A 288,358-nucleotide genomic window follows, 5' to 3' on the forward strand; every position below is an offset into this window, starting at 1 on the left:
AAATATTTTATGTCTTCCTATGATCCTCTTAACCCAAGTTTTATTCTCGATTTAATTACCTCGGTTTCTAACACCATTTACCCTTAATGTAAATTTACCTAGTTTTCATTTCTTGATTATATTTATTAATTTATTTATTTTTAATGATTCCAAGGGTGCCAAGTTTGGCCTTGCCCTTCAAGAACTTCCCTTGAAGTTCCAAGGGTGCCATGCCTAACAATTTATTTGTGATGCCAAGGGTGCCAAGTTGGTCATGCACTTCAAGAAATTCCCTTGAAGTTCCAAGGGTGCCACGCCACTTGCCCTTCAAGTATTCAGTGGCTACGAGGGGAAAGTATAGGTGCAATGACAGACACCACTATCATATATTATGTTGCCTGCTATAGTGAGACTAATGGTGTCGAGGATCAAGGAATCTGCCTTGATGCGCGCCCCCCAGTAAAATCCTCATGAGTGACCCAACTTTGGGACCTTCCCTCATGACATCGTGATCTTCAAGGTGAAGGTGTTTCAACCTTTCCAACCCAAGTCACGATGGAAGTGCTAGTGGGTGAGATCAGGGATACTGTCGCACCCCTCCCATGCAGTTCCATCCAATTGTACAACCCCATCACCCATATGTGAGTCATTCGGCCAAGCAACTAATCTGTGCCTGCAACCACTAACATATCATCAGAATATAGATAAACATATATAATAGGTTTCAAAATTTCCTTATAATTTCAAAGATAAAATAATATAAATTTTCATCAAACTAGGTGTCGTCAACTCATCGTGTGCAAGTGCCTCTGGTGGTTTCCTGCCATACTCAATAATCATCAGTAACAAGGTTTCTCAGTGTTAGTAATTGTCATAATAGCATCATTACCATCACCTGGTCATTCACATCATTGTTAATTGTGAACCAAAACTAATGCAAGTAGGTAACATAGGGGACACATCCATCATGGCTATCATCATCATAACATCAATGGAAGCATACATATCCATCAAAGCTATCAACATCATAACATCAATAGAAAACATACCTATCCATAAAATCTATCATCATCATGATATCAATAGAGAGCATACATATCCTTTACTGCTATCATCATCATAAATTCAAATAGATAACAAACATAACCATTTATGCCACAATCATCATAATATCAGTAGAGAACATGCGTAACCATTAATGCTATTTTCATCATAATATCAATGGAGATCATACATAAACATCACAACCAATAATATCATAACCACTAATAATAGAGTCATGTGTCCGGATCCTCAACCTGAGGTCCTTAAAGAATAATGTGTAGGCCTTAGGGCTAAATAATTGTTAATGTCATATCACTGTTAGTCAACTAGAGTGGGGCACTACAGAATCACAAGCATTTATTCATTGCCAACAGGCCTGTTTGGTACACTGGAAACGTTGCTTTCTTCACCCCTGTGCAGGAAGATTTTCTCTTATTTCAACCATTATTTATTTATACTTTATGCTCATTGGAATTTTATGGGGGTTTATTTTGCCAAGGGTGAAAGAGGGATCCCGACTTATTTTATGAGCAAGAGGGTTATTCCTTGTTTTACAAATACTCTCATATATATACCTTTGAGATTAGTTTTCTCGCTTAAGTTTTCTCCTTTCACTTCTCTACTGAGATGAAACGTTAAAACCAATCGATATAAATGGCCGATTCAAGAAATGAAGATCCTATAATGGATATAGGCATCATAGATATGCTTAGGTTTTCATTCAGAATGAGTCGTATTTTGCATTCGAGCATCATAAAATTTTAATATATTTAGGCCCAAACAAAGAAGGAGATCAAAAGTTAACAAAGGGTTGTCAGTCAACACAATGCCCTTTTAAACATTTCACCACATTAACCTAGAGCCAAACAAGACACTTTCACAAAAAATGTTATTTATGTACAAACTTGTAAAGGGAATGTGAAAGAGAAAGCTCAAATGAGAAGCAAGATGCAAAATGAAAAGGGGATGAATGTTGGATGTAAGGAAGAGTAAATAAGATGTAAATTCAAATCAAAGAGAAAACAGGGATAAAGTGAAATAAATGAAAACAATGAAAGAAAGTACAACTACTGTAATAAACAAAAGAACCACAACTAAACCTAAACCCTAATCTAATAAACTAGAAGGTTAAGATTATGTAAAGTCAAACCTCTAATGCAACCACAAGAGTAGCTCCTAATCTGCAAGTGAAAATATGCAATCAATTAATACTATGACGAAAGAGTGCGTGCAAATGAAAATGTTTACTTGACTAGCCTACTCATAATTTTGAAGGTCCTTCCAACTAGCTGAAAAGTGTACCATAGAAGCTTGCTCTATTTGGATTACAATACTACCTCGATGGACAAAATGACAAACATAACAATCCTGCAAGCTTCTCATAAATGCACATACATTCACATTTTCATTCATAGCAAGCATGATGTAAGATCGAAACTTTTTATTTGTAATAGAGCTCACTAGACAAGAATCTTCTAGCCAATGAGTGATTGGATCATGGTATCCAAAATAACCAGCTTGAAAACCTTGAAATTATTGCAAAGATGAGATTTCAATCAACACATTCAAATTATGGAGCAAATCTTGCGAGAAAAAGATAACTTGATCTTGTTCAAAAATCTTATCATGGTCGTGAGGACTTGACATAACCATCAACAAAAGCTGAAGTGCCTCAACTCCTTGGAAAGTATCTGAATAGTGAGATGTTGAATTGTAAAAATTATGTGCTTGATGAGATCAATAGATGCAAGAAAGAAACCATCATCTGATATACCAGTGGGGAAATCATTAATGGGATGACAATTTTTGAAGCTAGTAAATCGATCAAATTTGTTAGTTAACACATAACATACTCCATTGTTTGAAGGTAGGGATTGATTGATTTAAGGGATCTCTTTGATGATTAAAATGAGGCAATTTTCCTCCTCAAATGTTGATGATCGAAAATCACTTGTTAAGCTACTCAAGTACAAAAAATCTTTACCTTGTACCCGATTACAAACTAGACTAGCAACTTGAGAGCCTTGAGAATCAAAGATGATTGTTGGCATAGTAAACCCAGCAACCCAATAAGGATACAAAGAATAAGGAAACCATGCTAGAAAAAGATTAGAAACATGTGTCAAATCAGATCCAATGTACATATCAGCATGGGAAATCAATTTGTCAGCACAAGGATTCTGCTCTGCTAAATGATTGAAGCATTCACTAATACTCAAGAGGATAGATTGTGCTAGAATGAAAATGATTAGCTTCATAACATACACAAGAAATATGAGAAGTTGATCATTCATGAAGGGGTTCAATAGGAAGAAGTATTTCGTCTGATGATAATTATTGTCTTGATAATCAGAATGGTCGGTTTCAAAGCTAGGTACATTCATGAAAGATATGCACTCCAAACCTAGATTTAATACATGAGGCTTGTATGGAGATGAATTAATCGAACAAGAATATTCCACCCAATCAAGAACCCAATTTTGAGAGCTAAGAAAACTAACTTGAAAACACTGAAAATACTTCAAGAGTGAGCTCACATCTAGTGCAACAATGCTGAGAATGGAATTATGTGAGAAAATACAGATCTGACCTAGTTTGGGGATCTCATCATGCTCACGAGAACCTGACATAACCATCAACAAAGTGCCTAGAATCCTTGACAAGAACTTGAACCTTCAAATGTTAAGTAATTATATTTTGAAAGCTGATTCAGATCATGAATTGTATGCGGACAACAAATATAATTTATTTCAACAAGATCACTATTATTTAAATGGCAGCTATCTAGATCACTGGTTTGATCGGATTTTTCGTCCTCAACAAACAAACTCGTCAAGCCATAAGATTCTTCTAGATTTGTATCTAAGGATGTGTAGATCAAAAAGTTTTCGTGAATAACCTAAACTAAAGGATAAATTCCATTCAAGGTTGGAGATTGTAAGTCAATAATTACATTGATTTCTTCCTTGTCATGGATGACCTCACCACCTCGTGTCACTTTGAAATTCATCTCATTAGATTGCGAACTCGAAGAGCATGTCATATTTTTGTCATCAGTTATTTCATTACCTGTGATAGGAAATAAGGGGTAGTGGGCCGAGGAAGGAATTTCGGTGAGATTCTTCTTTGATAAGATCAAATCCAAGATCAAAGCCTTGCATATCTAAGTCTTCTTGAGAAATTGAGTGATCAACCAATGTACTTGGGCATTCATCACCATATATAATAATGGAGTTATTTTCTTAAGGATGATGATTTCCTAAGCATTATCTTGGTTAACAACTTTGATTTCATTCGACTGATTACTAAGATCAAAAGATCCCTGATCAACAAAAAATGTAGGAACATCATCTTCACATAAAGGAATTTAAAAGAGGGAAGAGAGATGGAATGTGTCTTCATCTGTATACTCCTCTACTCGCGAAGTGTAACTACCTTGTACCTGACCACCACTTGAACCAACAAATTGAGAATCAAGAATATCTGAAGTGACTGCTAGTGGAGTGGATTGATCAAACGAACCAAGGTATAGGGATCCACGAGGTGTAAATGATAGAGGATGAAAGGTATCCCTTGAAGAATCTGTGTTGTTAATCCATTCAAATTCATAGTTTAACTTATGCTCATTAATGTCATCTCAAGGAAATAAGGGATCAATATTCACCTCAAGCTCCATGAATTTATTGGAACATTCAAAGTTCTCTTGGAAAAAATCTTGATCATGGAAAGAAAATGAAGGTGGAAGAAGAAAATCAACAATTTTATATTCATATTTCCCAACTCCAACATTGGCACAAGAGACCACTTTATCTGGTAATGATAAAGGAGAAGGAGAAGGGAAAAAATAGGTAGCAGATTGCTCCTCTAAGAGTTGAGGGGCCTCAAGACCGAGAGGGGTTGGAAGTACAAAATTTGGGATACGATCCATTTGATCTGTACTTTGGAGATTACTATCATTATAAAATGATCAATTGTCAACGGGTATTTAGATTCAAATTGTTTCAATGAGTTTTTTCACCAAATGCTAAAACCTTTCACCCATGAATCCAAATTCACATTTTCTTGAGAAAATTCATAGCAAAGGTGAAGATATCTATCAATAAAATCCTCTAGTGATTCATTGGGTTTCATTATCAGCTGATTGATCGTTTTATATACATCTTGATGATTGTACCTATAAAAAGCTTCATGGAGCTCCTCGATTAGTTGCTCAAACAAATGGATAGAAGTGGCTGGTAACATGTGGCAACAATTCGTAACAGAACCTTCAAACGCGAGGGTAAACAACCTATCAATAATATCTTTAAAAAATATTCCATTAGAATTACATAATTGAAGAAATTGAATGTTAAAAATGGTAAACTAAGGTAAAATTCCACTATATACATCTTTGTATGAGATGATGATGGAAAAGGATTCCTCTTCTTGAGAGGACAAATTTTGACCTAAGGCACGATGGATTATGACAAGCAGAAATGAATTTTTGAAGTCAAGCCCAAAATGTTCATTTTGGTCAAGTTCGAACCCACAATCATGTATGCTCATGAAGCCCAAGAGACATGATCTTTGACCGACATTGACTTGTATGAATATAAGATGAGATCACTCCATTTTGTCATCATCACACACATGATTTTCTCTTTCCTCCCATGATGGATTTGACTTTCTTTGGGCATCTATCTCTCTCCCACACGTGAAATTTTTTAGAGGACAAATTTCCTGTGATTTTTCTGTGGTTTCTGCAATTGACTTTTCCAGTACACAAATAAGCGTTGACCAACATTGACCAGACACTTTGACCAACCGTTTTACTATGATTTTGATGGATTATTACTGTGCCAGCTAGGTCGCACTTGTAGGCATAGAAATTGAGGCAAATTGAGGAAAATTGAGGTGTTTGACCTGTGTTGACTGCAAGTCTGAGGTAGGTTTGACCATATACTATTGACAAACTTTTGACCGAAATTTTGAAGGCCACATTGACTAAATTTTGACTGCCTAAAGAGAGTGAATTTCTTTCTCCTTTGAACGAAAAATTTAGGTTGATTTGACTGGGTTGTTGACCATTGAGTGCTGACTAGTTAGGGCAACTTTGGGTGGTGTTGAATTTTGCAGATGTGACTTTGACTTATGGACAATGGATTGGGATCATCTATGGAAAGTCAATCTATTGAATTTGACTAATGTATCATTGTACTTATAGATTTCTCTCTCTGAACATTTGATATTATCAAGAAGAAAATATCTGTGGGTTTTCCCCCTTATGGGGTTTTGCCCTGGCTTTAAGCCTAAATCATGGTGTCCTCTTGTCTTGGCTTGTCTTTTGCATTTATGGTTGTTGTTATTTCAATAATTACTTTCATATGATATTGATTAATGTGATTTCTAATGGAAATCTAATGGAATACTAATGGGCTAATGGATTAATAAAGTAATTGACCTAAGCAAAGAACATGTTAAGCTAAAATTAAAATGGTATCAGAGCTAGGTGAGGTCAAGCCCAAGAAAGAGGAGGAATGAAATCACAAGATACATTGTCAAGATTCCCTAAAGTCAAGATGAAGGACTGGATAGTTAATGCATTTGAAGTATCTTGTTGCAAGCCCTATAAAACATGATAGATCTTCAAAAATAATGCAAGTCTAGGTATATGCAAGAGCTGGGCTAAATAGCTCATGAAATCCATTAATAAAGTATGAATATGCTAAAGTCCTCCTTCAACATCTAAGCTACCTATCATGATAAGAAGTCTATGGAGAGTTTTTTTTAAGAATTTGTTGATCCGAGTCCAATCTTATCCTTTGCTAAAGAAACCAATAGTATGCTTGAAGATCTGATCCCTTTGCCACCTCTGCATCAAAATTATGAAGCTACCAGTCATTTCTATTGATCTAGATTGTCATTGATGTCAACATGGAAATATTATGGGATACTAAATGATGATATGAAGCCAAGGAGAAGCAGAGCAGATCCATGAAGTAACAGGAGCAAGAAGCCAAGGAGGAAAGCCATCAGGAAAGCCATTGGAAGACAAGAACATGAGCTATCAAAGAAGAGCTATCAGAAGGGTTTATCGGAAGCCATCAAAGAGTAGCCATCGAAAATCATAGAAAAGGCACAGGAAAGCCAAGCCAAGAGTAAGAGTCTGTTACAATATGTTTTTATTGAAATATCACAAGTACCAAGAATAAGAGCCATATAGAAGATATCACATGAAATATCGAAGTAATATCAGAGGAGTTAACATATCAGAGAATTTAACATAATCGAAGGAGTTAACATATCAGAGGAGTTAAGGAACATTCGAGTATTAAACTATGTAAACTCTTTAAAGTTCACAACGCATGTAATAAAACCTTTTTAATAAAGGTTCACAATGCATCGGAGTTAATATATCAACGGATTTATTATGCGTTACCACTTGAATTCCCCTATTGCGACATGAGTATTGCGGACCCAATAGTTCCATCACAATACGTCCTAATCAATATCGCATCTGCCATACCAAAACCTTCATGTCGCAATTTATATAGGCTTGTCACTTAAAAACCTCCGATTGCAATAATATTGCGGACCCAACTGTTCCAATAGAACACACCCTAATGTAATATCGTGCCCGCCTCATTGGAAGTCATGTACCACAATTCTTAAAAGGGATGTCACTTAAAACTGCTGATTGGGATATTATTGCAGACCGCCAATTGCGATAAAGTTGTGGACTCGATGAATTTATTAACAACTGTTTAATATCACATCACATCTGCTCTGTTGGAAATAGGGGCATCAGCTATGTTATATCGTGAAGCCAAAAGGGTTGTGATTGCAGGATTTTCATAAAGTTGCGATTGCGGGATTTAAGCAGTGACGTGGCATGTGGGACCTCTCTGTGGGTATAACCTCTTCTTTATGTGGTTTCCGTGAATAATCAAGTCTATGATATAATTGGATGGAAGAATTTTCGATATATTTTAATATACAAGTCGACCTCCCTCCAATAAACATGTATTTTCGGTCATTGGTGAAACTCATATAAATACAAGTTAAGATGCCTCATTTCTGGAAATTGAATCTCGGGCATTGAACACAGAGCAGAAGGGAAATTTACAACTCGTGAATGTGAAGGAATAGAAAAAGGTTGAGCAAGCAAAAGAGGAATCCAAAGGTCGAGCAAGCGCAGAAGGAAGCTGAAGGTCCCGAGATTGTTATGTGAATCATCTTCTTACGTTTCCTTCTGCAAATTAGGCAAATGAAGTGTTAAAGTAGAATTCATGATTGCCATGCTCTGCTTTTAAGTTTGCTTAATATCAATGTTTTCATCTGTTTAAGGAGAACTCAAGGTGTTTACTTGCTCTCCTTAGCTCCTCACCAGTCATTCTTGCCCATCTGACTCTTTCAAAGGCATCAATACAGTCTCCTACCTTGCCCCAAAGAACCCCCTGCAAAAACTGTGTCCAATCCTCGCACCCAAAATTGCCTTTCCCTGATTTTCCACCAAAATCCCAAAAATCTCAAATCAAACCTTTTATCACTTTACTAGCTTAAAACCAGTGTTCTTTATTGGTTATCTCCACCCTTTGAAGATCTTTGTCGAGATATACCGGAGAGAGCCCTCTCCTGCCCCGTAGGGCTAGCTACGAGGCTAAGTGGTTTGATGTTGCCTTGGAGTTTGCCTTTCTCAGCCTGAGGTGAAATTTCAAGCGCTAACACCATGTTTATTGGATTGTAAATATGTAGCTATTGGTGATGTCCGATTGATGATCCTCTCATTTATCAATGTAAGAGGGAGTTGAATTTGAAAGCCAAGATGGAAGACCTAGACTTGATGCACTATTCCCTGCACTTAAAGGTTTGATGAGATGGAGAAGTTGTTGGTTTTCATATGTATATCTTGTGGGATCCATGGTGTTCTTTATAAACACCCTATCAATCATATGCCTCACTATGAAGACTCTTAGTCGATCTATGGATGAGCCTCATATATTGGATAGTTGCTTATTGAGATATCTCTATGATTCTATTATCTATAATCTGAGATACATTTTCGGAATCTAAGATTCCATGGATATTCTAATGCTGGATCGGTTGGCAATGTGATGGATGGAAAGAGCACATTTAGTGCTATATCTTTTGATTCAGTTACTTTGGAAGCACTATAGAGGCAGAATGTTTATAACAAAAAGTATGGATTATTATATAGCTAATTGGTTGAGGAAGCTCTTCAGTGAGCCATTTGAGCATGTGATGGTAACCACTATTGTATATTGTGATATTCTTGAGTGGGATTCATTTTGTCAGAGAATCCATGTTCCACGATAGCTCCAAGTATTGGGTACCTCTCTATTTGGATATGGTACAACAGAGAGTAATCAAGCTCTATCATTTCTGGTTGGATGTGCAGATTACTATCATCCTTGCATAACCTCTTGGTAAGGTCAAGATTATCTTCCTTCAGAGAGAGGTTGGGAGTCGTGGAAAGACCCTACTATGAGGGTCCCGAATGAACATTGAGCTATGGGAGCTCCTGGAGGCCTGGGGTATTTTTTGGAGCTATATGAGACCATATGGTGTGGTTCACTCATTGATTCACTATGTACATGATGTGGTTCATCCTTTCCCTGTGCGTGTTTACCCTAGTAGGAGATGCATATAGGCATTTTTCAGTTGTCATAAGTGGACATGTCGATGGGACGTGGTTTATCCTTTCTTGATCACATGTAGGATGCTCATTCCCTACGATCAGTGGTTGACATGTCAGTGGGACATGGTTCATCCTTTCCCCACATGTAGGATCCTTCCTACGATTGTTGGTTGGCATGGATGTATGACGTGGTTCATCCTGTCCCTACTATCAGTGGTTTGCATGTGCATAGGATGTGATTTATCCTTTTCGTATGATGGTTGTGACATGCGACTGTAGGATGTGGTTTATCCTTTCCCTATGTATTGTTGTGAGCATGATGTGATTTATTCTTTCCCTGTTGTTGCCCTAGAATCATCCTACCCATGTATTTGGGACACATGGGAAGTACCTCTCATCTGGCCAATGAGTTGGGAAAAGTGGTTAGGGACCATATCACTATCGATGGACGCATCATGTTCCGTCGTACTCCCTGTGACTAGGATGCATGGTTTTAAGCACGGTCTTGATCTGGGATCAAGCTTGGATTGGGTTATACCCTTGGACATGAGGATTTTCCTCTATCATTTCCGAAGGTGGCAAGGTCTTGTGACTCACCTTCTAGGATATTTTCTTCTTGATCTATGATATCAAATCTTCAGTAGAGATGAGATGAGATGTAGTCACAATACATGATGATTATGATATGATGATTATGATGTTAGTGATATGATAGCAACATGATGGCTATGATGCCAACATCATGATGGTAGCATGATGATGGGTATTGGAAGGTGGAATTCCCCTTAGTTGAGAGGGAGTGTTAAAAATGGTCAACTAAGGTCAAATTCCACTATAGATAACTCCTTTGTATGAGATGATGATGGCATTAGATTCCTCTTCTCAAGAGGACCAATTTTGACCTAAGGCACAATGGATTCTAACAAGAAAAAATGTATTTTTGAAGTCAAGCCCACAATGTTGGTTTTGGTCAAGGTCAGCCCCACAGTCATGTAGGCACATGAAGCCCAAGAGACATGAACTTTGACCTAAATTGACTTGTATAAATATAATATGAGTTCACTCCATTTTTGCATCATCACACACATGATTCTCTCTTTCCTCTCGTGGTGGATTTTATTCTCCTTGGGCAACTATCTCTCTCCCACAAGTGCAAATTTTTGGAGGATGAATTTCCTATGATTTTCTGCAGTTGACTTTTCCAGTACACAGAGTAGCGTTGATCAATGTTGATTAGGCACTTGGACCAACTATTTTATTGCGATTTTAATGGATTATTACTCTGCCAGCTAAGCCATACTTGTGGGCATAGGAACTGAGGAAAATTGAGGTGTTTGACCTGCGTTGACCACAGGTCTGAGGTAGGTTTGAATATAGACTATGGAACAAGTTTTGACTAAACTTTTGAAGGTTGTGTTGACTGCATTTTGACTACCTAGAGAGAGTGAATTTCTTTCTCCTTTGATAAAATAGATTGGATTGATTTGACTGGGTTGTTGACCATTCACTGTTGACTGGTTAGGGCAGCTTTGACTACTGCATTGACTAATGTTGACTTCTGTAGATTTGACTTTAACTTTTGGACAGTGGATTGGGATCATCTATGGAAAGCCAATCTATTGAATTTGACTAAAGTATCATTGTACTTATGGATTTATCTCTCTTTGAAAATTTGATATTATCAAGAAGAAAAAAATTGTGGGTTTTCCCCCTTGTGGGGTTTTACCTTGGCTTTAAGCCTAAATCATGGTGTCCTCTTGTCTTGGCTTGTCTTCTGCATTTATGGTTGTTGTTCTTTCATAAGTTACTGTCATATGATATTGATTAATGTAATTGCTAATGGAAATCTAATGGAATAATAATGGGCTAATGGATTAATAAAGTGACTAACCTAAGCAAAGAACATGTTAAGCTAAAATTAACATTGAAACATATGTCCATGCATAATTATTCGACCCTCACCATTAAACATCAAATGCGACAAGTTATGGATTATTTGCGCGGGGAGTGTAAGATTTACTCTTAACAATGTAAGCTTTGAAACATGAACTATAAACTCAAAACGAGAACCCTAGCAAAAAACCCCAAAAACATGAAAAACAATGCTAAAAAGGAAAAAGTGTTGATGCTAGAATAACATTTTTTTTCTAGGGTAAATTTTCAACATGTTTTAAGAATGGCAATGAAAACCAAATTTTTGTGCAAAAAACACCCTAAAAACGAAAAGTGTTGATGCTAGAATAACAATTTTTTTTCTAGGGTAAATTTTCAACATGTGTACCCTAAAAACGAACAATGTTGATGCTAGAATAAAACGAAAAGATGTTGATGCTGGAAGAACACCTTTTTTTTTTAGTGTAAATTTTCAACATGTGTCTGTTTTTTCTAAGGGTAAATTTTCAACATTTTGAAATAATGGCACAAAAGATTTTATCATGACTCCGAAAAACATTAAAATTTCAAAAGAATAATGAAAACATAAATTTAAAAATAAAAACAAAAACTAAAACAATGAAAAAAAACAAAAAAAAAGGTTAAAAAAAATAACAAAAATAAATAAAAATATATATAAAAAACAAAACATAAAATTAAAAAAAGACAAAAGAATCAAATATATAAAAAAATAAAAATAAATAATAAAAATGTTAAAAAAGAAACACAACATTAACCTATAAAAGATGAGAATTAAAAAACTAAAAAAAATATAGAGAAATATATAATAACAAAAACATATTAAAAAAAAATGTAATTTTTTAATTTTATTTTTATTCTTTTATGGTAAACTATAAAAAGAATTTGGAAAAAAAAAACAAAATTTAAAAAATCTATAAAATTACGTAAATAAAAATACAAAAATTTAAAAACCATTCACAAAAAACTAGAAATAAAAACTAGATTAAAAAAAAAAAATTAAACTTCTTGAATAATTTATAAACAAAACAAAATAACAAATATTTACGAACTACTAAAATAAATTAAATACATTTTAAAAAGTGCGGAGAAAAAAAAGAAAAAACACCTCAAATTTAAAAAGAAACCAAAAAACCAATTTAAATTAAAAAAAAAAAATTCAAACTTAAAAAAAATGCGCCCCCATGGGTTGGCGCTCCCATGGGCCCTAGACGGCTAAGGGCCGATTGGTAGTCGACCCTCAGTCGCCCAGGGCTGTGCCCCAGGCAGTTGAGGGCCGACTGAAAGTCGATCCTCAGCCGCCTAGGGTTGCACCCCAATGGGCCTCGGGCGGCTGAGGGCCGACTGACAGTCGGCCCTCAGCCGCCAGAGGCCTTTGGGGGCGCGAATCTGGGCGGTGGAGCTGATGCGACAACAACTCCACCGCCCAGGGCGGGCCCCCATGGGCCCCGGGTGGCTGAGGGTCGATGCTGCAGCAGCTCCGCCGCCCAGGATCGCGCCCCCACGGGCCTCGAGCGAGCTGCCACCCAGGTTTGCGCCCCCATGGGCCTCGTGTGGCTGAGGGTCGACACCGCCGCAACTTTGCCGCCCGAGCCATGTGGGGGCACATTTTTTTTTGGTTTGAATTATTATTATTATTTTTTCCCCGATTTTTTTATATTTTTTAAAATGTTTTTAATTTATTTGAGTAGTTTTGTAATTTTTGTTTTTTGTTTTTTGCTTTTTTTTTGTTTTTTTTTTGTTTTTTTTTTTTGGTTTAATTCTAGTTTCTTTCTTATTAATGGTTTTTAAATTTTTTGTATTTTAATTTACTTAATTTTATAGATTTTTTTTTGGGTACAATTTTTATGTTTTTTTTTTGTTTCTTATATATATATATATATATATATATATATATATATTCGTTTTTTTAAGTAATCAACATTTAAAAAAGAGAAATAAAAAACTAGAAAATTTGTTAACTAATCAAGATTTAAAAACAATTGGACATTAAAAAAATTTAAAGTGTCAAAAAATGTAACATTTAAAAAAAATACACACTTAATACATTAGAAAATTTAAAGTGTCAAAAATAAGCCCTCTAAGAAAAAGGGTTGACACTGCAACAATACGTTTCAAAATCAACATGAAAATCATTAACATTTAAAAACAAATATTTATATTTGATACATAAGAAAATTTAAAGTATTAAAAATATGCTCCGAAACGGGTAATCATATAAGTTCCTGTTTCAAAGTTTACATTGTTTCTTTTGGAAAAACATCTCGAGATTAAGATTTGGGAGGAAATTATTTTAGATGAAAGATTAAAATCGAGCTCCACAGGCTCAACCTATCATCTACCCCTCCTTCTAGCACCAAAATGTTGCTGGTGTTGAACGTCGCCAACACAAGGGGCATTTCCAATATGAAGTCCCAAGTAGACCTCACATTGTTCGGGATAGGAGTTCCATGAAAGAAATTGGCCCGACTACCATTATAGTGATCTTATATATTTTGCTTGGCTAAAATCAACAGCACAAGAGGGCATGCACATAACTTTTTAGATAAGCAAGTAAGTTAGCTTTTTGAAACACTCGATTGCAAAGTGTATTAAGTAATTTCATAGACGGGAAAAGATAGAGTGAGCCTTTAGAAGATAAGTAATAGTACCATCCTAATAAAGACACACACATACATATAAAGAATCGTTAATTAATCTGCAAAATAGTTTGCAAAGTAACAACGATCATGAAAACAAGTAAGGATGCACAATTCAATTAAGATCTATACCAAAGCCAACAAAATATTTCATTTTCTTTAGTATATATGAACACAAACATACATCCAAACATGAAAGAATAGTTTTAAAACATTCACGATATATGCATGAAGGTACGGTCGACTTTGAGAACTTCAAATATTAAGTGAAAGTGCCAAGATACATGCTTACAATGATGCATCAGTAGCCCCAATAGTGGAACATGAAGCCATCACTTGCTCCTCAAAAGAACAATCTTCTCTCCTATACCGAGCTTGAAAAACCAAGGTTAAAAGTTCTTTTCTTGAGTTACGAGGTTCTGTTTATAACAAATGAGGTGACCTTTCACCTCCTCTACGACTCTTGACCTCCCTCATGACCCTTGAGCTCGTATATGACTTCTGGACTTCCTAGTAACTTTTCACATTCCATGGGTGACCCCTAGGCTTCCACACATTTTAAATTAGAAAATTTCGAAAATACAAAATTACATTCCACCAAAATTGTGGAAAAAATACATGGAACAAAATAACACTCTTGTATTCACATTTTGAGAAGCTACAATTTGGTGACTTTGACATGAAGCTTCATTGTAATGTGTCGATGCCAAGTTCTATTCTTTGTTGATATGTCTTCAACTCTTTATGATAGGTCTGGAATGTACTTCATCTTCACCCTCCAAAGGGTTTAAACATAGTATTGGGGCCTTCTAAGGCATCTTGGGTCACCATCTATCTATCGTAGTCCAAAATTCCTTTAACTCGTGCATGATTGTATTCTTGCTTCTCATCTCCACAAGTGTCTTCTTGAAGCCTCTTTGATGAACTCCTTAAATATCATTTTCCATGTTAATATGGTGGACTAATCGACATTGACTCAATAGTACCTAAAAATGAAACTTACAAATGGAAAGACAATATTAGTCCCAAAATCACCTTTTTTTCTTTTTTTTCTCACGCATGATGCCAACTGTGATGGAACAATATGCTAGTACTGAAAGAGGAATTTTCTTGGGTGCATGACGTAGGTTCAAGAGGCAAAGGTTGGGATTCTGGGCACTGGAAGTGCACACTATGCTAGGTCATGAGACAGGGACAAGCTTGGGCACATAATGTAAGTCTCAAAGACAGTGGTCAGAGGTTTGAGCACTGAAGATGTGCAATGCGCTATGACTGAGAAGCAATATCTTGGTTGAGCGTAGGTTGCAACTGCAAGGGGCTAGGGGTGATATTATTGTCCATTGGAAATGTGCTATGTGCTCCATAAGGCAAGGCTATCAAGGCTTGGCGCAAATAGCAGGTCTAAGGAGAAAGAGGTTGGGTGACTATGCTCTGGAGATACATTATGCACTCATGAAGGGAACTGACCTCAAGATGGGTGTAGGTTACAAGTCTAGGAGACAAGAGTCTCACAATTGAGGCTTGGAAGTGCGCTATGCGCTCATCACTTGGCTGAAATTTCAATATGTTCATAGCTTGCGCAAGATGTAAGGACAAGGGAGAAACCTAAAATTGACTAAGTGTGAGCTCAGTTGAGTGAAGAAGAGAGCATGAAAATGCATAACACGATAGCACACATAAATATACTCAAAATCATGATGAGAATTTGCACAGTTCCCAAAACCAACATGTATACACTGAAACAACAACAAAACGACACTAGTCTCCAAGTGCGAAAGTTAGGGTGCAAGTATTTGCAACATAAGTGTTGATTGTAACTAGACAGTGTGTTAGGATTGATGAACAAAGGTGCACTTGAAAGAGTAGAGCACTTGGTTTGCAAGGATAAGTTTTCCATTACTTAGAGACCTTTTCAAAATGAACCCCACTGTCTTGAGACACCAAAAACATCATGTAAGGAATGAAGTGACACATGCAAGAGTGAAATTTCAAAGTGAGAACTTACCCCGAAGGAGAGCACACTTGTGACAAAGAGTGAAGGATGACCCTTATGCTCCAAAAACGTGTAGAGCCCAAAAGCGAAAGATAAGTGTGAAATGAGCTCTTGAGTGAGCCCTTTATATAAGAAGAACACATGCATGGCCAGGTTATGGTTTGAAAGTGCACCTATCACATGTCACAAAATCAAGAGATAAGAATGCGATAATACTACTAGAGAGTGTGATAGTGCTACCTTGAGAAAGTGTGCTTTCCCTATCGAGAAGAAGTGTGCTAAGTCTGTCTCAAGAAAGTGCGCTAAGAATATCTCTAGGAAGTGTGCAACGAATTGTTTCAAAAAAGTGTGCTAGGCCTAAAGAAGAGGGGTGCGCCATGAAGTAAAATTACTTAGGCTTGTGAAAGCAAGGTGCTTCGATACTTAGATATTCGAGGAGAAGACTCAAACACTATAGAAAACATGACCATGCATGACTTTAAATGACTTAAAACGAAATATGACATGATCATTAGGGGCCTCCAAAATTTGAATAAAGGCAAAATGAACCCAAAAGAAACACAAAATAGAAATGAAAAAACCCTTGTTTGACACTACGGTACAAGTACGAAGTTTATAGATAATCAAAGGCAATGAACATAGGTAATAAAAAAAAATACAACCACATGTTTGATCTTCTTCTTACAAGGTGACCTCAAATGAACCTCCAACCAAAAGACAAATAACCAATTGAACCTCCCAAACCTCTCTTGATTTCTACATTTCTCCTCGGGGGGGGTCGAAGATTTCAGAGAGCCTTTTCACAAGATCATGCGTTGAGTGCTTACATTTGGAGGTTGCATAAGGTCTCCTTTTATAGACAAGGTTTGGGATTAGGAGGGGCTTCAATAGTGAATGTTGGAGGAGACTTAGGAGCTAAAATTTGAATTGTGCATGCCTTGTAGTCTAAGCAAGGAAGGTTGCTTCTCTTTTGGTGGATGAATTTGACCTTTAGTGCATGAAGAATACATCCTATGGGTGCAAAACAAAAATGATGTCCTTCCTTAAGATGGTTTCTCCATGAAACATGTGATGTCTAATAACCAACAACCAATGAAAGAATGCCTTGTCACCACCCCTTAGGGTTTTAGCCCACTAACTAGGGTCTTCAACTTCAAATTGGAATATCTTTGAAACTGTGAAGAACTATGTGTCGTACCACATACCACTGAAAGCATCTCGATGAGGAGAATCCATATAGGGTGGTATGAATGCAAGAATCAATGATTATCCATGTCATTTTGGTCAACGAAAGTGGGGCATCTCCAGGTGTTGCTTGTGTTGACATCAATGGCAACCACCTATCAACAATATCCCCCTTTAGCATTGATGGCAACACATGTAATCCCCCTGCGATCACGGCTCCCTCTTACATCATGCTTCTAACCTTCCTAACATGCTTTCTCTCCCCCTTTGATATCAATGGAAAATTGTGACTCCCGCTGACAATCTTCCTCTTCCTTTGTTAATTTGGAAGCTCAATGTCAAATTCCAATCACGGGACTAGGTTCCTATTTTCGAGAGGACCTATTTTGACTATTGAAGTGCTCACTTTGGACAAGGGAACACATATTTTTGAATTAAAGCCCACATGTGCACAAAAGGATAGGTCAACCCTAAAGAGAAATTGGACACCCATGGATGGCTATAAATATAAGTTAAGTGACTCTCATTTGGACATCATCATGAAGAATTCTTCTATTCTCTTCTTTGGTTTTGGCTCATATAGGTCTGAGGTAGCTCTACGAAGAATTGGTTTGCATGGAGTTGAAATTGCAGGGCCCAAAGTTCACATTTCTATTTTAGGGTTTTGATCCTTAGCCGCATGCTTGCCACAGTGAAAATTTAGCAGCAACCACATGCATGTCAGCTCATTTGTGCGGCTGAAGCCTTTCAATTGCACGCACATCATGTCTTCCCTGTGGTTGGAAAGTAGGGTTTGTTTTTGTCAATTTCCGCAGTTAAACCACATATGAGTGAAGTTGATTACAGTTTAGTGAAGTGATATCTGATCAATACTTTTGCTAGGATCATCCTCTTGGGTGTTTTTTAGTTGATTTTGCTGGATAGGATTATGGTTGAAGATATGAATCATTGTACTCTCTCTTGTTGAATCATTCAATGAAAATCTAATAAGAAGAACAATTTGAAAGGGTTTTCCCTGTAGTGGGTTTTTCCTTGGTCTTTGACCAATCCTGGTGTCTCTATATGTGATTTTTTTTTCTATTGTTCCTTTATGTTCTGTTGTATTGATGATGATGTTTTTCTTTCTATATAATTGCATATGTTGCTGATTAATGTTGTAAATCTAAATAATGATATGATGTTGTGGGGTGAATTTAATATGCAAATGAAGAAATGTAATTATCTAAAGCAAAGAACAATATAGCCCTAGGAAAATTTAACATGGTATCAGAGCTGGGATGAAGAAAAGTCATTAAGGATCACCCCTATGAAGACACCTTTGTTTGAAGCAAGATAATATGGAGGAGACCTAAAAGAAGGTTAGGGTTTGAAGGAAACCCTAGGCAATTTAGTTATTAGGGTTTGATGGATATTATGAGGTTAGGGTTTTGAAGAAAACCTTGGATTATGAGAAAGATTTGCAATATGCAATCTATAAAACCTAGCATGATCAATGTGAAGATGTTCAAGAACTTGTGATAGGTTTGATGTAGCACTAGACTAAATAGTCTCAATTAGGCCTCATTGCTGATGAAGTTGGTTGAAATATAATGAAGAAAACAATGTTAAATGGACAATATGCAATGATGTCTCTTGAAGGTTGGTTCAAGAGGGAGATGATCACCTCTCATTAAAGATAATTACTTTTTCTATTTATGTTACTTCGTTATGTCTTTACTTATGTTTAGATTTATTGATATGATCATTGATTATACTTTGTGCATGCATATTTGAGTATTTGGATACTTCTAACCTCCTAATGAGTTGTGATAAGTAGATCCTTCTTGAGAATCATATGAGGTAGAGGAAAAGATGGCTAGTGCAGTAAGAGAAGAGTTAGTGCTGGAAAATGAAAGAGGCACCTAATGAAAAGTTGACAAAGTGCTCTAGCTGCCAATGTCAAGGTGCATGAGTATTTGAATGTTATAAGGTATGTATAGTATATTTCTTCAGCTGCAATATTGGATGGCAAGGTAAGCCCTAAGGTATGATGGGAATTTCACCTTCATGAATGACTCATATATGCATATTAAAGTAAGTTTGATTCATGGTACATATGATGAGTTGGTGCACGTGGTATTGGAAAAATATAGTACAGTCTATTTAGTCATAACAAAGCTACCTAGAAACATTTATTTTTGATATATATGTATACCTAATATTTGGCAAAGCATCTCACATCTTAGACATGATGGATTTCCTAATCTCATAAAGAAGGTTAGCACATTGATTGACAAAAGTGATATTGTAACCTTGATGACAAAAGTATAACAATAAGATTGATATTCAGGAACTTCTTGTTGACCTTGGTTAGGTTTTGATAAGCTTAGTAATTATGACATATGGTAAAATTGGATTCCCTGTCTTGATGGTTGGGTAATATGACTACAATATTTGATGTATGATGATACACCTATCATCTACCTTAATCATATGAATCTAACCCTTGATGAAAGTTTGATGTCATGCTCATATGTGATGATGACGTAGCTGATAATAATATGTTATGACTATGATGTATATATGTCTTAGAATTTGATATAGTTTGATGATCTAACAGTTTTGTTGATGCATGACAGTATTATGATAGACAGGTTGATGTCTTGAATGATGATGATTAAAGTGGCTTCCCATTTAGAGGGAGAAATTGTTCTATGAGATTTTAGCATCTATTTGCATTAAATGTATAGAAGATTCTTTATTGTTGAAGTAAGATTTCTGGACATGAATAGTCAAATATCTTATGTTGTTAGCCTGCAACAAGTTCTGGTTTGAGAAAAGAAGGTTTCTCCTAGTCTATGCCCCAACCATTGGGAGAAAGGATTAAGAGTGTGGTTGTAAGCCTCTCAACTACACAGAAGAAGGCGTATGGGTGTAGTTGTGCCTATAGGTCACAAAAATTGAATCTTTATGCATGAAATCACGAGTGCACTAGGAGTATGATAGTCCTATAGATATGGAGTAGACAATAGAAAGTTCTATGGGTAGGGAAGTTTGAATGTTTGACTTGCTATAGAGAATGCGAATGTGTTGACTAAACTTGCGTTTTCAAGGGACTGGAATTTGCATTTCAGTATGTTATTTTGATTTGATCATTGAAGCTAGTATATGGAAGTAATTGATAACAATTGCAAGGTTTGACAAGACTTGGCTTATTGGTTTAATATAAATTAACAATATTGGAGTTCTGACATGATGCTTGATAATTCATAGATATGCTTTGACTTATGGATTGATTGAATTTACAATGACAACAAATTAAGGTTTTGATTTGATAACTGATGATTTTCCTTGATGACTGTGCTATATGGGCATAGTGATTTTCACTGACTAATATTGGTATTCAATATTGATTATGTATTGGCATCATTGGCTTTGGCAAATTGGTTGAAGTATAAATAGTTGTGATCCAATATGTAGTGATCTCACAATGAATGGATGGAACTTTTATGACTTTGATATTAGTTTTGATTTGGCATCTAAAGGCTTGATAAGTTGACTTAGTTGATTTAATTGCATATTATTGATTTGTGTGAGACCGAGTATATTGGCTTGATTAGTATAATGTTTGCAGATAACATTATATGGTTTGAAGCAAACTTCCCGAGCTTGGTATGTCCGCATTGATAGTTATTTGGTGAAACCAAGAAGATGTGCCAATCCAAATCTCTACTCCATAAGTGGTCCAAAGTATGACTTTGATTTTGGTTTTATATGTTGATGGTCTATTCTTGACAGGTAATGAGCCTCTAATGATCAAAGTAAGAGGGAGTTGGCCTCTCAAGTTTGAAATGAAGAATAATGGCATCATGAAGTACTCTCTGAAGTTTGGAAAAAAAAATCTATATCGTGAAGCTATTGAAGATTTTTCATAAAGTGGAAATGCAAATCCTTGGACACTGTGATTGAATTTCAAAAGGTTATGAAGAGATATTGTTGAACCTGACTTGGCAACCAATAGTTGATTGAAGCATTGAAATTCCATTTGAACACCTATATATATATGTTTTTCATAGAATCCAAGTCAATTCATGATTGAGCCACTTCATACACAATGGGTTGTTTCCAAGCTCTCTTCGAGATATTTTCATGAGACGATCAATTTTTGGCTTGATATATACTCCATATGATATGTGACTGCATGAATATACTGATGTTGTTTAGGATAATTATTAATGAGATGAGCACATTTGGGTTTTGCCTTAGTATGAGATTTACCATTATATTTTGGATGAAAAGTCTGTAGCATTAAGCACGACCAAGGTTGAGTATGATGTTGCTAGCATGGCTAGTTGTGAGGCAGGTTGAAGAATCTTGTTGGAAAATTATTTCGAACAAGTTCTTGATGTGACAATGATACATTGCAATAACAAAGAGTGGGATCCAATTGGAAGAGAATCCCATATATTGTTGGGATTGAGATATCTTCATATATTGAGACAATGTTGTTGTACGAAACAAGCTTAGGCTTGTGGTTTCCACCTCTGTGAGAGGGAGGATGAATAAGATATGACCACCACGATATGTTTCTAATCTATAGAGAGCAAGACTGATAGAGGACACTAAGCCAACTCTTCCCCCCAGTTTGAGCTCCCAGGGTGAGGAATTGAGATGGAGGGCTCCTGGGGCTGAAGGATCTCTAGACAATAGGGTATCACCCCTATCTGTTACCCATATGGTTAGAGATGTTGCTCCGCTATCTCGGTATATGCAGAGTATATCCCAGTTGGCATCATACCTGCAAGCTAGGATTGTTGGGAACACTGCTCCCTATTTGGCCAACGGGTTGAGAGAGTGCTTAGAGGTGTACAGTCCAAGTTGATTATGATTTAGGTGTTCTACCACATGACTATTGAGAGTAATTGTTGGGAAGATTAGTGGGCAATAGGATGAATGAGATAATGTTGATCGACATAAGGTGGAGGATGTTTGCTCCCCTATGTGATAACTCCTATTGCTCGACATAGGGTGGGAGATGTTTTCTCCCCTATGAGATGACTTGTGGTGAGAATGTCCCATAGGACCTTCCTCATTGCCATTGGATTCTAGATTGAAATTTTCTCCCTGATGTGGTTCAAGGTTGAGTAGGCTCCCCAATGATAAGCTCTCTAATGTTTCCCGAGTGGTAGCATTAGGCTCCCTGCTAGCAATGATTCTGGGTGGTAGCAATGGTTTCCTGATGGATAGAGGATGGTAGTTTGGGCTCCCCTTCGATGTCAAATTCTTCTTATTTTAGATTCGACAATGTTCAACATATGAGCGGATACAATCAAGGGATAAGCAGGGATAAGCAGAGATGATTAAGAAATGAGCAGTGATGACATATGATGATGAGATACTTGAGATTGGATATGATTTGATGATAGGATACTTGCGATGCTTACGTGATGCAATTGGAATTTATGCCTAGATGAAAGGGAGTGTTAATTTGGGAGCTCAGTGAAAAATTCCAATCATATGACTAGATTCCCCTTTTCCAAAGGACTAATTTTGACAGTTGAAGTGCTCAATTTCGACAAGGGAAAGTATATTTTTGAATTAAAGCCCACATGTGCACAAAAGGACAGGTAGACCCTAAAGAGAAATTGGACACCCATGGATGGCTATAAATAGAAGTTAAGTGACCCTAATTTAGACATCATCATGGAGCATTCTTCTATTCTCTTCTTTGGTTTTGGCCCGCATAGGTCTGAGTCAAGTCCGTCGAGAATTGGTTTGCATGGAGTTCACATTTTTGTTTTAGGGTTTTGAGCCTCAATCGCAGGCTTGCCACGATGAAATTTTGGTTGCAATCGCATGCAGGCCGACTCCTTCGTGCAATTGAAGCCTCTCAATCACACACATCACGTCTTCCCTACGGTAGAGAGTAGGGTTTGTTTTTGTCAATTGTTGTAGTTAACCGCAGTTGACTGCAAATGACTGAAGCTGATTACAGTTTGGTGAAGTGATATCTGATCAATACTTTTGTTGGGATCATCCTCTTGGATGTTATTTAGTTGATTTGATGTATAGGATTATGGTTGGATATATGGATCATTGTACTCTCTCTTGCTAAATCATTCAATGACAATCTAATAAGAAGAAGAATTTGAAAGGGTTTTCCCCATAATGGATTTTTCCCTGGTCTCTGACCAATCCTAGTGTCTCTATGTGTGAATGATTTTCTTCTAATGTTCCTTTATGTTCCACTAGATTGATGATGATGTTTTTCTTTCTATATAATTACATATGTTGAATAATGTTGTAAATTTGAATAATGATATGATTTTGTGGGGTGAATTTAATATGCAATGAAGAAATGCAATTATCTAAAGCAAAGAACAATATAGCCCTAAAAAAATTTAACATCTTGTAGACCTGTAACCTGCCTCTACTCCCCCTATTTGCTTAGATGGATAAAAGCATTTTAATGTGAACTTGGAAGAATCCCAAGTTTCTGACGAAGATGCTCAAATGTCTCACGCGGTAATGGTTTAATGAATATGTCAACTATTTACTCTTTGGTCCCAATATATTCCACCTTTATGTTCTTCTCTGCAAACTATTCTCAACAAATTGGTACTTGATTGGAATTTGTTTTGTTTTTGAATACATGACATGATTCTTGGAGATGCTTTTGGCACTGGTGTTGCCGCAAAACATCAGAATGGACTCATTGAACTTCACTTGAAGATCCTGCAATGTTTGTTTCATCCAAAGGACCTGAGTACAACATGATGTTGTTGTTATGTATTCTACTTCCGCTGTGGATAAGGAGACTGAAGTTGCTTCTTTCTTAACCATGAGACTAGACAACCACCTAGATAGAAAGATGTTCCACTGGTGCTTCTATGATCATCAACACTTCCTGCCCAATCTACATTTTTGTAAGTTTTGATGCTTAACTCATTCCATTTTGGATACCATAGACCAAATTTTGTTGTTCCCTTGAGATATCGAAAGATTTTCTTTACTTCAACAACATGGGATTCTTTTGGTGCTGCTTGGAACCGTGTTACTTGTCCAATTGCCTGCATCACATTTGGTTTGGAAGTTGTTACGTACAAGAGATTTCCAATCATAGATCTATACATCCCCTGATCTGCATCCTTGGATAAGGTATCCAAGCTCAATTTGAAAGCTGTCACCATTGGGGTGCTAAAAAATTTACAATCTTCCATCTGAAACCTTTTCAACATTTCCTTTATATATTTTGTTTGACAGATATATATCCCCTTGTCTTTCTAAGATATTTGAAGTCCTAAGAAGAATGTCAACTCGCCAAGTAATGACATCTCAAATTCACTCTACATATCTACTGAAAACTTCTTGCTTAACCTGCCATCATCGCTGCCAAAGATAATGTAATCTACATATACTTCAATGATGGTCAAGTTGTCATGCTCAACCTTTACATAAAAATTTCTATCACCATTTCCTCTCTTGAAACCCTGTTTTTGCAAGTACCTGTCAAGACGAGCATACCAATCTCTAGGATCCTGTTTGTGACCATATAATACTTTCTTTAACCTGCAAACATAATCTTTCTTATTAGTGAGAAAAAAATCCTTCAAGTTGTTCTATGTATGCCTCTTCTTCCAACTCTCCATTCAGAAAGGCTGATTTTACGTCCATCTAATATACTTTGATTTTCCTCGAACATGCATAAGCCAAAAACATTCTAATGACTTCCATTCTAGCAATAAGAGAAAATGAATTTTGAAATCTATTCCTTCAACCTATGCATACCCTTTGCAGATCAACCTTACTTTGTTCCTAGTAACTTGTCCATCATCATTCAACTTGTTCTTGAAAACCCATTTTGTGCCAATGAAATTTTTGTCCTTTGCTCGTGGAACCAATTCCCAAGTATCATTCTTCTCAATTTGATCCAATTGTTCATTCACAACAGTTACCCAATGTTTATCATGACTAGCTTCTTCAAAGTTGCTAGGCTAAAATGTGGCCAAGAGTGCAAGATGCACTTCATGCATATCTATCAATTTCTTATGGTACTTATGCCTTCATTGATGTCCCCAATGATCTGATCTAAAGGATGGTTCTTTTGATACCATTTCTTGGGAGTCTTTGAAGGTGCATGTTGTTCATCTCTTGTCTCTTCCTAGTTGGTAGTTGTTTCCTCATTCGATTGTGCTTGCTTCGGGGCTTCCTCTTTGACCTTTTCTAGTTTTGTCTCTTGTGTCTTTAGTTTGCTTGAAGAGGAGTTTCCTTGTTCAATCTTTGGGCCACGATCTTCATCAAATGTTACATTGATGCTTTCAACTATCCGATTAAGTCTTTGATTATAACATCTATATGCTTTCCTTTTGCATGAATAACCAACAAAGATGCCTTCATCTACCTGAGAGTCAATTTTTCTTGTCTTCTGGTCTTCCCTTTTGATGTAGCATTTGCTTCCAAAAACTCAAAAATGTTTGACATTTGCTGGTCTTCCTCTCCATAGTTCATATGGAGTCTTATCACAATTGCTCCTAAGTAATCCTCTATTCAAAATGTACATAGTTGTATCAACTGCCTGAACCCAAAATTTGTTATCTAATTTTGAATCATTCAACATTGTTTTGGCCATTTCTTCTACAATTCTATTCTTTCTTTTGACAACTCCATATATACAAACATATAGTTGTTAAAAGAATAACTATACAAGGCCATTCTGAATGGTATAGGTATAAAGGTTTGTATGATAAGTTTTCAAGGGAACCAATACATAAGTCATAAAGCAACAATGAATTCGAGACCCATTACTTCTACTCCAAGATATAGATTATAAGGGTCATGTTAAGTGTTAAAAAGTAATATATTATCAAATATGTCATTGAAAGGATTATAAATGTATAAGGGGTGCTAATGTACCAAAGAATTGAGAGTAGAGTGATTTACACATGAAAAATAAGAGGGTTAGAGGATTATCTTAAAAGTATGATAAATCATATACAGTGTAAACACATTAGTAAGTCTATAATATGTAGCTAGGAAGTCTGGATTGAAACATATATCAAGAATGAAGCTAGAAGAAAATATGGTATTCCAATGTCAAGATCCAAGATATGGCTACTTGCAAAAGGACTCATGTAGAACTATTACAAAATGAATAATTAGTCCTAAATTGCAAAGTTATAAAGGAGAATGCAAAGGAAAAGTATATACCTTTTCTACTTCAAAAAAAAAAACAAGGTGTAATTATGGATGTGTTACACAAAATTATAAAATCAAAGCATATAATTACTTCACCAAGTTGATGACTTAGGTCATCAATGACCAAATAAAGTTATAATAGATGTCCCCTTAATGCATGAGGGATGCAAGGTGATTGATGTCTAGAATACATTATAAATAAAGAGGTGAGTTTGGGTAAAAATCAAGGAGGATTCTAATAGAACTAGGATTATAGAATCACCTACTAGGGAACAACAAAAACGGTATTAGAAAACTCTCCCTCCCATGACAAGCATACCAATGTTTAGTTGGAAACTAATAATGCTGCCAAATCAAGTACACTATGTAAAGATGTAACACATAAGATGTAAGATCATGGCCACAATGGAATACATAGTGGATCCATGCAAGAATAAGATCATAAGCATGGACATATACAAGGTACATATATCTCTTAGTGTACATCTAGGGGATTGCGGAACTTTATAGTAAATAATGTGTTCCTCCCTAATATTAATGCAATATAAAGTATAATATTGTAATTAATTGAGGTGGTGGCATCAATGAGGGATGCCGCCAAGCCTAAGGTATTTAGCCAAAATTCATTGTAATGTATGAACCTACACCATATGAATAGATGTATCAAAGTTAAAAGTGTGAAAAATAATCTAGTTTGTAGTCAATGGTGTATAGCATTTCTAGGCAAAAGGTATCCCAACAATAATGATAATAGGTACTCAATACATGGTACATTCAAATAAGTGTGAATATATGTGTTCATGTTGAAAAATTTACTAGAATACATTGATTAGGGGATATTGATTAAAAATCACTATCAAGTGTGCAGGAACCTATGTTAAGATTGGCAACTAGGGCAAAATTCCACCTTGGGACAACTCATATGATAGAGATGATTATTGCATTGGATTCCTCTTTTTGAGAGGTCCAATTTTGATATATATATCATCTCATTCGGACAAGTAGAAGTGCGATTTTGAATTTATTCTCTCACATGTACAAATTGTTCAGGTCAACCTCAACTTAATGTAGGCTCAAGAAGCCCAATAGATGTGTCTCTTCACCCACAACAAAGTGTATAAATAGAAGAGACCTCTCTCCTCATTTGGACATCATTCACTCAATCATTCTTCTCTCTTTACAACAAATTGGTTCATACAGCTTGGTGATCTCTCTCTCTCTCTCACATGTGTCTAGGAGGATTGTTGTTTTGGGTCAAACATAACTAAAAAGTTTAAACTGTTGACCAATGTTGACCAACGTTGACAATTGCTTATTTGACCAAATTTGACTGAGTTTTAGGAGGTAGAATTTCACTCTCTTGAGGTCGCAATGGTTGGCACAAAAATCGAGGTGTTTGGGATTGTTTGACTAGTGTTGACCGTAGGGTTGATTGTTGTTTGACTAAATCTGACCAATATTAGTGGGACTATTTTGGGTTGAATTTGACCCTTGATGGAGGTCGAATTAATCTGCCTTTGATTGAGCTTCAAAGGAGGTGACTCGCTGTTGATTTGACCAGTCTTGACTTTCTGGTTAGGGCTGAAGTTTGACTACAGTTGACTGCAAAATTTGACAGGGTTGATTTGACTTTGTATTAGGCTAGTCTATTGGCTTTTGTACTCTCTCTTTGCTAAACTATTGAATAATAATAACAATATTTGATTGAAGGGTTTTCCTAAGATTGGGGTTTTTTCCTGGCATCTGCCAAATCCAGTGTCCTCTTGTCTTGACTTGTCTTCTGCATATGTTTTTATGTCCTATCTACATTTACTGTCAATGTCATTAATGGTTGACTTGATTGCCACTGAAAATTGTTATTGGGATGCTAAAGAACATTGAAGTAAATTGTGTTAAGCATAGAACATACCATTGTTGACTAAAATTAACATGGAATCAAAGCTCAGGTGAAGACAAAGCCCAAGCAAGAGTGAGAAACACAATCACTAAGGGAAGTTGTTAGACAAGAATTTTGAGCTACCTTCAATGACGACTACATCATACTTCAAGTACGGGGACTAGCTCAAGGACAAATTCGACTATCATGCATGGAAGATGTCTCTAGATTTCAATTTGGAAGAGAATGATAATATGGACTATGTCAAAGGAAGAGTAGTGGAGCCTCCTTCAAGTGCACCCGTTGCTACAAAAACAAAGTACAAGAAAGGTGAGGTCAAAACTAAGAAAATTATTGTTGATTATATTCACAAGCCTTTGGTTGCCTATATTTCTGATTTGGTTACATCTAAGGAGACATATGACAAGTTGGTTGGGATGTTCAAAATAAATAATGCAAATCAAGTTCTCTTTCTCGAGAACAAGTTGAAAGACATCAAGATAGAGGAGAATCCATTCAATCCTACTTCATGAGGATTGAATCAAGAACGATCTCATATCTATTGGGGAAGTTGTTAGTGATAGGAAGCTCACTCTTATTGCTCTTGGAGGCCTTACAAGAGAATGGGATGTGTTTAACACTACCATCCTCAACAATGACATGATTCCGAGATTTGATGAATTATTGGCTAGATGCACTCAAGAAGAAATAAGGATGATGGAAAGAGACAAGCCCTCAAATGGAAATAATCCTATCGTTTTCTCCACTCATGCTAAAATAAAGAACAGTGATGGTCCAAGAAGACAAGGTCAAGGGTTTAAGCTGGGATTCAAAGAAGGAAGAAAAGGAAGATGCATTAATTGCAACAGGTTTGGCCACTTTGGTAAAGAGTGTCCTCACAAGAAGGATAATCCAAGGGATGATGACAACAACAACCACATCAACTACAAAGGCAATGGCAATCAAAGGAACATGTTTAACAACAAAGGAAAGAGGAATGCTCTTGCTGCTCGATATGGAAATGGTCGTCCTCCTAAGAAGTCGAGAAACTCTAGGTATGAAGAGACTAATGTTGTAGATAAGCAAAAATAATTTTATCTTATTTCTGCCCTCACCACTACCTCTCCTCCAAATACATTGGATCACTGGTTGATTGATAGTGGTGCCTCAAGGCACTTCACTGAGTACAAGGAGCCCTCTCAAACTTAGTTGAAAAGAAGACAAATATGGAGATCATACTTGGGGATAATGCCACTTATCCTGTGAAAGGAATTGGCATTGTCACTTTTCACTTAAATCAAGGTCAAATCCTTCATCTAGAATAAGTATAGTATGTACTTGATTTGAAAAAGAAGCTGGTCTCTTTTCCTGTAATGGAAGATGTTTCAAGGTGACATTCATTGATGGGAAGGTACATGTTTGGCAAAGGAACCTGAAAGATGCATTTACACTTGGATTTAGAGTTGAAGGCCTCTATAAGGTTGGAGGAAGTCCTTTGGGAGCAATGACTTACGATTCTTCTCTTCAATCTGAATTATGACACCGAATATTTGCTCACCTTCATTACAAAGCCTTACTTGATGTAAGGAAGATGGTCACTGGTATGCCTGAATTCAACATAGATCATGAAGGAGTTTGTTAGGGTTGTGCAACTGAAAAACATACAAGGGGACCATTCCCCTCAAGTGAAAGTCAAACTACCGATATTCTTCAATTGGTCCATTCTGATCTATCAGGTATGTTGCCTGTAGCATCTTTGGGAGGATACTTGTACTATGCAATTTTTGTGGATGACCTTTCTCGCAAAACATGGATCTATTTCTTAAAGAAGAAGGACGACGTGTTCAAATGGTTCCACTCTTTCAAATCCTTGGTCGAGAATCAAACAAGGAAGAAGATCAAAATATTGAGGACCGATAATGGAACCGAATATGAGTCAAATGAATTCAATGACTATTGTAGAGAAGTTAGCATTAAGAGGGAGACCACCACTGCATATACTCCTGGCAAAATGGTGTCGCCGAAAGGAAAAATCAAACTGTCATAGAACCCACCCGTGCCATGCTTCATGACCAAGGCCTATCGAATTTTTTATGGGGAGAAGCTGCCAGCACCATTGTGTATGTTCAAAATAGATGCCCACATCAAGCATTGGACTTCAAGAAACCCGAAGAAGTTTTCACCTGTAAGAAACTTGATGTTTCTCATTTTAGAATTTTTGGTTGTCCCGTACATTTTCATGTGCTGAAAGAAAAAAGAAACGAGTTAGATGCATCTGGGAAAAAAGAAACATTTGTGGGATACAATGAAACTTCTGCTTGGAGAGAAGTGGAAATAAGCCATGGTGTCACTTTCAATGAAGATTCTTCCCTTGGGAAAGTCTGAGATCTTCCTGTTAGTGTCAGTCTTTCCAGCCTTCCTCCAGTGATCAAATATTCTCTTACAAAGTGGTCTCAGAGTGTCAAGGTCAAATTTTGTCATTTCAGTGAGTCCTCAAGAAAAAATTTGGTCACTAGGAATTAGGTCTAGGGTTTGCCCAAATGTCAGTCCATGTCATCATTCAGCTGAGCCTATCATCATTCAGAGGGTTGTCATTATCATGTCAGTGTCGAATGAGTCATTTTATACATTATTCATGCTTCAGTTGTGCCTAGGTAAGGTCATTTCCCTATCCTAGGGTTTTGAAAGCCAATTTCTCTTGGACGGTCAAGTTATCGGCAAAACTTGTATCCAGATGTTCATACACCTTCCCCTATCCTTAAAGTACCTTATCAAACACTTCCCATCCCTTAGATCCGCCAAATTCCTCATTTTTGCACAAACCCTAGTTTCTAGCTACAACCTGGCAATTTTCTAGGTTGGGCCTGTGTTTTTCCCTTTTGGACCCCTTCCCCTCACTCAATCTCTGAGATTCCACTTTCCCCTGCTTCCTAACATCCCTCCCTACTTCCAAAAATTTCCCCAAGAATTTAGAAGCCCCCTATCCCCTTCATTTCGCTCCATTTCGACAAAATTCCTTGTTTCACACATCGGGACAAGTCGCACTCAAATGATGTTCCAGAGCAATAAAAGATGAATTTTGGAAAACTGAGAGAGGTTTTTGTCCACAACATGCCAAAGAAGAAAAACCTCCTTCACTTTTTGCACAGGTGTCATGGTTTTAGAGAAATGTCAAAATTACAATCGTCGGATCCAAGGCGGTTGGCCAAGGCACAAAAAAGGAGAAAGAGGCCCGATCCCCTCCATATCTTGGCTGAGGCCTCACTGAAGGATCAAGGCACTCAATAGCCTAGCCACAGCTCAAATCCCAAAATTTTTTGAGAATTTTGGGTAATTTTGGCATTTTTTGGTAATTTACAGGTTTTGGCTCTTTAACGGGTCTCACCTTTGTCATGGCAACTCCTTTTCACAAAAACTCAGCATTTCCTGATTTTTTATGCAAAGTTACATATGCCCATGGATGGACTTGAGTTTTTATGGAGTTTTGGGCCTCCAGAAGGTCAAAATACATGAAAAATTTGACTTTCTGCCACTTTTTTGAACTGCAGAAAGCTATCTTGGGAGAATTGATTTTTGACAGGGCAAATGAACTCCAAATTGAAAAATTCCAGTTGGGTTGGAAAGTAAACTCAAAGACCTTTCCAACGAGCTATCCTGCACCCGATTCTGACACCGGGAAGTGCCTCAAACAGAGCTCCAAAGGGGCGCGACCCGTCAGGCAGGGGTGCGCGACCCGTCAGGCAGTTTTTGCCAGATTGCATTGTACAGCCCAGAAAACGCAGATTTGACTCAGTTTGACTTTTTGGGGTTGAAGATGATTATCTTTGATGTAATTTTTGTAACTCTAAGAGACTTTTACTCTTGTTTAACACTTCTAGAAGATTCATTCATGTCAAGGGTAAATATTTAATGAATGAATTGGTTTCCTAGCTTATAGAGGCAAGTTGTTTTGACTGCCTAGATTTTAGTGCTCAGTTTAGAATTAGTTGAAACAGCTCCTAGAAGGATGAGCTCGACCCCTAGACGAAAGGGAAGAGGTTGGCTTGCCTATATTATGTATTTTCTTAATCATTTTCATGGGTTGGAAGGTTGGACTCTTGAGGGAGAAGCTATCATTGTATTATTCACTGTATCTCTGCAATTTTGGCTAAGGAAGACCAGGGTTTTGCAGTCCTCTTTGGGATTCTTGTGGACCCATGTGTTGATGGTGTGTTTCTCAATGTTCTTGTAAGTGTGTTTATGTGATCATCTCCTTTCTTTCCTTCTGCATATTAAACAAATGAAGTGTTAAAGTAAGAATTCATGCTTGCCATGCTCTGCTTTTAAATTTGTTTAATTTCTATGTTTTCTACTGTTTAAGGAGAATTCAAAGTATTATTTGCTCTCCTTAGCTCCTCATCGGTCTTTTCCATCCACTCACCTCAATCAAAAGCATCAATACGGTCTCCTATCTCGCCCCTAAGAACCCCCTGCAGAAACTGTGTCAAATCCCCGCACCCAAAATTGCAATTCCTCAATTTGCCACCAAAAACCCAAAAAACCCCAAATCAACCCTTTTGATCAGTTTACTAGCCTAATATCAGTGTTACCTTGTTGGTCATCTCATCTCATTGGAGATTTTGCGAGATAGACTGGAGAGAGCCTTCTCCTGCCCCATAGGGCTAGCTACGAGGCTAAATGGTTTGATGTAGCCTTGAGGTTTACCTTTCTCAGCCTGAGGTGAAATTTCAAGCGCTAAAACTTCCTATCCCTAGGAAGGAAAATGATGATGATGCAGGAAAGCAGGATGAATCTCTGATAGATGATCTGATGCTCGATGTTAAAGGTCCAATGGATCCCATTGATCCACCTCCTGGTGAGCCCTCTACTTCAAGGAAAATACATGTAGCTCAAAGACACTCTTGAAGATGTCGAGAGACATGTTGCACCAAGGGGGGACATTTCATGAAAGCAAGAAGTCGAACAGGTACCTAGGGTACTTAGTTGCTATGAGTACCATAGTTCAAGGCCGAGTTCGTTGCTCAAGGCTTCTCTCAAAAGGAGGAGTCGACTAAGATGAGATATTTGCACGAGTTGCTTGATATACCAATATCCGTTCGATCATAGCCCTTGCTGCCTCTCAAGGATGGAGCCTTCACCAAATGGATGTCAAAACAACTTTCTTGCATGGCTCGCTTCAGGAGGAACTCTATGTAGAACAACCTGAGGAGTTTGAAGTTCAAGATCATAAGACACATGTATGCAGGTTGAAGAAATCCCTCTATGGGTTGAAGCAAGCCCCTAGGGCTTGATATGCAAAGATATAAATCTATCTTATGAAGCTGGGTTTTACTAGGAGTGAAGTTGGCCCGAACCTATACTTCAAGGTTGAAAAGAACATACCTCTCATTTTGGGACTTTATGTGGATGATCTCTTTCTGACAGGTGATGACCCTCTCATTCACCAATGCAAGAGGGAGTTGGCTTTTGAATTTGAGATGAAGTACCTAGGACTGATGCACTACTTCCTAGGGCTGGAAGTTTGGCAAAAGCCAGGTGAGATTTTCATTTCTCAAGCAAAATATATTGTGAAGTTACTTGAGAGATGTGGGATGGTGGATTGCAAGTTCGTGTTTACTCCAATGGAACTCAACTTCAAGAAGCTATGTGGAAGTGCTACTGGGCTCGAATTAGTGAACCCTTTCGAGTATCGACAACTTGTGGGGGGCCTAATGTTCTTGGTAAATTCTCATCCCGACATATGTTTCGTTATGAACATGTTGATTCAATTTATAGTTGAGCCTCATCACATTCATTGGATTTCTGCTAAGAATCTCTTGAGATATCTACGGGGCACAATCCATTATGAACTGAGATACACTGCTAGGAATTTGAGGCTACATGGATATACTGATGCTGACTGGGCTGGTAGTGTGGTGGATCGTAAGAGCATGTCTGGGTGTTGCTTCTCTTTGCAGCGTGCTTCAATATCCTGGATGAGTATGAAGCAGAAATCGGTTGCACTAAACACCACTGATGTTGAATATGTTGATGCTAGTATGGCCTGTTGTGAAGTTGTTTGGTTGAGGAAGTTCTTTAGGGAGCTATTTGAGCACGTGCCGGATACCACCGTGATATTTTGTGACAACCAGAGTGGGATTCGCCTTTCAGAGAATTCTATGTTCCACGATCGCTCCAAGCACATTGATATCAAGTACCACTTTATCCAAGATATGGTATAATGGGGAGCAATAAGGCTCCAACACATAAGGATGGATGAATAGGTCGCAGACATTCTCACAAATCCCTTAGGGAAGATCAAATTCTTAACCTTTCGAGAGAGACTTGGAGTCAAGGAAAGACCCTATTATGAGGGTTCCACATTAGTGGTTCACCTTCCCCTAGTGGTGCGCTATGTACAGGGTGAGTGGTTCACCATCCCCTGTGATACCCCATGATGGTTGGCATGTGTGTAGGGTGAGTGGTTCACCTTCCCCTATTATTGCCATATGCATAGGATGAGTGGTTCACATTCTCCTATGGCATATGAACAAGATGAGTGGTTCACCTTCTCCTGTCGATGTCCCAGCATACATCCTACCCATGGAGTCCGGGACCCATGGGAAGTACCTCTCATCTGGCCAATGAGTTGGGAAAAGTGGTTAGGGATCATAACGCTACCGATGGATGCATCGTGTACTGCCATACTCCCTATGACTCAGATGCATGGTGTTCAACAACTTGACCTAGGATCAAGGACTGACTTTTGTCAGTGGAGAGTAGTAAGGTCTTGTGACTCACTCTCGATCACTTATTCTTCATTATTACTTCATGGTTCAGCAGAGCAGAGCAATGATGCCAAAGATGGTTCATGCCGACAGGTTGTCATGATGATGACAGATAGATTGGCAGGTGGAATTCTCCCTAGTTGAGAGGAAGTGTTAAAATTGGCAATTAGGGCCAAATTCCACCTTGGGACAACTCATATGATAGAGATGATTATTGCATTGGATTCCTATTTTCGAGAGGTCCAAGTTTGATATAAAGATAATCTCATTCAGACAAGTAAAAGTGTGATTTTCAATTTATTCTCTCACATGTACATATTGTTCAGGTCGACCTCAACTTAATGTAGGCTCAAGAAGTCGAATAAATGTGTCTCTTCACCTACAACAAAGTGTATCAATAAAAGATACCTCTCTCCTCATTTGGACATCATTCACTCAATCATTCTTCTCTATGTACAACAGGTTGGTTCGTACAACTTGGTGATCTTCTCTCTCTGTCTCACATGTGCGGTTAGGAGGATTGTTTTTTGGGTCAAAACAAAACTGAAAATTTCAGACTGTTGACCAATGTTGACCATTGTTGATTTGACCAAATTTGACTACATTTTTAGAGGTAGAATTTCACTCTCTTGAGGCCACATTGATTGACACAAAAAATTGAGGTGTTTGGGACTATTTGACCCACATTGACCGCAGGGATGACTGTTGTTTGACTGACTTTGACCAACATTTGTGGGATTGTTTTGGGTTGACTTTGACCCTTGATGGAGGCCAAATTAATCTTCCTTTTACTGAGCTTCAAAGGAGGTGACTTGCTACTAATTTGACCGATGTTGACTTTCTTGTTAGCGCTGAAGTTTGACAAAAGTTCACTGCAAAATTTGACAGGGTTGATTTGACTTTGTATTGGGCTATTTAATTTGATTTTTGTACTCTCTCTGCTGAATTATTGAATAATAAGAAGAATATTTGATCAAAGGGTTTTCCCCACATTGGGGTTTTTCCCTGGCATCCACCAAATCCAATTTCCTCTTGTCTTTGCTTGTCTTCTGCATATGATTTTATGTTCTATCTGCATTTACAGTTAATGTGATTAATGACTGATGTGATTGCTACTGAAAATTGTTATCGCGCTGCTAAAGAACATTGAGGTAAATTGTGCTAAGCATAGAACATACCATTGTTAACAAAAATTAACAACCTACCACTAATGTTTGCAAGCCCCACAGTAATAAAGGACCATTGTATATTTTAACTAGAGAATAATGGGCAAAAGTTGATAGGAAAAGATCCAATTAAAAGAAAGCCATAATATTTTCTATGTTAGTTAACACAAGAGTATATTAAGAATGGGTTATGATTTAATGCCTTGGATGGTTAACAATGAGAGAACATACCATTGAGTACAAATTTATTTCACGCTAGATGAAAATAGCAAAAATAAAAAAACCTCTAATCATTAATAAATAATGAAAGTCACCATTAGAAGTGAGGTTTTCAGCCAGTTTTAAAAACATAACCCAAGGTACAATATGAATCATGCTATGTGAATATATGTCTTGATATTAAACAAAGGGGCAACCATTTAGTAAGAGAACATTAATGAGCATCTTCTATTGAACATAAATAAACCTAGCAATGATGTCAAAATTAATTCCCAAGGTGCTACCAATATCTAGGACCATCTCCAAAGAAAGGTACTACATTCAACAAGAGTAAGCTTACTAATGAGTATTTATTGATGAATCCTAACACATTGGCATGAGTTGAATGAAATGGATGTGAAAGTAAACCATACCTGACTTGACGCAAGGAATGGCCAACATGGATGTGGCTGAAAAAATTCATTCATGAAGTGTATTTAGTAATTAAAAAATTGTTTCTTAATTAGTAAACAAAATAAAACCTACTACCAAAGAATCATATAGTCCTCTGTATTTATGGCTTACTAAAAGTGCATAAAAATTATGCACCATTTATATCAAAGTTAATAATATTAGCTCTCCCACATACAAGCTAGATAAATTTATTATGAGGAAGATTAAATGCTTGGTTGGGCACTTATGAACTTTTATTAGAGATTCCACAAAAATGGTTGAAGAAGTTGAAGATATGAGAGTAAAGGAGGAGGACATATTATTGAGCCTTAATGTAATCCTTTTATTCACAAAGATTCCATTGGATAATAATTAAATTATATAATGATCAATTTTGGATCAAATTCAAAGGTAAACTAAATAAATCTTGAGATGAATTAAGAAAAGTCTTCAGTAGAAATCACTTAAGAGAAAGTTTGGGCCGACGCGTTTCAAACCAACAAGTGTGGTTCACCATCAGGACCAGTTGTTGGCCCTGATGATGAACCACACTTGCTGGTTCGAAACGCGTCGGCCAAAAATTTCTCTTATGTGCTATCTACCGAAAGACTTTTCTTAATTCATTATGGATCACAGAAGCCTGAATATAGAAATCTTGAGATGGTTAAGATAATGATTGATATTTTAAAAGCCGATGGACAAAATAATAAAGGTGTCATTGATAAATCTTTCCCAACATTTCAATTAGAGGGGTGTTTTCTAAGGTTTTATTCTCAAAATATTCCATCAAAAGATTTGTTAAGACAAGTGATTTAGAAGATACCATGACAATTCCTTCAGTGGGTCATTTACATCACCTTATTAATTGAATAAAGTGGATTCAAGACATATTTTAGTGACATTAGTGATACATGGATTGATATAGTTAGAAATGAACTCAAGAGCTCCTTTCACCAGATCTTAGTGAACAAGGAAAAGACATTAAAACTATTGAGAATGTCATGTTTTTTGGCCTAATGATATTGGATAAAGTGAATGAAGTTTGTAGAATCTTTGATAAAGAAAAAGGTTTTTCCGACAAAAGGTTGAAAGGTTTTAGATAAGCATAAAAAGAACTCGTAAGAGAATCTATAGAACTAACAATAGCTTGAAGGGGGTGTTGCTTATGGATTTTAGGTTGGCCATATATTCCAAGATAGAGGAAATTAATAAGCTTAGGATGATCTTAGTGAGAAGATTTAGATGGCCTTCTTAACTATATTAGACAATTTATTGATAGGGTTCTCTTTAATTTTGAAATAGGTTTTAGTTGTAATGAGGTTAAATGTCTTAAACTTATAATCTATGATGCATGTGGTGTTGCCTTTAGTAGATGTGAGAATAACAATGTTAGGATTATTATTAATATTTTTAAGGGCATTAAATTCATTTTTGGGAAAATTTTCAAATCCAAGGATATGGGAACGATCTCAGTGGAATTCTTCTACCTCATGGGTAGGTCGGAAGTGTTTCATGTCTTCAATGTTAGATAAGATATTGTAGAAATTCCTTGTAGATTCAAACTGCTTATGTAATTTTTGAAAACAAAAGACTTGAATCTACTCCACTCATCAGCGGAAACAATTAATAGATCGAGAAACCACAACATAAATATGAGACAAGATTCAATCACATATGCTGAGAGATTTATCTAAGGGGAAAACTTGTTGCTCAAAACCCTTTCCTATCTGTCTTTGCGTTAGTCAGAAAATAGAGGAGAAATACAATGCTTGTTCAACCTAAACAATCTTTGCACAAGTACAATCTATCTCACTGCCTCACAAGCTGACTCTAGCCAATACTTAGCCAATTTTGTTGCCTGCCAAACTCCTATTTCCTTGCATTTTTTCTCAAGGAATTAGCCCCCTATTAATTAGGGAAATCCCCATCCTGAATTGCACAATCCCTATAGGTCCTTCTCTGACTGCATGCACCACTTGTATAACTCAGAAAATTATACAACTGATAGTACACTTCCCTTGAACTCCAATCTCAACTGGGTAAGTTGAATTTCATGCATGCGTGAGTTAATTATGCCTGATTTATCAATTAAATGGCTGAACACATGAAGCTGCACCGCACTGCTAGGCCTCTTACTAGTTCCTCCAACAGTTGGAACTAGTTTAATTGAATTATACTATTACAACTCAAATTAAACTCAACCTAGGCTCCTAAAATTTAGGAACCACTCTACATGACTCAAGTTAGACCCTCAACTCGAATTAACTGAGCCAACTAAGTGAAATTAACTTAGATAACTCATTCTTGTTGTCTTGTGATGTGGAATTACAATTTACTCCTAATTTAATTCAAGGGAAAATTAAATTTGGGTTTTCTTGTTGCCATTTTCAACATTCCCTCTCAACAAGAAAGGGATTCACACCTACCCTGATCCAACACCTCTGGAATCTATTGCATGCAAAACTTCTCATTGTTTTTGTTGCTACTGCAACATATGCAATTGAACAACATAAAAAATAATTACTGAATCAATCTGCAACTGTCCACTGGGAAAACTGCGACGCTGATGACTCTACTACTGAACCTCCTCCTTTGCTGTCAACATTGCTCTACACTTCTCAATATTTGACTGTCTATTGGGAAAACTGCGACACTGTTGACTCTACTACTAAGCCTCCTTCTCTGTTGTCAACACTGCTCTGCACTTCTCAATATCTGACTAACATTGATCCTCCTGCTACTAAATATTGTGGGCTCCTGTAGTAAGGTAATGATCCATGAGACAAACACCTCAATGGACCCTGCCCAAATTTCTGCAACTCTTGGGACGATTGCTTCAAATCACCCCACCTCACACCAGGAGGTATAATTGCATGCAAAGCGAAATATAATCTACTCATGTTGCTATTGTTACTGCTTTGTTGTTGCTTCTTCACTGCCGCTACAACTACTGCAATAATGAGTCTGATCTCCCCATATCCTGAAGTACTAGCTTCCATAAGGCTACTCCCTCTAAAATTGGACTCCCTATGAGTCTCGATCTTCTTGTGGGAAATCTCTCTGCTCCTCAATCCACCATTGTCAATGATCACAACTCCTTTTTGTGTCACTAAACACTGGCTCACTAATCTTCTCACTAGCAACTTTCTAGCTCCATTAAGAAGTTAGCACATAAGGTCTTCTGAATTTGCCTTGAACTAGAGCTCCATCAATCTAGAATTCGAAATTCCTGATCTAATGTGAATCTGACTTTGATAGTGATTCCTGCTCTGATACCATGTAGAAATTCCTTGTAGATTCAAACTGCTTATGTAATTTGCTAAAACAAAAGACTTGAATTTACTCTACTCATCAAGGGAAAAAATTAATCGATTGAGAAATCACAACATAAACATGAGACAAGATTCAATCACATATGCTCACAGATTTATCTAAGGGGAAAAATTGTTGCTCAAAACCCCTTCTTATATGTATTTGCATTAGTCAAAAAACAAAAGAGAAACACAATGCTTGTTCAACCTGAACAATCTCTGCACAAGTATAATCTATCTCACTACCCCACAAGCTGACTCTGGCCAATACTTAGCCAATTCTGCTACTCGCCAAGCTCCTATTTCCTTGTGTTTTTCTCAAGGAATTAGCCCCCTATTAATTAGGGAAATCCCCATCCTGAATTGCATAATCCCAATAGGTCTTTCTCTAACCACATGCACCACTTGTACAACTCGGAAAATTATACAATTAATAGCACACTTCCCTTGAACTCCAATCTCAACTGGGTAATTCGAATTTCATACATGCATGGGTTAATTATGGCTGATTTATCAGTTAACTAGTTGAACACATGAAGTTGCATGCCACTGCTAGACTTCCTACTAGTTCCTCCAATAATTGAAACTAGTTTAACTAACATTAACTCGGTTTAACTGAATTAAACTATTACAACTCAAATTAAACTCAACCTAGGCTCCTAAAGTTTAGGAACCACCCTACATGACTCAAGTTAGGCCTTCAACTCGAATTAACTCAACCAACTAAGTGAAATTAACTTAGTTAAATCATTCTTGTTGTCTTGTGATGTGGAATTACAATTTTCTCGTAATTAAATTCAAGGGAAAATAAAATCTAGATTTTCTTGTTACCATTTTCTACAGATATCCTAGTAAGGAAGGTGATGAGGAGTTGTGGCATAATTTAAGTCTTGGTTTAAGAGAATGTAGTTAACATTATTTAATACTGGTAAATTATTATGAATGGACGCTTGGGTGGAAATGAGTAAGATGGGACATCAAATACAAGGATGAGAAAAAAATGGAAATAATAGTCTAAAAATATTAATAGGGATATTAGCAACAAGAAGAGAATGACATTACATTTCTAACTTGCTATAATTTGATATAAACATAAAAAGAGAGAGGCCTTGAAAAATAGTGAGAATATAAAAGAATAAAGAAAAACAAATATAGAAAAAAGATGAAAAAAAGGAAAACAAAAATGTTGGGATAGATAGGCAATGATGTAAATCACTCAAAATGATAGAGGACATGAATGGAGTAATTGAGATTGAGAATAAGAATTATAAGTCTTGAAAAAAAACAATATTTATATTATATAAAGTATATTTACATAGAGAATCAGAGATATGCTTAAAACAAAAGACAAAAGACTATGCTGATCAGAGTACTGTTGAATTTGAAAAAACTTACATGGAGAGATGAAAGTAGAAATATGTAGCAAAACAGACAATATCCGTCCATAGACACAGGATGACCATGTAGGTCCACATAGATAAAGCAACCCCAACCAAATTGAGAAAATCAAGAAGATAACAGACAAACATACCTTTTGTGAAGAGGTAGAGGCATGAGCAAAAGAAATATAATCTGGGGGAGACAAAAAACAAAATGGTTTAAGTACCCGACAAGGAAAAATCTTCAATCTGATATGTGCTTGTTCCCATTTGAATCTCCATTTTCCATACACCAGGCTGGATTGAGAGCCCTTTCTTTGACAGGTCATCAGCGCAAGTATTATAGGTTCTGTCCACATGGTTGATAGAATAATCCTTTTTTTTGTTCCATAATACATTTATCCTATTCATCCATCCTGTTAACATGGAGTTCTTTATAGATAATTTCCCTGTGACATGCTCAATCATGATTTTAGAATCACCGTAGATCTGAAGATTCTGAATATTAAGGAAGGTGCTTAAATGTAGGAGACCAGCAAGGGCCATAGCTTCAGCCTTGTTGTTTGTACCTTTACCTCCGTTCCAATAAATGGAAAAATGTTGGTCTTCATTCATTGATATGAGAAAGCCGCAAGCACATATACCATGTTGTGTTGCCCCATCAAAAAAAGCTCTCGGAAAACTCATCTGGACCCTCCTATGAATCTTGGAATTCTTGTTTTTATGTAGAATCATCTTAGTTGGAAGAGAGTTATGAAGAGAAATTATCTTCTCAAACACAGTCTTTTTATCTTCCTTCCCATCTTGGAATAATAACTTATTCCTCCACTTCCAAACTGACCAAAGGAGAAGTTGAGGAATGGATCTAATTGTAGATTTCTGAGTGCTCCACCAAACCAGTGCATCTTGCATGGATGAGTGAATCACCAAACTGAAACCAAAGTAGGTTGCAAGATCCTTCCATAACTGAAGAGTGAAACTGCAATTTAGGAACATGTGACAGTTGTTTTCTCCCTCCTCTTTGCACATTAAGCATATACCAGGACCTGTTCAGTTTCTTTTTTGAAGATTCTCCCAAGTAAGGTTTTTATTGTGAAAAACTAGCCAGGAGAAATGAATCATTTTATAGGGAGCCCCAGTTTTCCACAGAGACATTGGGAAAATATTCAGAAAAGGGGAAGGGATTCCTTTAGCTAAAATTGAGTAGATTTCCTTTACTTGAACTTCTTCCCTCTCCCTTTTCCCCTCTAGGTAAGGGAATCATTTTCTTCCGTTTTGCATATACCTGAGTTTCTCATAGTCATCATTATATTGTTCCATTGCTGTGATAAATCTCCTCTTAGACCCAACTCCTGTGGATCCTTCCAAATAGGAGCGCCTCCCTACCACCCTGCTATGATTTGACTCCATGTGAAAATTCCCTTTCAATGAAGAGCCATTATGATATTTGGTGGTATAATGAAATTCTCCCTCGTACACATTATATGATCATACCTGATATAAAAATTCCTACCATTCTGAAAATTCCAAGAGAGGTTTTGCAGGAAGAAAGACTCAATTTTCCGGAAACTCAGCCATATAGCAGATCCTTGAGGGGAACCAATAGTCCCTTTCCTGTGCCAGTATAGTAAGTCTTTGTTTCCCATGTACTTCTTCCTTATGGATGTGCTCCATAAACTGTCCCCATTTATACCTCTCCATAGGGACTTACATAGAAGAGCCTTCCCAAATTTCTTATGTCCATGATTCCCCAACCTCCCAGTTCTTTTGGAATAGTAATGTTCCTGAGATTAGGCAAATGATATTTTCTTTTTTCTTTACTACCTCCCCATATAAAATTTGCCATCAATCTGTTTAGCATAGAAATGATGCTTGTTTAGACATAAAATAGATGGGCCCAATAAACTATCATCTGAGCCAGAACAAACTGTGCCAGTACCACTCTGCCATTCTTCTAAAGAAGCGATCAGTGATCCACATCCAATCAGCTTTTGTGTAGCCCACTGGTTTAAGATGAAAACCCAGATATTTCATTCCTTCCTTTATGGGTTTTACTTCTATATTGAATAGTTCTCTCAGATATTCCATTGAATCCATATCTCCTTCATCAAAATAGAAAAAGGATTTTCCTTTGTTTATTAGGATTCCAAAGGCTCTTTGGAATTTTTTTAGTATGTCATGTATGCATTTCCATGTAACCCGACAGAGCATTCCAAAAATCATGATATCATCCACGAATAAACTGTGGGATATGTGATTTCCCCTATAGATCATCATGGGCCTGCATTGTTTTTCCATTACAGCTCTTTTAATGTGTAAACTCAATGAGTCCATAGCAAGAATGAACAGAAGAGGGGATAGAGAGCATCCCCGTCTGAGTCTTCTAGTTTCCAAGAAAATGTTTGATGGAAAACCATTGATAAGGACGACAAATTTGACATTTTCTACACAGGCCATAATCCAACTTATGCAAGCATTGTTTAGTCCTATTTTGCATAAAATACATCTGAGAAATCCCCAATCAAGGCTATCATAGGTTTTCTTTAGATCTAATTGGAGGATAGTTGCATCCAACTTTTTAGTGTGTAATGAGTGTAAGCTCTCCTGCGTGTTAGCCATTGCCTCGATGATATTCCTATTTTGAAGAAAACCATGTTGCTCCTGGGATATGAATTTTGACAAAGTCCTTCAGATTCTAATTGCTATAATCTTTGAGATGATTTTATAAATAGCATTACAGAGAGAAATTGGTCTAAAATCCGAGAAAACAGATGCTTTCTTCTTTTTAGGGATGAGAGCAATGAATGTAGATCAAATATGTTGATGAATACTACCTGTTATCACAAAATCCAACCCCTGATAGGCTGCTAATCAGGTAGACCTTGAGTAACTATTTCAAACCAACTTTTGGCTGAGGCTTAGCCTCACCAACCTGAGAGGGCTCTCTCACAAGATTAAAGATTTTTGATAATGAATTAGATGGCTAACTCTATGAAACAAGTGAAAAAATATGAATGCTTGAACATGATCAGTAAGCATCCATTGGGCTTATGGAGTCAAGAAATGCTTCAATATGACAATAAAATTAGCTTTACATGGAAGTCAGGGCATCTAGAATTCAACATATGAAGGGTACATCAGTAGCATAAAGGAAAACACAGTCTACAAATGTATGAAGGAAGTTAGAGCATAACCAATGAATTCTAAGTATCATACATTCATACTATTGCAAATAAGGAGATAAGGACAAACATAAACAAGCCACCAATGCACCATTGAACTCTTTCTGAATCCTGAGAAGTAAAGCCAAAGTCTGCATTCATAAAAACGTAATCTTCTACAATGGCACAATATGAGTTTTTCTCTGAAAATTTCCCCTCCCTTTGTACATTAGATCTTCTTTTATATATAGAGCCCTTTACATAACTGAGATTCCTCCTCTAGCATGAGAGGAATTCGAATTCATCCTACTATGACACCTATTGATACTTAAAACTAACTATTAAATGCAAATAACACCTAACTAGCAGTCCTAGAGACCTAATACAACTAGGAGTGTAACTCCTTATCATGATTACAACAACCTTATCTAAGCATTTAAAGCATTTTTTGACAACTTGCAACCTCAAGAAGTCGAATTTGATGAAGCCTCCCACGTGGTCATCTGACTGCTGAAGACAAACCCTAGAAGTTAGGGAACATGTTTCCCTGTTTTTAGGTTTAGGATCCCTGAAAATGGCATGTGGAACAAAGCCTTTATCTCCTCATCCATGACACATTTTTCGAAATTGAAGGAGGTTTTTGTAGTCCATGTTGTCTAGAACAAAAACCTTTCTTGGTTTTTTAACACACTTCTCCAGCTGTCTAGAATCTATCCTTGAAAAACACGTGTCAAACAGCAAAAATCCGTTCTCTGAATTTTGGGTTATTGTAGCTGGAGAGTTTATGAAGAGAAACCTCATTCATAATTCCAAAACACCTTTTCATGTGACCAGAAATTGATCTTGAAAAAGAATGCTAAAACCAGAAGACCAAGCTTGACTTTCAGCAATTTCATAGCGCACATTTAACCATAAATTCCTCCCACCTCAGAATGAATTTGAAGAAACTGAAAGAGGATTTTGTAGTTTGGTATGTTAGGAAAAAAAGCCTCTTTTAATTTTCAAAATTGAGTTCTCAGCTGCTTAGGTCTTCTGGAAGTTGACTAGTAAACATAGAAAGTAGAGTTTTTTTTTTTATGCTGAAACAGGGTTTTTCAGGGATTTCGTAGCGCACTACGAAAACTCCTAGTTCAGTGATTTCGTAGTTAGTTTCAAAATTTCTCCAAAATGATGTGAGATATGACTTCTAAACACTTGGTAAGGCTTATAAAACATGGAATGAGGCTGTGAAACTTTATTTGGAAAAGAGATGACCTTAAAAGACTTCTAACCTTATGACCTAACCCTTAAAGCATGAAATGACCTAGAGACCCTTTAACACCATGACTAGAAGAAGGGTTTGTAAATGAGAATGACACTAATTGTGATGAGATGACTGAAAACTTATAAGACTATGACTAAAAACAAGGCAACTTTCCAAAGCTTAGAGACAAAGATTTTAGGGTGATAACACTACCCTTCTGTCTCAATTCCTCCACCATTGCCAAAAGGTCCTTCTTGATCAAATCAAAAAAATGTATGAAAAACTCAATAGTCCACCCATTTGGACCTGGACTTTTGTCTTTTTCAAAGTCTTCATAACTGTCAGAAGTTCTTTTTCAGAACCAAGCTAGAATAGAGCATTGTTTTTTTCTTCATCAAACATAGTAGGAAAGAGATCAATTCCCCATAAGATGTCCTCCATCCTGTAGTTCTCATTCCTTTTATATGACTTTTCAAAATGTGCCTCAGCCTCCTTTGAAATTTCCTCCTGGGAGTGTAGCAATCTACCCCCTTCACTTTTAATTTCCCAAATTGAGTTAATTTCCCTCCTACTATTTGCAAATCTATGATAGAATTTTGTATTTCTATCTCCTTCCTTAAGCCATAAAGCTCTGCTCTTCAACGTCCACGATGCTTCTTTGATAGCTAGCAGTTTGTGTCTTTTTTTTTCCAAATCCTTTATACGGCTTTGGATCTGAAGAGAGATATTACTTTCTTTCAGCTTCTCAGCAAAAACATCCAATTCCTCTTGAATCTCTTTCAAGGCCTTCCTGTTGGATTTTTTCTTATTTTCCTGCCATGATTTTACCTTAACCTTTAGAGCACGTAGATTATCTAGAAGGGCTTGGGATGGGGAAGAATTTTCCATAGGGAGGCATGAAGACCATGATTTTTTGACTAGGTCATTGAATTCTGCATCTTCCAGCCATACTCTATTAAATTTAAATGGGAGACCCTTCCTGAACTTCCTTTTTCCCCACTGTAAGGAGATGGGCCTATGATCAAATATAAAACAGTTCACAATATTAGATAACGGCCTGCCCATACGGTCCATAAGCTTGTCATTTATCAAAAAGTGGTCTAACCTTTTGGCAAGATAGGAAGTTCCTGTTCTGCCATTGTCCCATGTAGGACCCATGATTTGTGGATATACATCAATCATATTATGATGGAGAATGGCCCCCTTGATGAGTCCAGCTAAGGGATCATCCTTTTTGCCCCTCCCCCAAACCTCATCACTGCTCAAAGTACAATTCAAATCACCCCCGATAAGGAGAGAGTCTATTTCCCAAAATTCAGAGGACAAGAACTGGTTCTAGAATGGACAATGATCCTTGTAAGGGGCATATACATTTAAGACATGAATAGAACCAACTAAACCCCGAAAATTTGCTAATAGGAGAATACTTGCAAAGCATTTAAACGCCTTTGTTGATATCCAGAGAGGATTCCATAAAATTGCTAAACCCCCCGATAATCCATTTGCATCTGTGGCAACAATATGCCAAGAAGGGAACATATGCCTGAAATATCTAATAGAAACAACGACAGCATGCATAGTCTCCTGTATGAGAATAATATTGGTTTGAGCTATAGAAAATAAATCCAGTAACATGGAAGAAAATATATGGAAATCGACATGGGCATAACAAGTACAAGACTAAGAGAATAGTAGAAAGGCAAGGTTGGCAGTGGAATCAACTCTAGGATTGCTATATGAATTTAAATGGAAATTATATTCAATAACAAAAGTAATTAGAATTCTATAATATACAATGATAACACATCCCTCACAATCATATACATTGCTCCATAGTAGTTAATTAGAATTCTATAATATACAATGATAACACATCCCTCACAATCTATACAATGATAATACATCCCTCACAATCATATACATGGCTCGATAGTAGTTATAGTGATTATGTGTGATAATAATCAGAAACAAAGTTCGTTTTCTCTTGGATCAAATATACATAGATACCAAAATCGTTCTATCCGATGAGACATACAACATAGAGAGTTCCGAAGCAATGCAAACTAACATGTGAAAGGATAAACAAAGCTTCACATAGTTAACACTGCAGCATTCCTTGGCTGGATCTCTCCTCTTTCATGTCCTAATCCCACCGCCCATGTCTTTCTCCACAAACCTGCATTATTGTTACTGTGATTGCTGGTCTTAATTGCCTTTAACCTTGTAGGGTTCAACCTGTTTCCATCTTTGATTTTCAATATCATTTACTCGCTACTAAAAAACCATTTTACTTAAAAGAATATTCTGTAATTTTCATGCTCCTAATTTTCACTTGGACGAATGTAGTCAATATTGCCCCTCATTTTTTTGAAGTTGCGTTACTTCTTATGTTCAAGCGCCCTAATTAGATAAACAAATTTTGTTAGGGAATCCTAAAGCCAGCTCCGTAAAAATAAAATGTAGCACTTGAAGAACCCACTAGATTATATTTATATTAATTTTGCCTTGAGGAGATTAAATTAGTTCGTAGTGTAGCATGTAAATCAAACACATTGAACATCACGACGTGAATGCTGCATATGCTTTCCAGAAACCCGAAAAATCACCGTCAATAAACTTCAACTGTTACTTTGGACTGAATTTTAGAAGCAATCACGATGAATTCTAGAACAGCGTTAAGTTGTTCATCAACTGCAAGTGTCCTCACGCAATGTTAGCTAAAGTTAGCCTATGTCGTTAACACCACAGCACACTTAAAAAAATCAGCTAGGAGCCTCATAATAACTCTTCAAACACTAAACTCGAAGAAATGATTATCTACAAATTTATGTCAAATTTTGTGCTAATATCATCTACCTCAGTGGTTTCGCTACAAAATGTGACTGACGTAAAGTGTAGGCAGCATGTTCCTTGATTAGAAACTCAATAAGTGGTTTCTCAACATCCATACCTACCCCCTCTTTCTCAATAACCGTCTGACTTTGATCTGTCACAACTATAACCTTTTCCTTCCGCGTTGAGAGTTCATTTGCAACTACAGCATGCACCTCATATTTCCTTCGTGCCGATTCTGCTTTCTTCAACAAAATGTCAATGTCTGTCTCAAGCTGTTGCAACAAGAAAACGATCAAAATCAAGACGCTTTTCAAACCATATAAAAAATATTGTCTTCCATCATCTTGCGAATCTTCAAAGAAATAGAGTCAACATAAAATCCTTCTTAAGCATTCAGTCAAACCAAGAGTTCAATAGCTTGCTTGCAATCAATTTTGTTGGTATATTCATCTGAATTTTCCGGAGGTTAGAAAGAAAGACCTTAAAAGACACACAGAACGCTACTGGAGCCCAACGTTTCCTGAGAAGCGTCAGCATTTTTGGCACTGGAGCAAGCTGCATAGCTAACCCACTACGTCCTGACTGAATCTTATGCTCCGTCTATCAAAACGCCAAAGGGATCGATCATCATGGAATAAGTAGATTAAATAAAAGAAACATAATTGAATTAGATATAGCCTATACGCTTCTAAAGTAAAACAGTTTATTTCCTCTTTCTCTTGCAACTATCTTTAGATAGAATGGTACCTACCATAGAGTCCCAAGGAACATAAAAGTCAGACACTGCTGCTGCAAGATAGAACATTCCATCTGCTCCCAAACCGTTAATTGCCAGAGCTATAACTTGTAGAATCTGTAGAACATGTAGGATATGATCATCGGATACATCATACGACATAAGATGCACTCGAGTACAATGATAATGATTTCTTGCCAACAAGTTGAGAATTTTAAAGCCATCAAACATAGAATAGAAAACACCCCAAAGACGAAGATTCACTCTTGAAGGAGGTTCATACACACCATATTCTAGTCACTGGATGATTTCTTTAATTCGTATTAGACTTTAAAGTTTAAACATTGAAGACTCATTTTTATTATATGCACCATATAGAAACTGCTGTAGGTCCTTTTAATAAATGTGAATCCTAGTATGATTGTTGGAAATTTCTTTGATATATGCACGTTGTATGGTTTCTAGCTGGGTATACTTGCATGAGATGAAATCCATATTGCAGAATATTGTATATGCAGAGCCTTGATTATGAGACAGAGATCAGCGCCTTGTGTATGCAGAACCTGGGTTATGTGATAGAGTTGCAGAATATTGTGTATGCAGAGTAACTTATTTGACAGATTTTCCTTATGAATATAATATCGTTGACAGGTTTCCATCTTACAAGGGTTTTAACTGAGCTTGTTCTTCTTATTGGATGAGATGGGTTGCTGCCATTTGTATTGAGTTGTTGTGTCTATGGCTCAGTGAGAGTATGGAGAATATGGTTTGGTGTTGTTGCATGTGAGGTCACTTTATTATTTGAGGACAGAGTACATGTTCTATGCAGGGATCCATCGCAAGAGGAGGATTGCAATAGGATACCTGAGTATGTGACTGATTTGATTGTTTTTGCAGAGACAAATTCTCATTGTTTTGGGGAAAGGTTTGACAGAGGTTTTTGCAGTGGTTGCTCGTTAATATATTTGATTGCAAGGATTGAGATCCATCAGTGTCAAAAGCTTATTTGACAGAATTTGTTGCTGCTTGTCTTGATTGACCTTCAGTGAAAAATAGATAGAGCTCCTAATCAGTTTTGTTTATGCTAATGTCATGTATGGGTGCCCGTTTATGACAGAATGTTGCGTGCTATTTGGTCTGTGGAAGAATTTAATATGAGCCATTGTATGTTGTTTTTGTGGACATAGTTCTGATACAACCCTGTGAGACAAAAATGGATCAAAGTGTGTACATCTGTTGAATAACTTGCCTATGATGTACTACTATTAAAGGACGGGCATTGTTTTTGCAAAACAATAGTAGAGGACTTTGGACTGCCTTTTGTTGTTGTTATAGTTTGAGTTGTGTCACAGTATTGTTGTACTTGTGAAACAGATTCTTTTATGATAACATGACTAATAGCCTTAAGATGAAACATATTTAGATCAGCATAAACACTGCTTGCAGAAATAGGAGGGAGTTTCCAAGCAGCTTGAGGCTGGGTTTCTACTATTTCTATATCAGCTTCATTTATAGAAGAAGATCAATAAGACTCAAACATCGAATTAAATGCAGACAAAGAACTTTCTTCAGCCCTTTTAATATCTTTGAAAGAAACAGATCTCTGGCTAGAATCCATTACAAATACAGAGATTGACTATAAGAGTGTTTATCAGTCAGGGAATGTTGAAAAGTGTAACTCGGTTCGGTCTTCATAATGACATGTGTAATTGTGATTTCTATGTAATTGATGTAAAGAAGGAAAAACAAAATGATTGCATGCTTGCTTCATGGGTCTCACGTGCAAGAGATTTTATTTTTAGATGGCTCCCATTGAGAGCCTTTAGGATTCGTCATAAAAGTCAAATAGAGTCCATGTCATGTATGAAGAACCCTTCTTGGGCATGTTACAAATGTATTTATTTCTATAGGACTGTCTAATAGCCCTCCAAGACAAGCACATGTTTCTCCTCTTCAAGTCGGCCTCAAGATGAAATGAAGAACTCATGTCGGTTTCACATTATGGAGACAAACCTATTCATATACACATGTCGACTTATTTATAGATGACAATCACTATATATATGGGTGAAGGGTCTTCGCATTTCCACAGTCATCAAGCTCAGATCTCTCTGAAATTCAGATCACAGAAAAGAGACAAGTTCAGATGGAAATCGGAGAGGTGATGAAGGGACAGCAACGATCTTTCTAGGGACAGCGAGGTGTAACTACAGAAATCATAGTGTGGATTGTAGCAGACAAAGTTTCGATGTAATCTCCGTCTCACAAGTATTTGGTGCCACCACAGGAAGAAGGTCACAAATGTGTGACAAAATCTCAGTACTATTGCAAGGGAGAAGGTCTCGGTGCTATCAACAGTGACTATGGTTCAGTGATATGACTTCAGAATTCGGTGCTACTGGAGAAGGAGAGGTTTGACATCCTTGATAAACTCAGTGACCACAGTTTAGTGTCATCTCATATGGTGCGAGATCTGAAGTAGAAGGAACCGAGAGAGACTAAACGAGAAGGTGGAAGAGGACTTGTGTCTTGGTTTTGGAATGGTTAATAGGTCAAGGGTCTTGGTCTTGGTATTTGTCAATTGGAATCTCTATAAAAAGAATTTGTGCGGGTTTTCCTCTCAAAGAATGAGAGGTTTTGGCCTTGGCTCATATAGCCTACATTCTGTGTCTCTTGTCTATTTATGTTCATGTATTGGTACTAGGTAGTTGTTTGATGAAGAAGAACACTAATAACTTAAGTAAAGAAGATCCTAATCTAAAGTTGTAAAAAGCACTCACAAGCAATTATTAATGGAATAGAAATCACCTAACTATTGATGCCCTCGATTTCTCAACATGGAATCAGAGCTAAGGTGACAAAACCAAGGAAGGGCATCTTATCAAGGGACACTCAAGGATCGAATCTCGAGAAAGACACCAAAGCAAGTTGGAGGATATCAAAGTCAAGATCTACATTGAAGTATCAAACCCTAGATCGAAGAAGAAGTCTACACCAACAAAAGTTTTGGATCCTCTAAGTCATCATTACAAGACCACAAAGACCCTCCTCAAATAGATCTACACTACAAGGTAGCCCAAAGTATAGAAATCCAAGAGAAGCATTTCTAGGACTAAGATCACATCATCTTGGAGAAAATCGAAACCCTAGAAGCATTTCTAGGATCATTCACCACCAAAGAAGTCGAAATATCTTGAAGGTTAGTTATCCAAAGAAGGCTAAAGGCATTGTCATCATCTTCAAAAGGCTATAAGGCAAGTTCCCTCTCATTGAAGCAAGGACCCCTCCCTTATCCTTAAAGAAGATCATCCGAGGAAGCATCAAGACATCCTCATCAATCACCATCAACAAAGAAAGCTAGATCAAATGGTGTTGTCATCATAAAAGCATAAAAGGGGCAATCTCCTTTTATTGAAGGGATTTCATTTGGAAGAAGATCATCCAAAAGGGCACTAATACATCTTTGTCAACCACCATCAAAGGGATCAAGTTCATGATTTCATCTTCACTTATCAAGTAAGTATCTTTTATTCTATAATTTAATCTAGTAAAATGACTTTATTTTGCAAAGAGATCTATAAGTTGGTTGGGTCATCGAACTTACTTGCATGGAAAAGGAGGATCCACATAGTCCTCGAAGAAAGTGAAGTCATTGATCATATCAATGGAAAAGTCTCCAAACCATCCGAAGGTCAAGTATTATCTGAATACATGGAAAGGGATCAAAGGGCTCAAGGGATTCTTATGAAATCAATCAAAGGTCCCCTCATTCGCTATATAGTAGGATTGGAGACATCAAAAGAGAAATATGATAAGTTGGTAAAACTATTCTTTGAAGATACGATAAAGAAGGTCATATCACTTGGATCTAATCTACACAAACTGAAGGTAACAAATGCCTATGAGGACAAGAAAGCTATCCCATTCAACAACTTGCAAGATAGAAGAAGACAGGTTGTGGGCAAAAGGTGTTCAAACATTAGCTGGAAGGAAGGGGAAGTTTGGAAAATTTGGTCCTCAGAAAGGAAGAACATATCTAAGATTCAATGCTATAAGCATTACAGGAAAGATTGTCCTAAGCTCAAGGAGGGAAACAACAAGGAAGATAGAGAAGAAGTCCACTTCACCAAAGAAGTGGAGGAAGCTGAAAGAAGGAAGTCCAAGGAAGAGGAAAAGCATTAGAAGTAAGAACTCGTGACGTCACCATAGGAAACATGAAGGATGTGTATGACAGTCAACTATGAAGGATATAGCTTTTGGGAACCTCATTAAAAGCTCAAGTGACACTTATGATAAAAGAAAGAAGTCATATAGGACTAGGCTCATCATACACCAGTAAAAAAGGTAACATTTGCTGGATAGGGATATGCAAGATCCTCAAGCTTCTTGGATGGAATCTTCATCGGAATGTTCACCAATCTAGAGAGGTAGCAAGTGTTTTCCAACTTGTGAAATTCATGGGATGATGGTATGATGACATAACAGATGAAACAAATCAAGGGATTGAAGCTCTTTTCAATCAAGGAAGTTGTTGAAGGGAGACTAGATGACCTAAAGGTAAATGAGGTATGCATACTTGTATTCAATATTAAAAAGTCATGTTGTGTGGTTGCAGGTAATATGGATCACTACTCTATCTTGAGAAGCATGATCAAAAGAAAAGGATCTCCTCCTCTGAAAGGATGCAGAAAGGCATAGGTCACACTAGATGAAATCAACATAATATGTCCTCATATGAAAATGAGGTGGTTGACAGTAATTAGAGGAACTCTAATTGGAGGTTCCTGGGAATAAAATATGTGAAAGGAAGGAAGAGATCGTGGGCTATGCAATCATGGAAAAGGCAATCAACATTTGAGGACTAGAAAATTTGACTAGGAAATCACCCGAAAAGAGATGAAGACTGATGGAAGTCGGAAAAAGATGGAGACCCTTGAAAATGGATATCTTTGGGAGATATGTCAACATGTATGCACGATGCTGATGCAAATTGGAAGATTTGATGATGAAAGACCATCACAAAGGTAATTTTGATTTAAATGTTCATTTCTTATTTTTGAACAAATATATGGATGGGCTTATGTAGGACTGCCAAGGGAAGAACTATGGATGTCTTCCAAGGGGACCATGTAGAAGGATGTAAGATTTTCCGAAGAAGACAACATGAAGAATGCAGCATGACATGAAGCAAGGTCAAATGTAGACTGATGGATCACTTTCTAATGAAAATGACATGAATGACTCGTGGATGAAAGTGATGGATGGTCTGTGCCCTATGAAAAAGTCCCAAAAGATGAAGACTCCATAACGAAGAAGAAATTCATGACATCAAAGCAAGGAGTTCTTCAAGCAGACGGTTGTCCCCAATGTTGCATGAAGCGGGGACGAAACGGGGACGTTTTTTGGAAGCGGGGACGTGGAAGCGTCATTTTCCAAAAATCTTGGAAGCGAAGCGTCTGCTATATATATATATATATATATATATATATATATTATATTTTTTTGCATTTATACTCAAAAAAAACATCCTAAATACCAAATTAGTTGTAGAACACATGAAAACATGCATATTTTTGCATAAATCAAGATGGATATAGCATCCATTGTACATTAATGATTAATTATTCGAGCATCAACCATCTAGAATCTAGATTCTTCTCCTCTTGTCTAGCCTTTGCCTCTACCTCGATTGTCTAGGGATATTAGTCAACATTGCTCAATTTTGATCAAACTACCTAATTCAAGACTTAAAATATGGTAGAAAAAGCTTAACATACTTGATCGATGATTTTGACTTGATTGAAAGCTAATTTTTTGCTAAGGGCATGACAAAGGAGTTCAACAATTAATACCACCAACATTAGGGCACATATAGGGCTTGGTGCTCTTGATTAAATGCTAATCGCATACCTTCATACTTGATATAATCTAATGAAATGCCACAATCCCATTGATCCTGAATTCTTGAAAACTGTTAAGTCTGTTGAATTTTGAATAGGATATGAAATTCTATTTTCTCCATAGGAAGTCCAATGAGGCTAGAACCACTCTCAATCATCCTGAGTCATTTCATGGTAATGTTAAAAATTTAAGTAAAAGGATGAAAATGAAAAATAAAGGCGAATGTCACTTTTACTTTAAGAATTTAACATTACCATGAGGGAGCATCTACTATATTTATATTTTTTTAATATATTTTTTTGCCTTCATTCCTCACCCTAACCCAAGGTGGACCCACCCCCACCAAGCAAACTCACCAAAGAATAAATAAATAAATAAATAAAATCGATTTTCTTAGGCCACGTAGCGCATTTTTCCGAAGCGTGTACGGATTCGGCCTCCAAAGATCCATGCTTTGTACAGGCGAAGCACCGTACGAAATGCACTTCGGAGATTCTGAAACGCGTTTCGGAGGGACGCTTCCAAAATTTCCAGGAAGCGTCATTACCAGTCCGAAACACGTTTTGGAATTTCGGAAGCGCGTTTCAGGAGGTGCTTCCTAGACACATCTGTATGGACCGCACTTCAGGGGTTAGATCCGGGGGGGAATGTTTCCTGTAACATTGATATCAGCTACCTGATCATCTATCAGGACATATTGTAGCTTCACGATCCCATCCTGCACCAAGTTCCTAATACAGTGGAACTTATTGTTGATATGTTTCGTCCCAGCATGAAACACGAGATCTCTAGACATCTTGATACAACTTTGATTATCACAATTAACCATAGTAGGATCTAGAGGCTTCTCGAACAACTCTGTCAGAACCTTCCTTAACCATACAACCTCCTTTCCTACTTCACATGCAGCCACGTACTTTGCTTCAACACTACTCAAAGCAACATGATCTTCCTTTCTCCTCATCTATGAGATCATGGCAGATCCCAAACTAAAGCATCCTCTGGTAGTGCTTCTTCCATCGATCTCACTACCACCCCAATATGAATCTGTGAAGCCAATCAGCGTGACTTCCCTGTTGTTGTACTTAGGGAAATGATGAATCGTACCACAAAGATATCTCAATATATGCTTGGCAATTATCCATTGATCATGACGAAGATCCAACTGAAACTGACTGAGGATGTTCACAGCAAAACATATATCCGTCCTAGTATTTACCAGATACATCAAAGAACCTACCAACTGACTATAGGAGGTAAGATCCAAGAGACTTGGGTCGGAGCTCTTCAACTTCTTGAGATTGGTGATCATATGAGTAGTCATGGGCTTGGAATCTATCATCCCAAATTTTTGCAATAACTTGATGATATACTTTCCTTGCCCCAAATATATCTCCCTGGGATTTTGCCATACTTCCAAACCTAGGTAATGGTGCATTAGCCCTAGATCCTTCATCTCAAATTCGGTTGCCAACGTTTTCTTACATTCTTGTATTCTTCTCTCCACACCTATGATGAATAGATCATCCACATACAATAGAATAATGATTGGCTCATTATTAACAATCTTGATGTAGAGATTAGGATCATTGGAACTCTTCACGAACCCAAGTCGCAGAAGGTATGCATCCATTCTTGCATACCATGCCCTAGGAGCTTGCTTCAAACCACACAGGGCCTTCTTGAGTCTACAAACATGAGTGTCATTGCAATTTTCTTCAAAGCCTTTGGGTTGCTCAATGTATACTTCCTCATCGATGGTCCCATTCAAAAATGTTGTCTTCACGTCCATTTGATGGATGTTCCATCCCATTGTAGCAGCCAACGAAACCAAAGATCTAATGATAGTATACCTTGCAATGGGTGCAAAGGTTTATTCATAATCTATGCCTTCCTTTTGAAAGAAACCCCTTGCAACAAATTTGGGCTTGTATTTATCTATGCTTCCATCAACAGCGTGTTTAATCTTGTAGATCCATTTTGAGGTGACAACTGATTTGTCACTAGGTCTAGGAATGATTTCCCAAACCCCATTCTTCATGATGGATTGATATTCTTCTTGCATATCTTTCTTCCATACTTCTTGATGAGCAACTTCTTCAAATGTAGGTGGTTTTGCTTCAATTAGCCTTGTCATATATCTAGCATATCCAGAATATCTCTTTGGCCTTTTTTCTTTCCCTAAAGGTTCCTTTTGCAGCTCCATGCCCTTAATCATCTTCAAGAGTGGCTTTTAACCAATTTGGCCTCTTCCTTGTGCTCGGTATGACCACAACTTGAATAGGCCCGCTTGGTCTTTCTTCTTCCTCTTGAACTATAGAAGGGTTGTCGGGTTGTACTTCTTCTTCTTCAAATATGGGTAGATCTTTGTCATCGGAACCAATAGGAATATTCTTCAATCTTCTGTAGGCTTGATTTTCACCAAATATAACATCCCTACTTACTTCAATGTGTCTTCCTTCCTTGATGTAGATTCTATATGCCTTTGAGGAGAGACTATAGCCAACGAAGATCCCTTTGATGCTTGTAAAATCCAACTTCTTTCGTTTGTCCTTTGGAACATGGATATGTGCAGGACTCCCAAAGATTCGAAGATGGTCCACACTTGGCTTCTTTCCTATGAATGCTTCCTTGGGTGTCATGTTATCAAGAATTCTATGAGGACATCTATTTTAAATATATACGATTGTCATTGTTGCTTCTCCCCATAGAAACTTTGACAAATCTTGATCAAGTAGCATTGTTCGTACACCTTCTTCAATTATTCTATTCTTTCTTTCGACCACTCCATTTTGTTCGGGATAGTAGGGAACAATAAGCTCCCTCTTAGTTCCTGCTTCTTTACAATATGTAATTAATTCTTTAGAAGTGTATTCCCCACCATTGTTGGATCTCAATGTTTTTATCTTTCTTTTGGTTAGGGTTTCCACTTCGCATCTAAACTCCTTGAATTTCTCAAATACTTCGTCCTTTTTCTTGAGAAGATAGTACCATGTCTTTCTAGAGTGATCATCAATAAATGTTACATAGTAAAGATGATCTCCAAGTGATTTGTCAGACATGGGTCCACATACATCAGAATGTATGAGGTCTAATATTTCTTTAGACCTTGTTTCACTATTTGAAAATGGTTTTCTTGTATGTTTTCCCAAAGAGCATCCCTTGCAAACTCCTTCACAATCTTCTTTGATATCGAGGATGCCATGAACTAGATGTTTAAGAGTAGGAATGACTTTGTAGTGAAGATGACCATATCTTCTATGTCATAGCTCAATAGGAGATATTTCCATATGAACTAGGGCTTGCGGAGGTGGTGTAATGACTCTATACAAACTTCCTTCACGAAGTCCAATGACCCTAGCTTTATCAATACTCGAATTTTTCCCCAAACCAAAAGAAACTCTATCTCCTTTATCTTTTCAGCAAGAAATTGAAAGATAATTCTTTTTCAAACCTGGAGCATATAATATGTTGTTGAGATGTAGTTTTGCTCCATTCTCCAACTTCAAAGATGTTGATCCCAGGCCTCCAATAACATATTTTTTGTTGTCTCCCAATTCCATTGCATGAGAAGATGATTCCTTTGATAGAGTTTGTAGTTGCTTAATTTCTCCTATTATATGCTTTGATGCTCCACTGCCAATGATCCATGCATTGTCATCATTGAGGGATCCTGTAAGTGCAGCTAAGAACCCTTGACTTATGACCTTGTTGAATTAGTAAATCCATCTTGTAGAATTGAATCCCATTCTTATCATAGAGAGAGAAATCATTTCCTTTAAGCCAACGAAGTGATCCTCAATCTTCTTCGACCTTAGCTCTGATACCATGTTGAGAAATCAATGCTAGTAGAATTATGGTTAGATTTCTCTTTCTTGATATTTACTTGTGAATTATGTTGCCTTCTTTTACTTATTTGTTATATTATCTTTCATCAAGCAATTACCAAATTATGTGTACTTGAAGATCACAAAAACACAAGACACAAGATGTAGGCATTCTGCCAGGGCAAAACCCCTATCTAGAGGAAAACCCAGTCAAAATCTATTCCTTCAACAGTTTTCCTTGAGACTCTTCCACCTAGCCAAAGACCTCCTCCACACCAAGCCAACCTCTCCTTCTTCAACCCAACCTTCGACCTAGCAGCAGCAACACTTCGACCCTAACAACTTTGACTTGTCAGCTTCTAGCATCAACTGGAGCTTCGACCTTGACTAGGAGACTTCGATCTCCTAAACTAGTGCACACGAGAGAGAGAGAGAGGCACCAAAATTTCGATTTTCTTCTTCTCTTCCACCTTGACCAAACTCGCACTCCTTTTGGACCCTTCCTTCCACTTCGCACTTCTTCCCAGCTTCCAGCTTCTGCTTCCAAAGATCGAACTATGTTTGAGAGAGTAAGATGCTCAAATGAAGTCAAATTGCATTGTATATATAGCCTTCCAATGAGGTCAAATTTCCTTCCTTGAGGCCGACTTGGTGTGGAGGTTACATAATTTATTTTTGACTAAAAAATAATTCTTTTTACATCGTTCAAAAGCCCAAGAAGCATCTCATAAAATATACAATGACTCTATTGACTCTTTATTAATCCTAGGAGTCCTCAATGGGGACTTTGACTAATAAAATGATGACCCAAGCATGAAACCCATGCTTTAATAAGTCATTGTAACAATAATAAAAATTCTTTTAACAAATACATATTATGAAGACTGAACCTAGTTACATTTTTCAACAAATTTCAGGAGCATGCTCCCTAAAAAAATTTCGCTCCTTGCCTTTTAAGAAGTGATGAAGGGAGCTATTACAAAAAAAAATTGAGTGTGGACCCTGGAGGGATGTACTAAGAAACAGAAACAATAATTGGTGAAGTTGTTATAGACATAAAAGGATGTGTTTCGAGAGCCTAAAGTGTTACCACCTAAGAGAGAAGTGGAGCACGAGATCCAACTATTGTTGGACTCCCCATTGCCAAATATTGGGTTGTACAAGCAAGTCTGTTATAGAAGCAAGTGAGGTGAAGAAACAATTGCAGCAGTTGCTGAAACAGGGTGTCATTCGATTGAGTACATCACCAAGTGAGTCATGTTACCCACCATTTTGCAGGTGATATCTTTAGCAGAAGTTTTTTCTCCAAGATGGTTCTCAACCGGTAACCAACAGCCCCTTTGTAGCCACCAACTAGCTCGTTGTGCCATTTCTCCACCACCTAAGCCAGCCATGTGATCCCTCACCCATCTATTATGATCATATGTTTCAAGGTGTGCCTCCCGAACGTAAAGGTATGCCTTGTCATTTCATAATTGAGTATTGTAGTTTGCTTATCATGGACACTTATGGGCATGGATTAGTGGGGGGATTCGGCGGAAAGAGTGGGTTAGGTTTGTGCTCTTGTCCCCTAAACCTCTTTTTGGATGTAAACCTTGGACCCTAGTCTCATGGGATTTCTTTTACTGACCTATGGCCTTTAGAGATGTACTACATGAGAAACCCTAGTTTTGGTTGCGTGGTCCCACTCCCTCATCCATATATATATTAACCCTCTTCCACTCATTATAACCCCATTCATCATTTCTCCCACCTAGGGCCACATTCCTCCACTTGGTCCACATTGTGAAAATTCTATCACTGCAACAACTGATTTACTTTTCCTATTTATTTCATCATAAGTTATTCATGAAATTACTTCAACAAACATTAAAATAAATACTGCTACACATATCACATCGTAATGCAGAAACAAAAATATGCACACATTGACACAGTTATTTTGGACTAATGTCCCTGGAAAAACCCAATGTGGGAAAATCAGTGTACCAAGGGAGGATTTTATTATTCAACAATTTTCTTGTACAACAAGGTGCCAAACTGGCTTACCCACAGATAGACAAACTTCCAGCACTTTCTTAAACCTAGCGTAGGCCCTACTGACCTCTGCTACAAACTTAAACCCTCTACGTCAGCCTACTGGGGCTCTGCGCAGCCTCTCTGGGCTTCTGCGTCACTCCTGTAGCCTCTAAGTGGATGACGCAGGCCCTTCTGGCTCCACACAGTCTCTGCTGCCTCTACGTGGCTTCCTCTGGTTCTATGTTTGCCTCTTCTACGCTGATCTCCCGTCTCTTTGTTCCGTACTTGCTGTCTCCTGACTGCTCTCTAGACCACTGGTTCAATTTCTCAGGAAACCCCGCTTCAGAAATTCAACTGACTGGTCTCCCTCAGTGTGTTCTCCAAGTGCCCCTCAAGCCTCCTCTTATACTTTTTCTGTTGACATCTCAACGGCCGAGATTAAGTCCTTAATCAACAGCTAAGATTAGATCTAGCTTGATCCATGTCTTTTGGACCATTCTAACACAGATTCATATTAATACACATTAATATTTTATTTTCCCTAAGTTTAGACTTAGGGACTCCATTAAAAATATTAATTATTTTAATATCTCCTGATCTATTTAGAATCTACCCAAACCCTTTCTGGGTATTGGAGATCTCATGTGCCCCAACCTCTCCACCAAATTTTGTGGCTAGAGCACATCCGATGTTACCCCAAATCAACACTCCCTCTTAGCGAGGATTGTGCTCTAGCAATACTCCTCACTAAGTATTACTCTGATTATCTGGCATCGGTACCTGTGCTGATGCTAGGCCTCCCTGCCCAACATCCTTTGCAATGTTGCATCTTGTACTGTTGCCCATGGTTTCGCCACTACCACTACTACATCTGTACGACAGCTCCCTCTGCATCTGTGTTGCTGCTAGTCCTTTCTCCCAGCACTACATCCGCACTGCACCTTCCTCTGCATCTGTGCTGCTATTGGTCCTTTCTCCCAATATTGCATCTGTACTGCAACTCCCTTTGCATCTGTGTTGTTGTTGTTCCTTTCTCCCAACACCGCATCTGCACTGCAACTCCCTCTTCATTCGTGTTGCTAACACACTACTTCTGAAAGGGGTTCTTTACCATTCCCATCTTTTCCCTGAAGTAGTCAAATTTTGACTTTCCAAGGGCCTTGGTGAGGATATCTGCCACTTGTTCCCCCGTAGGAGTGTAGCTCAACTGTACAGCTCCACGTTGGACACAATCTCTGACAAAGTGACACTGGATATCAAATATGCTTTGATCTATCATGAAATACTAGATTCTCAGAGAGTTTGATGCAACTCTGATTATCACACATGATCCCGGTCGCCTCCATATTTCTTCTGAATAGGTTTACCAACATAATTTGAGCTATTCTTTTAGCCGCATCAAAAGTGGTTTTATTGTTCATTAGTTTGGTATTCAGTGTACGCAGCTTAAGTTGGAAAAATAGAATATCTTTTAAGAAAGTACACCTCCATTTTTGAACTCTGCAAAAATGGAGGTGTACTTTCTTAAAAGATATTCTATTTTTCCAACTTAAGCTGCGTACACTGAATACCAAACTAATGAACAATAAAACCAAGTTTACCAACAGTTTAGCCATATGGCCTCACACGAAGCTGTGCTTGCTGCCATATATTCTGCCTCAGACGAGCTCAAAGCCACAGACTTTTGTTTCCTACTACACCAGGAGGTTATTCCTGATCCAATGTTGAAACAGTACCCAGAGGTACTTTTCCAATCCATTGAACTTCCTGCCCAATCTGCATCAGTAAATCCACTAAATTTGATATCCTTCCCCTTGTTGTACAAGAGCCTATGATCAATTGTCCCCTGTAAATACCTAATAACGTGCTTGGCTGCTACCTAGTGAGCACTCTTTGGTTCCACCATGAACTAACTGAGGGTGTTGACAGCGTAGCAAATATCTGGCCTGGTATTGATTAGATACATCAGGGACCCTATGAGCTATCGGTATAGGGTGGGATCGACATCCTTGTCTTCTGATGCATCAATCTTCTTCTAGTTGCTAATCATTGGCATAGCCATAGGTCTACAGTCTCCCATCCTGAACCTTCTCAGAATTTTTGTGTCATACCTGCCTTGCCCAAGGAAGATATCTCCTTTTTGCTGCCAAACTTCCAACCCTAGAAAATAGTGCATTCGTCCCAGATCCTTCATATCGAACTCTGTGGCTAGATTCTTCTTGTAGTCTTCAATGAGTTTGCATGATCCTGTCAGGAAGAGATCATCCACATATAATACTAAGATAAGTGACTCGCTCTCTACGACCAAATAGTAGAGATTCAGATCCGCCTCACTCTTGACAAACCCCATCTTTTGCAAGTAGCCATCTATTCGACCATACCATGCTCTTGGTGCCTGCTTCAGCGCATACAAGGCTTTCTTTAGTCTGCATATATGAGCCTTTTTCTCATGAGTTTCAAAGCCCTCTGGTTGTTCAATGTATACTTCTTCTTCTTCTATTACCCCATTACGAAATGTCATCTTGACATCCATCTGATGGATCTCCCATCCCATCTAGGCTGCAAGAGATATCACGGCCCTAATAGATGTATACCTGGCTACCAGGGCAAAGGTTTCATCATAGTCAATCCCTTCCTTTTGAGCATACCCCTTAGCCAAAAACCTGGCCTTGTATTTTTCAATACTGTCGTCCACAACATATTTGATCTTGTAGATCCATCTTGAACCTACCACAGATCTGTCTTGAGGCCTTGACACCACCTCCTAAACATCATTTACCATTATGGAGTTATACTCCTCCACCATTGCATCTAGCCAGACCTGATGCTGAGTTGCCTCCTTGAAGATGACAAGCTCTCCATCCTAAGCTACTAACACCTGATACCTGTCTGCCTGTTTTCGCTCCCTTTTATTGTTCCTTGGCTCTTCGATGAAGTTCTCCGCATCACGCAAAATCTGACGAAGCTCCCTGTTGGTTCTTCATCTACCAACAGGTGCTTCTGTTTGCTACTCTTCCTCATCCGAGAATCTTCCTAATCTGAGGAAGGATTCTTCACTTCCGTTGGTTGAAGAGGCATGACCAATGGATCCTCTTTCGAATGCTCCTTGGAAGGAATTTCGCGAGATCTTCTGAAAGCTCTGTCCTCCATGAACTTTACATCTCGTCGTACTACTACCTTCCTGCTCCCTGGAAGATAGATCCTGTATGCCTTAGCATTCTCGCTATATCCTGCCAGATACCCCTTTTCTGCAGTCTGATCTAGCTTCTTCCTCTTTTCTTCGGGTATGCGACAATATGCCAAACTCCCAAATATCCTGAAATGACTGACTTTAGGTGTCTTCCCAGTGAAGACTTTCTCCAGAGTAATCTTGCCCAATGCCCAATGAGGAGTCCCGTAGACAGCTGTGTTGCATGCTTCTGCCCACAAGAATTTTGGCATATCCTGATCATACAGCATGGCCCTAGTTGTTTCTACAATAGTCTTGTTTTTCCTCTCTGCCACCCCATTCTGCTCCGGATTGTAGGGAGGTGTCCACTCTCTTCTATGCCCTCCCTAGCGCAATAATTAGTGAAGTCCTTATTGACATATTCTCCATCATTATCTGAGCGCAAGACTTTGATTTTCTTACCTGTCAGATTCTCCACTAGAGTCTTGAACTCCTTGAATCAATAGAAAACCTCATCCTTGGTTTTCAAAAAATAGATCCAAGTTTTCCTCAAGTGGTCATCAATGAAGGTAAGGAAATACTCGGCACCACTAAGAGCTTTGACGGACATAGCTCCGCAAATATCTGAGTGTATCAATCCTAGTACACTCTTAGCCATGTGGTGGCTCCTAGGAAATGCCGCCTTGGCATACTTTCCTAGAGCGCATCCCCTGCATACATCATCTCATTCCGTACTCAGATCCAGAAATCCTGTTACAGTGCTCCTGAGAATTCTCAGAGCTCCATGGTGCAAGTGACCCATCCTTCTATACCATAGTTCGTTCAAGTCTTTGTCCCCATGACTACCTACTAGTGCCATTGGAGATTCTAGTTGTAATTTGTACAACCGATTACTTTTGATCCCGATCTGCACTTTCTTTTTCCAGCACAGGTGTTTGACGTATACCTTTTCCTTTATGAAGTAGACGTCATAGCCCTTGCCTTGTAGTTGTGACATGGAAAGTAAGTTCATCCCAAATCCTAGCACATGCAGCGCATTTCTGGCACGGAACCACTCTCCCGATTTTGTTTGAAAAACTATGGTACCCTTTCATACTGGAGTACACTTTGCCTTGTTATCCATGGTGATCTGAAAGTTCATCTTCTCTTCTCGATATTCTGAGAAACACTCCTTGATTTCCGTCATATGCCACGAGGCTCCATTGTCTATATACCATACTTTTGATGATGTAGCACTAGTCATGCACGCCACTTCTTCCATCTTGGAAGCCAACATAGAGAAATCGAAATCTCTCTCTCTCGTGTAATCTTCCGAAAATCTGCATGAGTCCCCTGAGGTGGATGCCTCTGCATCGTGGTCTCGACCCATAACTGATTTTCCCTTTTTGTCTCTAATTACTTGCTCTAATACCATGTGAAAATTCTATCACTGCAGAAACTGATTTACTTTTCCTACTTATTTCATCATAAGTTATTCATGAAATTACTTCAACAAACATTAAAATAAATACTCGAAATTGCCATCTGGGAAAAGTACCAGAACCTTCAAATTGAAGGTGATTCGAAACTGGTAGTCGACATGGTAAAACAATTGCAAAACAAGACATCGGCGGAAAAGATTAGCAGGAGCTGGAGAACAACATGGTTAACCAGTGAAATAGGAAAATTGATAAACAGAATAGACTATCTTATTCCCACACATGTAAGGCAAACAAGCAACAGACTGACAGACTGGCTAGCTAATTGGGGAAGCCAAAACAGGGGAAGGTCGATGGACCTTGGAGGAACAGAGCTCCCTCACCCGGAGGAGAAGGCGCAGCTGCAGAAACTCCTAGAAGTCGATAACGGTGGCAACAATGATCCAGAGAGAAATGTTCAGGAAAAGGCAGCAAGTGGCAAACGCGGGGAAAGTACACAATCGGTGATGACAGATAGGACACACGTGAGAAATGAAAGGAATAAATGGCAAAAAGGGCATCTGACGGAGCAGCGCAAGGATGGATCGCATCTCGAGAAGCTAGCAGAGGCGCAATCAAGGAATGAGATGGTGGAGGGCAGGTGTGAGGCCGAGCAAAGGGTCAGAGAAGGGAAGGCAAGTGGCAGCAAAAGGACAGAAAGTATACGGCTAGAGCAGCTGGGAGGACATAGGAGAGATGGGGAGTAAAGGTGGACAAAACAATCGAGGCACATCCCCAGAAGAGGACTCGGGAAAGAGTGCCGGGAAAGAAACAGGACAGGTGGAGGTCCGAAGGGATAGAAGGATAGGAAAAAACCAAAGAGGGCCTAAGGTGGCATTAGTTATTTGCATGCAGCATAGCACGAAGCCGGCTGGAAAGAAGAAAGGTGGTAGATAAGAGCAGCGAACAGACAAAGGCTACGACATCGGCGGGGTAAGGTTGTATGTAGTCTCATTCTCCTGCTCAGTCTTTTACGCTGTAGCTAGAAGTAGGAGGCTAAGTAAATTTCCTAAAAAGACCATGAGGCTTAGATCAGAAGGTAGACATAGCTTGCTTGTAGGAACCCTCAAACTCGAGCAGCAATGTCCACCCTTGACCAAAGGAGCAAGCGAGAAATCCCTAGCTCCGAGGAAATCTTTTGGTCATCCGGGGAAAAATAATAAAGGTCTCTTGAGGAAAGGAAAGACCAAACCCAGGATAGTTCTCAAAGCGGGGAAGGAAGGAATCTCAAGTAGGAGAGATAACCCTGTAAGTAGCTGGACCCAAGCACCAAATAATTCTGTAGAAAAGGCCAGAGGAAGAATGAGTAGGAAATCCCTGGAAAAAAGGAGAGAGCCATCCCCTTCGATAGTCAGGGAGAAAAGTTGACATGCACAGACCCTCAGAAAGCCAGCGACATCGGCAATGAGGGGTACCCGTAGCCATTTCGAGTGGAGAAAATGAAATGGGCCGATTTATAGGCCGACCTCAGTGCGTGCTGCACCTTCACACCATTATCAAATCCTTGGAAACCAAAATCCTGGCAAGGAAAGGATGGTAAGTAACTGGATCAAAACTCAAATTCTAAACTGTGTTACTGATTCATGTTATCATGTTTTGATAGGTAAGAACTATTCAATAGAGTGCAGCATTCAGTGCAGAAAGAACATGGCCTCACGGAAAGCGAAACAGGTTCCAAAACAGGAAGAGGGAACCAGCAAAACTCCGAAAAGGAGAGGCAGAAAATCGGGGGCCGAGCACATGATGAGCATTATAGATGCTTACATGGTAAGAAACCCACCAGAAATTCGGGAGCAGATAAATGGTTGGGAGAGAGAGCTGAGATCCATCAACTTGAACTAGGAGGTCCCCAGGGGAGAATGGGAGGCCATGGTGCCGGACCTCGGTAACTCGCGCAGCCGCAACTCCCTTTTCAATAAAACGATCCAACATTATTGGATAATGAAGCATGTGGTAGCCAGAGCCATGAACATGAACCGAGTTGTCGGGAAGAAGAAGAGGAGGAAATGCGGCGGCGGAATGAGCAGTTACGGAACTAGAACCAAGAAGAAACGGAAAACATGAAGTCTATGCTTCTTAAGGAAATTGCAGTTGTACAAATTCAGGTCTCTCGCAACAACCTCATCTTGGGGAGAATTGAACAGATGCTGAGGGATATGAAATGGATAATGGAGCAGAGAAGCGAGATCCCTGGATCAAGCGCCAAGTCGCCTACCCCGATAATCTCCTCGAATGAGGACTGATGCAGTATGTTAAGTCTGTTAGTGTGTTTTAAGCGATAAACTGAAATCTGATGTATTAACTTAGAATAAAAGCTAGGATAATGAGAAGAGCAGACATGTTAGAAACATAGAGATGAACATTTTCAAATTTTAGGCTGGATTTAATGCAGACAGGCGGTTGCCTAGTTTCCTTCGGGCAGGTTAACCACTTGGGACATATGATGGATGTAAATTTTGATTTTGAAATATAGATAGCAGCTCTGCCAAAGTTAACAAAAAAAAAACATTAAAATAAATACTGTTGTAGATATCACATCGTAATGCAAAAACAAAAATATGCACACATTGACACAGTTATTTTGGACTAATGTCCCCAGAAAAACCCAATGTGGGAAAACCAGTGCAGCAAGGGAGGATTTTATTATTCAGCAATTTTATTGTACAACAGGGTGCCAAACTAGCTTACCCACAGATAGACAAACTTCTAGCACTTTCCTAAACCACGCGTAGGCCCTACTAACCTCTGCTACAGCCTAAAACCCTCTGCGTCAGCCTACTGAGGCTCTGCGTAACCTCTCTGGGCTTCTGCGTCACTCCTGTAGCCTCTAAGTGGATGACGCAGTCTCTGCTGCCTCTGCGTGGCTTCCTCTGGTTCTGCGTCTGCCTCTTCTGCGTTGATCTCCTATCTCTCTGTTCCGTACTTGTTGCCTCCTGACTGCTCTCCAGACCACTGGTTCAATTTCTCAGCAAACCCCGCTCCAAAAATTGAACTGACTAGTCTCCCTCAGTGCATTTTCGAAGTGCCCCTTAAGCCTCTTCTTATACTTTTTTTTGTTGACATCTCAACGATTGAGACTAAGTCCGTAATCAATGACTAAGATTAGATCTGGCTTGATCCATGTCTTTTGGACCATTCTAACACAGATTCATATTAATACAAATTAATATTTTATTTTCCCTAAGTTTAGACTTAGGGACTCTATTAAAAATATTAATTATTTTAATATCTCCTGATCTGTTTAGAATCTACCTAAATCCTTTCTGGGTATTGGAGATCTCATGTGCCCCAACCTCTCCACCAAATTTTGTGGTTAGAGCATATCCGATGCTAACCCAAATCAACACACATACGGTTAGCCTTCCCCTTTCCCTTTCCCACAACTTAGGTCACGACTAGAAGGATGCCTTGGAGGTTGACACAGCTGAAAAGAAAAGTAAAAGCATAGTTGGCCACATTCAACAGGAAAATATACTACAAAATGCAAAAGATGGTCGGGGCAAACACATTTAGCACGTGGGCAAAAGCCAATACATGAGTTCTACCCCATCATCACGACCATCACCCTGGTTCCTACAGGCCCTAGATGAGCCTCCTTTATCATTCAGGAGCCCATGATTGTCCCAACCCCTGGTGGGCAATGAACCGCCCTACCTTAAAGGGGGTATCCGCTGTTATATCTCACACATTATGCTCTTATCCCTTGAGCCCCAAGCAATCAATCAAAGAATAACCATAAAAGGAAAAAATCATATAAGAAACGGTGGAAAAATCAAGGTCGGGGCACCTCATGTACCGCGATTGCTCCCTCCTATACATTATATCCCCAAGTGTGGGCTTCCCTTTTATTAGCTACCCTTGTACCCCAGCATGTGGCCCCGGGCTGCCCCTTTTTATCCCCTACTCCATTCATTTCTTTATCACATGCCACCACCCTTTAAAAGATGCACCTTGGACATACTATCCCCTTTACAAGTAGAAACCACTTAATAAGATTGTAAGACCACTAATCGTATACGTAGCGGAAATATTAAAATACCTCGTAGACAAAGACACCTATCGTAGGATAGTAATTGAAAATTGTATATTGTATAAAAGAATTGATGTGGGATGAGTAGAATTGAGAATGAGGGTCTTGTATATATAGCCAGGTAAGTACCCTTTCACGAACAAGCATGTCTCTAAGACATGCCTTTTCATTATTAACTAACTAACCATTAGTTAATATACATATTATTTATTATTATATTTATATTATTATGATTATTATTGATTATCTATTTTTACATCATTTATGTTCATAACATTCTCTTCTCCTTCAAAAAGCTTTGTTCTCAAAGCTTACTGATGAAGAATCCGATCTCTTTTGTCGTTCAAAATATCTTTTTGTTTCTGAGTTTTTATCTTTGTTGATACAAGACGATATGATGTTCTGAGCGATAGACAAAATTGTCATACTGAAAACGGATAGGACCATCCTAGATTAATCTTCTGGGAATCTTCTGATCCAAGAGAAGAGCTATGGATATCTTTCACCACTGATGTCCATGTAGTAGGATGAAAGATCCTTAAGGAAACATGGCATGAAGAAGGCAGCATGGCATGAAGGAAGGCCAAATATGAATTGTTGGATCATTTTTCGATGAAAGGAATAATGACATGACTGACTCATGGATGAAAGTGATGGATGGTCTGTGCCCTACAAAGAAGTCCCAAGACATGAAGATTCCTGAATAAAGGAAAGAAGTTCATGACATCGCAAGGAGGAGTTCTTCAAGCAGTTGGTTGTCCCATCATCTCCACCTAAAGAGCTATTGTAGGTCTTGTTAGGGTCCTATAATATGGGGATCATAATTTTTCTGTCTTACTATTCATTTGGAGGTATTATTGTAAAAAGTTAGCCTATGAAGGGTCTTTGTACAAAAGAATCAAATTGGTCAAAGTCATAAAAGGGTCTATTAACCCTAATTCGAATTTGTAAAGTCATAAAGAGTCCATTGTTGATTTCTAGTAGCATCAGATGTGCTCTAAGTCTCAAAATTTGCAGGGAGGCTTAGACACATGCATTCTCCAAAACCCCGTAATCGTTTTGGGAAATTCCACCTGAAGATAGTTTTATTAAAATAATTAATTATTTTTAATGGGACCCTAAGTCTAAACTTAGGAAATTAAAATAATTGAAGGGTATTAATATAAACTGTGGCTGAAACTTCTAGAAGAAGGCAGAGATCAAGTCAATATGATCCTAGCAATTAATTAGAATCTAATCTAGGTCGTTGATTGATCAGTGAGAGGATTATAAGAGAAGGCTTGATGGGCACATGGAGAACACACCAGAGAGTTGAAAAGTTCAATTTTCTGAAGCAGAGCAAGGAGCTGTCGGGAGAATTTTGATAGTGAGCTTTTGCAGTGAGACGCAGGGATAGTCGGGTTGGAGTATCTTCTCCATATCCCAAGATACACAAGAGAGAGGCAAAGAGACACTAGGAGGAGGTAGCGTAGACCTAAGAGGGGTTGACGTTGGGCCAGGAGGGCCCACGCAATGTTTGATGCAGAGCCAGAAGGGCCCATGCAGAAGCAGAGTAGTCTTCCAGCAGAAGTTCGAGATTTGTCGGGGAATTGATGTCTGAGCCGGGAGGGTTGACGTCAGAGCTCCAGGAGGCAAGTAGACTCAGCACAGAGCTGACGTAGAGCCTTTGAGGCTGACGCAGGGCCTACGTAGGGCCAACGCAAAGATAGTTGGGGACAGTTTGTTCAATTGTTGGATCAGTCGGAACTTGTCGAGTAGAGTGAGGTAATCTCACTATGTTTTTCAGCCAGTTTATTTCTCTATAACTGGATTATCAGGAGGACTTCTAGAGTTGTATTCAGAAAACTATTGCTTAATAATAAAAACCCTCACAATTGTTGCACCGGCTTTCCCGCATTGAAATTTTCCAGGGACATTTGTCCAAAAAATACTGTGTCACTTGTGTGGATTTTTCTCTATTGTACTGTTCTTGTTTTGGGCAAATTAATTAATTAAGTGAAGGCTGCAATTGTATTAGCTTGGATATTTTTTGTAGGAAGCAGTAAATAATTTGTTTCAGTAATTAACAAATAGGAGAAGTTTAATCAGTTGTTGCAGTAGCAGATTCAGGTGGGATTCTCGAATTTTCACATGGTATCAAAGCTGCAGGTGGAACAAGAAGAGTAGTGCCAGAGAACCCAGTGCTGAGCAGAAGAGGGAGATTGAAAAATCTGCAGGAGGCAACAGTTTGAAACCCTAGAGGGTTTGCACAATCCTAGCCAGAGGGCTAATTTTCGAGGCAGTCTCTCTCTAAGTGAGTCGAAAGAGAGGAAGGACTCCCAGTTCGAAAGTTTGTCGGGACATAGGGAGCAGTGTTGAAGCCTCAACGTGAGGAGATTCTGGTGTGACACAGTTTTCTGCAGGCAGTTGTTGGGCAGAACGACGTCAGAAGGAAGAAGAGAGACACTTGTGGGCATTTCTTCCTCAGAGAATTCCTAGCCAGGGAATTCAAATTCTCATTTGCTGAGCAGTAGCAAGAGAGAGGAGGTCATTCGACTTTTTTGATTGGCAAAATGGTAGCCAGTCGATTGAGAGATCAAGATAGGTTGGATGGGGCATCCAATTACGTGATCTGGAAGGCAAGGATGTGCCTTTTGGATGAGCATTTTCTCAAGATCTATGTCGACAGCGTGGTAATTGAGCCCGCAGATCCAAATCTGCTCAAAAAGTACACGAGAGAAATGGCGAAGACAAAGAGAATGATCCTGGCACATCCTGAGTCACATCACTGGCAGAGGAACTGCCAAGGAGATGTAGGATGCATTGTCGACGTTGTATCAGGGATCTTCCGAGTAGCGGAAGATGTACTTAGAGCAGAAGATAAGGTCCACACAGATGTGGAAGGGGGAACACATTGATCCGTTCCTTGCAAAGCTTCAGGAGACCCGAGACGAGTTGGCAGCTATGGGGTCAACACCTCAGCCTACCGAGATGGTAGGGCTGGTCCTAAACTCAGTTTTAGAAGAGTGGCAAGTATTTGTCCAGAACATCCTAGGCAAGGAGAAATTTCCAAACTAGGATTCAACAAGAAGACATGAGGAGAGACTTGGTCAAGTGCAAACTTGATGGAAGCAGTAGCAGTGGGTCCAAGCCCAAGGAGGAGGATGAGAATGCAGCCCCCGCATCTAAGCGGCAGCAGGAGCAAGGGAAGAAGAAAAAAGATATTTCAAAGATCAAATGCTTTAGGTGTGATGAATTTGGTCACTACGCAACACAATGTCCTCTCAGGAAGAAGGACAAAGATGAGAAGCATGATCCGAAAGCTACACCTGCGAAGATCGAGGAGGAGGAGTTTGCCATGATAGTCGAGATTCCTCCAGGAGGGAGGCGGGCTGATTTAGAACTGTAGTTCGAAAGAACTGCAGTTGGACAGGATCCTTCAAGAGTCCACCTCTTGGATCAATACCTTGCTACGGGAGCCAAGATCAGTAGTAGCAAGATGGACCAGGTCAGTCGATGTAGAGGAGAGTCAGAGTGACAATTGCAGTGGCTAGGAGCGCCAGACACTGAGCAGCTTAGAGCTAGAGTTGACAGTAGTGCAGTTGGCACAGAGCAAAGTCAGCAGTAGCACAGAGGCTTTAGAGGGTCAGCATAGAGACTAGCAGCAGTCAGAACTCTAGCAATGAGATGTATCATACTGAACACCAGTTCAGTAATTTGGGATGCTTTTCCATTGTTGATGTAGTAGCAATAGCAGTTGGAGAAGGTTGCAGTGCAGATGCAGTATTGGCAGTGGCAGTGCCAGCAGCAGCATGGATGCAGAATTGAGAGGGAGTTGCAATACGGATGTAGTGTTGATAGTGGCAGGGTCAACAGCAATACAGATGCAGCATTTGCGCAGTAGTTGGTGGACAGGATGTCAGACATCAGCAGCGCAGAAGGAGATGTTACAGAACAGAGTGATGCTTCAGCAGGGTGCATTGCTAGAGCACATTCCTCGCTAAGAGGGAGTGTTGATTTCTGGTAGCATCGGATGTGATCTAAGTCTCAAATTTTGCAAGGAGGCTTAGACACATGCATTCTCCAATACCCAGAAATCGTTTTGGGAAATTCCACCCGGAGACAGTTTTATTAAAATAATTAATTATTTTTAATGGGACCCTAAGTCTAAACTTAGGAAATTAAAATAATTAAAGGATATTAATATAAAATGTGGGTGAAACTTCTAGAAGAAGGTCGAGATCAAGTCACTATGAACCTAGCCATTAATTAGAATCTAATCTGGGTCATTGATTGATCAACGAGAGGATTATAAGAGAAGGCTTGATGGGTACTTGGAGAACACACGAGAGTTCAGAAGTTTGATTTTCTGAAGCAGAGCAGAGAAGCTGTCAGGAGAATTTCGATAGTGAGCTTTTGCAGTGAGGGGCAGGAATAGTTGGGTTGGAGTATCTTCTCCAGAGCCCAAGATACGCAACAGAAAGGCAGAGACACACCAGGAGGAGGCAGCGCAGGTCCAGGAGGGGTTGACGTTGGGCCAGAAGGGCCCACGCATTGCTTGACACAGAGCCAAAAGGGCTCACGCAGAAGCCGCGCAATCTTCCAGTGGAGTCTGAGATTTGCCGAGGAATTGACGTCTGAGCCAGGAGGGTTGACGTCATAGCTCTAGGAGGCAAGTAGACTCAACGTAGAGCTGACGCAAAGCCTTTGAGGCTAATGCAGGGACTAAGCAAGGCCAGCGCAGAGATAGTCGAGGATAGTTGGTTCAGCTGCTGGATCAGTCGAAACTTGTCGAGTAGAGTGAGGTAATCTCACTAAGTTTTCTGCTAGTTTATTTCTCTGTCTGGATTGTCGAGAGGGCTTCCAGAGTTGTATTCAGAAATCTATTGCTTAATAATAAAAACCCTCAAAGTTATTGCACCAATTTTCCCACATTGGGATTTTTCGAGGACATTTGTCCAAAAAACACTCTGTCACTTGTGTCGATTTTTCTCTATTGTTTTGTTCTTGTTTTGGGCAAATTAATTAATTAAGTGAAGGTTGTAGTTTTATTAGCTTGGATAAGACAAAGAGAGCAGCAAATAAGACTTCCGTTCCAAGCAAATTTTGCAGAAGAAATAGAGGTTGTTGATTCATGTCACCATGAGCTAGAAATTGGTTGTTATATATATTCACTTGAAGACAGCCATGAAGAGAAACTAACAACATGTTCTCAACAAGAGGATGTTCAATTTCAGCTGCTTATAGAAAGAAGTTAGCATGCTTGTGTCAATTATGACAGCAATAAAGAACATGAAGAAGATACCGAATCAGGGGAAGAAACTTTGCCCTTGTGTTTTGCTTCATTTAAATTACTGAAGGAGAAATTTTATACTGTTATAAGTCAGCAGTCTCATACTCTTGACATCGAACATGAGGAAAACAATGAGTTTGCTGATGGAAACCCTCTACCCTTATCGTTTGCCTCATTTGAACTGTTGAAAGAAAATTATAAGATTACTAATGAAGCAGGAAAGCAAGCTGACAATAGCATAGATTGGCAGCAACCTTCTTATGTATTTGAAGATCCTGCTACTTGTTATATGGAAGACTCCTTCAGTTTAAAATTACAGCCAATGAGTAACCATTAGATTGAAGATGTAGTTGGAGGGTTGAAACATGAAGAGCATTGTGAATTAATTCAAGGTAGTTCTAACAGTGTGGAAAAAGTCGGGAAAAAATCGGGATTAGATCCCCACAATGCGATTTTTTTGGCTGGCTGATTTTTTGCCGATATTTTCACAGTTGAAAAAGTCGGGATTAAATCTAGACTATTTCCAAAAAATCGCGAATGAGGTAGTTCCTTTAATGATTTTTTATTTATTTTTTGAAAAAATCGGGATTTTATTGAAAAGGTCGGTATTTTTTTTTAAATTAATATTTTTGTATTTTTAAATTTTGCTGACTTTTTCAAAAAACTCCCAACTTTAACAACTTTTTCAATTTCTGGACCTTTGTCGATTTAATCCCGACTTCGACTTTTTCCACATTGGTTCTATCCCATTTAGTTTTGCTTCTTTTGAGTTCCTCAAGAAAAATTTTAAAACTATCACTAAAGCAAAGGATGGTGAGCCTATGAAAGATCATATAGTCTCATTGGAAACAATACAAAATAAATTGCAAGTCTTCTCAGGTTTTCAATGATCCAATAGCTAGTTATTTGGATGGTTTCTGCAGTCAAAATTCTCCTCCTTTAGCTAGTTGTGAGCCTGAAAACAAGGGTGATGAAGACTTAGTTTGGCAGCCAACATCATTGTTTTGTCCAACAGGGGTTCCATTACAAAAGTCAAATGAAGGTTTGCAACCCTATCATGACAGCTATAAGATGAAATTGCATGAAAGCAAGGATGCATATAAAGGTTTGTATTCATGGTATGTAGACCACCTGGAGCAAAATTGTAATCTGTCAGATGAGCTGAACTTCAGTGTTCATTCATTTGAGGATCCTTTTACAACCCTATTGGAATCATCAGTCAAGGTAGATCTTCTTTTGTTCACCTTTGGATTCAGTTTGAGGTTTGAGTTGTTTCTGCCATTTAATGTTCCAATTTTATCCTGTTGAAGCACAGTGAAGCAATCAAACTATGTGAACAACTACTTGATTGGCTTTACTGGAAATTTGAGATCACTTGATTCAACACTTGTGCTCAATAAAGTAGGATAAGTAGGAAATGGTGTGCAATAAGCTTGCTTGGCAAGCATCTCTTTCAACATGTGTGTTTTCAGATTGTAGTTTGAACATATTTTTCCAGTAGTGTACAGCTGTGATTTTCATAATGTACAGTGGTTTTTGTCTCAGCATCAGTTTGCAGGTTGTCGACTTTGAGTTGGGAGCAGCCCAATGGTTCAGGTTACTAGTCTATAGTGTTTTGACACCTCACAAAGAGGATGCCATCCCCATTGGAGCCAATGTTAAGGTCTTATAATATAGGGATCATAGTTTTTGTGTCTTACTATTCATTTGGGGGTCTTGTTGTAAAAAGTTAGCCTATGTAGGGTCTTTGTACAAAAGAATAAAATTGGTCAAAGTCATTGTAGATATTTGTGATATAAAAGGGTCTATTAACCCTAATTTGAATTTGTAAACTCATAAAGAGTCCCTGAGGGGTCATAATTTGAAGTTTGTAATCATGAGGGGTTAAAGTTATTATGGAAGTGTAGAGGGGTCATGTCATGATGTAAAGTTTTGTAGATGTTCTATGCTAAGAGCAATTTCACTTTTCTCACAGCAATCATACAAGTAGATAAGCAAAATGCAGATAGAACATATAAGCAGATCTTACAGAAGACAAATCAGAAACAAGAAAAATGTATGTGTTTGTTTCGGCGGTCAACAGGATGCTTCAACCAGCAAAGTCTCCTTTGGTCAACCAGCCCAGCATGTGTCACAACAACCCTCCAACCAGTAGATGAGTCAACCCAAGTCAATTCTACAAAAGTCAACGCTGTCCTGAAAAGTCAACGCAGGGGCAGCAAGCTAAAAGTCAGCGCAGCAGCAAAACGGTCAACCCTTTGACCTCGATTTTTGTGCCAGGTAGTATGGCCTTCAAAAATCGAACCTCCCACAAGTTTTCAGCTTGTTTGGACCAAGCGTTAACCAAAGTCAACGCTGGTCAAACTTCTGCGAAACCCTAGCAGCAGAAAAATCCTCTTCGTCCTTCCCACGTGTGGCTGAAATTCGTCCTCCAGGTAGCTCGTACTTTTTAGGATGAGAGAGGAAGATGTGAGTTGTGTTGTGATCAAATTCTCTCCAACTTTTCCTGTATATATATATCCATCAATGAGGGTGTGTGACACATCTGTTGGGCATGTGAGCCTACATTACAAAACTGGCTGACCTTAGCACATATAATTTATTAAGAATAATAAATTCAAAATATAAGTTCTGCTCATCGGATTAAGACTATTTTTATATGGATTTTACACCTCTCAGAAAGAGGAATCCAACAAAAATATTAGCCTCTTAATCTGAGCATCAAAACATGGAGTTTGGACCTAGTTGTCCAAATTTAACACTCCCTCTCAACTAGGGAGAACTCCATCTATTAGTGCAATTAACATCGTGAGTCATCCCGCCGAAACTTGCTTTGCTGGCTTCTTTATTTCAGAACAGAAGTGGGTCAGTCACAAAGACATCATTTCCCGACTGACATAATCAGTCCAGAGGTCCCAGACCTCACAAATCTTGATCCCAGATCAAGTGGTTGGACCATGCCATCCTAGATAGAGAGTACGGCAATCTCTAATGCGTCCATCAGTCTTTGCTAATAGTCTCTAGCTTTTCCACACCTCATTAGCCAAATGAGAGGTACTTCCCATGAGCCCTGAACTCAATGGGTAGGATGCATACGGGGCACAGATTAAATGAGTGGCGAACCAGCTCAATAATCACAAGGGTGGGGCAGAAGCATTATGAGTGCTTATAGCTCCGAGAAGCTATCCCCAAAGCCCCCCAGAGCTCCCAGAGCTCATCGTCCAACAGGACCCACATCATAGGGTCTTTCCACGACACCAAGACTCTCACGGAAGGTTAGGAACTTGACCTTCCCCAGGGGCTTAGTGAGAATATCTGCGACCTGCTCATCAGTTCCTAATGAAAGAGCCTTACGGCGCCTCGCTGTACCATATCCCGGATAAAGTGGTACCTGATATCAATATGCTTGGATCGGTCGTGGAACACAGGATTCTCAGTCATACGAATCCCACTCTGATTATCACAGAGTATTACAGTGGTATCTAGCACATGTTGGAACAGCTCACTAAAGAGCTTCCTCAACCAAACTACTTCACAACAGGCCATACTAGCAGCAATGTATTCGGCCTCCGCGGTGCTCAAAGCCACCGACTTCTGCTTCCTGCTCATCCATGAGATCGAAGCAGAACCAAGATTGAAACAGCATCCAGATGTGCTCTTACGATCCACCACACTGCCAGCCCAATCGGCATCAGTATATCCCCGGAGTATCACACTCCCGGCAGTGTATCTCAGCCCATGGTTTATCGTGCCCCGAAGATATCTCAAAAGATTCTTGGCACCAACCCAGTGAAAATGATGAGGCTCAACCATCTGTTGACTCAAAGTATTCACTGCAAAACATATGTCCGGACGGGTGTTCACTAAGAACATCAAAGCTCCTATGAGTTGACGATACTCAGTAGGATTGGCCAAGATAGGCCCTGCAGCGCTGCCACTCAACTTCTTAAAGTTGAGTTCCATTGGTGTCGACACGGACTTACAGTCTACCATCCCAAATCTTTCCAGAAGCTTCACAATATACTTTCCTTGAGAAAGGAAAATCTCTCCAGGTCTCTGCCAGACCTCCAGGCCTAGGAAATAGTGCATCAGTCCTAGGTCTTTCATCTCGAACTCAGCAGCAAGCTCCCTCTTACATTGATGAATAAGAGGGTCATCACCTGTCAGGAAGAGGTCGTCCACATACAGCACTAGAATGAGAGGCTTTCCTTCCTCAACCTTAAAGTAAAGGTTTGGATCAGCATTGCTTCGAGTGAAGCCCAGCTTCATCAAGTAACTATCCATCCTCTCATACCAAGCTTTGGGTGCTTGCTTTAACCCATAGAGGGCTTTCTTCAACCTGCAGACATAAGTGTCTCAATCTTGAACTTCAAATCCCAGAGGTTGTTCTACATACACCTCTTCCTTTATTGCACCATGCAGAAAAGCGGTCTTGACATCCATCTGATGAAGACTCCATCCTTGCGTAGCAGCAAGGGCTATGATGGATCGGATGGTGGTATATCGAGCCACAGGTGCAAATATATCGTCATAGTCAATTCCTTCCTTTTGAGAGAAGCCACGGGCAACAAATCTTGCCTTAAACTTTTCAGCACTCCCATCAGATCCATGTAGAGCCATTTAGCGGTGACAACAGATTTGTCCTTCGGTCTCGGGACCACATCCCAGACATCATTCTTCATAATAGCCTCATATTCTTCATGCATAGCATCCTTCCAGACTTGATGCTTGATGGCTTCTTCAAAAGATCCAGGTTCAGATTGTATAATAGTACTCATGGCAGCTAGATACCCTTGGTATCTACACGGCTTCTTGCTTTCTCGGAATGTTCCCCTTGGGGCAACATGACCCTCAGCATCTTCGAGGGTGTCCCTGAGCCATGATGGCCTCTTTCCTAGAGAAGGGGAAGGATCAATAGGGTCCATTGGCCCTTCAACATCAGGCATAGTCTCATCCTGGGGTTCTTCCAGATTTCCAGGTCTTTCTTCATGGTTTTCTTCAGATCTAGGAAGATCTACTACTTTCTTCAGGGAAGCATCTTCGTCAAAAGTGACATCATGGCTTAACTCTACTTCCCTTTGACCAGGTACATAGACTCTATATGCCTTAGAAGTCTCACTGTATCCCACAAACATTCCTTTCTTCCCAGTAGCATCCAGCTTACTTCTCTTTTCTTTCGGCACATGAAAATAGACAGGACATCCAAAAATTCTAAAATGTGAGACATCAGATTTCTTACCAGAGAAAACCTCTTCGGGAGTTTTGGAGTCCAAAGCGGAATGAGGGCATCGGTTTTGAATGTACACAGCAGTATTTGCAGCTTCTCCCCACAGAAACTTTGGAAGACCCTGGTCACATAGCATGGCACGGGCAGCTTCCACAATAGTCCTATTCTTGCGTTCAGCAACACCATTCTGCTCAGGAGTATATGCAGTGGTAGTCTCCCTCTTAATGCCAGCTTCTCTGCAAAAGTCTTTGAACTCATTTGACTCATATTCAGTGCCATTGTCAGTCCTCAAAATCTTGATCTTCTTTCCGGTCATATTTTCCACCAAGGCTTTGAAGGTACGGAACCACATGAAAGCCTCATCCTTCTTCTTCAAGAAGTATATCCAGGTTTTGCGAGAGAAGTCATCAGTAAATGTCATATAGTAAGAACATCCCCCCAGGGATGTTACAGGCAACATACCGGAAAGATCAGAATGGACCAGTTGCAATATCTCAGATGTCCTTGTGACACTTGAGGGGAAAGGTCCCCTTGTATGTTTTCCTTCAGCACAGCCCTTACATACACCTTTATGATTATTTCCAAAATCAGGCATCCCTGTCACCACCTTCCTTGCTTCGGGAAGAGCCTTGTAATGAAGGTGTCCAAATCTTCGGTGCCATAGTTCGGTTTGACGGATAGTATCACAAGTCATAGCTCCCAACGGACTCCCTCCAACCTGGTAGAGTGTACCAACTCTAAAACCAATTGAGATAGCTTCCTTGAAGCTCTTCTTCCACATGAGTACCTTTCCATCAGAGAAAGTTACATTGAATCCTTTGTCTTCCATGGCAGATACAGACACGAGGTTCTTCTTCAATTTGGGTACATAGAGTACATCTTGTAGATGGAGGACTTGTCCTTGAGACAAGTGGAGGGTCACAGTCCCGGTCCCTTTCACAGGATAAGTGGCATTATCCCCAAGGATAATTTCTAGATTAGTATCCCTTTCAACCATGTCAGAAAGTGCTTCCTTGAATCCGGTGATGTGTCTTGAGGCACCACTATCGATTAGCCAGACATTCATAGTGTCGGGCGGAGATGCAGCTGAGAGAGCAGATATTAGAATATACTCATTTCTTTTATCAACAACATTAGACTCCTCATACCTGGTATTTCTGGTCCTTTTAGAAGGTGGATGGTTTCCTTCAAAGTGAGCCTTCCTCTTTCCTTTGGATTTGTCATTTCTTTGATTCCCATTCCTTCGGTTGTTGTTGTTGTCGTCACTATCGGGAGAATTCTTCTGGAAGGGGCATTCTCTAGCATAGTGTCCAGTCCTATGGCAGGTGAAACATTTACCCTTCTTCTTTTGAGTCTTAGTCCTTCCTTTGTCCTTGGAACCACCAGAGTTCTTCTTTCGGGAATGAGCAACATAGGTAGCATTTCTTTCATTATCAAATTCCTTCATCCTTGTTTCTTCTTGCATACATCTAGACAGAAGTTCATCAAAGTTAGGGATGGTATTATTGTTGAGAATGGTAGTTGTGAATACTTGCCATTCATATGGAAGTCCTCCAAGTGCGGTGAGAACCATCTCACGATCAGCTATTGTCTCCCCAATAGCTAGCAGATTGTTCCTGGTTTCGGTCAACTTCATAAAGAAAGTTTGAATAGACTCGTCTCGGCCCTTCTTCATATTCTTCAACTTGTTCTTGAGGAATAGCACTTGGTTCACATTGTTTACTCGGAACATAAGTATCAGTTTGTCATACATCTCCTTGGATGTGCCTAGTTCAGATATGTAGGCAACCGGACTCTTATTTATGGATTCCCTGATCAACAGCTTTGCTCTTATTTCTCCCTTCTTATACTTGTGTTTAACAGCAGCAGAGGCATTTGATGGAGGTTCTTGAATCTTCCCTGTCACATGATCTAGGAGATCATGATCCTCTAATTTGAGATCTAATAACATCTTCCAGGCATGGAAGTCATCACTTCCAGTCAGCTTGTCATTCTCCCTGAATTCAAGCTTAGAGGAATCCATTTCCTTCGATGATGATTGCTATAGATAGAGTTTGTCTTCACCTCAGCTCCGATACCATGTAAAGTTTTGTAGATGTTCTATGCTAAGAGCAATTTCACTTTTCTCACAGCAATCATACAAGTAGATGAGCAAAATGCAGATAGAAGATATAAGCAGATCTTACAGAAGACAAATCAGAAACAAGAAAAATGTATGTGTTTGTTTCGGCGGTCAACAAGATGCTTCAACCAGCAAAGTCTCCTTTGGTCAGCCAGCCCAGCATGTGTCACAACAACCCTCCAACCAGTAGATGAGTCAACCCAAGTCAGTTCTACAAAAGTCAACGTTGTCCTGAAAAGTCAACGCAGGGGCAGCAAGCTAAAAGTCAGCGCAGCAGCAAAACGGTCAACCCTTTGACCTCGATTTTTGTGCCAGGTAGTATGGCCTTCAAAAATCGAACCTCCCACAAGTTTTCAGCTTGTTTGGACCAAGCGTTGACCAAAGTCAATGCTGGTCAAACTTCTGCGAAACCCTAGCAGCAGAAAAATCCTCTTCGTCCTTCCCACGTGTGGCTGAAATTCGTCCTCCAGGTAGCTCGTACTTTTTAGGATGAGAGAGGAAGATGTGAGTTGTGTTGTGATCAAATTCTCTCCAACTTTTCCTGTATATATATATCCATCAATGAGGGTGTGTGACACATCTGTTGGGCATGTGAGCCTACATTACAAAACTGGTTGACCTTAGCACATATAATTTATTAAGAATAATAAATTCAAAATATAAGTTCTGCTCATCGGATTAAGACTATTTTTATATGGATTTTACACCTCTCAGAAAGAGGAATCCAACAAAAATATTAGCCTCTTAATCTGAGCATCAGAACATGGAGTTTGGACCTAGTTGTCCAAATTTAACACATGAGGATGGTCATCATAGGTCAGTGTTTTGATGTCATGTCCATCATAAGAGTTAGTTTGAAGGGTTAGTTATAGGTTAAATGTGTCATGTCCTTTTCATTATTGAAAAAACTGCCTCTCTCATCACATCCTTCACATCATCAAGTGGCCTATTATCATAACAAGAAGGCTTTGGGTGGTATTAAAATTAAAAATTGTTTGAAACTTCTCTCATTTTCTCTCATCTGATGTCTGGTTTGAGCTCTGGAGCAAGTTGAAGGTGAAAGACAGCATTGAGAAGGCCGAAGGAGAGTTTGTAGGTCAAGTTGAAGCAGTGGCTGTGAATTTGCTGCGCAAGTGACATGCTGCACGCCACTGCTGCATAAGTGGTGAAATGGCCTCGGACTTTTGGGTAAGAGATTTTCTCTCTTATGTTCGATTTTAAATGTTGCATGAAGCTTGGTGGACACCCCCCAACCAGTATCAGAGTTTGCAGAAGACCCGAAGTATACCAACCTTGGATGTGCATTCGTATTTGCTACCCATTTGATGCACAAGTTGCATAGTCCCTCACTTTGGTGAAGTGTGGGAGCTTTGTAGTTTTGAAAGATTGATAAGGTGTTATAAGGAATTTGTATGTGGCAAGAGTGCTCCTCAACCATTTTGAATCAGAAAGGCCATCATAAGCTTGAAATGTTGGACTTGTTGTGAATTTGCTGCGCAAGTGGAAATCAGCCATCTAGGAGGTCCGCAAGCGTTGAAGATGTTGTACCTATGAGATGGTAGTAGGTCAAGCTACCAATGCCAAAGCATTTAAAATAATTTGTCTTGGGGGTTTTTGGTTTTAGGTTTGGAAGACCAATGAATGAAAACAAATGTAGAATGGAAGAAATTAATCCTTTGGGGTATATTAATACTTCAACAAAGGGCTGCTATAAAGCATTACACTGAAATATATCAAAATAGTAGTGAGTAGGGTTTTTGGTTTTAGGTTTGGAAGACCAATGAATGAAAACAAATGTAGAATGGAAGAAATTAATCCTTTGGGGTATATTAATACTTCAACAAAGGGCTGCTATAAAGCATTACACAGTGAAATATATCAAAATAGTAGTGAGTAGAAGACAGCGAAAAATATGATTATCACAGTTTCCAGACTGTAAAACAGAACAATCATAAGTGGGAAAACCTTCTGAACTACATTCAAAAGATTCAAGGCAGTATACTTAAGCTTACACAAGATGTTGATGATTTATTGATTAGAGGGGATTAGCTACACAGACAGTTGCATTAATCCATTCTTTTAATAGATTATCACTTTAGGAGCTTATAGGAATCAATTTAAACTCATTGTTCCTACCTAGATATCTCTGTAAGTCATAAGCATATGAAGAAATAACATAATGATTGAAAACTGGAAAAACTTACAGGATAGCACAAATTGTGCAAGACCATATTCAGAATCCTTTGCTTTGTATTAAGGTTCTAGAAAGATAGATTACATCAAATGTCAGCAAAAGCTTCCTTCAAAGGTGACTTTCAAGTTCAAAGTAGAACTAACAGTCAAGACATTACAAGCAATGAACTATGAATCTTGAACTCTGAACCATTTACAACTCTAGAAAAGAGTTATTTATACAATAATGAGATTTTAGGAAAGGATCCTAAAACAGATTAAGATTTTTAGGAAAAGAAAGATCTTCATGGCAAGAAGATAGGGGCAGTTGTTTGAACTGCTTCTTGTTGTCCCCTTTATTCAGGTTATGTTGGCTTTCTGTAGGATATTTTCGCCATTTATGCTGCTTTGTTGTTTGTATCCTCTACGCTGGCAAATTTCTTCATTTAACCCTTTTACTGATATTCTTTAAACTCTGTAAATCTCTTTTGACCTGCTGAGTAGATTTTGACTGCGCATTTCAGGTTTTACTATGTTTTTCAACAGTAGTTCGCTCATTTTGTCTTCCAACTATTACACAAGCTTTTTGTTTATAACCCTGAAACAACAGTCTTCAATGGCTCTGCTAAGCTTGAAAGGCTATCGGAAGGAGTCCAGGGCATATCGGAGGGAAAATGATGGCTTATATGGGCCGCAAATGCTTTATGCGGGCTTCACTGTATAAACAAGGAAACATAGCAAAATGGCATTAAAAACAGTGAAACAGTCTTCTTTTCGGATTATTGAGCAAAGTTGAACAATGGTGGAGTGGAAGAGCAGCGCGGAGAGGCCCGTGCAATTAATTATAGCGAAATTGGCTTTATTATGGTTAAAACCCAGATTAGGGGTGAAATGGAGGCTTTAAGGTTAATTCTTCATTTTAACCATAAATATGATTTAACGAAGAAAACCTTCGCAAAAACATACATGGCGGACTTGAATTTGTATTAACTCTGATGGATAATGATATCGGGTCTCAGGTTAATCGCATATCGTTGTCGGAGTGGTTCTTCATTAAAATCATATAAACGATTTAACAAAGAAATTCTTCATAAAACAATGTATAGCAGATTTGAAACTTTATAAATGCGGGCAGATAAACGATATCGGGTCCGGGTTCAAATCAGATATCGCAATCGGAGTTAGGCGGAGGGTAGGCCCATCGCAAAGGGATGCGATGGGGGCCAGATGCGAAATGGCGATAGACTGTAATATATGTATGGTCAGGTTCGGGCTCTCATCACGCATCGCATATTGCAATGGTGAATGGTTATTGCTTTGGTTGGGAATTGCAGTGGGGGAGATGCGAAATGACATGAAATGTATATATATATATATATATATATATATATATATATATATATATATATATATATATATATATATATATGGGTAGGGTCCGGGCTTCCCATCGCATATCGCAATCGGAGTTTGCAATGTGGGGAGGGTTATTTATATGGAAAAGCTTTCAATCCGCCGATATTGTGATGCGATATTTTAATACATAGTTTTATTAATAAAACTAAGGGTTTTTGGGATATTTAATAAATGGAGTTATATTATACGGGAAAGGGGATTTTAGAGGTTTTAATACACTAAGTTAGTATTAATGTGGAATATGAGCAGAAAGGGAAATGTGACTAAGTATAATGCTTTTTATGTATGCATTAATACTTAGCGAAAGCATCTCTTTGTGGGTTTTCATGGTAAAAGAGGATTTAACATGGGGTTTTTACTTTTCCTAGGTAAAAGGGATTTTTACCATGGGAAAAGGGATTTTTAGTGAAAAGTGAGTGAAAGGTGGGAAGGGGAAATTAGTGAGTATAGGGATGAATGGAGATGAATATGAAGTTAATTAATTGATGAAGTAGACCTTCATTTCACTTGTGTAATTGCCTCATGAGCATAGAAACATGATAAATATCCATTTTGTCCAATCAACCATTAAACTTCTGCAACCTTTCTCTACTTACCTTTTGCTTATCCTATCATTTTTTCTTCACTTAGTGGGTGCATTTAAGCTAGCAAACCCTTATCCTTTCTTCTTATTTAACAAAAACAAACTATCTAAATCTACCCTTATAACCTCCAAGGGCTTAGATTAAACTGATGAACACCTTATTATTCTTTACCTAACTACTAATCTGCCAAGATTAAATAGTTTGGCCAGATCTTTATTCTCTAACTATAACATCAAATTTAAAGCATGGAGCAGTCAAGATTAAATAGTTTGACTGCCATGGGTTTTGGCATTTAAAACAAGCAGCACACATCCATTATTTTGCAGAAACAGAGTAGTGGCATTTAGACTTGCTCACTTTCAGAGTTTATTTGTTTTCTTTCTACCTAACATTTTCTTTTGCCTTGATTTCTTAGAGCAGCTAACCTAACATTTCCTTTGATATGGACATTATCATCAAAAATATATCTTTTCACTAGCATTTTATCCACTATGTTATGTCCATATCCTAACTTAACATTTTTTGTAATATTCTACTAATCAAAACCAAAAAATGCTACAACAAAAGAGACTACTTCAAGAGTTCTACACCATCAAACAGACATTTCAAGCCTGCCCATTTGATCCATTTTTCCAGAGGGGGTGTGCAACAATACAAAGCATGGAGGGCTACTTGGACTTGCAACGAATTTGCTACAAAACTAACTATTTTTGTCATCATTTTCAAAAGTTGTTTATGACCAAATGGAACTGAATTTAGGAAAACCAAAGGAGGTTTTTTCCAAGCATGGGCCAAAGAACAAAAGCCTCCTTCAGTTTCTGCATAGGTGTTACTGATCGGAAAATTCAAATGCATCATTAGAGTCAATGTTTCAAGTTTTGTCATTTCCTGTTTTAGTTATGATGTTTAGGTGCAGATTGTGAAGAGTTGGAGAAGAATTTTTGGAAACTGAGAGAGATTTCTTTCAAAGACAATAGAATCTACAAAAACCTCTTTCGGTTTTGTAACTACTGTCAAGATTCAAGAGATCTGAGCTAGTCTTTGACCCATATTTTTTCCAGAAATTTGATCTGCTGCATTTCCAAACAATCATCTTTTTGAGCGAGTTATCTTAGTCAAAACATGATGTAATTTGTTTTTTAGGTGTTAGTAATTGTAATAAAACATTTGGACACTCACAAGCTCAATTTGGGGTAGAAGAATTAATGAAAAATGCTTAGAAAATATTTGGTTATGCAGTTCCTCGTCTTTAGGCAATTAGTTCTATTTTCCTTGCAAGAAGTTAGAAACACCAATCCAAATGAGGAATTCGACCCCTAGAGGTCAGAACTGACTCTATTGAGTCTATTTTATGATGTGCATATAATGAAAAAAGGGTTCTGGTTGGTAGTGGAAGGAAGCTAGTCTACATTTTCTGCAATTTTGTATGATTCACCCAAGTGAAACAAAGAAGGCAGATGCAGTTTTGGCAGAGATTCTTGTGTCAGTGCTTATTGGTATGTGTGTTCATTTGTGTTTTGTTTCTAATATATATTTCCATCGTGTAAACATTCTTCATGCTCAGTTTGAAAGGAAATATTTTCATAATTCACTTAGTGCTCTGATTTAAATCAGTTGATCATATGTGTTATCTTTTTCCTCTATGGCAATATGAACTCATCAGTGTTTTGATGCTCAATTTGTCCTCTTTCCTCATGCTCCACTCACCCATTCACTGCAACAAAATTTGATTTGATATCAATAAGTCTGCCTATCTTGCCTTTGTTTGAATTTCATCATATCCCTTTTTCACTTGGATCTAAAACAATGATCTAATCTGGGGTAGCTTTACTTTCGTACACTTCCCTTCAGACATCAAGCCTAAAACTACCCTTTGATTATCATAGCCAACCTAAGATCTAGAAAATTTCAGTCATTTAGTTGATTGAGAGAAGAACACAATGAGAGAGCCCTCTCTAAGGCTAGTATGGTTGGATTCTAGCCTAAAAGTGGTCAGTGGTCACATCTAGATTTATCTTTTTAGCCTAGAGAAATTTACAAAGTGCTAACAGGTCCCTAATTAAGAGGGAGCCTAGAAACAAACTTCTAACTTGGTAGAAACTTGGAAGCAAATTCCTAAGCCAAGAGGGAGCTTAGGTACATTCTTTCCATAGGAATGAGTACATTCCTTCATTGGAATAGATGTATCCTCCCTAATTAAGAGGCAGAGATAGACACGTCATTCTTATCTTCACTTGGAAAGACAGAATGGAGTATAGGGTAAATATCTAGTATCCGATGCTCTTTGAGGATGAGTTAGGGCATCCAAGATAAGAGTAGTTGTAGAGGACCGATATTCTTTGAGGACTGGGAATCCAAGATAAGAATAGTCCTAGTGGAACATACTCTGAGAGAACCCGAGTGGGGTGTGTTCCAAGAGAGACAATGATGAGGGTGTCTATACATCATTGATCTCGCCAGCATTGTGTTCTGATCTTGTGGAGAGATAGAGTTGTTAGTCAAGGCCTTACTATATGACAATGCTCGATGATATGATGCTATACAAATGGGTTACCAATCCAACTCTTCTTATGAGAATCTTTAGATTGAGAATGTCCAAGTACCTTGTATGCATTATGAATACCTCTCTATTTAAGAGGGAGAGTTGAAAAAAGTAACTAGGTTTGCTCTTCATAATGACATGTGTAACTGTGATTTTATGTATTTAATGTAAAGAAGAAAAATAAAATTATTATTGTAATGCTTGTCTCATGGGTTTCATGAGCAAGGAATTTTATTTTTAGTTATGGCTCCCATTGTGAGCCCTTAGGATTGGTCATAAAGTCAAATTTAGTCAATGTCATGTATGAAGGACCCTTATTGGGCATGTTACATATTTGTATGAGTTATTAAAAGAGTAAACAGGCCCTCCAAGACCAAGCTAAAGCACCTCCAACAAGTCGGCTTCAAGATGGAGTAATGGAACCTCACCTAAGGACATGTTGGCCTATATCCCTGTCAAGTTGGCTTATATACATTGGCAGATCACTGTAAATAGGCAACTCGAATCTCATTTGAATACAAGCAATTCGGTCAAGGTCTGAAATAAGAAAAGGTGTGAATTACACTCAAGAAGAACCTTCATCCAAGTGAAGAAGAAGGGAGGCATCATCTGATGCAGGAGAAGTCGATAAAAAATTGCAGTCATCTTGGGTAACAGAATTTGGAGAAGGACAAGTCAAAAGGAAAGTCGAGTTAAGCTAGAAGGAGTCTCTATCCTAAGCGAAGGAGTCAAGGGCATTATCTAGAAAGTGACACTTTCCAAGTGTTGCAACTAGGGTTTCTAAATTAGGGCCAAAAGTTGCAGATCTGTCCGCGGAACCAAAACGCTGCAAGGTAGTTGAGGAAGAAACGAGTTCGACTATCATTGACTCAAGGAAGAAGAGGAAGCTTTATGTTTTGATCTTGGAGAGGCAAATAGGTCAAGGGTGTTGGTCTTGGTATTCGTCAATTGAAGTCTCTATAAGAAAAAGAATACATTTGGGTTTTCCTCTCAAGTGGGAGAGGTTTTTGTCCTGGCTGATCACCTACATTCTATGTCTCTTGTCTCATTATTGTTTATGCATTGGTAATTGTTTGATGAAGAAGAACACTAATAATCTAGGTAGAGAAAAGATCATAATCTAAGAAGTAAAAATCATTCACAAACAGTTATCTCTAGAAGAGAAATCTCCTATTTTCTATGCCCTAGATTTCTCAACAAGGTCATGGCACAGGTGACTTCCATGATTGTTCAATTCTTCCTTTTAGCAACACCATTTTGCTTAAGAGTATATGGAACTGTTGTCTCCCTCTTAATGCCAGCCTCTCTACAAAAGTTATTGAATTCATTTGATTCATATTCGGTTCCATTATCAGTCCTCAACGTCTTGATCTTCTACCCTGTTTGATTGTCCACCAATGCTTTGGAGGAATGGAATCATTTGAACACTTCATCCTTCCTCTTCAAGAAATAGATCCATGTCTTGTGTGAGTAGTCATCCACAAAGATTACATAATATGAGTATCCTCCTAATGATGTTACGAGCAAGATACCAAACAAGTTAGAATGGACCAATTGAAGAATATTGGTAGTCTTTCTTTCACTAGAAGGGAATGGTCCCTTTGTATGTTTCCCAGCTGCACAACCTTGACAAACACCTTCATGGTTCATGTTAAACTTGGGCATACATGTGACCATCTTCCTTACCCCAAGTAAGGTTTTGTAATGCAAGCAGGCAAATTTATGGTGCCATAATTCACATTGAAGAGAAATATCCCTCGCCAAAGCTCCCAAAGGACTTCCTCCAACTTGATAGAGACCATCAAGGCTAAATCTAAGAGTAAATGCATCTTTAGGGTTTCTATGCCAAATACGTACCTTTCCATCAATGAATGCTACCTTGAAGCTTTTGTCTTCCATCGCAGAAATAGACACCAAGTTCTCTTCAAATCGGGCACATATAATACTTCTTGTAGATGTATGGTTTGACCTCGATTCAAGTGAAGAGTGACAATACCTATCCCTTTCACGAGGTAGGTGGCATTATTTCCAAGTGTAGTCTTTAGATTAGTTTTCTTCTAACCAAATTTGAGAAGGGCCTCCTTATATCCAGTAGAGTGGAAATAAGATAAAACTCATCTTGCTTTTCTACAACATTACTTTCATCATACTTGGCATTTCTTGTCCTTTTGGTAGGCTGACCATTTCCATTTCGAGTAACTGGAGCATTCCTCTTTCCTTTGTTTTTGAACTTGTTGTTCCTTTGATTGCCATTGAGTTTGAAATTATTACTGTTGTTGTCATCATCCCTTGGAGAATTCTTCTTGTGAGGACACTCTCTAGCATATTGGTCGAACTTGTTGCAATTATAGCACCTTCCTTTTCTTCCTCCTTTGAATCTCTTCTTAATCCTTGACCCTGTCTCCTTGGACCAACATCATTCTTCCTTTTCACATGAGCAGAGAAGGCAATAGGTTCATTTCCATTGGAGGAGTTATCTCTCTCCATCATCCTTGTCTCCTCTTGACTACATCTAGCCAATAACTCATCAAAACCAGGTATCCTATCATTGTTGAAAAAGGTGGTGGTAAATATATCCCAAGGTCTTAAAAGACCACCAAGAGCAATGAGAGTGAGTTCACTGTAGGCAACAACTTCTCCAATAGATAGTAGGTCATTCTTGACTTGAGTTATTCTCATGAAATAGGATTGGATAGACTCCCCTTTATCCATCTTGACATCCTTCAACTTGTTTTTGAGAAAGAGGATTTGATTTGCATTGTTCACTTTGAACATCCCAACCAACTTATCATATATTTCCTTAGAAGTTCCCAAATCATAAATATAGGCAAAAAAATGCTTTTGAATGGAGTCCATCAAAATTTTCTTTACTTTGACCTCACCTTTTTTATACTTCATTTTAGCAGCAGTCAGTGCATTTGAAGGAGGCTCCACCACTTTTCCCTGCACATAGTCCAATACTTCATACTCCTGCACAATCAGGTCTTGTTGAAAAATCTATAGGGCAGTAGATATGATGATTTCTCTTTCTATGATAACTTCTTGTGATATCTTTTTACTTTTTTTCTTACTTATTAGTTTCTTCTCTTATTATTAAGTTCTTTTATAATCAAACAACTACCAAAAACAAGAAGAACAAACGTACACAAATACACAGGATATAGGCTGCAAGCCAAGGCCAAAACCTCTGTACTTGAGAGGAAAACTCATAAATCGCTTCTCTTCTTATAGATTCTTCAACTGACGAATTCCAAGACCTCTAGACCAAGACAAATACCCTCCAATACCAAGTCCAACCTCTCCTGATGATGTGCTTCCTTTGTCCAAGTCAAACCCAGTCAAATTTCTTCCAATAGCACAACTTCGACCCCCAGCTTCAGAATTTCAACCTCTACTGCAAGTTTGAAATTTTTAGCCCCCAGCAATTGTTATTGCATCCACACGTGTGAGATCCATTTAGCCTTCCAAGGCCTCCCAACTACTTCGCTTCCTTTTCTAGGGCTAGAATGTGACCTAGTAAGTCCTTCCAACAACTGGGATCCTCTTTCAATGAATAGAGAATCTTGGCCTTCAAGCAACAAACCCTAGCCTTGTTTTGTCACACGTGTAAGATAGAATTAGCCCAAAAACTTCTTCTTTCGTCCTCTTCCTTCTTCGCTAGCCTTTTACTGCTCCTCCTTTGCTTGAATGAGATGTGTGATGAATGTGTCTCAAGGAGGTCGAGTTCCCTCCTTTATATAGGCTTTCTAAGGTGGATGTGGCTCCTCAAAATAGGCTGACTTCTGCGCTGCTAGGCTGACATGGTCTTGAAAGGTATTTTGATTCTTTTAAATACAAATATAATTTTCTTTACAAGTTACAATGTGCCCAATGGGTCTTCAACTTATGACAATGAGTCTTTTGACTTCTTGACCTAGGACAAACCCTAGAAGCACTCAATGGGTGCTTGACCTCTAAAATAAAAAACCCCGAGCATGAAACCCATGCTCCAAAAACAATAATAATAATTTTTCTTTCATTTTACAATATACAAGAATCAAAATTACATTTCATATTTATGAAGACTGAACCTAGTTACACATTTTTCAACAAGTCCAAAATCATCTTCCATCCATGACTGTCAGATTTGTGGTTGAGCTTGTCCTCAGACTTGAAGTACGATGTAGAGGCCATGGAGACTTGCCCAATAGTCTTTGTCCAACAAATCTCTTAGCAGTTGCTTTTCTCTCTTGTTTGGGCCTTGTCTTCACCTGAGATATGATACCCTGTTAATTTTAGATAACAATGGTATGTTCTATGCTTGCAACAATTACTTCAATGTTCATTTATTAGCGCAGTGACAATTTCCAATTTAATTTCCAATAGAAATCACATTAATCATCACACTGACAGTAGTTGTAGATAGAACATAAACAATAAATGCAGAAGACAAGCCAAGACAAGAGAACACCAGTATTTGGTGAATGCCAGGGAAAAATCCCAAGATGGGGAAAACACTTTGATCAATTCTTCTTATTATTATATCAAATGTTCAGCAGAGAGAGACAGTGCAATAAAGTCAAAATAGACTTGCCAATAGAAGATCAAAACCACTATCTAAAACAGCCCTGTCAAATTTGCAATTCTACTCACAGTCAATAGTAGTCAAATCAACCCTAACCAAAATGTCAACAACAGTCAAAGTCTGGTCAAACTTCTCCAAAACAACTCGGTCAAGGGAGAGAGGAATTCGGCCTCTCTTGCTAGTCAAAGTTAGCCTAAAATAGTCATCCAAACAGCAGTCAAACTCGATCAACTTGAAGTCAACCCTATAGTCAAACAGGCCTACGGTTAACGCAAGTCAAAGTGCATAGAAATTCTCGATTTTTGTGCCAAACAGTATGGCCTACCCAAAATATCAAGCTGAAATTCTGCCCAAAAGTCAAAGTCAACATTGGTCAAACTGCAAAAAAACTTCAGATTTTCTGCCCTATAATTTCCGTCATCCTTTCTGCCACACGTGTGAGAATATTAGTTGCCCAAAGAGGTATACAAACAAATCAAATTAGGAGAGAGAAGAATGTGTGAGTTGATGACAATACCAAAGGAGGGTGGACGTCTCTCTTATTTATACAAGTTGTTGAGAGTCAAAAGACATGTCGCTTGGGTTTCATGAGCCAACATGATGGTGTGGCCGACCTTGACAATTTACACGTGTGGGCTTGACCTCAAAAACATATTTATCCTTGTCCAAATTTAGTTCCTCTCAAAAAGAGGAATTCAATGCAATAATTATCTTCATCAAATGAGTTGTCCAAAGTGGAATTTGGACCTAGTTGCCAATTTTAACAAATGAGCATCATTTCAAACATGGATACAACATTTCTCAGTGCATTATGGACTAGATTGTGGGAGAAGATGGACACAAAGTTGAAGCGACCTACAACATTCCTCTCACAAACAAACGGGCAGACAAAAGTAGTCAACATGACTTTGGTGCGCCTTCTGAGGGAATACAACCAAAAGCATCCGAAGACCTAGGATGAAAATACGATATATATACAACATTCTTACAATAGAGCAGTCCACACTTCTACAGGAAAGTCCCCATTTGAAACTTGTTTTAGATATTTGCCACCTTCACCTTTGGATATATATGGGCAGCAAGGAGGAGCGACAAAAGATCTTACAGGAGATGCTTTGAGGGTTGAAAAATTTATAGAAAAGATCAGGCAAATCCATCTCCAAGTGCAAGAAAAACTGCAAAAGTTACAGGAGAAGTATAAGGCCAAGCATGATCAACACAGAAGAAATAAATCGTTCAAGTTGGGTGATAGAGTATGGCTACAATGGAACAAGGATAGGTTGCAGGGGCTTGGTAAGAAAATCAAGGCTCTGAGGTATGGTCCCTTTGAGATACTAGAAAAAGTGGGTGATAATGCCTATCTACTCAGTTTACCACCATATATGCACATTCACTCAATCGTGTGAATGTAGAGAATTTGAAGCTCTACGAGCCTTCCATGCTAGATCAAGAAGAGGAATAGGTCCTACCTTCTGCGGAGGATTTGGCACCAGACGCTCAAGCAAAGCTGACAGAAGATACAGTTCTGCAAAAGAGATCCAGAACTACAAGACAGGGGCAACATGACCTTTAGCAGATTGGGTTGAAGGGACAACTTCCAGGCAAACCTAAATGGTACACCAAAAAGAAGGTGGAGGAAAAATTTCCTCACCTTATTCAATAGAAGCTTTTGGGGACCAAAATCCTCCCAAAATTGGGATGTGTGATCCGGATTGGATCATTATATTGTTTGTCATCCATCTCGATGCATTCAGAGTGGAAAAAGTGGAGGAATCAACTCACAAGACTGTTTTACTGGCGAGACCCAATTTGGCAAAATGGGGCCTGAAACCTTCTGAGAGCATTTTGAGGCATCAAATGACTTTCTGGGCATAAAACTTTTCCGCTTATGCACTGCACTTTTTCATGCTATTCTACACACAGATGTCTTTCCAATGGCACAATAAGTGCGTCACTCGAAGTCGATATGCAAAAGTTATGCCTCTCAAAAGTTGACCTTTATGTTTTCACCACCATGGTTCAAGAGGATGCCGCTTCAGCCCCCATTATTCATGGAAAAGGGATAGCCATGTGATTGTGATGTAAAAGACTCTAGAAGAGTCTATATTGTAACTCTGGTTAGGAGTTGAGGTAGTCAAACTTAACCACTAGTGGGCTATTAGGTTGTGTTATAACCAAGCCACTAGGAGGAAAAGGTATTCCATTCTTTCGAGTGCATTTGTTCCATAGCTGAGCAAAAATAACCAGGATGGATAGGCGGTAGAGCATACAGAGAGGATTTGTGCATTTTAACAGCCCACAAGCCATTAGCCATACTTCTCTGTACCTACAGCCATATTTTCAGACAAAGAACGAGAGCGGAGTAGTCTCCCCTTCTAGCTGGGTTTTCTCCCAGAAAGGTTTCCTAGAGCATATCTTGTGTTTTTTTGTGTGTGAGCTTTTATTTTGTAGTTCTCTATTTCTGTATAGCTTCCATTTGCATGCATTCATTAATTACAGTAAAATCTACAGATCGAGAAATTTAATAAACTATAATAGTGTAGAATTTCATATTTTTAATATAATATTATCAGATATGTTGTGATGAGCTGTCTAGTAGAATATCCACGGCAGTTTATAGATCACTATTACTTGAAGGGGTACCAACAAGGGCTATGAAGGTGTCAACTAGGTGAAACTGCTTATATTTCCTACATGTATTCTTCCCATACCACAAATTTACCCATTGAATGACACTTAGTGTGTTATTTATAGATGTTGAAATACATCTCTAGCTTGAAAAAATTATCGAAAATATTGACTTAGGAGAGTGCTCTGATACCACTTGTGGTGTTCTTTATTAGATTGGAAGATTTGAAGAATAAATAATAGAATATACCCAGATTTACTACAGAAATGATAGATTATAATAGCAATAAGCAATAAAGACAAATAATAATACCTTTATTGATGAGAACGATGTTCACTTGTCTCTGTTGGAATTTCTTAGTCTAACTGTGAGAAACACTTCATGTATTTTTCTGATTTATTTCTGCCTACTTGTTCTGATTAATTAACAAGTTATTTACCATGTAAATACTGAAAATAAATACAAGTACATGCTCAACACATTACAGATCATCAACTGAAGGAAACAAAAACAAGCACACAAGTGACACCGTTGTTTTTGGACCAATGTCTAAGATTAAGTCCCTAATCAACAGCTAAGATTAACTTTGGCTTGATCCATGACTTTTGGACCCTTCTAACATAGTTTTATATTAATTCAAATTAATATTTTATTTTCCCTAATTTTAGACTTAGGGACTCCATTAAAAGTATTAATTATTTTAATATCTCCCAAACTGTTTAGAATCTGCCCAAACCATTTTTGGATATTGGAGATCTCATGTGCTTTAGCTTCTCCACCAATTTTCGTGGTTAGAGCACATCCCAAATCAACAGTCTCTTCAAGGGAGCAACCTCCAAATGAATCGAGCTCTGATTAAGATATACTTCACAAAACATCTCATTACATTGCTTCTACTTCCGTATATAGTTGTATCTACCTTCTAGAAACTTTCTAAGAAGCAGAACCTTCTAGTAAGCCTTCTTACAATTAACACTTTCACATTATATTTATTACATGGGCCTCATTTACTCGAGATGGCCTCAATACATAGAAACCTCTCTATCTACTTAAGGGGATTAAGGTAGGACCCTAACATATAATCAGTTAAGAGTCAACTTGAACCTTCATTGGGGTAAGTGTTTTTAAATAAAATATTTTTAAAACACATGGTAGATGAGAAAATCCAAAAATCTGCAGGCAAGGAATTTAAATACCTTAATAAGATAAGATAATTAACAAATAATCAGTTGAGCTCAATGTAGGGGGGCATAATTTCTTCATAAATTCTGACTTGTGAAAGCTCTAAGATTTCACATGGAGATTTTAATGTCATGATTTTTTAGTAATTTTTTCACCTAAATGCAAACGCAAGGCAGGTAATGAAGGCAAACTGAGATGTTTGTCCAGTGACAAAATTATTCTGGTAATCATGATTCTTCACAAAAGTAAATTTAATAAGAGAAATTATAAACTTATAATTGTGGTAAACAACTATGATTGTATCTTTGGTTAACACAGTGACTTACCTGAAGATATTCAAAGAGAGTAGTAAAGTCTAATTGCAAGAAATAACCTTTGTTTACTGCCTGCAAGTGCAACCGTCATGACAACAATCATTTTAATATTTCCAATTCAGCCAGTGATCTAAAACATTCCTATTTTTCAGCAGACATAAAAGAAACTAAAAGAAGACAAAACTTTTCTTAAGGGGCAAATTTTGTTCAATGAAAAATGGTTTAACTGGCAAAAGATCCATACAGATTTATGCTCTCGAATTGCACTATTCACAGCTTCAGCATATTGTGAACATACTGAAACATGCAAATTGGTAGTTAGACACAGCTTCACAAACTAACAGAAAACAATTGTTACCTTCCAACGCTGAAAATGCAAATAGAATCACATATCTAGTAAATATAATACTTGTAACTAGAACGATCACTTTAACTAATACAGACAGCTGAAGATTGTAACTAAATTATGCAACTACTAAGTCCATGACAAATGAAAGCAACATCATCCACTAGACAGCAAGAAACAAACTAATAACACATGTATCCCAAAAAGAGTATCAATCAGCAAACCAAAACATAAATTGATGATGTGACTAACTTGAGAAAAAGAGAGTAATTGAGAGGACCAATACATGGATTTGATTACATAGCTAGTTCTAATCTAAAAACTCAAAAGAAAGAAAAAACCATGCATTTTGCAAGTGAATGCATTTGTCCAAGCCATCAACCCTTCTCCTTGTCACAATAAGAGCCCATCCTGTTACCCACCAAAAGTGGGTGACACCATAGGAGAATTTTTCTGCTAGATTTGTCTTCAGCGTGCAGCCAGCAGCCCCTAACAGCCACCAATGTAGCCAATACATTGTGCCATTTGATCTCCGCTCCTTGAGCTAGCCATATGTCCCCTCGCCCATTTGTCGAGAACATATGCTTGAAGGTGGGCAATCCAATCCTAAAGGTATGTTTTTCATTGTGCAATCAGTTGCTTATGCTTGTTTTTCCTTGGGCACTTTGGGCATGGATCATTGAATGAGTTGTTAGAAGGAAGGGTTTTGATTGTAGTTTTGTTCCCTCACCTTAAATGGGGGGTTAATCCTCAATCCTAGTCTTGTGGGATTTGCCCTAGTGGTTTATAACTTCAGGAAGGGCACTACTTGGAAAACCCTGACTTTGGTAGCACGGTCCCATTTTCCCATTTCACATTTTTCTCTCCCCTCCACATGTTACAAGCCATATTTCATCATCCTCCCTCTTTGGGTCCACATGACCATTGGGTCCAAAAGGTGTTAGTCCACCCCCCTCCCCTTGTCCACGTCTTTGGGTCAAGCTTGGAAATGTTGCCCCAGAGGTTGATGCAGCTAAAAGAACATTAAAAGCATATCATGGCCACAAGTAAGAAACAAAAGAAAAGAATATTATAAAATACAAAAGATGGTCGGAACATTAAAATAGCATGTGGGCAAAAGCCAATCATGAGCTCTACCCCTTATCATTATGGCCATCACCCTAATCCCTAGGGCCCCATGAGTGCTCCAACATCATTAAGGAACCCATGCACATCCCAACCCCTAGTGGGCGATAAACTACCCCACCTAAAGGAGGTAATAATTTCTTATATCAAACGCAGCATGCTCTCATCTCTTGGAGCCCTAAGTAGTGATACAAGGGCAGATGAAGAAGGGTGGAAAAAAAAAGGTCAGGGTAACTCATATATCCATGATTGCTCCCTCCTACATCCATACACCTAAATATGTGGACATCCCTCATCATTACCATCCTTGAACCCATGGAATTTGGCTTTAAGACCCCTATGTCCCTATCCATCTCATCATTATTCACATGACCCCTATCAATTGAAGGATATACCTTGGACATGTCTTTCCCCTTAGGGGCCGGGAACACCTAATAGGGTTGTTTATTAGCCACTCCTACCTAGGGAGGTAACACTATTACAAGCTTAAAGCCCCAAATTTGGAAGGGAAGCCCATTATGAAGTCTCAATGTGCCCTTGATTAACAAACTTGGTTCACTTAGATGCACTAATGAATTATTTTACCTAATGGTGAGGACACGCATTGGATCTTATATGTAATTAGCAGGTGGTTTCATCATGGGTTGGACACCTTAACTGGGGCCCAAGGCCACCAGAGGATCATTGTCATGCCCCTTCTCAAATACATTTGTAACAGGGTGCTTCTACAAAATTTTGAATTAAGGACTTAGGAGGCAATTTGACTTTATTTGGTTGCTAGTAGAATGTGGGGGCCACCCACATGGGAGTTCGAATTGGCCCATTTGAATAGCTTGGAGGAGAAGTCGAATAGGTGGATGGAGGGGCCCACATGAGGCTAGGGAGGCCCAAGGAGTTATAAGGAGGGAGACGCTCTCATTTTGGATGCATTCTTACACCTTGCAATCAAAATTACTAGAATGTTCGCTCTGTTGTTTAGCTGAGTCAATCGTTGTTTAGCCACGAATATCTCAAGCGAGAGATTCAACCTCTACTTCAAGGGATCATCCATGCCCACCCTAGAGAGGCAGTTCCATAAGTATTTTAGGAGCTTTTGAAGTATGTTACAGCACTACCATTCATCAACAACAGGGAGTGCATATTTCTTGCTGGTTGGAGAATACGCAGGGGGAGTTTGGAGCTATCAATGATCAAGCATTTGTCGGGAAAGTTAGAGGATTGGGGGAGCAGCAAAGGGCCAGTCTTTCTTGTGAATATCGGAGCCAACAGAGCTAGCATCCTAGCAGTTCGAATTACTAGTCTTGGGGACAGTGCAAAGGGCCAGTCCAACAATTTCGTGGAGCTAAGGAGCAGGAGCCATAGATCGGAAGCCAATCGAAGAAGTCGGGGATTGATAGCAGAGGTCAGACCAGCACTTTTGGTCCATTTCCGGTAGGATTTACAAGCCGAGTTTGGCAGTCGCAGCTGAAGCTAAGCTCCAAGGGGGGTTCGATATTCCGAAGTCTAAACTAGACAAATTCCTTTCTGGGTTTTTTTGGGTTTTGGGCAAGGATCACACTCCTAATTTTATAGAATTTCCTGGGCAGATCTAAGGGGTCAAACAGGGGTCCCAACTGAGCCAGCAGCTAGAGGAGTTAAGGGGAATTTAGGCCAAAATTCCGAGGTCAACATTTGGCCAATCCCTTCGTGGGTTTTTTGGGGGTTAGGCCAAGGAGCCAGGAGCTGAAATCTCATAATTTTCTAAGCATGGGAAGCAGTGATTCTAGCCCTTCGAAGTCAGCAAACAAAACAGTTTTCTAGGGCAGTGCAATTCAGTTTGGTGCAACGATTGTAGCAGCCTTCAGTTCAGCATTTTCTCACCTGGGTTTTGTCATGCTTGTCCATTGAGACAAGCCCACGTGCACCATTTTATTTAATCCCGAAGAAGTAATAAAATGGCTCAACAGTTCTATATTTCCAGTGTTTCCATGGGTGCTTAATGTATATTTCGTTTTTATGATTGTTGGATTGTTTGCATGCTTTGTATATCACTTATATTCCTGTTTAGGAACATTAGAGTGGTATCAGAGCCATAATCTTGGCTCAACCTACGGGAAAGATTAGAATCAAACAACATGGCGATCACCTGGAATGAGGTGGTGAGGGTACAACAAATGATGATTGATGTGGGGAAGAAGTTGATTCATTCCTCAGTTGGGACTCCAAACATGATTGCAGCTGATGTGGAGTTATTGGGCGAGAACTAGAGGGCATACCAGTCATGGGGTTATGGCATTCATGCATCCCTCTCTTTTTGGGAATTTTGTGAACTAAGGGGTATGCACAAATCAATGGAGATTCAGTGGGATTTTGCATGGATGATGAGAAGTATTAAAGAAAAAGATGAAAGAGTAGTTGAAGGGGCCATGGTTGGCAAGGAGACAGTTAAGCATGCACCAATTCATGAGGAGTCATCCATTGATGAGGTATTCAGGGTTGTGACCAAGTTCTCAGGTGATAACAACGCACCACAAGTTGATGAAGTGTTGGAAGACAGCTCCACTGTTGTTGAGGAGCCGATAGGTACAAAGGCCTTTGGATCTATGACGGAGTTGCCAAATGACAGTCGACTACAGCTGACTAGTGAGCATATCATGCACATCGGGTGGGGATCAGTGGAAGGCTCATGTCGAGGCCATGATGGAGGAGGATGTGTAGCCATCTCTTGGGCTAGCCATGGATGAGGGGTAGCATAGAGGCCCCATGTTGGGTTTTCAACATAATTCACTTCAGAGGCCCACCCCTTATGTGTTGGATTGAGGGAGGCCGAGTTGTCTAGACGTACCCGAGGGGGTGGACAGGTTAGCAACACTAAACTAAGCATGAAACCACATCAGCTTGGAGGGCTTGTTCCTTCCACAGAGGATTACACATTCGATCTCTCCCTTGGGATTGGATGGCGAGAGGTACTGAGATGGTACTCGATGGAGCAGGTTAGGCGGTTGGATACATCCATGGCCACATGTCAGCAGAGGCCATGGATTACCAGAGGGACTCGAGGGCCAAACTGTTTTTGGGATCCAGGTGGGATTTTCCATCACATCATAGAGCTGGTAGGTGATGGTAGTAGCTACGTGATGGACTTGACGCTTGAGCGCACCCACATTTTCAGATCTCCATTAGAGCCCCAGTCAACACTAGTGACAGGATGGTTTGACAGGCGAGCAGACAGATTTCATGAGTTGTCTTGGCATATTGACAGTGCGTGGAGTCACAGGGTGACTAGCTTACTCTGGCAGGAGTTGGTAGGAGGAGGCGGCATCAATAGGCTATCAGACAGGGCATGCTATGGAGAGAGTGTTCTCTTACTAACATATGGGACACAGGGACTACTAAGCATAAGTGCAGTAGTGTCATTTCCGTTAGCATGCGGGGAGTCGGGTTGCTCAGGTCTTTTAGAGCAAATGGGGGATGTAGCCCACATCATGGAGGGTGTACTAGTAGAGAGGTGGATATTTTGGCCCATGTAGGATATTGTATGTTACAAGGTGGTACGAAAATGGGAAGTGGTACACAGGACTCACAAAGTTATGTCATAGGGTCTAGTGTTATGTAGAGGGGTGCAGTCTGATGCATATAGACCCAATGTTAGGCCATAGCATCTAGTGGCATGCGGGGCTATGGAGCGAGGAGCAGGGGCTTGAAGAGGAGCATGGAGATGCAGGGTGGTGTGTCGTAGTATGTTGGACTGCGTTATGGAGTGGGAGTGCCTCACATCGCATGGAGTACATGTGGGGAGTGACAGATACAGTGGCACAGGCGGGACACAGGCCAATACAGGATGGCATATCCATAGCCGAGGGTATCCAACAGTGTACAGGGGTAGGTCGCAATGTACAGTGGCATGTCCAGGAATACTGGGATGATCGGTGGTATGCAGGGGTGTATAGCGTCGCAGAACAAGGTCTTGGAGTGTTGCCTCCAGGGAGACCCTTGGATGGAAACACCAAGCATAACTTTGGGCGTAGTTCACCCAGGATCGACAGGGACACAGATGAGCGATACTTGATGGTATTCACGGGGACTCACACGCCTGACCCTCTTCTACATCCCTCACGGGTGCTGTCGATTTTGTTGTCGACTTTCTACACTTCGGGCATGAGCAGCGAAGGACGAGGAGGTCACCCAAGATATTTGGGTTACACTCAGCACATTAGGGGGGAGACTTTTCAACAGTGGCATTGGGTTGTTGCGTCAGTTGACAGCCACAAATTGGGTGATGAGGTGATCATCTGCAAGGGTGTCATATCGTTCATCATCGAGCCTATGACTAGGGAACTAGTCACGAGGAAGACATGTGTTACTCTTCTCTCAGGGCATGTCGAGACCATGCATGAGCAAAGGATACCAAGTACGACTGAGGTAGTTTCCCAATATGTGTCCAAGCTCCAGAACTTATATTGGCTCCTTATCGAGAGGGCAGATCGCAGACCCAAGGGAGATGGTTGGCAGGGATAGGAGGGATCCACATACCCTAATTCGAATACGAGTATCGGATACCCATCTTTTGGTTGCATTCAGGGGGTAGCTCTTTGGCACACATGGCTTCCAGCGATCATCGGTACTACACAGTGGCAGGCACTGGGCAGATTAGCATGCATCTGATTAGCCCACGGTATATGGAGCCTATATAGTGATCACATGCAGGGACTAGAGACGAGGATCAGAGGGATTCCATCGATTGACAGGGCTATGCCGCAATAGGTCTGGCTATGGGATACAGGGATTCAATTGATCGATAGATCACTCGTGATGAGCGGAGTCATGGCAGAGAGTGATATAGTTTGCTCTAGGGATGACACATGGGGCTTCACAGAGGGTTTCATCATATGGGGAGGCAGACATTCTCTGTTGTTGCATAGGTTCGGAGTTAGATTTAGAAGGGTAGGCCTTGGTGCCATGGAGATGCCTAGGCAAGATGTGTCTCGCCTCATTCAGTATTCCACCATCGAGTTCCAAGAGAGGAGGAGATTGACTGCGCACGACAAGGAGTATGACATAGTCAGAGTAGCGCAGCGTTAGCATGGTGGCACCACTTTGGGACTAGCAGGGAACTGGGGCATCACAACTCTTCACAGCTCCATAACCTTTAGTGATGCGTCGACTACTGCAGGGGGAGATCATACAGATCTTCTATTAGGCTTTAGCAATTCACTAATGGAGCAGGGGACTTCTGGTACTTTCGTTAGGCGGGATAGTGAGTAGAGTGAGGGGAACTTCATGTTTGACAGGATTGCCTGGGATACTCGTATTGAAGGATTCTTTCATATTAGGAAAGTGCAGAGGTCAGGCACGATCGAGTGGCACATTTGGGAACCTAGCACATTTTGCAATGATAGTGAGGAGAAACAGTTAGAGAGGATGCTTGCTTAGGCATTGCTTGAGGACAAGCGATTTTTGGTGCTTGGAGGAGCTTGCCGGATGAGGATGCCACCTGGGAAGGTGAGCACATTTTGGAGCACCCAGCTTTCAGGTTGCTTGAGGGCAAGCAACATTTGGGAGGGGAGGACTGTCATGTCCCTTCTCAAATACATTTGTAACAAGGTGCTGCTACAGAATTTTGCACAATTTTGGCTAAGGAAGAGAACCCATCATTTTCGACTTAGGGACTTAGGAGGCAATTCGACTTTATTGTGTTGCTAGTGGAATGTGGGGCCACCCACATGGGAGTTCGAATTGGCCCATTCGAATAGCTTGGAGGAAAAGTCGAATAGGTGGATGGAGGAGCTAGGGAGGCCCAAGGAGTTATAAGGAGGGAGCAACTCTCATTTTGAATGCATTCTTACACCTTGCAATCAAAATTACTTAACTGTTCGCTTTGCTGTTTAGCTAAGTCAACCCGCTGTTTAGCCACGAATCTCTCAAGCGGGAGATTCAACCTCTAATTCGGGGGACCATCCATGCCTGCCCTAGAGAGGCAGTTCCATAAGTATTTCAGGAGGTCCGGGAGTATGTTACAGCACTACCATTCATCCACAACAGGGAGTACATATTTCTTGCTAGCTGGAGAATACGCCGGGGGAGTTTGGAGCTATCAGTGATCAAGCATTTGACATGAGAGTTAGAGGAATGGGAGAGCAGCAAAGGGCCAACCTTTCTTGTGAGTTTTAGAGCAAGCAGAGCCAGCATCCCAGCAGTTCGAATTACTAGGGTTGGAGACAGCGCAGAGGGCCAGTCCAGCAATTTCGTGGAGCTAAGGAGCAGGTGCCATAGGCCGGAAGCCCATCCAGGAAGTCAGGGGATTGATAGCAGAGGTCAGCCCAGCACTTTGGGTCCATTTCCAGTCGGATTTACAGTCAAATTCCAGCAGGCCAAGTTTGATAGTTGCAGTTGAAGCTAGGCTCCAAGTGGGGGTCGAATTTCTGAAGTCTAAACCAGCCAAATTCCTTTCTAGTTTTTTTGGGTTTTGGGCAAGGATCACACACCTAATTTTATAGAATTTTTAGGTAGATCTAAGGGGTCAAACAGGGATCCCAATTGAGCCAACAGCTAGAGAAGCCAAGGGGAATTTGGGCCAAAATTCTGAGGTCAACATTTGGCCAATCCCTTCGTCGGTTTTTCTGGGTTTAGGCCAAGGAGCAAGGAGTTGAAATCTCATAATTTTCTGAGGACGGAAAGCAATGATTCCAACCCTTCGAAGTCAGCAGACAACATAGTTTTCTGGGGTAGCGCAATTCAGTATGGTGCAGTAGTGGTAGCAACCTTCAGTTCAACATTTTCTCACCTAGGTTTTGTCATGCTTGTCCATTAAGACAAGCCCGGGTGCACCATTTTATTTTACCATTGTATTTTCTTCCAAAGAAGTAATAAAATGGCTCAACAGTTCTCTATTTCCAATGTTTCCATGGGTGCTTAATGTATATTTCGTGTTTCTAATTGTTGGATTGTTTAGATGCTTTGTATATCACTTATATTCCTGTTTAGGAACATTACAATCATATTGACAACCCTAGGGGATGCGTTAGAGCCATGGGACTCCATCATGTGTTAGAGCATAATTTCATGCCATGGGAACCCTCAGCACCTTCAACAATTTGTTCTTTGCCCCACATTATTCGCGAGATGGCACACTTGGACCAATATGCCCCTGTCGGCTTAGCATGATCATGGTGGTTGATCCAAGGCCCCGAGGAGGTTTGTCTCACCTTTGAGACTTGGGAGGGCAAGCACCATCATCAAACCCCTCATTTGGAGCAGTGTATAGGCTTATCTTTCATCAAGAGATCCAATCCAAGTGATGATACAAATGAATTCATGTCTCTCCTATTTATACACTCATTAGGAGTTCGAATTACCAAATTTGAACCTACATTAGCCCATCAACTAAAATAATGTACAAATAACTATCTATTGGTGACAAGCCCACCAAACTAGTTCATAAATAAAATAATAAGCCTCCCAAGAGGTCGAATGATCAATAATGCATGTTGTTGGGCTCTCTAAGAGGCCTGATGAAGTCCATAAGTGCCAAAATTATGAGTTAGACTTCCTAAAGTAATGTACAAGGGGTTGGCCCCTTATTCTCCACATAATAAACCTATGGTGCTCCCAATGGCTGTAAGGGCACAAAAGTGACCTCATGGGTCTCCAAGTCAAAAACACCTATAGACCATCTGTAAGGACTCAAATGATGGTGTAAGTGATGCCACATCAGCGTACAAGTCCTGGGTCATCTTCCAAGTGCATGGTACAACTATGGGGCAGGTTGGGCAAAGGTGAACTAGGTGTATCTTCCTCGTCCAAAAAGAGAATCTTAAGCAATCTCTGAACATCTCTGGGGATCCATGGAGTGGTGTCTACTATTGTGGAGGCCCATGGCTCTCAACACATCCCCTACATGTGCCAATGTAGCCCTCTAGAGCGTTAGGACCCCGTATAGGAAGACCAAACCCAAGATGGAGACCACCTGCAATCCTGCATAAGATCCAATGCGTCCCCTAGCCTTCCAATACAACAAGTCATCAAAGAAATCGAGTAAAAGAGCTTACAAACAATGGATCACAAGTGGGGCCTTCATAATGGCCTGCCCTTTCGTAATGGGCTTTGGCAAGTGCTAATGTCTCCAAGTTCCAAATGGGGTTAACCAAGTATCCCATTAGGTGGTTTCTACTTCTAAAGGGGATAATATGTCCAAGGTACATCCTTTAAAAGGTGGTGGCATGTGATAAAAAGATGAATGGAGTAGGGAATGAAAAGGGGCAGCCCTGGGCCACATGTTGGGGCACAAGGGTAGCTAGTGAAAGGGGAGCCCACACTTGGGTATATAATGTACAGGAGCGAGCAATCGTGGTACATGAGGTGCCCCAGCTTTGATTTCTCCACCCTTCTTTATATGCCTTTTGCCTTTTATGATTTTTCTTTAATTCACTGCTCGGGGCTCAAGGGGTGAGAGCATGATGTGTGAGATATAGTAGTGGATACCCCCTTTAAGGTAGGGCGATTCATTGCCCACCAGGAGTTGGGAAAATCATGGGTTCCTATATGATGAAGGAGGATCATAAAGCTTGTAGGAAACAGGGTTATGGCCATGATGATGGGGTAGAGCTCATCTATTGACTTTTGTTCACGTGCTAAATGTGTTTGTCTCGACCATCTTTTGCATTTTGTGGTACATTTTCCTGTTGAATGTGGCCAATTATGCTTTTACTTTTCATTTTAGCTGCATCAACCTCCGGGCATCGTTCTAGGCCTGACCCAAGGTGTGGGCAAGGGGAAGGGGAGAGTTAGCCCTATGCGAACCCACGTGGGAGAGATGATGAATGGGGTTATAATAAGCGGAAAGGGGGCAATATATGTGGATGAGGGAGTGGGACCACGCAACCAAAATCAAGGTTTTCCATGAAATACCATCCCTAAAGCCAACTGGTCAGTAAAAGAGATCCACAGGACTAGAATCCAAGGTTAATATCCAAAAGGGGTCTAGGGGACAAGACTCAAGAGCACAGACCTAGCCCATTCTTTCTATCGAATCCCCCCATTAATCCATGCCTATAAGTGTCGATGATAAGCAAACTACAATATTCCATTACCAAATGAGAAGGCAAACCTTTAGGTTCAAGAGGCCCACCTTCAAACATTTGATCATGGCAAATGGGTGAGGGACCACATGGCTGGCTCAGGTGGCGAAGAAGTGGTACAACGAGCTAGTTCGTAGCTACAAGGGGTTGTTGGCTACCAGTTGAGGACCATCTTGGAAAAAAGATTTCTCCTAGGGGTATCGCCCACAAAATGGTGGGTAACAGTCCCAAAACATCCGTTAATTTTCCAGTGTTCTATGCTTAACACAATCACTTATATCAATTCTTCTTCAATTAGCAATCAATTTATTCAATATAATTCAATCTTCCAACAACAATAAGCAATTGTAGATAGAATAGTAAACCAATGTACAATAGAAGACAACGAAGAACAATAGAGACATAGTATTTGGTCAAACACCAAGGAAAAACCCCACAAGGAGGCAAACCCTTTCCAAATTCTTCTTCTATTAGATTGTCATCAAATGTGCAATAGAGAGATACACTATTCAAGTTCATCAACAAAGAGTCAAAGTCAAGCCTTTGACCAACCAATATCAAGTAACTAATATCTAGTCAAAGATAAGCCCAAAAGTCAAATCTGGTCAACAAGTCAAATCTGCAAATTTTGTAAAAGTCAACAACAGTCAATTGTACCCTAACCAATCTTGGTCAACGGTCAAATTAGGCATCAAAAGACTCATTCAAATAGTCAAGGAACTCGCCCTTCTTTCCTTAGTCAAACCCTGTCAAAGTAGCCTCCAAAAACTTGCTCAAAGGAGAGATAAAATTTGCAGTCAAACTTTAGCAAATTTGTGATCAACTGTGGTCAAAGTCTGCAGTCAGTGTAGGCCAACTCGCCCAGAAAAGTTCGATCCTTTGTCCAATCAATTCAGCCTTCCAAAATAGAGATAATTCCAAGTCAAAGATAGTCAAAGGTTTGGTCAACATTGTCCCAATTATCACTCAAACTAGCAGGGGACCTAAGGGGGATCCCTAAAGGGCAAATGCTAGGCCAAGGGCAACAAATGGAGACTTAGCCCATTGTCACCTCAGCTAAGGCTCCCTTCTATTAACGGACTTTCACCGATGGGAGGAGACCGGTATGTATGTTGTCACCAATGAAAGATAAGTCAATAGATATGAGTGACTCAACTAAACCCTTTCCTAGAAGAGTTTGAAGGATGGAGCTTGCTTGCTTTCTAAGCAAGGTACTATGTATTCTAGGGAAAGGAAGAGAGGATTAGAGGGTTAGGTTTATGGGATAAAACTTGTGAAGGAGTTTCCCAATCCCTAAAATCCTTGTTAGACTTGGTATCCCGGATGGTTCTTGAAGAATGGTTTTTCAAAGTAGCGGGACCACACAAGGCCAAGTGGACCCAGTCTAGGGTATGAGGAAAGAATGTAGCAACCAATGACGTTCTTACCCTAGACAAGGTGGGGAAAGGATCAAAGAAATTATTCTCACTTGAAGATGTTGTTTTGACCCTATTGTTGATTTTTGTAGCATCGAATGTGTTCTAGCCACGAAATTTTGTGTAGAGGCTAGAATCCATGTATTCTCCAAAACCCAAAAATCGTTTCAGGAAATTCCACCTAGAGACGACTTAACTAAAATAATTAATTTTTTTAAATGGTTCCCTAAGTCTAAACTTAGGAAATTTGGTTAATTAAAGGGTATTAATTAATTCATGGTGAGAATCTTCTAGAAGAAGACATGGATTGATTTCTAGTTAATCTTAGCCATCGATTATGTTTTAATCTTGACCGTTGGTGCTCCAACAGAAGATTATAAGAAGAAGCCGATGAGTAGATGGAGAACACACTAGGGCAGATTCTCAGTTGTTCAAGCAGATTGATTTTCTCAGTGGTTGAAGTTCAGCAAGAGAAAATCGAGTCAAAGAGTGAGTTGCAAGTGGGAGAGAGAGGGCATTAGCATAGTCTGAGGGTGCAGGACAAATCTGGAGGAGGCTACACAAAGGAGTGACGCAGGGCAGTGCAACAGACGGCTTGATGTAGGGCCTACGTAGTCACTGCGCAAAGAGTGATGCAGAAGGGCCAGCGAAAGAGGCAGGAGGTCCTATTCAGGGTCAGAATACGCTGTGGAGTGTGAGAAATTCACCAGTAAATTTCTCTTAGTGATTCTTCCTCTAGTTTGTCTTGTATAGAAATTATTGCTGAACATTAATAAAAGAAAACCTCATCTGTTGCACCAGTTTTCCCACATTGGGTTTTTTCGAGGACAATTGTCCAAAATAAATTTGTCACTTTGGTTATATATGTGCTAGCATTTTCCTTGTATTTATTTTCCATACAATTTTATTTGTCAAGGCTATAGTGTACATATTTTGATATTTGTCGTAGAAAATTGCAAATAATTTGTTAAGTAATTTATTATTTAACAAATAGAAGAAATATTATTTGTTACTGCAACAAGGATTCAGGATCACCGAATTTTCACATGGTATCAAAGGACTAGTAAAGCAGGAAGAACTCAGTTGTAGATGGAAGAAGGATTTAGAAAACACTGCTTAGGCAGTGGTTCGAAACCCCACAAAGGTTGCGCAATCCTTTTGCTAAGTGAGCAATTTTTCGTGGAAAAAAAATTCTCTGAGTGAGCCGACAGAGAATAAAAGTTTTTGGATCGAGATTCGTTAGAGGCGGAGGAAGCAGCGTAGCAGTTTCCACGCAGAGCAGCAAATTCAATGTTGGGAAGAAAATAGCACAGAAAATTATGGATAACCAAGAAGTCTTAGAAATATCTTCCAGAATGGAAGATGAGTCTGCTTGTCTTTCAGGATTGGCTTTGGCTAGTGTTTGGTATATTGACAGCGAAGCTTCATCTCACATGACTGGAGTAAGGGAATATTTCTCGAGCTCTCAAGAGGAGCAAATGGACTTGCAGATCACTATGGGCAACAAAACTAAGTGTACTCAGTAGGGAGAGGCACCATAGATTTTCAGACGAAAGCAGGAACCAATACTAGTGCCACGAATGTACTACATGTGCCAGGATTAGGTATGAACCTAATTTCAGTGTCCCAATTGCAGGACAAGGGATACGATGTATACTTTGTGCAAAAGAAAGTATATGTCAAGCATCCTACCTAGAAGAAGGCGAGACAGATTGGAGCTCGAAGCAACAGGCTATATGGATTGCAGATTGATTCTCCAATGGCACTGATACGCAGTGATAACAACAGTAGAAAGGAGTTGAATGAACTATGGCATACGAGGATGGGACACTTGCACCATGAAGCACTCAGGATGCTCAAAGAGATTGTAATTGGAGTTCCATCTCTTGGCAATGAGCACGATGATCTATGTCAACGATGTTTACTTGTAGAATATGCAAAAGCAGCGTTTCCCAAAAGTGATAGCCTAAGTCACCTGACACGGGGATTCGGGATTCGTAGGATACGGGGATTCGAGTGTCGGATTCAGACATGTTGACCCCCCAGAATAGGACACGTAGGATTCGTTATATATTATTTTATTAATATATATATATATATATATATATATATTAAAAATTAGATATTTCTTACACAAATTCTCATTAATGATACAAATTCATTGATTTCAAACATAGATCTTCATCTAGATGTTAGTTTTACTGTTTACAAAGTAAGTTAGTAACATTATAGGATGCATAGTACATACAAAATTCAAATACATGTCAATGGTCACATAAATCATGATACATAAATGAAAGACAACTTACAACTACAAGATAGTAAGATAAAGACACTGACAGTTGTAGTTTTCTCATTTAGTCATCAAATCAAAATGTGTTACATAGGTAGTGCAATGCCAATGGCAAATAGAAATATAAAATATAAAACAACTACAGGTACACAAGCCTCAAGGCAATAGGTAGCCCTTGACTCATGAGTCATCAATCCTCATAGTCATCATCAGAATCAACATCAATGTCCTCATCATCATGGTCACCACTGCTCTCCTCTGCATCCTCCTCTTCCCCTATATCCATAGTCACCTCTGCATCTGCTGGTGTGGAGGATGACCCCTCTAAAATATCACTGTCATCAAATCTAACAGGTTCTAGCACTAGATCATTGAGATCCATGTTGGCCAATGCCAACTCAACACTGCTATCCAGACCCATATCATTAAGAAAGACATCCCACATCTTTGTCTTTCCCCTCAACCACTCTTCCCTCTGCTTGTAAATAAGACGAAGGTTGGTGTGCACATACACCATTGTCTCTGCCCTGGATTGCTCAAGCCTGCTCTTCTTCACACTATACAAATTCCCATATGTGCTCCAATTCCGCTCGCAACAAGAGGATGAAGTCACCTGAGAGAGGAGCCTCATGGCTAACTGCTAAAAAGGAGGGCTTGTTGCCCCATGATTTTCCCACCAAGAATAGGGCTTCTTAGCCCCCCTGTCTCTAATCACATCATATCCTGCAAATCAACCAGTGCCAGTGGAAAACTCTACAAAGGCATCCTCCACCTCATCAAGCAATGCTCTATCCTAAAAAACCCACCTAAATGCATCTTTCCTCCCCTTATATTGGCCCCCTGCATCATTAAGGAACCCATGATTGTCCCAACCGCTGGTGGGCGATGAACTGCCCAACCTAAAGGGGATATTCACTATTATATCTTACACATCATGCTCTCTTTCCCTGGAACCCCAAGCAGTTACAAAGGAAAAATCAATAAAAGGCAAAAGCCATATGAAGAAGGGTGGTAAAACAAAAGTTGGGTAACTCATGTACCACGATTGCTCCCTCCTGTTGAAAAATGTGTAACTAGGTTCGGTGTTCATAAATATGAAATGCACTTTTGAGTCTTGTATACTATAAAATAAAAGAAAAAATATTATTGTTATTTTTGTAGCATGGGTTTAATGCTCGAGGTCTTTTAATTTAGAGGTCAAGCACCCATTGAGTGCTTCTAGGATTTGTCCTAGAGTCAGGAAATCAAAATATGTTGATTTGCGGCAGTGTCGGATGTGCTCTAACCACGAAATTTGGTGGAGTGGTTGGGGCACATGAGATCTCCAATACCCAGAAAGGGTTTGGGCAGATTCTAAACAAATCAGGAGATATTAAAATAATTAATATTTTTAATGGAGTCCCTAAGTCTAAACTTAGGGAAAATAAAATATTAATGTGTATTAATATGAATCTGTGTTAGAGTGATCCAAAAGACATGGATCAAGCCAGATATAATCTTAGTCGTTGATTAGGGACTTAATCTCGACCGTTGAGATGTCAACAGGAAAAGTATAAGAGGAGGCTTGAGGGTCACTTGGAGGATACACCAGATGATCAGTCATTCTATTCTCTAGAGTGGGGTTTGCTAAGAGAGGTAGAATCCGTGTTCGGGAGAGCAGCTGAGGGGCACTAAGTACATAGAAACTAAGAAGGCAGAGAGTGTGTCGAGAGAGCAGCGCAGCAGCCAAGGAGAGTGACGCAGAGCCAGCAAGGGCTCACGCAAGGCCATGCAGAGGCAGCCAAGTGCAACGTAGAGCACCAGAGCGGCCAACACAACTGACGCAGAGGCTCCCAAAGCTGACGCAGGGCCTCCTGGGGCTGACGCAGGGCCAGCATGAGACAGAGAGGGGCTGACGCAGTCCACTTTGGGCAAACGCTGGTGTTGCAGAGCAATTTTGTGCTGAGGAGCTGCCAAAAGGATTTTCCGGGGTTTCAGCCAAGAGATTTCTCTCAAACTGTGAGGTCTAATTGCTAAGGAAATTCTCTTTTGGGTAGGCTAGTTTCGGCACCCAGATTGTACTCTGATATTGCTTAATAAGAAAACCCTCAGATAGTTGCACCAATTTTCCCGCATTGGGTTTTTCCGGGGATATTGGTCCAAAAATAATGGTGTCATGTGGTGTGTTTGTTCTTGTTTCTTTTAGTTGTTGATCGGTAATATGTTGAGCATGCACTAGTGTTTATTTTCAGTATTTACTTTGTAAATAACTTGTTAAAGAAAAATAACAAGTAGGTAGGAATAAATCAGAAAAAGTGCATGAAGGGTTTCTAAACTAAGTAAATTTAGAAACTTCAACTAAAGAGTCATTGTCATATGAAAAAGACCCCATCGGGCACATTGTAACTTGTAAAAAGAATTATTTTTGTACTTAAAAGTGTCAGAATACCCTTGAAGACCATGTCAGCCTGGCAGCTAAGAAGTTGGCCTCAATTAGGGCATTTCATCCACCATGGAAGCTTATATATAGGAGAGAACTTGACCTCCTATGGACATCATTCATTCTCTCATCATTCAAGCGAAGGAGAATAAGAAAAAGTCTAGAGAAGAAGGACGAAGGGCAAGTGTTTGGGTTATTTCACTCTCTCTTTTCACACGTGCAAAGGAAATAGTCTACAGTTTTGTTGCTGCAAGATCAAACTTGGAGAAATCGCAGAAGGAAGGTCAAAGAAAGGTCTATTAGGTCATCCTCAAGCCCTAGAAGAAAGAGAAACTCAAGCGAAGGTCAAGGAAAGCCTTGGAAGACCCAGATTTGCTCACAAGTGCGGAGGCGGTCGCTGTTGCAAGGACCAAAAATTTCAGACCTGCAATAGAGGCCGAAATTATGTAGCTAGGGGTCAATGTTGTGTAGCTGGAAGAGATTTGATTGGGTTTGACTTGGACAAAGGAAGCACAATATCAAGAAGGTTGGATTTGGTATTGGAAGGGTATTGGCCTTGGTCTAGAGGTCTTGGAATTCGTCACTTGAAGAATCTATAAAAAGAGAAGAGATTTGCGAGTTTTCCTCTCAAGTGGAGAGGTTTTGGCCCTAACTTGCAACCTATATCCTTTGCTCTTGTGTATTGTTGATCTTCTTGTTTTGTTAGCTATTTGATGATAAGAGGAACATAATAATAAGAGAAGAAGATAATAAGTAAGAAAAGTAAAAGGACATCACAAACAGTTATCAAATTTAAGAGAAATCATCCTAACTATAGCCCTATAGATTTCTCAACATGGTATCAAAGCTAAGGTTGGCAAAGGGCATAATGAAGATCTCTAGATCCGTGAAGAAGTCCTTAAAGAAGTGTTCTATGGTAGCAAGTCATCTCAAGGAAGGTATCAAGGCATTGTGTGTTGAAATATGTAACTAGGTTTAGTCTTCATAATGACATATGTAATCGTGATTAAGTATTTAATGAAAAGAGAAAAATAAATTTACTATTTGTGTTCTTAAGGCACAGGTTTCATGCTCAAGGGAAATTTGTTTTTAGGTCAAGCACCCATTGAGTGCTTATAAGTTTGTCATAAAGTCAATTGAGTCGTTGTCATGTATTGAAGACCCATTTGGGCATGCTACATATTGTAAAGAAAAATTTATTGAGTCAAAATAGAGTCAAAAGACCCTCCAAGACCTCATCGTGGTACAAAGATCAAGTCGGCCTCAAGATAGCAATTCGTCCCCCTTACAAGCCTATAAATAAGAAGGAATTCAACCTCATTTGCACACTCAAGCAAGTTTGATCTCCTCAAGATAGAAGCTGGAAAAGGACGAAGAAGAAGAAGAAGATCAAGATCAAAGTTTTTGGGTCTCTCTCTCTCTCTCTCTCTCTCTCTCGTTAGGGTTTCTATAATTTATGGGCTAAACGAAATTCTGAAGCTGCATCGAAGTTGTGAAGTTTCAAGGTCGAAGTTGTGAAGTTGCCTCTAGATCGAAGTTGTGAACATGTTAGGTTGAAGTTGCTGAAGTTGCATCAAGGTCAAAGCTATGAAATTGCTAGGTCGAAGTTGCTGAAGCTACTAGGTCGAAGTTACAGAAATTGTTGTTGGGTTCGAAGTTGCTAGAGAAGTTGCTAGATGGTTGAGGTTCCTTACTGAAAGCTGTGTAAGGAAAGCTCATCAAGAAGGAAGAATGACTTGGTCTTGGAGGGTCTTGGTCAAGAGTTATAGGTCTTGGAATTCGTCAATTGAAGTTCTATAAGAAAAAAAGGATTCTAGTGGGTTTTCCTCTCAGTTGGATAGGTTTTGGCCCTGGCTAATCGCCTATATCTTGTGTCTTATTATCTCATTGTTCTTTATGATTTGGTAGTTGTTTGATGATAGAGAACACTAATAATCATAAAGGAAAGAAGAATTTAATCAAGTAAAGTAAAAATAAATCACAAGCAGTTATCAAAGTAAGAAAAATTAATTACAGTTAGATTTCTCAACATGGTATCAGAGCTACGGTGACTACATCAAGGAAGGGAAACACAAAGAAGGATACTCGAGGGCCAAATTATAAAGATAATCTTGGAAACATCAAGAGCATAAATCATCAAGAAGGACTAACCCTCTCATCATATTGAAAGTGAATAATTAATAGCATCAAAGAAGACCTCAAAACCCTAGCTCATCCAAAGAAGGGTTCCACACTTGAATCGTTCTTGGGAATGTCACACGTTCTACAATCATTATCACGAGGAGAGAAGAGCGAAGCACTTTTGGGTCTATTTTTCTAGGTTATATTCTCCACACGTGTGAAGTATTAAGACATCCTTCTGCAGCAGCAAGTACTGAATTGCAGCCACCATCAAGGATCAAGTTCTGTGCTAAAAAAGGTCTCCTTTGCAAGCCAAAATAACAAGAAAAATAAGTCAAATCAAGCAAAGTAGAAAGGATGAAAATTTGTCCATATTCTAGCCACACGTGTGAACTAGGGTTATTGCAGAAAACACTGAAATTACATAACTTCTACAACAAGTCGAAATTCTGAAGAAGGGTTGAAATTTGAGGTTGTGAAAAAAGTTTAACTAGTGTTGTCTTAAAGGAAGAAAAGTAGGAAAAAGCGTTGTCATCATCATCAAGGAATCAATGTGATCTCCCTTTGAGCCAAGGATCACTTTTGAAGAAACGCATCTTCACCAAGAAGAAATCTTCTATTATCTACATCATCATCAAAATCAAGAAGGCATCAAGTTGAAGATTTCATCATCTAGGAGTGCTTCGGTTGACAAGTACTTTTGTATATGTATTTGAATATGTCAAAATGACTTCATATTGCAAGGAGAGCAACAAATTGGTTGGGTCGTCAAACTTTCTTTCATGGAAGAAGAGGATAGGTTTGATCCTCATAGAAATGAAGTCATTGGTCATGTTAAGGGTTTAATTTAAGTATTTAGGGTCTTTTGTAGTGCATTATATTAGATATCATTTTTTGGGATTCAACTGCGTTAAGAAAGTCATTCATCTATGACCATTTCCATGAGAGGTAGTCGTAATTGACTAATATCTCATGATTTTTTAATAGTCCACTTAACACTCATTGCATCGGGTGATGCTCACAAGGGTGAAGAAATGGGATTGAAACTAGTGAAATGAATCACATAGCGTCAATCATCACTTCCGGGGCTTGCACCCGGTAACAGGACTTCCTAGGAGGTCACCCACCCCAGATCACCTCTGGCTCAAGCGCGCTTAACTGTGGAGTTTTCCCCACAATCAAGCCCACTTAGCTTGCTACCCCATTTGCAAAACCTTAGCAAGTATTGTGCCTCATGAACCATTCAAGTAGAGCTCCCTTCACTCTTATGTATTTAAGTATTGAGGGTCTTTCGCAGTGCATTATATTAGATATCATTTTTTTGGGAGTCAATTGCGTTAAGAAAGTCATTCATGTATGACCATTTCCATGAGAGGTAGTCGTAATTGGCTAATTTCTCATGATTTTGGAATAGTCCACTTAGCACTCATTGACTATTTAATTGTCGAACCATCGAAAGAAGAAGCTCAAGCTCTACAAGATGAAGATATCAAAAGAAGAAGGAATAGCCTCATACTTTATGAGGGTGTCAGAAATAAGAGACCAACTCGAAGAGTTGGGAGAAATAATGTCTGACAAGGAAATGAGTACCATAGTGCTCAATGCACTACCAAATGAATGGGGGAACTTCACATCAAGCATCTATGGGAAGAAGGAAGCTACTCCATTCAATGAACTATGGTCATTCTGCAAAATCAAAGAAACCAGGCTGAAGGCAAAAATTGATGTAGGATCAAGCGAGCAAGATCAAACATTTGCTGCCATGGCTAGAAGAAAAGGGAAGTTTGGGAAGCTTGGTCCTCAGAAAAAGAAGAAGAACATGTCAAAGGTTCAATGCTATGGTTGTCATGAATATGGGCACTACAAGAGAGATTGTCCAAAGCTCAAGAAGGACAACAACAAAAAGAGGAAGGAAAGAAGCCCATATCACTGAAAAAGTGGAAGAAGTTGAAAAGAAGAAATCCAAGAGAGGAAGTACAAGATCTCTACTATGATTGAGATGGTCTTTCTCACCTAGCTCTTTTCAAGTTTTTGTTTCAAGTTATCTTTTGTAAAGTATAACTATCATGATAGCAATCATTAGAAGCATGATAAGATGCATCATGTTAGGAGATGGCATCATAGAAGCATACGATTTAAAGCAAGAGCTCATGACATCATCATAAAGAAGCGTCAAAGATAACTGAAATAGAAATTTGTGGTTGTCACCTATAGAAGGATGTAGCTCTTGGTAACGTCATTAGAAGCGTAAGTAGTACTTATGGGGAAAAGAAAGTCATCTATAATAGAGCTCATCATACATCATTCAAAAGGAGCATTTGCAGGATGAGGATGATCAAGATCCTCCGTTGGAATCTTCATTGGAAGGTTCACCTATTGGAAGAAGCAAGTGTCTCACCGGGAATTCCGACTTGTATGGGATTCATGGGATGATGGTATAATGTCAAACAAAGTGAAGCAGGTCAAGGGATTGAAGTTCTTTCAATCAAGAAGTTGTCAAAGGGAGTCTAGATGATCAAAAGAAACAAATGAGGTATGTATGCTTGTACTTGATAAAATAGGGTCATATCATGAATGAGTGCTCTACCTCAAGAGCATGATCAAAAGAAAAGATGTCCTCCTATGAAAGGATGCATGAAGGCATGGTTCATAGATTGACTAGATAAAATCAACATAATATGATCCGAATGGAAAATGGCATCAACCCATGGTATTCATCCATCCATGTTATTCATCCACCCATGAAATTTACCCATGGTATTGTAAGTGGCATCCACCCATGGTATTATAAGTGACATCCACCCATAGTATTCATTCACCCATGGTATTTTTCCATAGTATTGTGACATCCACCCATGGTATTTTGACATCCACCCATGATATTCATTCATCCATGGAATTGACCTGTGATATTGTAATTGAAAAATACAATAAGTAGCAAGTCGCATTTTGTAAAATCACAGATTGTCCACCACAATGTAGCTTTTATAGTTATTCTCCATTTTAATAAAAAGTTTCTTTGTGGTTTTGTTTATTGGGCATTCTCCTCTTTTTCTTATGGCAATTCAATTTTTCCGTTGTCACAAAAGTTCTGAACAAATAATTGAATTTAAATCAGCGATATCTCCCACATCTGAACTCCGATTCGACCCATTTTTTTTTTAATTGATTGATTTTTCAAGAGGATCTCAGATATATAATAATTTCTCTGATATTCTGCACAAAAACTTCAAAAAATGATAGGGGAGTCGTTGTCCACAAGTTGTCATTAGAAAAAAATAAATAAATAAATAAAAATAAAAATTCTACAACATAGCTGATTTTAAATCAGCGATATCTCCCTCATCCGGACTCCGACTCGGCCGACTTTTTTTTTGAATTTTGGTATTTTTCGCAAAAAATCTAGATATGTTATTTGTTTTTGTAAATTTTGCACCAAATTTTTCATATCTGATTTGCAAATTCGCTGCCCAAAAAAAATTCCTACAAAAAATGAAAAAAGAAAAATTCTTCCCGCTTGACCAACAAAATGCTTGTGGAGGACGTGGCACATGCCTAAAGTTTGTTGCATATTGCTGCAAAATTTGAAATGAAATATGCATCAAACCCTCATTCTCATCAAATCATAACCTGCGTTGATACCACTAATCCGGATCTGGGGGGGAGGCCCCCAAGATCTAAAAAATTGAAATGGATCTTAGGGAAAGGCACCCAAGATCTGAAAAATTGAATTTCCAGAAGAAAAAGAAGAGAATGCCCAATAAACAAAACCACAAAAAAACTTTTTATTGAAATGGAGAATAACTGTAAAAGCTACATTGTGGTGAACAATCTATCATTTTACAAAATGCGACTTGTTACTTATAGTTTTTTTCAATTACAATACCCCGAGTCAATTCCATAGGTGAATGAATACCATGTGTGGATGTCAAAATACCATGGGTCAATTCCATGGCTGAATGAATACCATGGGTGGATGTCACAATACCATGGGAAAATACCATGGGTGAATCAATACCATGGGTGGATGTCACTTACAATACCATGGGTGGATGCCACTTACAATACATGGGTAAATTTCATGGGTGGATGAATAACATGAGTAGATGAATACCATGGGTGGATGTCACTTACAATACCATGGGTGGATGCCACTTACAATACATGGGTAAATTTCATGGGTGGATGAATAACATGAGTAGATGAATACCATGGGTTGATGCCATTTTCCATTCGGATTAGAGGTGGTTGACAAAATTAAAAGAACAATGATTAGAAGTTCCTGGGAGGAAATGTGTAAATAAAGAAAGGAAAAGATCATGAAAAATGCAACTATGGAGAAGGAAATCAACATCAAAGGACTAGAAAATTTGACTATGATATCTCCATGGGAAAGATATGAAGATCCTGATAAAGTCTGAAAAAGAAAGAGACCTTGACGTTGTATATCTTTTTTGGAGATGTGTAAATATATATGCAGGATGCTAATGCAAACAAGGAGATGTCATTATGAAATACCATCACAAAGGTATTTTTTATTTAATGTTCATTTTCTATTTTTGAACAATATCTAGTTGGGCTAATGCAAGGCTACCAAAGGAAGAGTTGTAGATGTCATCTACAACTGACACTCATGTGGTAGGATGAAAGATCTTGAAGGAAACATGATGCAAAGAAGGTAGCAAGGTATGAAGGAAAGGCCAGATATGGACTAATGGATCACTTTCCGATGAAAGAAGGGATGACATGATTGACATGATTCATGAATGAAGGTGATGGATGGTCGATGCCCTACGAAGAAGTCCCAAAAAGATAAAGACTTCTGAATAAAGAAAAAGAAGTTCATGACATCGAAAGAAAGAGCTCTTCAACTAGCTGGTTGTCCCATGATCTCCACCTAAAGAGCTACTGGAAGCAAGTCCCTGGTCAAGAGGGAGCTTGGTCAAGTCCCTGTTTAAGAGGAAGCTTGGGTACATTCCTATTATAGGAATGGGTACATTCCTTCACTGGAATGGGCATATCCTCCCTAATTAAGAGGGAGAGATAGACACATCATTCTTGTCTTCACTTTGTGAAAAAAGAATGGAGGATTGGGTAAGCATCTAACATCTGATACTCTTTAAAGATGAGGTAAGGCATCCCAGAAAAGAGTAGTCGTAAAGGAAATTCCTTGAGGATGTGTCATTCCAAGATAGGAATTGTCCTACAAGGACATACCCTGTGAAAACCCGGGTGGGGTATGTGCCTTGAGAGACAATGATGATAGTGTCTATCAGTCATTGGTCTCGCCAACATTGTGCTCTGATCTTGTGGAGAGATAGAGTTGTTAGTCAAGGCCTTGCTATGTGACAATGTTGGTTGGTATCATGCAAAGAGACAGCTTACCAATCTGACTCTTCTTATGATATCTCTTCAGTGTGAGAATGTCCATGTACCATTTATGAATACCTCCTAGTTAAGAGGGAGTGTTGAAAAATGTGTAACTAGGTTCAGTCTTCATAAATATGAAATGTACTTTTAATTCTTGTACATTGTAAAATAAAAGAAAAATTATTATTGTTATTTTTGTAGCATGGGTTTCATGCTCAAGTTCTTTTATTTTAGAGGTCAAGCACCCATTGAGTGCTTCTAGGATTTGTCCTAGGGTTAAGAAGTCCAAAGATTCATTGTCATATGAAGAAGACCCCATCGAGCACATTGTAACTTGCAAAATGAATTTTTTTGTATTTAAAAGTGTCAAAATCCCCTCCAAGGCCAAGTAAACTTGGCAGCTAAGAGTCAACCTCAATTAGGGCATTTTGTCTACCTTAGAAGCCTACATATAGGAGGGAACTCAACCTCCTATGGACATCATTCATTCTCTCATAATTCAAGCGAAGGAGAAGAAGAAAAAGGCTAGCGAATAACGAAGAAGGATGAAGGACAAGCATTTGGGTTATTTCTCTCTCTCTTTTCACACATGCGAAGGAAGGAGGATAGGATTTTGCTGTTGCAAGATCAAACTTGGAAAAATCGGGGAGGGAAGGTCGAAGGAAGGTCTATTAGGTCATCCTCAAGCCCTAGAAGAAGGAGAAACTCAAACAAAGGTCAAGAGAAGCGTTGGAAGCCCTATATTTGCTCACATGTGTAGAGAAAGAAGCTATTGCAGGAGCCAAAAATTTCAAACTTGCAATAGAGGCCGAAATTTTGTTGCTGGGGGTCGAAGTTGTGCAGCTGGAAGAGATTTAACTAGGTTTGACTTGGACAAAGGAAGCACATCATCAAGAAGGTTGGACTTGATCTTGGAAGGGTATTGGTCTTGGTCTAGAGGTCTAGGAATTCGTCATATGAAGAATATATAAAAAGAGAAGAGATTTGCGGGTTTTCCTCTCAAGTGGAGAGGTTTTGGCCCTAGCTTGCAGCCTATATCCTATATTCTTGGGTATCATCGATCTTCTTATTTTGGTAGTTGTTTGATGATAAGACGAACATAATAATAAGAGAAGAAGATAATAAGTAAGAAAAGTAAAAGGACATCACAAACAATTATCAAGTTTAAAAGAAATCATCCTAACTATAGCCCCATAGATTTCTCAACACCTCCTACATCTATATACCCAAAGGTGGGCTTCCCTTATCATAGCTACGCCTTGTATTGTGGCATGTGGCTTGGAGCCTTCCTTTGATGCCCCCATTTCATTCCATCATAATGTCATAAGACACCTGCCACTTGAGGGATGTGCCATGGACTAATCACTCCCTTAGAGGTTGAAACCACTTAATAGGGTCCTTGATTAACCTCTTTCTTGAGCTTGGAGATACTTGTACATTCTAAAGCCCATTATGGAAGGGCATGCCATTATGAAGTGTCCACTTGGTTCCATGATTTGTAAGCTCTTTTACTCAATTACACTGATGATTTTTTGTACTGGAATGTGAGGAGACACATTGGATCTTATTCAAGATTGCATGTGGGTCTTCATCTTGGGGTTTGGTCCCCCTATACGGGGTCCAAGTCCTCCAGAGGGTCATATTGGCATTTGTAGGGTGAGCGTTGGGAGCCATGGGCCTCCACCATAGTAGAGAGAAGATAGCCACATCAAGGGATCCTTCAGCTCCACTCATTGCTCACTCGTGTTCCATTTGTTTGACGATGATGATGCACCTGGACCACCTTGCCCAACTAGCTAGTCGCTACACAATTGCACTACATACTTGGCAGTTGTTCCAGAGCCCAAATGGGGTTGTGACTCACCATGGGAGACAAAGGGATGCATTACATCATTGCTCCAGCCTTTACAGATGGGATACAACCTTGGTCAATCCATTTGGAGACCCATGTGGATGTTGTTGTGCCCCCACAGACACTTGGGAGCACCATAGGTCATTCGCTTGGAGATCAAGGGGCCACCCCCTTTATCACTATGTTTCACTCATCTTGGCACATATTGGACGACTAAGCCTTTCAATGGCCCTTCGACCTATTGTATCTATCATTTTGACCCTCTTGAGAGACTTATTTTCATGTTTTGGAGCTATCTTGGTGGGCTTGTCACCATGTAATGTTATTTTTTACATTATTTTATTAGTTGGCGCATCATTAGGCCTAATTAGGCAAATCAAACCCTAAGAGGATGATATATATTGATGAGAGGCTCAATCACTTCTCATCATCACTTGGATTTGTATCTTCTCTTCTTGAGAACTTTGCACTACCTTTTGATGGACGAATCGTAAGATCTTTAATGCATTTTGATGTTTGGATTTGTTGCTATTCTATCTTGGAGCTTCTTTCTTGCAAGCATGATGAATGGATATACTCGTTTTGCCATGTACGTTTCTCTTTTATGTAAAATTTTCAATATATGTCTAATGCTAAGTTGCACGAAACGCCGAAACGTTTCGGAGTTTCCAAAACAGATACGTTTAGAAACGTCACCTCCCAAAAATGGAAACATCATCCGAAATAGCATATATGTATATATAAATATATTGCAAGAAAAAAGGGAATAAGACCCATAGATGACAATTTAGAAGGAAAAACAAGTCTATATTAACTCTCATAGATGATACACGATGGTCGAGTTTCAGCCAAGTTTCGGAGTTTCGGGTAAGGGTACGGCCCCAAACAACGGGTTCCTAGAAGTTTCGTGCAACATAGGTCTAATGTACAGAATACTACATCATGATGTTGCTTGTGCTCTAAATTTATGCGAAAATCTTGAATCACTTGGTAATCTTGATCTATTCCATGTGTTATTCATTGGGCAACAAGAGTGAATGTTCCTAGGGGTTATCTTTGAAGATTCAACCTTGAAATTCCATCTTGCTTTGCAAACAAAGTATAAATTCCTTGGTGACCTAGTAGTTGCACATTAGGCCTATGCGAAGTTGCCATTAGGACTCCTTGATGAAGCAAAAGGTCTAAAAATCAGATGTCATTCTTGACTCCATTCTCCCAAAAAACTAGGCACTGATCCTTGTCCTTGATGATCACCTTAAAGAATATATTTTTCACCTCTTTCTCTCCTTTCTTGAGCCCTAACCCTAGAGGCCTCCTAGGGCATCAAGCGAAATCCTCTTAAGCCACCCATTTGGTAAGCGAGTTGGACTACAACTGCGTTTGGGTGTCCTCTAGGCCCTACCAAAGTTTGAAAGATTTTCCACAGCTAGATTTGGAGTTCTTCCAAGCCCTAGCTCCAAATTTGTTCTTATCCCTAGGATTCCTTGGTTAGTGGCTTCTTTAAGGATCATTGCATTACAAATCAAGCAAATTCCAGTTTCATTGATCCTTTTCCTCCACGCTTGCTTGGTCTAGATCTTTTGTTTGAAGTTTCACCCGAAACCCTAGGCCTTGCTTGGGTCCACTTGGGCTTCTTTGTGGTCCCACAACCTTTACCACTCTTATTTCTCAAGGACCATCTTAAGAACCCTATTCTCATAGGATTCTTAGGTCTAGGGTATCTCACATCAAGAAATATTCCTCATCCCTAGGTCTAGGATTCCCTTTGAGCCCTTCTTAGAGATCCACACATCCTACTTCTTATCCAAGTAACCCCTATCATCTGAATCTCTCCTTTGAATAGGCTTGGACTAAGTAACCGGATTCGTTCTATAGGGCCCACGAATCCGAATACGTCGTGTCCGACACGATTCTCTCGAAATTCGTGTCCAAAAAACATGACACGTCGTGTCCTATTTTGACACGTTGAATCCCCCAGCGTGTCACGATTTTGGAAATCGTGTCCTGTTTTCCAAGACTCGTTAGGCGGCAAAAGTGACCTGCGCGGGTATGAAAAGGCCGCATTTGGTCATTACAGCGACGCATATTTTCATTTGGCAAGCATTTTGGCAGCTTAATGATCAAGTCTAGGCCCTAGTATTGATATGCTATTCATGGTAATGTTAAATTCTTAAAGTAAAAGTAATTCTTAATGTTAATCTTCATTTTCATCCTTTTACTTAAATTTTTAACATTACCATGAAATGACTCAGGATGTTTGAGAGTGGTTCCAGCCTCATTGGATTTCATATGGAGAAAGTAGAATTTTAGATTTCATTCAAAATCCACCAGACTTATCAGATTTTCAGGATTTTAGGATTGGGGGATTGCAATGTTTCCATTGAATTTTGTCATGTATTAAGGTATGGAACTCGTATTTAATCAAGAGCACCAATCCCTCTATGTACCTTGATGTTAGTGACAATGGTTGTCGAACTCCTGTATCATGACCCTCCTAGAAATGTATGCATCACTCAAACAAAATCTTGACTTGACATGTTATGCTTGTTCTATCTTATGTTAATGCTTAAAGGGTGATATTAATGACAAAGATCCCTATACAGATATAGAGGTAATGACAAAGATACCTCTGGATATTAATGCTTAGAGGGTGATATTAATGACAAAGATCTTGATTTTCCAACAAGACTAAAAAATTAGACATTTCTCGTGGTGGCAAGAGGGCCAAGCATAAGAAATAGATAATAGATTGACATGTATTTGAATTTTGTATGTACTATGCATGCTAATAGCTATAGATGAAGATCTATGTTTGAAATCAATAAATTTGTATCATTAATTAAAATTTGTGTAAGAAATATCTAATTTTTAATATATATATATATATATATTTTAATAAAATAATATATAACGAATCCACGTGTCCTATTCCGGGGGGTCAACGTGTCTGAATCCGACACCACGAATCCCGAATCCCCGTGTCAGGTGACTTAGGCTTTGGAAAATACTACATCTCCATAATTGATATATTATCCTTAGTGATTTTCCTTATACCGGGAATCTTCTCATCGGTGAAAGTTTGTAAAGAGCAGGGGGCATTGACTAAGGTGACAACCAGTCTTTGTCCCATTGTTGCCACTTGATCTAGTAGTTGCCCCTTTGGAACCCCTCCTAGGATCCCTACTAGATTGAGCAGTAACATTTTTGGTGTCGTTATCGAGGAAATGAGACGTGTGTCTTGTACCCTTACAACGTCATTGATATATCATTTTGGCGACTCCATTGGAAGAACGAAGGCCTAGTTCTTCATTGGATTTCAAAGTTAATGGTTGTAGGGTGAAGCAAGCATCTATCAAGGCATTTCAATTCACCCTAGCGACTCCACTTTGGTTTTATACGCATGATCATGAAGAATTGTTGATTATGGGAAAGAACTTATACATGACCTTGAGAGCCTTTCTAGGTTGCGCCAAAGACTAGATGAGTGGAATGAGTTTTGTGAGCGTGTAGTAGAACACAAGGATGAGGATTTCTTGCTCAACTTCTATAATAAAAACAACCTTCCCTCTATAGTGTACAACAGGAATATGAAGAAAGTCCTTCCAATTATCTCTTCAGTGAGCTCGTTTATTAGACTGGGGCATTCAACTCCTTGTGTCATGCAATTAAAGAAAAATATGGCTTATTAACCGATGAGGATTTGGATGGCCAAGACGACCAAGAGTGAGGAATATAAGGAGAAGTTGTCAATTGCAAATTTGGAAATTAACAATGATAAACTTGAAAGCATCTCCTCCAAAGAAGAAAACAGGGATCTTGATCATAAAAGCCTTCAGCTGTTGCAAGAAAGAATGATGGGATATGAAGAATATTGCAAGCAACTTATGACCAAATGTAGCACCAAGGGAGTTTTCTCCCATTTATATGAGCAAGCAGAGAAGTTTTATGTTATGAAGCGTGAATATAACAAAATCCCCTCAAATGATCTCTTCCTAGATGTTACCAAACTCATGTGGTGGAGACTCTTGATAGTATTATTCAATAAAAGAAAGAGGAGGTGTCCTCCTTGCCTAGCAGTGACGATGAATTTTAGGGAAATCGTGACCATCAAGCAAACAAGAAATCCATGGAAGATCCTTGGACTATGGATTTGGGAATTGGGTTTGAACATGGTATGAGTGAATACCCCATTGAAGTCCACAACAATGAAAATGATGAAGTGAGACCTTTCATGCAAAAAGAGGTGCTTAATGGAAATAGACAAGATTTGGATATTATAGCCCCTTGTGAGGTCGACATTTTTTATTTCTTATGCATCAATGAGGGAAAATGGGAAGTTGGCAGCCATCATTTTAGTAATTACCTTATCTATGATACTGACAACGATGTTGAAGTTGATTGCCCCTTTCTTCAGCACACTACTCTTAATGATATGCCTATTCACACTCTTGAGAGGGACAATCACTGTTTTCCCATTCATAAAGGTCTGTCGGAAGTAACTGGCCAAAATTTATGATACTTATGATGACATTGACGAGAGCCTTACTTTCCCTTGCCTTCTCCAAGATCCTGAAAGCGCGGCTACATTATCCATGAGCCCTTCCCTCGCTCTTTTTCATACCATCATTATAATATTGATGAACCCTTCTCTCCTCCTAAGTATGATGTTGAGGAAGAACCACTCATTAGATGTATTCGCCCTTCCTAGACATACCCTCAAGATTATGAGCACAAAATCATTACCCCTATCCAACATGACCATCACATCAAGCAACCTATGTGTTGTGCCCCTCCATCTCCTCAGTCCCATTTCTCTTCCCATCGTGACTTTGTGGGACCCATGAAGCATAACATTATGAATAATGATTGTGATAGGGAACTCTTTAGTTTGATCATTCATTCTTCCATCATGTGCTTAGAAGAAAGGCTCTGTACTTCTAGATTGACTTATTTTCCCTCATCTAGGACTCCTTTCTACATCATATGGATATCGTATTTTCCCGCCACCTACCGGCTCCATCCTCTAGATGATTGTGTTTATGTTGGCTTTTGGATCTACTACATGAGTAATCATATAGGCTGGCATGTTTGTATTGATCAAATGATATCTTGGTTGCATTGGCTTTATGATTACATTTAGTATTTGTCTAAGATAATATGCATGTTAGGGTAAGTGGCATTGCATATTGATTTGCGCATTAGAACTAACATCATATTCTCTTACCATGCTAGAATAGCTGCACTTATATTAGATTTGCATTTAGAATAAATTGTATTTCTTATTGATTTTATGGCCTAATACACGCATGGGCGATCATGAGATGCCACAAAAACATGTTGCCCCGTGTGCTTGGTCTTTGATGTGCAGGTAACAGGTCTGCGGTCCCAAAAGATTGTTGGTGTTCTCATGACCTCCCCATTTGAGTATGTTCATGCACTCTACTAAGAGATCATGTCCCAGTTGGAGCCAGATGTTACCCACCACCAGTGTGTGACACCCATTGGAGAAATTTTTCTCCTAGATTGTCCAGTCGACAGCTAGCAGCGCCTTGCAGACACCAGGTAGCTTGATGTGCACAATCTTCGCCACCTGAGCTATCCATTATGCTCCCTCGCCCATCTATTATGATGGTATGTTTGCAGGTGGGACATCCGACCCCAAAGGTATGACTTTCATTATGTAGTTGGGTATCTTTGCATACTTTTCATGGACACTTTTGAGCATGGATTAGTGGGAGGAATCAGCGGAAAGAATGGTCTTGATTTGTACTCTTGTCCCCTCGTCCAACTTGGTGGTTAACCTTGTATCCCAGTCCCGTGGGATCTCCTTTATTGGCTACTAGCTTTAGGAGGGGCACTCCATGAGAAATCTTGATTTTGGTTGCGTGGTCCCGCTTTTCGACACCCCATATATCACTTCACTCCGCTCATTATAACCCTTTCACATATTTCCCATATGGGTCCACATTTGTCCATTGGGTCAACAAGGAGTTAGCCTCCCCCTCCGCTTGTCCACACATTGGGTCAAGCCTAGAACGATGCCCCGGAAGTTGATGCGACTCGAAAGATAAAACCATAAATTGGCCACTGTCAACAGGAAATGTACCACAAGATTCAAAAGATGGTCAGGGCATAAAAATTTAGCATGTAGGAAAAATCCAACATGAGCTCTACCCCCTATCATTATGGCCATCACCCTGGTTCCTAGGGCCCCTTATATTAGTCCCTTGCATCATTAAGGAACCCATGACTGGCCCAACCCCTGCTAGGTGATGAACTGTCCAACCTAAAGGGAATATTCACTGTTATACCTTACACAACATGCTCTTGGGGTTTGATCTCCCTATATGAGGTCCAAGTACTCCAGAGTGTCATATTCGCATTTGTAGTGTAAGCATTGGGAGCCATGGGCCTCCACCATAGCAGAGAGAAGATAGCCACATCATGGGATCCTTCAACTCCACTCATTGCTCGCTCGTGTTCCATTTATTTCACAATGATGATGCACCTGGACCACCTTGCCCAACTGGCTAGTTGCTACACAGTTGCACCACATACTTGGCAGTTGTTCCAGAGCCCAGATGGGGTTGTGTCTCACCATGGGAAACAAAGGGAGGCCTTGCATCATTTCTCTAGCCCTTACAGATGGGATACAGGCTTGCTGAATTCATTTGGAGACCCATGAGGATGTTTCTGTTCCCCCATAGCCACTTGGGAGCACCCCAGGTCATCCACTTGGAGATCAAGGGGCCACCCCCTTTATCACTATGTTTCACTCATCTTGGTAGATATTGGACTCCACTAGGCCTTGCAATGGCCTTTCAACCTATTGTGTCTATCATTTTGACCCTCATGAGAGGCTTATTTTCATGTTATGGAGCTATCTTGGTGAGCTTGTCACCAAGTAATGTTATTTTGTACATTATTTTATTAGTTGAGGCATCATTAGGCCTAATTAGGCAAATTGAACACTTAGAGGATGATATATATTGATAAGAGGCTCATTCACTTCTCATCATCACTTGGATTTTTATCTTCTCTTCTTGAGAACTTCGCCCTACCTTTTGGTGGACGAATTGGAGGATCTTTAATGCATTTTGATGTTTGGATTTGTTTTTATTCTATCTTGGAGCTTCTTTCTTGCAAGCATGAAGAATGGATATACTCGTTTTAGCATGTAAGTTTCTCTTTTATGCAAAATTTCATTATATGTCTAGTGTATGTGTGAAAATTCCGAAGAAGGAATCCTACTGCAGTAACTGATATTATCTCTCCTATTTGTTAAATAAATTAAACAAATTATTTGTAGTTTCGTACAGCGAATATCGAAATAAATACACTACAACCTTTACAAATTAAATACTGAGGAAAATTAAATGCAAGGAAAGTTGGAGAAATGCTAGCACACATATAATCATATTAACACAGTTATTTTTGGATAATCGTCCCTAGAAAAACCCAACGTGGGAAAGTCGGTGCAGTAAATGAGGGTTTCTTTATTATTCTTCAGCAATAATTCATATGCAAGATATCAGACAGCAAAAATAGAGAAAGAAACACTGAGAGAAATTTAGTATTAAATTTCTCACTCTCCACAGTGATTCTTTGACCATGAAACGGCCCCTTTGTGCTTTCGCTGGTCTCACTGTGTCATCCTCTGCATAGTGCCCTGATGAACTGCGCCCTCTCTCATGCTAACCCTTCCAGAATTTATCTTGCACTCCTAGACCACTGTTGATGCCCTCTCTCTCCCCTTCAACTCACCCTCTAGCTCTATTTCTCTTGTTGAACTTCAGCCACTTAGAAAATCAATCTGTTAGGCAACTGAGTATATGCATAGGGGTGTTCTCCATCTACCCATCAACTTCTTGCAATCTTCTATTGGAGCACAAATGGCCAAGATTAAAACATAATCGATGGCCCACATTAATTCCTTGTCGATCCGTGTGAGTTTCTAGATGATTCTCACCACATCTCAATTAACACTGATTAATTAACCATATTCCCTAAGTTTAGACTTTGGAAAAAAATTGGTTAATAATCTAATTGAGACACTTATGGGTGGAATTTCCATAAACGATTTTTGGGTTTTGGAGAACTCATTCATTCTAACCTCTCCACAAATTTTGTGGCTAGAACACATTCGATGCTACAAAAACTAACACTCCCTCTTAGCGAGGAAAGTGTTCTAGTGTTGTTTCCCCCTACAGAAAACCGTGTCTCTGCATCATCTCCTGTCATGCTGTTGATGTCTGGTTGTTCTTGCCCACCAACTACTGCGCAACTCTAATATGTGTTGCATCTGTGCTGCTGCTGACCCTGCTGAACTATTGTCAACTACTGCAATTCCCTCTCAACTGTTGTTGTTGAGAATCTATTGAAACAGATTCTCCACCATACCCATCTGTGCTCTGAACTGGATGAACTTAGCTTCTCCCTAGAGCTTTTGTGAGTATGTCTGCTACCTGATCGCTTGTGGGGACATACTGCAGCTAGACTACCCCTCGTTGAACACAATATCTGATGAAATGACATCGAATATCAATGTGCTTCGACCTATCATGAAATAATGGATTCTCAAAGAGTTTTATGCAACTCTAATTATCATAGTAAACACTAGTCGCTCCTATTTTCTTCCTGAACAAACTCACCAGCAATTTCCTAAGCCATATGGCTTCGCATGTAGCCGTGTTGCCCACCATATATTTTGCTTCTGTTGAGCTAAGTGCTACTAACATTTGCTTCCTACTGCACCAAGAGATCATCCCTAATCCAACGCTGAAGCAGTACCCGAAGGTACTTTTCCTATCCACTGAACTACTTGCCCAATTTGCATCTGTGAATCCACTCAACCCAACATCATCTCCTCGAGTATATTTCAACCTGATCCCCATTGTTCCACGCACATACCTAAGAATGTGCCTAGTTGTTGCCCAATGTACCCTCTTCGTTCCACCATGCACTGGCTAAGGGCATTGACAGCGAAGCAAATGTCTGGCCTAGTGTTGACCAGATACATGAGTGACCCAATTAACTGTCTGTACAAGGTGGGGTCGACTTCCTTGTCCCCTGATGCATCTATCTTCTTCCAGTTGGTAGTCATTGGTGTTCCCATAGGTCTGCGGTCTTGCATTTTGAATCTCTTCAGAATTTCTGTAGCATATCTCCTTTGCCTAAGGAAGATCTCCCCATTCTTCTACCATACTTCCAATCCTAGAAAATAGTGCATCAACTCCATATCCTTCATGTTGAATTTTGTTGCAAGGTTCCCTTTGCATTCCTTTATGAGCCTCGATGATCCTGTCAAAAACAGATCATCTACATACAAAACCAAAATGAGAGGTTCATTCTCCACCATCAAATAGTAGAGATTGCGATCTGCATCACTCTTGATGAATCCCAATTGCTGCTAGTAACTGTCAATTCGACCAAACCACATCCTGGTTACCTACTTGAACCCGTATAGGGCTTTCTTCAATCTGCATACATGAGTGTGTCTCTCATGAGTTTCGAAGCCTTCAAGCTGCCTTATGTATACCTCTTCTTTTATCTCCCCATTCAAGAATGTTGTCTTGATGTCCATCTGGTGGATTTCCCATCCCATTTGTGCTGCTAGGGATATGACGGATCTAATAAAGGTATATCTGGCAACTGGGCGAAGGTCTCCTCATAGTCTATTCCTTCCTTTTATGCATACCCCTTTCCCACGAATCTAGCCTTGTACTTCTCTAGAATGCCATCTACAGCGTACTTGATCTTGTAGATCCATCTGGAACCTACAACTGATCTATCTTATGGACAAGGCACTACCTCCCAAACATCATTTGTCATGATGGATTTATATTCTTCTATCATGGCATCCACCCACACCTAATGCTGAGCAGCTTCCTGAAAACTAGAAGGTTCTGCAACCTGAGCTACCAAGGCTTGATACCTATCAGGTTGCCTGCGTTGTCTTTCGTCTATCCTAGGAGCTCTGACAAACTCCTTTGCATCTCTCAAGGTCTAGGGCATTTCCCTACTGGCTCTACCACTAGTGGTGGGAGGTTCAGTCAATTCCTCCTCTTGTTCTTGTTGCTCCGTCTGCTGAGAACTTCCTGGATCTCCTACTCCTGAGGAGATGTTGGTACTGGTCACTGTGCTTGACCCCTGTGACTTTCCTCCTGCTTGTCCAACTTGTTGTCCCTGCTGCTGGACTAACGGAACCTCTGTTGACTAATCTCCTGCAGACATTTCTCGAGATTTTCTGAAAGCTTTGTCTTCCATGAACTTTGCATCTTGCCTTACTACAATCTTCCTACCACTAGGAATGTAGATCATGTATGCCTTTGAGGTTTCGCTATATCCTATGAAGAACCCCTTCTCTATAGTCTGATCTAACTTACTTCGTTTTTCATCTGGGATGTGACAGTAGGCCACACTCCCAAAGATCCTCAAATGGGTTATTTCAGGATTCTTCTCTGTGAAGAATCCTAGCGTTTTCTTCCCCAATGCTCTATGAGGTGTTCGTTTCAAATGTACACTATTGTGTTACATGCTTCAGCCCATAGAAATCTAGGCAAATCCTGGTCATATAACATAGCCTTTGCAGCCCCAACTATTGTTTTGTTCTTCCACTCTGCTACTCCATTCTGCTGAGGGTTGTATGGAGTTGTCCATTCTCTTTTGATGCCCTCCTGCGCACAAAAACTTGTGAAGTCTTTATCAATGTATTCTCCATCATTATCTGAACGCAGCACCTGGATCTTTTTCCCTATCGTGTTCTCTACGAGTGCCTTGAACTCTCTGAATCGATCAAAGACCTCATCTTTGGTCTTTAGAAAATAGATCCAAGTCTTCCTGGAATGGTCATCAATAAATGTGACAAAATATTCACTTCCACTAATAGCTTTGGTGGACATAGGGCCGCAAATATCTGAGTGTATCAATCCCAACACGCCTTTTTGCTCTGTTATCACTTCTGGGAAATGTTGCCTTAGCATACTTCCCAAGTACACAACCTCTACAAACGTAGTCATGCTTAGTACTGAGAACTGGAACACATGTCACAGTTTCCCTGAGCATCCTAAGTGTTCCATGGTGTAAATGTCTCATCCTCTTGTGCCCTAGTGCATTCAACTCCTTCACACTGCTATTGTCCTTCCCTATCAGTGCCATGGAGAATCAATCTACAACCTATATAACCTGTTGCTTCTAGCTCCAATCTGTCTCACCTTCTTCCAGCTAGAGTGTTTGACATACACTTTCTTCCCTACAAAGTGTACATCATACCCCTTGTTCTGCAACTGGGACACTGAAATTAGGTTCATACCCAATCCTGGCACATGCAGTACATTAGTAGCAATGGTGTTGGTTCCTGTTTCAGTTTGGAACTCTATGGTGCCTCTCCCTACTGGAGTACATTTAGTTTTGTTCCCCATAGTGATCTGGAAGTCAATCTACCCCTCCAGGTAGCTAGAGAAAAATTCTCTAACTCCCGTCATATGAGATGAAGCTCCACTATCAATATACCAAATCCCAGATGATGTTGATCCTAACAAGCACGCAAATTCATCTTCCAATCTAGAAGATAATTATGAGGCTTCCTGATTGTTGATTCTATCCATGACTTTTTAGTGCTATTTCTCCTTTCCTTTTCAACGTCGATTTTGTTGCTGCAAAAATGTTGCATCTTAGCTGGAAATCTGCTCTACAAGGAAATGGTTGCAACTCCCTCTGCCTCCAGTAATCTTCGATCTGGGAGATTTTATACTCTGTCGACTCTCTCAGAGAAACAAATTTTCCTCAAAAACTGTTAAAATTGGCAACTAGGGCCAAACTCCATGTGGCTCATATTATTTATGGCAACTGATATTTTTATTGGATCCCTCTCATTGAGAGGTGTAAGATTGATCTAAAGATCATCCAATTCGGATAAGTATTTATGAAGTTGTGAATTTATTTATGTTATGGACAAATTGTTAAGTCGGCCAGCAACTTATGTAGGCTCAGAAGCCCAACAGTCATGTCTATTCAACCTCTATGTTTTAGTCTAAGTTGCACGAAACGGGGAAATGGCTACGAGTTTCCGAAACGGGAAGCGATACGAAACGCGACCTCCCCAAATTTTGGAAACGGGGAAACGCGAATATATATATATATATAGAAAATATTTAAATATATATGTGTGTGTGTGTGTGCAATCATAAAGCATAAATGATACATTATAATTTATTACACTTAAACATTAAGATTTAATTTACATCACATTTACTCATGAATGATCACATAATGAAAATAAAAATATCGGAATATCCAAAAGCAACCTTTATTAGATATCCAAATCTCAAAATCAGCCTTTATTTATATTAATATATGAGGCTGCAAGTACAATAAACACTATAAGGCTGCAAGAGAGAGATCCAAATCAGGATTTTCTGCATCCACATCCCATTCTTTAGAAGGACCACTGTTGTATTGGGAGTCTCCTCCTACATAGTCGAACGACCTTAGTGCTCTTGATTAAATACACGTTTCATACCCTAGTACCCTACATGATCTTGATTATTGGGAGTTTCCCCTGCATAGAGGGCTTGGTTTTCTTGATTAAATACAAGTTCCATACCTTAGTACATGATTAAATCCAATGGAAACATTGCAATCCCCCCAATCCTGAAATCCTGAAAAACAAATAAGTCTGCTGGATTTTGAGTGAGATCTAAAATTCTACTTTCTCCATATGAAATCCAATGAGGGCGAAACCACTCTCAAACATCCTGAGTCATTTCATGGTAATGTTAAAAATTTAAGTAAAAGGATGAAAATGAAAAATAAAGGAGAATATCACTTTTACTTTAAGAATTTAACATTACCATGAACTGCATATCAACACTAGGGCAAAAATTCACTTTTATAACTTTAGACACCCATCTAGAAAATTAAAAAACAAATTTGAAAAAAAAAAAATTAAAAAAAAACACAATTCAATTGGGAAACGCGGGCTGTACGGCTGGAAACGCGTTTCCTGGCCATACCAAACGCGTTTCCGCGTTTCGTCCCAGTTTCCAGCCAGAAACGGGCCCCCCCCCCACGTTTCCTGCAACATAGGTTTTAGTATAAATAGAAGAGGAATTCAAGTCATTTCAACACACACTTAGATCTCTTCCTCTCTCTACTTGTCTTTGCGTTTTAGTAGGAGGAGAGATCCGAAGAAAAAGCCGAAAAAGTCGGAACTGCCGGAAAAGCCGGAATTACCGGAAAAGCCGAAAACGCCAGAAAAGCCGAAAATACCGGAAAAGCCAGAAAAGCCGGAAATGCCAGAACTGTCAGAACTGTTGGAAAAGCCGAAACTGCCAGAGCATTTGTCTCCGAAGGAAGGCAGCATGATGATATGAGCATGGGCAGCATAATAAGTAGCATGATGATATGAGCATGGGCAGCATAATGATGCACGATGATATGAGTATGGCAGTATGATGTATGAGATCATGGGCAGCATAATAAGCAGCATGATGATATGAGCATGGGCAACATAATGATGCATGATCATATGAGCATGGGCAGCATAATGATGAATGAGATCATGAGCATGGGCAGCTTGATGATGAATAAGACCATGGAAAATGAGCAGCATGAAGATGAGAGCAGCTCAGTCATCAAGGTTCAACACATGTGACAGTACAGCAAGGTGTCACACGGTAATGTGCAGCAAATAGACAAGACGCAGCACTATGATAGGTGAAGGAGTCACCTTAGAGAATCAGTTGAAGCAATATGTCTTCAACTGATCTCATGCCGATATCAAAAGTCAAAGTGATTGACTTCTATTGTAAATGTACTATCTCTCTCACTTTCTTTGTTGAACTTTGAAGAACATAAAAGAAGAATTGATCAAGGGTTTCCCCACATTGTGGGGTTTGTCCCTGGCTAGCGCCACATCTTGTGTCCTCTTGTCTTGGCTTGTCTTCCGCGATTTATATTTATGTTCTATCTACAGTTTACTTTATGCTAATGTGATTGCTAATGCGGAAAAGAAATTCAAATAAATTGCTCTAGCATAGAACATACCTAAAATTAACATGGTATCGGAGCTGAGGTGAAGACAATGCCCAAGAAAGAGTGAAAGAGCAATCACCAAAGACAACAGGGACAAGACAAAAGGATCAATGGGTTCCACACTCTCTTTGAAGTTCACAAAGGGTGAAGTCGAAGCAGAGCATATCATCAGAATGGCGTAGCGGAAGTTTCTGATGGCCCATCTAAAGATCACTTCATTGGGAAGTTCGAATCTAAGGGTGGAAGGAAAGGCGGATGCCTCAGTTACAATAAGTTCGGTCGTTATGCGAAGGAGTGTTTGAATGGCAAAGACACATCTCTTGATGAAGATAACAATCATTCCAGGGAATGACTGGTAATGCAGGTCATCAAGGAAATGGTCGACTCTTCAAAGAAAGCAAGGAACCCCAGAATCACTTTTATGTACCTAATCGCAAGAAGAACCTGGTGTCCATCTCGGAAATGGAAGTCAAAGGTGGCACTCATCGATGGAAAGGTACGTGTTTGGAAATAGAATTTTCAAAGATGTTTTTGAGTTCAGGGTTGTATCAAATTGCAGGAAGTCCACTGGGGACCATGTCCATTGTCACGTAGCACCAAAGGTCTGTGAGTCAGATGGTGACAGGGATGCCTGAATTCAAAAGGAGCATGAAAGTACATGTCTGAGATGTACCGAAGGAAAATCTTACAAGGGGACCATTCCCCTCATGTAGCAGGTCCACAGGTCTGGAACAACCCAAGGGGTCTGAGATTGATAATCAGGAATCTCGCATATGCAGGTGGAAGAAAGCCCTCTATGGCTTGAAGCAAAACACCCCGGGCATAGTATGAGAGGATCGATAGTTGTCTGATAAAGCTGAGATTCACTAGGAGTGAAACGGATCCAAACCATCCAAAGGTTGTGGATGATAGACCTCTCATACCAGCACCTTATGAGGACGACCTACTTCTAACAGGTGCAAACCCTCTCATTTGCAGAAGTAAGAGGGAGTTGGATTCCAGATGTGGAATGGTGAACTGCAAGCCTGTGACTACCTCGAGGATCTTAACTTTCAGAAGTTATATGGTAGTGATGTCGGACCAGATTTGGGAAATGCCTCTGAATCTCATAAACTCATTTGCGTTGATGTTCTTGGTGAACTTCCGTCCGGACATATGTTTTGCAGTTAGCATGGTGAGCTCATATTGGTTGAACCTCACTAGATTGGTGCCATCTTCTGAGATGTCTTTGGGGCACAATCTCTCATGGATTGAGATACACTGTCAGAAATATGAAACTGCATGATTATTCGAATGCTGATTGGGCAAGCAGTGTGGAGGATCACTAGAGCACTTCTCAGTGCTGGTTCTCTTTGGATTCTGCTTCGATATCATGGATGAGCAGGAAGCAGAAAACAGTTGTTACAAGTACCGCCAAGACCGGATACATAACTACGAGTATGACCACGTATGAAGTTGCCTGGTTGTGGAAACTCTTCAGTGAGTACACATGATGAATACCACTGTGATTCTCTATGACAACCAGAGGTGGGATTCTATTATTGAGGAATCCCATATTCAATGATTGCTCCGGCAGATAGACATCAGATACTGCCTTATCTAGGATATGGTAAGTCGATGAGCAAGGAGGCTCCATCACACTGAGATGATGTACAAGTCGCTAAACTTTGTTAGAGCCCCAGGGAAAGATCAAATTTGTGATTTTCCCGAATGACTTGGAGTTGTCGAAAGACCCTTGTAAAAGGGTCCTGCATGTTGCATACATTGAGCTCTGGGAGCTCTGGGGGCTTGCGGTTCTTAAAGGAGCAACATATGACCACAGGGTGACTCACCCTCCCCTGGTGGTGCGCACTGGGACAGGATGATTCGCTCTCCTGTGGACACGATGATTCGCTCTATTGTGGGCAAGATGATTCGCTCTCGTGGGACAAGATGACTCGCTCTCTTGTGGGACAGGATGATTCGCTCTCTTGTGGACAGGATGATTCGCTCTCCTGTGAACAAGATGATTTGCTCTCTTGTGGGACAAGATGATTCGCTCTCTTGTGGGACAGGATGATTCACTCTCCTGTGTAGCAGGATGATTAATTCTCTTGTGAGGTCTGGATGATGTGTTCTCCGTGACGATTGTGTAGCAGGATGATTAATTCTCCTGTGAGGTCTAGATGATGTGTTCTCCATGACGATTGTGTAGCAACATGATTAGTTCTCCTGTGAGGTTTGGATGATGTTTCTCCATGACGATTGTGTAGCAGGATGATTAGTTCTCTTGTGAGGCCTAGATGATGTGTTCTCCATGGCGATTGTGTAGCAGGATGATTAGTTCTCCTGTGAGGACAGGATTGATTAAGTTCTCTTGTCGAGGCATCCTACCCATACAGTATGGGACTCATGGGAAATACCTCTCATCTGATCAATGAGCAGGGAAATGCGGATAGGGACCATAGTAGTACCGATGGACGTGTCACTGTAACTACTATACTCCCTATGCTAGGATGACCTTCCTTGATCTGGGACCAGTGGTACATACTCTGAGACTGACTTCGAGTCAGTAGAGTACTGGTCTGGGACCAGTGGTAAGAGTTGTACCCACTATGACACCGACTTCTGGTCGGTTGAGGACTGGTCTGGGACCAGTGGTACAAACTCTAAGACTAACTTCGAGTCAGTAGAGTACTGGTCTAGGACCAGTGGTAGGAGTTGTACCTACTATGACACTGACTTCGGGTCGGTTGAGGACTGGTCTAGGACCAGTGGTACATACTCTGAGACTGACTTTGAGTAAGTAGAGTACTGGTCTGGGACCAGTGGTAGGAGTTGTACCCACTATGACACTAACTTTGAGCCGGTTGAGGACTGGTCTGGGACTAGTGGTACATACTCTGAGACTGACTTCGAGTCAGTAGAGTACTGGTCTAGGACCAGTGGTAGGAGTTGTACCTACTATGACACTGACTTCGGGTCGGTTGAGGACTGGTCTAGGACCAATGGTACACACTCTGAGACTGACTTCAGGTCAGTGGAGAATGGTATGACACATTCTCGATCAATTCTTCTTCATGGTTCAGCAGAGCTAAGTTGAGCATAGCAAAGCCAGCAGAGCCAGCAGAGCTGAGTAGAGCTAGCAGAGCTGAGTAGAGCAGAGCCAGCAGAGCTGAGTAGAGCAGAGCAGAGCCAGTAAAGCTAAGCAGAGCAGTGCAGTGCAATGTGGCAGAGATAGTACAGTTAGACATATGGATCAACGGATGGAGTTCTCCCTAGTTAAGAGGGAGTGTTAAAATTGGCAACAAGGGCCAAACTCCATGTGGGTCATATTATTTATGGCATCTGATATTTTTATTGGATCCCTCTCATTGAGAGCCGTAGGATTGATCTAAAGATCATCCGATTCCGATAAGTATTTATGAAGTTATGAATTTATTTATGTTATGGACAAATTCTTAAGTCGGCCAGCAACTTATGTAGGCTCAGAAGCCCAACAGTCATGTCTATTCAACCTCTACGTTTTAGTATAAATAGAAGAGGACTTCAAGTCATTTCAACACACACTTGGATCTCTTCCTCTCTCTACTTGTCTTTGGGTTTTAATAGGAGGAGAGATCCTAAGGAAAAGCCAAAAAAACTGGAAAAGCCAGAACTGCCAAAAAAGCTAGAAAAGCCAGAACTGTCGAAAAAGCTGGAACTATCGAAAAAGCCGAAAATACCGGAAAAGCTAGAAAAGCCAGAAAATCTAAAAATGCCAGATCTATCGGAAAAGCTGGAACTACCAGGAACTGCCGAAACAACCGGAGCATCTGTCTCCGAAGGCAGCATGATGTATGAGATCATGGGCAGCATAATAAGCAACATGATGATATGAGCATGGCCAACATAATGATGCATGATGATATGAGTATGGGCAGCATGATGTATGAGATCATGGGCAGCATAATAAGCAGCATGATGATATGAGCATGGGCAACATAATGATGCATGATCATATGAGCATGGGCAGCGTAATGATGAATGAGATCATGAGCATGGGCAACTTAATGATGAAAAAGACCATGGAAGATGCATGAAGATGAGAGCAACTCAGTCATAAAGGTTCAACACATGTGACAGTACAACAAGGTGTCACACGGTAATGTGCAGCAAATAAATGAGATGCAGCACTATGATAGGTGAATGAGTGACGTTAGAGAATCAGTTGAAGCAATATGTCTTCAACTGATCTCATGCTGATATCAAAAGTCAAAGTGATTGACTTCTATTGTAAATGTATTATCTTTCTCACTTTCTTTGCCGAACTTTGAAGAACATAAAAGAAGAATTGATCAAGGGTTTCCCCACATTGTGGGGTTTGTCCCTAGCTAGCGCCACATCTTCTGTCCTCTTGTCTTGGCTTGTCTTCTGCGATTTATATTTATGTTCTATCTGCAGTTTACTTTATGCTGATGTGATTGCTAATGTGGAAAAGAAATTCAAATAAATTGCTCTAGCATAGAACATACCTAAAATTTACAAAAACTAACCCTCCTCGCCCCAAGGGACTGCGTTGCCTCTAGAGGGTTTCGAACTGCTGCCTCTGCAAAGATTCAAAATTCTCTTTCCTTCTGCTACTGAGCTCTCCGACTTACGATCTGTGCGTTGATACCATGTGAAAATTCCGAAGTTTGGAATCCTACTACAGTAATTGATATTATCTCTTCTATTTGTTAAATAAATTAAACAAATATTATCTCTTCTATTTGTTAAATAAATTAAACAAATTATTTCCAGTTTCTTATGGCAAATATCGAAATAAATACACTGCAGCCTTCACAACTTAAACACTGAGGAAAAATAAATGCAAGGAAAGAGAAATGGTGGCACACATATAAGCATATTAACACAATTATTTTTGGACAATCGTCCCCGAAAAAACCCAATGTGGGAAAGTTTACTGAGTTTAGAAACCCTTCATGCACTTTTTCTGATTTATTACTGCTTACTTGTTATTTTTCTTTAACAAGTTATTACAAAGTAAATACTAAAAATAAACACCAGTGCATGCTCAACATATTACAGATCAGCAACTAAAAGAAACAAGAACAAACACACCACATGACACCATAATTTTTGGACCAATGTCCCCGAAAAAACCCAATGCGGGAAAATCGGTGCAGCTATTTGAGGGTTTTCTTATTAAGCAATATCATAGTACAATCTGGGTGCCGAAACTAGCCTACCCAACAGAGAATTTCCTTAGCAGTTATACCTCACAGTTAGAGAGAAATCCCCTGGCTGAAACCTCGGAAAATCCTTCCGGCAGTTCCTTAGCACAAAACTGCTCTGCAACCCTGGCGTCTGCCCAATCTGCACTGCGTCAACCTCTCATAGCACAGCGTTGGCCCTGCATCAGCCTTCGTTGGCCTGCGTCAGCCCCAGGAGGCCCTGCGTCAGCTCTGGGAGCCTCTGCGTCAGCTACGCTGGCCCCTCTGGTGCTCTGCGCAACACTTGGTTGCCTCTGTGTGGCCCTGCGTGAGCCTTTGCTGGCTCTATGTCACCCTCCTTGGTTGTTGCACTGCTCTCCCGGCACAATCTCTGCCTTCTTTGTTTCTATGTACTCAATGCCCCTCAGCTGCTCTCCCGATCACTAATTCTATCTCACTTAGCAAACCCCGCTCTAGAGAATAGAATGACTAATCACTCTGGTGTCTTCTCCCCCTCAAGCCTCCTCTTATACTTTTCCCATTGACTCAATGGTCGAGATTAAGTCCCCAATCAACGGCTAAGATTAGATCTAGCTTGATCCATGTCTTTTGGACCATTCTAACACAGGTTCATATTAATACACATTAATATTTTATTTTCTCTAAGTTTAGACTTAAGAACTCCATTAAAAATATTAATTATTTTAATATCTCTTGATCTGTTTAGAATCTGCCCAAACCCTTTCTGGGTATTGGAGATCTCATGTGCCCAAACCTCTCTACCAAATTTTGTGGCTAGATCACATCCGATGCTACCCCAAATCAACACTCCCTCTTAGCGAGGACTATGCTCTAGCAATACTCCTCATTAAGTATTACTCTGCTCATCCGACATCGGTACTTGTCCTGATGCTAGGCTTTCTTGCCCACCATCCTTTGCACTGCTGCCTCCTGTACTGCTGCCCATGGTTCTGCCACTACCATTGCTGCAACTGTACGACAGCTCCCTCTGCATCCGTGTTGTTGTTGGTCCTTTCTCGCAGCACTGCATCCACACTGCACTTCCTCTCATCATGCTGCATCGTGCTGCCCATTACTGCACTGCAACTCAGTTACTGAGAAGTAAGTAACTGATCTTCCAACTAACCTCCCTGTTGGGCTAGAAACACCCACTGATATGAAGCTCCCTCTGTCGCTGACAAGTGCTCCCTCTCTCTGACCTCTGCGCTGCTGCAACACCTCCCTGCATCTTGCATCGTTGCACACCTCTCTGTGCCTTCCTACAATGTTGCAACACTCCTATGCCTCTCGCACTGTTGCAACCTGCTAGCTCTGTGTTGTCTCGAGACTCTTACACTGTAGCCCTCTCTGTCACTCCATCTGCATCCGTCTCTACCCACTCAGCCAGTCCTACTACTCGTCAGGGCTCCCGTAGCAAGGTCTAATCCAGGAGGCTGGTTAGCTCAAGGATCCTGCCGCTCATCGCCTGTAATCACCTGACTACAGCTCGATGTCTCCCCACTTCCGCTCAAGTGGTGCGTGTGCACTCATGGCACAATCATCATCTGTCAAAACTTCCTTCTCTGCCCGTGCTGGTGCTGCCTTAGTCTCGGAAGACTCTCCCTTACTCTTCTTCCTTGGGCACTGGGTCGCATAATGACCCATCTCCCCACAGTGGAAGCACTTGATCTTGGAGAGATCTTTCTTCTTCCACTTCTCCTGCTTTCCCTCAGATGTTAGGGCCACATCCTCCTCCTCCTACTTGACCTTGATCCCTTTGTTGCTACTACCTGCCTTCGACTATCGTCTAATCTCTTCCTGGCGAAGAGTTGCCCACATCTTGTCCCAAGGTAGGAGAGTCCCTCTGCCCAGGATACTCTGGACAAACACTTCCCAATCTTCTGAGACAGCATTCAGGGTTGTCCTCACCATAAGCTCCTGATCCGGTGTCGCTCCTATAGCAGTCAACTGGTCTCGGATCTCATTTAGTCCTCCGAGGAAGGTGTCAATCGATTGACCCTTCTTCATCTGATATGACCTCATCTGGTTCTCGAGCAGCATTCTTCTTTGCACAAAAGTATGCTAGTACAGGTTCTTGAGAGCCTCCCACATCTCAACTACCATTTCCTTCTCGACTATATGTGGTACCACATAATCCTTGACCTCGTCAAGGATAATGCTCTTGGCCCTCGCCATCACCTCTTTGTTATAGACATTTTTGGGCCCTACAACCCCAAGCATGAAATGTCCATAAACCAAGGGCTCCTAAGTCCCTAAAAGTGTTGTTCTAACCCCTAAAGGAACAAGGTCAACAGATTACAGCTTCTCCCAGAAGTTCTCCATGAGAAACTGCTCAGAATTGGTCAAAACAGGATCATTGCAGCTGCTCCACTGGCTAAGTGGGTTGCATCTCACCCAAATACACTGTGTGGGTGCGTTGCATTTCAAAAATCCCTTCTGTGGCGTGCGATGGGCGAGAAATGACGAATGGCAGTGTCATTCCGCGAGGTGGAGAGGCAATGGAAGCTTCCAAATCTTCTCCTATGACACTTGTCTCACTGAATTCGACCAAGGATGAGTAAGAGACCATCAGTCTCCAAGTGGAAGCAAGAACTATCAGAGAGAAGACACTAATCAAATCACAAGCTGACTCATCCCCCTTACAGATATCTATATATGGATCCCTCATCCCAGAGATCCAGGGGCTGGAATTTTGCATATTGTAAGGAATTGTTGTTGGTTTCTTGAGACAAACATCAGATTGTTGGGTGATCTAAGCTTTGTTTGAGGTAAAGAAGGGCTTCTTTGCTGGGAGGTTGATGCTGGATCAGAACAACTGGTTGTAACTCCTCTTGGCTCTTTTCTTGTTTATCAATAAAAGCTATTTGAGTTTTCCTCCATGCTTTTGTGTCATTAATGCTTGTTACATTTGTATGGTCAATTTACATCTGATCCTAGATTGTTTATGATTATAGATCCATGTCTTTGTATAGTGCTATGCTTCTGTGATCTTACAGGCACTTTGTGAAGTTGGGCGTGCAAGGGAGCAGGTAGCTGAGGACTATCAAAGAAGAGAGAGATCAAATCAGGAGATTAGCGCAAGAGAGAGGTTGGTCTTTCTGTTCCTCTCTATCTATAATTCATAAAGGAAAAACAAAAGTAGCTTTTCTCTGTTTGTTTCTAAGGCAGCTGTCACACCTTAGTGGGATAGAGCAGTTCTATATAGACACTTTTCCCTGTAACAAAATGGCGACTCCGCTGGGGAAGTAATTAGTTTGTTTGTTTATCATTCTTTGTTGTTTGTTTCATAAACTTACAAGTAGCATTCGAACTGCATTTGCCATAACAAATGCAAAGTAGACAACTGCTACTCAATCCATCTACTGAATCTGTTTATGATTTAGACAACTGATTCACAAACTATCTGATTGCCCTTGTGATAGCTCTTAGATCCTCCTTAGATCTATCCCTGATTGTTGCATTACTGATTGCTTTTTGCTCAGCCAAAACCCAAGAACTGAACTACAAACTGTGACCCGGAACTCGAACAGAGTCTCGTTTCTGGCCCAGCGCAGGTACTGTTTAGAGATTCTGAATTTCGCGCACTTCCCGAGTGGACAACCTATGCTGCATTTCAGATTCTCTGTGTTACAGGTGCGTTGATCAAACTAGCTCTGTGCAGTTGTGGCTTCTGTGGTTCATTCTTTCCAGTTCTATTCTTGAATTTTGCTGCCTGTGATCAGTATATGTCTGTTTGAAACCCCTTTTCCTTGCTGTTATTCTGCCTCCTTTGTACAAAAGAACTGTAGATGTTTTTGTGTGTTTGTTGAGTCATTTACAGTTCTCCTTTGCAAAAGTAGTGTAATCATACTGTCGTCCTTTGATTTGAATCTGTCGCAAGTGTTGATTTCAATCGTGAGAAAGAGCTTGATTGCTGTTGATGGTCGATTACCCTGTTACTATTGCTTTTGGTCTGAATTTGTAATTTTCTAATGTCAAGAACAAGTATTCATTTCAAAATCGTAAGGTGTTGTGATCGTCTCCATTTTTTATTTCGAAAAGAAACTTGTTGATGTTTGTCGCTTGAAAAGAAATTCAGATTTGTGCATCAACTTTCTTTTTAGCATTCATATACTAAGAAAGTCGAAAACAAATACATGCATGTGCATTTGCATATAGACAGTCCGATTGGCTTGATTTAGGAAAGTGCATTTAGAGTGTGCTCTTTGCTCTTTGTGAAAAGATTCTGTCTTTCTTTTCCCTAGTAGCTAGGATTTTCATTGCATAAAGGAGATAAAAAGTTTGTTTATTATCTTAGATTGCATTTTAGGAATTACATCTACATCTCGTGGTGAACCCGAAAGGCAAACTTCATAAACAAGATCAACTTAAAATAAATTTAATGAATCTAACAACGCTTTGGAACTTAACGCACAACATTTAGAAGTCTAGGCTAGAGACGTATTCTGGCGTCGTAAAGCCTGGTAACTGTTGTTCTCACTGATGGTTGGGTGATTCCTCCACTTTGAGACGATAAGTGCCAGTACGGACTTGTGCTCCCACGTACCGTCGAGTATATTTTGGGAGACCCCAATAGGCTTAATCCTTTATCCATAGGAAGCCGTGTCTGCCGCCCTATCGATCGCAATGCACTGAACACAGCATTCGGGAAGATTGATTGCCGTACCGTAAAAAGTATTCTGCAGTTTTGCGATTGGTTTGGTAATCCCTCTACCTAGATTTCCAGAGCAGTCCCTTTCGTTCCTTTTCAGACTCCTTAACGAAAAAGGTCCATCTGAGCACTTGTCACTTCAGGCTCATTAAAAATCGAAGGCGACTAGAGTCATCTTTTGTTTTTTCTCGACTCTTAAAAATTGAAAAAACAAGTTGTGTCAAAGCGTCTAAAATTTATTTTAAACGGAATAATCATCACCTTTCCCTCGTTGGTCTTCGAAGTTAGTCTCCCTTCATCGCAAGTTCTTGTAGAATCGCTAGAAAATCTTTTGGATAGACTAGATATGTTTGAACAACCGTCGACATCCAGGACTGTGTCATCTGACACAGCAGTGGCAGAGCCTCCTGCTGCTACTCCAACGATGTTCAATGGTATACCATCTGTCCCGGCAAGTTATCAACAACAAGCCGAAGTCCAATCAGGGACTGTTTCGACGACATGGTCAGTTCCTATTTCTTCATCCGGATTATCATCTGGTATTTCTTATGTTGAAACTCAACAAATTGATCCAATGTGTCTTCAAAGGCCAATCTACCCTTTAAGTACTGGATTTCCACCATATGGAGGGCAATATGCCTTTTCATTGTTCCCTCCCGGAGAACAACCATATGGGAGTTTACAACAAAGTTCAGGTCAAACTGGAATTACATCCAGCGGTTGGGTACCATTACTGCCTCAACAACCAAGGGTTGTATATTCAATGCAACCAGTCCACCCTGTGTCGAATATTCCCACTATACCTGCTATGGTGACTGCGTCGCAAGTACAAGCGCTACCTGTTGTATGTCAACCCCAAGTTTCTCAGGTTGCAATACAACAGCCTCTTGTCTCAACGACTCAATCACAACCTCAGGTTAGTGCCTCCTTATCTGGAGCGACTCAGGCTCAAACAAGTACTATGATTTCTCATCTTGGTCAATCATCCAGTATTGGGCAACAACGAATGATCCAACAACCATGGCTGATTCAATCTCAACAACCGCCATTCCAGCAATCATATCAAGGACCTGAGCAACAAGTCTTTGTAAGTAATGGGCAACCGCATTTCCAAAGCGGTTATCAACAACCATATTATAATGGTTATGCCCATCAACCTTGTCAAAGTTGCCAACATCAAATACATTACGCTGGTATGCAAAGACCCACTGCTCAGGCGATTCCATCTTATCCTGGGTATGCTTCGCCTAACCTGAATCAACAGTTGCCCTTTGTAGCAACTCTAGAATTACCAGATCTAAACCGGCTGACGAATGATCCAATTGCTTATGCCCCTTGGTGGCCAGCGATTCCACATAAACTTCCGTCAAATATTCCTAAATTTAATGGAAATCCGGTGAAGACCCTTCGAATCATGTGATGACATTTCATCTGTGGTGTTCATCAAACACCCTAAACGATGATTCAATTAGGCTTCGCCTTTTCCAGAGGACGTTAACTGGTCCGGAAACAAAATGGTATATCGAGTTACCCAGAGCTTCGTTTGACAACTTCAGTACCCTAGCCACAACCTTTTTAACCCATTTTCAGTTACCGATAAGGTATGAAACAGGAACAGAACTTCTTACCAATTTCAAACAAACAACGGCCACTCACATATCTGATCATATACATGAGTGGCGACGTCGTCGTAGAATGGTAAAAACGTATGTTCCTGATCAGCTTTTAGCTGAATGGTTTATTAAGTCTTTGTTACCTTCCATTACAGAAGATGTGGCAAAAGGGGGAGTCGTCACCGAAGAGCAAGTTATTGCTCATGCACAATATTTGGACTTGATTTACACTCAGTCTGGCACGCTCTATGATAAAATACCTGACGCGCCCAGACCGGAATTTTCGGTCCCCCCTCCTCCTAAATCAAACAATGACTCCCATGCCGGCGATGGCGTGATTAACGCGACAGACATGAAATCGACAAAGGCTACATCTAAAAAGGCCCGTAAGATTTCCAGTCAAAATGCAAATGAGGAACTTCTTGCCTCGGAAGTAAATGTCGTGTCGACCGACAAGGGCAAACAACTAAAGCAACCAGGGAGCAAGAAGAAAAAGAAAGGGAGAAAAAAGAAGCAGGATGAGTCATCACCTGAAAAACCTTTTGCAAACCCTTCTGGGCAAAGGAAACCCCCTGCGGGGTGTCACATATGCGATGAGGATGAGGATCTTTAAGAGTTCAAAAACCTCAGCAGCATTGATTGATCCGTTTCCAAGCCCGGGAACCAAACTGGTTGCTAATCAAAATGCTTCCCCATCCCAAGTGCTTATGTTGTCTATCTCAAAGCAGCAAAATGATGCTTTGACAAGGAATAAAGATTACGGTAATCCACAGCTGTCGAATAACAAGGCTAATGAACAACCTGGTAGTTCGACAACAACTTTGACCAAAGTTGTGTCACCCATCATTCCTGAGCCAATGATAAATCCGCCAAAGGGAGTAGTACACAAATCGACATTTAATCCTCGTGCCAAAGTAGCACAGAATTATAATATAGTAGAGGACCTGGCCCAATCGTCGTCCGCTATGTCGACACTTGAGGTACCGCAAAATTTCCCCTCCCAAAAGCAGGATCTATTATCAGCAATAGGTGGGATTGACTGTTGAAATTTGGTACCGGAGAACAGGTGGTTCCCTTAGGCTTTGATCTTTGGCCTAGGGAAAAGTGTCCAAAAGAATTTAATTTTTCTCCTAAAGTGACTTTATAATTTTATAAAGTTAAATCTAATTTAAAAGTGACTTTAAGTGATAAAGTTACTAAGTCTAATTTTAAAGTAACTTTTATAAAGTAAATGAAAAATTAGAAAGGAAAAGTGACTTTGGAAATAAATGACTAAGTGGGTCTTTATTAAAGTGGGGTGAATTAAAAAATAGAAAGTGAGATTTAAATGAGCATTTAATCTCAGCCATTGATCTAAATCTATTTCAGCCATTGGATTTAGAGATCGCCCAAAAGTCACTTGGATCACCCAAAAGTCACTTGGAGTTATATTAAAGGAGGAAAAAGAGGAAAAGGTCATTCATTCTTTCATGAGCAGATTGGGAGAAGGAGAGCAAGAGAGCAAGAGAGATTTCTGAGCAGGGAGAAGGAGACAGCAGCTTGGCACACATTCCAAGGCAGCAGTTGAGCAGATTTGTACAGCTGATTCAGCACATAGTGAAAGGCAGATTTTTGCACAAAAATCGATAAGCAGTTTGCTGATTTTTCTGCACACAAAATGGAGGCCGTACAGCATTTATTGTTGTCCTGTTTGCTGTAATTTCCAGATTGCTGTGAGGCACGGGAAAGGAGATAAGTTGTAAATTTGCTTGCTGATTTTTTGCTGAATAATTCTCACTGTAAAAAGGCAATTTTCAGAAATAAAGAAGAGCTCTCAAACTGGTTTTCCCCAAGAGTTGTAGGGGGTTTTTCCAGGGTCAAGTTGACCAAAAATATCAGTGTTTTAATGTGTTTTAATGGCTGTTTTTTATTGCTGATTTTTAATTCTGCAATTTCCAGCATTCTGAAAAATTTCCAGAATTTGTGTTTTCAGCAATATTTATTTTTTTCAGTCTGTTAAATGTATGGTTATGGGAATGGGCATTTAACTACATGGGAGAAATAAGGAGAAACTGAAAACCGGGGTGGGAAAACAGAGATTTTTACATGGTATCGGAGCTTGAATGCTGAAGGGCAGTGTGGGACAGCAAAAGGAAAAATTACAATTGCTGATTTTTCACTCAGAAAATTCCAGCAAGCTGATTTTTTTCATAAACAACAGTTTTATCTTTACTACAGCAGTGCTATTTTTCAGTTTTAGGACAGCAGGATGTCATTGGGATTGAGGGTGGAGGATAGGCTGGATGGGCATATAAATTACAGCGTTTGGAATGAGAGAATGCAGAGTATCTTTGAGGAGGCAGAAGTCTGGGATATCATGGTGCATACCGCACAGAACCCTGTTGTTGTGCCCACTGATGTTACTCAGTTGGTTGAGTATAAAAAGAAGAACAATAAGGGTAAGAGGCTGATTCTAGACGGAATCAAAGACCATTGCATTCCTGATGTGAGAGGAAAGAGCAATGCCCATGAGATGTGGACAGCATTGTCCAATCTCTACCAAAGTACCAATGAGAACCGGAAGATGGTCCTGAAGGAGAAGTTGAAGAACATTAAGATGGGTAATGATAGTGCAGCTGGATATCTCACAAAGATTACCAATGTGAGAGATGAGTTGGCAGCGATTGGAGAGGCCATTCCATCCACTGAGTTGGTGCGTATTGCAGTGAATGGCCTCCCCCGTTCATGGTTGAACTTTGCTGATGGAGTTTGTGCACATGAGACCCTTCCCACATGGGAAAGGTTTTGGGATGATTGCATTCAGACAGAGATCAGGAAATGACAGCTTGGGGCAACCAAGCCAGTTGAGCAGGATGAGGATGTAGCACTGGTTGCAGGAGGCAAGAAAGGCAAAGGGAAAAAGCAAGCTTCCACAAGCGGTGGTGGAGGCAAAGGCAAAGGTAAAGGTAAACAGGGGAACACACAGAAGGACTATTCCAAGGTGAAGTGTTGGAATTGTCAAAAGATGGGACACTATGCAGTTGTGTGTCCGGAGAAGAAGAAGAAGAAGGGGAAGAACCAGGACGTGGCAGCTTCAGCAGAGATTGAGGACTTTGCAGGTCGTTTTGACCGGGAGTTTGCGTTCACTACGTGTGAGTCCTCTAGTGCAGGATCACCTGCCACACAGGTTCAGAGGGAGCATGCTTTTCCCTCGATTAGAGGAGCATCTTCAGGGATCTGGTATGTGGACAGTGGGGCTTCACGTCACATGACAGGAGTCCGTGAGTACTTCTCAGAGCTTTCAGAGAGTGGCACTGATATTGAGGTAGTACTCGGTGATGACAGAGTTGTTAGAGCAGTCGGGGTGGGGACAGTGACATTTCAGAGGGAGTCCAAACCTCCCTTGAAGTGTCAGAGGTTCTTTATGTGCCAAGGATGAGGAAGAACCTCATATCCGTCTCAGCTTTGGAGGACAGAGGATATGAGGTACTGTTCAGGGGAGGACAGGTGTTGACGTATCCCAGGGACACTCCAGCTGATTCAGCTAGAGTGATAGGTGTACGCCATGCAAAGGTGTACAAGTTTGCATTTCAGACCCTTTTGGCATTGAGCAGTAGTACCGACAGCAGAGCTAGCAGTTCTGAGCTGTGTGAGATTTGGCACCGCAGGATGGGACATATGTATCATGGAGCCTTGAGGACATTGCGGGAGATCACTACAGGTGTGCCAGATTTCAGTACTGATCACTTTGATACTTGCAGAGGTTGTGCGATGGGCAAGTTTGCCAAATCCTCTTTTCCCAGCAGTGACAGCAGAGCGACGGGGATACTTGATTTGATTCATTCCGATGTGAGCGGTCGGATGTCTCATGTTTCCTTGAGTGGATATGAGTACTATGTGTTATTCATTGATGATCACTCCAGGAGGACCTGGATTTATTTTTTGAAGACCAAGAGTGAGGTCTTCAAGCGGTTTCAGGAGTTCAGAGCTCTTGTGGAGACTCAGACAGGTCGAAAGATCAAGTCCTTGAGGTCGGACAATGGAGGAGAGTACACCTTTGGAGAGTTTGTTGACTATTGTGCGGAGGCATGCATTAGGAGGGAGTTCACTGTTCCTTACAACCCCCAGCAGAACGGAGTTGCAGAGGAAGAACAGATCCATCATAGGGGCTGCCAAAGCCATGTTACATGATCAGGGGTTGCCATTGTTCTTGTGGGCAGAAGCCTGCAACACAGTTGTTTACTTGCAGAACAGGAGTCTGCATCGTGCCTTGGGGCACATGACTCCGGAGGAGGCTTTCTCTAGGAAGAAGCCTGATATTGGTCATCTTCATATCTTTGGATGCATAACATACTCCTATATACCCAAGGAGAAGAGGACCAAACTAGAGCCCACCGCAGAGAAGGGTATCTTTGTGGGCTACAGTGAGACCTCAAAGGCCTTTCGGATTTACATTCCTGCACAGAGGAGAGTTGTTGTCAGACGGGATGTGAAGTTCGAGGAGGACAGGGCCTTTAGGAGGTCACGGGAGTTAGAGTATCTGGATCAGCCAGACCCTCAGCAGCAGTTGAGTCAGTCGCAGGGATCCAGTGGGCAGGGATCAGGAGGATCAGGAGGTACATCTATGAGGATGTCAGGTCCGTCAGTGAGCAGTGGCTCATCGAGCCAGAGGGGCGGTGCTCTGGGCAGCATGCAGAGCAGTTCACAGAGCAGTTCACTAGGGAGTCCACTGATGGAAAGTTCACACGGTACCTCAGCTTCTACAGGTTCAGGTGCAGGCAGGAGGACAGCAGACAGACAGTCAGGAGTTCAGGCTACTGATGATGATGAGGAGGAGGAGTTTCATTCTCCGGTGGGAGAAGTGCGCTCAGGGAAGAGGAAGCCCAAGTGGCTTCAGGACACCTTGAGAGATGCCACATCTGTTGCTGAGCCGAAGACGCCGGTCAGAGAGAGTAGACCACCTGAGAGGTTTTGTAGCTATATGGCGATGGTTACCAGCATCCTTGACTCTGAGCCTTCTAGCTATGAGGAGGCAGCTAGCCAGCAGGTCTGGAGAGAGGCCATGCAGGAGGAGTATTCTTCTATCATGAAGAATGATGTTTGGGAGGTGGTGCCGAGGCCTGAGGGCAAATCCGTGGTTACTTTTAGATGGCTTTACAAGGTAAAGCATGCTGCAGATGGCAGCATTGAGAAATTCAAAGCGAGGTTTGTGGCTAGAGGGTTCTCCTAGGTAGAGGGAGTTGATTATGAGGAGACCTTCGCTCCCGTGGCTCGATATACTTCGATCCGCTCCATTATATCGATAGCAGCAGAGATGGGTTGGAAGATCCACCAGATGGATGTGAAGACCGCATTTCTCAATGGCTTCATACAGGAGGAGGTGTACATTGAGCAGCCACAGGGCTTTGAGGTGCATGGGAAGGAGTCCCATGTGTGCAGATTGAAGAAGGCCCTTTATGGCCTGAAGCAAGCTCCCAGAGCTTGGTACTCCAGGATAGATGCATACTTGCAGGGGATGGGTTTCACAAAGAGTGAGGCAGATCTGAACCTTTACTTTATTGTGATTGGTGAGGAGCCTCTCATTCTGGTGTTGTATGTGGATGACTTGATCATTACAGGTGCAGAGAGACTCATAGAGCACTGCAAGAGAGATCTTGCGGCGGAGTTTGAGATGAAGGACATCGGCTTGATGCATTACTTTTTGGGTTTGGAGGTGTGGCAGGAGGAGGGGCATTTCTTCCTGGGGCAGGGGAAGTATATTGTGGACATCCTTAGCAGATTCCACATGGAGGATTGTAGACCCATGTCGACACCGATGATCACCAACTGGAAGAAGCTTCATGCTTCGGATTCCGAGTTGGTGGATCCCACATTGTACAGGCAGCTGATTGGTTGCTTGATGTATTTGGTCAACACTAGACCAGATATCTGTTTTGCAGTCAACACGATGAGTCAGTTTATGTGTGAGCCTAGGAAGGTTCACTGGGTGGCTGCAAAACACATTTTGCGGTACTTGCAGGGGACAGTGGATTATGGTCTGGACTACAGGCAGGGAGATGGAGTGAGATTGGCAGGATACACTGATTCTGATTGGGCAGGTTGTGCTTTTGATAGGAAGAGCACTTCAGGGTGTTGTTTTGGGTTGGGTTCAGCAGTAGTGTCATGGTTCAGCCGGAAGCAGCAGTCAGTAGCACTGAGTTCAACGGAAGCAGAGTATATGGCAGCCAGTCTAGCTAGTTGTGAGGCCATCTGGCTTCGCAAGATGTTGTTTGGCTTATTTGGTCAGCCATTGAGACCTTCAGTGATTTACTGTGATAATCAGAGTTGCATTAAACTCACGGAGAATCCAGTATTTCATGACAGGTCAAAGCATATCGGGATCAGATATCATTTCATCAGAGACTATGTTCAGAAGGGAGTTGTGAAGCTTGAGTATATTTCCACTGATGAGCAGGTTGCAGATATTCTTACCAAAGCCTTACCACGGGGCAAGCATGTCTACTTCAGAGACAAGATGGGTGTGGTGAGGAACACCTTCCTCGGTAAGAGGGAGTGTTGAAATTTGGTACCGGAGGACAGGTGGTTCCCTTAGGCTTTGATCTTTGGCCTAGGGAAAAGTGTCCAAAAGAATTTAATTTTTCTCCTAAAGTGACTTTATAATTTTATAAAGTTAAATCTAATTTAAAAGTGACTTTAAGTGATAAAGTTACTAAGTCTAATTTTAAAGTAACTTTTATAAAGTAAATGAAAAATTAGAAAGGAAAAGTGACTTTGGAAATAAATAACTAAGTGGGTCTTTATTAAAGTGGGGTGAATTAAAAAATAGAAAGTGAGATTTAAATGAGCATTTAATCTCAGCCATTGATCTAAATCTATTTCAACCATTGGATTTAGAGATCACCCAAAAGTCACTTGGATCACCCAAAAGTGACTTGGAGTTATATTAAAGGAGGAAAAAGAGGAAAAAGTCATTCATTCTTTCATGAGCAGATTGGGAGAAGGAGAGCAAGAGAGCAAGAGAGATTTCTGAGCAGGGAGGAGAAGGAGACAGCAGCTTGGCACACATTCCAAGGCAGCAGTTGAGCAAATTTGTACAGCTGATTCAGCACATAGTGAAAGGCAGATTTTTGCACAAAAATCGAGGAGCAGTTTGCTGATTTTTCTGCACAGAAAACGGAGGCCGTACAGCATTTATTGCTGTCCTGTTTGCTGTAATTTCCAGATTGCTGTGAGGCACGGGAAAGGAGATAAGTTGTAAATTTGCTTGCTGATTTTTTGTTGAATAATTCTCACTGTAAAAAGGCAATTTTCAGAAATAAAGAAGAGCTCTCAAACTGGTTTTCCCCAAGAGTTTTAGGGGGTTTTTCCAGGGTCAAGTTGACCAAAAATATCAGTGTTTTAATGTGTTTTAATGGCTGTTTTTTATTGCTGATTTTTAATTCTGCAATTTCCAGCATTCTGAAAAATTTCCAGAATTTGTGTTTTCAGCAATATTTATTTTTTTTCAGTCTGTTAAATGTATGGTTATGGGAATGGGCATTTAACTACATGGGAGAAATAAGGAGAAACTAAAAACCGGGGTGGGAAAACAAAGATTTTTACATTGACCCAATGGATTCCAATCTTATGGCCTTTAATCATAAAGGATATGACCCTCAGTTACCAACTCAACTAGTTTTCCTTATTCAAGTGAAAGCCCTCAACAAAACTGTTGATCGAACAATTATTGATGAGGGGGCATCTACATGTATTATGTCGATGAGTTGCTGGAAAAATTTAGGCTCACCACCCTTGTCGAGATCGTCAACGACATTAAAAGCATTTGATGGACGATCATACACTCCATACGGGATTTTAAGTAACTTGCAAGTTGAACTGGGGGTAAAACAGTAGAAATTGATGTTGAAGTAATCGACGGAAACCTCGATTACAACATCCTACTGGGAAGGCCCTGGATATATGCCATGGCCGCAGTTGTGTCGACCTACTTCAGGAAGATTGCATTTCCCTTCCAAGGAGGAATTACAATCGTCGACCAACAAACATTTCTCCCCAACAGTTCACAAGTTACGGGAAGCATTCCAATGATCCATGGAAGCAATCATTCGCTCCAAAATATCGGAGTAGGTCTCCTAAAAAACCCTGCCTTAATGGATACTTTTGCCCTACCGCCTCCGAGTAATCTGGCGGAAGTGGCCACAGTGGAATATGAAATCTTCTATATCTAAACATTTTGTCAGCATGGATCATTGCCATTTTAGAAATATTGTAGCAATCAATTTTCTTGGCCTGGGGGGCAAACCCAAATCAACGCTCATCGAGTGTTTGGATAGATAGGTCTAAGGAATATGGCACCTCTTCAAATCCTTCGTCGCATGTACATTCAACAGACGAAGGAATCATTCATTCAATGATAGGGGAGGCACCATGGGAAGATTACCACCATCACTCCCGTCTTCCAAATTACCACGAAGATTATTCCAGCAACCTTAATCATCCTTCAGTTTTTGATTCTCTATCAAATACTGTAAATATGGTGGATTTCGAGGATGGTTCTTATCTCGTGTCGACCTCGTTAAAAAATGAAACAAGGAGTCATGAGGATAGTTCTTTTACTGTGTCAACCTCATTAAAAAAATGAAACAAATCCCCTTTCCAAATCTCAAAGGTAAACCTTCATTCCAACCACCGAGCTGAATGCAATGAAGCTTGGGGGCATGCACCTCGATTTGCGTTATTATGCTGGGGGCATGCAAACTTATCACGAGCAGTGTTACTGTAGGGTTCAAGCTCGTTAAAAAATAAACCCGCCACGAGCAGTGTTACTACAGGGTTCAAGCTCGTTAAAAAATAAACCCGCATCGAGCAGTTTTAGCACATAGTTCAAGCTCGTTAAAAAATAAACATAAGACATGAGCAAATGTTTCCACCCGCGTTTAAGCTCGTTAAAAAATGAACAATTCCCCAGTAAATAACCATCATGAATGTAGTACTTCAGCCATTAAAGCCTTGGTCGTGTTTGCACCGTCACCTCCACTTTTGCATTGGCCGATCATTCACCCCCATTTGATTGTTTACCCATTTTGAGGAACAGCTGCGAAGAGTGATTTCACTAGCCATCATTGTAACACTGCCGTGATTGGAAAATTCCAAACCTTACCTGGAATCAGCTGCTACCCATTTTATCACTCGTTCCTCAAAAGACGAGTCTCCTTTAAGCTCTTTTCAACTGACTCGTAAAATATGAAAAGATTGCCGAGCCATTGGCCTCTCCAGCTCGTTAAAGAAACAGGAAGTGTTATCCCTCCTCTAGATTTTAATCTTTTTGGACCTGAGGGATTATTACACAAAAATATCGAGCGCTTGTTTTGTTCGGCTCGTTAAAAGTATCGAAAATTCATCCCTTCTGTATTGTTTTATACTTTTTCGGACTTAAGGGATTAGATGACGAAAAAGGAATTTTCGAGTTACCTTTACGTTCCTTTTCAGACTCTCTAAAATTGAAAAGGACCGAGTTATCTTTGTTGTTAAACTCGTTAAAAGTGTAATAGCGACAAACATGTCTATAGACGAGAACGAGTTTCACTATCGCTAGGCTCGTTAAAACATAGCGATGGGTTTGCCCGAAGGGCAAATTATAGAACAAGTATATGTTATCCTCCTCAAGCTTGACAAAAATAAAGAGGTACTGGTCAGCAATGACTGGGGAAAATTGGGAAGAAAACTTGAAGAAACTTTGTTGGTAGCAAGTCGCTCTTGAACATGACACTTCCACTCCATGTCCGAGTCGGGTTGGGTTGTTTCATTCACCGGTCACATCACCATGGTCACGCCATACCATCCACATTTGGGGTTAATGCTACAAATCCATCACATCAGTGTCGCCGATATGTTCAAGAGAAGTCATTCAGAGAATTCACCTGTGTCTCACCCACTACCATACATTATACTCCATTCTTTCATGACCGCCACCCTGAACCTTATATCACCAGATCGTTTTCACCTCCATTAAAATCATTTTCTCCGTTCCGTGTCATTGATGTGGGATTCATTAAGGCCCTCCTATGACAGATCACTTCTTGTCGACATCAGCTCATTATCCAAGAAGTTGATCTAGGAACACCCCATTCAGTACTTTGAAGCTTGCATGCCTCAATGGCAAGTTTCTCACTTCTGGCGACATGTTTACATCAATGGCCTTCGACCGAAAGATTTTGCGTGGTGTTCGACGCCAAGTCCTTTATTCACACCACGTGAATTGTACTGCAGTACCTTGAGAGTCATTATCATTATCGGTGATTCCTCTCGCGCTTGTTAACAGTTTACATCATTGACTGGTAATCAAGCGATGTCTTTCCATGTTCGACTTCAGAACATTTCTCACATGGATCGACTTGTACTTCGAGCGAAGATCGGACGAGATTGAAGACCCCGGATCTAGTTTCATCCATCCGGGCTGCGATATATATTCAGGGAAATAAAGACATTAAATGTACATAATTGCTGCACAGATAATCATCCACTCAAAAGGATGATGGCTCTATCAGAATCATCAATCTACAATCAGACGATTGTCTGTCCTATGTACATGAAAATGAATTTATAAAGCTGAGCATGGGAATGCCCGCCTCAGCCAGATCATGAAAATATTATGAAGATAACGTATTGTATCTTATTATAGGTCTCCTCCCAGCATTGAAAGAACTTCGGATCCTCACAATAAAGCATTTCACCCGACATCAAAAGATTAACGGCCTCATGCTTTAGGGGGCAACTGTTATAGACATTTTTGGGCCCTACAACCCCAAGCATGAAATGTCCATAAACTAAGGGCTCCTAAGTCCCTAAAAGTGTTGTTCTAACCCCTAAAGGAACAAGGTCAATAGATTACAGCTTCTCCCAGAAGTTCTCCATGAGAAACTGCTCAGAATTGGTCAAAACAGGATCATTGCAGCTGCTCCACTGGCTAAGTGCGTTGCATCTCACCCAAATACACAGTGTGGGTGCGTAGCATTTCAAAAATCCCTTCTGTGGGGTGCAATGGGTGAGAAATGACAAATGGCAGTGTCATTCCGCGAGGTGGAGAGGCAATGGAAGCTTCCAGAATCTTCTCCTGTGACACTTGCCTCACTGAATTCGACCAAGGATGAGTAAGAGACCATCAGTCTCCAAGTGGAAGTAAGAACTATCAGAGAGAAGACACTAATCAAATCACAAGCTGACTCATCCCCCTTACAGATATCTATATATGGATCCCTCATCCCAGAGATCCAGGGGCTGGAATTTTGCATATTGTAAGGAATTGTTGTTGGTTTCTTGAGACAAACATCAGATTGTTGGGTGATCTAAGCTTTGTTTGAGGTGAAGAGGGGCTTCTTTGCTGGGAGGTTGATGTTGGATCAGAACAACTAGTTGTAACTCCTCTTGGCTCTTTTCTTGTTTATCAATAAAAGCTATTTGAGTTTTCCTCCATGCTTTTGTGTCATTGATGCTTGTTACATTTGTATGGTCAATTTACATTTGATCCTAGATTGTTTATGATTATAGATCCATGTCTTTGTATAGTGCTATGCTTCTGTGATCTTACAGGCACTTTGTGAAGCTGGGCGTGCAAGGGAGCAGGTAGCTGAGGACTATCAAAGAAGAGAGGGATCAAATCAGGAGATTAACGCAAGACAGAGGTTGGTCTTTCTGTTCCTCTCTACCTATAATTCATAAAGGAAAATCAAAAGTAGCTTTTCTCTGTTTGTTTCTAAGGCAGCTGTCACACCTTAGTGGGATAGAGCAGTTCTATATAGACACTTTTCCCTGTAACACTCTTCATACTTGTCATTATCATTGGGGTCAACTGGGATAGCTATAACCTTCAAGGCGAAGTTCTTAACACGATTCCTGTCAAGCACAGATAAAATTCTGGCCTTCCAGACTGCGAAGTTCGATGCTCCATCCAGTCTATCCTAGTTTCTTACCCCATGTAGTGCCATGATGCTCCTCTACTTCCCTCTTGGAAGTTCTCTGTTCCACTCCTCTGAGTCTTTACTTCCCCTCTGGAAGTTCTCTTTTGGACTCCCTCTGAGTCCTGATTTCCCTCCTGGAAATCCTTCTGCCATTTGTCGAGATGCCCACTACTCTGATCGTCTTGTGCAATTGCACTGCTGATCCAGGTTCCTCGAGTAGAAACCCTCAGTAACAACTCCTCTGGCCCTAGTCTGTCAGGTACTGTTTTGACTACAGTACCTCACCAGCTCCACTCTGCAATATTCCTGCAGCCTTCTAGACTCCAGCAACTGTCTCTCTGTAAACTGCATCAGCCCCTCTCTGCCTCACACTGGCTTTGCGTCACCCCAGATGGGTCTGCGTCAACCCTCTGGCCCTCTGCGTCAGCGGCGCTGGCCTCTCTGAGGCTCTACGCAGCTCTCAGATTCTTCTGCGTAGCTCTGGCTGGCTCTGTGTCACACTTCTTAGCTTCTGTGCTGCTAGAAACAACTTTTTTCACCTCGGGACAGTTGTTTTTTGTTGTTATTGCTCCACTTGGCGGATGTCTTTTAGTCCTCCTATGATCTGCAATCGCACTCTGATACCATGTTGAAGTTTCTAAGTTTACTTAGTTTAGAAACCCTTCATGCACTTTTTCTGATTTATTCCTACCTACTTGTTATTTTTCTTTAACAAGTTATTTACAAAGTAAATATTGAAAATAAACACCAATGCATGCTCAACATATTACAGATCAGCAACTAAGAGAAACAAGAACAGACACACCACATGACACCATTATTTTTGGACCAATGTCCCCGGAAAACCCAATGCAGGAAAACCAATGCAGCTATTTGAGGGTTTTCTTATTAAGCAATATCAGAGTACAATCTAGATGCCGAAACTGGCCTACCCAACAGAGAATTTCCTTAGCAACTATACCTCACAGTTTAAGAGAAATCTCCTGGCTGAAACCTCGGAAAATCTTTCTGACTGCTCTGCAACCCCAGTGTTTGCCCAATCTGGACTGCGTCAGCCTCTCATAGCCCAGCGTTGGCCCTACGTCAGCCCGAGGAGGCCCTGCGTCAGTTCTAGGAGCCTCTGCGTCAGCTACGCTGGCCCCTCTGGTGCTTTGTGCAACAGCAATATCAGAGTACAATCTGGGTGCCAAAATTGGCCTACCCAACAAAGAATTTCCTTAGCAGCTATACCTCACAGTTTGAGAGAAATCTCCTGGCTGAGACCCCGATAAATCCTTCCAAAAGCTCCTCAACACAAAACTGCTCTGCAACCCCAACATCTGCCCAATCTGGGCTGCGTCAACCTCTCATAGCCCAGCGCTGGCCCCGCGTCAGCCTTCTTTGGCATGCATCAGCCCTGGGAGGCCCTGCGTCAGCTCTGGGAGCCTCTGCATCAGCTACGCTGGCCCCTCTGGTGCTCTGCGCAACACTTGGCTACCTCTGCATGGCCCTACGTGAGCCCTTGCTGGCTCTGCGTCACCCTCCTTGACTGTTGTGCTGCTCTCCCGGCACAATCTCTGTCTTCTCTGTTTCTCTGTACTCAATGCCCCTCAGCTGCTCTCCCGATTACTGATTCTATCTCTCTTAGCAAACCCCTCTCTAGAGATTAGAATGACTGATCACTCTGGTGTCTTCTCCAAATGACCCTCAAGCCTCCTCTTATAATTTTCCTATTGACATATCAACGGCCGAGATTAAGTCCCTAATCAACGACTAGGATTCGATCTGGCTTGATCCATGTCTTTTGGACCATTCTAACACAGCTTAATATTAATACACATTAATATTTTATTTTCCCTAAGTTTAGACTTAAGGACTCCATTAAAAATATTAATTATTGTAATATCTGTTGATCTGTTTAGAATCTGCCCAAACCCTTTCTGGGTATTGGAGACTTCATGTGCCCCAACCTCTCCACCAAATTTCGTGGCTAGAGCACATCTGATGCTACCCCAAATCAACAATACCATGTGAAAATTCCGAAGTTTGGAATCCTACTACAGTAATTGATATTATCTCTTCTATTTGTTAAATAAATTAAACAAATTATTTGCAGTTTCTTATGGCAAATATCGAAATAAATACATTGCAACCTTCACAACTTAAATACTAAGGGAAAATAAATGCAAGGAAAGTTAGAGAAATGGTAGCACACATATAAGCATATTAACACAATAATTTTTAGACAATCGTCCCCGGAAAAACCCAATGTGGGAAAATTGGTGCAGCAGATGAGGGTTTCTTTATTATTCTTCAGCAATGATTCATTACAAGATATTGGACAGCAAAAATAGAGAGAAACACTAGGAGAAATTTAGTATTAAATTTCTCACTCTCCACAGCGATTCTCTGACCCTGAAACGACCCCTCTGCCCTTTCGCTGGTCTCACTGCGTCATCCTTTGTGCAATGCCCTGATGAACTGCGTCCTCTCTCACGCTAAGCCTTCCAGAATTTATCTTGCACTCTCAGACTATTGTTGATGCCCTCTCTCTCTCCCCTGCAACTCACCCTCTAGCTCTATATTCTCTCTCTTGCTGAACTTCAACCACTAAGAAAATCGATCTGTCTAGGCAACTGAGTATCTGCACTGGTGCGTTCTCCAACTACCCATCGACTTCTTCTTATAATCTTTTGTTGGAGCACCAACGGCCAAGATTAAAACATAATCGATGACCCAGATTAATTCCAGGTCGATCTGTGTGAGTTTCTAGATTATTCTTATCACATCTCAATTAATACTGATTAATTAACCATATTTCCTAAGTTTAGACTTAGGAAAAAAATTTGATTAATAATCTAATTGAGACACTTCTGGGTGGAATTTCCAGAAACAATTTCTGGGTTTTGGAGAACTCATTCATTCTAGCCTCTGCACAAAATTTTGTGGCTAGAACACATTTGATGCTACAAAAACTAACAGTATGGAATACTGCATCATGATGTTGCTTGTGATCTAAATTTATGCGAAAATCTTGAATCACTTCGTAACCTTGATCTATTGCATGTGTTATTCATTGGGCGACAAGATTGAATGTTCCTAAGGGTTATCTTTGAAGATTCAACCTTGAAATTCCATCTTGCTTTGCAAACAAAGTATAAATTCCTTGGTGACCTAGTGGTTGCACATTAGGGCTATGCGAAGTTGCCATTAAGACTCCTTGATGAAGCAAAAGGTCTAAAATAAAATGTCATTCTTGACTCCATTCTCCCAATAGGCTAGGCATCGATCCTCTTCCTTGATGATCACCTTAAAGAATATCTTTGTCCCCTCATTCTCTCCTTTCGTAAGCCCTAACCCTAGAGGTCTCTTAGGGAATCAAGCGAAATCCTCTTGAGCCATCCATTTGGTGAGCGAGTTGGACTACAACTACGTTGAGGTGTCCTCTAGGCCCTCTCAAAGTTTTAAGCATTTTCCACGGCAATATTTGGAGTTATCCCAAGCCTAGCTCCTACTTTGTTCTCTTCCCTAGGATTCCTTGGTTAGTGGCTTCCTTAAGGATCACTGCATTACAAATCAAGCGAATTCCAATTTCATTAAACCTTTTCCTCCTCCCTTGCCTAGTCAAGATATCTTTTTTGAAGTTTCACTCGAAACCCTAGGCCTTGCTTGGGTCCACTTGGGCTTCTTTGTGGTCCCGTACCCTTTACCACTCTTATTTCACAAGTATCATCTTAAGAACCCTATTCTCCTAGGATTCTTAGGTTTGTGATATCTCACATCATGAAATATTCCTCATCCCTAGGTCTAGTCTTCCCTTTGAGCCCTTCTTGGAGAGCCATACATCTTGCTTCTTAAGCAAGTAACCCTTATCATCTGAGTCTCTCCTTTGAATAGGCTCTGGAAATCACTACCGCTCAATAATTGATATATCATCCTTAGTGATTTTCCTTATACCGGGACTCCTCCCATTGGTGAAAGTTCGTAAAGAGTAGGGGAAATTGACTAAGGTGATAGTGGGTCTTTGTCCCATTATTGCCACTTGGTCAAGTAGTTGCCCCTTTGGAACCCCTCCTAGGACCCCTGCTAGATTGAGCGGTAATATTTTTGGCATCGTTGTCGGGGAAATGAGACGTGTTTCTTGTTCCCTTACATCATTGATATATCATTTTGGCAACTCCATTGGAAGAAAGAAGCCCTAGTTCTTCATTGAATTTCAAAGTTAATGGTTGTAGGGTGAAGCAAGCATCTATCAAGGCATTTCAATTCACCCTGGTGACTCCACTTTGGTTTTATACGCATGATCATGAAGAATGGATGATTATGGGAAAGAACTTATACATGACCTCGAGAACCTTTCTAGGTTGCGAGAAAGACTGGATGATTGGAATGAGTTTTGTGAGCTCGTAGTAGAACACAAGGATGAGGACTTTTTGCTCAACTTCCGTAATAAGAACAACTTTGACCTCTATAGTGTACAATAGGAATATGAAGACAGTCCTTTAGATTATCTCTTCAATGAGCTCATCTATTACACTAGGGCATTTAACTCCTTATGTCATGCAATTAAAGAAAAATATGGCTCATTACCCAACGAGGATTTGGATGGCCAAGACGACCAAGAGAGTGAGGAAGATAAGGATAAGTTGTCAATTGAAAATTCTGAAATTAACAAAGATAAACTTGAAAGTATCTCTTCTGAAGAAGAAAACGAGCATCTTGATCCTAAAAGCCTTCAGTTTTTGCAAGAAAGAATGATGGAATATGAAGAATCTTGCAAGCATCTTATGACCAAATGTAGCACCAAGGATGTTTTCTCCCATTTATATGAGCAAGCAAAGAAGTTATATGTTATGAAGTGTGAATATAACAAAAGTCCCTCAAATGATCTCTTCCTAGAAGTATGTTACCAAACTCATGTGATGGAGACTCTTGATAGTATTCTGCAAGAAAAGAAAGAGGAGGTGTCCTCCTTGCCTAGCAATGATGATGAATTTTAGGGAAATCATAACCATCAAGCAAACAAGAAATCCATGGAAAATCCTTGGACTACAAATTTGGGAATTGGGTTTGAACATGGTATGAATGAATACCCCATTGAAGTCCACAAAATTGAAAATGATGAAGTGAGGCCTTTCATGCAAGAAGAGGTGCTTAATGGAAATTGACGAGATTAGGATATTATGGACCACCTTGCTCAGCTAGCTACACACTAGTACCACACACTTGGTCATTGTTCTAGAGCCCAGATGAGATTGTGTCTCACCATGGGAGACATAGGTGTTGAAAAATGTGTAACTAGGTTCAGTCTTCATAAGTATGAAATGTATTTTTGATTCTTGTAAATTGTAAAATGAAAGAAAAATTATTATTATTTTGGAGCATGGGTTTCATGCTCACGGTCTTTTATTTTATAGGTCAAGCACCCATTGAGCGCTTCTAGGGTTTGTCCTAGGTCAAGAAGTCAAAAGAGTCATTGTCATAAGTTGAAGACCCCTTTGGGCACATTGTAAATTGTAAAGAAATTTATTTTTGTCTTAAAAGGTGTCCAGATACCCTCTAGGACTAAGTCGGCCTAACAGAAGAGCCACGTCCACCTTTGAAGAAGCCTATAAATAGAAGAGGAATCGTTCTACTTGAAGCACATTCACTCAACACTCATTCTAGTGAAGGAAGAGGAAGGAGAAGGCAGTGAAGGAAGAAGAGGACGAAGAGGATCTTTTGTTTTGGTTATCTTCTCTCGCACGTGCTAAGGAGAACTAGGGTTTTTGCAGCAAGACCTTGGGTTTCTATCTTTAGGTTCGATCTTGGAGAAGAGACAAGTAGGTCAAGTGAAGGTCACCAAGGGTAATCCTCACGCTCTTGAAGTGAGGGAAAGTCAAGCGAAGGTCAAAGGAGGGCTCTAAAGACAAATCAAAACTCACACGTGTGGCAGCAGCAACTGCTGGGGGGCCAAAATTTCAGGTCTGTAGTGGAGGTCGAAATTTTTGCACCTGGAGGTCGAAGAAGTGCTACTGGAAGAGATTTGACTGGGTTTGATAAGATCAGGGTTAGCACATCATCCGGAGAGGTTGGTCTTGGTCTTGGAGGGTTCTGAAGTCAGTGTTAAGTTCTTGGAATTTGTCAATTGAAGAATCTATAAGGAAGAAAAGAGATTTGCGAGTTTTCCTTTCAAGTGGAGAGGTTTTGTCCCTGGCTTGCAGCCTATATTTTGTGTTCTTGTTATTGTTTTGTTAGTTGTTTGATGATTCACAAATGTAATAATAAGTAACAAAGCTAATAAGTAAAAGAACATCACAAGTAGTTATCAAGCATCACAAGTAGTTATCAAGTAAAGAGAATTAATCATAATCATTGCCCTATTGAATTCCCAACATGGTATCAGAGCTAAGGTTGGCTAAGGGCATCATGAAGATCTCCACTACATTGAAGAAGTTCAAGAAGTATTCAAAGGTAGCAAGCTATCTCAAGAAAGGCATCAAGGAAGCATGGACCCTCTTATTCTCTACAAAGAAGGAAGTAATCAAGGAAAAGGATGAAGGTCTCTTCTCGGCACTCACCAGCGTATTCCAAGACGAGAGCATTTGGTTAATTGATAGTGGTGCATCTAGGCACATGACAGGTCATCACAAACAATTGAAGACTTTATCGAAGGGAAAATCTTCTTACTCAGTGGAACTTGGAGATAACAAAAGCCATCTCATGAGAGGTATTGGACCAACCTGTATAGAACTGGAGAATGGAAGCAACATTCACCTCAATAACATCCTATTTGTTCCAGGTTTGCATAAGAACTTACTTTCCATTTCAAGTCTAGAAGATAAGGGTGATAGAGTAGCTTTCATTGACATAAAATTTGTACTATGGAGTAAAAACTCAAGCATAGAGAATGCTAGAGTAATTGGCATCCGAGAAGGAAGACTTTATAGGTTAATATCTCCTCTAGCACAAGCTTTGGTTCATGTTGAAATTAGCCCATGTGAACTCTAGCATAGATGATTTGGTCATCTACATTTCAAAATCCTTCCAACTCTAAGTTCCACAGTAGATGGAATACCAAAACTGAAAGAACATCATGAAGGAGTATGTAAGGGATGTGCATTGGGTAAGAATACCAAGGGACCATTTGGAAGCAGTGCTTCATGGTCAAAAGAAATCTTGGATCTCACTGACTCTGATGTATTTGGCCCTATGACTCCTAAATCAATTGGAGGTCATCTATATTATGTCACATTTATAAATGATCATTCAAGAAAGACCTGGTTTTACTTAATGAAAACCAAGGACGAAGTCTTTACAAAATTTCAAGAATTCAAAGCTGAAGTGGAGAACCTTACAAAAAGAAGAATCAAGATATTAAGATCCAATAATGGAGGAGAGTATACATCCAAGGAGATTATAGCATTTTGTAAGGAGTCTGGGATTAGGAGGTAGTTGATAGTCCCATATAATCCCGAACAAAATGGAGTTGCAGAACAAAATAACTGATCCATTAAAGAAAGTGTAAAGGCGATGTTACATGATCGAGATCTTCCAAAAATTTTGTGGGGTGAAGCCACGAAGTCCCCACGAGTCGCTGGACAACAAGTCTCCCGAAGAAGTATTCACTAGGAAGAAACCTACTGTAGATCATCTCTGAATCTTTGGGTGTCCCGTATATATTCAGATACCAAAGGACAAAAGAAAGACATTGGATCCATCAGGCATGAGAGGAACATTTGTTGGCTACAACAACTCCTCTAAGGCTTATAAAATCTACATAAAGGACACCATATAGAAGTAAGTCAAGATGTCATATTTGACAATAGTATCGCAATTCAAGAAATCTAAGGAACTTCCCATGGACTCTGATGACGAAGAACTTCCAGTATTTGAAGAAGAATTTAATACAGAAGAAGAAGAATCTCATCATCATGATGAGGGTCCCAGTGAACCCATTCAACCTATGGTCCTCCCCGAATCAAGAAAGAGACCAAATTGGTTGAAATCTGCATCATGGGACAACAAAAGGCTCATTTAGAGAAAGCAAGAAACCCAAGAGATATTTTGGGTATGTTGCATACATGACAAAACTAATAGAAGCAGAACCATCTACTTTTGAAGAGGTTGTCAATCATCAAGAATGGAAGGATGCCATGAATGAAGAGTATCAATCTATAATGAAGAATGGAGTTTGGGAGATCATACCTAGGCCCGAAGACAAATCTATGGTAACTTCCAAGTGGATCTATAAGATCAAACATGTGGCAGATGGAAGTATAGATAAGTATAAGGCAAGATTTGTGACTAGGGGCTTCTCTCAATAAGAAGGCATCGACTATGAAGAGACATTTGCTCCAACAGCATGATATACAACGGTTCATTCATTGGTCTCTCTGGCGGCATCGATGAGATGGAACATCCACCAAACAGATGTCAAGACTACGTTTCTGAATGGCACAATAGATGAAGAAGTCTATATAGAGCAACCCTTGGGATTTGAAGTTAAAGACAAAAAGATATATGTTTGCAGATTGAAGAAAGCATTATATGGCCTCAAGCAAGCACCAAGGGCATGCTATGCTAGAATGGATGAATACCTACAACGAATAGGTTTCACAAAAAGTTATGCTGATCTGAACCTTTATATCAAGGTTGTAGACGGAGAACCTGTAATCATTCTTCTGTATGTACATGATCTTCTCTTGACATGTGTAGAAGGTCGAATTGAAGAATGTAAGAAGCAACTAGCAGCAGAATTTGACATGAAGGATCTAGGACTGATGCATTACTATTTGGGACTAGAAGTCTAGCAAGGACCTAATGAAGTTTATTTGGGTCAGGGAATGTACATGATCAAGATGTTGAAGAGGTTTCACATGATGGACTACAAACCTATGAACACTCTGATGATCACAAAATTGAAAAGACTTAGGAGCTCTTAATCAAGCCATGTGGATCCTTCTAAGTATAGACAACTTATTGGATCATTGATGTACTTGGTGAACACTCAACCAGACATATGTTTTGCAGTGAACATTCTCAGTCAATTCCAAGTAGAGCCAAAGCATGATCATTGGATAGCGACAAAACATATACTGGGATATCTGCAAGGAACTATCCACTTATGCCTGAAATCTGATAGGAGGAATGATGTCCACCTAATTGGATAAACAGATTCTGACTAGGGAGGCAACGAGCAGGATGGGAGAAGCACTATGGGAGGATGTTTCAGTTTGGGATCCTCTATGATCTCGAGGATGAGAAGAAAGCAAGACACAGTTGCTTTGAGTAGTGTTGAGATTAAGTATGTTGCGGCCTGTGAAGTAAGCAAAGAAGCAATCTGGTTAAGGAAGCTATCATCTGACCTATTTGAAGGACCGATGGACCCTACAATGAGACATTGTGATAACACTAGGTGTATACGATTGTCTGAGGACCCACTATTTCATGGAAAGACAAAGCATATAAACAACAAGTATCACTATATTCAGGAGCTAGTACAAAATGGTGTGTTGCAGCTATAGTATATCTCCACTGATGAACAAGTAGCTAACATATTGACAGAAAGCTCTTCCTAACAAGAAGCTCGTGTACTTGAGAGACAAGCTTGGATTGGTTGATATATCCTCCCTAGTTGAGAGGGAGAGATAGGCACATCATTCTTGTCTTCACTTGGGAAGACATAATGGAGGATTGGGTAACCATCTGGCATTCAATACTCTTTGAGGATGAGGTAGGGCATCCAAGATAAGAGTAGTCGTGGACTAATATTCTTTGAGGACTAGCTATCCAAGACAAGAATAGTCTAAAGAAGGTCATACTTGGTGAACACTCGAGTGGAGTATGTACCTTGAGAGACAATGATGATGGTGTCTATAAATCATTGGTCTCGCCAGCTTTGTGCTCTGATCTTGTGGAGAGATAGAGTTGTTAGCCAAGGCCTTGCTATATGACAATGTTGGTTGATATGATGCTAGACAGATGGTTTAACAATTTGACTCTTCTTATGAGATCTCTTAGGATTAAGAATGTCCATGTACCTCTTATGAATACCTCCCTAGTTAAGAGAGAGTGTTGAAAAATGTGTAACTAGTTTCGGTCTTCATAAGTATGAAATCTATTTTTTGATTCTTGTAAATTATAAAATGAAAGAAAATTTATTATTATTTTGGAGCATGGGTTTCATGCTCAAAGTCTTTTATTTTATAGGTCAAGCACCCATTGAGTGCTTCTAGGGTTTTTCCTAGGTCAAGAAGTCAAAAGAGTCATTGTCAGAAGTTGAAGACCTCTTCGGGCACATTGTAACTTGTAAAGAAAATTATTTTTTTCTTAAAAGGTGTCCAAATACCCTCCAAAACCAAGTCAGCCTGGCATCTAGCAAGTCGGCCTAAAGGAAGGACCGCGTCCAACCTTAAAGAAGCCTATAAATAGAAGAGGACTCATTCTACTTGAAGCACATTCACTCACCAATCATTCTAGTGAAGGAAGAGGAAAGAGAAGGGAGCGAAAGAAGAAGAGGACAAAGAGGATCTTTTGTTTTGGCTATCTTATCTCACACATGCTAAGGAGAATTAGGGTTTTTGCAGCAAGACCTAGGGTTTCTATCTTCAAGTTCGATCTTGGAGAAGAAGAGACAAGTAGGTCAAGCAAAGGTCACCAAGGGTAGCCTCATGCTCTTGAAGTGAGGGAAAGTCAAGCGAAGATCAAAGGAGGGCTCTAAAGACAGATCGAAGCTCACACGTGTGGCAGGAGCTTCTGCTGGGGGACCGAAATTTCAGATATGCAGGGAAGGCCGAAATTTTTGCAACTGGAGGTCGAAGAAGTGCTACTAGAAGAGATTTGACTGGGTTTGATAGGATCAAGGTTAGCACATCATCCGGAGAGTTTGGTCTTGGTCTTGGAGGGTTATAAAGTCAGTCTTAAGGTCTTGGTCTTGGAGGGTTCTAAAGTCAACCTTAAGGTCTTAGAATTCGTCAATTGAAGAATGTATAAGGAAGAAAAGAGATTTGCGGGTTTTTCTCTCAAGTGGAGAGGTTTTGGCCCTGGCTTGTAGCTTATATTCTATGTTCTTGTTCTTGTTTTCGTAGATGTTTGACGATTCACAAATGTAATAATAAGTAACAAAGCTAATAAGTAAAAGAACATCACAAGCAGTTATCAAGTAAAGAGAATTAATCATAATCATTGCCCTACTGAATTCTCAACAAAAGGGAGGGTTTGCATCATTACTCCAGCCCTTACAGATGGGATACAGGCTTGCTCGATCCATTTGGAGACCCATGAGGATGTTTTTGTGCCCCCACAGCCACTTGGGAGCACCACAATTCATTCACTTGGAGATCAAGGGGCCACTCCCTTTATCACTATGTTTGGAGCCCATTCACTCATCTTGGCACATATTGGACTCCACTAAGCCTTTCAATGGCCCTTCGAGCTATTGTATCTATCATTTTGACCCTCTTCAGAGACTTATTTTCATGTTATGAAGCTATGTTGGTGGGCTTGTCACCAAGTAATGTTATTATGTACATTATTTTATTAGTTGGGGCATCATTAGGCCTGATTAGGAAAATCGAACCTTAGAGGATGATATATATTGATGAGAAGCTCATCCACTTCTCATCATCACTTGGATTTGTATCTTCTCTTCTTGAGAACTTTGCACTACCTTTTGATGGACGAATTGGAGGATCTTTAATGCATTTTTATGTTTGGTTTGTTGGACATTGGATAAACCAACGATCCCGGTGTGTTTCGCGACATGGACTAATCGCCCCTTGTGGATCCTTATCTTTGGCGATGCGATCGTTGACTAACACCTGGGAGTTTTGGTTTAACGGCAATCGTGATTCTTAACAAGTGGTATCAGAGCGTAGGTCACGAGTTCGATACACAGCCGACTTGCATTGGGGGAGTGATTGTTGGACATTGGATAAACCAATGCTCTCCGTGTGTTTTGCAACATGGACTAACCGCCTCTCATGGATCCTTATCTCTGGCGATGCGACCGTTGACTAACACCTAAGGGTTTTGGTCTAACGGCAATCATGATTCCCAACATAGATTTGTTGATATTCTATCTTGCAGCTTCTTTCTTACAAGCATGATGAATGCATATACTCATTTTTCCATGTAAGTTTCTCTTTTATGCGAAATTTTCATTATATTTCTAATGTATGGAACATTGCATCATGATGTTGCTTGTAATCTAAATTTATGCGAAAATCTTGAATCACTTGGTAATCTTGATCTATTCCATGTGTTATTCATTAAGAAACAAGAGTGAATGTTCCTAGGGATTATCTATGAAGATTCAACATTGAAATTCCATCTTGCTTTGCAAATGAAGTATAAATTCCTTGGTTACCTAGTAGTTGCACATTAGGGCTATGCGAAGTTGCCATTAGGACTCCTTGATGAAGCATAAGGTCTAAAATCAAATGTCATTCTTCACTCCATTCTCCCAATAGGCTAGGCATTGATCCTTGTCCTTGATGATCACCTTAAAGAATATATTTTTCACCTCTTTCTCTCCTTTCATAAACCCTAACCCTATAGGCCTCCTAGGGCATCAAGCAAAATCCTCTTGATCCATCCATTTGGTGAGCGAGTTGGACTACAACTGTGTTGGGGTGTCCTCTAGGCCCTCTCAAAGTTTGAAGCATTTTCCATAGCTAGATTTGGAGTTATCCCGAGCCCTAGCTCTAACTTTGTTCTTGACCCTAGGATTCCTTGGTTAGTGGCTTCCATAAGGATCATTGCATCACAAATCAGGCAAATTCAAATTTCATTGATCCTTTTCCTCCTCCCTTGCCTGGTCTAGATCTTTTGCTTGAAGGTCCACTTGGGCTTCTTTGTGGTCCCGCACCCTTCACCACTCTAATTTCACAAGGATCATATTAAGAACCCTATTCTCCTAGGATTCTTACGTCTTATCTCACATCAAAAAATATTCCTCATCCCTAGGTCTAGGCTTCCCTTTGAGCCTGTCTTGGAGAGCCATGCATCTTGCTTCTTGAGCAAGTAACCCCTATCATCTGAGTCTCTCCTTTGACTAGGCTCTGCAAATCACTACCTCTCCACAATTGATATATCATCCTTAGTGATTTTCCTTATACCAAGACTCCTCCCATCGGTGAAGTCTATAAAGAGAAAGGGACATTGATTGAGGTGACAGTGGTTCTTTGTCCCATTGTTGCCACTTGTCTAGTAGTTGCCCTTTTAGAACCCCTCCTAGGATCCCTGCTAGATTGAGCGGTAACAGGCACCTCAAACTCCACCGTCCAATTAGACAATACATCAATATTGTCTAAGGAAATGGCATCCGTATCCGGTGTTATCTCCATTTTCCTCATCCATAGTCAAAGATTGTAATGGACATGCACCAAGTCATTGGAACATGAGAACTCCAACATGTAAGAGGGTCATAAAAAATTTAATGAGTCTTGAGGGTCATTGTATATTAGAGGGTCATTAATTGCAGTAAATGTAATTGCTCTTTTGAAGTTCTAAGTTCTAACTCGTTGCGTTTCTTTGAGTGTATTTTTTCAAATACATTCCAATCGCACTCACATCCCAAAGCTCCATAGGTTTGACTGAGGATTTTGATAGCAAATTTCTATACATTTGGTACCCTTGCACCATAGTTTCACCATCAAATATCCACAAGAAATAAGAAAGAAAGAGAATTAAATCACATTTCATTATAGTGGAAAAGAGAAAGAAAAAAGCATAATTAAACTTTCAAACAAAACACATAATTGAATTTTCAAAATCTAAAGTTCTAAATTCTAATGATTTACGTGGCATCGAAGTGGTCCTTTCATGAATAGCATCATCAAAGCAAAATAGTTTAGTACCATCCCAATACCTCTCTATCTCATGATTAATTGTGCGACAAATCTCAACATCGTTACTATCTTATGAAGACGAGTATGGAGCCTTTCCATCACCTCACCATCAAAATCATACTCGTCTTTCCATCACCTCACCATCAAAATCAAAGTTTCATTCGTAGGAAAATTTGGGGTTAAGGAAAATCGTTGTTACATGAATGGGTCGATGGAGTATCCTAGTCCACCAACTATCAATCAAATCCCATAACATCATATGCCTACTAAACCCAAGGGTACCCTTGCCCACATAGTAAGCCCAAATAGTTACTTTGGCCCTACACATGGCTTCATACAAATAAGCCATTGTGGGCTTATCACTATCAACTAATCTCATAACCTTTACCAAAGGTTCACTAATTGAGCACACTTCTTCCACTCCTTCCCAAAAAGAGTTAGTGTTCACCAATCTAGCAATGGCTTTCCCATCCTCTCTCCTGCTATATGTACATTCATGCCAGTGATCACAAACAAACATTTGCTTCAACTCAAACTAACATCAAAACTAAGACTAAAGAGTGATGAAGTTGGTGGAAAAATGTGTGATTGCAAGATGTTGCAACTCCTTGTTTCGGATGCATCTCCTCATGAGGCGAAGAACAAGAGCATGGTTATATATGAACTTGGGGATGCTCCTAGCCTAAATGATCACCTCTTTGATGAAGGAAATTTCCCCGTATCCTCAAGCATCAAATCAATACACTTTCTAATGCATGGAGTCCAAAACAATGAGCAGTTCCTCTCCATAAGCATCCTATCAGCAACCACATAATTAGTTGCATTATCTATTATGATTTGCACCACATTATGCAGACCAATCTCCTAAAGAAACCCATCCGTCAACTCACATATCAATGGTACATCTTTTAATGTGTTGATGCATCCACTAATTTGATAAACATGGTAACTCTAGGCCAATGTACCAAGAAATTTAGAAGGGTCCTACACCTCCTATCTGTCAAACCATCAGACATCATTGTGCATCGAGAGACTTCCCATGACTGCTTCAAATCTTTCAATATAGAGTTGATGTCCTTATTTTCTACTTGAAAATTTGACCCCCACAACTCCTCATAGATAGTGCTTTTATAACCTGGGCCAACAACAGGAATGGCATCACACATCAGCTGCCAGAATGGATTGTTCTTGGTGATGCTGGGAGGTAAGTCAAATCCAAAAAGGACACTTCCCCATAACCTTATATGTTGTTAGACTGAGTCCCTAGACAATCACAAAGTCCAAGGATACAATTGTCATGACTTGTAATTTTTATTTTGATGAGGTTTTGTGATGATCCACTGATGAGTTGTTAGTGTGATCTAGATCTAGAAGATCTAGAATGGTCATTGATGTATTATAAATGCAGACACTGCGATCAATACAATAAAAACACAAGGGCATCAAGCCTTTTCCGCCCGTTTGTTTGTCTTGTCTCGCTCATGTTAATTCTTAACATGGTATTAGAGCCATGCTAGACCTGAGAGTGTGTAGCATTGTATAGTGAGGAGCAAAAAGGGCCAGATCTACGAATGATAAGCCCAAAATGAGAATGGCCAAGTTATGGGAGCTTCATATTATCAGAGCCATGGATAGCAAGGTAAAGAGCTAAGATTTATTAAAGAGGGTGTGAGATCTAATTTCCTGATTTCTTCTTTCTGGTAAGATCTGTGTTTGGTAGTTCAGATTTATTATGCTTTTTGCAGCCTGAAGCTGTGAAAGAGAGTACTGCCAGATGTTGTTGAGTAGCTTACATTGTATATCATACAAAACTATAATATATTTACATAGAAAGGGGCCCTTCTCTTCCTCTTTGAACACATCATATTGGAAACGCATAATTGCACCAGGAGCAGCGATAGCCAGCTTCATCCCAGTTAGAGTGCAGTGCCCAGGTATCTTGCAAATAAAATTGTTAATGCCTTTTCCAGAGTAATCTTGTTGTGGCATTGTTGTGTACTTTGAAAACGCAATCAGATCTCGAGCTCAACCCACCCCTCCTTTTCATGTAATGTACCCAAGCAAAAGTTCAAGAAAAAATTTCCACTATTTTGAAACTTTCTCTTTGACACCTTTCTACAAACAATTGACATGCAAATTCTGGAAAAACACCTTCAGCAATATAACTCAGACCTTCATCAAGCATTTCATGAACAAGAAAAGATAAATAACACCATTCAATATCTAGGGCAAATATGAACTATATTTTCAATGATTACAATGCAAACTGACGACCTGGAACTTGCTTCAGCTGATACAAGGGCGAATATCTCTTGATCCACTGATATTGCAATGCTTTGAGATTGTACTTCAGCACATACAGAGTCAACTCGGCCTCCTGGACAATATACCTTGGCTCTTAAATAAAAGTCTGCTACAGCACTTTGATCTGCTTCAGGAAATGACTGATATGCCAAGAGTTTATTTCCAGCAAATGCAAGAAATCAATCTCAGAGAAATTATCTGAATGTCGTCCAGAACTTGATGAATTCAACCAGCTGATTTGAAGGAAATATGCAGCCCAAAATAGAGATTGACCCTTAGGGAACTTGGCCTATTAGTGCAATTGAATTCGGCCCTCTGGTCAAGGAGAATTTTGGCCTATGAAATACTTGTAGGTGCCAAACTCCTGAGATCACCAAGTGCATCTCCTCCTGGAATGACAGTGTAACATCAGATGTATTTGATGATTGATCTCACGAGGAAGATTTTAGTTTGCTGAAGAATATCTCAGAGTACAAGATGTTGATAACCCACAGAACTCGGCCCTTTTAATTTTCACTGATTCAGCTCCAAATGACAATGAATTTATGGAGAACTTGGACCTGTCTCTCTCTGCAAGAAATATGGAATTTACTGAGTCTAACAAGCTGAGGGAATGGCTCAAGGAAACCCCAACTTGGCCTCTACAATTTGCTTGATTCTTCCAGCAAAAATCCGTCCTCTTGGCACTTGGAATTTCAACCCTGTTAATGGCCAGTATTATCCTCATATTTCGGCCTGCTTGAGAAGAATATTCAGCACCCTTTAGTAGCAATCAAATCGGCCCTCTTGAAGGGATGTATATGCCTGGAACAAATCGGCCTCTAGGGTGCTTAAGAATTTCGACCCTTCCAGCAAATAACAATGATGCTCCTAGAACTGAAGTTTTTCCTGCAACCAATCTTAGTTAGATCTTCAAAGAATCCCAAAAAATAATCTAACTAGGGTGGCAAAAATCATCCACCGAAATTGGAGAGGAACTAGCTAGGGTGGCAATGAGATCCATCAAAACTAATGTGAGAATTTCGCTTGAAATCCTCGATCTGAAACTCGCTTGAGCTTCTCTTCAATGGCAATGAGAAATCATGAGATAGAATGATTAGCAAATGAGTTGCACCCTCTTATAATTTTTCATTGAGTTTTCTCCAAGCTTCTAGAACTCCTTTTATATTATTTTATGGATGAAGTCACTTTTTCTCCCAAGTGACTTTTTCCCCCTTCTAATAAAAATACTTTTTTCCCCATTTTACTAATCATAATTTACCCCTTTTTATTTAATAATATCAAAATTGGGTAAATTTCTTTGGGTCTCCTAGATAGTCGTTCCCTCTCGCTAGCCTAAAGGAGACGATTAGGCAAGCGGAAACAATGGCTCTCTGCTCAAGAAATAGGGGACATTACATGCCAGGTGTGCAGATGGGTCTCTGCAAATTTAGTCATGGAACCTACAAGGTGATCTAGTATGGATTGATCCAATCTGCCCACAGTGGATCAAACACGCATTTTTGTAATGGCGGTTTGTTTGGCTTTGAAGCTCTCTTTGCCTCTATAGTTGGTTGAGAAGTTATTTTATCAGATCATGCTGAATTTGTTGCTCTCCATTTGAAAACCCATTTATTGAAAAAGCTTATGCTCGACTCGGCGAAAGAAGCTGAGTACCAGTAGACTTCGTAAGCCAAATCTTCTCCAGATCATAGTCTATAAAGATCTTGATCTTGTTTAAAACTTTTCCTACCAAAAGCAATATATAGAAACAAATTGAAAGAGGGGAATAGATAAAAGTTTGGGCAAGTGCATGAATTCCAATAACAAATCAATGATGTTTAACAACAGCAGCGACTAGGACAAGCTTGTAAAAATTTACATGTTATCAAATATGAATACAGAAGCTTAGATGACACAGTGGCAAACCCCACATGTTTGGTGTGGTTTGTGGGGAGAAAACAGTATATTTTAGTGCATGGAATCTCTCATTTTCAGTTCTAGTCGATTTTTCAACCATGCATGACCACAGAAATATAGATCTCTCATTGAAAATGCCTTCTCTAAAAAATATTAGTCATGTTCTTCCAGGTTGGAAATGAGAACTTTGACTCCAGAAGATTTGTAGCAACCCTGCAAGATGCCAATTGGCATGAATAGACAGATGGGAAAGATCAACAATTATAAAGGATTCAACTTCAAGAAATATATGATGCCATAAATTGGGTCTTGGCACAATGACCACATGCATGCAAACGTGCTTTGCAAAGACGGTAATACTATTTAACTTTGTCTCCAAGCCCAATTTCCAAGTTCTTATAACACAGTGTTTTGAAATCATAATTTATTTTATTAAGGTATTTTATATTAGGCGGTGTGAAAACATGTTTGGAAATTATAAACGTTTTACGAGAAAGTGGGAGACATAAGGGTGAATATAATATTGATCAAGTGGGAGGTACAAAGGTAAATATGCTAAGTTATTGCTGAACAATAGTATGATTTTTCAATTTGAAAATAATTCATAAAAATATATTATGAAGATATGCTAAATTTGCAATAATGGGTTTGAATATTTATAGTAAGTTTGAAAGGGGTTTTGAATTTTGAAGCTTTCTGAAAGGTCGATATTTGAAAGCTTGACGTACCACCTCAAATAATGCAATTATCATTTTTTGTGATGATCCACTGATGAGTAGATAATGTGATCTAGATCTAGATCTAGAAGATCTAGAATGGTCATTGATGTATTATAAATTCAGGCATTGAGTTCAATATAATAAAAACAAAAGGGCATCATGTTAGATTTTGGTAGTATCGAACAGGTGTTCTAGCCTTGATTTGTGTCTAAGATGTTAAGGAACACAAGATCTCCAAAAACCCAGAAAAGGTTTCAGGAGAAAACACCTAGAGACCACTCAATTAAGTTAATTAATCAATAATTAAAAATGCCTAAGTCTAACTTAGGAAAATTGATTAATTAATGGGAATTAATTGAGGAGATCGACTTATACTCTAGAGACTTCCAGAAAGTGACTTGGATAAAGTCTAAGATGATCTTAGCCATCGATCACGATTAGAGCTTGGTCGTTGATGCTCCAATGAGATATTACAAGAGCAAGTCAATGAGATGGAGAAAGACACAAGACGGAGAGCGAGTCATCTAAGGCAAGTCGAGTTACCAAGTTAGAGTGATTCAGCAAGGGTGCAGTTCAAGCCAGAGAGAGAGCATCGAAGAGAGAGAACAACTAGAAAATTCAGGAGGAGGATTTTGGGGAATTTTTCAGTATTTCTCGAATGTCAGAATCGCAGGAGATAGGAGGTCGAATTATCTGCAGAGAGGACCGTAGAAGCCAGTGTGAGCAGCCAAAAACCCTAATGTGAGTTGCCGGAAAGGGGTCGTCTCATTTTCCAAAGGTCGAGAGATCATCTAGGAGGCAAAGCGAATATTTTGCAGGGGCAGAACAAGGTTGGATGGCTCACTTGGAGCCACTTTGCAGGCAGTGTGAATTATCCAGGCCAAGTAGCGCAAATTCCAGGTAGAACGAATTTGCCAGTGTGGGGTTCGAGGCCAATGGAGCCTTGATTGATTGCAGAAGGGAGAGATTTGCTCCATATTATTTTGGCTAGATATTTTCCGGAGGATTCCTAGTTGGGCATCCAAATTATTATACTCTCAAATTTGTTGCATAATAATAAAAAAACCCTCATTTGCTGCATCGGTTTTCCGTTGGCGTTTTCCCAGGGACTTTTCAGTCCAAAATAATTGTGTTGATTTTTTATGTGTGCATCTATTTCTCAGTTCCTAATTTTACTTCCGCAACATATTTATTTTGTGAAGAATTGCAGTGTGATTCATTCGTTGATTGTCATAAACAACTAAATTTCTAATCAATTAGGAGAATAAATTCCAGTTGTTGCAATTTCAAGGAAATTTCAAACATCAAGCCTTTTCCGCCAATTTACTTGTCTTGTCTCGCTCATGTTAATTATTAATGTATGCTTCTGTCATCCCCCTCTTTTTAACATTGACATAATGGAAAGTTGTGCTCCAATTTCAAATCACGAAACAAAAAAAAAAATGAGGACCTCTCGATATGTGAATCCATGGAGCCCCTCCCACTACCCTCAGAGGTAGATAGCACTAAGCCTCTAACTACACATTCAACCTTGTTTGCAATTGCCTCTTCTTTCTGTTTATCCTTTGCATGAATTGAATCATGCTAAGCTCTCATAACCTTTGAACCAGCTTGGAGACAAATCCAAACATCCTACCTAGGAATTTTAGCCAAATGGTATTTCAACCTGGTAATCACTCATGTCATATGTTGCCCACACAATTTGCAACTCAATCATTGTCAGTTTGTCTCATCTTCAAGTTCCCACCATACCAGCTTCAAAAGTCAAACCTAAGGCACCAGAAACACAAGAAGACAACGTTGAACCCCCACTAGAAAAAAATAATGGCTTATTGGTCCAAAAAGTTAGACCTCTAGATTAGATTATTCGCAATGAAAAATGACAATAAGAGCGTGGATAAAAAATTAAAATCAAGCTTGTTGTCCCATTTAAAATAAATAAAGAAAAGCCTTATGTTGTTTATGGGCATGAAAACCATTGCAAAATGACAAAAAAAAAAACAAAAACAAAAACAAACAAACAAACAAAACAAACAAAAAACAAACAAAACAAAAAACAAAAACAAAAAAAAACAAAAAAAATTTAGGCAAGCAAACATGAATGGAAGATTCAAGAATGGCTAGAAAATGAAACTGAACCCTTGTTCCAATAAAAAATCCTTGATGGTGATGATGATTGTTTAGCTATATCCACAATGAGTAATGATGACCACAAGCCCTCTTCCTTCTCCAAAAGCCAAGAAACACAAATAGAAAATAGAAAACCCAAAATTGCTTAAAACCTCAAGTCATAACGTGATTTTTTAACAAACATCACTATGTTTTGTTTCATGAAAAATTCACAATTTATTTGGGCCAAAAAATAAGCTAGCCTAAAAAATTGTGAATTTTGGCACATCATTGAAAAATCAGCAATGTTATCAACATTGAATCTTTAAACCCTAGGTCTTCAACTTTACATCATCACAAGCACTAAGAACTCCATGGAACATAAAAAATACAATAATTAATTCTTCTTTCAAACAAGGCATCACACCAAGCTCAAGACTTGTCAAGCTAAGCTCTCAATGATCTTGGCCTAGCCACCATGTATCCCACAAGAACAAGGCTACCAAATCATATATGATGTTAGTTCCCCTTTTCATGTCTTCTACTAGGCTAGAAATCCTAGCACAAAAACAAGAGCCACAATAACCATCATCGCCTCCAATGTACTCGCTACTCTAAAAACTAGTCACTAGAATATGGCATTTAGATAAATTGAAACAAAATGGAACTCTCAAGAGGACCCCACATGTAGCTTGGGTGGGGAAAGAAGAGATCCTAATAGATATGGCATTCTTGATCCAATCTCTAAGCCCATGTGAGGAGGCAATTCCCCTAGTAAATCAAGTTGATGTCTAAGTCACATGATACGATGACATGAGACACAGAAACACAAGTGTTCGACATGAGACACGACGACCTCGAAAACAAGACACATTACACACACAAATTTATTATACATATTAAAAAATATAACAAATTAGTAAATTACACATACAAAAATGAAATATAGACAAAGATTCATTTTTTTAAGAATATAAAAACTAAAAACATTTAGAATTTTACATGATCATAATACAAATTCAATCATACAATTTTTTCTCTTTAGACTATTGTCTTGTTAAAACAGTGTTTTTTTTCCAGCATTTGAAGCTACTATTGTAGCTCCACTCAGAGCAAATGGAGCACTAGCAGACCCTGAAGAAAATAGAGGGGGGACAACATCAGTGGGGGCATTCCTCCCTTTCCTTTAAATTTTTCCATATGCCCTTGATGATCGAGATATGATTTCTGTGAAATAAGGAAGACAATGTACTATTGTAAGAAAAAACATAAAGATTACTGGACAAATCCACTTGCATAGCACTTGGAATCCCTTCTAACACTACACAATAACCCTCAATTTCACTCCATAACATCTAATCCTTCCAATCTATTGAGTGAAATGAGCTCAAATGAAAGGGAAAACATGATTTTATGGGGTGTAAGCCTCTTTTACGAGGGGCAAGGTGAGGGCATGTGTCAGGCACATGTTTGGTATGTATACCATGAATAGGACACATGCCAAACATGTGTTGGACACATGTCCGCACATATTGGTGGCTGACATGTAGGATAGGGGACACATGCGCAGTGTGGAGGTGTCTTATTACTTAGGTTAATAATTGTTCTTATCGAGTTGGGTTGGGTTAGGGGTAGGTGGTCTTGCAATTGGCAATGGAAAAATTTCCCAATGTGGAGCACTTTCGGGGTGAGTGAGACAAGACTTGGTCAAAGAAGCCTATGCCATCAACTTGACTCAATCTTCCCTGCCAGGAAATTCTTTTTCTTTTCTAGGGTTTAAATGCATAATACAACCGCTACTGTTTCACAAAAGTAAACACTAGCATCTCATAAGAAAATTCTCTTTAAAAACAACCAAAATGGCTCTCTCACTTTTTGTCTTCTGCTAGGGTTTCCTCGTGAATCTAGTATCTTGCCCCGTACAAGACCCCTCCAAAAAAAAGTACAAAGATAGAGTAGGGTGCAATGATCATAACAATTCCAATAGCTCTCTCCTCCCATTATATATACAGTAGGTGAGGTGGGCTAATAGGAAACAACTTATTTCCATACAAGTAACCAATACAAGGATGTGCAAGTGTCAAACTAAGGTTTACCCAACCCTAAGGTGAAACACCCTCTAAGCATTGATCTTTCTTAGAGTCAACATACCTTCTCCAAGATGGTGTGCTCTCTCACATGCGGCTAGTCCACTGTCCAATGCTCCCTATTTCACGATGGTCCACTACCCAAGAGTCCCCATGCAAGACACTCCTCTATGTGCCCAACACTACTCTCATGTGTGCCAATGTGAATACCATGCTTTAATGCTCCTCCTCGACATATGTGTTTGAGTTCACAACCAACCCACAAGAAGAAATATCATTGCTGTGCAGGGCAAGTGTCCAACCTCCAAGGTGTATATCACATGTTCCCAAGCTAGTAAAGACAAGTGCCTCCATATAGCTAAAAGAATACTCATGTATCCTGATAGAACATCATACCTTCTATGGTAAAAATGCACGCACAAGTATAGATCTACACACCTTAGCATCAAAGAAATTACTACTCACAAAAGTGTGTCTCTCTCCAAGCAATCTCCAACTTGGCCTCCAAAACGTGAATATGCAATGAAAAAACAACAATGCCATTGGGTTTGCATTACCAAAACCAAGCTATAGTGCTCTTAATGATGTTTAAAAGCTTGTAACTTGTAAGTGGTACAGAGGCAACCAAGAACTAACTTGTAAAATCTCATAATTGCAACCAAAAATTCTTCAAGATGCAATGCAACAACAGTTTCCTAGGGACTTTGTAAAATGATGTAGCATGTGATAACAAGGACTAAAGATCCAAATCAAGCAAGAGAGCATATTGCCTAGGGAAAAGGGTAAGGCTTTAGATAAATGGAAGAGAGTTTTCTATAGCTCCCATGTCCTTATAAAAGGGATTCATGCTTTTTACAGTGGAGGAGAAACCGAACGAACGTTATGTGAAACAACAAAACGTAGGTGCCTATTAAGGAGATTACACTCCTTGTCATATCAGCAGTTCATGGGGCAGAAGTTGTGCTTAGGGACTGTTACCCACCATTTTGTGGGTAGTATCCATAAGAGAATAAATTTCTGCAAGTTGGTCCTCAGCCGGAAGCCTGCGGCCCCTTGCAACCATCAACTATCTCATTGTGCCATTTCTCTGCCACCTGAGCCAGCCATGTGGTCCCTCGCCCACCTATCATGATCGTATGTTTGAAGTTGGGCCTCCCGAATCTAAAGATATGCCTTACCATTTTGAAGTTGAGTTTTGTAGTTTGCTTATCGTGGATACTTTTGGGCATGGATTAATGGGGTGATTCGGTGGAAAGAATGGGCTAGGTTTGTGCTTCTATCCCCTATACCCCTTTAGGAATCTAGTCCCGTGGCATCTCTTTTACTAACCATTTGGTTTTACAGATGGTATTTCACGGGAAACCCCGATTTTGGTTGTGTGGTCCCTCTCCCTATCCGCTGATATTACCCTCTTTCCACTCATTAACACCCCATCGATCATTTCTCCCACCTGGGTCCACATTACTCCATCGGGTCCACAAAGGGTCAGCTCTCCCCTTCCCCTTGCCCACACCTTGGGTCATGGCTTGGAATGAAGCTTGGAGGTTGATGCAGCTAACAAGGAAATTAAAAACATATATGGCCACATTCAATGGGAAAAGTACCACAAAATGCAAAAGATGGTCGAGACAAAAACATTTAGCACGTGGGCAAAAGCCAATAATGAGCTCTACCCCATCATCATGACCATCACCCTAGTTCCAACAAGTTTTATGAGCCTTTTTCATCATATAGGAACCCACAATTGTCCCAACCCCTGGTGGGCAATGAACCGCCCCACCTTAAAGGGGGGAATTCACTACTATATCTTATACATCATGCTCTAACCCCTTGAGCCCGGAGCAATTAATCAAATAAAATCATAAAAAGGCAAAAGGCATATAAAGAAGGGTGGAAAAATCAAGGTGGGGCATCTCATGTACCCTAATTGCTCCTTCCTACACCTTGTAAACCGAAGTGCAGGCTTCCCCCTTATTAGCTACCCTTGTGCCCCGGCATGTGACCCAAGGTTGCCCTGTCTACCTAATTCACCTATCTACCACATGCCACCACCTTTTGACGGATGTACTTTGACTATATTATCCCCTTTAGAAATGGAAACCACCTAATAGGGTACTTGGTTAACCACATTGGGAGTATAGGAGACATTGGCACATCCCGAAGCCCATTACAGAAGGGCAGGCCATTATGAATTCCCTGTTGATTTTTGTAGCTTGGGAGGTACTCCAAGCCCCAGGGTTCAGGGTTTGGAGGGCAAAGCACCACAAGGGCAACTTGTGGGCTTGGAACCCAAGTGTGGGGTTTTGCACCCATCGATGTTTGGGCCAAAACCATGAAGGATTTGTGACATGTGATGGATGAAGATGATAGTGCTCGGTGATACGATTCCAACGCATCACAAATCATCCGAATCTGAGTTGTCGTTAGAGAGAAATGAATTTTTGAAGTTGACAAGGTAATTATTGATTACCAAGCCGTGTAGGCTTGGTGTAAAACAGCTCCAATAGATATGTCTCTTCAAGATTCGTTGTAGCCCTTGTATGTGTATAAATACAAGGTGTATTGGAGTCATTTTTATCATCCAAGAGTGGGCAATACATCTCAAGGATAGCTCTGAAATAGGAGAGGCCTAGACGCAGCAAAAGAAGCCAAAAAGACAGCGTGAGGGAGCCAAGGTACAGCATGAGATTTTCTGTGATAAGACCGAAGTGTTGTAGGAGACAACATATGTGTCTTAGGGTTGTTTGAGGTGAGATTAAGGGTTGTCTTGGGTGAGGATTCTTGAGCAGGGAAGGCTGCAAATCTGGAGGAGAAAACGGTATTGCTTAAGGACTGTTTGGGTGGTATATAAGGGAGCCGCAGCCACAGCTAGCTGTTGGGCTAGGCCGCAGGCCATAGCCAGTAGCTAGAGGCCACCTAGGTGCTGCGTTTGAGGTAAAACAAGCAGACAGGGGCACCATAGGAGTGGAGGCATATTCCTTTGGAGGACCGCAGCCTTAAGAAGGCTTATCTTGCTAATTGTGTGTAGGGTAAGGGTTGTAGATTGATGCCCTAACTAGAATTGCAGAGTGCAACAAACGAGCATGTGAACAGCAGTGTTTGTAGAGGTGTATTGTGTCAAGTATTTGACCAGATTTGGGATCATGTTTATTGCAACCTGTTGATGCCATGTGTATGACATTCTGAGGCGGTGAAGTGTCATACTAGAAGTAGAATTGACAGTGATTGATTGGGTGCCTTAGAGCTTATTGGAGGGTGTCGTGTTGGCTACCCAAAGTAGCCCTAGAGAAGCAGACAAGGAGGATGTTGTTTAGTGCATGATTGGTTGAAGTTTGCAGCCTAAAGAGTAGCTCTTTGATGGACGAAAGAGACTACTAGAAGGTAGATTGGAGCTCGGGAATTGGCCAGCCTAAAGACCAGTTTGATGAGCCTATGTACTTGCAGCAATGTTGGAGGGCAGCCCTCCTAGAGTCTCGATGTGTAGATGCCTTGATGGACTAAGGCACTACTAGTGAGCTGTACAAGTGCGAAGGACCGGCAAGACAAGATACGACAGAGAAGAGCTACAGCCAAGATTGTCATTATATCTTGTATACCATAGACTGTTGTATTATTCAAATTTGGTTTAATATAACGAAGATTGGGATTGTACAATTTTGTTAAAAACCATGTATATTTGTGCATATGTGATTCACTGCTTTATATTTCCGCTGTGCAAAGTAGTTTATTGTTGAGATTCTTGGTTTGGTAGCATCAGTGATTTTAAGACTCTAACCTAGACCCAAGGTCGTGGAAATTCAACATGGTATCAGAGCATGTCTGAGCTACTTTGGAAGTAAGTAAATCAGAGTTGTGCACAGCAAAGTACAGCGTGAGAGGGAGTTGGTCACATTGTAAGTGAAGGGCTCACTACAATGTCAAAGTTGCAGGCAAGTCTCCAGTATGAGGACAGGTTGCAGGGGTTGTCCAACTATAGTCCTTGGAAGGAAAGGATCAAGTTGGTCTTGCAAGTCAACAAACTTTGGGAGTTCACCGAGAAAGAGATCAAGAAGCCAACCGACCCTAAGGAGCAGGAAATATATCAAGATTTGGATGTGATGGCGAGATTTATCATCTTAGATGGTGTGAAGGATGCCCTAATACCTCATTTGCCCGAGAAGAACAATGCACATGAGATGTGGATGGCTCTTCAAAATTTGTTCCAGAATAAGAACAAGAATCAAGTATTGGTATTGGAGGATAAGTTGAAGTCCACCAAGATGATAAAGGGTGAAAGTGTGACCTCGTATCTGACGAGATTGTCTCGGGCCAAAGATGAGCTTGTTGCCGTCATTGTCTACCTCAGATGGAGATATGGTGAGGATTGCCTTGAAAGGGTTCACCGAGGATTGGAAGCCCTTCTTCAAAGGGATCGTTGCCAGGGAGAAGCTACCAGATTGGGATAGGTTGTGGGATGACTTCATTCAAGAAGAGTTGTGAGACGAGGATCTGCATCCGAAGAAGAAGGCTTCAGATGATGACATGGCACTTGCAACAGGAATGAAGGGTAAGCAAAAGAACGGCTTGAGTAAAGTTAAGTGTTTCAACTATGGTGAAATGGGTCATTATTCGTTGAGATGTCCAATGAAGAAGAAGGGAGATAATGAGAAGAGGAAAGGAAAGCAGGCCAACAGTGTTGCCACTTCAACTGAGATAGATGATCTCTCCAGGAGATTGGAAGAGGAGGACTTTGTTATGACTTCTCGAGGAGGACTTTGCTATGATTTCTCATTTCTCATAGGGTATTGTCATGAGAATGGATGGTACGTGGACAGTGGTGCGATAAAGCATATGACGGGGTCACAGGAGGTTTTTGGGACTCTACCTGAATGGGACTCGAAGTTGCACAAGGTGTTGGGCAACAAGAGTCATTTGGAGATCTGAGGATCTGGTGTTGTGCCATTCAAGATGGAGACAGGACATGTGATACGGGTCCAAGATGTACTATTTGTACTAGGACTCAAATATAGCGTAATTTTCATCTCGATGATCAAGAGGAAAGGGTTTGAGGTCTTGTTCCAGGATGGAAAGGCAAGACTCAGGCCTAGAGGCTCTAAGTCCGATGGGATTGTACTCGGAATTAGAGAGCATGGTCTCTACAAGTTAACGGGCAACCCTGTGGGTCATGGAAAGAAGTAGGTAGAGCAGGTACAAGTTCCAAAGAAGAAGAAACAAGTGCAGGTACAGGTTCCAGAGAAGCAGGAGAAAGTGCAAGCTTCAGAGGAGCAGGTACAGGTTCCCGAGAAGAAGGTACACCTTCTCGAGAAAAAGGTCTAGGTTCCAAAGACTCAGAGGGAGTCAAGTTTGAGAGGGAGCTTGCAGATTCGGAGGGAGACTCTACAGCCCAAGAAGAGCGCGTGGTAAGTGGGGAGCAAGGGTGCTCCTACAACTGCCAAGAAGGAATCATGGAGAGAGTGGAAGACGTTACAGGAAGAGAAGAAGAAGCAGGGTGCTTCCAGCAGTGAGTGACACTTCTGCGAAGGGCATAGTTCACCATACAGGGATTGCTGCAATTGTGAGCGCCATGAGTTGGGCAAGTGTTGCGAGCAGTGAAGACGATATAGAAGTACTTCCTAGTTTTGGAAGTACCTCCCTCGCTAAGAGGGAGTGTTGATTTGTGTAGGTTGGGAGTTACTCCAAGCCCTATGGTTCAGGGTTTGGAGGGCAAAGCACCACAAGGGCAGCTTGTGGGCTTGGAACCCAAGTGTGGGGTTTTGCACCCATCGATGTTTGGGCCAAAACCATGATGGATTTGTGACATGTGATGGAAGGATGATAGTGCTCGGCGATAAGATTCCAACACATCGAGAATAGTCCAAATCCGAGTTGTTGTTAAAGAGAAATGAATTTTTGAAGTTAACAGTGTAATTATTGGTTACCAAGTCATGTAGGCTTGGTGTAAAACAACTCCAATAGATGTGTCTCTTCAAGGATAGCTCTGAAATAGGAGAGGCCTAGATGCAGCAAAAGAAGCCAAAAAGACAGCATGAGGGAGCCAAGGTACAGCGTGGGATTTTCTGTGGTAAGACCGAAGTGTTGTAGGAGACAACGAATGTGTCTCAGGGTTGTTTGAGGCGAGATTAAGGGTTGTCTTGGGTGCGAATTGCTGGGCAGGGAAGGGCGCAGATCTGGAGGAGAAAACGGTGTTGTTTAAGGACTGTTTGGGTGGTATATAACGAAAGGGAGCCACAGCTACAACTAGTTGCTGGGCTAGGCCACAGGCCATAGCCAGTAGCTAGAGGCCACCTAGGTGCTGCGTTTGAGGTAAAACAAGCAAACAGGTGCACCGTAGGAGTGGAGGCATATTTCTTTGGAGGACCGCAGCATTAAGAAGGCTTATCTTGCTGATTGCGTGGAGGGTAAGGGTTTAGAGTGATGTTTTAACCAGAATTGCAGAGTGCAGCAAACAAGCGTGTGAACAACAGTGTTTGTAGAGGTGTATGCGGTCAAGTATTTGACCAAATTTGGGATCATGATTATTGCAGCTTGTTGATGCCATGTGTATGACATTCTGAGGTGGTGAAGAGTCATAATAGGAGCAGAATTGACAGTGATTGATTGGGTGCCTTAGAGTTGATTGGAGGGCAGCGTGTTAGCTACCCAAAGTAGCCCTAGAGCAGCAAACATGTTAAATTGACAACTAGGGCCAAAACTTCATGTGGGTCATCTTATTCATGGCTGATAATATTTTTATTAGATTCCTCTTGTCGAGAGGTGTAGGATTGATATAAAGATCATCCGATTCCGATAAGTATTCATGGAGATATGAATTTATTTTGATTATGGAATTATTATCAAGCCGACCTACAACTCATGTAGGCTCAGAAGCCCAACAATCGCATCTATTCAAACACCAACGTTGTGTATAAATATAGGAGGACTTTTCCTCATTTGCACTCACTCGTCTCATCACATCTCTCTCTCTCTCTACTGCGCAGAAAAGAGTCTCTTCTCTACTCCGCAGAAAAGGGTCGCTCTCTCACACATGTGAAGCCAGAAGCTGTTGAGCCTAAAGCTGCAACTGCAGATCCAAAGTTTGACCAGCGTTGACCATCAGATCTCCTCCTTAGAACTGTGTTGTAGGTCCATCTGGATTTCCTTTGAAAGCCGCAACTTTTGGTGGTGGAATCAAGTCAATCCAATGGACAGTTTGCAAGATATCGACTACCCTAGTTTGAAGGAAGTTGTAGAAACTGAAGCTGCAACTGCAGAAGTAAAGTTTGACCTACGTGGACTAGAAGATATCCTCATCTAAACTGCATTGTAGGTTCATATGAACCTCCTCTGGAAGCCGCAACTTTTGGTGGTGGAATCAAGTCAATCCGACGGACGATTTGCAAGATATCAACTGCCCTAGTTTGAAGCCGGAAGCTGACGAAACTGAAGCTGCAACTGCAAAAGTAAAGTTTGACCTGCGTGGACTAGAAGATCTCCTCATCTGAACTGCATTGTAGGTTCATCTGAACCTCCTCTAGAAGCTGCAACTTTTGGTGGTGGAATCAAGCCAATCCGACGGTCGGTTTGTGAGATATCGTCTACCCTAGTTTGATGACGAAGCCGCTAATGCTGATGTTGCTGATCTAGGGTTTGCTACTGCTGATATAAATCAGATTTATTGTACTATTTCTCTCTACTGAATTATTGAAGATAAAAGAAGATTTGATCAAAGGGTTTTCCCACACATTGTGGGGTTTGTCCTTGGCTAGCCGCCACATCTTGTGTCTCTTGTCTTGGCTTGTTTTCAGTCGATCGTTTAATGTTCTATCTGCACTTTATGTACATGTGATTGCTAATCTGAAATAACAAGAAAAGAAGTAAATTGTTTTAAGCATAGAACATACCATAACTTAACAACACAAGAAGGACGTTGTTTGGTGCATGATTGGGTGAAGTTTGCAGCCTAAAGAGTAGCTCTTTAATGGACGAAAGAGGCTACTAGAAGGTAGATTGGAGCTCAGGGATTGGCCAGCCTAGAGAGCAGTTTGATGAGCCTATATACTTGCAGCATTGTTAGAGGGCAGCCCTCCTGGAGTCTCGATGTATAGATGCCTTGATGGACTAAGGCACTACTTGTGAGCAGTATGGGTGCGAAGGACCGGCAGGACAAGATACGACAGAGAAGAGTTGCAGCCAAGATTGTCATTGTATCTTGTATACCATAGATTGTTGTATTATTCAGATTGGGTTTTATATAACGTGGATTGGGATTGTACAATATTGCACAATTTTGTTAAAGACCGTGTGTATTTGGGGATATGTGATTCACTGCTTTTATATTTCCGCTGTGCGAAGTAGTTTATGGTTGATATTCTTGGTTTGGTAGGGTTAGTGATTTGAAGACTCTAACCTAGACCCAAGGTCGTGGAAATTCAACAGTCCCAACCTATGGTCCATGATTAGGGAAGCTCATTTGCTCGATTTCTCTAATGACTTGTTGTACTGGAAGCCTAGGGGACGCATTGGATCTTATGCGGGATTGCAGATGGTTTCCATTTGGGGTTTGGTCTCCCTATACGGCATCCCAACCCTCCAAAGGGCTACATTGGCACATGTAGGGTGAGCGTTGAGAGTCATGGGCCTCCACAGCAGCAGAGTACACTCCATGGATCCCCACAGCCATTCAGAGATTGCTCGTGGTTCACTTATTGGACAAGGAGGATGAACTTGATCCATCATGCCTAGCTAGCCCCAGATCTACACCACACACTTGGCAGATGATCCAGGACTTCTACGATGATGTGGCATCTCCTACATTATCATCCTGGCCCTTGAGGGCAACCTACAAGCATCTTCGATTTGTTTGAAGACCCATGAGGACATTTGTGTGCCTCCACTGTCGTTTGGAGCACCACAGGTTATCACAAGGGGCCAACCCCTTGTCCACTGCTTTTGACAGCCATATTCTTCATTGTGGCACCCATGGACCTCATTAGGCCTCTTAGAGGGCCCTACGACATGCATAGATTATTATTTGTCCTCTTGAGAGGCTTACTTTTTCATTTGTGAGCTAGTTTGGTGGGCTTGTCACCAAAAGGTTGTATTATTAGCACATTATTTTATTTTTGGGGCTTATGTAGGCCAAGGAGGCTAATTCGAACTCCTTAGATGTGTATAAATACAAGTGAGGTGAGATCATTTCTCATCATCACTTTGGATTGGATCTCTCTCTTCTTTAGAGAATTTCACACTTTTTGCTAGAGGATGAATTGGAGCATTTATGGATGAATTTTGATGTATGGTTATTGGTTTATCTTCTCTTGGAGCTTCTTTATTGTCATTTGTGAATGGTTGGATATACTCTACTACATGTAAGTACGAAATTTTGATGCTATTCTTTGTTACTTTTGTCATATATGTCGAATGGGAGGCTAATTGTTGCATGCAAGTTATTGCTCAATATTGTGGGATTGTCTCTATTATAACATTCTCTCCATGCATTGGCCCTTGTAGTATGAGCGAAATCTCCTAGAGGTAAAATTTGACCTTGACAAGCCATTCCTCTTGTACATTTGAAGTATAAAAGCTGCAAGATTGCTTTCACTTGACCTAGAGGGTTTGTGAAGTAATTTTGAGGCCTCCTTGACTAGAAACCAAGAAATCTTACACATAATGAACATAGACTCCATTCTCCCAAGCACTAAGGCACTAATCTACGGGTGGTTGCCAAAACTCCTATTATTTCACCTTCTCCCATGTCTAGCCACATTGGGGAGCCTAACACGTCAATTTTCCAACAAGTTAGCCACTGAAAAATTTCAATCTCCTAGGATCTCCTGCACTGGCCTCTCTTCTAGCCCTTCTCCAAATTTGAAGACATTCCATGTTAGGAGAAAAGCCAAGCCCTAGCTCCAAGACCAAATCTTGCCCAACCATCCCCAAGGCTAGTACTTCCTAGGGACAAAGAAACATCATTGAATGAAATGCTTTCTTTGATCCTTCCCACCTTGTCTAAGGTAAGAAAATCATTGATTATTTCATACCTTCCTCATACCCTAGACCAAGTCCACTTGGCCTCGTGTGGTCCCGCTCCTTCAAAGGACCATTCTTCAAGAACCATCCAAGATACCAACTTTAACAAGGATTTAGGGTGTGGGGAACTCCTTTCAAAGCCTATTCTCATACACCTAACCCCCAAAATCCTCTTCCTTTCCCTAGAAGCACATAGTACCTTGCTTAGAAAGCAAGCAAGCTCCACCCTTCAAAACCTTCTCGGAAAGGGTCTAGGTCACTCATATCCATTGACTTATCATTCATTAGTGACTCCATACATATCGGGTCTCCTCCCATCGGTGAAAGTCCATAAATAGAAGGGAGCCTTAGCTGAGATGACAATGGGCTAAGACTCCATTTGTTGCCTTTGGCCTAGCATTTTCCCTTTAGGGATTCCCCTTACGTCCCTCACTAGTTTGAGCGGTAACATTTTGGCGTCGTTGTCAGGGACACGAGATGTGTGTTTTGTTCCTCGTACAACATATCGACATATCATTATTGGCGACTCCACTGGAAGAACGAAGCCCTAGTTCTTCAATGAACTTTAAAGTTGTTAAAATTGGCAACTAGGGCCAAACTCCATGTGGGTCACCTTATTTATGGCAGTTGAAATTTTTCCTACATTCCTCTTGTCAAGAGGTGTAGGATTGATCTAAAGATCATCCAATTCCGACAAGTATTTATGGAGATATGAATTTATTTGTATTTACTTGACAAATTGTCAAGGTCGGCCAACATCTAAATGTGTGGTACACATGCCCAGCAAATCATATAAGTACAAGTGAGGTTGATTCATTATCAAGTCATCTTCTCTCTCCTCATCTTATTGGGCCAACAAAGGAGCAACTTCTCTCACACGTGCAAGAAGAAGGACGAATTAAGGCAGCATTGACTGAATTAGGGCAACGTTGACTTTTCTAGGGCTGCATTGACTAAGAGATGGGTTGTTTTATGGAATGTTGACCAAGCATTGACCAAGGGTTGACCTGTGCTGACTTTTTGGGGGCTGCATTGACCTGAAAGTTGACCAGTGTTGACTGGTTAGGGATGACCGCAGATTGCTGAATTTTGACTGCTGTTAGACTGAGTATTGCAGACTGTTTTGGGCTGCTGAAGATAGCTGTTGAAGACCAAGTTCTTCAAGTTGAGTAGAAGTCAATCTGGGGTTGTTTTGACCAAGTTTGACTATGTTGATTTAGGGTTTGTTGCTACTGTTATAAAATTACAGAATTATGAATTGTATTATTTCTCTCTGCTGAAATGTTGAAGATTAAAGAAGAATTGATCAAAGGGTTTCCCTGCATTAGGGTTTGTCCCTGGCTAGCCGCCACATCTTGTGTCTCTTGTCTTGGCTTATTTTTTGTCGATCATTTAAAGTTCTATCTGCACTTTATGTTTATGTAATTGCTAAACAGTGGCTAATAAAAAGATTTGAAGTAAACTGCTCTAAGCATAGAACATACCATAATTTAACATGGTATCATACGTGAGGTGAAGACAAAGCCCAAGCAAGAGCAAGAGCTAGAGCCATCACCGAAGGCTGTTGAAGCAAGCTTAAAGAAGTCACGGAGTCCTCAGCACACTTCCCCGCTGAAGACAAACTCCATGAGAAGTCTGACTATCACGGATGGAAGATGTCTCTCGATCTGACATTAGAAGAGCAGGAAGTGTTGGACCATTTGAGAGGCAAAATTGTTGAGCCTCCATCAAATGCATCTGCTATTGCTAAGAACAAGTGGACCAGGGGAGAAGTCAAAGCAAAGAAGATCATCCGGGACTCTATCGACAAGAGCCTAGTGGCCTAAGTTTCCGATTTGACCACCTCCAAGGATATCTACGATAGACTAGTGAGTTTATTTAAAGTTAATGATGCAAATCAAGTTTTGTTCCTTAGAAATAAGCTGAAGGAAATTAAGAAGGGCAAAGATGAGAGTACGCAAACATATTTCTTAAGGATCACCGAGATCAAGAATGATCTCCTATCTATTGGGGAAGTAGTTCCTGACAAGGAAATGACTATCACAACTCTCGAAGGGTTGCCACCTGAATGGTATATATTCAAGACTACTCTTCTCAACAATAATGTAATTCTTGGATTTGAGAAATTGATGGAAAGATGCATTCAAGAAGAAACAAGGATGGAAGAGAAAGAAATGCCCGCACTTAAAGGAAATCCCTCTGCCTTTCCTTCTCATGCTAAAAGAAGAAACCATTTCGGGGCTAAATCCAAAGGAAAGGTTGGACCAAAAGGTGGAAGAAAAGGACGATGTTACAATTGCAACAAAATGGGCCACTATGCGAGGGAGTGCCCTCGAAAAAGGGACTCACACCATGACGATGATCAAAATCACTTTCAAGGCAATCAAAGGAATGGCAGGTCCAATGGCAGAGGTAAAAGGAATTTTGGAAATCACGGAAAAGGTCAACCCTTCAAGAAGGCAAGAAACTCCAAGTATGAATCTAACGTTGTTAACAATAAGCAAGATGAATATTATCTACTAGCGGCTCTCTCTACTACTACTCCCCCGGACTCGCTGGGAAATTGGCTTATTGATAGTGGTGCCTCAAGGCACTTCACTGGTTACAAAGAAGCTCTCTCTAATTTGATAGAGAAGGAGACCAACCTGGAAATTGTTCTTGGGAACAACTCAAAATATCTCATGAAAGGCGTAGGGAATGTCACTTTTCAATTGAATTAGGGAAATACAATTCATTTACAAAAAGACTAAAAGTCCTATATGTACCTGATCTCAAAAAGAACCTAGTGTCCATTTCGGCAATGGAAGACAAAGGCTACAAGGTGGCCTTCATCGATGGCAAGGTACATGTATGGAAAAAGAACTTTAAAGATGCTTTCACTCTTGGGTTTCGAGTTGATTCATTATATCAAGTCGGAGGAAGTCCGTTGGGTGTCATGTCTTGTGACACATCTCTTCAGTCTGAACTATGGCATCAGAGGTTTGCTCACCTTCATTATAAAGCTCTATCCGATGTGAGAAAAATGGTGACCGGGATGCCCAAGTTCAAATTAGAGCAAGAAGGTATATGTCTGGGACGTGCCGAAGGAAAGCTCAAAAGGGGACCATTCCCCTCAAGCCAAAGCAAGACCTCCGCTATATTGCAGTTGGTTCACTTAGACATATCTCGTATGATGCCTGTGAACTCCTTGGGAGGATATTTATATTACCTCACGTTTACAGATGATTATTCTCGCAAGACTTGGATATACTTCTTGAAAAAGAAGGATGAAGTGTTCTCTTGGTTTCGTCACTTCAAAGACTTGATCGAGAATCAAACCGAAAATATTGATAACAGGACTGAGTATGAATCCAATGAGTTCCATGACTTTTGCAAAGAGGTTGGCATTAAGAGGGAGACTACAACACCATGTACTCCTGAGAAAAATGGTGTGGCGGAAAGGAAGAATCGTACGATTGTGGAAGTTGTCCGTGCTATGCTCCATGATCAAAGACTTTCGAAGTTTCTATGGGCCGAAGCTGCGAATACCACCGTATATGTGCAAAACTGATGCCCTCATCAAGCACTGGGTTCCAAGACTCCTGAGGAGATGTTCACTGGTAAGAAACCTGACATATCTTATTTTAGAATTTTTGGAAGTCTTGTATATTTTCATGTGCCGAAAGAAAAAATGAATAAATTGGATGCATCTGGAAAGAAAGGAATCTTCGTGGGCTATAGTGAAAATACTAAGGGCTATAGAATCTATGTGGTTGGTCAAAAGGAAGTCGAGATTAGCCATGATGTCACCTTTGACGAAGATATGGCTCTTAGCAAAGTTGACAATCTTCCTACTCTAAGGGAATCTAAAGAAGCCGACACCAGGAAACAGGAGGAAAAGGAAGATGAGACAATGCCCGATGTGGAAGAACTTATGGATCCTATTGATCCCCCTCCGCAAGAGCCTTCCTCTTTTAGGAAGAGGCCTTTATGGCTTAGGGGGACACTTGATGATGCTAAAGGACACATTGCACCCAGAGGCACTTTCCGGGAAAGTAAGAAGCCGGCTAAGTATCAAGGATACTTGACCATCATGAGCACGATCATCCAAAATGAGCCCTCATCATTTGCAAAAGTTGTCAAGCATCAAGTTTGGAAGGATGCTATGACTGAGGAATATGAGTCCATCATGAAAAACAATGTCTAGGATGTGGTCCCCAGACCCCAGGACAAAGTCGTTGTCACTTCGAAATGGCTTTACAAGATAAAGCATGAAGCTGATGGAAGTGCTGAAAAGTATAAGGCTTGTTTTGTCGCTCGTGGCTTCTCTCAGAAGGAAGGTATAGACTATGACGAGATATTTGCACTTGTTGCGCCATACACCACCATTCGCTCGATCATAGCCCTTGCTACTTCACAAGGATGGAACCTACATCAGATGGATGTCAAGATCGCATTCTTGCATCGTTCAATCAAAGAGGAAGTCTATGTAGAGCAACCCAAAGGATTTGAGATTCATGATTGGGAATCTCATGTGTGCAAGTTGAAGAAAGCCCTCTATGGGCTGAAGCAAGCATGCCGAGCGTGGTATGAGAGGATTGATAGCTACTTGATGAAGCTGGGATTCACTAGGAGTGAAGCCGGCCCTAACCTTTACTTTAAGATTGAAGATGACAAACCTCTCATACTGGTGTTGTACGTTGACAACCTCTTTCTGACAAGTGAAGACCCTCTCATTCTCAAATGTAAGAGGAAGTTGGCTTCCGAGTTCCAGATGAAGAACCTAGGACTGATGCACTATTTCCTAGGACTGGAAGTCTCGCAAAAACCAGGGGAGATTTTCCTATCTCAAGGAAAATATGTGGTGAAGGTATTGGAGAGATTCGGTATGGTAGACTGCAAGCCCATGACTACCCCGATGGAGCTTGACTTCAAGAATTTAAGCGATAGTGCTGCCGGACCTGTTTTACAAAACGCTACCGAGTATCGTCAACTCATCGGAGCATTGATGTTCTTGGTGAACTCTCGTCCGGATATATGTTTTGCAGTCAACACATTGAGTCAACATATGGTTGAGCCTCACCACACACATTGGATTGGTGCCAAGAATCTGTTGAGATATCTTCGTGGCACAATCACTCATGGGTTGAGATACACTGTCGGAAATGTGAGACTACAAGGATATACCAATGTTGATTGGGCAGGCAGTGTGGTGGACCGAAAGCGCACTTCCGAGTGCTATTTCTCTTTGGGATCTGCCTCAATATCCTAGATGAGAAGAAAGCAAAAGTCCGTGGCTTTGAGCACTGCCAAGGTAGAGTACATTGCTGCTAGTATGGCCTCTTGTGAGGTGGTCTGGCTATGGAAGCTCTTCAGTGAGCTATTTGGATTTACATTGGATACTACTGTGATCCTGTGTGACAAACAGAGCGGGATTCATTTATCAGAGAATCTCGTATTTCATGATCGCTCCAAGCATATCGATATCAGGTACCACTCTATCTGGGATATGGTGCAGCGGGGAGCAATAAGGCTCCAACATATTGGTACTGATGAGCAGGTCGCTGACATTTTGACGAAGCCCCTGGGAAAGGTCAAATTCTTGACTTTCCGAGAACGACTTGGTGTCGTTGAGAGACCCTCGTATGAGGGTCGTTTATGGTGCATACATTGAGCTCTAGGAGCTCCAAGGGGGCGCGAGGGACTTCTTCGAGCAACATGCGACCACAGGGCAACTCACCCTTCCCTGGTGGTGCGCTATGTACAGGGTGAAAGGTTCAACCTTCCTCTGTGACACGCCGTGGCGACTGTGGAACGGGATGATTAGTTCTCTTGTGGGCCAGGATGATTAGTTCTCCTGTGGGCCAGGATGATTAGTTCTCCCGAGGCGACTGTTGGAAAGGATGATTCGTTCTCCTGTGGACAGGATGATTAGTTCTCCTGTCAACGCATCCTACCCATGCAGTCTATGACTCATGGCAAGTACCTCTCATCTGATCAATGAGTAGGGAAATGGGGTTAGGGACCATTAGTAGTACTATCGATGGACGCATCGTTGTATCTATCTTACTCCCTATGCTAGGATGACCTCCATTGATCTGGTATCGATGATACTGATTTGGGATCAGTGAGAGTGGTATGACACACTCTGAGACTAACTTCGAGTCAGTGGAGGATGGTATGACACATCCTCGATCATTTCTTCTTATTCATAGTTCAGCAGAGCAGAGCAGAGCCAAGCAGTGCAAGGCAGTGCATTTGATGGCAGAGATAGTATCGACGTCAGACGGATTAGCAGATGGAGTTCTCCCTAGTTGAGAGGGAGCGTTCAAATTGGCAACTAGGGCCAAACTCCATGTGGGTCACCTTATTTATGGAAGCTGATATTTTTCCGAGATTCCTCTTGTTGAGAGGTGTAGGATTGATCTAAATATCATCTGATTCCAATAAGTATTTATGGAGATATGAATTTATTTGTATTTACTTGATAAATTGTCAAGGTCGGCCAGCAGCTAAATGTGTGGCACACATGCCCAACAAATCATATAAGTACAAGTGAGGTTGATTCATTATCAACTCATCTTCTCTCTCCTCATATTATTGGGCCAGCAAAGGAGCAACTTCTCTCACATGTGCAAGAAGAAGGACGAATTAGGGCAACGTTGACTTTCTGGCAGCATTGACTTTTCTAGGGCTACGTTGACTAAGTGCTGGGTTTTTTATGGAGCGTTGACCAAGGGCTGACCTGCGCTGACTTTTTGGGGGCTGCATTGACCTGAAAGTTGACCAGCGTTGACTGGTTAGGGCTAACAGTAGATCGCTGAACTTTGACTGTTGTTTGACTGAGTATTGCAAACTGTTTTCGACTGCTGAAGATAGTTGTTGAAGACAGAGTTCTTCAACTTGACTAGAAATCAATCCGAGGTTGTTTTGACCAAGTTTGACTTTACTGATTTAGGGTTTGCTGCTACTGTTATAAAATTACAGAGTTATGAATTGTACTATTTCTCGTTGTTGAACTATTGAAGATTAAAGAAGAATTGATCAAAGGGTTTCCCCGCATTGGGGTTTGTCCCTAGCTAGCTGCCACATCTTGTGTCTTTTGTCTTGGCTTGTTTTCTGTCGATCGTTTAATGTTCTATCTGCAATTTACTTTATGTTTATGTGATTGCTAAATAGTGGCTACTAAAAAGATTTGAAGTAAACTGCTCTAAGCATAAAACATACTATAATTTAACAAAAGTTAATGCTTGTAGGGTGAAGCAAGCATCTATCAAGGCACTTTAATTCACCCTGGCAACTCCATTATAATCTTAATATGCAAAATCATAAAAGATGGAAATTTCTCTGGGTCCTATATTTGAAAAACTCAAAAACCAAGAGATTCAAGAGCTGCAAAAGAAAGTTGTGCAATATGCAAGAACTTTTCAAAATATGTTGGAGAGCATGGATATGGAATTCATACTCGCATTTTATAGGTCGCAATAAATACAACTCGACGAAGTAAGGTGTGCTTACGAAGAGGATCCTAGCCGTCTCCTTGACCTTTCTCACATAACTTGTGTCGTGAATATTCTAGATAACCTCACTTATATGAAAAGTAATACCTCCTCTAGGGATGAAAAAGAGGTGGATCCCAAGAGCCTCCAAATCACACAAGAAAGAATGGATGAATATAGTAGGTCATGCAAGGAGATAGTAAGGGAATATAATTCTAATGAAGTGTTATCCTACTTCTATGATGAAGAACTGGAGCTTCATAAGATGAAATGTGAATATAAAGAGAACCCCGCTAATGCTCTCCTCCTAGAAGCTTACACCAAAATCATGTAACAAATACCTTAGTCATTGTTCTTCAAGAGAAAAGAGAATAAGAGAGGTCTCGTAGGTTAACCAACCAAGATGAAGATGACCTTGAGGACCTCGGTGATGGGTAGGGAGATGAGTCCTCATTGGGGTTGCAGGACAAGCAAGATGGTTATGAGAGCACATGTGTTGAGGATAATGGAGTTATGGAAAGTAAGGTCGAAATTGATCTTAACTTTCTCAAGGGTATCACTCCTGATGACTCTCCTTTTGAAAACCTGAAGGAAGGTGATCCCATGAGCTCCTTCAGGAATGACATTGGAGATTATTTCCGCATTGAAAGGGACAAATGGGAAATCATTGGGACCATTTATGGGAAATCGTTGGAGATTATTTCCAATTTGATTGTGCTCCCATTTATGATACTGACAAGGAAGATGAGATTGAGATTGGTTTTTCCTTTATCCCAGACATTACTTGCAATGACATATCCATCGATACCTTTGGGAAGGAGAATTATTATTTTCCCTTGCATGAAGAAGGACAGTTGGAAATGATTGATTCTCCTTTTAACGAAATCCCAACCTTTGATGCTTATAATGAGGAAAGCAATGAGGCTCCCACCAACCCACTTCATGACTATGTATTCAAATCACTTGAGCCTTTAAATTGTGGGGAAGGAAATCCCGTCGAATATGACACTTCGCCCTCCCCTTTGCCTTTCCCTCTTGTTCATCACCTTGAGTCTTCCTCAAGTAATTCCCTCGTCTCTTTTGATATGACCTCTAGTGACAATGCCCCTTTTCCCCTTTATGAATATGGTGTCAAAGAAGAACCCTGTATTGAATATACTTTATCCCATTTGACCCATTCTCAAGATTATGATCACTCTGCAACCTCCCCTCCCCGCTATGACCATCACATTGAGAGACCTATTTGTTGCATTCCTTTTTTCTCTCACCCTTCGTTCCCCTCTCATCACAACCATGTGACATCCTCAAAGCATGATATTACAAGCAGTGATTGTGATGAGGAGTTCTCAAGAGTGATCATTCATTCCTCCATTTTGTACCGAGAAGGAGAGCCCTAGACCTCTAGAATGACCAGTTTCCTTTCTCCTTGGGCCTACCTCTACCTCAAATGGAGATCATGTTTCCCCGCCTCCCACCCGCTTCATACGCCATGTGACTATGTCCACATTCAATTTCAGGGTTGTTGCATGAGTAATCATACTGGCAGGCATATGTACATTGATGTGATGATATGTTGGTTTCACTGGCTTTATGATTACACTTAGTACTAGCCTTACTATATGCATGTTAGGGTAGGATGCATTGCATGTTCATTTTCTCATTAGAAATAACGTCATATGGTATTTCTCATGGTAGATTAGCTGCACTTAGATTAAAATCTGCACATATTTATATTTCTGTTGATTTTATGGCCTAACATATTAGCATGTGCGATCATGAGATGCCGTGAAAGCATGTTGCCCCGTGTTTTTCCATCTATTATATGTGCAAGTGACAGGTCTACAGTAACCAAGATATTGTTGGAGTTTTCGTGACCTCCTGTTCAAGTAGCTTCGCCCACTTCTTCGAGAGATCACGTCCAAGTTGGAGCCAGATGTTACCCACCATTTTGTGGGTAATATCCCTAGGAGAAAAAATTTCTCCAAGATGGTCCTCAGCTGGAAGCCAACATTCATCAGCTAGCTCATTGTGTCATTTCTTCGCCACCTGAGCCAACCATGTGGTCCCTCGCCCATCTGCCATGATCGTATGTTTGAAGTTGGGCCTCCTGAATCTAAAGGTATGCCTTGTCATTTTGAAATTGAGTTTTGTAGTTTGCTTGTCATGGACACTTTTGGGCATGGATTAATGGGGAAATTCGACAAAAAGAATGGGCTAGGTCTATGCTTTTGTCCCATAGACCCCCTTAGGAATTAACCTTGCATTCTAGTCCCGTGGGATCTCTTTTACTAACCATTTGGTTTCAGGGATGGTATTTCACGGGAAACCCTGATTTTGGTTGCGTGGTCCCTCTCCCTTATCCGCTTATATTACTCTCTTTCCACTCATTATTACTCCCTTCATCATTTCTCCCACCTAGGTTCACATTCCTCCATCAAGTCCACATAGGGTCAGCTCTCCCCTTCCCCTTGCCCACACCTTGGGCCATGGCTTGGAATGAAGCCTGGAGGTTGATGCAGCTAAAAAGAAAGTTAAAAGCATATATGCCCACATTCAACAGGAAAAGTACCGCAAAATGCAAAATATGGTCGGGACAAAATCATTTAGCGCGTGGGAGAAAGCCAATACATGAGCTCTATCCCATCATCATGGCCATCACCCTGGTTCCCGCAGGTTCTATGAGCCTTCTCCATCATATAGCTACCCACGATTGTCCCAACCCTTGGTGGGCGATAAGTCGCCCCACCTTATAGGGGGAATTCACTGCTATATCTTATACATCATGCTCTAACCCCTTGAGCCCCGAGTGGTTAATCAAAGAAAATCGTAAAAAGGTAAAAGGCATATAAAAAAGGGTTGAAAAATCAAGGTTGAGGCACCTGATGTACCACAATTGCTCCCTCCTACACCTTATAACCCCAAGTGTGGGCTTCCCTCTTATTAGCTAACCTTGTGCCCCCGCATGTGACCCAGGGCTGCCCCTTCTCATTCCCTACCTCACTTCATTCACCTATCTACCACATGCCACTACCTTTTGACGGATGTACCTTGAGTATATTATCCCCTTTGGAAGCAGAAACCACCTAATAGGGTACTTGGTTAACCCCATTGGGAGTTTAGGAGAAATTGGCACATCCCGAAGCCCATAATGGAAGGGCAAGCCATTATGAAGTTTCCACCTGTGGTCCATGATTAGGTAAGCTCATTTGCTCGATTTCTCTAATGACTTTTTGTACTAGAAGCCTTGGGGACACATTGGATCTTATGCAGGATTGCAAATGGTTTCCATTTGGGGTTTGTTCTCCCTATACGGGGTCCTAACCCTCCAAAGGGCTACATTGGCACATGTAGGGTGAGCATTGAGAGCCATAGGCCTCCACGGCAGCAGAGTACACTCCATGGAACCCCACAGCCATTCAGAGATTGCTCGTGCTTCACTTATTTGACGAGGAAGATGCACCTGATCCATCATGCCCAGCTAGCCCCAGATCTACACCACACATTTGGTAGATGATCCAAGACTTCTACGATGATGTGGCATCTCCTACATTATCATCTTGGCCCTTGCGGGCAACCTACAAGCATCTTCGATTTGTTTGGAAACCCATGAGGACACTTGTGTGCCCCCACAGTCATTTGGAGCACCACAGGTGATACAAGGGGCCAACCCCTTGTCCACTGCATTTGATGGCCATATTCTTCATTGCGGCACCCATGGACCTCATTAGGCCTCTTAGAGGGCCCTACGACATGCATAGATTATTATTTGTCCTCTTAAAAGGCTTACTTTTTCATTTGTGAGCTAGTTTGGTGGGCTTGTCACCAAAAGGTTGTATTATTAGCACATTAGTTTATTTTTGGGGCTTATATAGGCCAAGGAGGCTAATTCAAACTCCTTAGATGTGTATATACCAGTGTATATAATATCACCAAAATATCACCAATTTTCAGAAATATCGCGATATTTTCGGGGAGACGAAATATCACCGAGAAAATATCGCCATATTTTGTCTCCCCGAAAATATCGCGATATTTCCTAAATATCGGCAATATCTCGGGGAAATATTGCGCTACGACCTAAAATATTGCCGGGAGACAGCAAAAATTGCCGCCGCGGCTATAAAAGTCCAATTTTGTTTTTTTTTCAATCATTTTCATTTCTGATCGCTGGAGAAGGAAGGGGAGAGCTATGTGCTTGCTGCCAAGGAGGGTTTGTGTGTTGAATAGCTATTATCGCCACCAACAATGAAGATTTTGTTGATCTAAGCTTGAAGAGCAGTGAGACAATTTCATTTCTTCCATTAACAGGTATGTTCAAATAAACCCCTATGTTAATGAATTTTTTGATAGTTTTAGGATTATTCTTGCTTGCCTATTTGCCTACAATCATTTTGCTTTTTTTTTCCATTTGCTATGATTTTCATGCCCATGAACAAATGCAAGGGTTTTCTCCATATTTGGAGAGCAAACTCCATTTTTTTTAAACTTTCAAATACACCCTCTTATTGTCATTTATGGTTTTTCATTGAATTCACATTGCAAATAATGTAGCAAAAAAATTAATTTGTAAAATGATGTGGTTATTACTTATTAATTACAATTTTTTTTTTGGTGCCCTAGGTTTGAGTTAGCTCACTACAAAATTCAAATATGCCAAAAGCCTTGGACCCATTTTGGGAGTATGGGAACCCTGATGGTGGGACAAATCAGGCATATCTTACATGCAAATTGTGTGGGACTAGAATGACAAGAGGGGTTACACGACTGAAATACCATCTGGCTAGACTCACTGGACATGATGTTGGGATTTGTACAGTTTCTAGTCCAGAGCTTATACAAAAAGCTCTTGAGGCAATTGATGAAAAAGACAAAGAAGGAAGAGACAGAAAGAAACAAGGTTGAATGTGCAGGTAGATCTTTCGAGATATCTTCTCCTGATTTTGATGTTGAGGGTAGTGGGAGGGGCTCCACAGCTGGCACATCATCACCTGCTACTGCTAGTGTGAGGTCATCATTTTTTGTTCCACGAAAAGGACATGGATCACAACCTGGCATAAAATCGCTTGTTAAAAAAAAGGAGAAGCAAGAAGCAGATAGAGTCATGGGGAGGTGTCTTTTTTGGAGCGACTTATCTCTCAGCATCACCAAAACCAATCCATTTTGGCAGCCAATGTGTGATGTTATTGTTGTTGTGGGCCCAGGGGACAAAAGTGCTACATATGAGGAGTTGCGGGGGCTAATTCTTCAAGCAGAAAATCAAGACATCAACTTTAGATTGGCGGAGTTGAAAAAAACATGGGAAGTTACTGCACAGTGATGTCTGATGGTTGGACAGATAGGAAGGGTAGGACCCTTCTAAATTTCTTGGTACATTGTCCTAAGGGTACCATGTTTATTAAATCAGTGGATGCATCAGAACATATCAAAGATGCAGCAACAATATGTGAGTTGTTAGATGGGTTCATTCAGGAGATTGGTGTGCAGAATGTGGTGCAAGTCATAACAAACAATGCAGCTAATTATGTGTCTGTCGACAAGATGCTTATGGAGAGGCATCGCACATTGTTCTGGACTCCGTGTGCAGCACATTGTCTCGATTTGTTGCTTGAGGATATGGGGAAACTCTCCTTCATCAAGGAGGTGGTTGATATGGCTAGGAGCGTCCCCAAGTTTATTTATAACCATGCTTTTGTTCTTAGCCTCATGAGGAAGTTCACTAGAAACAAGGAGTTGCGGCGTCCTGCGATCACACGTTTTGCCACAAACTTTATTACTCTTCAGTCTTTGCTTCGATGTCAGTTCGAGTTGAAACAAATGTTTGTGTCTGATGACTGGCGTAATTGTAGATACAGCAGGAGACGGGACGGGAAAGCCATTGCAAAAATGGTGTACTCTGAGACGTTTTGGCGTGGAGTAGAAGAAGCATGCTCAGTTAGTGAACCTATAGTAAAGGTTCTCGGATTAGTAGATGGGGAGAAGCCTGCAATGGCTTATTTGTATGAGGCCATGGATAGGGCCAAGGAGGCCATTCATTCTTATTATGCAGACAAGGGTTCTGTTGGCCTTGATAGGCATATGATGTTATGGGATGTGATTGATAGTCGATGGACAGGGATGCTTCATCGACCCATTCATGCAGCAACATTCTTCCTCAACCCTGCATTTTCATACAAATGCGGCTTTGATTTTGATGGCAAGGTGATGGAAGGGCTCCATTCCTGTATTCATAGGATGGTACCTGATCCTAAGCTTCGTAGCAAAATCAATCGCGAGATACAGTATTATCGGGATTGTGTTGGCCTACTTGGCTTTGATGATGCTATTAGGGAAAGGACCCTCTTCATGCCACGTAAGTGACAAGTCATCACTCATTAGAAATTAGAATTTTCAATTTAGAATTTCCTTACTTATAATTCTATTTTTTTTAAATTCAATTATGTAACTTTTATTTGAAAGTTTAATTATGTTTTAAGTTTTTGAATTTTTTATTTCTTTATTTTGTTGTAGTTATTTTGTGGCGAAACTATTGGTGCAAGGGCACCAAATTTGCAGAAATTGGCCATAAGAATCTTGAATCAAACATGTAGCTCTTCAGGGTGTGAGTGCAATTGGAGTGTATTTGAGAAAATACACGCAAAAAAGCGCAACAGGTATAACTTTGAGCTCCAACCTTCAGTTGAGCAATTACACTTATTGTAATTTTTAATTTTTAATTTATGACCTTCAAGTGTCAAGAGTCAAGAGTCAAGACTCATTAGTTTTTTTGACACTCTTATAGGTTGGAGTTCGCATGCCTCAATGATTTAGTGTATGTGCATTACAACATCCGACTTCAAGTGAGGCAAATAGAAGCGCCAATGGATCCAGATGCCATTTCCTTAGACAATATTAATGTATTGTCTCAATGGAGGGTGGAGTCTGAGGAGCCCATCTTGGAGGAGTCGCCTTCATGGTTAGAGCCAGATGATCCATTAGAACAAGGGCAGCAAGAGGAGGAGGACTCGGAGGAGGAGCAGCAAGAGGAGGAGGAGGAGGAGGAGGAGGAGGAGGACACTGTGGGAGCATCAGCATCAACACCATCTGCTATAGATATAGGAGAGCACAGCTCCATACCTAGCACTCATTATTTGACATTAGGTGCAGAGGCAAGGTCAGGGCCTTCTACTACTAGAGGTAGACCTGGCAAACAACCCATCATGTTTTCCCGTAAAATGGGAGAGGGCAATGATTTCAGATAGATAGCTGCTAGTTTTATTTGTGATGCTACATATAACTCATGATGATGAGATACTTTTATATATGTGATGTTATTTTGTATTGGTTCTCCACATTTGAGTCCTTGAATGGACAATTATCAGGGATCACCAGGATTTGGTATCGCCTTTGATGTATCATTTCAATTTGACATCATATATATCAATGCTTTCTTCATATTTATGTGCCAATATGTTTATTTCATGTTGTTATTGCTTTATATGTTTAAGAATCTGAAAAAAAAAATGAATATATAATGCATTTTTTATGCTTGTCGATATTTTGCCGATATTTTCGCCGATATTGCCGATAAGATATTTTCTGGACCCTCGCCGATATTTTGCCAATACCGATATTTTCAACACTGGTATATAGTATAAAGACAAGTGAGGTGAGATCATTTCTCATCATTACTTTGGATTGGATCTCTTTCTTCTTTAGAGAATTTCGCACTTTTTGTTGAAGGATGAATTGGAGCATTTATGGATGAATTTTGATGTATGGTTATTGGTTTATCTTCTCTTGGAGCTTCCTTATTGTCATTTGCGAATGGTTGGATATACTCTACTGCATGTAAGTACGAAATTTTGACGCTATTCTTTGTTACTTTTGTCATATATGCTGGATGGGATTTTCATTGTTTTAAGGCTAATTGTTGCATGCAAATTATTGCTTAATATTGTGGGATTGTCTCTATTATAACATTCTCTCCATGCATTGGCCCTTGTAGTATGAGCAAAATCTCCTAGAGGTAAAATTTGACCTTGACATGCCATTCCTCTTGTACATTTGAAGTATAAACGCTGCAAGATTGCTTTCACTTGACCTAGAGGGTTTGCGAAGTAATTTTGAGGCCTCCTTGACTAGAAACCAAGAAATCTTACACATAATGAACATAGACTCCATTCTCCCAAGCACTAAGGCACTAATCTACCAAGGGTGGTCGCCAAAACTCCTTTTCTTTCACCTTCTCCCAAGTCTAGCCACATTGGGGTGCCTAGGGCATCAATTTCCCAGCAAGTTAGCCACTGAAAAAGTTCGATCTCCTAGGGTCTCCTACGTTGGCCTATCTTCTAGCCCCCCTCCAAATTTGAATACATTCTGACGGTGGAGTTAGGAGAAAATACAAGCCCTAGCTCCAAGAACAAATCTTGCCCAGCCATCCCCAAGGCCAGTACTTCCCAAGGTCAAAGCAACATCATTGAGTGAAACACTTTCTTTGAACCTTCCCACTTTGTCTAGGGTAACAAAATCATTGATTATTTCATAACTTCCTCATACCCTAGACCAAGTCCACTTGACCCCGTGTGGTTCCGCTCCTTCAAAGGACCATTCTTCAAGAACCATCCGGGATACCAACTTTAACAAGGATTTAAGGTGTGGGCTACTCCGTTCAAATCCTATTCTCATACACCTAACCCCCAAAATCCTCTTCCTTTCCCTAGAAGCACATAGTACCTTGCTTAGACAGCAAGCAAGCTACACCCTTCAAAACCTTCTTGGAAAGGGTTTGGGTCACACATATCCATTGACTTATCATTCATTAGTGATTCCATACATATTGGGTCTCCTCCCATCGATGAAAGTCCGTAAATAGAAGGGAGCCTTAGCTGAGGTGACAGTGGGCTAAGACTCCATTTGTTGCCCTTGGCCTAGCATTTGCCCCAAGGTTGCACAAAACGGGGAAACGGGTACGAGTTTCCGAAACAGGAACCAATACGAAATGCGACCTTCCCAAATTTTGGAAACAGGGAAATGCGAATATATATATATATATATTAGGACATTTAAGAAATATGTGCAATCATAAAGCATATATGATACATTCTAATTTATTACATTATGATAAAATTGTCAATTGTCAATGCATAAACTATAAGTCTCTAAATTTACATCACATTTACTCATGAATGATCACATAATGAAAATAGAAATATCCAAAATCAGCCACGAGAAATTCTAATTTCTTGTCTCGTGCTTGATTGGGAGTCTCCTCCTACATAGTCGAACAACCTTAGTGCTCTTGATTAAATACAAGTTTCATACCCTAGTATCCTACATGCTCTTGATTATTGGGAGTCTCCCCTACATAGAGGGCTTGATTCTCTTGATTAAATACAAGTTCCATACCCTAGTACATGATAAAATCCTGAAATCCTGAAAAACAGATAAGTCTGCTGGATTTTGAGTGAGATCTAAAATTCTACTTTCTCCATATGAAATCCAATGAGGGCGAAACCACTCTCAAACATCCTAAGTCATTTCATGGTAATGTTAAAAATTTAAGTAAAAGGATGAAAATGAAAAATAAAAGAGAATATCACTTTTACTTTAGGAATTTAACATTACCATGAATTGCATATGCCTCAAACTTCCTCATGAACTGCATATCAACACTAGGGCAAAAGTTCACTTTTATAACTTTAGACAGGCATCTAAAAGCAACTAGAACTCATTAGGAAAACCTAATAATAAATTAGAAAACAAATAACAAAAAATTAAAAAACACAAGTTACAAGTGGAAACGTGCGTTGTACAGCCGTGAAACACGTTTCCGGCCGTACTGGCCACGTTTCCGCATCAAGAAACGTACCAGTACGGCCGGAAACGCGTTTCACGGTCGTACCACACGCGTTTCAGGGTTTCGTTTCCGTTTCCGTACGGAAACGGCCTCCTACCCTGCGTTTCCTGCAACTTAGATTTTCCCTTTAGGGATTCCCCTTACGTCTCCTGCTAGTTTGAGGGGTAACAAGGACATGGGAGAGTTGCCTGATAATATATATTTATATAAAAAATTAGGGTGTCACAGCTGCAATTCCTATGTTTGGGGCCATTGTCAAACCCACACTAGAACATTCAATCAATTCCAATGTGCACCCACAATGCATCTAACTTTGTGTAATATATAAGGCATTATTCAAGAATTAGAAATAAAAAATCGAACCAACTTCTTGTCAACCTAGTAAAGCAAGAGTGTTTCATACCCACCACAAAGGTTCAAATCTCCCATAGACATTTTTCCCCTCATAGACCGTCTCACACATGCAAGCAGACCATCTCATATGAACTGGGCTTGGTGCCAGTCATGGGTGAATTTGGAAAAGTAGATACCCCCTACCTGTGGCTTTTGAAATGAAGGGATCTTTCACAAGTGTTTTAAATCCAACTACATGCCAATGTAACACTCCCAAAATTGGGAAGGGCACACTTTCCGCATGGTGATAATCCAAAGCATCTTGTCAAAATTAAAAAATTCAAGACTTCCATCTAGAAAAACAAGAATATCCACTAGACTAGTTTGTTCATTTGTTGCTATTTGCAGTACAGTTTAGAATTTGGATATCTTTTATAAGCGCAAATACCCAAGTTCTCTTAACCACACAAGAAGGGTATGATTTACCAATTTTAAAATCACGCAATTGTTGTACATCACAAAAGTATATGGACAAGGTGAAAGAAGTATTCATGAGAAGATATTTACCTTGAATGCCAGAATCATCTGAAGGTTCAAAACACTCGAGAATAGGATTTTCAGGAAGAAATCTGCAAAAGGGTTGAGCAGTTCCCCTGTCGAATACAATTCTCAAAATGAGTGCATTGTGATATGCTAAAAGTTTTGTTGACTACTGTATAGTTGGTATTATTAATATATACATTATGAAATCTCATGAGAAAATTAAAATCCACATATCCAGCTTACCGTCTGTGCAGAAAAATGACCATATATCCAGCTTTTAGAAAATACCTGAAGAATCGTTCAGAGACACAAAGTTATAAAAGTAACATGAAATTAATAAAAAAGGAATGATAGAAAATTCCTTATATGCAAATAACAGAGATGGATTTTTCATACTCAGTTGATGAAGCTCCCCGGTGTCCGGAGCTGAAATTATCTATGTATCTTACACAGCGCCGTTCCAAAGGGACAGTCGTGCCTCCAGATGTCACGCATACAACCTTTTTTGTATTCTGACTTTCTAAACATCACAAAGCCATGATCCACACTAACTTTAATTTAAATGCATCACTTTACTGCGTCTAAATGCACATTCTAATCTTACCCAGTGCAGTCAAGACTTCAAGACTTGTAAGTGGCTCTCTCTTCCTATTTATATTTTAGTTTTAAGGAAAAAAGTTCAAGACTTGTAAGTGGCTTTCTCTTCCTACTTATGTTTTATTTCCAAGGAAAAAAGTACATGCCTGAGTGAACAGAATGTTGTGCAACAAATTGTTCCACCTTCTTCATAATATTATCAAGATCATGAAGAGGTGGAGCTGACTTAAAAAAGGCATCGATGCATTCATCTAAAGATTTATCTGTGTTCTCAATTTGCTTGTCCTCGGCCATGACAGTACCTGGATTCATATGGTATAATTAGACAAAACTTTACAAGCCATTTCTTTTCGGTGTCATAAACAAGCATGATAATCTTAGAATTGAGTCAGATCTATTAGTAATTGCACCTAAAACATTTAATGGTAAGCTTCCAATATCAAATCTATAATTTAACACCAACAAAATCCATCACATGCAGTCATTCCCATTTCCGACACTACATTTAGTTTCAAACTTCTGACCATTGAAAGATGAACAAAAGTTGTTGCACCAAAAGCACCAAAGTGGAAGAGTAATATCAAATATAGAGTTGACACTTACAAAAATCAGTAAAGACATTTAATCCAACTGCTAAAATGTTTGGTTCAGACCAGACATTTAATCCAACTGCTAAAATGTTTGGTTCAGACCACTGAAGGATATCTAAAGTTACTGGTACATCAAAAAACACTTTCATAGAGTAACCATATTGCCTGTATTAAGAAATGTAAGTATAATAATGTAGTGCACAAGCATAGGCATATACATGCACTGCAACGTCTGGTTAGTGGTCAACTATTTTCCAGCATTTATCAGAAAACAGCAGTCGACAGTGGAATATATGCATACTGCAGATCTAACTATTTCTCCCAAATTCCTTTCATCGCGGATAAATAATTTAAGTTATCAAAGGTATTCCATCTATGGGGTAAAATTGGCATCTCTTGGATTGCGTAAGCAAAGAAATCCATATAAGATGCACCAGTTCACAGGATTAAACCAGATTTGAAGACAATATTTGCAATTTTCCTAGTCCATTAAATAATAATATAATATTCCACCCCTCTTTAAAGGTCTAAAGAAATTTTGCTTGTCAGAAAGAGAGAAAAATCAAAGACATACCTCACTTCAAGAGTAGAAAATCTGAAAATATCTTCAAGCCTCAAGGTCTTCTCAAATATTCATGCAAACAACTCCTGTTTCTCTTAGCCTACAGGCCGAGAAGAATTTATCTTCAAAGTAAAATGTGCGATAGCTGGTAAGAAAGAATGTGACATTCACATGAGGCTAAAACCATCAATTCCCGATTTGGTTTCTGGCTGCCATTTCTGGTCATGGTATCCTATGTAAAATGTCACAATGACCTTCATGCATCGATATTCCATGCCATATGAGTCAAAAAAATTCCCAAAACTAGAGACTAATGGTTTCGCTTCTTTTATTTTCAAAGAGAAGCTAGAGATTGATCTTCAATGCAATGATATTAATCCTGACATATATCATAATTGTGTTTCTAAATAATTTCACAAAAGAAGAATTTGTAACAGGAAACCCAAAAGCGTAGGTGGAAAATGAGCATAAAAAGGATGTCATACTCATTTCTGTCATCTCCAAGATGCCACTGCTATCCTAGGATTTAAATATCAGCTACTTTGCAAACATTTCTGACTATAGGCAAAAATAACAAAAATAAAATGGCTCTAAAGTTGATAAAAGATGTCAACTGGAATTGTGCAATGTTCATGTCACCTGAATTCCTTTCACTCTATCTCTGTATCTTCTTCTTCACCATTAATTTATGATGAAGGTGCATCTAATCCAAATTAAGCCTATAGGATAGTCTTGAAGCAGAACATTGAATTTTATGATCAACCTCAACCTTAATGACATAGTTTGGCCCTTTTGCACTTTTGAACTAGGTACTACTTTGGGCAGTTTGCCAACTTTTGGACTGTCCTATCTACTTTGGCATTTGACAATAGTAATTTGAATATCAATGACATGTAGTGACTTAAATTGTTTACATGCCCACAGGAGTGTGATCTAGCAGCAAACAGCAAGTTGATTGGGCTTGTATTAAAGCAGAGACCCAGGCTCAAAACCTGAGTGACTGCCGATGAGGCCAGATCCAAATCCTGGGCGACTTTGACAGCAAAGGTATGTCCCTTATTGTGCAGCAACTTAGCCAAAGAGAACTCTGCAAGACATGTTTCTCAACAAGAACACAAAAAAATTTGATATTGTCTCTCAACTCGTTTCATATTTCAAGTATATGTTTCCTTGTGGAATTATAACACTGTTCAATCTATAATAATTAACTAAAAGTCATTATATTATCATTGAATTATTAATTTTATTATGTATAAAATTAAGCACTTGTACATCTCATCATCATTTGACATTCATCATCCATGTTTTCTTGAATTTTTCAGCTTATATGATAAGCAGATCTGCGCTTCAAAAAATTAATACTACAGCTGAAACTGAAACATTAGCAAAATGTCTATCAAAAGTACAGACATTCTACATCACAAGATTAAATCAATCCAACACTACACATATAGTAGATCTAAGAAATATGAAATATGGAAATTCTGGACAGCAAACAAAATTCTGTAGCAGCAATCACATATTTCTCTGTTGAGTCTGAAAGAGGAAATTACAGCAGTGTATACAAACCACAGGCTGCCCACACATAACCTCTCACATCAAAACACCATGACTCGTTAACTAAGAAAACTACTGCACCCTCCTCTCCTTTATATAATAAGAGAAGAAGAGGCTACAAACAAGCGAAGCATAGCTTCAGGAATGATGAGCCCCATGTGTTCATGCATGCACCCCACATGCATGGATGCATGCACCAAGCATGAAGTGAAACTCCCAAAATAATTATGCCATGCATGAGTTGAACTCCCATAGCCAATGTGCCTTGCATGTAGGAATCTCTCCCACAATAGTGCATCACATGCAAGATGTAACTCCTGTTACACCTCTTTCAGCATGGGTACATATGAGCAGATTCATTTTGCGCAGCAACATTGTAAGCCCAAGGAATGCAAGTCTAAAGGCTTGTAAATCCCTGACAGATGATCTTTTCATGATTGTGTCCTAGATCCTCAGTGTATGGATGGTTATGGCCAGTCATCTTAGCTTCATTTCCATGGTACTTGGTTTTATGGCACTACTTAGTACTGACATTCCCCTAGTGGGAAGTAACTCCCTACTTTGATGGGCATCCTTATATTCTAGGGTGGTATGTGAGCATCCTGGAGGTGGATCTATTAGGGCCCATGATTTACAGTACCACTCAGTCTCTAGCCCTATAAAGGTGATCGCCTATTGTACATTTCCTTTACATTATCCCTTTGATCCTAGTGCACCTACCTTTTCCCTACATGGTTGTCTTATTGAGTTTGTATGGCATTCCTTGGCCTGGTGTCTTCATCATGTCACAGTTCTTCACTATGGCATTCTAATATTTTCCAACAATTTGCGATTCCAGCGGCAGTGTGCCAATCCCAATGCACAGATTCCAAAGGGATCATTAGTCAAAGGCTTAGATGAAGCAACAAAACATTTACTTTCCATGCCCCTTAGAATTTTTCAGAAATGATGATCCAGGAGGAAGATATGCTCAGTGAAACAGGGTTGTCCTAGTTTTAACAGGCACATGGGACTTCCATAGACATTTTGAAGGGTGATTCTTGGTCAAATGGGACAATTGAGCAATCTGTTGGTAAAAGTTGTCATTGATGTCAATATGTTAGATGCATTGTTGAAGCAAACACTAAGTGAAAACCCCAAGTGAAAAACCCTAACTCTAAGGTGTGAAACCCTAACCCTAAATGAAAATCCTAGACACCTAATGAAACCCTTACCCTAGTCCTAAAACCCTAGTTCTATCCTAATCCATGTCCTCAATTATGAAACCCTAACCCTAATACATAAATATACCCTAATAAAAAAAGTCAACGTAAAAAACCCTATCCTTGCCCTTAAGAACAACTTTCTAATTCATAAATTATTAAACCCTAATTCCTAAATTCCACAATTCCTAAAATCTGAAATCCTACTCCTATCCCTATATCAATTAAAATCTTAAATTCTAAACCTTACCATAAAATCCCTTAATTGTAACCATACACTACCATACATTATTAAAAAATTAAAAACTTTATGATACCCTAAGTACTAACATTAACACTAGCTAATGAAATCCCTAGCATAAAATCCTTATTCCTAAATTCACTTAATATAAAACTCATAATAAAAACCCAAACCCATGGCACCTTACCTATTGACAAAAGAATTAATTAAATATAACCTATCCTATCAGTTGTCCATCAATAAATATAAACTAAAAGTATATACATACCTTTCCCTCATGTCGGCTCCACATCAAAAGACGTAGATATTCAACTACAGGTAGACTCCAAATTAAGAGCTCCTCCAAACATATATATTAGGCCAGCTATGGAGCACAAATACGGTGAAGAAATTCGCACATCTTTGGATAGCACTTGGATAAGGAGAAATACGATAATCTACAATGAAGAAAAATATGTAGGTGTGGGCTCGCTCTAAGGCAAATCACAGAATGAAGAACTCTTGCAGGATTCAGATTGGCTATTGGCTAGTGTTGAGGGTAGCAACTAAGATAATCTAATCCAACGCAGGAAAAAGACAAGATCGATCGCAGAAGATACAAAGCGAAGAAGAGACAAACTCTCAATCTTGTGGAAATAAAGTTTCGGTCCTATCGTTTTTCTGAAGTCATCCTCTTGCTCAGACTTGTGGAGGCTCAGATTTGTTAACAATTGAACCTCGGACCTGAGGCTTGTAGCCCTTGTGGAAGTTGATCTCGTGGCACAGTAGTCTCGGCACAGTGGTTTATATCTCATCCCTTGGCACAGTTGTCTCGGTGTTAAGTCTCAACACTGAAATATTTCGTTTGTCTTTGTCTTGGCACTGTTATATCGTTGTTCTGCGTGTATAGTCAACATAACAGTATATTTAAGGTCTAGGTTATGCGTATGGTTGGTACAGTGATCTTGGCACATGTTTGTATAGCTTCGACCTTGGCACAATTGGATAGTGCATGACCTGTAGTGTTTGTGGTAATCGTGGCTAATGTCTTATTCGATGGGTGTGTTTTTGTGAATCCGGTCTAAGTGGTTTAGTGCATGAGTTGATAGACATTGGACCTTGTGAGAAAAAAAATGAATTTAATCATGCAAAAAGCTCAAGTCTGATCTGGTATATATGACCTGTAAAAACAGAGTAGTGCTAATTTTTCCTGGTGATTTATAGAAGCACGGCATTGATAGGAGAACCATTGAAGGCAGTCTTGAAGGAATTATCTATGTAGAATGAGCTTTGTTGAAGCCCTAATGGAGTAGCCTTATGGAAGACCTCTTGGGTGACATGAAGAATAGTGGAGACACCTTCTACAATTAATAAAGTTTTCATTGATGAATAAAGTATCTTGAATATTATTTTGAGGGCATTGTTGAAGATATTGTCAAGGCTTGTTGCAGAAGGCATTAAGGAAGCCTTGAAGAACCATTGAACTTATCTTGAAGAATTGAAGCATAGGGTTGGAGCCCTAGAGGATAGGAGTCCTCCAAAAGATCAGGTTGGAGCTTGTGCTAGTGGATAGGGTGGGAGCCTCATGAAGTCTAAGTTGGTGCTTGGCAAAGTACAAGTTGGAGCCTGGTAGATCGAAGATTGGTGTCCTCATCTAGGGTTGGAGCCCTACGCATTATTGTACCTGATTTATTGTAAAGAAGAGGATTGGAGTCCTCATCATTTCTGATTAATAAAATCATTTATTCTATAGTGTTCGTTTTGTGTTTTGTTTTATAAGTGATCTAAAACTGGTAAAATAACAATTGTAAAAGAAATATTGATTCACCCCCCCCCTCTTAGTATTTCCAACACAATCTATTGGCATCTAAAAGCATTTTGCGACAAAACCCATGTTTCGGACTTTTTAGGCAATCAAAGACATTGGATATCTACACTTGGGGCTTGCTTTTCTAAGGGGTTGGCCACATGTGTAGGGCTAGGAGAGCCCTCCAACTCACTCAAAGGAACTTTTGGGCCAAGGACAATCACAAGTCAATGAAGGACAAGTTTTCAAGAAAAGATAATGACAAACTGGCGTAGAAAAGGGAGAAAGCATCTATTTTAAAGGCAAAAGTACCAAGTCGACTTAGTCAAGGGAGACGTTGGAAGGTCAAAGAGGAAGATAAGGAGTACTCGAAGTCAAATCAAGCAAAGGATGGACCAAGGGATATTTTCTGAACAAATCACCTCAACTCAAGGATTCAAGCATCAAAAGTAGGTCAAAGAAGAATTCAAGTGTAAATTTTATCTCCAAGTCAAGGTAGATGTCCAGACTTGCTAGAAGGATGTCTGGGACTTTTTTGAGGAACATTTGAGCTTTTTGGAGGAGTTTTCAAGTAAGGAAAGGCTTGGGGAATTCATGAAAGGCTATCCAAGAAAAAACATGGTGGAACGTTGGACTATAAAGGCCTAAACAACCCTCCTTTTATGGGTCAGGCCCTTTGAATGACACCTCTACCTCCTTTTGTGAGGGTTTAATCAATGTAAATTTAAAAAAAAAATCTCTTAGTTTCCAAGGATTTTGTGGACAACAAGTCACCTAAATTTGTGGAGCTAAGGAGGATTATTGTTGAGACCCTCATCTATAAATTTATAGCTCGCCCTCTATTAACCCCTAAATTTTCCAATTGCAAATTTAGAGGGTTAAGGTAGCATACTTATTTAAGTTGAAGGTTCAGGGACAAATACAAATACAAGCTAAAGGTTGGTTCCCAACGAGACTAGTTACAAGATTGATTTAGTGCTAGCACGAACACATTTTTACATGGATGGGGGAAGTTGTTATTTTTAGTAGGTTCCCTACTTTGTAGGAGAGGGAGTTCTAGGGATAATACAACAGTATGGATCACATATTCAAAGTCCTTATTAACTCAAGGTTCCAATGAGACCTTTCCAAGTGACATGCATATCACTTCCTATTTTGGCAGGTTTCGAACATGGACTCACATGTTAGAGATAATGATATATTTAGAATCCTTGCGAGATTACAAGTCCAATGAGCTACATATGAGTGCATGTGAGCACCCTCTATTTTTAGCAGTGGTTGTTGTGAAAATTTGGAAGGCCCAATTTTCTACTGCAACAATTGATTAAGTTCCTTCTATTTGTTAATTACTGAAAAAATCATTTACTGCAACCTACAGCAAATACTGAAACTAATACACTACAGCCTTCACCAAATAAATTAAATGCGGAAACAAAAAACTGAGCAAGAAAGAAATACACCACATATGATACCCTTATTTTGGGACAAATGTCCCCAGAAAAACCCAATGCGGGAAAACTAGTGCAGCAGCTAAGGGTTTGTATTATTAAGCAGTAGTTTTCTTAATACAATTCATTGGATGCCCGACTGGCTATCTGATACGGAGAGAAACTGGACAAAAAAAGTAGTGAGATGATCTCACCCTATCACTAGAAGAACTAGCCCTGATTTGCGTAAGAGGTGAGCCTCTGCACAGTACTGCGTCAAGCCTATGCAGTCACTGCGTCACTACAGTTGGGACTGCGCTACACCTCCTTTTGATCCTCTGACTTCAGCTCTCAAGCCTCTCGGTCTCACACCCCAGCTTCGGCACTAGATCTTGATTGTTCCTCAACAGAATTTCGATCTCCCTCTAAAGCTCTATGCTACCACAGCGTAGCTCTACATGGCCCTGTGTCAACCTCTTTGGACGTCTTTCTGCCCTCTCTGCCTTGTACTCTCCAATCCAGGAAAACTTCCCCCGGAAACTATCCTTGCCCCTCACTGCAAGAAATCTCCTCGATGACTTCTCCAACAGTTGTTGCTGCTCTCTTCAGAAATCGATCTCTGGATCTCTTACTCGATGTGTTACCAAATGCCCATCGAAGTCCTTCTTATAATCCTCCAGTTGAGTAATCAATAATCAACTGCCCAGATTAGATCCTAATCAATGGCTCATATCATTTGGACTCAATCTTCGTCTTCTTCTAGAATTTCACCCTTAGTTTGATTAATACCCTTTAATTATTTTAACTTCCTAAGTTTAGACTTAAGCACCCATAAAATAATTAATTATTTTAATAAAACCTTCTCCGAGTGGAATTTCCCAAAACGATTTCTGGGTATTCTAGAATACATGTGTCCTAGTCTCCATGCAAATTTTGAGGCTAAGAGCACATCTGATGCTACCAGAAATCGGCAGTTGCATGTCGATTTGGATTCTTTACTGAAAGAGGAATCCAATGACTATATTTTCACAATATTTCGAGGACCTTTTATTTTTAGCAGCGGTTGCATATCATGTTTGATTACATATGCAAGTTCCCCACTACATACTAAATTTAATGATGTTGTTTTCATCCAACTCTAAGACAATTATAATTTTCGCAATTGACATATGGCAGCGGTTATTACATATTCAAATTTCCCACTGAGTTATAAGTTTGATAGTGGTGGTTTTGTCTGATTCTAAGAACTTTCTATTTTTAGCAGTCTTGCAGTGGCAACGCTGACAGCAAATCTGGGTTCCCCATCAGATCCTAAGACTAATGAGTATAATATTGTGGACATGCAGACATATTTCTATTTTTAACAGTGCCTATTTGTAGGCATACTATATATGGCAAGATCCCCCTTCTATTTTTTGGCATTTGATACATTTTCCTATTTTTTATGGGGATTCCGATTTTTGGCATGTCAATTTTTTGTAGCATGAGGTGGCATTTTGAAGGGTTAACACGTGGAAACAATTGAGGATGCACAGTTAGCAAGAAACTAGATGAGTCATTAGTGACATGGCAATTGAGCGAATTGATTTTTCTCTCCTATTTTTCTCTCTATTTGTGCATTTCCCTTTCCTAAATACTCTCGTATTTTACATCTTCCTTATCCCCTATTTTCTCTCCTAGTTTTCCACCCACTCATCCCCCCAAATTGTCTCCTCTTTTTCGCTCATATTTTTCCTTATTTACCTCCTAAGATTCCTCCCTATTTTCCCTCCACAAGAAAGGCACTGATTTGACTCCTTAACTCAAGTTCTAAGTGCTGATTTTTCAAGGATCTTCTAAACTTATTAGTTCTTATGATTTCTTTAGTTAAAAAAAATTTGCACACATATTCACCATAAAGCAATTACACATAAGATCTCAATAGTAGAATCAAAAATGCCAGTAGGATCATAAAGAGACAGCCAAACAAGAACACAAGTATTTTACCCTAGGAAAACCCAGCGACCTTTTCCTTAGAAAAATCATTTAATTCAATAGAGATGCATCTAATCCTTCTAGTCAAGATGAATGTCAAACAAACCAATAAGAAAGTCTCAGTCAAATCTAGTCAACCTACCCACTTGTCAAGTCAATCTTCTGTCCACTACAATTGGTTTGGTCTGATCTACTAGGGCCAAATGTTGGCCTACTTCTGCATCAGAGAAACCAAGCTTGCTGCCCAAAGATGCCCAGAAAATTCAACCTTTTTGTCACACATGTGAAGTCAGATGGAGAGAGAAAGAGCTCGGTCTTCCAGTGAAATTTAGCTTTCTATACTTTGTCTCCATCACAGAAGATACTTTGTTATATGTGTGATCCGAATTTCCCAAGAGGAAGAAATTGAATGGCATATATATAGTGATTCTAGAGGTTGAATACGTGTGACAAGGGGCAGGGCGACTTGGAGGGCTGACTTGACCTTCTTGGTGCCAAAATATTCAAAATTCAAAATTCAAAATTTCTCTTTTGAAACCAACATGAAGAATGTGTCTTATATTTATCATTACATATATTTCTAGGGCAAAAATATAAATTACGAAGACCAACCATAGATACAAAATTCAACAGTCTCTCTTAGCTGGGAAGGTATTCATAATGATTATCTAGATGTTCTCTTGTTGACAAATTTCTCTAAGAAAAGATTATAACAATTCATCATCAACATCATTCAATTACCATAATCATGGTCAACAACTTTGACCTATGGTAAAATCTACAGCATCAACTAGGTACCATCATTCCAGTCGGTACCTTCACCTATGGTGCATCATCACCATAATTGTGGTTGGTACTCCTAACATCATTAACATCAACTAAGCACCATCATTTCCGTCTCTCTGACACATGGTATACTGACTAGTCTTGGTTCACCATCACCCTGGTCAATATCTTTGACTCGTGTTGAATCTCCAAAGACCTCACTCTTCATGACTAATTCCGGGCCTGATGCTAAATGTGCTCACTCAACCTATCTAGAGAGTCTGAGCCTAATGCTTAAAGGCACGCACTCAACTGAGTGTTTGGGCCTCTAGGACCATTCTTCCTTTGTCAGATCAACATACTTGACACAAGAAAAATGAATGTCCTCTGTCGAACCATTCTCCTTAATTCTAGTCAACACACTTGACACATTGAGAATGTTTGTCCCTTGTGCTATCATATCAACACTCCAAACTATTCTCTTGGTCATTTTGACCCAAAGAGAACGATTGTCCGTGAATGAACTAACTATGTTGATGTGTCAATCCACTATCTGTGGAAAGCATCTTGCATCAGCATCATGCTCAACAAGTAATCACTTGGAGAAATTCACCAATTATCCAAGTCGTCAATTGGAACCTAGTCAACACCTGTGACCTATGGTGAAACCCTGGGCTATTACCATTCTTGCATGCTAATTGAATGGTAATTCTCCTACTCGATGCTAAAGGCACTCACTCACCCACCTGGGGAGCACTCTGAGCCATTCTCCCTAGCCACATTTTGTGGCCCCTAGTCAATACTTTGACCTGTCTATATTCTGACCTAGGGAGAATGTTTGCCCCTTGATGCAACAACATCAACACTTCCTCTAACTGAGGTTAGTATTCTCAAGCAATCTAAGCTTGTCCCAAATACCCTTAGCATCAGCAATCAATATCAAATGCAATGCATCTTCCAGGGCCTTTAGTTAACAGTGCAAAGTCCATAATAGCAAATGGTATCAATACTTTAAGAGCTCGTAGCATCAAACCAATGTCTTGCTTCTGAACATATATTGCAACATTTTAAAAGAAAACACAGGTTTGTTGTTCAACACATGTATGGATCACATATTTCCCTCATGTGGCTTTATCTTGCTTTCAGCGACAATGTGAACTGTCATTGCTTCTTGAAATATCAATATGACTTGTATGCTTTAGATTTCTTGTGAATCTTATCACTGAACTTGTAAGTGGACAATATTCATAGTTATTATGACTGTCTTTCTTCAAGAATTCATTTATGATTGTTGTAAGGCAACAGATAAAAAATTTGCCATGGTCCAATGGTCTGACTGAGAAGTAGATTATAGTTGTTGTTTAGTCTTTTCATGAGACAACTTTGATACAGACTTTTCAACCAAGCTTGTTCATTGACAAGGCTATTAAGTAATCATATCCTCTAGTTGAAGTCGATAAGAATGTTACCAAAATAAAACCTTTGATCCCAAAACGAAATTACTGTAAGTAAATTGAGTGATGATACATACTTTACATTCCAGGCATCAAATAGACATCTTATAGCTTTGTTGGCTCTTTTTATAGGTCTGTATTCCTAGGCCTCATACTCATCACCCCATCATTGTGATGTGTTTTGCATGGAAACCTCATGTAACAAAATAGTTCAAACTATTATTTAAACGATGTGTGTTGTATATTTTGTTAGTCTTAGTAGCTAGAACAAATCTTCAAGGAGGACTAATCATGAGTTACATAAATGATAAAACACTTTAACTTTGCTACTGATATTAAAGCAACAACCCCTCTTTTATGCATAGTGTTTTACTTTTGTAGATCTTATGCACAAGAGATAGCTTGGTTGGACTTACCTTAGAGAAAGATAATTTCATACTTCTTTTGGTTGTTTCTTGAGACTCCTTGGCCTTAGTCATAGAGGCTTAGATTCCCATTATACTCATGATCACGTCAATACAAAACAAGACATCATTCATCACAAGCTCATGCTCCATGGCTTCTCTTTGTTGAATAGGGTATGCTCCAATGATCCAAGTCAGGGCTGTAACCAAAACAAATTGTAGGTTGGTTTTTCCATTATCTAAGACAACTCTTGGTTCCTGTTCGAGGTTCCTCGAATCTCCTGAGGTTTCTCAGCCCCTGTAACAAGCCCTAAGGCTTGGATTGAGGTCCATAACTTAGGGCTTCGTCCCTTTTCAAAACTTTGCTTACACAAGCAGATCTCAATTTCAACAAAACTTCGGTCACTTTTGCTCAAAAACATTGTTGACCTTTCTTGTTGATCTAGGGTCGCAGTTCTAGAACAAGGTTGCTCATATACCATAGCACTGATACCATGTTGATTTTTCAAGGATCTTCTAAATTGATAATTACTTCTTATGGCTTCTCTAGTTAATCTTTTCTTGCACATATATTCATTATAAAGAAATTACACAAAAGATCTCAATAGTAGAAACAAAATCCCAGTAGGATCATAAAGAGACAGCCAAACAAGAAACACAAGTATTTTACCCGAGAAAACCCACATGGGGAAAAATAGAACAACCTTTTCATTAGAGAAATCATTCAATTCAACAGAGATGCATCTAATCCTTCTAGTCAAGATGCAAACAAACCAACAAGAATCGTCAAACCTGGTCAACCTTCCCACTTGTCAAGTCAATCTTCTACCCACTAAAATTGGTCTGGTATGATTTGCTAGGGCCGAATTTCAGCATACTTCTACATCAGAGAAACTCGGACCTGCTAGCCAAAGATGCCCAAAAAATTCAACCTTTCTATCATATGCACAAAGTCAGATGGAGAGAGAAAGAGCTCAATCTTCTTCTAGTCAAATTCAACCTTCTATACTTTGTCTCCATCACAGAAGATACTTTGTTATATGTGTGATCCGAATTTCCCAAGAGGAGGAAGTCGAATGGCATATATATAGTGATTTTGGAGAACAAATAGGTGTGACAAGGGGTAGGCCGACTTGGAGGGCCAACATGACTTTCTTGGTGCCAAAATATTCAAATTTTAAAATTCAAAAATTCTCTTTTGAAACTGACATGAAGAACATATGTCTTGTATTTATCATTACATATATTTCTAGGGCAAAAATATAATTATGAAGACCGGACATAGCTACAAAATTCAACGCTAAGTAGGATATAGTTGAAATCTAAGTCAAGTCAAAATTCTAAAAAGGGATAGCGAGGAGAAAATTAAGGGAACTTGAATTCCTCGAGTAAAATTACAACTAAGTTAAATGTTAAAAAGGAAAAATGAAGAGAATCTTAAGGCAAGTCAACTCTTTTGACAGAAATTAGGGAGAAGCAAAATTGGTAAAAAAGGAAAGTGGAGAAAAAACGCTCAAGTTAAATTTGCTAAATTTATCCCAAAGTTATTTGTATCTCATGTTAACTGCAAGATGCTTCACTTCCACTCAAGAAAGGTGTTGATTTTTACAAGATCTTTCATACTGGTTATTATCTTTGATCCTTTTAGTTCTTAGTTACATTTCATCATTCAATAATTACACAAAAAGACATCAACGACATAACACATTAGAGCAATAAGAAAATAAAGAGAAAAATGCACAGGAACACAAGAAATTTACCTTGGGAAAACCCTCATGGGGAAAAACCCAGCAACCCTTTCTATAGAGAATTATTTAATACAACAGAGACACACCCAAGTCAACAACTAGGTCAAACCTAGTCTATGGCACATCCTCCTAGTCAAGTCAATTAGGCTCACAATCATACTGTCCCTGCCTCTTCATTGCCTCAAAAAGTCATCCTACTTTTTTGCCTCAGAGTAGGACCTTCAGACGAATCCTTTTCTGCTTCAAAACTTTGTATTACATGCCTTAGAATACCCATGAACAGGTCTGATCTGAAATGTCAAAGAGATCTCCCATTCGTTGCCTTAGAGAACCTCATTGTTGACCTCAGATCAAGTCCTCCCTGCCTCAGATATATGCAAGCTTTTCTCCCTCGGATAATGCAAGTTCTTCCACAAATATATAAGCTTCTTATCCTCATAAATGTGAGTTACCTTCCACAGATGTGCGAGCTATCTTGATGTCATAAGGGAGTATGAAAAGCCTCTTATTTATAGATCTTCTTTGGGTTGAAGGGGCGCCACTTTACTTGGAACCGACCTAACCTTTTTTGAAGGAGCCAACTTGACTAGGAGGATGCCAAAATTACCTTTTTGAGCCAAAAATACCAAATTTAAAGATTCAAATTTCTTCTTTTGAAAGTCACAATGGGACTTTGATTCAAAATAATTTTCTTTTGACTCCTAAGCGTTTAAATATGCTTTACAAATACATTATGACTTAATTATACATTATGAAGACCGACCATAGTTACAAAAATCAACACTCCCTCTTAACTAGGGAGATATTCATAATGACTATCCAGATGTTCTCACGTTGACAAAATTTCTCTATGAAAAGGGTTATCCATTATTACAAACATCATCATCTATCATCAGCATCTGCCAGTGGCCTATCTCGGGTGGTACCAAGCCCATGGAAATGTCATTAGCATATCAGAACTCACTCCTCCAGAGTGATCGGTTCTCGAATCCCATGGCCACTACCTAGGCCAAAATGCTGAGACCCTCAACTAGCAAGCACTCACTCACCCTTGTTGATGAGCACTCTGGGCCAAGACCTCACTCAACCCCTACCTAGTTGATAACTGGGTCTAGATATTGAACAGGACCTCAGTCCACCGAATTTGGTGTGTGATCAAGGTCCAGGACCTCACTCCACCCTTCTTGGTGTGTGATCAAACTCCAAATGTTTAAAGACCTCACTCCGCCATTCTTGGTGTGTGATCAAGGTCTAGGACCTCACTCCACCCTTCCTAGTGTGTGATCAGGGTCCAGATGTTGAAGGACCTCACTCCACCATTCCTAGTGTGTGATAAGGGTCCAGATGTTGAAGGACCTCAATCCACTATTCCTGGTGTGTGATCAAGTTCCACCTCTAAGAGGCACTCACTCAACCCTACCTATTGAGCACTTTGAGCCTCTTGGGCCCATTCTCCCTACTGGGAGAATGTCCATCCATGCTGCAAACATATTACCACTCCCTCTCAACAAGAGGAGTAATCTCCACAAGCCTCAGCTTGTCTCAAAAGTATGCGAACTTCTTCCTGGGCTACGGCTTCATCAGAATATCAACTATATGCTCATTTGGGGAGATTTGCTTGAGCCTTATTGCTTTCTTTTGTATCATGTCATGGATGAAGAGATACTAGATCTCAAGGTGCCCTAACTCGTCATCATGTTGTCACCTGCACCTGATCAACCAGTCATATAAGCTATAATCATACTGCTTCATAGCTCATCTTTCAAATTGCAACATTCTCAGCCTTTGAGTGCAACAGATGACTTGCTTCCTGCTAATCAACGAGATCAAAGCCCAATCAAGAAGAATATACAAACTTCCTCTATTTTCAGCACTCGCCTTGCAATTGAACTAACTATGCCATGACCATTTGTACCAACCTGGTACTTCATAACATGTTAAGCAACATTCTTTGGCTCAACCATTCTCGATCCATCATGTTGTTATTTTTTAAACAAATCCCACCATAGTAACCCTAATTTGCTTCCATTTTGCCATAGGTACTATCAGTTACCTATTCAAGAACCATCATCTGAGATCAACTCCCTCTAAGCAAGGATTCCTCTAGAGGAAATCTTTTGGTCACTGCAATTCCCTCTAACCTATGAGTTTTTCTGCTTCCGTCAACAAATCACGTGGCATTTAGGACCAATCACCTCAGAGGAGCTTGTACAAAGCCTTATTTCTGCTACAAGTGTAGGGCTTCATCCAGGCAAATAAATTTGTCAATGAGTTATCTGATTTTAGCCATGGCTTTACGAGACCAGAGCTCCAGAGGCAATCTCCGGAGTTTTACCCACACAAGACATCTGGAAGGGATGTCCATCGCCGGGTTAAAACCAATATACCAGTGCTAGAGCTCTAAATAGTTGCGTCCACGCACCGAGGTGGACTGCATGATTTTTGAAGCATCCTCTTGATGAAGGAAATGGAAACCAAACCAATCTTTCAGTAGAATACTGACCTTGGGACAATATTTGAGAATTGGTAGCCAATTGGATGCCACCCATCGCTTCATATTCTCCACATCCATCTTCCCGAATTCCCAACGGCCTACCAGTGTCTTCTTTTGGAGCGCTAATACATGGTCCCAATAGATATCCTTACCAAAAACGAAGTGTTTAATTTCCTCCGCGGATTCAACAGCCTTCCATTTGTGTCGACGTCAAGACCTGTGGAAATCAGAACCAGCATGAACTTGACAACATGGGAAATTACCTTCAGAAACCCCACTATCCATAGCGTATGTTCTATGTTGTGAGTCGGTCAAATGACTTTTTTGGTTGTAGTAATTCTCTGCCTCCAAAGTTGCTTGAATGAGGCCTCCGATTCCAATGAAAAGTGTCATGCATGGGTGCCAGCTATGGAAGGATCAACATGTATAACACAGGGTGTTGGATGACATGTGATCGATCCCTCCACTACGACGATAATATTCCATCTAGAGAGAAAAGAAACTCTGGAAAACCGTCCAATGGTGGGAATCGTAGAGCAAAAAGATAGTTTCTTTAAGGCAACCAATATTTAACATAGGTCCATTAATGTGGTTGGGTTGTATATGCCCACCGTTAAATTTAAACTTGTTTAAATCTAACGGTGGGTATATATTTAAACTTGTTTAAATCTAATGGTGGGCATATACAGCATGCGATTAGGTTGTATATGCTCAACGTTAGATTTAAACTTATGGGCTGTATATGTTAGATTTAAACTTGTGGGCTGTATATACTCACCGTTAGATTTAAACTTGTTTAAATCTAAAATCTAACAGTGGACATAGACAACCCGACCGCATTAATGGATCTATACATTGGGAAATAAGTGTTTCCCTCTAGGTGAGGGGATGGCTTAGTTACGTGGAGGCATTGCGGATGTTGTATGTACATCCATGATCTGTGTTGAGATGCCCATATTGATTCCCATGTTCTTTTTTGACATTTTTCTCGTTTCGTGTTCTCCCGTTTCATTCCTATTTTTCCCCTTTCTCTTCTTTATTGTCAGTGCATATTAATTGCCCTCTTTTCTTGGTCTCATATTATTGGTGCATTAACCACGAATCTGATGGTACATCGACCCCTGGGTCACGGGTGTCTGAATGCGTGACATTCTATTAAGGAACGGTAACACTTATTTCCCAGTGTATAGATCCATTAATGCGGATCCATTAATGCGGTCGGGCTGTATATGCCCACCATTAGATTTAAAGTTGTTGCCCTCACCCACAATGGCAAGACAGCCTGCTTTAAAGTAGATCAAGTTACCATAAGGGAAACTGATAGTTGTGCTGAGCCGTCTATAATCAGCATCAATGCAGCGAACATTCAGGCAACGATCACCGAGAATTCGAATAAAACCAGCAGTGTAAAAAAACCGCTTAAACATGCGGAAAGGAAAACTCCAAACCACCGATGTCTGCAAACCGCAATCTGCAATCAAGGATCCAAAGGTAGAGTGTGACAAGGCGCTCGATTTCTCAACGGAAACCAATTTGCAATAGTGATTTAAACAATGTGAACACGAGATTCCTTGTCGATGTTCCGACTTCCAACCCCAAGAGTCAATCCCCACAACCTCCGCAAAGAAGGAGAACAATCGAGGAAAAGATGGAATGATGTAGAAAGCGATAATTGCATCAGCCCCAACCCCTAATACAACGGCAGCTGTATGGAAATGTCGATAATGCCGCAGGCTCCAAGTATCCACAGATATCTTAGGCTAGCAGCGCTGCAAGTTATTGCCTCGAACTTACTTATAATAGTCCACCATAAGAAGTATATATTTTATATGTCAATTATTTGCTATGGTAGCATAGGAACTCAGGAAGAAATAAAACCGCACTTGATCAATTGCGCCCAAAATAAGCAGTAGACTACTTGCCTGCACAGAGCAGCCCCTCTGTCTGTCATACAAAGCCACAAAAAATCAATAATATCCGACCTCCCTTATGTTGTTACTTACTGTTCGCCACTTTCAATTTCAAATCCCCTCCTACGTAAGTTGAGCTGTTACAGAGAGCTCGAAGTCTTCCACCTCCATGTTCTTCCACCTCCATCCAATCAAGCAATGTTGCAGAGAGCTCGAAGTCTTCCACCTCCATCCAATCAACCAATGTTCAGGAAATTCGTTTTCCCGGACGAGCAGTTTACCATTCACTATTGCCCATAAAATTTCAGAGGAAAGAATGGTTTCCACTAAACGATTCACTATTACCCAAAAAAATTTAAAGAAAAGAACGGTTTCCACCAAATTCCACTAAAATTGTCCAGGAAGCATCACCTCTGTTTTCGCTTAACCCTCGATATCGAGATGTTGACTTCTGGAAAAAAGTTGCTCTGTCTCACAGTTGCCCTCTGCCTCTTGCCCGTTGTACGCTGCACATTCTCTGCCCTTTGCGTTTTTCTTGCTGTTCACTGCATTCGCATGACCTGTGTTTTTGTGCCAATAACCTGGAAACAAAAAATACAAGCAATCCCTTCCAAAAATTCTCCTGCCCCTAAACTTATATAGTTATGCCGAAAGCATCTTTGAAGGAGGGTTTTTACTGTAAACCAAAATACTGGTCAACCAATACGACTGGTTGAGTTAAATAGACTGCCACGTCATCTCTCCACCTATCCCTTTAATTCCTTGTCACAGTCTGTCGGATCAATTCGCATGCGTCGGCCTCGTCGTCATCTGGAACTTTTCATTGAACAGAATCCCGGGGACCTTCGGCACACTGTCGTGTACATTCACCACTCTCAGAAACTTGAGTCCCAGCTCCTCGCATCGATCCTTGAATGCTGCGTTGCCCACCCTCGCCCCGCGAACGAGAACACCGTTATCGGAATCGACTCCGCCTGATCGTTGCTCCCCGAGCGGTTCAATCCCAACTCTGCGATATCGTACGCGCTCAGCATCGCCAGCGCGCTCCCCAGGCTGTGGCCCGTGATCGTTATGCTCAATTTCTCGCCCCTGTATTTCTGCAGCAGACGCCTCAATGTGGCATGACAAGATATTTGTGGGCTCTTCTATCAGCCGTTGGGATGAGCAGGTGTGTTACATGTACCACAACTCAGGAAAGTGGGTTCCTGTTGATAGGCCATATGACTTCGAGGGATTTGTTCATTGGAATAAGCCATATGACTTCGAGGGATTTGTTCAGTGGAATAACTATGGAGATCCGGGCATATTCAGTTGGTGCACGATACGCATAAGCCTGCTAACTTATGCTCACGACACGAGAAGGATGAATGGTTTCAAAGGTATTTTTTTCACCACCCACACTGCACTAGGATGAATGCTTTCAAAGTTATTTATTTCACCACTCCACTAGAGTGGCATCTATCTCCTCTTCGTTTACTCTGAGCTTTGTTACAATGTATAAATCATATTTTTTGAAATTGAATTTAGGCGAATAGAAAACAAACCATACTTCTAAACTATTCAAATTACTAACTCGCACAAAAACTTCATTATTAACTGGAATCCAATTTGCTGGATGAAACAGGGACTTACTCATTTTTTCAATGGCATGTGTTATTAAAGTCGTTGAGAGAAAAGGTTTAATTCTTCGTTTACTCCGGCCTTTGTTACAATGTATCAATCATATTTTTTGAAATTGAATTTAGGCTCATAGAAAACAAACCATGCTTCTCAACTATTCAAATTACTAACTCGCACAAAAATTTCATTATTAACTAGAATCCAATTTTCCATTAAGTATGGACGATTTTTAGGATGGTTTGTATTTTTCTTAAAATGGCTTCTATCCTTAATCCCAATTTTCGATTAAGCTTGGAAGACTTTTAGAATAGTTTGTATTTCCCCTAAGTGGCTTCTATCTTTAACCTCAATTTTCAAGTAAGCTTGTGGCTTCCATTCTCAACCCCTCTTTGATCAAGCTTGGACGACCTTTAGGATAGTTTTTATTTCCCCTAAAGTGGCTTCCATCCTCAACCCCAATTTTCGATCAAGCTTGAATGACCTTTATGATAGTTTTTATTTCCCCTAAAGTGGTTTTCATCCTCAACCCCTCTCATAAGGTTTTTCATCCTCAACCCCTCTCATGAGGTTTGATGACCTATAGGATAGTTTGAATTTCCCCTAAAGTGACTTCCATCATTAATCCCTCTCATGAGGTTTAAACCCGAGACCTCGTAAATATTAAACCCCACATAAACCAAATTGTCTGCCGCTCATGGGTTATATATATTTAAATGTTACTTGGATGAAGAGTTTTTCCCTTTTTCACTAGCTATTAAACTATTTTATATTGATTTAAAGAAATAATTAGTTTATTATTATATTGTTGTTGAGAAAAAGTGGTTTATTATAATATATAAATTTTCATACATTATGTTTTCAATGTTAGTAAGGTATGTATGGGTGACATGAGAAGGGGTCTTTTTATCCGGTGGAATAATGAAAGGAAGGCATGTATGGTAATTAGGAGTTCTACTCCATTTCCATCCAAGGTTTCTTCTTGTTTTAGGGGACGCATTTATCATTTTGAGACACATACAATTTGAAATAAAGCTAGAGATCTCAAATTGGAAGTCATTCTTAGAATAATTAAGATTAGAACATTGGTCAAAAAAATGAACTGCGAGATTGAATGGTTACGTGTGCTATGTCATAACATCAAATTGGCTAACTCTTAAGCTATTTAGCTACCTAATTAGGAAAAAAAATATATCTTTAATTATTGAGGATATATAGTCAATCTTTGTATGAATAGGTATCTTGGGTGGTTTTGAAATTGTAAATCACAAATAACAAGTTATTACAATTCATTGTCACCATAAGGATTATCCAGTTATGTAACCCATGCTCCATTTTTTATATAAATAAAATTTGGATACCATATTAATATAATAATTGATTGATTATTTCATTATATATAAAAATAATAAATTGAGTTGAATTCATTCGGTTGACATCTCCATGCTATTGTAACTGCCCGCAATCCATTCTATTATTTTAGATCGAGATTTGAGCGATGAAGAGTTATATGGATCACGCTCTAGCCCTGAGCCCACTGTTGCACTACCTAGAAGAGCTGGAGAGGATCATAATTTCGTCTGGGTGGTCATATGACCAGCCCCATGAGGAGAACAAGGGTGTGGAACCTACGACCGTGGACATCAAAGAAAAGTCCAAGGAATATGTGTTCTGCATCGACGTTCTAGGCCTGACCAAGTCCGAAAGTTAGGTGTATGTGGAAAAGGAGGTGGTGTTGGTGATAAAATGCCAAGGAGGCAAGCGGAAGCATGATGCGGTTGAGGATGAGGAGGGCTGCAAGTATCTGCGAATGGAAAGAAAAAAAAACCTTAAGTTTGCCAGGAAATTCTTGTTGCTTGGCAATGCCAATGTCGAGGGCATTTCTACATCTTGTGTGGATGGGGTTTTGACCGTTACTGTGCCCAAAATTCCACATGCGATGAAGTCTAAGACAAATCATATTTCTATAAATTGACAATAAAATAGTGTTTTTTCTTAACCCTTCGTGTTTCTTGGTTCTTGAACATGTAAGCAAATGTTGTTCCATTTTTGTTCAATGGAAGGGTTTTTCTGTGTTGGATCTCGTTTGGTTATCATTGTCTGTGGTTATCATTGTTTGCGGGAAGTCTGGTTTTGTAGATGTAATTCCTTTTTATAATTTGGAACAAAGAATTGATCATAAAAAAGCCTCAATAGTTAGTTTAATTCTCGCGAAAACACTTCGCTAACGGGAGGCTATGGGTCAATTCTCCTTGACACACTCAGGCTTAAGCTCTTTGCTAATAATAAGACAGTTGATGTGATCCTTCCGGTGGATCTACATAAATATTTCCTTGGAAAACTATAAAAATAATAAATCAAATTGCATAATATTTTATATAATTAAATTTATTTATATTGTCTTTGGGGTAATAAATCAAATTGCATAATATTTTATATAATTAAATTTATTTATATTGTCTTTGGGGTAGCTCAATTGGTGCTCGAAGTAATTGAGATCCAAGGTTCAAATCTCGTGGGTTGTGACTTAGTTTACCGAGAGGAGGACAAGTCGTAGACCCCGTAACATTTACTAGTAGTTACATGTCAGGTGTGCTGCTAGATTCCTTTGGAATAAAATAACAATAATTTTAAAAATTTAATATATTTATATTTTATAAAACTTATTAATATATTATGTTTTTAATGGGATTAAAGGTCTCAACCAAGTAGTAATGGCTTTGTTAATGATTTTCATTATATATAAAAATAATGAATTAAATTCTTTGAGAAAAAATAATGAAGTAAATTATATAATATTTGTATAATTAAAAAAATAATACTGAAAAAATATTTAAATTTGTTATTATTTTTATGTATTAAGATAATTGGTTTATATTTAATAATCATAATATTAAGTGTAAATAATTTTTTGTCAATTGGGGTCATCTTAAGTAGTTGAGTGGAATGATTGTTATCCAAGCCACTTGAGTTCAAATCTCAACTAATAATATGTTGAGCTTTACTACCATGAAAAATATTGTTGTAATGGATATGGGTTGCCTCCAAAAAGAAAAACATATCTTTAAAATTCAAATTTATATCTAATTTTCTCCTACATATTAGGTCATTCTTTCTTTTCATTAGGAAATAATTATTTTACCATCTTATTTCCTTCTAATGAGAAGAACTCGAGTGTTTTTTTTGTGACTATAAACATGACAACATTGAATTATTCAAAATAGATACCTTCAATTCATCATGTGTCACCCAAACAATGTAATAAGCTTATGGATAAATCTCATGTTGAGAAATGGCAACAAGAAATTCCAGTTTAATTTGTCATTGAATTAAACTGAGAATTAAAATTGAATTCTATTCTCATAGCAACTTGTAAATAGTTAATTAAGTTTAATTAATTTAATTAGCTTAGGAATTTCGAGTTGAAAATCTCTTTGTAGTCATGTATATGTTCTCCCTAAGTTTTAGGGGTTCAGTATGAGTTTAAATTGAGTTGGAAATTAGATCACTCAGTTTACTGAGTTAAGTTCAGTTAAATTAGTTCTAAATTGTTTTTGGAAATAATAGAGGACTAACAGTCAGTTGGTGCACTAATGCATCCACTATTGCTACTCCAGTTAACTGAAGATTCCCTCATGAGAAACTCATGCATGTCAATTATGAGAAAGACCCAGTTGAGACTAGAGTGCAGGGACAATGTACTATCGGTGATATTATTTACTTGAGTGTAAATATCATGCATGCATCAAAGATTGATCCTATGTTTGGATTGTGCAATTTTGGAAGCATGAATTCCCTTTAAATATGGGCTATTCATCCTAGGATTATGCAAGAGATTAGGAGCTTGGAGAGCTGCAGAATTGGTTAAGTGTTGGCCAAGAGCTAGCTTGTGAGCTGAGAGAGTTGAGCATACTTGTGTAGAATTGTTCCAGTGAGAACAAGCTTTGTATCTTCACTCATATTTCTGATATATGCAATACAGATAGCGAGGTTTTAAGCAGGCTTTCCCCATATACATCTTGTGTTATGTGCCATTGATTTATCTTCTTCTTGTTCATATTGTTTTCATCGATCTATTGCCTTCCACTGGTTGAAAGTAGAAGTAGATTCATGTCCTGTGCTTTAGTACATTGCATGAGCTTATGAATCTACAGGATTTTCTACATGGCATCAGAGTTGAAGACAGTATACTATACGAGATTTCGAAGTTTTGAGTTTTGGGTTACAGGTGAAATTCAAATTTGCAATACATACTTCAAGATCGACAGATGGCGTTCTACGGTTTGTGGCTTGAGCATGCCTTAGAAGGCAACTCGAATTTTATAGCATGGAGGGATATAATGGAGGTTGTGCTAGAGGATAATGGCTTGAAGGAATTCGTTGATCAAGAAATTCCTAAGCCAACAGCATCAGATGCACAGAATTTGGCCGAATGGAAGAAGTGTGTGGCGAAGGCGAGGCAGATAATCCTTGAGGGAGTTCGAGACCACATTGTCTCGAGTCTTCATGGCAAGGAAAATCTGTATGCTATGTGGAAAACATTGACTGACTTGTATCAAAACTGCAGGGACCAAAGGAAATTGGCATTGAAGGACAAACTTTGAAAAATCAAAATGGAGAAAGGCGAGACTATTCCAAAATACTTGACCAAGTTCACTCAATGTCTTGATGAACTTGGAAGTTTTGGAATCACCATTGCCGAGGATGAAATGGTGAGTCTTGCTCTTCTAGGACTCCCAAAGAGTTAGCATAGCTATCAGGACTCTGTTAATGGTCGAGAGAAGCTGCCGGATTGGGAACGATTATGGTCGTATTTGATGCAGGAGGAGATCAGGAGGAACACCAGGGATGGCATCAAAGACTGATGATGAAGAGAATTGTGCCTTAGAGATTAAGGCGAAGAAGGGGAAGGGGAAAGCTTCCCATTCCAAATAATATTCTTATCATGGGGGTAAGAAGAAAGACATGATGAAAGTTAAGTGCTTTCTTTTTCATGAGCTGGGCCATTTTGCTACAAATTGTCCACTCAAGAAGCCCAAGAAGAGGTCCTCAAGAGGAACAGCAGGTAAGGCTTTGGCCTCTCAATTCGAATTGGACTTTTCGCTCCTTGCATGCACGGTGTCATCAATGATGGGAAGTGTATGGTACTTAGACAATGGAACTTCATTCCACATGACTGATGACAAAGAGTTATTCAGTGACCTGGAGGAGAAAGATCTCCAGATGCATATCGAGATGGGTGACAATGGGAAGTATAGTGTTACTGGATTGGGCACAATTACTTTTCAGAGGGAGCATGGGGCTTCACTCACCTTGAAGAATGTTATGTATGTGCCCAGGATGAAGAAGAACTTGGTATCTGTTGCCATGCTTGAGGATAGAGGCTATGATGTGATATTCTCGAAAGCCAAGACATTCCTTCAACCCATAGACACAGGTTAAGTAAAGAAGATAGGGATTTGGGTGAAGAATCTCTATAAGATGGAGGTAGAGGAGTGTGTTGCTTTGAGCACAAAAGCAGAAAGGGTGTAGAGCTGAGACGTTGGCGAGTTGTGGCATAGGCGATTGGGCCACTTGCATCATGGGGCTTTGAAGATATTGCAACAGATCTCTACTGGTCTTCCAAAAGGTACACTTGAGCAAGTTGATACATGCAATGGGTGTACTTTGGGAAAATAATCCAAGCCTTCCTTTCACGACAGAGACAGTAGAGCAAAGGCTATTCTAGAGCGAGTCCATTCGGATGTGTGTGGACCATTCCCGACAGCATCCACAACCAAACACAGGTATTATGTTATATTTGTTGATGACTATTTTCGTAAATGCTGGATATTTTTCATGCAGAAAAAAAGGATCAAACTTTCACAAAGTTTCGTGAGTTTAAAGCATTGGTGGAGAACGAGTCTGGCAATAAGGTTAAAGCTCTACGAAGTGATAACAGTGGTGAGTATGTCTCAAATGAGTTTAAGAACTTCTGTGCAGTGGAAGGGATTAAACGAGAGATGACGACACTCCATAACCCTTAGCAGAATGGGGTGGTTGAGAGGAAGAAAAAAAGCATAGTAGGGGCAACAAGGGCAATGTTGCATGATCAGGGCCTACCACTACACTTGTGGGCTGAGGCATGCAACACAATGGTTTATGTTCATAGTCGTAGCCCACATCGAATACTTGAGATGAAGACACTAAAGGAGGCTTATTCCGGTAAGAGGCTAGATGTTGGTCACTTCAAGATTTTTGGGTCATCGGTATATTTCGATGTGACCAAATATGCACGAAAGAAGCATCTGACATCCCTACGAACCACTGTCATCTTGTTGGTCGTGAATAATTTTGATCTGTAACTTCAAATTTGTTTAAAAAAATTGTATTTTTTGTACATGGTGTTTCCTCACCATATCCAAATCCTGGCTTTTCAAAAATCTGGTGGATCCATATCCATTTCTGTTTTTTGGGAACTGAGGTTTTAAATATGATAAAGGGTCATATCATACATCCTGGTGTCAATGTTTAGCCAAAAAAATCAGTGATTTTTTGACCCCTAATAAAATTGCAAAAACTGCAATTGAGCCCAAGGATCTAGGACCTAATTTAAGTTAACTTTTCAACTTTTTTCCTTCATTTTACAAACAACGAGCATGGTTTGGAGCAATGTTGATAATATCATTGATATATCAGTGATATTTGATGCTTGTCGACCAACAAGATGACAGTGGTTCGTAGGGATGTAAGATTCGATGAGGAGAAGGCTTGAGAGGGAGCTTAAGCTACATGCAGATGAGGATCTTTTAGCTCCTAAGGTTGAGGAGCCTCAGATTGATGTGGAGCAGCCACATGCAGAGGATTCAGGAGTGGAGACATCCACTCAGGCAGAGTCTGCCAAAGAGGGAAGAAAGCGCACCAGAGAGGCTGATAGATTGTTAGATGATGCGCGGGAGAATGTGGGAGCACCCACTTCTTAGCGTAGGTAGAGGAGGTCACCTGAGAGGTACACTGGATACATTGCTCTTATGAGCGAAAGTGTTGTGATAGAGTCATCTTCTTTTAAGGAAGCAGTGCAGCAGCCAGTTTGGGTTGATGCCATGGTGGAGGAGTATGACTCCATAGTTCATAACAGTGTTTGGGATGTGGTCCCAAGACCGGAGGACAAGTCAGTGGTGAGCTCCCATTGGCTTTACAAGGTAAAGAAAGTTGTAGATGGTAGTGTGGAGAATCATAAGGCTAGATTTGTGGCCCATGGCTTTTCACAGGTAGAGGGGATTGACTATGATGAGACCTTTGCTCCTATTGCAAGGTACTCATCAATCAGATCTATATTGGCACTATCAGCACAGATGGGTTGGAAGATACATCAGATGGATGTGAAGACAACCTTCCTTAATGGCATGATTGAGGAAGAGGTGTACATAGAGCATCCTGAAGGTTTTGAGACCTTTGACCGTGAGTTGCATGTGTGTCGGCTCAAGAGAGCGTTGTATGGGTTGAAGCAAGCACCCCGTGCTTGGTACACTAGGATAGATAACTACTTCACCGGGTTGGGCTTCACGAAGAGTGAAGTGGATGTGAACCTGTACCACATAGTGGTGGAAGGTAAATTGTTGATCATTGTACTTTATGTTGATGATCTCATACTGACAGGTGATGATCAATTCATCAAATCTTGCAAGGAGGACCTTGCAAGAGAGTTTGAGATGAAGGACATGGGGCTCATGCATTACTTTCTTGGCATGGAGGTTTGACAGGGATATGGTGAGTTGTTTGTGTCTCAGGGCAAGTATGCCAACGAGATACTCAGGGGATTCCACATGGAGAGCAGCAAACCCATGGAGACTCCTCTAACAAGTAACTGGAGGAAGGAGGATGCTACTTCAGGGGAAGTAGTGGAAGCTAATGTTTACAAGGAGATTGTGGGTTCATTCATGTACTTGGTGAACACACGACCAGATATGTGCTATGCAGTTAACCATCTTAGTTAAGCGATGGTTAGGCCTACCAAGCTGTATTGGAAGGCGACAAAGCATGTGTTGAGATACCTCAGGGGAACTTCTCAGTATGGATTATGGTACAGATGGACAGAGGGAGTGAAGCTTCAAGGCTTCACCGATGCAGATTGGGCAGGGAGTCCATCCGACAAGAAGAGCACATCAGGAGGGATCTTCAGTATTGGGTCAGCGACAGTTTCTTGGTACAACAGGAAACAAAGATCGATTGCACTCAGTTTGGAAAAGGCAGAGTACATGGTTGCGAGTCAAGCAACATGTGAGGCCATCTGGATGAGGAAGATCCTAGTTGGTTTGTTTGGTCAACAAATGGATCCAACTGTGATTTACTACGATAATTAGAGTTGTATCAAACTCTCTAAAAATCTAGTTTTTCATGATCGGTCCAAGCATATTGATATCCGATATCATCATCTCAAATATTGTGTATTGAGGTGGATTATGTTGTTAGAGTACATTTCCACGGAGGAGCAAGATGCTAACATTTTGACAAAGGCATTGTCAAGATGTAAATTCGAGATTCACAAAGAGAGGATCAGGGTAGCTAATAATCCCTTTCTTGTTGGAGGGAGTGTTGAGAAATGGAAACAAGAAATTCCAATTTAATTTGTCGTTGAATTAAACTGAGAATTAAAATCGAATTCTATTCTCATAACAATTTGTAAATAGTTAATTAATTTTAATTAACTTAATTAGCATGGAATTTCGAGTCGGAAGTCTTTTTGTAGTCATGTATATGTTCTCCCTAAGTTTTAGGGGTCCAGTATGAGTTTAAATTGAGTTGGAAATTAGATCACTCAGTTCACTGAGTTAAGTTTAGTTAAATTAGTTTTAAATTGTTTTTGGAACTAATAGAGGACTAACAGTTAGTTGGTGCACTAATGCATCCACTAGTGCTACTCCAATTAAATTAAGATTCCCTCATGAGAAACTCGTGCATGTTGATTATGAGAAAGACCTAGTTGAGACTAGAGAGCAGGGATAGTGTACTATCAATGGTATTATTTATTGGAGTGTAAATATCATGCATGCATCAGAGATTGATCCTATGTTTGGATTGCGCAGTTTTGGAAGCATGAATTCCCTTTAAATATAAGCTATTCATCATAAGAATTATGCAAGAGATTAGGAGCTTAGAGAGTTGCAGAATTAGCTAAGTGTTGGCCAAGAGTTAGCTTGTGAGCTAAGAGACTTGAGCATACCTGTGCAGAATTTTTCTAGTGAGAACAAGCTTTGTATCTTCACTCATATTTTTGATATATGCAATATAGATAGTGAGGTATTGAGCAGTGGATTTCCCCATATACGTCTTGTGTTATGTGCCATTGGTTTATCTTCTTCTTGTTCATATTGTTTTCATCGATCAATTGGCTTCCTCTGGTTGAAAGTAGAAGTAGATTCTTGTCCTGTGCTTTAATACATTGCATGAGCTTGTGAATCTACAGGGTTTTCTACATCTCTAGCAATTTGGTGGCCATAATGAAGTTTTTTAATTTTTTCAAAAAGATGTGATACTTCCCATTTTTTGAGAACTTTGGCTTACTATAATAAAGGATATATTTACAAATAAGGCTTGGTCCAATGGACATATCAATTTTTTACCTATATTTGATGTTCAAAATACTCAATGATAGATTTTTTCCAGTGTCAAATTCCACCATTGATCCCACTCCAAAGGCAAAACACACCACTTCTTTCCATTGAATATATCTTCAAATCAACCTACTATGATGAACTATCAAAACCTACATTCTCAACCCAATATTATGTAGGTGTCACTCCTTGAAGTATCATTTTATGCCAAAAACTTTAGCTACATTAAAATAGTTTTATATAGATATAAGGGAATTAAGAAGGTTCTTGTAGGGATCTATTTTTTTTTTTAAATAAGCATCTTCTATGGAGTGCGCACTCTAAATAAAATTTAAGTTCCATGTGTTTAGAAAGGACATTTCTAAACTCTACAAAATCTCTTTAAGAAGAAATCACGAAAAAATACATCAAAGACCTAGTTGGTGAAGGAATCAAGGAGCAAGATCATTTAATAAAGTGAATGAATCCACAAAGTGAGTGGAAGTTGAAAATGAAAAAGAGCCTCCTACCATTCAAAATTTTCTAAGGGAGATCCCTCTAATTATTATTCCTTATAAGGACAAGTAAGAATGGGGTTTATTGATTTGTTAAAAACGCATACCATCATTCTCGTTAGGGTTGAGGAAAACACTCACAATAATTCTCATTTTGATGTAGTTTTCCCAACAACTACAATTAAAGATTTGATTGTTTTAATAGTATTGTAACTAATTGTAACATGTTGTTATACTTTATTGTAAGTTATTGGTTGGATTGTAATTTAAGGATAGCTTAGGTTTGATTTATTGTACTTTCTAAAAATTATATAATAATATATGTAATTTTACTTCTAAATTTTTTACAATTAAAAATAATACTATGGAAGCCTCCTTTTCATTTCTTCAACATTCTCATTCACTTATTTAGGGGATATGCTATTTCACTAGAACATTTTGTAGTCAAGGCTAGAAATTTTACTTTCGAAACAGAAAATATCTTTGACCTTGAAGAAATTGTACATATACCTTCTTGAGAGATACCTCCTTTGCACAATACAAAGCACACATTTTCTACATAATTTGTTTACTATGCTACAATCCAGTTATTTCTTTCACCATGTTGCTCTATCATAAGAAAGAACCTTGTTGATATTGAAATTTTGGAAATCTAATAAATTGGGTTTATTTCTAAGCAATCGAATTTTATGGTTTCCATCAATATCTACTTTGAGTTACAATCCCAATTAATTGTTAACTTTCTTAGAAAATACATAATGAAATCCTACCATAGCATAATTACATATAATAATAATAATAATGTAAGTGCCCACTTCCCTCCTTGAGTAAGGTCAATGGTTCGACAACAAACCCTAAGCAGTTCCCACTTAACCTTTATAATCATGCATCTACCTGTAATTTTCATTTATCAATTTAAAAGTAACTTGAATTTGGGCCAAGATGTCTCTATATAATATCATTGTTGCTTTATAATTTGGGGCCACTACCATTTCGCTAAGCCATTTTTGCATGGTGTTTTTATAGTAACTCTTTAGGAATTGATTGTATGTTCATTGGGAAGGACTAATTTGTCATTAAAAATGATACTAAGTGATTCCAATAAATGAGAAAAGAATTAATTTACCTATGAGGTGTATATCAATTGGTTTGTGTGGGGTTTAATCTCCATCATGTCACTGTTTCAAATCTCATGGGAGGGGTTGAAGGTGGGAGACAATTGTCGGGGATAAAAATTGTCTCATGGGACATCTAAGTTCGACCAAGCCTCACACAATCCTTATGATAATGTCCCATAGGTGGGAAGATCATTATTCCATCCAACCTTGGGACTGGCCTCAACCTAGTTGGAAGAAAATAGAAAGAAAGGATATAATTAATTTGATTGAACTTTAGAAATAAAAAAGTTCAAGCATTAAAAAATACAAGGTTTCAAGCTATGTTGGCTTTCAATAACAAGCTTCCATAATCTATGTGCCTATATTGTGAGAAAATGCCCAAAAATGTAAAGATACCATAAAACACCAAAAACAAAGAGTTGATGCTGTAGAAATTTGAATAATATAACACTTATTCACAGAGATTATCCTGATTATACACTATTTGTGGAATGCATGCATAATATATAACCTCATCTACGTTGATCATCAATTTGCGGAATTAAGAACAATCGCATGCGCACATTGAAACATCAATCACACGTATCAACACAGTATGTAATGGGGAAATCATACAGCTGAGAACCAGCAACTATCTGTATATTATAATGATAGAGAACATGTAATAATACATAGTATAATACTCCTCATAAGTACTCAGTACTATCTCCACATGCTACACACAAACTAGCTCAGATCTGAACAAGTCACGGGTTCAAATCTCCTCCACTGTTTTCCTGTGTCTACTGTGCAATCCAAGTTGAGAATAGATCAGATCCAAGTTCGAATTCCCTTTGCTTGTATTGCGCAATCCTCATTGGCAATCTCAATCAATGATTGTGCAAATCTCATGCACAGCTATAGTCACAACTGATAGTAGTCTCACCCTTTCACCCACCTCTAACACTTGTCTCCACTGAACTGTCCATGCACTGAGTTAACTGATGTATTCTTTAGTTGATTTATGAGTTAATAATTAGTGAATTAATTAATAATTAATTCACATCACTCATCACTAGTGTATTTGGCAGTTAGACTAAATACAACTAGTTCAACTAAGTCAAATTGAACATAACTCCATCAACTCCTCAATCAACTCCACCAAACTCAATCACTTGAGTTATAATTGAAGTCCATCATGCAATAGTTCAACTAACCCATAGGAAAAGCGTATTTCCTTCTGGCATTTGCATGTGCCACATCCGTAGCTCGAACTGAAGTGCTGCAAGAGGATAAGATAATGTTTATAGTCCAAATATTATTAAGAGCTAATAATATTCGACTGTTCTATTTTTAGACTGGAAGTCTAAAAATAGACTCTCCCCATATGTCTAAAAATAGACTTTGTGCCAAAAATAGCCTGCGGGCCCACTTAGTGAAGGCGACTTCTTTTCACTAAGCTCCATCATCTTGTTGCATTTTCAACACTCCCACTCAACAAGATATGGATTATCTGCAACCCCTATCCTGCCTCTGTGGTATTCGAATTTCCTCTTGGTGAGCGCCTTCGTCAAGATATCAGCATCTTGATCCTCTGTGGGAATGTATGAAAGTAACATGATTCTCCGCTGCACACAATCTCTGATATGATGGTACCTGATGTCGATGTGCTTGGATCTATCATGAAATACTGGATTAGCCGAGAGTTTAATGCAACTCCGTTTACCACAATAAATCACAGTAGGCTCCAAGTGTGACCCGAACAACCCGACCATGATCTTCCACATCCATATAGCCTCGCATGCAACCAAACTTGCTGCCATATACTCGGCCTCTGTTGAAATAAGTGCCACGGATCTTTGCTTCCTGCTGTACCAAGAAACTGCTATCAACCCGATACTGAAGATCCCTCCAGATGTGCTCTTTCTGTCCATTGGGCTCCCTGCCCAATATGCATCCATGAAGCCACATAACTTCACCTCATCCTCCTGTCTGTACCACAATCCATATCCCAATGTGCCTCTGAGATAGTGCAATACATGCTTGCCTGCCTTCCTGAAGAGCTTGGTTGGCTTAACCATAGCTTGTGAAAGCTGGTTAACAGCATAGCATGTATCGGGTCGTGTATTGACCAGATACGTATGTGACCCCACCAGCTGTCGATAAACAATGGCATCCACTACCTCCGCTGAAGTAGCATCCTCCTTCCTCCAACCTCCAGGAAGAGGAGTATCAACAGGCTTGCAACCATGCATGTTGAATTTCTCCAGTATCTCTCGGGAATACTTGCCCTGAGAAACAAATAGTCCATCACTGCGCTGCCAAATTTCCAATCCCAAGAAATAATGAAGGAGGCCCAAGTCCTTCATCTCAAACTCTCTAGCAAGATCCTCCTTGCATGAAAGTATCAACAACTCATCTCCCGTCAAAATCAAATCATCTACATAAAGTACAATGATCAGCAACTTACCCTCCACCACAATCTCATATAGGTTAGGATCCGCCTCACTCTTGGAGAATCCAAGTCCAATGAAATAACTATCTATCTGTGTGTACCAAGCACGAGGTGCTTGTTTCAACCCATACAGCGCTCTCTTGAGCCTGCACACATGCGACTTGCTGCTGAAGATCTCGAAACCTTTGGGCTGCTCTATGTACACCTCCTCCTCAATGACTCTGTTGAGGAACGCAGTCTTCACATCCATCTGATGGATGTGCCACCCCATCTGCGCTGAAAGAGCAAGAATCGTCCGTATGGAAGAATACCTTGCGACAGGTGCAAAGGTCTCCTCATAATCGATCCCCTCTATTTGTGAGAAGCCTCGGGCAAAAAATCTTGCCTTGTACTTCTCCACACTCCCATCAGCTGCTTGCTTCACTTTGTAGATCCATCTCGAACCCACCATTGATTTCCCCTCCGGTCTTGCGACAATCTCCCATGCACTGTTTCTGACAATCGAATCATACTCTTCCACCATGGCATCTACCCATGCGGGATCCTCCACAGCTTCCTCGAAAGAGGATGGCTCAGTCACGACACATTTGCTCACAAGAGCCATGTATCTAGTGTACCGATCAAGTGACTGTCTCTGTCTGCGCTGTGTTGTAGGTGGTCCTACAACCTTCTCTGCATCTTGAGCCAGTCGCTCAGCTTCTGTAGTGCGCTTTTGCCCTCTGATGGTTGGCGCTGCATGAGTGGCCTCTTCCACTCCATGAACTTCATCTTGTGGCTGATCCACATCCTGAAGCTCATCCTTAGGAACTAATAGATCCTCATCTGCATGCAAGTGTGGCTCCCTCTCAAGCGAACACTTCATGGCTTTCTCCTCTTGAAATTTAATATCCCGTCGCACAACAGTCTTGCAACTGTCTGGAAAATACACACGATAGTTGTGGGGCATATCAATGTACCCCACAAATATCCCAACCTCTGCGGTTGGCTCCAACTTCTTCCTGGCATCCTTCGTCACATGCATGTAAACAGGGGAACCAAAAATCCTCAAATGGGAAATATCACGCCTCTTACCAGAATAAGCCTCCTCGGGTGTACTCATGCCAAGTATCTTGTGAGGACAACAGTTCTGCACATATACTGCAGTATTGCATGCCTTTGCCCACAAGTGAAGGGGTAGGCCCTGATCATGCAACATTGCCCGTGCAGCACCCACAATCGTTCTGTTCTTCCGCTCAGCAACCCCGTTCTTCTGTGGGTTATGGGGAGCTATGAGCTCTCTTCGAATCCCTTCTGCGTTGCAGAAGTCCTTGAACTCGCCAAAGATTAATTCACCACCATTGTCGCTCCTAAGAGCCTTCACCTTCTTCCCCGATTCCTTCTTGACCAGTGCTTTGAACTCACAGAACTTTGAGTATGTCTCGCTCTTCTTCTGCATGAAGAATATCCAACACTTTCGAGAGAAATCATCAACAAAGATCACATAGTACTTGTGCTTTGCTGTCGAAGCTACTGAGAAAGATCCACACACGTCTGTGTGAATTCTCTCAAGGATCGTTGTGGCGCGACTATCCTTCTCGTGAAAGGTGGCTTTCACAAATTTTCCCAAAGTACACCCCTTGCACTGATCTGACTGCACAAGAGTGCCTTTAGGAAGCCCAGTAGAAATCTGCTACAGTATCTTCAAGGCTCCACGGTGAAGGTGGCCCAATCTTCGGTGCCACAACTCACCATCATCCCGACTCACCAATCCTTCTGCCTTGCATGCCATTGCTGCGCAACCATCTACATGCAATTGATAAAGGTTCTTGACTCGAACCCCTATCTTCCGGGTTTCTCCAGTTGTCTTACTACGCAGGAAAGCCTTTCCCTCGCTGAAGACAACATCATATCCCTTGTCTTCTAACATCGCCACAAAGATAAGATTCTTCTTCAATCCTGGAACATGCATCACTTCCTTCAATACGAAGGGTTTACCAGACTCCCTCTCAAAGGAAATGGTACCGATACCAGTTGCACTGTATCTACCATCATCGCCCATCTCGATGTGCACTCCAAGATCTTTCTCATCCAGATTAGAAAACAAATCTCGATCTCCTGTCATGTGAAAAGACACGCCACTACCCAAGAACCATATCGATCCCATCACAATTGATACCAAGCATGTGATCAGTGAAAAATCCAGCTCAAACTATGAGGCTAAGGCCTCTCCCGCTGCAGATCTGGCAACTTGCTTATTTTTCTTCTTCTACGGACAATTTTGTCTGTGCTAGTGATAGTGAAATCACTTCACCTTGGACATGTCCTGCTTCTTGCCTTCTGCACTGGAATGAGAAGCTTTCTTGTTCTTCCCCTTCTTTGCTTTAGCAGCCAAAGCACAATTTTCTTCGTCAGATGCCTTTGATGAAGATTTGTCCCTAGTATTCCCCCTGATCTCCTCTTGCACAAGATCAGACCAAAGTCTCTCCCATCCTGGCAATTTCTCCCGACCATTGATAGATTCCTGATAGGAATGCCAACTCTTTGGAAGACCAAGGAGAGCCAAGCTCACCAAGTCCTCATCATCGACAGTCACCCCCACACTTCCTAGCTCATCCTGACATTGGGTGAACTTCATGAGATACTTGGGCATACCGTCTCCTTTCTCACACTTAATGTTTCTGAGTTTATCCTTGAGCGCCAACTTCCTCTGGTCGCTCTTGCTTTGGAATAAATCTGTCAACGCTTTCCACATCAAGTATGGAGAAGCCTTTCCATGCAGGCTAGATACAATGTGATCCTTCACTCCCTCCAACAGAATCCTTTGACACTTTGTTGTCTTCTTTTGCCAAGCCTCAACTTGAGCAGCATCAGTAGGCTTTGGGACCTCAGCATCTATTAACTCCTTCAACCCATTGTCATCTAACACTGCCTCCATCCTGTCTTTCCATGCAATATAATTCGAGCTACCTTTAAGGGCATACTCCAATCGCAATCCGTTGAAAGACATTTCAACTTCGACACCAAGAAAACACTGCTGCAAATTCGAATTCCACCAGCTCAAAACTCAACTGCTCCTGATCTAAAATTCGTGAGAACAAAGTATTTCTCGTACAAAGATCTACTGTATGGGCATTTACCGGATATCTCACCTTCCAAAATAAGGATGAATCCAGAGGCTACCTAGCCCGATTACAGACTCTGCCTGAAGAAATAAAATGTAATCACTTTCTGAATAATAGATCTGATGATCAACTTCGCTCCGATACCATGTAGAAATTTTGAATAATATAACACTTATTCACAGATATTATCCTGATTATACACTATTTGCGGAATGCATGCATAATAAATAACCTCCTCTACGTTGATCATCAATTTGCGGAATTAAGAACAATCGCATGCGCACATTGAAACATCAATCAACATATCAACACAGTATGTAATGGGGAAAGCATATAGTTGAAAACCCTCAACTATATGTATATTATAATGATAGAGAACATGTAACAATACATAGTACAATACTCCTCACAAGTACTCAATACTATCTCCACATGCTACACACAAACTAGCTCAGATCTGAACAAGTCACGGGTTCAAATCTCCTCCACTGTTTGCCTGCCTCTACTATGCAATCCAAGTTGAGAATAGATCATATCCAAGTTCAAATTCCCTTTGCTTGTACTGCGCAATCCTCATTGGCAATCTCAATCAATGATTGTGCAAATCTCATGCACAGCTATAGTCACAACTGATAGTAGTCTCACCCTTTCACCCACCTCTAACACTTGTCTCCACTGAACTATCCATGCACTGAGTTAACTGATGTATTCTTTAGTTGATTTATGAGTTAATAATTAGTGAATTAATTAATAATTAATTCACATCACTCATCACTAGTGTATTTGGCAGTTAGACTAAATACAACTAGTTCAACTAAGTCAAATTGAACACAACTCCATCAACTCCACCAAACTTAATCACTTGAGTTCTAACTGAAGTCCATCATGCAATAGCTCAAATAACCCATAGGAAAAGCATATTTCCTTCTGGTAGTTGCATGTGCCACATCCGTAGCTCGAACTGAAGTGCTGCAAGAGGATAATACACTGTTTATAGTCCAAATATTATTAAGAGCCAATAATATTCGACTGTTCTATTTTTAGACTGTCAGTCTAAAAATAGACTCCGCCCATATGTCTAAAAATAGAGGTCCATCTATTTTTACCAACATGAACAATCATCCATAAATAGCATCCTGCAACTCATAGACCATGATCCATATGTCTAAAAATAGACTTTGCACCAAAAATACCCTGCAGGCCCACTTAGTGAAGGCGACTTCTTTTCACTAAGATCCATCATCTTGTTGCATTTTCAACATATGCTTAAATTATTTATATCAAGAAATAATTGATTCTTTTTTCAAAGGAGGAAGGAAATCCCACAACCCAAATAGGCATAATAATTGCTTGAAGACAACACCCTTCTCCTAAGTTCATTTGGATATCAAATCTCATTTTATCATCTCTAATCATGAATTTGTGTTCTGTGTTCTCTCTCATCTCTAATCATGGATTTGTGCTCTCTCTGACTAGCCTCGGCCTAGTTGGAAGAAAATAGAAAGAAAGGATATAATTAATTTGATTAAAATTTAGAAATAAAAAAGTTCAAGCATTCAAAAATACAAGGTTTCAAGCTATGTTGGCTTTCAATAACAAGCTTCCTTAGTCTATGTGCCTATATTGTGAGAAAATGCCCAAAAATTTAAAGATACCATAAAACACCAAAAACAAAGAGTTGATGCTTAAATTATTTATATCAAGAAATAATTGATTCTTTTTTCAAAGGAGGAAGGAAATTCCACAACCCAAATAGGCATAATAATTGCTTGAAGATAACATCCTTCTCCTAAGTTCATTTGGCTGTCAAATCTCATTTTATCTCTAATCATGAATTTGTGTTCTGTTTTCTCTCTCATCTCTAATCATGGATTTGTGCTCTCTCTGACTGGCCTCAACCTAGTTGGAAGAAAATAGAAAGAAAGGATATAATTAATTTGATTTAACTTTAGAAATAAAAAAGTTCAAGCATTCAAAAATACAAGGTTTCAAGCTATGTTGGCTTTCAATAACAAGCTTCCTTAATCTATGTGCCTATATTGTGAGAAAATGCCCAAAAATGTAAAGATACCATAAAACACCAAAAACAAAGAGTTGATTCTTAAATTATTTATATCAAGAAATAATTGATTCTTTTTTCAGAGGAGGAAGGAAATCCCACAACCCAAATAGGCATAATAATTTCTTGAAGATAACATCCTTCTCCTAAGTTCATTTGGCTATCAAATCTCATTTTATCATCTCTAATCATGAATTTGTGTTCTGTGTTCTCTCTCATCTCTAATCATGGATTTGTGCTCTCTCTCTCGTTCTCTCACACACACATCTCTAATCATGGATTTGTCTCTCTCTCTCTCTCTCTCTCTAATCATGGATTTGTTCCTTCTCTCTCTCTCTCATCTCTAATCATGGATCTCTCTCTCTCTCTCTCTCTCTCTCTCTCTCTCTCTCTCCCTCCCCCTCTCTCTATTTCTCTCTCTCTCATCTCTAATCATGGATTTTCTCTCTCTCTCATATCTAATCATGGATTTCTCTCTCTCTCTCTCTAATCATGGATTTGTTCCCCCCCTCTCTCATCTCTAATCATGGATTTTCTCTCTCTCTCTCTCTCCCTCTCTCTCTCTAATCATGGAGAGAGAGAGAGAGAGAGATCAAATCCTCTCCATAGTGTCGGTATCTTCATCCCTCCGTCAGAGATCAAATCCTCTTGTTGCATTACATATTAGGCGTCCCTCTCAGTCAGCTGCATTCCATTAGGAGCATGGATCATCTGACGGTAGTGTCTTGTTGTACATTTTCCCTCGTGTCTTTTACCCGCTGGCCCATTTTCATTCATCAAAATCATATGCAGTCACCTTTTTGTCTTTAAAATTCCAAGAGTCATTTTAGGGTTTCACTTCCATTAGGTCTAGGGTTTCATCAAAAAGGTCTCCAAATGTCCAATAACAGTCAACAGGCACATGAGGTGGTTAAATAAAGTTCCAGTACCAATAAATTTCACTCAAAAATGTATTTTTCAGTTCTTCATATGTAAATCACTTCAGAAGCAACCCTGGTCACCTTGACAAGCTTCAGTAGCTCCATCCCCTGCAAAGCAAACACAAATCAAGTCATTCAGTTCATCAAAGGGCTCAAATAAAGTGAAAAGCTAAAAAACAAGAGTTAAAAGTAAAGTCACATTGCAAACATTATAAAAGTGGGTTTTTATGAATCAAAAATTAGAAATCTCCTTGTATATAAATCATTTTCTCAATTCAAAAACTCATTTTCATTCAAAGGACAAGATTGAGCAAAGTGAAGGTTGTGTTTGAGCAAAGGAAGTGAAATTGGAGAGAAACTGTCCAAATTTGGAGGCGTGGCACACTGGGTGAGTGGCGCGGCGCGTATTAGAGGCGCGGCGCACTGGGTGAGTGGCACGGCACGTACAAGGGGCGCAGTGCACTGGGTGAGTGGCGTGACACATAGAATCGCTCTCCTCAGTGTTAAATTGCACTGGCGCAGCGCACACAGGAGGCGCGGTGCGTTGGGTTTGAGGCACGGCGCATAGAGCTGCCAAGCCCGTTTCTCTCAAAAACTCCCTCAAATTGTCAAAATCACTCAAAACTTCCAGTGTGCAAGTAAGTTAAACCCTCTTCCTTGCTAGTGAAGGAATTTTTCATACAATTTATGATGGTAATGTAAAAGAAAAATCAAACCCTACTTCCTTGTCATTTCTCAAAAAATATTGCCTAGGGTTTGTAATTCTCATTTTGCTGCCAAGTCTATTCTTCCACTCCTTCATTTTTTTCACTCCTTCACTCATTTTCTTAGCTTATCCACCCATTCCCTAACTCCCATATTCACTCATCCCTATCCCCAATTCCCATTTTCCTAAATCCTAACTATAAATCCCCAAACCCTAATCGTTGTCCCTAAAGCTTACATATCACTCCCTAATCCCCTGTTTCCCAAACAAAACCCTACCCTAACAGTACCAAGATCACTCATACTCTCTCCCTTCACAGTCCCTCATATACTTTTCCCTTGGTGGCAGAAAATCAAAAACACCATAAATCTCCTACTTCTCATCAAGAAAACTCACCCACTAGTAAACATGGAGTCTGATCCTTCATATGACCGTGATGAAGAGACACACAGTGATTCTCCTACAGAGGTACATGCACCTAGGAGACCTCATAAAGGTGGCAAACATATACGGGAGGAACCTACTACCCTTGCTGAGCTACAAGCCTGCCCTCTCGCTATCACATGCTTCCAACACCAATCTTGCTATGAGTTCTGTGAGATGGTTACTAGAGTTCAGTATCATCATGAGTTGGCCTGGTTGTTTGTGCTTCATCTACATAATGGCAAAACTACTCTAGCTGGTGTAACATTCACTTTAACGCTAGAATCTATTTCTCTAGCAACCGACATTCCTAATATTGGAGAGCAATGGAACAAAAGGTAGCAAATTGACAGGGAATATTATGAACCATACATCAAGCCTGGTTATTTGAGACAACTCAGCAGAGTTTTTCCCTTTCGATACCTCAAAGATTCATATGCTCCTTTAATGAAACTGACAATGAAATATTTCACCTGTGAGGGCCGGTTTTCTCACCTATATGCCTATCATATCAGGTTGCTGATGCACTTTACTAGGGTGAGAATGATGAATCTCCCCTACTTCATGTGCCAAAATATTGAGAAGATGACCACCTTAGTACAACACAAGACTCCTCAGCAGCAATTCAACAGTATATATCATTTTGCTCTCATTAAAATTGTGGTCATGCATCAGCTTGGTTTGCAGAGCATCTCATGGGAGGACTTCATTTCTCGTGAGTTCTTCATAGCTCCTCAGGGACCTCCAGAGGTTTTGCATGAGACAGGTGGACCTTCATATCAGCAGGAGGGTCATGAGACACAGACCGTTAGTATGCCGGTGTTTATCACCTATCAAAAGGGCACTAGACGGTTGTTTGCAGCAGCAAAGCGAGTATTATCTCCACCCAGGGTGGAAGGGGTCTCGCTTCCTTCATCAGCACAACAGGTTTAGGACAAAGGCAAGAGGCCATTACAGGATGAGGGGCCTTCAGGTGAGCAGGAGACTGATTTCATTCTCATTGAGGGTGATGACACTGATTTGGGCCCACAAAGCTCAAAACTCAAAGAGGTCATCCAGGAGCAACATGCGGATATCAATGCTTTGTCCCTCAACTTGGAAAGGGCTAAGTGGATAATAAAGTACCTGGAGCAAAGAAACAAGCAGCTTGAGGATCAGCAAGTGATTATGGAGTTGCAAAACATACAAGAGAACTGCTAAGCTGCTAAAAGGAGGAAGGTGGAGCTCACATCACTGGCGCAAGAAATCAATGCCGATCGAGAATCATGGCTTGAAAGAGCTAATATCCACTTAGAAAGGTTGTTAGAGAAGGCCAACAGGGAGAAGACATTGTTGAGGCATATGGATTATCATTACATGGCGAGAAACAAAGTCTGCAAGGCAAGAATCAGGAGCTTAAAAGCAAAATTGAAGAGGGCATCGAGGAGGCGAAAGGAGCACGATAGACTTCAGATATTGGTTGAGGATTCCTTGGCCCAACACAATATTGATGGAGGAGGCTAACCCCAAACTTCAAAAAATTTGGGTCACTTTTTGCATTTTTGAAAATTTTGGGCTAAAACACAGAATTTTCTGCCCTATGCGCCGCGCCACCTGGTGCTCGATTTTGATGGGAGCCTCCAAATGACAAAAAATCAACATTTTTGGATTTGGCATGAAAAAATATGCTTTCCTACCAATGGCCAAGAAATTTTTACAGGTTTTGAGCCCTCAAGAAGGTCAAAAACACTCAAAAGATGACCTTACTGCCCCTATTTTGACACATAGGAAGTAGTGTTTGGAGAACTTAGTTTTGGAGGGAAAATGGAGGCCAAATTCAAAAATTCCACTTGGGTTGGAAAGTAGACAGGAATACCTTTCGAACAAGCACACTTGGAGCAAATTTGGACACCGGGAAGGCCTCCAAAAGTGGCTACAAACAGGCACTACGCATAGGGAAATCAGTGCGGCGCATTGGGTAAATTTTGCTCAGTTTGACCAAGAATACTCTGTTTTTCGCCTAACTACTTGACAATTTGACTTTTCTCCTTCTTAATGTCAAACTTATGATGTAATTTAATGTAAATGGATGGATCTTGATGTAAATATGTCAAATTTTCACTCATGGAGGTAGATTCATCTATAAAAAAGTTGTTTGCAACTGAATGAATCAGTTCCCTAGTTTCTAGAGGCATGTTGTTCCACTGCCTAATTTCTAGTTCTCAGTTTAGAATTAGTTGGAACAGCTCCTAAACTTGTGAGCTCGACCCCTAGAGGCTAGGATGAGCTATGGTTTGTCTATATCTTGTGATTTTTCAGTCATTAGCATGGTTGGACTTTTGAGAAAGCTTGGAGCTTCATTGTATATTCATATCAGCAGTTTTGGCTAAGGAATAGAGACCAGGGTTTGCAGCACTCTTTGGGATTCATGTGGCATTTTGTTTTGGTATAGTGCTTTCTTCTGTAATTGTGAATTTACTTATGTGTTATGTATGCCATTATCTATCTTGTTTCTTCTTAACTAAATCAAACAAGGGTAAAGGTAGAATCCATTGAAATTGCAGTGCTCTACCTAGGGTTTGCTTTAGTTTTTGATGTTTTCAGCTGTTTGAAGAGGATCCATGGCTTTTCTTGCCCTCTTCAGCTCCTCACCTATCTAATCTCTCCATCTCATTCAATTTGAAGTGCCAAATTAGTTGCCTACCTTGCCCCATTGAAATCTCTGCAAAACTGAGCCTCATTCCCTGCACCCAAAGTCTACCTTTCCATTGGAGCCAACAAAAACATCATTTTATTCAATCAAACTCTTTTCATACATACCTAGCCTAAAATCAGTAAGCATATAAGTCATCTCAAGCCCTTATTGATCATATTTTTCTAAGATTGACTAGGAGAGAGCCCTCTCCCAACCTGGTAGGGCTAGCTACCAGGTTAAGCATGGTTTGATGTTATCCTAGATCCTATCTTTTTCAGCTTGAGGTAGATTTAGGCACTAACACTCTCTAATCATGGATTTATTCTCTCTCTATCTCTCTCTCATCTCTAATCATGGATTTGCTCTCTCTCTCTCTCTCTCTCTCTCTAATCATGGATTTGTTCCCCCGCTCTCTCATCTCTAATCATGGATTTGCTCTCTCTCTCTCTCTCTAACCATGGATTTGTTCCCCCTCTCTCTCATCTCTAATCATGGATTTGCTCTCTCTCTCTCTCTCTCTAATCATGGATTTGTTCCCTCTCTCTCTCATCTCTAATCATGGATTTGCTCTCTCTCTTTCATCATGGATTTGTTCTCTCTCTCTCTCTCTAATCATGGATTTGTTCCCTCTCTCTCTCTCTCTCACATATCATGGATTTGTTCTCTCTCTCTCTCTCTCTCTAATCATGGATTCTCTCTCTCTCTCTCTATTCAAGGATTCTCTCTCTCTCATCATGGATTTGTTCTCTCTCTCTCTCTCACATCATGGATTTGTTCTCTCTCTCTCTCTCTCTCACATCATGGATTTGTTCTCTCTCTCTCTCTCTCTCTCTCTCTCTCTCACATCATGGATTTGTTCTCTCTCTCTCTCTCTCTCTCTCTCTCACACACACACACACACACATCATGGATTTGTTCTCTCTCTCTCTCTCTTTCTAAACATGGATCTCTCTCTATCTCTATTTAGGGATTCTCTCTCTCTCTCTCTCTCTCACACACACACACACATCATGGATTTGTTCTCTCTCTCTCTCTCTCTTTCTAATCATGGATTTGTTCCCTCTCTCTCTCATCTCTAATCATGGATTTTCTCTCTCTCCTCTCATCATGGATTTGTTCTCTCTCTCTCTAATCATGGATTTGTTCCCTATCTCTCTCTCATCTCTAATCATGGATTTACTCTCTCTCTCTCTCTCTCTCATCTCTAATGATGGATTTGCTCTCTCTCTCTCCCTCTCATCTCTAATCATGGACTCTCTCTCTCTCTATCATCTCTAATCATGGATTTGTTCTCTATCTCTCTCTCTCTCTCTCTTCATGGTTTTGTTCTCTCTCTCTCTCTCTTCATGGTTTTGTCTCTCTCTCTCTCATCATGGATTTGTTCTCTCTCTCTCTCTCTCTCTAATCATGGATTTGTCTCTCTCTCTCTCTCTCTAATCATGGATTTGTTTTCTCTCTCTCGCTCTCTCTCTCTCTCATCTCTAATCATGGATTTGTTCTCTCTCTCTCTCTCATCTCTAATCATGGATTTGTTCTCTCTCTCTCTCTCTCTCTAATCATGGATTTGTTCTCTCTCTCTCTCTCTCTCACATCTCTAATCATGGATTTTCTCTCTCTCTCTCTCTCTCTCTCTCTCACACACACACACAATGAGCTTGGGATGAGCAAGATTTCTATCTATCTCTCCCTCTCTCTCTTTTTCTCTCTCTCTCTCTCTGTGACAATGAGCTTGGGATGAGCAAGGATTTCTCTCTATCTCTCCCTATGACAATGAGCTTGGGATGAGCAAGATTGTTGTACACACATCTAAAGGAAATGAAGAAGAAACCACTATTGTATATGTGCTTACCTTATTTCTACTACAAAGGAATCATTTATCAATAGTGGTGTAGATATTGAGTCAAAGCTAACTATGTTATGTATGTTTCTCTTGTTTCCAATGAATTATTCTTGCACTAGGGCTTCGAGAGGAAAAACTAGAGGAATCATGAGTTCCATCATGTAAAACATAAGGTTGTTAATTCTTCAATAAAGAAAGGAGAAGTGATGAGTGTCATTAAAAAGGGTTATTTTGTTGTTAAGGGCACATGATTAAAAGGAATTAATATTCTTTGAAGAAGATGTCCACTACAAGTGAAGGGAAGTTGGGTGAAGGTATGGGTCCACTCACTAAAGAGCTTGCTAGAACATAGCCCAATCCTAAAGATTAAGATATTACGTGGCTCACAAATAAATTAGCCATAGATTTCCCATAAATCATTTTGAACTTGTTGTGCTATATTTTAATTCTATGCCTTCTTTCCCCATCAAAGAAAAGGATAACCCTTAGACAAGGTTCTCATCTCATCTTTAGTTGCCTGAAACATCTTATCTTTTTCTTAATCAATGAAACAAGTAGTGGAAAAAATCCCTAACATGAAATGGGCTACCAATATAGTATCACCATCGAATAATGCCCTTCCCAAGGAACAAGAAATTCCCTACCCTAACTTTCCCACCTATCAATATTGTCACTCAAACTATAATGCACCTTCTTCTCACTTATATTCACCTTCTCTCCTATTACTCGAAACTCTATCATTTCACTCGATGAGCTTAACTATTTATCTCTCACCATCCTAGGGATACTTATTAAACATGTCTACCCACTTCAAGTCCTATATAGGAAGAACTATGAGAATAAGAGTGATGGAAATGACTAATTTTACTCCCATGCTTAATCTAATAACAATAATTACATTTGAAAATTGTAAAAAGAAACCCATTAACTCAATTTCCAACAAATTAACCAACTCATGTTGGAGGGGATCTACAATCTGCCTAACTTAGTGGGGCTTCTATCTTCCAAAGAGAAATCATTGAAATATTCAAGCGAATGGGATGAGTAAGAAATGATTTCTAATCCCACTCATATTACACTATTGAGACCCAAAAATGGTTATCACTTTCCTAGTGATGATGTTGGATCAATCATGGGAGGAAAATGAAGGGGCTCTAATTCAAGTGGGGTAGTTTAATGGGAGGAATGTTTATCTTTGTTTAGAACCTTTGAGCAGGGGCATACCTATGTTTGTTAGGGGGTGGGGCAATAATAAAGTGCTAACAAAATCTCATCGGTTTTAGGTTCACCTACATCATTCCTTTCATTTAGATGGCTTCTAGTGGGCCTCAATCAACATGTCCCCCAACAAAAGGCATGATCCCTTCAATGCTTTGCAGATAGTGAATCAATGGACAAGAAAAGATCCACGCAAACAAATGTGTTACTTGACATATGACATCACAGTAAATAGCGCAACATTACCCTTCTTTTAAGAACCATGAAGGTAACACTACTAAACAAAAGTCCCTTAGCATTGGAAGTGTGCTAATCCTTTTAAAGAATTTGATGTGCCATTTGTCTTATGAAAGGCTTCATAGGGAGGTAAGAATAGAAGAAAAAACCTAGTTGGTGATATAGGTTGAGGGAGCAAAAGAGTGGTGAGTGAAGTGAGAGGAAGGTCCAAAAAAAAAAAAAAACTATGGTTGGTGGAACTAAAGGAAGGACAATGATGATTGTTAATGAACATCCAAGTAACTAAATAAATAAATGTCCTTCCCTTAGGTATGACCTTATGTTTCCCCTCTACCACATTGTATTTTTGTAGTTCTATTATCATGTCTAATCTATGTTCGATGGAATGATAAAATATATAGAATTTGATGGTGTCCAAGAAGGAAGCCAAATTGAACCTCAAACATATTATTCAATGTGAGGTGGATTTGGAATAGGTAGGGGTCAAAGTAGCCAATGCCTAATGCTTCTAATCTCATATATTAGAGGGGAACCTTAGATACTAGAGCCATAAGGAGTTTAGGAAATGAATAAAGTACCTAGTTGAATCTATCCACTATGGGAAGCAGGAGAGGCACCCACCCACCCTCGACTTAAACCCATCACCAAAGTGTTTCAATGTCATTGTATTTAAGGACAATGTGCCTTTTCAATGAATCCTTTGTCAATCAATACACCTAGGATTCCTTCTTATTGGGGAGAAAACCATCCTTGAAGGGAGATAATTTGATTGACGAGAGGAGCTCTATAGACATTGAATCATATAATAAAATAGATAGGTTTCACCCACCTTGATTGAATATTGTTATAACTTTTTTATGTGCATGGTTGGAGGTTAATAACAAGCTCATGCTTGTTGTGTTTCTTTCCTTCTTTCATTGTGGAATAACGAGGTTTCTAAGGCAAGCTATGTGTAGGAAACTGAAATTTTGGTGTTGTCACAAGATATGGAGGTAGGTACATTGAATGTGGAATCAAAAGAAAGAGGAGATAGAAAATGGTTGGGCAAAGTGGTGGAAGATCCAAGTGGAGTTGATGAGGAAAGTTAGTTATAGAGTGAGGATGGGCTTGAGGCATTAGACCCAAGGGGCCATAATAGAGGAGGATAATATTTGTGCCACGTGAGAGGAGGATCCAACATAGATAATATAGAGAATGAGGAAAAATAAGGTATTGTAGTGATCAAGGAATTAGTTGAGGGAGAGGAGAAGGAGAATGAAGTGACATTTTTTTCTTTAGGTATTTCCTTCAAATGAGGATTTTTCTTCTTCATCATTGAGACATCTAACTTTATATCTCTTTTTGGACCTCCCTCATTGTGTCATTTCTTATTTATGTTAATAATTGCCACTTTTCTCTTCCTTATTTTCATATGTCCTACTTGATTTGATGTCGATCCCCAATCCTTTTGGGCACTAGTGTATTGAGCCTTTACCATCTATCTTTTTGCAAGCCACCTTCATCCCATCATAGCTCATCTTTGTACTTTTGTACAATGGAAATGCATGTATTCCTTGTCTATTTTTTTAGAAATGGCTCATGTATCCTCTTTTAATTCTCAACATCAAATCAAGATCTTAATTGAGGTCCGGGTACTCCATGTACTGCATGTAAAAAAATCTCTCATCACAAGATACATTTCCTAATTCTTTACATGTTCATCCTATGTATTTCCTCCTACCATGCTTCTTTTTTTAATTTCTGGGACCTTTATTTTCTCTTTTCACATGTGCATCAAGCCTTCTTTTCTATTAAAAAAATGATGCCAATTGCTTTCAAGATACACACACCAATTGTTTATTCCCTCTAAAGTCCTTTCTTGTTCTCAATTTAAGAGATGTGTGAATGTTTTACTCACATATCTTCTCACAAATTAGTCAAACTTGAAGAGGAAAAGATTTCTCAACCTCAATTAAAGGGGTGGATTCAAATAGTTCAATTTGTTCTATATTGGGCTTTATGAGCTCGCTCCCTCCAACAATGTTGTCTCTATATAATATAACCTTTCTCAAAAGATCGTTGAGAGGTTGAAAGAATAGTGTGAAGATATTCAATTGACCTTGCTCCTTTATGTGGCATCATGCCTTATTAGGTGACCTCATTATGTAAGTCAATATCAAGTGACATTTTATATACATTTCATAAGTTGTCATTTTATGTAAATAGATACATGAATATTGGGTCAAGAGAGAAATAAAGGGATAATATTATATCTAATTACCATCATTTCAATTCAGTAAATAGAAAAGCCATGATTTTGATTTATTACTTCACGACATAAATACCCCTTGAGTGAGTTTGATAACTTAGTGTATCACTTGGGTTTTGACTATGATTTGGTTGATTGAGTGACTACTTTGTGTAGGTGTTTCTTCTCGAAGTCCCTTGGGTAATGGGGCTTACCAAACATCCTCAATCTCAAATCAAACATGCAACTTTGTTCCCATCCCTCTCACACATGGCCTAACAACTACTTTACTAAGGTTTAAGAGGAGGTAGTTTAAGAATTCCCAAGATAGTTCCTTCAATAAATAAATAAAAATAGTAAAACACAAAAAATAGAAATAAATCTTAGCTAAATACCACTAAAGCTAGTCAATCAAGCTACTTTGTTCATCTCCATATCCTTTATGGTCAAGCAAGTCAAGTTCCTTGGTTATGAGCTTGTATCATGTTCATAACTAGAGGAATAGGAAATGCAATAGTGAAAAGAAAAGTTCTTCTGATACACACATTTTACAAAGGGTTGCTAGGTAATTTAATTGATTTTAAATTCCTATATTTAATCATCAATCTGGGAGCTCGTAGACTTATGAGATGTTGAAAAAAAATTCGAACCAGGGAACTAAGTTATGCTAATAAATTCAACTTGCAACTTGCATAATGCCAATGGCTACAAAAATTGGCTTGGTTTATATCCTACAAATTAATTTTATGTCCCCATTACAATTTTTAGGTGTGCATTGGAATGCTAGCTTTTGTAACTCTAGTGAAAGTACTTTTCAAATCAACAACCAAATTCCATTTCATGTAGCTTTTAACTGTAAGCATGAAAACAACACTTGGGTAATGAGAACACTCAAAGGATAAGTTAAAGACGATGAAATAAACTAGCTATAATACAACACAAACTCAAGTTAGGGGGCCTCCTAACTGAGCATACACAACAAAAGAACCAATTCTTCAATAAGTGGATCTACAACCAACCTATCTTGGATTTATGATAATGGAGATCATGTGAAGATCATATGAAGATCATGTGGAGATCATAAGAAGATCAATATGAGATAAAATCCCTAAAACTATGTGCCCAATGTCACAAAAAAGAATCATTAGTCAAACATGGGGATGCAAAATTCAGGGAATAACTTATAAATATGTTTCAAAACCTCATCCATACATCTTGTTTTTTTTTTTTTTTGAGGATTCTACTTTACTCACCTAAATGATTGTATTCTACACAAAACCCATGTTTTATATTTTCCTGGTTCATCTTCATCTTTTTTTAAATGACATAGAAAAAATGCCTCTACCAGTTATCTGCTACAAGAATTTATGTAGCAATGAAAAATGACATGAAACAACCAATCTTCTAGAAGAAAGTTAGGAAAAGACAATAACCATTCCTAGTAACCATCAAACCATGGAAATCATCCATATTAATGACCATGAGCCTTATGAAGTTTGTACGAGATGAGGGTGGACAAATATATGGTAATGAAGGCAATAATGAATGAAGGATAAAGGGAAAATTATAAAGTATTAGGTAAAACTACCTCTGAAATAATGTCAAAATCATGGCCCAACATCTCCCCCACACTCAAGTTCTTGCATGTCCTCATGCAACAAGGATATAGGAAAGTTTGTTAAAGTCACAATGTGAATGATGATGATAGATAAACAATGGATATGAAAGGTAAGGAAGTGGATCGTGAAGGAATGGAAAACTTCAAATGTTAAATGTGCATGAAATCCATGTCAGATGACTACTCCAAAAGAGAGATTTCCTACCCAAGTTCATCTCTTTGGATGTATGATGCTCTAAGAGAAAATCATTGAACTCCGACTACATGATATAGAAGGAAATTTGTTGGAAACCAACTAAAGAGAACTCATAAAAGATGTGCATTCTACACTTCTAGAAAAGTTGATCTAATGAATTCTTGTTGCTAGTACTTGATATAAAATCTAGAACTTCAAAGGTAAGAAAGAAAAATGTGATGGAATGGGAAAATTAAAAGGTTTTATGTGCATGAAATCCATGTCATATGACTACTCAAAAAGAGATTGCTTACCCAAATTTACCTCTTTGGATGTATGATGCTCTAAGAGACAATCACCACACTTTGGTTGCATGATGTGGAAGGAAATCTGTTGGAAACCAACTAAAGAAAACTTACATAAAATTTGCATTTTGGATTTCAAGAAAAGTCAATTTGATGACTTATTTTTGTTGGTACTTTATACAAAATCTAGAATGAGATGTACTACGAACATTAAAGATGTAGGAATTTACAGGGTAAGTTCCTCAGAAAGAACACCAAAAGGACACCGCTCACAACCAGATCACAGATCAATACACCAGTATTTTTGACGTGGTTAAAACCCTCAAAGAGGGAAACAGTCCACGGCCTGCGCCAACGTGGCTACTACAGGCAATTTATTAATCAAAGAATGAAAATTTACATAAGCTTCTCTCATGCACGGATTAAGTGTCGGTAATACCAAGGAGAGAATGAACCGTCGGATCACTACATATCGTGACCGTCGGATTGTAAGTTACAAAATGTACAACGGTAAAGAAACACACTTTACCTAACTCTAAACTAGACCAAGTTGTACTTAACTATTTCCTATGTGTCGGAATATCCTAACAAAAGATACAAAAAATGGCAAACTTTAAAGGTTTTATGTGCATGAAATCCGTGTAAAAAGACTACTTAGAAAGAGAGATTGCTTACTTAATTTACCTCTTTTGATGTATGATGCTCTAAGAGACATTCATTGAATTCTGGTTGCATGATATGGAAGGAAATGCGTTGGAGACCAACTGAAAAGAACTCATAGAAGATGTGCATTCTAGACTTTTAGAAATGTTAATTTGATGACTTTTTGTTGTTGGTACACAATACATAATCTAGAATGAGATGTATTGCTAAACTGAAGGTAAAAAGATGGTTTTAAATTTGAAATTGATTGATAGGATAAGTGATCATGGAATAAAAACATATAGGAATAACTTAATGCTTCCACTTAGCATATAGTTGATGGAACTTTTAACCATAGGCTAGAGGTGAGAACAATTGACATGAATGTGAAATAAACAAAAAATAACCACCTTGATGGGACTAGGAACAAAACTAATAAGCTTGATTTTGTCTTTGTTTGGAACAACCATACAAATCAATAAATGATTTGAAAAACAACCATTATAGATTTTATGGAAAGATCATGTTCGAGAACTTTGATATACAACCTTTATTGCTTGTTTTTTGTGAAATCTACCCACATCTTACTTAAATTATTATATTTTGTAAAACAACCATGTTTAGATTTCCAATTTGGTCCCTTTAGTTTGCAAATGATACTTGAAAATTTCCCTTGCAAATAGATTGTTATAAGAATTTTTGTAGCTATTGAAAATTGTGTTGATCTAAAAAAATTGTGGATCTGAAGATCTTCATAACGATTTTGAATATTCTTCAACTTGAAATTAGAATTATGGAGTTAATACTACAAACTAAGATCTTTATAAAATAGTAAGTGAACTGAATTATGCTAACATCTAGAATTTTTACTAAACTATTGAAAATGGAGTGTTGATAAAACTTGGAAAGATTTTGTAGTTGATATGAACTTTGATTGCAAATAACCTGCTTTTCAAATAAAGTTCCTATTCACTTGTGCCAACAAATTGGTTCTCACAATTGAACATTTTTTTACTATTATATTTATTTATTCTTATACATTATCCTACTTTATTTGGAAAATGAAGCCTTTTCTCATGCGCAAGAGTATTTACAATAGATCCATGTGCATAATAAGATTATAAATGTACTTGGTGGTACTTGTATTCAAGTTTGAAAGATATGTTTTCACAAATACTAGACTATGAGGAACCATTTTCTCGGATTGATATGGTGCCAAGAAATGTTGAATATGGGAAGAATATTGTGGGTTGATGAGAATTTGAACCATAATTCAATGAAGGCAATATTCCCTTTGCTCTCATGTTTATCAACACTAATTTGCATGTTCTCCTTTGTCATACCTTATAAATCTTCAAAACATTGCCTCTTGCACACATGATATGGACATAAACTTGCAATTAATTCTTCAATATCTAGTTCCAATGCCTATTCTCCACTAAATGTTGTCCATGGCTCTTTAGCCTCCTCTATAGATTGGAAAGGAAGATCAAATAAAGCTTCTAGTTCTTCTTGATATGGCTTATGGAACTTTGGTTCTTCTTTCACTTCCCGAGGTGCAAATTTATCTCCGATTGCTACTAGAATTTGAGAAAGTTCTTCAAGTACATCCTTCTTTACTAAAAAATCTTGAGCATTCTTAAATTTGTCTTGATGGCTGATAATTCCTATCTTACATATGGACTAGGGTAAGGGGGTTCTTGTAGGACCAAAGAAGAAACTTCAAAGAATTAAATGAAATCTTGTAGAAACAAATGCAAAACAAATTTCAAAGTGAAAAGTCCTAAATCTAAAGAGAAAACTTGTACTCAAACACCCTCATGTTACTAAGACCATGTTGACACCAAGTTATCTATTCATCATGAGTTAATCTCTTCTTTCCATGAATAAAGACACACTTGCGTAAAGGAAAATAAAAGAACCAAACTATCAATGCTCTAATCCCTTTAGCAACTCGCTAGCAATGAAGGCGAACACTTCTTCTTTTTTCTACATTTAATCATGAATTTGGGAGCTCATAGACTTGTGAGATGCCGAGACAAAATATATGTAGGACCAGGAAACTAAGCTATGCTAATAAATTCAAATCACAATTTGCTTAATAAAACTCGCCACATAAACTGGTTTGGTTTACAACCTGCAATTTGCTTCTATGTACCCATTATAGTTTTAAATTATGCATTGGAACGCGAGCTTATGTAACTCTAGTGAAATTAATTTTCAAATCAACAACTAAATTATATTTCCTATAGCTTTTAATTGCAAGCATGAAAATAACATAAAGAAATGGACAATGAGAATAAGCAAAGGATAAATTACAGATAACAAATTAAACTAGCTATGATGTAATGCATATTCAAGTTTGGAGGCCCTCCTAGCTAAGCATACACTACAAAAGAATCCCAACACTTAACTCATGAAGATGTTCCAGTAAGTGAATACAAAGAGGATGATCTTCTACATAATGATGAACTCTCTCCAACATCCACTATGTTTTGTTTATCTTATCTAGTTCTCATAAGATTGATATATTCTCATATTATAGATATAACTCATCCTTCACAAAAGGAAAGGGGTTATTATAAGACAGAACCAATCCCTAAATAAGTGGATCTACAATCTTCCTATCTTTGATTTAGGATAATGGAGATTAAGTGGAGATCACAAGAACATCAAAATGACATCAAATCTCCCAAAACCATGTGCCCAAAGACATAGACAAGAATCAATAGTCAAACATGGAGGTGCAAAATTTAGGGAATGATTTTAATAAATATATTTTGAAAACTCATCCATTTATCCAATATTTTGTGCTTTTCAAAAATTCTGCTCACGTGTCACTTAAAAGACCATATTCTACAAAAAACCATGTTTTATATTTTCTTGATGTAGAAATTAGGTTTTAGATTTGCAACTGCTCATGAATTTTTCATCAAAATAACAAGACACAAACCTACACTACTGTAACACCCTCCTCCCACATTTACCCAAGCTAACCGGTTCGTTGGGGTAAACATGTGACGAGAGGCTACTATGATGTGTTTCAAATCCGCATGTACAGTTTAGGAAGTGGAACTGACAAAACCAAACAAATATAACCTTCCACACATGCTACAAAAGCTTCAGGAGCCAACTAACCCTTCCAGGTGACCAACCCCTAAGGAAACTTGACATTTCATTGGTTTGGACCCCCATCCACTCCCATTACAAGCCATGCATGAGACTAAGGCCTTCCAATTGCTCCCATAGAATGGGAATGCCAACAATTTTGGACTTTTTTAGCTAGCTCTGAGCTAGCGACCCTGGATTCTGTGCCACATTTTCAGGGCTAGGACTCAAGCCACTGCCCATAAATTCATGAAACTTTCAAAAATGATAAATGGCATTGAAACAAAGTTATTAATGCAAACACTTAATCAATGACTTGACTGGACCCTTACTAGCCATGACAAGAATTTCATCAAACATGTCACAAATATGTAATCTACAAGTCATAGCAACATATATGAGCATAGGGGTCTCATACTTATCTGAAATTCGTAAAGAAGCATTGTTGCCTTATCACAATAGTTTCATTATCATCTATTAGGTCATATATTCATTGTACTTTCAACCACTAATCAAAACATGATGGAAACCATACATCAAGTTTGTCATAAAAGATATTCATAACCAACATATAACCAATATAAATAACAAGGATATAATAGCCATATAATACACATATAAGTCAGTACATTTACACATGAATTACCAAGGAGAAGAAACTATTATTAATGAATGCAAAATCCAACCAGGTTTGGGACTTCCATGAACCACCCAACCATACATTGGCTGAACCAAATCTTTCTTTCAGTCAATCACCCCGTGCCATATTCCAAGCATGAATGTCAGACTCATAACCAAACCAAACCAGGTTTCCTCGGGCTTTACCGTAGTCCCCACCAAATCACAAAGCCCTAAACAAGTTTGGATGCCACCGGATTTCTCCACCTACACCGTGAGGAATTTGCCTTTCTCCTAGTCTCTATGCTTTTCCATATATCCTGCCATACAATAGTCGAGGATTCCTAGGTCTAATCAAGACTCCACCCTCCAGGATTTACCATATATCTCATCATTCATCGAACAAGGATTCCTAGGCTTGATCGAAAGCACACACCTCTAGGATTTACCGTATATCCTGCCATACAATGACCGAGGATTCCTAGGCCCACCAAGGCAAACAAAATATGGCTTCATTTCAAGGATTCCTAGGCCATGTACACTTTCTTTCAGAGACCACCTCGCTCAGTTTCGAAACCATCCGGAAATCCAACTCAACCAAATACAAGAAAACCCATCACACCATGGCTATCTAGAACTGGAAAGTCAAAAGCGAAGAACACTGTCACACCTGGAAAAACCCATGCCAATGAAAACAAGAGAACCAAATACACACATGCATGTACCATGCATGTCAAATCTAGCAAGGAAATCACACATGCAAAACGATACTTGAAAATAACCCCATTATAGCTACTTGACCCTTCTCTTCCTTGCTTGATCTTTGCTTCCTTTTTGCCTTGTTTTCTTTCCTTGATCCAAAGCTGAAGTGCTCCAAGAAAACTCTAAGTGTCCAAGAGTGAGAGAGAGATAATAGAGAGAGCTCCAAAACTGAAGTGACAAAAAGGTGCCAACTGATCCTCAAAAGCTTTTTTATTAATGAGGCCTCTATTTTCCTCAATTTTCCATTATTTTCATTCATTTTCCTTCTCACATGCAACTTGTGACCCTTCACCTTCCTTTTCTCCTAATTTTCATTATTTTCATAAATAAAATGCCAATTAATGCATCATGCCTTTCCAAAGGCTTAGCCACTTCCTTTGCCAATTTCCTTAGCCATAATAAACCAAATGAAGACCCATTAGGATGTTTTGCCCACCATTCAGCTTGGAATATGTGTCCCATGATATTGGTTATAATTTTGCGTTATTAACTTTATTACATGGAATTTGACCAGGGTTGTTACAACTACTGCTTTGTGGACATTAATTCACAATTTAGAACAAAAATCTCAGACATGCAAGAAGAAATAACACACATACAACAAGTATTTTTATCTAGGGAAATAAATCTTCTAAAAAACCCAATGCCTCTCACATTAATCAAATGGATATATATGTATTACAATTGCTTTGCTCAACTGAGCTCACCCTACTAGTGCACAACCTATCATTCTTCTCACTGAAGGCATCTGACCCAGAATTAGTCAAATTTTTCCTCGGCTTGAGCTCCTATTTCCTTGCATTGTTCCTTGAGGAATTAGCCCTTATTATTTAGGAAATTCCCGCGATTGAATTGCACAATTCCTTTAGGTTCATATGACTGCATGCAACAACTGTACTATTAAATTTAGATAACAATGGTATGTTTTATGCTTAAGATAAATTTACTTCAATATTCTTATGAGCCCAATATCAATTTCCATATTAGTAATCACATTAACATGATAGTAAAATTCAGATAGAACATAAATGATAACAGTAGAAGACAAGCCAAGACAAGAGGACACAAGATATGGAACCAGCGAAGGACAAACCCCATTGTGGGGAAACCCTTTGATCAATTATTTTTATTATTCTTCAAAAGTTCAGCAAAGAGAAAGATTACAATATGTAATATTCACTTGCCCAATCAAAGTGAAATATGTCCAGTCAAACAACAGTCGCGGGAATCCCTAACCAGAAAGTCAACGCTGGTCAACAAGGTAGAATTTGACCTCCAAAACAGCTCGGTCAAACCTAGTCAACTCAACCTCCAACAGTCATCTGAATCAGTTCAAAACAGTTCTAAAAAACTCAGTCAAGCTTGGTCAACGCTGTAGTCAAACCCTTCTGCAGTCAACACTGATAAAATATTACGGATTGCCTTGATTTCTATGCCTAGAAATGCAGCCTTCCAAACATAAATTATCCCACCAAAGTCGCAGTCAAACAAGTCAACGTTGGTCAAACCCTTCCTAAAATTTGGTCAACATTGGTCAACGTCCAAAATAGAAAATCGTTGTCCTTTCCTTCGCCGTGTGGAGAAAGAAGTTGCTCAGAAATTGGTACCCAATCAGATGAGGAGACAGAGATGTGTGAGAGGATGAGTGATGTCCAAATTAGGCAAAGGCACCTTCTATTTATATGCAAATGCTGAGGATGAATATACGTGACTGTTGGGCTTCTGAGCCTAGATTAGATTGTTGGTTGACCTTGACAAATTGTCCATAAGTGTTAAGTTATGGTATGTTCTATGCTTATAACAGTTTACTTCTTTTTCTTATTATATTCCACCGATTAGCAATCACATGTACATAAAGTAAAGTGCAGATAGAACATTAAACGATCGACAGAAAACAAGCCAAGACAAGAGACAGAGGATGTGGCGGCTAGCCAAGGACAAACCCCACAATGTGTGGGGAAACCCTTTAATCAAATCTTCTTTTATCTTCAATAATTCAGCAGAGAGAAATAGTACAATAAATCTGATTCATATCAGCAGTAGCAAACCCTAGATCAGTAGCATCAACATTAGCGCTTCATTATCAAACTAGGGCAGACCATATCTCACAAACCGACAGTCAGATTGACTTCATTCCACCACCAAAAGTTTCGGCTTCCAGAGGAGGTTCAGATGAACCTATAGCGCAGTACAGATGAGGAGATCTTCTAGGCCACGCAAGTCAATCTTTACTTCTGCAGTTGCAGCTTCAGTTTCAGTAGTTTCCGGCTTCAAACTAGGGCATTCGATATCTTGCAAACCATTCGTCGGATTGACTTCATTCCACCACCAAAAGTTGCGGCTTTCAAATGAGTTTCAGATGAACCTATAGCGCAGTTCCAAAGAAGAGATATTCTAGGCCATGCAAGTCAATCTTTACTTCTGTAGTTGCAGCTTCAATTTCAGCGGTTTCCGGCTTCAAACTAGGGCAGTCGATATCTTGCAAACCGTTCGTCAGATTGACTTCATTCCACCACCAAAAGTTGCGGCTTTGAAAGGAGGTTCAGATGAACCTACAACACAGTTACAAAGAGGAGATCTTCTAGGCCACGCAAGTCAATCTTTACTTCTATAGTTGCAGCTTCAGTTTCAGCAGTTTCCGACTTCACATGTGTGAGAGAGAGAGACCCATTTCAGCGCAGTAGAGAAGAGACTCATATCTGCGCAGTAGAGAGAGAGAGATGTGATGAGATGAGTGAGTCCAAATGAGGAAAAGTCCTCTTATATTTATACACAACGTTGGTGGGTGAATAGATGCGACTGTTGGGCTTCTGAGCCTACATGAGTTGTAGGTCGGCTTGATAATAATTCCATAATCAAAATAAATTCATATCTCCATGAATACTTATCGGAATTGGATGATCTTTATATCAATCCTACACCTCTCGATGAGAGGAATCTAATAAAAATATTATTAGCCATGAATAAGATGACCCACATGAAGTTTTTCCCTGGTTGCTAATTTTAACACTCCCTCTCAACCATGGAGAACTTCATCTGCAATCTGTCTATCGGTCGTTACTATTCATCCATCAAATGCACTGCCTTGTACAGCCTGACCCTTGCCTTGCTCTGCTCTATTTTTCCTGTTCTGCTTTGTCTTGTTCTACCCTGCACTGATCTGTATTGTTTTGTTTTGTTCTGCTCTGCTCTTGCATTGTTATGTTCTACTCTGCTTTTGTCTGAATTATGAAGAAGAAGAAATGATCGAGGATGTATCATACTGACTCAAAGTCAGTCTCCGAGTATGTACCACTGGTCCCAAACCAGTCTCAACCAACCCAAAGTCAACGTCATAGTGAGTACAACTCCAATGGTCCCAGACCAATATCATCCTCCACTGACTCAAATTCAGTCTCAGAGTATGTATCACTGATCCCATACCAGTCTCAACCGACCCGAAGTCAACGTCATAGTATGGTACAACTCCTACCACTGGTCCCAGACCAGTATCATTGATCCCAGATCAATGGAGGTCATCCTAGCGTAGGGAGTACGGTAGTTACAACGATGCGTCCATCGGTACTACTATGGTCCCTAACTTCATTTCCTTGCTCATTGATCAGATGAGAGGTACTTCCCATGAGTCCCAGACTGCATGGGTAGGATGCCTCGACAGGAGAACTAATCAATCCTGTCCTCACAAGAGAACACATCAATCCTACTACAATTGCTATGGAGAACACATCAATCCAAGCCTCACAGGAGAACACATCAATCCTGCTACAATTGCCATGGAGAACACATCAATCCAGGCCTCACAGGAGAACACATCAATCCTGCTACAATTGCCATGGAGAACACATCAATCCAGGCTGCCATGGAGAACACATCAATCCAGGCCTCACAGGAGAACACATCAATCCTGCTACAATTGCCATGGAGAACACATCAATCCAGGCTGCCATGGAGAACACATCAATCCAGGCCTCACAGGAGAACTAATCATCCTGCTACATAGGAGAGAGAATCATCCTATTCCACAAGAGAGCGAATCATCTTGTCCCACAAGAGAGCGAATCATCTTGTTCCAGTGTGCACCACCAGGGGAGGGTGAGTCACCCTGTGGTCACATGTTGCTCCAGTAGGAACCGCAAGCCCTCAGAGCTCCTAGAGCTCAATGTATGCAACATGTAGGACCCTTGTACAAGGGTTTCTTGCCGACTCCAAGTTGTTTGGGAAAATCAGAGATTAGATCTTTCCTCGGGGCTTTGACAAGGTGTATCAACCTGTACATCATCTTAATGTGATGGAGCTTCCTTGCTCATCGACTTACCATATCCAGATGATGTCTATCTGCTAGAGCAATTGACGAATATGGGATTCCTCAATAATCGAATCCCACCTCTGGTTGTTACAGAGAATCACAATGGTATCCAATGTAAATCCAAACAGCTCACTGAAGAGCTTTCGCAACCAGACTTCCTCACACGAGGTTATGCTAGCAACAATATATCCTGCTTTGGCGGTGCTCAAAGCCACTGATTTCTGCTTCCTGCTCATCCAGGATATCGAAGCAGATCCCAAGGTGAAACAGTACTCAGAAGTGCTCTTGCGGTCCACCACACTGCCTGCCCAATCAACATCAGTATATCCAAGTAGTCTCACATCTCCGGCAGTGTATCTTAATCCATGAGAGATTGTGTCCTGAAGACATCTCGGAAGATTCCTGGCATCAATCCAGTGAGGCTCAACCAAATATGAGCTCACAATGCTAACTGCAAAACATATGTTCGCACGGAGGTTCACCAAGAACATCAATGCGAATGAGTTTTTGAAACTCAGAGGCATTTCCCAAGTCTGGTCCTACATCACTACCATATAACTTCTAAAAGTTAAGATCCTCGAGGTAGTCACAGGCTTGCAGTCCATCATACCGAATCTTTCCAATATCTTCACCACATATTTTCCTTGAGATAGGAAAGTTTCTCCTGGCTTCTGCCACACTTCAAGTCCTAGGAAGTAGTGCATCAGTCCTAGGTCCTTCATTTCAAATTCAGAAGCCAGCTCCCTCTTACATTTGTGAATGAGAGTTTCTGCACCTGTTAGAAAGAGGTCATCCACATACAACACCAGTATGAGAGGCTTGTCATCTTCAACCTTAAAGTAAAGGTTAGAATCGGCTTCACTCCTAGTGAATCCCAACTTCATCAAGTAGCTATCGATCCTCTCATACCATGCTCAGGGTGCTTGCTTCAGCCCATAGAGAGCCTTCCTCAACCTGCATACATGAGATTTTCGATCATAAATCTCCAATCCTTCGGGTTGCTCCATGTAGACCTCTTCTTTGATCGAGTCGTGCAAGAACGCAATCTTGACATCCATCTAATGTAGGTTCCATCCTTGTGAAGCCACAAGGGCTATGATCAAGTGAATGGTCGTATATCTGGCAACAGGTGCAAATATCATAGTCTATACCTTCCTTCTGGGATAAACCACGAGCAAAAAAATGAACCTTATGCTTTTCCATACTTCCATTTGCTGCATGTTTTATCTTGTAAAGCCATTTTGAAGTAACAATTGTCTTGTCCAGGGTCTAGGAACTACTTCCCTGACATCATTCTCCATAATTGTGCGGTTCTTCCTTTCTGCCACACCATTTTGTTCAGGAGTATATGGTGTAGTAGTCTCCCTCTTGATGCCAGCCTCTTTACAAAAATCATGGAACTCATTAGATTCATATTCAGTCCCATTGTCAGTTCTTAAGATCTTGATCTTCTTTTCGGTTTGATTCTCGATTAGGGCTTTGAAGTGTCGGAACCAAGGGAACACTTCATCCTTCTTTTTCAAGAAGTATATCCAGGTCTTTCGAGAATGGTCATCTGTAAAAGTGAGATAATATGAGCATCCTCCCAAGGAGTTCACAGGCATCATACCTGATATGTCTGAGTGAACTAGTTGTAATATATCGGAGGTCTTGCCTTGACTTGAAGGGAATGGTCCCCTTTTGAGCTTTCCTTCGGCACATCCCGGACATACACCTTCTTTCTCTACTTGGAATTCAGGCATCCCTGTTACCATCTGTCTTACATCGGGTAGAGCTTTGTAATGAAGGTGGGCAAACCTCCGATGCCAAAGTTTGGACTGAAGCGTGGTGTCACAAGACATGACACCTAGCGGACTTCCATCGACCTGATATAATGAATCAACACTAAACCCAAGAGTAAAGGAAGCTTTATCATTATTTTTCCATATACATACCTTGCCATTGCTGAAGGTTACCTTGTATCCTCTGTCTTCCATTTCCAAGATGGACACTAGGTTCCTTTTGAGGTCAGGTGCATTTAATACATCCTGGACTTTCTAGCCTTCCTGAAAGGTTGTCCTCTTCCTCGATCTCCAACTCTCCTCTTACCTTTGCCGTTGAATTTTTCATTCCTTTGATTTGCCATCAGAGGGATTTTGATCATCGTCCCGGTGTGAGTCCTTTCTTCTCTTTGCATGAGAAGAAAAGGCAGCAGGAGGACCTTTAGGCATGGGCATTTCTTGCTCTTCTACCCTTGTTTGTTCTTGAATGCATCTAGCCATTAATTCCTTGAAACTAGGAATTACATTATTGTTCAGAAGAGTAGTCCTGAACACATGATGGTAATCCTCCGAGAGTTGTGAGTGCCATTTCTCTGTCAGCAATGGTTTCCCCAATAGATAGGAGATCGTTCTTGATCTCGGTGATTCTTAAGAAGTATGCTTGCATACTTTCATCTTTACCCTTCTTGATTTCCCTCAACTTATTTCTAAGAAACAAAACTTGATTTGCATCATTAACTTTAAATAAACTCACCAGTCTGTCATAGATTTCCTTGGAGGTGTCTAGATCAGAGATGTAGGCCACCAAGCACTTGTCGATAGAGTCCCGGATGATCTTCTTTGTTTTGACTTCTCCATTTTTCCATTTGTTCCAGGCAGCAGCACATGCATTTGATGAAGGCTCAACAATATTGCCTCTTACATGGTCCAACACTCCTTGATCTTCAAGGGTTAGATCGATAGACATCTTCCATTTGTGATAGTCAGCTTTCTCACGGAGCTTGTCTTCGGCAGGAAAGAGTGTTGAGGACCCCATAGTTCTTTTAGGATAGCCTTGCCAATCTTCTCTTCAATTATTTCTCTTGCTCTTGCTCGGGCTTTGTCTTCACCTTAGCTCTGATACCATGTTAAGTTATGGTATGTTCTATGCTTATAACAGTTTACTTCTTTTTCTTATTATATTCCACCGATTAGCAATCACATGTACATAAAGTAAAGTGCAGATAGAACATTAAACGATCGACAGAAAACAAGCCAAGACAAGAGACACAAGATGTGGCGGCTAGCCAGGGACAAACCCCACAATGTGTGGGGAAACCCTTTGATCAAATGGTCTTTTATCTTCAATAATTCAGCAGAGAGAAATAGTACAATAAATCTGATTCATATCAGTAGTAGCAAACCCTAGATCAGTAGCATCAACATTAGCGGCTTCATTATCAAACTAGGGCAGACCATATCTCACAAACCGACAGTCGGATTGACTTCATTCCACCACCAAAAGTTTCGGCTTCCAGAGGAGGTTCAGATGAACCTACATCGTAGTACATATGAGGAGATCTTCTAGGCCACGCAAGTCAATCTTTACTTCTGCAGTTGCAGCTTCAGTTTCAGTAGTTTCCGGCTTCAAACTAGGGCATTCGATATCTTGCAAACCATTCGTCGGATTGACTTCATTCCACCACCAAAAGTTGCGGCTTTCAAATGAGTTTCAGATGAACCTATAGCGCAGTTCCAAAGAAGAGATATTCTAGGCCATGCAAGTCAATCTTTACTTATGTAGTTGCAGCTTCAATTTCAGCGGTTTCCGGCTTCAAACTAGGGTAGTCGATATCTTGCAAACCGTTCGTCGGATTGACTTCATTCCACCACCAAAAGTTGCGGCTTTCAAAGGAGGTTCAGATGAACCTACAACACAGTTCCAAAGAGGAGATTTTCTAGGCCACGCAAGTCAATCTTTACTTCTTTAGTTGCAGCTTCAGTTTCAGCAGTTTCCGGCTTCACATGTGTGAGAGAGAGAGAGACCCATTTCAGCGCAGTAGAGAAGAGACTCATATCTGCGCAGTAGAGAGAGAGAGATGTGATGAGATGAGTGAGTCCAAATGAGGAAAATTCCTCTTATATTTATACACAACGTTGGTGGGTGAATAGATGCGACTGTTGGGCTTCTGAGCCTACATGAGTTGTAGGTCGGCTTGATAATAATTCCATAATCAAAATAAATTCATATCTCCATGAATACTTATCGGAATTGGATGATATTTATATAAATCCTACACCTCTCGACGAGAGGAATCTAATAAAAATATTATTAGCCATGAATAAGATGACCCACATGAAGTTTTGCCCTGGTTTCCAATTTTAACAATAAGCAAAATAAATTCATAATTCCATTTGTACATGTCAAAATGAGATGATGTTTAGATCAATCCTACACCTCTCGGAGAGAGGAATCCAATAAAAATATCATTTGCATCATGTAAGCTGTCCAAGGTGAATTTTGGCCCTAGTTTCCAAATTTAACATGTACACTCAAGACTAGTCTACAACTGATGTTACACTGCCTTGGAATCTCCACCTCAACTGCGTAACTCGAATTCTCTTCATGCACTAGCTATTTTGGGCTAATTGATTAGTTAACTGGTTAATAACTAACTTTGACTGAAGTCCCATTGCTTAACTGACCTTCCACTAGTCCCTCCAAAAGTTAGAACAAGTTTTACTAAAAACAACTTGAGATAATTGACCTTGATTGCTACAAATTAGCAATTGCACATGTAGAACTAAACTGTAACTCCTCCAACTTGATTTTACTGAGTAAACTGGGTGAAACAAGCCATGTCACACAAGTTAACATCATCTAAGTTGTCTGCTAATGTGGAAATTCGAATTTTCTCAATTTAATCAAGGAAAAATCAAATTGGGAATTTCTTAGTGTATTGTTCAACACTCCCTCTCACCAAGAATGGGATTATCAACCACCCCTATCCTACACCTGTGGAACTTGAACTTCCCTCTTGACAAGGCCTTTGTCAAAATATCAGCATCTTGTTCCTCCATTGGAATGTACTGTAACAACATTATCCCCTATGCATATAGTCCCATAAATGGTGATACCAGATATCTATATGCTTGTATCGATCATGAAAAAAAGGATTTTCAAAGAGCTTGATGCAACTCTGATAACCACAGTAGATCACAGTTGGACTGATCATCTGACCAAATAATCCGACAAGTATCTTTCTCATCGAGATCGCCTCACATATTGCTTGACTGGCAGCCATGTATTCTGCTTTTGCCGAGCTGAGTGCCACAAATCTTTGCTTCTTATTGTACCAAGAAACAATTGCATACCCAACACTCAAAATTACGCTTGATGTATTGTTTCGATTTGTTGTACTCCCCTCCTAATCTGCATATATGAAGCTACACAGCTTCACTCCCTCTGTTCGTTTGTACCATAGTCCAAATTGGGTAGTGCCTCTGAGGTACCGTAAAACATGTTTAACTACCCTCTAAAATAATTTGGTTTGCCTAACCATAGTTTGGCTCAACTGGTTGACTGCATAACACATATCTAGTTGTATGTTCACAAGATACATTGGTGAACCCACCAACTGTCGGTAAACAGTAGCATTCACTTCCTCACTTGAAGTGGCATCCTCTTTCCTCTAGTTAGTTTTTAAAGGTGTCTCCATGGGTTTGACACTGTCCATGTAGAACCTCTGAAGTATCTCGTTGGAATACTTTCCCTGAGAGACAAACAATTCCCCATCAACTTACCATACTTCCAATATGAGGAAGTAGTGCATGAGATCCATGTCTTTCATTTCAAACTCTCTTGCAAGATCCTCCTTGCAAGTTCTGATCATCTACTCATCACCAGTTAAAATCAAGTCATCAACATATTTAAGACAACAATAAAAAATTTACAACCTACCAAGATATGATAGAGGTTTGCATCCGCTTCACTTTTGGTGAAGCCAAAACCTATGAGATATCTATCAATCCTGGTGTACCAAGCACGAGGTGCTTGCTTGAGATTGTACAACACTCGCTTGAGTCTACACATATGAGAATCTTGATAAAAAGTCTCAAAGCCTTCTGGTTGCAAGATATACACCTCCTCGTCAATAACTCCATTGAGGAATTTTGTTTTCACATCCATTTGGTGGATCTTCCACCGCATCTGTGTAGCTAGAGAAAAAATTGATCTAATAGATGAGTACCTTACTACAATATAAAAGGTCTCCTCATAGTTAATCCCCTCAACTTGAGAGTACCCCTTAGCCACAAATCTGGCCTTGTACTTTTCTGTGCTTTTATTTTCTACATGCTCCACCTTGAAGATCCATATTGAACGCACAACTGATTTATTTGTTGGTCTTGGGAACACTTCCCAAACATTGTTCTTTACAATGGATTCATATTCCTCGACCATTGCATCAATCCACATAGGTTTCTCTACTGCTTCCTCGAAAGAGGATGGCTCAGTCTCTACACCTTATTCATTAGAGCCATGTAGCCAGTGTATCAATTTGGTGACCTTCTCTTCATGCATTGATTTGAAGGAGCACCTACATTCTCCCTTGCATCATGCACAAGTCCCTCAACTTCCTTGGTCCTTTTCCTGCCTTCTGTAGATGGTTCTGCTTGAGTGTTTGTCTCCACTCTCTGCTCCTTAATTTTTGGTTGCTCCACAACTTCCTTAGGCTCCTCCTTTGGAGCTAAAATCTCCCCTTTTCATGGGATCTGAAGCTCCCTCTCAAGAGAGCATCACATGGTTTTATCTTCGTCAAATTTTACATCCCTTCGCACAACTTTCTTCCCAAGAGATGGAAAGTACACACGGTAGTTGCGGGGAGTTTTTGTGTAACCCACAAATACCCCCAATTCTACTGTTGAATCTAGCTTCTTCCTTGACATGGAAAGAAACAAAGGCTCCAAAAATATTGAAGTGTGACACATTCGAATTTCTCCCCAAGAAAGCCTCCTCTGGTGTAATCATGCCAAGAATTCGATGAGGACTCCAGTTATTCAAATAGATTGTTGTGTTGCATGCCTTGGCCCACAAGTGCAGAGGTAGGCCTTGGTCATGCAACATCGCCCTCACTGCTCCCACAATGCTACGATTCTTCCTCTAAGACACCCCATTCTGCTATGGGTTGTGGGGTGTTGTCAACTCTCGTTGAATGCCTTCTTTTGCACATTTTTTTTAAATTCATTTGACATGTACTCACCTCCATTATTTCTCCCGAGAGCCTTCACCTTCTTGCCCATTTCTTTCTCAACCAGTGCCTTTAATTCTACGAACTTGGAGAATGTCTTATATTTATTCCGCAAGAAGAAGATCCATTACTTATCTGAGAAGTCATCAATAAAAATGACAAAATATTTGTGCATGGTAGTGGAGGCTATTGAGAAATGTCCATAGACATCAGAGTGGATCCTTTCAAGGATTGCATGTGCTTTGTTGTCTCGATCATGGAATGTGGATTTTGTGTGCTTCCCCAAGGCACATCCTTTGCATACAACCTACTGCTCAAGTGCTCTTTTGGGGAGGCCTGTGGTTATCTGTTGCATGATCTTCAAAGCACCATGATGCAAATGGCCAAGTCTTCTATGCCAAAATTCACTGAAATCGCGGCTTTGCACCTTATCAGTATTTTTTCTTAATGCATCACAATCCTCCACATCTACATTGTATAGGTTCTTCACACGAACTCTGATCTGCTTCACCTATCTCATGGCTAAGTGTCTCAGGAATGCCTTTCCTTTGCTGAAGATCACATCATAACCACGGTCTTCCAAAACAAAGATGAGATTTTTCTTTAGGTCCATAATGAACATGACATCCTTGAGCCTGAGGGGGGAGACCGACTCCCTATGAAAGGTGATTGTACCAATCTTAGTCACGTTATACCTTCTGTCATCCCCCATCTCGATGTGCATCTGCAAATCATTTTCTTCTAGGTCACTGAAAAACCTCTATTTCTCGTCATATGGAATGATGCACCTGGGTCCAAGTACCACACTCTCCCCATCATTGTGTTGGTCATGCATGCAATGAGCGTAAAGTCAGGCTCGAACTATGAAGCCAAGGCTTCACCTACTTCTCCTTCTGAGGTCTTCGTGCTTGCCTTCTTGTGTGGACAATTTGTGGCATAGTGTCCGAATTCATGACAATGGAAGCATTTAATTTTTGACAAATATTTATTCTTTCTCCCTTGATTGGATTTTGGTTTGGATTGGGATTTATTCCCTTTTCCCTTCTTTACCTTTCCATCCAATGCAAATTTTTCTTCATCCTCACCCTTGGATGAAGTCCCATCTCTAATATTCCACCTTATTTCCTCCTGCACCAAGTCAGACCATAAGCGCTCCCAACTCGGTAGTTTCTCCCTCCCATTCATGGAATCTTGATAGCTATGCTAGCTCTTGGGAGGCCTGGAAGGGCTAAGGTTACCATGTGTTCTTCAAGGACATTAACATCGACCCTGCCAAGCTCATCCTGACACTGTGTAAACTTGCTCAAATACTGTGGAATTATGTCATTCTTCTGCATCATGATACTTCGAAGTTTATCCTTGAGTGTCATCTTCCTGTGGCCACTACTATTCTCGAAAAATTTTGTTTGTGCTTTCCAAATCACGAACGAAGTTTATTTTCTATAGATATTCAAGACGATATGACCCCATACTCCCTCCAAGATGATTCTCCTCACCTTGGCTACATCATTCTTCCACTGAGAAAGGTTTTGGTCATCATATACTTGAGGTTTTGTAACATTTGTCTTGATGTATTCTCACAATCCATTTTCATCCAATACTTCCTCCATGTGGTCCTTCCATGCAACAAAATTAGAGATGCCTTCCAAGGCATACTCTAGCCTTAGTCCATTGAAGGCCATCCTCTCAGCTCTGAAGAAATCCTACTACATTGATCTTCAAATTCGAGCCTCTGAGAAATAACTTCGAAATTCCTACCCTAATGTGAATCCAACTCTGATACCATGTACACATTAGGTTATATATTTTCCACTGCTCATGAAGTTTTAATCAAAATCACAAGACACAAACCTACACTACTTCTCTGTGGACATTAATTCAAAATTTAGAACAAATATCTCAGACATGTAAGAGGAAATAACACACCTGCAACAAGTATTTTTATCTGGGGAAAGTAGTCTTCTAAAAACCCTAATGCCTCTTGCAGTAATCAAGTGAATAGAGATGTATTACAATTGCTTTGCTCAACTGAGCTCACCCGGAAAGTGCACAACATATCTCTCTACTCACTCAAGGCCTTTGAGCCAGACTTAGTCAAATTTTGCCTCGGCTTGAGCTCTTATTTCCTTGCATTGTTCCTTGAGGAATTAGCCCCTATTATTAGGAAATTCCCTCAATTGAACAACACATGTACACTCAAGACTAGTCTAAAACTGATGTTACATTTCCTTGGAATCTCCAACTCAACTAGGTAACTCAAATTCTCTGCATGGTCTAGATACTTTTGGTTGATTGATATGTTAACTGGAAGATCACTGAGTTTGATTGAAGTTCCACTGCTTAACTGAACTTCCACTAGTTCCTCCAAAATTTGGAACTAGTTTATTTGAAAACAACTTGAGATAACTGACCTTGATTGCTATAAATTAGCAATGACAAATGTAGAACTTAACTCTAACTCCTCCAAATCGAATTTACTGAGTAAACTGGGTGACACAAGCCATGTCACGCAAGTTAACATCATCCAGGTTGTCTGCTGATGTGGAAATTCGAATTTTCTCAATTTAATCAAGGCAAAATCAAATTGAGAATTTCTTACTGCATTTTTTAACACTTGATTCTCGTCATATTTTTTAAATTGATGTGGAAACACTACCTCTGCCAACTATCTTCTACAATAATTTCTCTATGTTATAGGAACTTCTATAGCTACTAAAAATATATATGGAAAACGCTATGAAGCAACTGAACTTCTAGAAGTAAGGTAGCAAAAGACAATCACCATTCTAAGTAACTATCAAATCATGGAAATCAACAATATTAATGCTCATATACTTTATGAATCTTATATGAGATGAAGACACACAAATATATGGCAATGAAGGTAATATTGAATGAGGGATAAAAGGAAGATTTAAATATTAGGTAAAATGACCTTTGAAATCGTGTCAAAACTGGGGCCCAACAAGGGTCTATTCAGGATGTTGACTCATATTTTCTCGGTAGCTAGAGAAATCATAAAGAGGGTATTTAAACACCCAACTAACAAGAGAGGAATGGAGTCTCTTTATTAACTATAAGAGATCTAGTATCTTTAGACATGAAACTAAAGGGAGAGAAATGGTATCCTTGATTGATCATTAATCATTAGAGGAGAGGTATTGTGCCACAATACAAATATATCCTTCTATCTTGAACTCCATAATGACATTAGATGTGCATGGACTAAGAAAGAATAACAATAATATGGACTATTCCATCATAGCAAATACGCCCTACCACGTTACATGAGTCATAACAAGGATTTTCCTTTCAAAATAAAATGAATATCGAATTACTTCCGTTGTTGGCACGTTGTGGAGTCTCTTTCTCTATCTACTCAAATATCCATATCTCTTTTCAACAATATCTCGTATAATTTTGTTAACTAGAGAAGATCAAATAAATATAAGGAAATAAGTAGGCCATAACACCATTGTTGGAATTATAATTACATTGAGAGGGGGCAAGGATTGGGGGGGGGGGAGTGAATCAGTGTAATGGTCAAATTAACCAAATTAAACAATTTCACAATTTATCATAATTGAAAACATAATAGTTCATTAATAAGAACAATCATCACTTCAATACATGATAACACTAGATATATGTGGAAACTTATTGACGGTGCTGGATATCGCCAACATACAGGGGTCCCCCCAATGTGAAGTCCAATTAGACCACACACTATTTGGAGTAGTAAGATGAAGAAAAAAGCAGATCTTCATGAATATGAAGTTTTGATCAGATCTATCATGAAGAAGGCAAGACATAGAAATAAAGAAAATCAACTTGGCATTGCCACATCATCATGAATCTCCATGTCATCATTACCAAGTTATAGCATGTATAAGTGTCATCACGATGTCATGTGTGTCAATGTGTCTTGCCACATCATCATGTGGAATGTAGTGATGTAATTATCAAAATGAAAATGAAAAAATGTAATATGTGGAAGTCCAAGGGTCATATGTGGAATATGAAAAGTCACATATGGACAAATGAGTTATTAGGAAAATTCCAAAAGTCTTATGGAAGTCAAAAGGTCACATTAGAATTCCAAGAGTCTTGAGGGTAGTTCAAGAGTCATGGGGATATGAAAGTTTAGTCCTCTTGTTATAAAAGAAACCCCATAACACCAAAGCGATTTTGGAGGCTTAGGCTTTGGAGAGCTAGCTATGGCTTCTCTATTTTGACATAGGAGAGAAGATCATTCCTTGGAGAAGAAAGAAGTGACTTAATGTTCCACTATTGGAACTAGTGCCTCACCATTATAATGATGTACTTGGATCTTTCACTTAATAATTGAATTTGATTGAGCTAGCACAATGTCATGCATGTATCATGAATTAATTAAGACTACTCTTTGGATGTTAGCAGTATATGTTGGTGTTCTCATGTACTAAATAAATTGAACTATTTTGGTGGCTTTGGTGCTTATCTTGTTGAATGTGTGTTGTATTTTCTTTCATGGATCGTTGTTATCTTGTGAGCTAATTTGAAGGTTAATCAACAAATCTTTCCTTTCTCTCATGTACCCCCCTTAGGATAATACTATTACTTTCCTTCTAGAGACTCACTTTTGTCTCCCCTCTCGTGAAGGCCTCCGTTTACACATTGAAATTGGCGTTTTACAGTGTCAATTTACTTGTTGATTTCAAAGGTGATGTGTTGATCTCTTATGTTACCCATAGTATCCAAGGCAAATCTTAAGTTATGGTGGCCAAGTCGATACTCTGGATGGGGATCCTACTCCAAATAGCGTGAGGTCTAATTAGAACTTCACATCTGAGATACCCCATATATGTTGGTGGTATCCAACACTGTCAACATTCTAGTGCTAGAATGAGGGCCCGATGATAAGCTGTGTCAATTGAGTCTATTTTGAATCTCTTATCTTAAATGGCTCTTTCCCAAATCATAATCCCATGATGTTTTTCTAATAGATCAAATTTTAAGTCCTCTTGGAAATAATTGATGACTTATCTCAATTGAAGCTTGATGGCGAGGGTGAAACATTCATAGCTCAACATATATCTATGTTTCTCGCATTTTGAGAATATTGTGAAATCGATTGTGAAGATGTTGCTAGTATATAGTTCACCCTCACTCTTGAAGGCCGAGTTAAGACATGTTGTCAAAATTTACTTAATGCTTACATTCATTCATTCAAACAACTTGCTATGGAGCTTCATCAAGACTTTAACAGGTATGACTATCGAGATGTATGTAAAAGGATTGATTTGCTTAAAATGAAATCTAGTGAATTTGCAGAGTATTTTCTTAATCAGTTTCTTCACCTTTGCTATGAATTTACCGAGGAAGTGATTGAATCAGATTTCATTAAGGAAAAATTTCAAAGTTTGATTCTACTTACCACAAAATATTTTGAATTTGAACCCCTAGATTATTTTGTTCACCCAGCTTTTGCAAACCATGAGACACCTGTAATTTTAGAGGAGGAAACTACTATTCCTTTTTTACCTCGCCATCCTCCTTTTTCAGTACCAATTTGGGTGCCTCCTGGTGATGATGTTGAAGTTGGGAAATATGAAAAGAAAATTGTTTATCCATCCATTCAACCTCCATCCACTTCCCATGATCTGGATCCTATTGAGGAGAAATTGTAATAGTTCAGTAAACATGGAGCCTAAAGTGGAAGTTGATCCCTTGGCTATTCAAGATCATATCAATGTACATAAGTCCAATCTTGAATTCGATCCAAATGAAAACTTGGTTGCCTCTAGGGATACCCTAAAACCTCTACCACCTATGTCTCATGATTCCTTGTTTCATGACCTGTTTGATCCACCTATTTCAACTCTTAATTATGTTCAACATGTTGTTTCAAGTGGTAATCAAGAACAAGGAAGTTTCATTTCACATGTAGAGGAACAAAGTGTTGAAGATTTGTTCCTTCGTTCTTCTCTATTTGAAGATGATAATCTTGCATCCCTCATTGATCATCGATAATGTAACCTTGATAATCTGTCAAATGATTTTGAGCCCTAAATTCAAGTTGAGACTTTGGACAACCATCACCTTAACATCCATGTTTCAATTAATACATATGGTGATGATTTTCCAAGTAAATCAGATGATACCTTTCTTTCTTCAGAGGACTTGGATTTGCAAGGTATCGAGTTTGAACCTACTTCATATAGTGTACAATCTTCATTTATGGGTTTCGATACTCTTTCAATTTAGAATTATCCTAAAATTCCTTTAATTCATACATATTTTGGTATCAAGTTTGAAGAGGTAAGTTGTCCGGTTTTTTAATCTTTGGTATATCCTGGTCAATCCAGATGTCACATTGGTATGCCTATATTTGACTATTATACTGATGACAATGATATTGATCCGTTGTTCTTGCAAGTTCAATTTGATTTTGTTACAATTGATGATCCTCCTCCCAAGTCTTTTCATCCTTCCTCACCTCTAGCATAATACTCATTGTACCCATATATGTTTGATAAACCAACAATTTCTCTAAATCATTTAGATTTTTATTCGGTTGTCATGGTTGCAATTAGGTGCAATATGGTTTGATCTTACAATCAGAGGATGAAAAGTTTGAATCTATTATTCATGATATGTTCAACTGTAAATCTTCCATAAGTCGGGAGGAAGATGTTCCAACTCTATCTGATCAAGGGGGTTTTTCGATCAATGCATTTAAGTGCTCTATCCATCAAGAGTATGATATGCCTAATCTCAAATCTAATCAAACGAATGGCATTGCTAATGTTTTCATTGATAAATTCGATGATAGTGGTGTATATCTGCCTGTTGATTTTGCTAAGCCACCCAAATTTGATGATCCACCATCAAAAAGGTCAAAGACTTTTCAGGAAGTCGAAACACTTCAACCCCTGCTGATGCTTATACCAGGTTCTTATAATCCTATTGAGATCTATGAACTAAGTTGGATTTATATTTTCACGCATAATCCTTTCCTTAATATTCATCCACTAAATGGAGCCCATTCCTCAAGGACTTTCAACATTTTCAAGTTAATGCCCTTAATCCTCGGATTTTACTTTCTGATCAGATAAATGAGTCTTCTTGGGATAGTCCCTTTTCATGTTAATCCCTTATGTTAGACTAAGGGTTGGAGAGCACATCTTTCGTGGATATTTACAAATTTAAAGCCTGTCATTCTAACTATAAAGATAAAGGTAATTTTGGGTTGAAATATTTCTCTCTATTAAACTCTTCTGAGTTTGGTTATCTTTTTATCTCTTTTGTGCATGTTTTGAAGTTAATCATCTTCTTGGAACATCATCTCTTCTTGATTGTTTATGAGTATTTAGATCATTCAATGTATCAAAACCCTTGTGCATATATGGATATTATATTCAAATGGACACATGAGAATCAAGAACATTTTATGTTAATCAACCAGTACGATCATGGTACCAATGATTTTCTTTGTGATTTGAATGTGTTAATTAAAAACTCAATTTCTCATGAGTTTCAATGGTTTCAATTTGGTTGTTCTGGATATCGAGATCCAGACGCTGAATGGTTAGAGAAATATTACTTGACAATCTCCTATGCTAATAATAAGTTTTTATCTTTATTAATGTTTGCAAAGACTGAAAGCACAAATGAATGTACATTCACAAGCAAACTTCAAGGTTTGTATAATCGAAATTTCAATCAACAAGGTAAAGTTCAAGACTAGCTCAAACTAGTTGCTATGGCACATCTGTTTGGTGTTAGCTAAGACCTTCAGTTTATTGTGCAAGCTTT

The 288,358-nt window shown here is 39.7% G+C and overlaps 1 protein-coding gene and 1 pseudogene across 3 annotated transcripts; one reads left to right on the top strand and one right to left on the bottom strand.

Moving 5' to 3' along the window:
* Nucleotides 1-48,729: 48,729 nt before the first annotated feature.
* Nucleotides 48,730-232,281, bottom strand: LOC149250834 (phosphopantothenate--cysteine ligase 2-like). Of its 3 annotated transcripts, none has more exons than XM_089459254.1 (10): nt 231,790-232,281; nt 213,411-213,566; nt 213,064-213,187; nt 212,911-212,955; nt 212,692-212,777; nt 98,360-98,412; nt 98,128-98,187; nt 49,704-49,805; nt 49,433-49,552; nt 48,730-49,224 (listed from the first exon to the last, which is right to left on the bottom strand). In XM_089459254.1, the coding sequence occupies exons 2-10, from the start codon at nt 213,556-213,558 to the stop codon at nt 48,970-48,972; spliced, it is 993 nt and encodes a 330-aa protein (XP_089315380.1). In that variant the 5' UTR covers nt 213,559-213,566; nt 231,790-232,281; the 3' UTR covers nt 48,730-48,969. The 3 variants fall into 3 exon arrangements, with proteins under 3 accessions (XP_089315380.1, XP_089315378.1, XP_089315379.1); XM_089459252.1 differs by lacking the exon at nt 231,790-232,281 and adding an exon at nt 231,472-231,746; XM_089459253.1 differs by lacking the exon at nt 231,790-232,281 and adding an exon at nt 230,775-231,399.
* A 2,212-nt stretch (nt 232,282-234,493) lies between these two features.
* LOC149250835 (17.4 kDa class III heat shock protein-like) lies at nt 234,494-234,970 on the top strand (annotated as a pseudogene).
* Nucleotides 234,971-288,358: the final 53,388 nt, after the last annotated feature.

This window comes from Pinus tabuliformis, chromosome 7 (assembly GCF_031772625.1).
Source record: "Pinus tabuliformis cultivar Carrire ecotype Pingquan chromosome 7, CPIR1, whole genome shotgun sequence".
NCBI lineage: Eukaryota > Viridiplantae > Streptophyta > Pinopsida > Pinales > Pinaceae > Pinus > Pinus tabuliformis.

Coding starts and splice junctions, on each gene's coding strand:
- LOC149250834 (XM_089459252.1), bottom strand. CDS start 231,610: ATGGAGGTGGAAGACTTCGAGCTCTCTGCAACATTGCTTGATTGGATG. Junction 213,188..213,410: donor ACAACATTCTGTTCACTCAG/GCATGTACTTTT, acceptor TGTGATGTTTAG/AAAGTCAGAATACAAAAAAG. Junction 98,188..98,359: donor CAATTCGAGAGCATAAATCT/GTATGGATCTTT, acceptor TTGCACTTGCAG/GCAGTAAACAAAGGTTATTT.